The following is a 220909-nucleotide window of genomic DNA, read 5'->3' as shown; positions in this document are numbered from 1 at the left end:
GAGAATATTATAGATATATTAATTTGTCCTACAGAATTTATCTGTAATATTGACACTTAATATTTGAGGAGAAAAATTCGCTCCGGCGCCGGCGATCGAACCCGGGTCCTTGGTTCTACGTACCAAGCGCTCTGACCACTGAGCTACGCCGAACGTCAACATATATATGCCTAACTTGGAGTCAGGCTACAAAGGGAAACATCGTAGGAGGAAGGTTCGTTCCGGTCCTGTGGATTGAATTCGGCATAGCTCAGTGGTCAGAGCGCTTGGTACGTAGAACCAAGGACCCGGGTTCGATCCCCGGCGCCGGAGCGAATTTTTCTCCTCAAATATTAAGTGTCAATATTACAGATAAATTCTGTAGGACAAATTAATATATCTATAAGATTAATCCAGTCTCTAGCATCGTATCCCACCTCTCTGAAATCCATTTTAATATTATTCTCCCATCTACGTCTCGGCCTTCTCGAAGGTTTTTTTCTCCTCTATCTTGGCCCTAATAATAAATAAAATTAATTCTAACTCATACTCTTTGTCGCAATATTCTTAATGTAAAGTTAATAAACTGCGTATTGTAAAAAGAAATCGCAAGACCGAATTTCGTATTTGACTGCCCTTTTAAAAAAGTTAGGTATTTCCATATTTTTATTAATGCCTGACGGTCAGTGGCAACAAGTTAAAAAGGAGGACATGTCCAGCAAAAGCCGGACGTTTGGTAACCATCCTCGTTCTCAAAATTATGACAAGCACTAGTTCAAACGAAGTTGGATTGCCATTGGTCCGCCACTGAGCTGGAGGAGAGCATATCACATGAGATAGATATACACGACGCTCAATACGTCTCCGTCCGACCCCATATCGAATCCTTGTTGACATATTTCGGGGCCCCGGTAGCTACGTGTCTCGCTGCACGACAAGATAAAGTCCGACTGACTGGCTAATCTTCCCACTCGGACGTTACCGCTTTCGATAACAGACTTGCTGGTCCATTATGTAGTTGCAGCATCATCCACCCGGACTGCCCAATCGTCTAGTTAGTGAGTGAATGACTCAATCCGTTATCATTGTCTTATTATTATTATTATTATTATTATTATTATTATTATTATCAACCAAAGCTCTTAGCATGAAACAGCACCTAATTATAATTGCAACTGATTTACTAATACTGACAGGACAAAATATCTAGTAGTTTTTCGAAATTCAAATTCATTAAAATTCAGAATGTATAGTGATTTATTATGCTCTATTAAACGTCTTGAAAAGCAGAAAGCAGACTAAATTAATTTCAACAAAGGAAAAATGGCGTAATTGATCAGTTTTTTTTGTATTCGACAGATATTGGAAAAAAAATGGGAGTATAAGGAAGGGTACAGTGCACCAGTTATTCATAGATTTCAAAAACGCATATGACTCGATTAAGAGAGAAGTATTATATAATATTCTTATTGAATTTGGTATTCCAAGAAACTAGTTCGATTAATTAAAATGTGTCTCAGTGAAACGTACAGCAGAGTCCGTATAGGCCAGTTTTTATTCATTACGGGCTAAAGCAGGGAGATGCACTATCATCTTTATTTTTTAACTTCGATCTAGAATATGCCATTAGAAAGGTTCAGGATAACGGATATTGTTTGGTTGAACGGGTTGAATCAGCTTTTGTCTATGCGGATGACGTGAATATGTTAGGAGAAAATTCACAAACGATTAGGAAAAATACGGAAATTTTACTTGAAGCAAGTAAAGCGATAGGTTTGAAGTAAATCCCAAAAAGACAAAGTATATGATTATGTCTCGTGACGAGAATATTGTAAGAAATGGAAATATAAAAATTGGAAATTTGAAGAGGTGTAGAAATTCAAATACCTGGGAGCAACAGTAACAAATATAAATGATACTTGGAAGGAAAATAAACACAGAATAAATATGGGAAATGCCTGTTATTATTCGCTTGAGAAGCTTTTATCATCCAGTCTGCTGTCTAAAAATCTGAAAGTTAGAATTTATAAAACAGTTACATTACCGGTTGTTCTGTATGGTTGTGAAACTTGGACTCTTACTTTGAGGGAGGAACATAGGTTAAGAGTGTTTGAGAATAAGGTGCTTAGGAAAATATTTGGGGCTAGGATTAGGGATGAAGTTACAGGAGAATGGAGAAAGTTACACAACACAGAACTGCACGCATTGTATTCTTCACCTGACATAATTAGGAACATTAAATCCAGACGTTTGAGATGGACAGGGCATGTAGCACGTATGGGCGAATCCAGAAATTCATATAGAGCGTTAGTTGGGAGACCGGAGGGAAAAAGACCTTTGGGGAGGCCGAGACGTTGATGGGAAGATAATATTAAAATGGATTTGAGGGAGGTGGGATTTGATTATAGAGACTGGATTAATCTTGCTCAGGACAGGAACAAATGGCGGGCTTATGTGAGGGCGGCAATGAACCTCCCGGTTCCTTAAAAGCCAGTAAGTAAGTATTATCATTATAAGTCTGGTCAAAAACTACCGTATGATAAAAATTTATGAGTTTACGATTTCGTGTCAGCTGCATAGTTCCGACGCGGCAGATAGGCGGCGCAAAGAGTCGCACTGCACTACCGCACTTCACAGCGTCGCTCCCTTCCCGCGTGTGCGAGAGAGAACTGTCAATACCTTTCTAGTTTTGTAATAGTAATATGCGTTACAAGAGCGGTATGTTGAAGTTTTCATGTTCGAGGAAAAGTTCGAAAAAGCGAAACGTAGTTGAGCTTTTTTAATTTCCGAGAATTGAAAGAAAACATATCGCTCGTGTATCGTACATTATTTTGTGCGAAGATCGTTTATTACATACCTGAAAGAGGAATTTCTAATTAGTTGCAATGAAATCTCCATCTTGGTTTCTGTTCAATGACGGCAAATTTGAAAAACAAAAATATCTATCTTCAACATTGTTGCTTTAAAATGTTTTCTGTGTTTACTATACTCCAGAAGGCCGTGATATACGTCTGTCTTTTTTTTCCCCCAGTCTGTGATGAGTCTGGAATCTTGTTGATTTTTTTCACGGCTTCCTTAATGTTACATGCATCACGAATGCAGTAACTTTAGTGGAGTTGTAGAGTTTACTTAATTTTTGCAAATATTTAAAAACAATAATTAACAGTGCAATTTAGGTGAAATTGCAGTGGTAAGTTTCCAATTTATAATTATTACTATATTGAACGTCTCTAAAAATAATATGTTAAAAGCCTAAAGCAGTAAAATGAATATGTCACTTAAGCGGTAAGAAGAGGGAAATTGTTATGTGTGTTAGGTTGGGAATACTGAATGTGGAATTTTAGACTTTCCGCGGATTGGTTTTGTACGGAAACTAAACAAATACGCACGATCTCGCACAAAGACTGTAGTAACCGTATTCCGACTTACTGACTGACCAAAAATCAACAGATGCGCGGATGACGGATATTGCAGGTACCGTTAGGTCTTTGTAGAATGGGATGGATTCGACGTTACGTTTTTCACGAATTACGTTGTGCTGTACTTGAAATCTTTATAAGGGTGTCCAAAGTTATAACAGAAAAATTGAATATATATTATTTTAATGTACCGAAGTACATATGATATTTCCATGCAGATATTCTGCGTCATCATACGATGAAAGAGTAATGGAACGGAGAAAAATTCTCTCCGGCGCCGGGATTTGAACCCGGGTTTTCAGCTCTACGTGCTGATGCTTTATCCACTAAGCCACACCGGATACAACCCCGGCGTCGAATAGAATCGTCTCAGATTAAGCTCCAACTCTTGGGTTCCCTCTAGTGGCCGCCCTCTGCACTACGTCATAGATGTCTATGAACGTAGGACCGAAGTCCACATATGTTCTGAGGTGCACTCGTTATGAGTGACTAGTTGGCCGGGATCCGACGGAATAAGCGCCGTCTTATATCACGAAGTGATTTACGCGTATCATATATATTATTTTAATGTACCGAAGTACATTACTCCATTACTCTTTCATCGTATGATGACGCAGAATATCTGCATGGAAATATCATACCCGGGGTTGTATCCGATGTGGCTTAGTGGATAAAGCATTAGCACGTAGAGCTGAAAACCCGGGTTCAAATCCTGGCGCCGGAGAGAATTTTCTCCGTTGCATTACTCTTTCATCGTATGATGACGCAGAATATCTGCATGGAAATACCATATGTACTTCGGTACATTAAAATAATATATATGATATGCGTAGATCACTTCGTGATTTAAGACGGCGCTTATTCCGTCGAATCCCGGCCAACTAGTCACTCATAACGATTGCACCTCAGCACATGTGTGGACTTCGGTCCTACGTTCATAGACGTTCTATGACGTAGTGCAGAGGGCGGCCACTAGAGGGAACCCAAGAGTTGAAGCTTAATCTGAGACGATTCTATTCGACGCCGGGGTTGTATCTGGTGTGGCTTAGTGGATAAAGCATCAGCACGTAGAGCTGAAAACCCGGGTTCAAATCCCGGCGCCGGAGAGAATTTTTCTCTCCGTTCCAGTACTCTTTCATCGTAAGAAAAATTGAAGATATTATTACAAAAGCAATCCTTGTCAAAATTGCTATTTTTCAGAACAATAAAAATAAATAGAACAACATATCGATGGCTGAGAACCAGATTGTTCTAAGTCCAATTTTTTGTAAGAAAGAAATCTGTGTTTCATTGTGTTCCAGTTTTTGTCTGCATATATGAATCGAACAAGATTGTAAATATTCCTCTACATAAGGTTGCTATGAAGCTATTCCAAATTGTTTCATGAAGCTTTGAATGTCAAGAGCTTAAAAAAGCTCTCCTGAAAAAAAAAATGGTAAAATGGACTTGGAACAGTCTTGTTCTGAGCCATCGATATGTCAGCAGTTTCTGTACAACCGGTGCTTAGCCTTGTGGCTATTGCACCTGACATGTGTCGTTTTTGGAGTCTATGAACATTTGAAATGGTAGCAAATGTGTCCTTAATTTAATTTCATTAAAAATGACTGGGGCAGTTTTAGTAATGTCTTCAATTGTAATCCTAGATAATCCACATTGTATCAGAGGGGGAAATTGCGCTAGAAAAATATATATTTTTAAAATGATATATGAAATATCTAGGGGGAAAATTGTACGAGTAAATACGTAAGTCTTCCGTCTAGACCAGGGATACAGAACTGGCGGAAAGGGTGGGGAAAGCGTTGGTTCCCCGTCCACAGTCCACCGGCGTTGAATGACATCACTGTGCCCCGTACGCAATCACACAACACAGACACTGAATACAAATCCCTTCCCCTACCACAGTGATGTCAAAGCAAGCACATTTTTCTGACCTTGACGTCGTGCGCGGGCATCAAGCGCTAAGTATGGAAAGAGGAAGGGTTGTGTATATGAATAAGCAGCCTGTTGGGTTAGGAAAACAGTGGTGCACTTCAAACGGAACGTGAAATTTTATGTCGTTATTTTATATGGCTTCTTTCTGTTTGATATTATCTATATTGTCTGTAAAACAAAAGTACTAATACCAATTTCTTAATATTTCAGTTGTGTTTTAAACGTTAATAACATAATAAAGAGTTAAGAAATATTTACATAAATTCCATTGTAGTACAACTATACTGTACTGAATGGATGAAATACATCAATTATAAAGAAAGTGATATCCCCCCCCAAAAAAAGAGATTGAGTATGGCATGATAAGTTGGAATTGATATTGATGGTACCTTTAGCCTTATAAAAGTAATCAATAAACTAATCAAAACAATATTACAGTACAAAGCAAAGTTACCTAGGTGCTGTATATGTTTTAAGTGTAACTAATATTCCATAACAAAACTCTTATCGTATTATGCTTTTAAGGTGATATTGGTTAGCAATTTCCTAACATCAGAATATTAAATTAATTTCTCGAAATCTGCTGAAGCTATAGAGCTGACTTTTTTTATAAGATATGGGCACGTATCTTTTGCTTATGATGAAACAGTAGTTGTTTTGTTAATTCATTTCCTTACAAACAATTTCCATGCGAATATTTTCAAAATTTTCAATACACTAACTTCAGTAATACGTATTTACGGTATATTAGATTTACGAAAACATTATGTAAGGCTACTAAATAAATAGGCCTATATCTGAAAATTTCACTTTTCTATAAAAGTTGAGAAAATATTTCTTTTGAATAAAAAATTAAACTTGTGAAAAATGAGAATTAAAATTAAAACTTACATTCTTATAATGCACTTATACTTCTCAGACAATTCTAAAAATTAACATGGATACAGTTTTAATAAGTTCTCTTCCCTTTATCTATTGAATCAGTGGTGGCCATCCCTGATATAGCTCGACCAAGCGGCATATACTACCACTTTCGTCTGTCTCTTTTCTTTCCGCTGTAAAGCGCTCAGGCTCTCCTGAGCTCTAAAGCGCGCGCTTGCTCCTATGGGCATCAATTGATATCACTGCCCTACCAAGTCAATAACGCGGGGGTAAAAGGAAGGGATGAGTGACGTTTCTGGTAAGTGACGCAACGCCATAATTATCGCCCAGTTCTGCAAGCCTGGCCTAGGTTCTGAGCTACCGCTGCCACCTACCTTGAGTAAGCAGCAAATCGCAACTTTCGTGGTCATTAAGCCGTCAATCTGTGAGTGTTGTATAGTTTGTTACACTTCGTGTTTGCACAATTAACTTCCGCTACAGTAACCTAGAAATCGGTGTCTCCAAAAGTATACCGCACCCTCTCACAAATACTGTGCCCTTAACACGCATTCGGATTAGGCAGGTTAGTATGTCAGTGGCGGCATACACGTGGCCCTCCTCGGCACAAATTTAGGGAGTTTTGTGACCCCGCGTGAAGAGTTCATGTGAACAACCCGGACGGTCACTGACTTGATGGTCCACACACGCCAACTTTGACCCCGATCTACAAAAGGAATTGCTACACTAACTAGCTGCTGTGATAATGTGTAGGCTACACGTGGAAGGATTAGCGCCACAAACAGGAAGTGTCGTACTCAAATCTGACAGGGGTAGGACTCGTCAAATTGCGGTCCGGGCAGCCATTTGAAAGAGCTTGGATAGGGTCCAGCGCGTGTTCTACATTTGGGGCCAAGATTTCTCTGGCTGTCCGAATTAGCTCTTTCAACCAACTCCTCTATCATTTCATAATATTCATTTAGCACATAAATTCTGGGGTATTATGAAACACGAATCAGACGCCCTGAACGGTGATGTTCTGAAAGAGAGAGAAACGCGATCATTTACGGTGATTTTCATCTAACAAGGGAACTTTCTATATCAGGTTAAAACCCTCTTTAAAAATTTATACATGGGCACATACTTGTAAAGACAAGTAAACTTAAAAAAATAATGCTGCCAATACAAACTGTAAGACAGAAACTATGCATCATAAAATCTCCCTGTTCTCCAGTTATAAAAATATTATTTGAAATACAAAATTTCTCTCTACTTTGAGCACATATTGTACAATGAATATGTAAAGCCTGACGTAACATAGTACTGTACTTGTTTCTGCCCACACGGTTGGTGTAGCGACTGTTTATTAATCTAGAGAGACTCCTATTTCCGTGTACTATCGTTCATAACATCTGGTGACATTCAATTTACTAGACACTGAACAGCAAATGAAGCAACTTCTATGATCTGTACTCCCATCTGTATGAGCTAAATGTAGGAGCCTTGTTTTCGGTTTCTCTTAATGATGCGATGTCATCTTCACAGTATCGTAATTAGAATTACTTTTGAAATATATTTCCAATGAAAACAGGGCAGAATGAAAACTAGGTTGAAACCAACGCACGGAACAGTTGGGACAACATTATTGAAATCATTTGTGGTTTACACTGCCATTAAATAGCTTATCATAGGTAATATCACCAGAGGTTTTCATTTTGTCTATAAATTCACAAGCGCGATTAATGTCAACCCGACATGATATTTAATAAATCTGTTTACGAATAGAGTAATAAATATGTAATTAATAAAATCAAGATAACGCAGGCTATTATTTTTCATTCAATGGCGGGTAGTTGACTTTGTCATTCGCTCAAGTATTCCCATCTGTGAGCTACGCGCTATAGCTGTAGTTCTTTTAGCCGCCGAAGATGTCGCCCTCGGTGCACCATGGGAAGAAACTACATAACACCGCATGATTAATAGAGAATTAGTGGATTGTCGGTAGGGGACACGGGAGTACCCGCGAGGAACTACAAAACATACTCTCCACAAATTCCATTTGGACCAGCTGGAATTCAAACTCGGGTTACCAGCGTGAAAAGACGTTGTACCTTGGCCACTAGTACGAGGCCATTGTAATACCTTCACATTTTTACATGAGCGATAAATGACCGAAACATTTTGACTGATAGGCCTACTTTCTGTTACGGGTAGAGTTGCTTAAATCAACATGGGATCCTCAGATTTACTTCTTCCGAAGAAACTGTGCCCTTAAAATTCATCGCCGTCCATGTTTGAACCCGCGAATCTCGGTTCCAGTGCCACCCATGATAGCTACATTACTATATCATCCAAAACATGGTGTATGCTTGGAAAGAAGATAAAACTCTTAGTGATTGATAGTTACGATGCAAATCAGTAATTACGCTTAAAACACATTGGAATTATAATGTTACGCATTGCTTTATCGATAGATAACATTCATTCCGCTAAGTGTCTTCTCATTACATTGGTATGGGTGAGAGTAACTTGGGAATTGACCGTAATGTAAAAGTGCAACCGGCATCCCTTATTATCCTTGTATAGCCTTTGTTTTCCTGGTTTTTATCTTCCCCTTTTTCTCCTTATCTTAGTTTCTCTTCCCCATGTTTTCGTATTCCCATGGTTCCTTTTCTTATTTTCCAATGGTTCTCCTTCTCTTGTCCTCATATTCCCATGGTTCCTCGTGTATTCTCTATTTCTTCCTCTTGTTCTTGTATCCCCATGCTTTCCTTGTGTTCCATGCCTTTCCCTTGTTCACGCATTCCCATGGTTCCCCTTGTTCTAATATTCCCATGGTTCTCCTTGTGTTTTCCATGTCTTCCTCTTAATCTCGTATTCCCATGGTTCCCCTTGTCCTCATCCCCATGGTTCTCCTTGTGTTTTCCATGTCTTCCTCTTATTCTCGTATTCCCATGGTTCACCTTGTCCTCATATTCCCATGGTTCTCCTTGTGTTTTCCATGTCTTCCTCTTGTCCTCATATTCCCATGGTTCTCCTTGTGTTTTCCATGTCTTCCTCTTATTCTCGCATTCCCATGGTTCTCTTTGTGTTTTCCATGTCTTCCTCTTATTCTCGCATTCCCATGGTTCTCTTTGTGTTTTCCATGTCTTCCTCTTATTCTCGCATTCCCATGGTTCTCTTTGTGTTTTCCATGTCTTCCTCTTATTCTCGTATTCCCATGGTTTCCCTTGTGTTCCCTATATCTTCCCTTGTTCTCGTATTCCCATGGTTACCCTTGTGTTCTCTATATCTTCCCTTTGTTCTCGTATTCCCATGGTTCCCCTTGTGTTCGCTATATCTTCCCCTTGTTCTCGTATTCCCATGGTTTCCCTTGTGTTCGCTATATCTTCCCTTGTTCTCGTATTCCCATGGTTTCCCTTGTGTACGCTATATCTTCCCCTTGTTCTCGTATTCCCATGGTTTCCCTTGTGTTCGCTATATCTTCTCTTGTTCTCGTATTCCCATGGTTTCCCTTGTGTTCGCTATATCTTCTCTTGTTCTCCTATTCCCATGGTTCCCCTTGTGTTCGCTATATCTTCCCCTTGTTCTCGTATTCCCATGGTTCCCCTTGTGTTCGCTATATCTTCCCCTTGTTCTCGTATTCCCATGGTTTCCCTTCTGTTCGCTATATCTTCCCCTTGTTCTCGTATTCCCATGGTTTCCCTTGTGTTCGCTATATCTTCCCCTTGTTCTCGTATTCCCATGGTTTCCCTTGTGTTCGCTATATCTTCCCCTTGTTCTCGTATTCCCATGGTTTCCCTTGTGTTCCCTATATCTTCCCTTGTTCTCGTATTCCCATGGTTTCCCTTGTGTTCTCTATGTCTTCCCCTTGTTCTCGTATTCCCATGGTTCCCCTTGTATTCGCTATATCTTCCCTTGTTCTCGTATTCCCATGGTTTCCCTTGTGTTCCCTATATCTTCCCCTTGTTCTCGTATTCCCATGATTCCCCTTGTGTTCGCTATATCTTCCCCTTGTTCTCGTATTCCCATGGTTTCCCTTGTGTTCCCTATATCTTCCCTTGTTCTCGTATTCCCATGGTTCCCCTTGTGTTCTCTATGTCTTCCCCTTGTTCTCGTATTCCCATGGTTTCCCTTGTGTTCGCTATATCTTCCCCTTGTTCTCGAATTCCCATGGTTTCCCTTGTGTTCGCTATATCTTCCCTTTGTTCTCGTATTCCCATGGTTTCCCTTGTGTTCCCTATATCTTCCCTTGTTCTCGTATTCCCATGGTTTCCCTTGTGTTCTCTATGTCTTCCCCTTGTTCTCGTATTCCCATGGTTCCCCTTGTGTTCGCTATATCTTCCCTTGTTCTCGTATTCCCATGGTTTCCCTTGTGTTCCCTATATCTTCCCCTTGTTCTCGTATTCCCATGATTCCCCTTGTGTTCGCTATATCTTCCCCTTGTTCTCGTATTCCCATGGTTTCCCTTGTGTTCCCTATATCTTCCCTTTGTTCTCGTATTACGATGGTTTCCCTTGTGTTCCCTATATCTTCCCCTTGTTCTCGTATTCCCATGGTTTCCCTTGTGTTCGCTATATCTTCCCCTTGTTCTCGTATTCCCATGGTTTCCCTTGTGTTCCCTATATCTTCCCTTGTTCTCGTATTCCCATGGTTCCCCTTGTGTTCGCTATATCTTCCCCTTGTCTCGTATTCCCATGGTTCCCCTTGTGTTCGCTATATCTTCCCCTTGTTCTCGTATTCCCATGGTTTCACTGTGTTCCCTATATCTTCCCCTTGTTCTCGTATTCCCATAGTTTCCCTTGTGTTCCCTATATCTTCCCTTGTTCTCGTATTCCCATGGTTCCCCTTGAGTTCGCTATATCTTCCCCTTGTCTCGTATTCCCATGGTTCCCCTTGTGTTCGCTATATCTTCCCCTTGTCTCTTATTCCCATGGTTCCCCTTGTGTTCGCTATATCTTCCCCTTGTTTTCGTATTCCCATGGTTTCCCTTGTGTTCCCTATATCTTCCCCTTGTTCTCGTATTCCCATGATTTCCCTTGTGTTCCCTATATCTTCCCTTGTTCTCGTATTCCCATGGTTCCCCTTCTGTTCGCTATATCTTCCCCTTGTTCTCGTATTCCCATGGTTTCCCTTGTGTTCGCTATATCTTACCCTTGTTCTCGTATTCCCATGGTTTCCCTTGTGTTCCCTATATCTTCCCCTTGTTCTCGTATTCCCATGGTTTCCCTTGTGTTCGCTATATCTTCCCCTTATTCTCGTATTCCCATTGTTCCCCTTGTGTTCCCTATATCTTCCCCTTGTTCTCGTATTCCCATGGTTCCCCTTGTGTTCGCTATATCTTCCCCTTGTCTCGTATTCACATGGTTCCCCTTGTGTTCCCTATATCTTCCCCTTGTTCTCGTATTCCCATGGTTTCCCTTGTGTTCTCTATGTCTTCCCCATGTTCTCGTATTCCCATGGTTCCCCTTGTGTTCTCTATAACTTCCCCTTGTTCTCGTATTCCCATGGTTCCCCTTGTGTTCGCTATATCTTCCCCTTGTTCTCGTATTCCCGTGGTTTCCCTTGTGTTCTCCATATCTTCCCTTGTTCTCGTATTCCCATGGTCCCCCTTGTGTTCTCTATATCTTCCCTTGTTCTCGTATTCCCATCGTTTCCCTTGTGTTCTCTATATCTTCCTTTGTTCTCGTATTCCCATGGTTTCCCTTGTGTTCTCTATATCTTCCCTTGTTCTCGTATTTCCATGGTTCCCCTTGTGTTCTCTATATCTACCCTTGTTCTCGTATTCCCATGGTTCCCATTGTGTTCCCTATATCTTCCCTTGTTCTCGTATTCCCATGATTCCTCGTGTGTTCTCCATTTCTTCCTCTTGTTCTTGTATCGCCATGCTTTCCTTGTGTTCCATGCCTTTCCCTTGTTCACGCATTCCCATGGTTCCCCTTGTTCTCATATTCCCATGGTTCTCCTTGTGTTTTCCATGTCTTCCTCTTAATCTCGTATTCCCATGGTTCCCCTTGTCCTCATCCCCATGGTTCTCCTTGTGTTTTCCATGTCTTCCTCTTATTCTCGTATTCCCATGGTTCACCTTGTCCTCATATTCCCATGGTTCTCCTTGTGTTTTCCATGTCTTCCTCTTGTCCTCATATTCCCATGGTTCTCCTTGTGTTTTCCATGTCTTCCTCTTATTCTCCCATTCCCATGGTTCTCTTTGTGTTTTCCATGTCTTCCTCTTATTCTCGCATTCCCATGGTTCTCTTTGTGTTTTCCATGTCTTCCTCTTATTCTCGTATTCCCATGGTTTCCCTTGTGTTCCCTATATCTTCCCTTGTTCTCGTATTCCCATGGTTACCCTTGTGTTCTCTATGTCTTCCCTTTGTTCTCGTATTCCCATGGTTCCCCTTGTGTTCGCTATATCTTCCCCTTGTTCTCGTATTCCCATGGTTTCCCTAGTGTTCGCTATATCGTCCCTTGTTCTCGTATTCCCATGGTTTCCCTTGTGTTCGCTATATCTTCCCCTTGTTCTCGTATTCCCATGGTTTCCCTTGTGTTCGCTATATCTTCTCTTGTTCTCGTATTCCCATGGTTTCCCCTGTGTTCGCTATATCTTCTCTTGTTCTCCTATTCCCATGGTTCCCCTTGTGTTCGCTATATCTTCCCCTTGTTCTCGTATTCCCATGGTTCCCCTTGTGTTCGCTATATCTTCCCCTTGTTCTCGTATTCCCATGGTTTCCCTTCTGTTCGCTATATCTTCCCCTTGTTCTCGTATTCCCATGGTTTCCCTTGTGTTCGCTATATCTTCCCCTTGTTCTCGTATTCCCATGGTTTCCCTTGTGTTCGCTATATCTTCTCCTTGTTCTCGTATTCCCATGGTTTCCCTTGTGTTCCCTATATCTTCCCTTGTTCTCGTATTCCCATGGTTTCCCTTGTGTTCTCTATGTCTTCCCCTTGTTCTCGTATTCCCATGGTTCCCCTTGTGTTCGCTATATCTTCCCTTGTTCTCGTATTCCCATGGTTTCCCTTGTGTTCCCTATATCTTCCCCTTGTTCTCGTATTCCCATGATTCCCCTTGTGTTCGCTATATCTTCCCCTTGTTCTCGTATTCCCATGGTTTCCCTTGTGTTCCCTATATCTTCCCTTGTTCTCGTATTCCCATGGTTCCCCTTGTGTTCTCTATGTCTTCCCCTTGTTCTCGTATTCCCATGGTTTCCCTTGTGTTCGCTATATCTTCCCCTTGTTCTCGTATTCCCATGGTTTCCCTTGTGTTCGCTATATCTTCCCCTTGTTCTCGTATTCCCATGGTTTCCCTTGTGTTCCCTATATCTTCCCTTGTTCTCCTATTCCCATGGTTTCCCTTGTGTTCTCTACGTCTTCCCCTTGTTCTCGTATTCCCATGGTTCCCCTTGTGTTCGCTATATCTTCCCTTGTTCTCGTATTCCCATGGTTTCCCTTGTGTTCCCTATATCTTCCCCTTGTTCTCGTATTCCCATGATTCCCCTTGTGTTCGCTATATCTTCCCCTTGTTCTCGTATTCCCATGGTTTCCCTTGTGTTCCCTATATCTTCCCTTTGTTCTCGTATTACGATGGTTTCCCTTGTGTTCCCTATATCTTCCCCTTGTTCTCGTATTCCCATGGTTTCCCTTGTGTTCGCTATATCTTCCCCTTGTTCTCGTATTCCCATGGTTTCCCTTGTGTTCCCTATATCTTCCCTTGTTCTCGTATTCCCATGGTTCCCCTTGTGTTCGCTATATCTTCCCCTTGTCTCGTATTCCCATGGTTCCCCTTGTGTTCGCTATATCTTCCCCTTGTTCTCGTATTCCCATGGTTACACTGTGTTCCCTATATCTTCCCCTTGTTCTCGTATTCCCATAGTTTCCCTTGTGTTCCCTATATCTTCCCTTGTTCTCGTATTCCCATGGTTCCCCTTGTGTTCGCTATATCTTCCCCTTGTCTCGTATTCCCATGGTTCCCCTTGTGTTCGCTATATCTTCCCCTTGTCTCTTATTCCCATGGTTCCCCTTGTGTTCGCTATATCTTCCCCTTGTTTTCGTAGTCCCATGGTTTCCCTTGTGTTCCCTATATCTTCCCCTTGTTCTCGTATTCCCATGATTTCCCTTGTGTTCCCTATATCTTCCCTTGTTCTCGTATTCCCATGGTTTCCCTTGTGTTCGCTATATCTTACCCTTGTTCTCGTATTCCCATGGTTTCCCTTGTGTTCCCTATATCTTCCCCTTGTTCTCGTATTCCCATGGTTTCCCTTGTGTTCGCTATATCTTCCCCTTATTCTCGTATTCCCATTGTTCCCCTTGTGTTCCCTATATCTTCCCCTTGTTCTCGTATTCCCATGGTTCCCCTTGTGTTCGCTATATCTTCCCCTTGTCTCGTATTCACATGGTTCCCCTTGTGTTCCCTATATCTTACCCTTGTTCTCGTATTCCCATGGTTTCCCTTGTGTTCTCTATGTCTTCCCCTTGTTCTCGTATTCCCATGGTTCCCCTTGTGTTCTCTATATCTTCCCCTTGTTCTCGTATTCCCATGGTTCCCCTTGTGTTCGCTATATCTTCCCCTTGTTCTCGTATTCCCGTGGTTTCCCTTGTGTTCTCCATATCTTCCCTTGTTCTCGTATTCCCATGGTCCCCCTTGTGTTCTCTATATCTTCCCTTGTTCTCGTATTCCCATCGTTTCCCTTGTGTTCTCTATATCTTCCTTTGTTCTCGTATTCCCATGGTTTCCCTTGTGTTCTCTATATCTTCCCTTGTTCTCGTATTCCCATGGTTCCCCTTGTGTTCTCTATATCTACCCTTGTTCTCGTATTCCCATGGTTCCCATTGTGTTCCCTATATCTTCCCTTGTTCTCGTATTCCCATGGTTCCTCGTGTGTTCTCCGTTTCTTCCTCTTGTTCTTGTATCCCCATGCTTTCCTTGTGTTCCATGCCTTTCCCTTGTTCACGCATTCCCATGGTTCCCCTTGTTCTCATATTCCCATGGTTCTCCTTGTGTTTTCCATGTCTTCCTCTTAATCTCGTATTCCCATGGTTCCCCTTGTCCTCATCCCCATGGTTCTCCTTGTGTTTTCCATGTCTTCCTCTTATTCTCGTATTCCCATGGTTCACCTTGTCCTCATATTCCCATGGTTCTCCTTGTGTTTTCCATGTCTTCCTCTTGTCCTCATATTCCCATGGTTCTCCTTGTGTTTTCCATGTCTTCCTCTTATTCTCGCATTCCCATGGTTCTCTTTGTGTTTTCCATGTCTTCCTCTTATTCTCGCATTCCCATGGTTCTCTTTGTGTTTTCCATGTCTTCCTCTTATTCTCGCATTCCCATGGTTCTCTTTGTGTTTTCCATGTCTTCCTCTTATTCCCGTATTCCCATGGTTCCCCTTGTGTTCTCTATGTCTTCCCCTTGTTCTCGTATTCCCATGGTTCCCCTTGTGTTCGCTATATCTTTCCCTTGTTCTCGTATTCCCATGGTTTCCCTTGTGTTCCCTATATCTTCCCTTTGTTCTCGTATTCCCATGGTTTCCCTTGTGTTCCCTATATCTTCCCCTTGTTCTCGTATTCCCATGGTTTCCCTTGTGTTCGCTATATCTTCCCCTTGTTCTCGTATTCCCATGATTTCCCTTGTGTTCCCTATATCTTCCCTTGTTCTCGTATTCCCATGGTTTCCCTTGTGTTCACTATATCTTCCCCTTGTTCTCGTATTCCCATGGTTTCCCTTGTGTTCGCTATATCTTCTCTTGTTCTCGTATTCCCATGGTTTCCCTTGTGTTCCCTATATCTTCCCTTGTTCTCGTATTCCCATGGTTCCCCTTGTGTTCTCTATGTCTTCCCCTTGTTCTCGTATTCCCATGGTTCCCCTTGTGTTCGCTATATCTTCCCTTGTTCTCGTATTCCCATGGTTTCCCTTGTGTTCCCTATATCTTCCCCTTGTTCTCGTATTCCTATGGTTTCCTTGTGTTCCCTATATCTTCCCTTTGTTCTCGTATTCCCATGGTTTCCCTTGTGTTCCCTATATCTTCCCCTTGTTCTCGTATTCCCATGGTTTCCCTTGTGTTCGCTATATCTTCCCCTTGTTCTCGTATTCCCATGATTTCCCTTGTGTTCCCTATATCTTCCCTTGTTCTCGTATTCCCATGGTTCCCCTTGTGTTCGCTATATCTTCCCCTTGTCTCGTATTCCCATGGTTCCCCTTGTGTTCGCTATATCTTCCCCTTGTTCTCGTATTCCCATGTGTTTCCCTTGTGTTCCTATATCTTCCCCTTGTTCTCGTATTCCCATGGTTTCCCTTGTGTTCCCTATATCTTCCCTTGTTCTCGTATTCCCATGGTTCCCCTTGTGTTCGCTATATCTTCCCCTTGTCTCGTATTCCCATGATTTCCCCTTGTGTTCGCTATATCTTCCCCTTGTCTCTTATTCCCATGGTTCCCCTTGTGTTCGCTATATCTTCCCCTTGTTCTCGTATTCCCATGGTTTCCCTTGTGTTTCCTATATCTTCCCCTTGTTCTCGTATTCCCATGATTTCCCTTGTGTTCCCTATATCTTCCCTTGTTCTCGTATTCCCATGGTTCCCCTTGTGTTCGCTATATCTTCCCCTTGTTCTCGTATTCCCATGGTTTCCCTTGTGTTCGCTATATCTTCCCCTTGTTCTCGTATTCCCATGGTTTCCCTTGTGTTCGCTATATCTTCCCCTTGTTCTCGTATTCCCATGGTTTCCCTTGTGTTCCCTATATCTTCCCCTTGTTCTCGTATTCCCATGGTTTCCCTTGTGTTCGTTATATCTTCCCCTTGTTCTCGTATTCCCATTGTTCCCCTTGTGTTCCCTATATCTTCCCCTTGTTCTCGTATTCCCATGGTTCCCCTTGTGTTCGCTATATCTTCCCCTTGTCTCGTATTCCCATGGTTCCCCTTGTGTTCCCTATATCTTCCCCTTGTTCTCGTATTCCCATGGTTTCCCTTGTGTTCTCTATGTCTTCCCCTTGTTCTCGTATTCCCATGGTTCCCCTTGTGTTCTCTATATCTTCCCCTTGTTCTCGTATTCCCATGGTTCCCCTTGTGTTCGCTATATCTTCCCCTTGTTCTCGTATTCCCGTGGTTTCCCTTGTGTTCTCTATATCTTCCCTTGTTCTCGTATTCCCATGGTTTCTCTTGTGTTCTCTATATCTTCTCTTGTTCTCGTATTCCCATGGTTTCCCTTGTGTTCTCTATATCTTCCCTTGTTCTCGTATTCTCATGGTTCCCCTTGTGTTCTCTATATCTACCCTTGTTCTCGTATTCCCATGGTTCCCCTTGTGTTCTCTATGTCTTCCCCTTGTTCTCGTATTCCCATGGTTCCCCTTGTGTTCGCTATATCTTCCCTTGTTCTCGTATTCCCATGGTTTCCCTTGTGTTCCCTATATCTTCCCCTTGTTCTCGTATTCCCATGGTTCCCCTTGTGTTCGCTATATCTTCCCCTTGTTCTCGTATTCCCATGGTTTCCCTTGTGTTCCCTATATCTTCCCTTTGTTCTCGTATTCCCATGGTTTCCCTTGTGTTCTCTATATCTTCCCTTGTTCTCGTATTCCCATGGTTCCCCTTGTGTTCTCTATATCTTCCCCTTGTTCTCGTATTCCCATGGTTTCCCTTGTGTTCTCTATGTCTGCCCCTTGTTCTCGTATTCCCATGGTTCCCCTTCTGTTCCCTATATCTTCCCCTTGTTGTCGTATTCCCATGGTTCCCCTTGTGTTCGCTATATCTTCCCCTTGTTCTCGTATGCCCATGGTTTCCCTTGTGTTCTCTATGTCTTCCCCTTGTTCTCGTATTCCCATGGTTCCCCTTGTGTTCTCTATGTCTTCCCCTTGTTCTCGTATTCCCATGGTTTTCTTGTGTTCTCTATATCTTTCCCTTGTTCTCGTATTCCCATGGTTCTCGTTGTGTTCTCTATACCTTCCCTTGTTCTCGTATTCCCATAGTTTTCTTGTGTTCTCTATGTCTTCCCCTCGTTCTGGTATTCCCATGGTTTCCCTTGTGTTCTCTATGTCTTCCCCTTGTTTTCGTATTCCCATGGTTTTCTTGTGTTCTCTATATCTTCCCCTTGTTCTCGTATTCCCATGGTTTCCCTTGTGTTCTCTATTCCCATGGTTCCCCTTGTGTTCTCTATATCTTCCCCTTGTTCTCGTATTGCCATGGTTCCCCTTGTGTTCTCCATGTCTTCTCCTTGTTCTCGTATTCCCATGGTTTTCCTTGTGTTCTCTATATCTTCCTCTTGTTCTCATATTCCCATGGTTTTCTTGTGTTCTCTATGTCTTCCCCTTGTTCTGGTATTCCCATGGTTTCCCTTGTGTTCTCTATGTTTTCCCCTTGTTTTCGTATTCCCATGGTTTTCTTGTGTTCTCTATATCTTCCCCTTGTTCTCGTATTCCCATGGTTTCCCTTGTGTTCTCTATCCCCATGGTTCCCCTTGTGTTCTCTATATCTTCCCCTTGTTCTTGTATTCCCATGTTTTCCCTTGTGTTCTCCATCCCTTCCACTTGTTCTCCTTGTTTTTCTGTTCTTGCATTCTCCTTTGTTCTCATATTTCTCCTTTTCTCTTTGCATTTTCCTTGTTTCGCGTCTCGTACCATCCACACGTAATACTGTACATAATTTATTCTACATAAAGATAATATGCAACATAGTAAAGCTATGCACCTGTCGACAGGTGATCGCAATCACACGTAATTCTGAATAAGATATGCAGCATAGTAAAGTCACAGTCTAGTATATACAGTCACGAAGCTCAATATGTAGTAAATATGCGTCCATAGATAGTTGCTAACCACTAGGATCGCTACTATCGCCTCATTACAAACAATGCAAAATAGTACCTGTACAGTCTAATGTTCCTAGTACCCTCATAAACTCAAGCTCGTGACTGTATATACTAGACTGTGGTAAAGTTATGCACTTAGCAATTTTTTGTAAAGGTAATATATAACCGGTGTATTTCTTGTTAGCGAATTGCTGAATGAAGCAGGTTGAATGTTTGGTTGTTTCGGCGGTCATGTGTCTGATTGATTGGTAATTACTTCCATGGCCGCCACGAAGCTAATTACGAGTTCATGGCGGTGCAAAGGACGGCGGGCGCTCTTGATTGCTTTTTACCAATACAGGAGGCCTTGACTGATTGATCGTCACAGTTCAGTTCAATAAGACTGGCAAAGCGCGTTTTGCTCGTTGTGTGATTTAGAGCACATCATAATCGTAATGGTAAAAGTGTTTATGAAAGACGCACACATTTTATTCTCTGTATTGTATTGGTTTGGAGCCGATGTTTCAGACCTGTTAGATGATGACGGATAGTGCCGTCTAGTATCGTGCAATGGTCGAACATGAGAGAAGATATCAAAATACTACAAACTTCGCCCTACTACTTAGGCATCCAGCAACACGTAGAAGCGAAGCATCTTTTCCCCATCTTCAAATACGTTCGGTGCCTTTCTCCTTAATTCCTCCCCTCCCTGCGCCTTTATGCTTTACCTGCATAAGGAGTCAGGCACATATCTTGCGGAGTCGCGCACAGTAATGAGTAGGGACCGGATTTTTAGGTTTTTAAAAAGACCATTTTAGGTTTCTGGAATAGGTGAAATAAGTTTTTTTAGGTTTTATGTCCAACCTGTGAAAGAGATCGCAAAAAACTGCCGATCTTTAAAAATGTATTCTTACGGTTATTCTTAAAAAATAAATATACGATATATTTACTAAGTCAACATGGACCACGAAACTGGTCTTTTAAAAAACCAAACTATTTATCAAAATTTATAAGATTCGAAATTTTTGCTCCTTCCCCTTTAACATTATTTGTAGTTTGAATAAATTATTGTAACAATTAACATTTTATCTAATATAATTTGCCTTGATATAACTACATAAATTTCCATTTTCAATAGATAAAAGGTACAGCACACAACTTTTGAATTAAATTTGTTGAAACTTGATCAAGAATTAATTTTAAAAAGTAACAAACAAACAAAACATTATTTACTGGTTCTGTTACTGGTTGCAATATATGACCAAATACTTTTCAAGATTCTCGACTGAGAAGTTTTTTCTATTGTCTGTCAAAATACATTTGAAGGACGAAAAAGTTCTTTTGACAGAGCATGACGTCATAGGTGCAAATTTCATCGCTGCCACTGCAGCCGGTACTCACGGTAACTGACAATTGAGAATTATACATGCTCCACTTCTACATATTGCTGGATGCCTATGGAGTAGGGCGAAGTTTGTAATATCTTGATATGCCCCCTCACGTTCGAACATTGCACGACATTAATTTGTAAGGAAACAAAGGAAACTTGGAGAGATTACCTTCTGTTGACACTTATTGTGTTGCTGTAACATGAATGGTTGCAAAGAAAGTATTGTGAAATCAGAACAATAATTTTGGGACACGGTGTATAAGCTGTTAAGGTAAGCGTTCACTACATCGTATCGCACTCCTCGTACGAATCGCACGCAACGGATATTTTAAGTGCAGTGCGTTCACTGTAACGGCTCCACCTCATCGCCTCATCGGATTCCCCTATCAGCTGTTTGAAACATGACGTCGTACTATATTGACATTGCTGAAAACAGAGGAGTTGAGGTTAGGTCTATTAATTATGATAGTTAGCGAATAAGAATTTGTAATTGCTTCATGCGTCTTAATTGAAGAGGAAGAAACGAAATAAATATTGGTTACATAATATATATGTAAGAAATGACTTGATTACTATAATGGGAACTCCTCAAATTATATGTTTTCCATCTGCCATTTTGGCGCGACACTGAACATGGCACAACATAATAGTAACAGTTGACCAATTAAAATGATTTATTAAAGAAGGCCATGATCGCACGCATCGGAAAAGTTGCTCATCCGAGAAACATGGACGGATTTGCCGAGAGGCAATGCGTGCGATACGATGTAGTGAACGCGGTTACATAACAATTACAGCAAAGATAGTCTTTTTCCGATCCGTGCGATTCGTCCGATACGATGTAGTGAACACGGTTACATAACAATTACAGCAAAGATAGTCTTTTTCCGATCCGTGCGATTCGTCCGATGAGTGCGATACGATGTAGTGAACGCTTACCTTTAATGCATGTTCATCATCCGGCCACTCGCTCTTCTCTTGCTATCGTCATTGCGCGTTTATATACAGACATCTGCGCGTCGCATACATTCGTCGTTGTGTTACGAATAACTTTGCCGAACTAGGACTGGGAATTAAAAGTGCGTCTGGGAACCACAATACGAACATCGACTGATGTTCCAGACTGTGAGCAAAACATAGATATCTTAAAACTATTTGGCCCGCGGTAGCGTCCCCACCGATATCATTGTGTGGTCGCAGCAACTCGCGAAGTTTGCAATAACGTTCCGTATCTCCCTCGTGTCCAACTTTGTAATCCGCAGAGCGCTCTTTCTCATGTTAAAACGCGTCGTCAAAGTATTTTGCATAACAAAATCGGTTACATTGTGCTCGTATCAAATGATGACGTAGCCGGGAACCGGCCGATTTTGCGTTCTGCGCTATATCTCAACTTGTGCACTTAAGGTATATGTACACCCACAAAACGCAAAAAATGATGAAAAATTCGAATTTTCAAAAGAGGCCTATAACTATTTTAATAGAGAATTTTCTCCCCTTTAATTTGATATAAGAATTTTCGATTTATGCCTTATGGTTTTTCAGATAAGTCCCATTTTCCAAAATGCTGCGTCATCAGCCACGGTCACTTAGTTTTGGAGTGATCTTCGTAGAAGTCAATCCCCTCGTCCAGCATTGCTTGTAAAATAAACTTCTTTCTAGTCCCGAAATAGATGCATAGATATCTGGGCATAATCATTAGATCGAAAAAACTTTTTTACATACTTACTGGCTTTTAAGGAACCCGGAGGTTCATTGCCGCCCTCACATAAGCCCGCTATTGGTCCCTATCCTGAGCAAGATTAATCCAGTCTCTAACATCATATCCCACCTCCCTCAAATCCATTTTAATATTATCTTCCCATATACGTCTCGGCCTCCCCAAAGGTCTTTTTCCCTCCGGCCTCCCAACTAATACTCTATATGCATTTCTGGATTCGCCCATACGTGCTACATGTCCTGCCCATCTCAAACGTCTGGATTTCATGTTCCTAATTATGTCAGGTGAACTATACAATGCGTGCAGCTCTGCGTTGTGTAACTTTCTCCATTTTCCTGTAACTTCATCCCTCTTAGCCCCAAATATTTTTCTAAGAACCTTATTCTCAAACACTCTTAATCTCTGTTCCTCTCTCGAAGTGAGAGTCCAAGTTTCACAACCATAAAGAACAACCGGTAATATAACTGTTTTATAAATTCTAACTTTTAGACTTTTTGACAAAAGACTAGATGACAAAAGCTTCTCAACCGAATAATAACAGGCATTTCCCATATTTAGTCTGCGTTTAATTTCCTCCCGAGTGTCATTTATATTAGTTACTGTTGCTCCAAGATATTTGAATTTTTCCACCTCTTCGAAGGATAAATCTCCAATTTTTTTAGTTCCATTTCGTACAATATTCTGGTCACGAGACATGATCATATACTTAGTCTTTTCGGGATTCACTTCCAACCCTATCTCTTTACTTGCCTCAACTACAATTTCCGCATTTTCCCTAATCGTTTGTGGATTTTCTCCTGACATTCACGACTTTTTTTACATAATGAAGTAATTTATAATCTTTTACTGTTAGTCATAAAACTGTAAATTTGTGTGTCAATGATGTACGTCATTTTAATAAGAGTCCAAAAGTAGAAATTACAATTCTGAGGAGGATGGGCATAAACCCTGGGACAAACACCATCGCAGGATGTGTTGCATCAATGGAAATAGGGACAAAAATGCCAAAAAAAAAAAAACATTCAACACCTGAAGTTAAAACAAGGCGGAGGTATTTGAGAGGCAGAAAGAAGCTGAAACTGGACCGACATGAAGCTGCTTAAGGGGTGACATATGATAATGGAGTCTTCTAGGTTCTGAAAGTTTGTGGCTCATTTCCTGTAAATAGTAATTTTAGAATATTTAATTCTTTCAAACATGATATCTCAGCCAAATATGGAGATACCAAGAAAATATTGGTGAAGCTTGAAATGTCTCCCAGTGCCTGACAATGAGTAAAAGAACATTAATGTAATTAATAATTATCTATGGATTTTTACTCGATTTATGCAACATAAAATATTATTGTAAGTTACATATATGGTAATATTTAATTAAAGTAAATAAAAATAAAAAGTAGGTCTATGTCAGGCACTAAAGAATAGTTTTAGCTAAACCGTGAAAAAACTGTGGTTCTATCTTAAAAACTGCATGAGCTATCATGTTTCAAGTTGCATGTCAAAATTATAAACAAAATAATTTTTAAAAATAATTTAGACATAATTTCAAGGGATCTGTTCACTTCATTCTCTTTCTGGTACCATTCTCAATTGTATAACAATTTTACAGAGCAAAATTATACAAATCAAAATTTTTTTGTATGTAAAGGTGTACATATACCTTAAGAAGGAATACATATTTTATTTTATTTACTACCGTAACAAAAAGTAGAGGTTTAAAAGCAGGCTTTTTCTGAACAACGTGAAATAAAGTTGCTTTGTCGCACATTTCGTAGCCTTCTGTAGTGTAGCACTTATCAGAGAAACAGAATGCTATTACTTTGATTATTAGTGCTGATGTTTAAAAAAATCTGTCCATGACCTACTGTACAGTGTTACTATAAATGATCTTTCCGATTACAAACTTGAATAACTATCGTTAGGAGACACTTAGAAACATGATACTGGTATCAATGGAAAGAGAAACTCAAATATTTTTTGTTAGACATTCAGTTAAATCACATGTGCTACTCTTAAATCAGCAAAAATTAGAAAACATGAAATTGGTATCAACAGAAACAGAAACTCCAACAATTTTTTCACTGGAAAACATGAAACAGAAAGAGAAACATTTGGTTCACAACCGTAAGTAAGTCACATGTGCTCAATGTGAGCTCCTTGTGTCACACGACACACAAGTCTGTAGTCAATTTCCTACCATCCACCAGTGCAGTGGCCTCTATGATGCGGACACGAAGATCCTCAATGGTGGGTGGTAATGGTGGCTGATACACTTGTTGTTTTAAAACCCCACAGAAAAAAGTCACAAGGAGTGAGGTCGGGGGAACGTGGAGGCCAATGCAAACATTCTATTATAGTTCTCCAAAAAATTGTATATTATTTTATTGCAAACTTATGAAGCAACATGCAGTGTACGTATTTTAGCACTATATTTAATGGCATCTTAAATACTAAACTATAAAGTACAAATGCTTGAACTTCAAGGACCTAATAATGCTTTGATGCAGGTTACATAGAGGTATCACTATAATAACAGATGTTTTCTAAGGACCTGCTACTTTTTACTTGTTTATATTTACGGATTTCCTTCTTTATCCAACAGCTGCTGAAGGCTCCTGCACACACGATGCCACCAATCAACCTTCTTTGTGGACCTTTCCTACAGTCTTTTGTGGCCACTAGCAGGAAGTAAGTAAAATATCTCTTTGATTACTGTGAATTATATTCTAATATTGACTTGTAAGAGATGATGAAACTTTCGTAAAGGTGTATCAAAATTGTAATTCAGTAATATGTAATTTTCAGTACTATTTTTTTTTTTAGATAAGCTATGCCAATCATTATTCCCATTTTTTATAGTTAACCTATATTTTGTTGCTGTTCTTGCCATGTTTAAAGGTTCAAAAGTTCAAATCTGGCCAAAGATATTCATTCATTGTTTTCTGTCCAAGGACAGGTCTTTCACTGCAAACTCAGCATTCTCCAATCTTCCCTATTGTCTGCCTTTCTCTTTTTCTCCGCATATGATCCATACATCTTAATGTCGTCTATTATTTGATATCTTCTTCTGCCCCGAACTCTTCTCCTGTTCACCATTCCTTCCAGTGCATCCTTCGGTAGGCTGTTTCTTCTCAGCCAGTGACCCAGCCAATTTCTTTTTCTCTTCCTGTTCAGTTTTAGCATCATTCTTTCTTCACCCACTCTTTCCAATACAGCTTCATTTCTTATTCTGTTTGTCCATTTCACACATTCCATTCTTCTTCATATCCACATTTCTAGTGCTTCTAGTTTCTTCTCTTTACTTCGTCGTAATGGGACATATTACTTTTAGAAAGAAAAAAAAAAGATCACATTTTATTCTACAATCTTCCTATGTGGATAGGTAGTCCACAAGACTCCATATCTAACAATAGAGAACTGAGTCACAAGGACTAGAGAATGTATCGAGTAAACTGCGTTGTGACTTATTATTGATGGTTAAGACTGTTCAGGCCATTAATGGCACCAAAGAAAAATACTGAATGACGACAATTACATTGAAAAGGTAGTGGGACATAGCTTCTCTGTTTATAAAATATACCGAAAGAAATATTAACTTTTTCTACGTATAAATCTGCGCCCTTCTTCAGTCATGAATCTCACGAAATTATCATGTCATGTATAGTTAAATTTCTCTTTTGAGTCTCTTCCTTAATCGCCACTGGGGAGGGGGGGTGTCTATCCCCAGAAGTATGCATAATAATTTACAATTTAAATTTCTTGCAAAGTATGGAACTGTTTGTATACAAGTCTTCTATATTATTAGCACATACAGTCTACCCAGCTGTTCTTGAGTTCTGTTGCAGCCCTGTCGCTTTTAAAGCATCTTCCTCGCTACTTGTTTTCTCCCCTCTCTACTGCTTTCTATAACCCATTCACAGCACACAATCTGTCCCAAGCTGTCATTATTTGGGTGGGAGAGAAGGTTAAAGAAAAGTGCTGTTCTACCTATTTGTTGGGTGAACATTACGTTATTTGTTGTTAGTTAATACAAATGACGTCATAATTTACATTGAAAACAATAGAAAGAAAGTATTTTGTCACAAAATTTCCATATTTTACCCTATAACACCATAGAAAGTGATTGTATGTAAAGTGACTCATAGGGACTTGGTTGAGAAAATATTGGGAAACATTATTCAATAAGCAAACAGGTTGAGAAAATAATGGGAAACATTATTCAATAAGCAAAAAATATTGGGAAACATTATTCACTAAGCAGGAAACATTATTCACTAAAGTTGAGAAAGTAATGGGAAACATTATTCAATAAGCAGACAGGTTGAGAATATATTGGGAAATATTTTTCAATAAGGAGACAAGTTGAGAAAATATTGGGAAAAATTATTCAATAAGCAGAAAATATTGGGAAACATTATTCAATAAGCAGACAAGTTGAGAAAATAATGGGAAATATTATTCAATAAGCAAAAAATATTGGGAAACATTATTCACTAAGCACACAAGTTGAGAAAATAATGGGAAATATTATTCAATAAGCAAAAAATATTGGGAAACATTATTCACTAAGCAGGAAACATTATTCACTAAAATTGAGAAAGTAATGGGAAACATTATTCAATAAGCAGACAGGTTGAGAATATATTGGGAAATATTTTTCAATAAGCAGACAAGTTGAGAAAATATTGGGAAAAATTATTCAATAAGCAGAAAATATTGGGAAACATTATTCAATAAGCAGACAAGTTGAGAAAATAATGGGAAATATTATTCAATAAGCAAAAAATATTAGGAAACATTATTCACAAGCAGGAAACATTATTCACTAAAGTTGAGAAAGTAATGGGAAACATTATTCAATAAGCAGACAGGTTGAGAATATATTGGGAAATATTTTTCAATAAGAGTTATGCAGACAATGACATGCAATTAGTCATATGACTTGAAAATTATCACCCAAGACGAAACTTTCCACTTCTGCATAAAATCTAATTTCTCTCTCTTATACTATAAATTACTATTGTATGATGTCTTTTTATACACCTCTGTAGTAAGTTCGATGGTGTTTGGATAAAGGGAGATAAGTCATAAACATTAGTTTTGAGATAAATGAAAATTAAACTTCAGACCCTTATTGCAACTAATTTTCCACACAAAACATATCAAATGCTAGCTAGTATTCTTTAGCTTTTTGCACACCCCCTTGTAGAATTTAACTTGTGTATTCACTTGGGGATCAAAACTCCATTTGCACAAAAACTGACTTAACCCCCTTTATCCGGACACCATCGAATTATTCTTAGCGCCTTTTTCTGTAAAACGTGGCGTCGCGGCCTAAGGCATCCCGCCTAGGACTCGCATTACGGAATGCGCGCTGTTTCGAGCCCTCATGGAGAAAGAAATTTTCTCATGAAATTTCTGCCAGTGTATGGGACCGGTGCCCACCCAGCATCGTGATGCACTTGGGGAGCTACAATAGGTAGCAAAATCCGGTTGCAAATACCAGCTATAACGGCTGGGAGGATCATCGTGCTAACCACACGATACCTCCATTCTGGTTGGATGATCGTCTGCCTCTGCTTCGGCATGTGGGCGTGAGGTCAGCAGCCGGCTGGTCGGTCTAGGCCCTTCACGGGCTGCAGCGCCACGGATTTATTATTATTATTATTATTATTATTATTATTATTATTATTATTATTATTATTATTTTCTGCAAAATAAAAATATGTTTAGCTTCGGTTGAGTTTCCCACAATATTAGTCCATATTTCATAGGCTATTCCTAGGGTGACCAGATTCACATCGATAAAAAAAAAGAGGACACGAAGCTTCAAAAAAGGACATTGTTAGAAAAAGAGGACAGCAATATCTATCGTATTTTATTAAAAATATTTGCAATACAAATTTAGGCTTATATGATACTTAAAAGAGTATGTTAATATCTATGTATTTCATTGCAAAATGATTAGGATAAAACTTAATAATAATGATTTTACAGTTGGCTACATACGAAAGTCAAGGGAACAATAAATATTAAAGAGGACTGAAAATGGACAGAATGGACAGACTGTGAGGCGAGAATGCAGAAACGGATTTACATTCGCACCTGGATCTCTCGATTTACTAGCTGCCTTTGAGCAATGACCATAACATGGAGGACCAAAGAGAGTTATGATGTTGGCAAAGAGTATATTCTGTCAATGCTGCCATCTATAGGCAAATTACTTGAAAAAGGCATCTACTCAGATAATTTCAAAATATCAGGCATACAAGTTACGAAAAGGAGGACATTTCTTGGTTTTTCAAAAATCCGCCCGGACCCCGGACAAAGGCCTAAAAACAGTGGCGGCTCGTGCCTTTCTTGGATGGGTGTTCACAAAAAAAAAATATTGGTAATGAACACACTGATATAGGCTATTCTCGTATAGGTGAGTCACACGTCAGAGATAAACGAGTTCTAATATGCATGTACCAAATCTACGCATATACACCAAAATTAAAACCATTAAACAAGAGTAGAGTAAAATTAATTCATAGGACTCACCTACACTGCTGTTGTTGAAGATCTAGATTTATTTGTAGAGAAACTCCATGCGCCTAGTTTTGAGAGATGCAAATTTATCAATAACTCTAATGTTGTTAACAAGTTTTTTTCCACTGCCAACATAGCCAATGTACTTAATCGCTCTTATGTCATTGTGCTACGGAGGAATATTTTAATCCTCTCTTAATTTAACACCCTCACAACTTTACACACGTGTGTTACTTACTTTGCTGAACGAAAGACAACAGAATCAGCCCCCGTGCATATGGGTATTTTGAAAAGTAACAGTAAAGAGAGAAAACGAGGAAAGAGGAAGAAAGGAACAGGATGCCAGACCCAAGGGAGATGGAGCATCTCTGTTTCTCTGTCACTAGCACGTTAAGACCTGTGCGAGCCAGAGCTATTGTAACCATTGTACCAAACCAGAAAATATTCTCGCCTGAGGCTATTCCACCCTGCTACGGAAAAATTGTGCGAACTGCTGTCAATCTGTCCAATAGAGATTTAAAGACACACGACACACGAACGGGACATTCTCTCGAGACGAAATATGTAGGAACGTCATTACACATTGGAAAGTAATAGATGTAATAATATTAATACAGTAATATGTACGATTATTGTTGGTTTTTAAGGTGTTCACGTGCTCCTGTGCTCATATAGAGGAACCGCCACTGCCTAAAAAGGAGGGCATGTCCGGACAAAAGAGGACGTCTGATCACTCTAGCTATTCCAAACCAAGAAAAATTGTCCTTATAGGTTCTTTATTTCAGTTCCATTTAATATAATATTTTATGCTCGACCATGCCGAAATGTAGTAATTATACACCTGGTAGCAGCCCTTTAATGGACATCATTAAAGTACACCTATTCATTAAAGTTCAGGTGTTCCACCAATCAGAAAATAACATTGTAGCAATATGAAAGCGCAAGTATCGATTATTCTCGGATATGCAACCGAAAGACAACTAGTGCGAGATTAGACGAAGTAAAAATGGCGAACACTAGTGATGACGAGCTGCAACTTACACCACCGGAAATTTTGGCAAAAGCACTCGATGTGACTAATAACTTATTAACTTATGGTCGAGCATAAGTAGTCGTTTGAAACTTGACTATAATGGTAATTAAGACGCTTGTATGAAAATTATGAAACTCGCTTGCGCTCGTTTCATAAACATACTCGCGTCTTAATTACTACCATTATAGGCTCGTTGCATAATGTACTATTAGGAAAATTGAACACTATTATGTATACTAAATTTATTGCACTGGTGACTTGTTCCTGTGGGGTTATTTGAAACAACAGTTCTGTGCAAACTGAGTCATGATTTGACGCATACGAGTAATATTGGGGCTGAAAGTCCATGTATTCCACAGAACATTGTTGCGAGAAGTGATAAGTAGCATAAGATGGCATGTTGAGATTTGTCTGGGGCTTTATAGATCACACTTACTGTATGTAATATTATATTTTTCTTTTGACGACTATAAAATGTAATCTTATGGTTATTCTTTTAATATTATAGTATCCATATTCTTTCAGACAAGAAGAAAAGAAGAATATGGTGAAACAGGAACCTGAAGAAGAAACTAGAATGGAGACAGAAGATTCTGGAGTGGATAGTGAAGATGAGGTTTCTGGTGTAGATGAAATAAAACAAAAGAAAACAAATATTAAGGGAAGTGAAGCTGAAGTGAATGATTCCACAAGGACGAAAAGCGTAGATGATCTGGACGCAAATCTTGCGTCTGTACTGAAGGAAGATCTTGATTGGACAGAACTTCTCGTTGAGTGATTGTAAGTTTCTTCTCACAAATGCTCTGTCGATCAGGTGGTGGAAGTAGAACATTAGGGTCAGTTCAATAGAAGTTCGTTTGTTATCATTTTGGACTGTGTACAGAAATGAATAAGGTTTATTTCTCTACAGGAGATAACAGTTTTAAATGACTTATCAAAGTCCCGATAAGTAAATTTGATATTTCTTCATCGACATTCTAAGTACATAGAAGTTCGTTTCTTATAATTTTGGATTGTATACAGAAATGAATTGGTTTATTTCTCTAGAGGAGATAACAGTTTTAAATAACTTATCAGCAGTCCCGATAAGTAAATTTGATATTTCTTTATCAACATTCAAAGTACAAGTTCGTTTCTTATAATTTTGGGCTCTATACAAAAATGAATTGGTTTATTTCTCTACAGGAGATAACAGTTTTAAATAACTTATCAACAGTCCAGATAAATAAATTTGATACTTCTTCATCAACATTCTAAATACATAGAAGTTCGTTTCTTATCATTTTGGGCTCTATACAAAAATGAATTGGTTTATTTCCCTACAGATCGACATTCTAAGTACATAGAAGTTCGTTTCTTATAATTTTGGATTGTATACAGAAATGAATTGGTTTATTTCTCTACAGGAGATAACAGTGTCCTGAGAAGTAAATTTGATATTTCTTCATCGACATTCTTAGATACAGACCTTAACTTCTGCCTTCCAGATAGTAACTCACTGTATATATTATAATGATTATCTAGTTAGTTCCTCATAAATGTAAAATTATTGTTAATGATTTATACAGTGTTGTTTAATAAACTAACCATGCTAAATGCCAAACTGAGACAATACTCTCCTTTGTTCCCATTGTAGACTCTCATGGTGTCATGGCAGTCTAAAGTGATGTTATATAAACATATTCTATCATAGAAACTATCGCAATTTCGGTTCATCCATTTTTTTTACGGTGTGTTGTTTGGGTAATTATATTTTCAGTCTTGGACAGGATGTATAGTGGTTATTAATTCTTCATTAAAAAAGAAAGAAGACTATTTTTCATATTAATGGAAGAATGTAATTAATTTAATTGTTGAAAATGAACATGTAATTAACTTCTATTGAACATACCATGTACACATACACAGTATCTTTGAGTTCAGTGAAACCTATGAAGTTATTCTCTTTTTAAAATTAAACGGTTTATACTAAGCTGAGAAAACATTTTCTGCAAGTCCAAATAATGTTTTAGAGATAAGCTCAATTGCATTGCAAATTAATATTGCAGTAGCATAGCATATAAACAGATAGGGACCAAGCATTAAACATTAAACAAACAAGAATCTAGAAAACGTATTATGTGTCTTTCACGTGTTAAATTTTATGTTACCTTGTTAACATGTTTCGGCCTGCTATTAGCCATCATCAGAATTGGTTGTTGCTGGTCTTGGCGCCTTTTGTTTTGTTTCCTGTGTGGGTGTGTTTGTGTAGTGTAATGTGGAGTCAAAGAGTGTGTGTGTGTTCTGAAATTGAGTTGTGTGTTGAGAATTTCATTTGGATGTGTTTTTGTGTGTTTGTATATTTCGTATTGTTCTAGTGTGTTCAGTTTCTGGCTTTTTGGTTGGATGTGTAGAATTTCCATGTCTGTGTTGATGTCTCTGTATGTGTGGTTAGCATTTGTGATGTGTTCTGCATATTAAAAGTGTTTTGTAATTTTGTTATGGCTGTAATGTGTTCTTTGTACCGTGTTTGAAATGATCTGCCTGTCTGTCCTATATAGAAGTTGTTGCAGGTGTTACATTTGAGTTAACAGTAAAAGACACACAATACATTTTCCAAAGTGATATAGTGTTTAAAGTAGTGTAATCAAGATGTATAAAAATAACAATCATTATTTTGTACTACTATTACTACTGCATCTGCTACTACTGCTACTATTACAGTTACTAATTTATTGGGATGAAGAACCAGCCTTGATTTTTGTTATTTAAAGATTTTATTGAAAGAATAGATAACGAACATAGGTTTCACTATATGGTAATTATCTGGTGGTTGAATATTGTAGATTATTTATTCCTTATCTACATCATCCACTTAACTGTGTCGTGTATATTAAATTGTCATTATCTATAATAGACTTAACAGAGAAATGAAAGCAGTTGATAGTCTCTCTTATGAAAAACGTTCAAGACTTCAACGTAATATTATTTTATTACAATCTCCATAAAAAAAAAGTCGGTAATAAATAAATAGCTTTCGTAGCACTCCGTTACGTAACTCTATTTCTTACTTTCTAATTATGTGAAGTATAAAGAGTTTCACTTTCTGTTCTATTTTTTTTTTTTATTTAGTAGGTTATTTTACGATGCTTTATCAACAACTTAGGCTGTTTAGTATCTGAATGTAATGAAGGTGATAATGCCAGTGAAAGTTACCCGGCATTTGCTCATATTGGGTTGAGGGAAAACCCCGGAAAAAACCTCAGCCAGGTAACTTGCCCCGACAGGGAATCGAACCCGGGCCAACTGGTTTTGTGGCTAGACGCACTAACCGTTACTCCACAGGTGTGGACCTTTCTGTTGTATGAACTGAAAGAGAATATATTGTGTTGCTGCATAAAATTAGTTTCTTGATTTTCATGGAAATTACATGGAAAAATTTTTCATTTTTATTTATATAAATAGTGTGTAGGTAAAATTCGGATGAACGAAAAAATTATTTTCTATGAGAAATTTATCACTACTGTATATATAGAGCTATTTCTACTTTTTTGTTGCGATTTAATGTAAATTTTTACCTCTGCACAACTAGTAAAAATTTCCTCTTTTGTAAAGAATTTACGTTCATTAATTTTGTAACTCTCTTTGTAATGTGCGGATTAATTTTCACAGAAGCAAGGAAAATTTGAAAGACAGTAAATCTGAACCCGAAAAGAAAATAATGTGCTTGGTATGTCATTATAAAACAGCAATATCTTATAACGTTTATCCACATACACAAATAAAAAGACAATAATATTAGAAATGATTATGATATAGGCCTACAGTGAGATTATTTGTTCATGTGGCAGTTTTCATGCTATTCATGACTATAACTACACTGCCATTTGCCATCAAATGATGATAGACAAGGTCTCTTATAAGAGCGACTTCCCATGTATATCTAAGGTTTCTAGTTAAGACATCTTAACCATATTTACAACAGATGGTGTTCACAAATGACCACAATGATATTCGACTTTTATGTTTAACTCACTGATTCATCTCTCAAAAGGGCCCTATTTAGGCCTCTTCCACCCTGTATATCTTTTGATCAATAGTTCAAGAAAGCTGCTTTATATGTTAATATCACAAACAACACAGTAAAAGAAATGTATTGCGAAATACGTAAATTTATAAAGAGAAAGTATGTGTCATCTTCGTGACTTCTTTTTCGTGTATTTTTACTTTTAATCATAATTGAAGATGAAGGTAAGTAAGTTGGTTGGTTTTAAGTGCACTGCTTTAGCGATAAAACCATTAGCAGAAGAACTTTCCAGAATTTTGGAATTGCGCAACTTTATGGGGTGACAGCAACTGATGGTAAGTAATGTATAACATGATATATCTTATCTGTATATATTCAGTAGATGGCATCACATAGCTGAGTCACTATACCTACAGGAAAGCAACTCTTTAGACTTCAACAACCATTCCTATTTTTTAAAAAAAGGACCATGATAAGGCTCAGGCTGCAGTGCAACCCTTCGGGGCTCTCCTCTGTATAAAGGTTAAAAAAATAAATAAATAAATCTGTATGTATGGTTTCCAAGTTTGGTGAGTGCATTTATGCATGCTGTCATATGTTATTTTATACAATTTTGTATTATGAAAAACATGAAAGGACATTATTATTATTATTATTATTATTATTATTATTATTATTATTATTATTATTATTATTATTATTATTATTTACACTTGGTAGAGTTTCCTAGTTGTTCCATATACTTTACCTTGCCTAAAAAGAAATAGAATTTTCTACAGAATTATCGCAGATAAACGAACAAAATTTCACCAATCATAAAATAGACTCTGCTGAGTTGATTGATGCCCACAATAAGTACCTGGAATATTCTCTCTTTCATTTGACAATAAAAATACTTAAATAATAATAAAATAAAAACCAACAAAATACAATTTTAACAAAGTCAAATTGATAGTTATTTTAAAACCAACATGAATTAAAAATAATTAAACACTGGATTGAAGATTTTTATTATTTTTTTTTATCTGGTACCATTTTCTCAGAAACCATTTGTCAGAACTTCATGAAAATTTTTATAGATGGTGTTTATTAGTAATTTAACGTTGTAGGTGAAAACTTTTTCAACATAAAATATTAATTGAAGAGTCGGCTGGAACAAAGTTGTAAGTTACAAAATTTTCATTCGGCGTGTTTCCGTGTAATAATGTTGTATGTCATGTTACTTTGCTATACTCCTTGGCTTGCAACTGTCCATCAATGCAGTACGTGAAATTTGTCCACTCAAAAGTTTGCTACCCTATAAGAACAATATTGTACATGTACACATTTTTGCTGCTCCTGTAAATTTTACCAAATGTAACTTATAATGTTGCTCCAGCCGATGCTTCAATTACTGTTTTAATTAATAATTAACTAAAAATTGTTATGGTGATTATGTTATTGAATTAACCAGTTTAACTTGATAACCAGTTATTTTCATCAGTAACCAAACATTGATTATTTTTTAAAATATGTACTAAATCAAATACTCATATATTTTAAGAGTATCTCAAATGTCAGTCTTCTAACATAGTTTCTTTTTATTTGTACTCTCTGTAATCAGCCTTTTAAACCAATTGTCTCGTGGGCCATTTCTAGATGGGGTATGGGCTTCTGCTTTACTTACTTCATCTGTCCAGAGATGGCAAAAATGCGATTAGACTTCGATTTATCTGTCAATAACCTATGCCTGTCTTTCTGTGATTGGATTATATAAATGTGCTTGTATTGGAGCATTTCAAACAGAGAGAAATATTTACTTCAGTATTTGTTGGTTAGAGAAAAATAGATCGCCTGTCTGAATATGTCATGAAGATTACTCCTGTAAAAATTATGTAATTTTATCTGATTTTTTTTTATTTACCTTGCCTGTTACCCTAATGTGAGTGAAGTATACACTGCAATTTCATAACCTCTTATTATTTGTTGTATTTACGAACGTCTTTGATAATCTTCAGCATCTAATGACGTTATTTAACTATCTTTTGGTTGGTTCACAGTTGATTATAAATTGTTTATTGATGTCTGTTGGCAGTAACATCTCATTTTGTATTACCGACTTTATTTTATATATTTATTTATTTTTTTAAAATCCGTTTAACTAGTTATTTTCGATTGGTTAACCTTCTTCAGGCTAAATTGATTTTAAAATAACTACTGTAGATAACCGATAACCAGTTATTTTCGAATAATCTTTCATACCAATTTTTTGGAAGGTTTGAGATTTACAATAGCTGGTTCATAGAATATTGCTGGATGCCACACTATTATGTCACCTAGCCTGCAGATTTATCATTGCCAGAATTAACTGGCAAAACAATAAGATTTTCAACGTTATCAAACTTTCTCACATACTGCTTTAATTTAGGGTTTATTTAAAAATTGTTTTTTATTTGTATATCTTAATTATAATTATTACAGCAGTGCAATAATTTTACCAATTTGTTGATAAATTTTGGAGCTTCATGTTCATGGCCACAGATAACGACACAGTAGACCACAAGCTGGATACCCCTTACTTGGTGGTTGTGCAAAAATGATTTCTATCTGCCTCCTGAGTACATGAATAAAAAACTAAATGTAAGATACCATGATGTTTAATATTTATAAGGTTCAGACATCAAACTACAAAGTCGACTATTCTGATTAGCATTTTCATGGTTTTTCTGAGTTCTTCAGAAAGAAACTGAAATGATACTTTAAAATTGGATATGACAGTTCACTTCGATTTTTCTTTTATCTTTATCATACTATTATACAACAAGTTTGGGAATAAGATTTGGTTACAGGTATTAAATATATTGTCCCTCGCTGTGGCGTCGTGGTCTAAGGCATCCTGCCTACAACTCGCGTTACGGAATATGCGCTAGTTCGAGTCCTCATGGGGGGGGGGGAGAAATTTTCTCATGAAATTTCGGCCAGTGTATGGGACTGGTGCCCACCCAGCATCGTGATGCATTTGGGGTGCTACGAGAGATAGCGAAATCGGTTGCGAAAGCCAGTTATAACGGCTGGGGGAATCATCGTTCTAACCACACAATACCTCGATTCTGGTTGGATGATCGTTCACCTTTGCTTTGGCATGTGAATGTAAGGCCAGCAGCTGGCTGGTTGATCTGGGCCTTTAAAGGGCTGTGGTGCCACGGATTAGTATTATTATTATTATTAAATATATTTTTGGATATTATTAAATGTGAGTTATTTAAGCACATAATTGGTAGAGTATTGTTAGTACCATAGTAATTAGTTCATGTTGAATTATATGGCGTGTTAAAACAGACATTCAGTTTGTGTTATGCAAATCTGGCTTTCAGGTAGAAGCTCCCTCTGAACCAGGTTTGAATAATTTGAAGGGAAAAATTGTTCCGGGCCAGATATTTATCCCGGGACCCTTCGCTTAGCACACGAATGCTCTACCGTCTGAGCTACCCCAGGAACTATACACGATACCGTCACAATTCTTCCCTTTTTATCCACACTACTTATATGGGCTGACAAGACATCAGAAACCCAACTTTGAGTGCACACAATTCTGTGTGACTTAAATTGTGGCTTTCTGTTAACGTACCTACAGTAACGAATGTATTATGCAAATCTGGCTTTCAGGTAGAAGCTCCCTGTGAAGCAGGTTTGAATAATTTCAAGGGAAAAAATTGTACTGGGGCTGGGTATCGATCCCGTGACCCTTCACTCAGTTTGTGTATTAACATTCCAAAATTTCATATAAATGGAAACTCTAGTATATACAGTCACGAAGCTCAATATGTAGGAAATATGCATCCATAGATAGTTGCTAACCACTAGGTTCGCTACTATCGCCTCATTACAATAGTACCTGCACAGTCTATTGTTCCTAGTACCCTCACAACTCAAGCTTCGTGACTGTATATACTAGACTGTGATGATACCATCATGTAGGCCTATTTGAGCAATGAATAAAACTATATGGTAGCATGACTATTATAAATTATTTCTTTATGGGATTAGAGGAGGTTTGTTAAATGTTAGTACAGTATGACAAACGGAAATTGCTAAATTAATAATAACTTTTTCATGCAGGTACTAATACTTTCCACAATTGTTGATTACATTAGATATTCCTTCATGTTACAAGGTCTTTCTTGTTTGTAATCTAAATCCTATTAAAACTCTGCTGATAGTGTTCTGAAACAAATATATGATCGCGTGTTTACACAGAAGATAACAAACAGCGTTAATATTTATTATCTTAATTTGACAAGTTCGTGCACCTCTCTTCTTGGTGATCTACCAATGAAGCTACGGTTCGATCCATAACAAATTCTGTTACACTTGAGGTAGAAACGGTACTGGGAAGATTGTCTGCAGCTATTTTTCATGTGCAAGTTATTCACTCTTAATATCACATTAAATTATGGCGATTATTTTATTTCCAGTACCTATAGATATGTTCAATGAAGTCCTGTCTGAAATTTGCCAGTCTAACAGAGTTGAATTCCATTTTTGAAATGGGATACCTGTAAGGTAGAAGTGACAAACTTTCGATAAAAAAATTACTGATTTGCTCTCAGAATGAAAGAAATAAGCTACACTGACACGATAGTAGGTGAAATTACGACTAACAGAGGGATTTTTGCATCTCTCTTATTTCCAGATAGTGAAATGTCGATATAACGAACACCAAGTAATAATGAAATTCATACAGAAGTCTACACCTGTGGAGTAACGGCTAGCGCGTCTGGCCGCGAAACCAGGTGGCCCGGGTTCGATTCCCGGTCAGGGCAAGTTACCTGGTTGAGGTTTTTTCTGGGGTTTTCCCTCAACCCAATATGAGCAAATGCTGGGTAACTATCGGTGCTGGACCCCGGACTCATTTCACCAGCATTATCACCTTCATATCATTCAGATGCTAAATAACCTGAGATGTTGATACAGCGTCGTAAAATAACCTACTAAAAAATCTACTTCATACAGAAGTAAAAATTAGAATTGATGCATCAAATAGATAGGGTGACCAGACGTCCTCTTTTATCCGGACATGTTCTCCTTTTTAGGCTTTTGTCCGGGGTTCGGGCGGATTTTTGAAAAACCAAGAAATGTCCTCCTTTTCGTAACTTGTATGTCTGATATTTTGAAAGTATCTGATTTGACGCTTTTTTCAAGTAATTTGCCAGTAGGTGGCAGTTTTGTGAATTCATCCTTTTTTTCAAAACTACATTTATCTGTTTTTATTATCTTATTTTGTAGATGAAAGTTCCTTGATAAAACCATATATTTCGTTTTTTGCTCATTAATTTCTAATCCCAATTTACTAGTTCGCTCCACTAAGGCTGTAAATGTTTCACTAACATCCTTTTGTCTTCTTCCCAGTATAACAAGATCATCTGCATAGGCTAGAATCTGACTACATTTATTAAATATCGTTCCTTTAGTTTGGATGGAGGCCTTCCTAATTGCAATTTCAAATACAATCTATACTAATAATAAATCTGTAGCCAAAATTTTTCTGGTAATTTTCGATTTTCCAAAAATAAGTGGTGTTAACTTGTATAATTAAACATCCTGAAACCGAAAATATCTTTTTTGAAATTTTTATTTGTACGTCTGTCTGTCTGTCTGTCTGGATGTTTGTTACCTTTTCATGCGATAATGGTTGAATGGATTTCGATGAAAATTGGAATATAAATTAAGTTCGTTGTAACTTAGATTTTAGGCTATATGGCATTCAAAATACGTTATTAAAAAGGGGGGGGGGTTATAAGGGGGCCTGAATTAAATAAATCGAAATATCTCGCTTATTATTGATTTTTGTGAAAAATGTTACATAACAGAAGTTTTTTTAAAAATGATTTCCAATAAGCTTTGTACTATGCAAAATTTTGATAGGACTGATATTTAAGGATATACAAGACTTTTAAAATAACAATACAATACATTTTCACCGCCGTCTCAGATTATAGCATTGTTGTTCCTGCAGTAACTCCTATGTGCAAAATATAAAATTTATGAGTAGGAAAAAAAAAAATACATTTATTCATTCCATGCCAAAGGTACATAGGAGACAGTGAATTCTTACATTTTCGAAAGAAAGAAATATAATTAAATACCACTATATATGCTGTATCACTGTTTAAGTTACTTGAAGGGTTCAGAACCATAGTGGGCCAAGCGCCATTTACTGAAGATGTAGAAAACAATGGTTAAAATTAAGTTATTACCATAATTCAATAGAAAACATACAGCAAGTAATATAAAGTTTACACATTAAAAATAAATGATATGTCAATCTTCATTAAGCTGTGGTTGCATGTAATAACAAATAGGAAACATGTTAAAGGAATTGTCATTGCACCAAATGAGTGGTCTCTGGACCAAAATGATCGCATTTTAATTATTTAAATACAATTTAAATTAAGTAACATATTAAACGATTTATCCTTCTATCAAACACGAATGTTCCATGGATCAAACGTCCTATTTTAATTATGTAATTACTTTATATTTAATTCTAACAGGTGCAGCGGAGCGCACGGGTACGGCTAGTATTAAATAACAAGGATGCTATTGCATCCCCTTGTCTCAGACCTTTACCCAGTTTAAAGTCATTTGATAGGTTCCTACCTATCTTTACAGTTGCATATACATCATATAATTACTCACAGTGAATAAAATGAGAACTTACTTGTAAGAATAATTAGAGCATATAAACTGCTGCATATTTGTTTTATCAGTTTCGTCCTGAAAATGATATCTTATCGAGGTCAAAGATGAACTTTAATAATTCCATCATATATTTCTGGAATACTTTAATTAATGCCATTGTAAACACTTGCTATAAATAACATCTTATAGTGTGTTCTTCATCTAGTCAGATAACAGATTCCATTGACTTCTCATCTCAGTTTCAGTGCACACCTTCAAAATACATTTCGTGAATGGCAAGTTTGTAGTTTCTCCCACAATGGCAGATGCAATTAAACAGGTCTGTCGGCAGAACAGTGTGTACAATAATTTGATATCAAGTGAAGAATGTTACGCAATAATTAAAAAACAGTTGCATTCATCGCAGTTCGATCTGCTTCAAATGAATATTGATCGGATACGTGAGGACAAAATGGGGATTTTTGGAGATCACTTGAAACTTTGTACTGCTATTCTTCTGCATAATAGGAACGGAACACCATCACGCCATTTGGATTTGCGATTCTTTATTAAAACTCTACCAAATCACAGCAGTGCTCATAACAATTTTGTGACCGACATGCAAGCTTTCAAGAAAGAAGCGGAATTCTATTCATCATTGCTTTGTGATTTGAAAAAAGAACAGATTAAGAGTAAAGATGTTTCGGAGGGCTATTATAAAAACTTTTTCACGGGTAAAACCAATTCCCATTCTTGGACATGTGAGTGTTACCTTGATAAACCTAATCTTATTGTCTTGGAGGATTTGTCTTTGTACGGTTTTCGAACTCGAGAATGCAGGATTCCTTTAGATTACGAACACTGTGTACTTGTCTTACATACATTAGCACGTTTTCACGCTTCGTCTGTGATTTTTGAGGAATTACGACTGAAGACATCCAACATCAAAGTTAATCAAATAAATGAAAAGTATCCTGGGTTATTTTATGAGACCTTGTGGTCAGTGAACAAACATCATCCAGGTTACAAACTGCTTGTAGCTTCTATTGAGGCTATGTTATGCCTTTTGGAATTCCTGCCTAAGTATGGACAAAACTCTGAGTATTTTTATATAATAAAAGAAAAATTACCACAGACATTGAAGAGCATACACAAGCTGGTGCAACCATCTGAAGTTTATCGTAATGTTGTATGTCATGGGGATCTGACAACAGGCAACATCATGTTCCGTTACGCAAGAGGAGGCACAATACCAGTGGAAGCTCGTCTTGTTGATTTTCAACTCCTGCGTTACAACCCCCCAGCCCACGATGTGATGTGTTTCCTGCATCTTGCAACAACAAGGGGGTTCAGAGAAACGAACATGGACAACTTCCTTGCTACATACTACCAGAGCTTCTCAACAGAATTGCTCCGGCATGATCTTGATGCTGGGAAGCTTTTACCGTGGTCACAATTCAAACAGAGTTGCAGTCACTACGGCAATGTTGGTAGGATTTCAGCAGCTCTCTACTTCCAGCAAATACTTTTGAAACCTGAAATTTTGAAAGAGATCTTCACTGATCCTGAACACATGGTAACTTACATGACAGTCAACAAGAGTAAAGAACTTATCGATAACTACCTTGGTGACCCAATCTATCGGATAAGGAACACAGAAGCAATTGAAGAAATGATTGAGTGTTGTATACTGAACAATTGAACTGTGTGTTGCGAATAGGGTGAACTCCAGGATAGTTTAATAGTAATATGCGTTACAAGAGTGGTATGTTGAAGTCTTCATGTTCGAGGAAAAGTTTGAAAAAGCGAAACATAGTTGAGCTTTTTTAATTTCCGAGAATTGAAAGAAAACATACCGCTCGTGTGTCGTACATTATTTTGTGCGAAGATCGTTTATTACATACCTGAAAGAGGAATTTCTAATTAGTTGCAATGAAATCTCCATCTTGGTTTCTGTTCAGTGACGGCAAATTTGCAAAACAAAAATATCTATCTTCAACATTGTTGCTTTAAAATGTTTTGTGTGTTTACTATACTCCAGCAGGCCGTGATATACGTATGTCTTTTTTTTCCCCCAGTCTATAAATTCGAACTTAAAACAAACGGTAAGGTTATGTAATGATTTATTTTTCATTTTAATATTTTAACAATATTATTTATATAACATATTGCAGTAATAACATCGGAAAGTTTGTTGATTTTTTCATGGCTTCCTTAATGTTACTTGCATCACAAATGCAGTAACTTTAGTGGAGTTGTAGAGTTTACTTAATTTTTGCAAATATTTAAAAACAATAATTAACATTGCAATTTAGGTGAAATTGCAGTGGTAAGTTTCCAATTTATAATTATTACTATATTGAACGTCTCTAAAAATAATATGTTAAAAGCCTAAAGCAGTAAAATCGATATGTCACTTAAGCGGTAAGAAGAGGGAAATTGTTATGTGTGTTAGGTTGGGAATACTGAATGTGGAATTTTAGACTTTCCGCAGATTGGTTTTGTGCGGAAACCAAGCAAGTTATGAGACTGAAATTTCAAGTGTAGAGTGTAGCAGTAACGATAAATTATAGTTTTTAACAACAGTAATATCACTAGGGGTTTTGATTTATCTAGAGAAAATCAAAACTCGAGTGGGATTTAATTGACTATTACATGATTAGAAGAAAGTATATAAAGATTAGAAGAAATAAAGTACTCTAACGCAATAAAATATTAATTGACTTAGTGAAATTCTATTTCACTAATGTTGGCTTGACCAAAACATCTGAACGGAGCCGCCATTTTCAGTTGACTGTCTATGCTGTAAACAAATGACGATTGTAAAGCATGTTTTATGTTGTTGTTTTCTAATGCCAGGCATTTGACAATAAAGTCATTTGACCTCTTGCACTCCAATATTTTTCAAAGATATTGTCATGGTCAGCCACTGAAGCACAGATTTTGAGGTGTCCTTAATCCATTTCTTGATCTGAATTGCACAATGGGCGGTTAGGGGACTGATATATTCTACGCAGGTGCTTAGCCAAACAGTCATGGCCTGTTGCCAATCTAAATGCAGCTACAGATGATTTTCGTGGTAAATCGGGAATTAACAGTGGATTACGATGCAGAGAGTTTCATTTTTTCCTTGAGATTGTGTTATCAAATTTTGTTTGTTGAAGTCTAAGTATGTAGATTTAATAAATCTCTTCACAGAGTAATATGTAGATTTAGTAACAGGTCTGTAAGTAGCAGTGCTGCCCTTCTTTGCTAAAGCATCCGCATTCTCGTTTCCCAGGATTCTACAATGGGATGGTATCGGTTGAAATACAATTCTTTTATTGAGTGTTACTAGTTGAGAGAGCATTTTAGTTATTTCTGCTGTTTGAGATGAAGGTGTGTGTTTAGAGACTATTGATAGAATAGCTGCTTTGGAGTCTGACAATATAACTGCATTTTTAAATTTATTGATGTGGCATGGAAGATTCCTGAGACTTTCACTTATTGCAACGATTTCTCCGTCAAAACTTGTTCCATATCCAAGAGATCTATAAAGTGAGAAGAGACAGCACGTAACACCTGCACCGGCACCTTGTTCTCTGGAGATCAAGGATCCGTCGGTGTATAAATGAAGCCAGTTTTGTGGAGAGTATCTAATATTAATTGTCTCTAAAGACAATTGTTTGGTTATTTCAGTGTTTACTTCTGATTTCAGTATTTCTTCTGTTAAATTTGGATTATACTCTATATTTAATAGAGTTAAAGAGTTTGGTTTAATTTGTAAGTTTTCTTTTAAATTCGGGAGGTTGATTTTCTGTTTTAATTCTTGAACCATGGATATGAAACTTTTTTTCTTTTATTATTGCCATTTTTTTTAATTGTATATTTCAAATTTCGTTATCTAGGTATTATGTGCATATCCCTTACAGTTCTTCGGTAAAAAATCTTGGCATTCACATGGATAATAATCTCAACTGGGACATGCAAATCACAGAAACCTGCAGAAAAGTATATTCTATTATCCATGTGCTAAAAAGGATAAATGTTCATCTTCCCTCTTGCTTAAAAAAGTCTCTTGTGCAGATGCTTGTATTTCCTTATTTTGACTACGCTGATATTTTACTGACTGACCTCTCCAGCGACAACAAAACGAAACTTCAACATGCTCATAATTTATGTGTACGTTTTGTAAGCAATGTTCGTAAATATGATCATATTACTCCATCCCTGGAAACAATAGGTTCGCTTAAACTAGATAAGAAAAGAAATTTACATTCACTTCTCCTTCTCTTCGAAATCTTGAACTCTTCTATTCCTTCGTACCTGTCTTCTCGCTTCACTTACCTTTCTTCCCACCACAATCTGAACACACGCTCTCGTCATGAAACAATACTAACAATACCATCCCATCGCACCTCCTCATACTCATCCTCTTTCACAATAGCCCTTCCAAGACTCTGGAATTCGTTACCTGCTAGCATCAGGGACTGTCGAAATAAAACTCAATTCAAACGCAAACTTACTAGGCATTTGGTCAGTAATTGAGACTCGTTCAGACATAGTTTCTTGTAAATAGTTCTCTTAATATATCACAAAATATTTCAATATCCGGTAATTTCATCACTATAGAATTTTGTTATTGTAGGTTTAATTTGTAATTCAGTAAATACAAAAATATTCTTTGTTCTTAACTTCTATGATAAAATGTCTTGCTTTCATTAATCAAGTAATCTTGTCGTACTTTAATTTTTATTGTAATTGTAATTGTAAATTTAATATTAATTGTAATTTTATTGTTCATATTATAGTTGTAATCCCCTGGTAGAGGGGCAGATAAGGCCTGACGGCCTTATCTCTACCAGGTTAAATAAATAAATACTACTAAAATACTACTATGTTTTCCTTCTTTATAGTGGTATTTTTCCATTGTATGTATGTGTGTGTGTGTCTATATACACACACACACACAGGATGGAAATAAAATAACCTTCCTGATTGAAAGGGACGATAGAGTACATTTAAATGAATAGGAAACCTATATTACGTTATGCACGGTTAATTAGAAAATTAAGTTTGAAGTTTCAGCAGCCCTCCAACATCGCTGATAACACACTCTTATCGTGATACAGATGTGAGAAATCAACGAACTGTGTGTGTCTCACTAGGTGAACTGTTCTCTGGCACATCGTTGCAACCTGCTCACATCATGAAATGACTTGAAATTAGAGGTTTTTAATATTAAATTTACATAGAAACCGTCCACACTATTGAAATATGCCAGAGGGATAAATTATTCTTTATTACATTTCCTGTCGATATGGACAAAAATCAATCGCAATAGTTACCGAATAAGAGATTGTTAAACATTTGAGAAATAACTACTAGCTTATATATGATATTATACTGTAGTTTTTTGTTACATACAACATGAGCTATTCGCTCTGAAAATGTGCAAGACTATTTCACTTTCACTGTGTATTGATAACAAATAATTATGTATAAAATTATATCACTCTGAGGACTGCAGTACATTTTGTTTCTAGCGCATATAGTAGACCCAAGACGAGATGTTATGGCACCAACCTGCACGAAGTTTTAAATTGCCGGCCAGCAGGGTAGAGGAGTGGGGGTCATTTGGGTTACGGTTCTAAAGCTCAGAGCAGAAAGCGTACCCGTTTCATCTCTTTGTAAAAACATTCGTCTTACCTTAGTATCACAACTTTCCTACTCAGAGTCCGAAGGTACCTAATGGAACTACGCCCGCTATTCCATCTTTATATTCTTATTCTCCGTCCAAATCAGACGACTGATCTGTGCTGGAATCAGATGTCCCTAAGTTTATGGAAATGTTCTCCAAAATACTGTTCATCACGTGCTCACTTTCAATGTAATTGTTCTCTACTTTCTTCACATAATCATACGCTGATATTCATTTTTGGAAGAAGCGATTACAGAGTCAGCCTCTGTTTATGCGTAGCGTAGAAATTATAGATGAGTCTTCTTATGACTTCCTCATTAAAACTGTCTATAGATGCAACAATCTTCTTCTTCGGCTGTGATTTTTCCGGACTGGAGAAAAAATCTGCTGTTCCTGCCTCAATATTTTTCTCTTCTTTCCTGATTCTTGCCAAGGTTCGCTTTGAAATACCAGTGGCAGCCAGTACTCTTACATACACGCTTTTCAATGGAATTGATATTCCATTTACAGCTTCTTCTGACGTGAATTTTCATACATTGTGTGCTATTTCATGTCCTTGACTATGAACTACTCTATGATTTCACACATTAGACAATGCCATAATGAGAGCGCTCAGAAGGATAATGTTTTCAGTATTAGCGATAGCGGTAGTAGCAGAACGATCTGAACAGTTGGAATGCTAGTAACCAACTAACCCAACTCCCCTCCAGGGTTGAGTGTGAGGGCAAGTCCAAGCAAACGAACTAAAATTCGTCCCTCGCGCTGGTGCCATAACTTCTCGTCCGGGTTCTATTATGCATTTACAAAAGTTACAAGCAATTTTCCATAAGGAGGTAAATTTCTTATCCATACTGTGGAAACTGTAAAGTAAATTGCTAAGAAAAGGTGTTAGGTAAATGTAATGGTAATTAAAGCAACCAGGAAAAAACTTATCCTGGGCCGGGTATCGATCCCAGGACCCTTTCTCTTAGCGCACGAATGCTCTACCGACTGAGCTACCCAGGAACTACAACCAACACCATCCCAATTTTTTTTTCCTTTGTATCTACACAACTCAAGTGAGCCGACAAGGTGCCAGAAACCCAACTTTGAGTGCACACAAACTCAGTGTGACTTGAATTGTGGTTTTCTGTTATGTACCTACAGTGTCCCGCTTAGAGGAATCAAGAAATAAATGCTCACCATTTAAAATCAGATGAAGATATCGTTGTGATTTACATCTGACAAGATGCAGAAACTGTCCAAGTTTATGCACCAATGGTTTAAAAACAGTTACATGTTCATGCGCATGCACACTAACGTTTATCGTGGAAACAAGCCTGGCGCCATTCAGTAGAACATTCCGTCATTGGACCATTCTTCTTCATCGAGGCAACAGTCACAGGAAATGTATATCTGGACATGTTGCAGAATTTTTGTTGTTGATCAACTCCTCCCAGAATCGGTTTTTCAGCAACATGGGGCTCCACCCCATTACTATGGAGCAGTGCGCAGCTACTTGAATGCATACTTTCCCAATAGGTTGATCGGAAGAGGAGAACACTTGACGCTCATTGACCTTCCTCTGGGGCTTTATGACAAGTGTTGTGTACCAACGTGATACAGTTGATACTTTGGAAAAATTGAGACAACACATTATAAATGCAGCTGCGCTAATCACCTCACAAATGTTATGGAACACTTGGCAGAAGGTTGAGTACCTTTTAGATGTCTTCAGGGTAGCTCGAGGCACATACATCGAATTGCACTGATCATTCTCCGAAACTCTGAGAGTTTTCTACATCAAGTTATACAAAAAGTTATGTTATAAAACCATTATTTATACTTTAAATTAGCACTTATTTCTCGAGCCCTCTAAGCGGGACAGGGTGTATTATGCAAATCTGTCTTTCAGGTGAAGCTCCCTGTGAAACAGACTTCAATAATTTCAAGGGAAAAAATTGTTCTGGGGCCAGGTATCGATCCCGGGACTCTTCGCTTAGCGCACGAATGCCCTACCGACTGAGCTACTCAGGAACTACACCCGACACCGTTCCAATTTTTTTTCCTTTATATCCACACAACTCAAGTGGGCTGACAAGGTGTCAGAAACCAAATTTTGAGTGCACACAAATTCTGTGTGACTTGAATTGTGGTTTCCTGTTAATGTACTTACAATGACGTATATACAGTATTATACAAATCTGGCTTTCAGGTAAAGCTCCCTGTGAAGCAGAATTTAATCATTTCAAGGGAAAAATTGTTCTGGGACTCTGCCACTTTTCTTTGAATTTATTCAATGGAGTGTTCCATAAAATATTACAGAAAACAACTACCGGTATCTATTTTCATATTTCATGATACGGTAATTTATATTTTTGTTTCGAACTTTAAGTAGGTCTACTACCCAGCCAACAGTGGTACACGTATTAAGTTGAGGCTGACCTACAATTTTAGTCATACTTCATCTTTTGTTTAGGTGTTTGTAACACTGGCGAGGTAGCGAGTTGGTAACACTGAATTCAATATTTGAGCGTCGAGCTGCGTGTATGTAGCGCATGGCGACTAGATAGTATGTTAAAGGTTAATATTTTGAAAGTTTAAAGGTGATCAAAATTATTAATGTAATTTGAAGTACTAATAAGAATAATTAGAGAATTGAAAGCACAATTCGTTATTGCTAAAAATCAGTTCATGTATTTAAATGCGTGACATTGTGAAAGTGACTTAACCTGTATAATAAACTAAATAGAATGAGGTACCTATTCGCACCATTGAGACTGTTATCCGGTAATCGTAAATTACTCTTCGAGAGATGCATCGGCAATACTGCATCCTTCAGCTTGTGTACCAGATACTCAGAAAGACAGCTCCGTAGTGTAATGTGCCTTCCGGACACACATTTTTGTAATAAGAGGGAGACTCACGCAACCAGTGTACAGGAGATTGTCCCCCCAGAGAGAGAAAACGACTCAGAAGAACTGAATGGAGGCGACGATTCTGATTTTAGTAGTATCACCAAGAATGATCCAGTGCTTGAGAAAAAATTAAAAATATTGTTTTTAGAAGTAGAAGTGCTTCGACAAAGTGGGAATAGAGTGCCAGATGTTGTGAAACTTGACCAGTGGAAAGAACTTTTAGAAATGGAGAGTAGATCTAGGAGACGAAAGTATTTATCGTATCTTTTTGGTGTTGAGAAAAAGCGAGAAAATAAAAAGCATAAAAAAGAAGAGAGAAGAAAGATGAGGGAGGAAATAATCTCAGACACTACACCAGAAGAAGGAAAAAATGGACATCTTATATATGGACTGGCTCTTAATACAATATTTTTGCGTGTTTACGACACAACAATTAACCATTTCTATAACGGAAGACTTATGCAAGCCATGATGTTCAGTCAAAAACTTGTAGTGGACTGCAGTTACGATGCGCATATGACATCACGTGAAGCACAGAACTGTGGAAAACAAATAATGATGATGTTTTCTGATAATCGATACCACGATTATCCATTTGATGTTCATTTGTGCAATGCTAAACGTGACAGTAACACTTTAAAACAGTTGAAGAAGTTCATCCCTACCGTGTACGACCTCGAATTCCCGTTGAACATCACAGAGAGAAGCTACTTAGATGTGTTTCCAAAAGAGAAGATTGTATACCTCACACCACATTGCCGAGAAGAATTGAACGAATTTGACCACGATGCTGTGTACATAATTGGAGCAATGGTTGACAAAGTGAATAATGAACCATTGTCGCTTGCCAAGGCTAAGCGAGAAGGGCTTAAAATGGCAAAGTTACCTTTGGACAGATATTTAACCTGGGGGTCAGGTAGTTCGAAGTCCTTGACATTAAATCAAATGATTCGTATTTTGCTAGAGATTCGACAAAGTGGCAGTTGGGAAAAAGCACTGCAACATGTTCCTAAAAGGAAAGTGGCATCAGAAGAATATACACAGAGAAATACCTTTAAGAAAACAAAACAATTTAACTTTCAAGATAGGATCAGGTTTCATTAATTATTAGTTGATTGCATTTTTGGTAGGAATTTCAAAATGTACATGAAATAATAGTCATGTTCATATGTTTACATGTAAGCCAAGGCCTAATTGTAAAGTTCTATCACTGTAACGATTTTGCTGTTGTTTATAATTGAAATAATACTGTATAAGTTTAAAATGTGGAAACACTATTCTTTTATTTTTATTAAATTATATATACATAAAAATCACAAAGTGAGAGTATTGTAATATTATGCAGGCTACTTTATATGTATAAAAAGCATTTTTGTGGGCAAGTACTAAATCAGAGTTAAGATTCAGATTTATTATAATGCGGTTTACACAGAGTGTCTTCAAAATGCTGCGAGAACTTTGTGAGGCTATTCTACAGACAAAAATAATGGGAAAATAAGTTTATAGCTCAATACAGCCCTTTGCATTGTTGTGTATTGACTGTGTAATTCAACAACCCAGGAATTCAATGAAGAGTTGCACATTTTCCACTAGATTAAGTTCCAACGAACATTGAGGCTATGCACCACAACATATTTATTATCTAGAAAAGGACATAAGATCAAAATAACAATGAAAATTAGGTTAAAATGATTATCCCCATTATACACGAATATTTTCTGTCATACCTTGACTGTGTGTGTGAATTTTCATGTGTATGCATGTAGGTATTATTTTGTAGGGCCTTGCAACTTACCCATGTCATGCTACAAGTATAAATGGGAGCTTATGGTACACCCAAGTGTTATTGAGCTCTGTGATAGCATAATTGCTTTTAAAGTACTATCTTCCGATTTCTTTCCTCTAGCACCTTCTACAACCTGTCTGCAGCACTGAGAAGTCGACTGAAGGTGCTGTTACTTGAGTATGGAAAAGATTAAACAGATGGCGGAAACTTGTAGTTCTACCACAGTCTAATACAGTCACGAAGCTCAATACGTAGTAAATATACATCCATAGATAGTTGCTCACCACTAGGATCGCTAATATCGCCTCAGTACAGACAATGCGAAATAGTACTTGCACAGTCTCTTGTTCCTAGCACCCTCACAACTCAAGCTTCGTGACTGTGGTTCTACTCCTCACTGGGTATCTTTATTTGTTGGAAGTGCGTACAGGCATTGATGTTATGTGATTTTCAGCAGTTTTATATTAACTTTATTTCTTGTCAGCATTTAGAAGGCACTCTAGACTGTTAGTCAAATCTGAAAATGATTGATAATTTAAACTTTATCATTAGATAAGTAGTGTACGAAGTAATACCTAGCCTATAGTATTAGTTGGCAGTCACACCTTCTGTGGGGTCTTGAATACGCACTATTTCGATGGTGTGTGGGTAATGGGAGATTTCATAAAAATGAGTTTTGAGATAAATGAAAATTAAACTGCGGACCCTTATGCAAATAATTTTCTACACAAATAAAACACATCAAATACTAATATTACTTTGTTTTTTTGCACACCGACTTATAGAATTTAACTTGTGTATTTACCTAAGAAACAAAACTCCATTTGCTCAAAAAATGACTTAATCCCCTTTACCCAAACAGCATCGATTTAATAAGGGACAAAGATTAAGTTACAGCTAAGGTCAGTGCTTATTGTACCTTATTTACAGTGATGGCTGCAATTTTTCCTCTTAGCGCAAAAAATTTCATACCTCCATATTATTAGTATCTCTAACGTGACTCTGGAGCATAGCAAATATTCAGGAAAGACAATGGCGTACCGACAAATACTAAAGGTGTCCCTTAGGGAACTAGTAATTCTACGTAGTTAAGAAGCTCATCACCTAGGAGAAGTAGTAGTCAGGAATTTACAGTCACAAGTCAGTCATTTAATCACTGCTATACCAATATCTATGAATGAAGACAACTGGATTGCAGAAAGTGTACACTGTCATGTTATGCCATCTTACATTGCAATCAGATGTGAGTAATGTAAAATCGTTCATATCGATGTTACTGCAATTGTTTCACGTAATGTTCATCAGACCATTGTTAAATTCAGACCTTTACCCTGTGGAGGATTTTTACTATCCCAGGGGAGGGGAGGGAAGAAGTGGCACCAAAAGCAAAAGGAACAATAATTTATTCAGATCTTACCTAACAAGAACAGAAGCAGTCTATGTATGAGGGAACATAGAAAAATGGGGTCAATATTAAATAGTGCTTTCATTGATTTAAATTTGGTTAAGGGAACCAGGTAGTGATTGGGGGACAAAAATCCGATTATTTATTTTGCGTTAAAAAAAAAGTAAAAACTTCCTGTTTAAAACAATATAAATATTGTGGGAGGTATTTCTGCAGATAAGCCATTCAAACGGCCTCCTTAAATTTGGCGGTGTATATAATTCATATATCTTTTTTTTTTTTTTTTTTTTTTTAAATGGAGTTTTCCATAAGTTGAAATTTTTCAAACTTAAGTGCATTTTTTTCTGAAACTACTGAATCAGTTTATATGAAATTTTTACAGTGTTTTCTGCAGTCTGTGTTATACATAGTAGACCTACGGGTTTAAGAATATCACACACATAACACGAGAAAAAAAAATATATATGCATTAAAAAATTGCAAAAAATGTTAAGCAAAGTTCAATATTTTTTCTGTTTCACTAGAAGCGAAATATTTAACTAAATTTTGCTTTAGAATTTACAATATACATTACTTGATAACTTAAAAATATACAAGATATATGAGTGAAAAATGTAACAAGTAATGTGCACCTGAAGAATGAGGTACACTTATCAAAGTGGGAAAACAGGTTATCAGTTAGGGCCTTTCTTTTACACTTGGATTTGAAACTAATTAGTTGTCTTATATACCAATGAATTCAGAATGATTGATTGTATAAGCCTGGAAATTTTTTTCCACTCTGAATACTAAAAGCCTAGAAATATTGAACTAAACGTTTGTACTGAAATTTTTTAATAGCACAGGCATCACTACCCACTCCCCTTAAAGACTTCTAAATGTTAATATAAGGTTCGTTCCAATAAGCAGTTCATGGATCAGTTCATGTACGGTTCCTGTACCATCTTATGCGCATGCGCTAGTTGAGCATCTGCTATGGGATTGAAACTGGACTGGACATTGTTGGAATGCTTTCGCGGTTCATTATGTACTAAATACAGAGATGCTATAACTCTGATCATCTTTGCTAAGAACGAGATGCTTAATTATTACCGTTTCGCAGCTAATTCTAATGCAGAAAATAGAATTTCGATCATTTTCTATGAAAAGATGACAAAAACATATGGAAGGAAAGAATTTCGATAATTCAATGTCGTGTACTGGGGATTCTCATCTAAAAATAGTTCTTTTTTTTAATTATTAATTTATGTACGTTATTTATTATACTTTTAATCAAAGCTAAATGTTGAAATTCTAATTAACTTTTTCAATACCCAAATAATTTCCATTCCCTTTCTTTTTGCCGAGAATTTAAATTAAATCTCTAGTTTTATTATTCGTCTGCACTGTCACTTTTCATCTTTAACCTCATTGATGTGAACAGTCGATCATGTCTTTCTTCAGTATCCAGGAGCTGTTGGTGAGCTTACGCGCATGCGTGTCTCGCATACTCTTCCGTACATGCCTCAATCCACTGATTACTTCTGACCATTCCAAACCCGTGTCAAAAGTTTGTTGGAACGTCCGACTGCAGTACAGGTTTCCGGTTCAGAACTGGTTCGGATTGTGTTGGAACGCTTTTTCTGTAATGCGCATGCTCACGATAGTTACGGACGGTTCCTGACTGTTGTTGGAACAAATGTATAGACATTAACTTAAAAATGTTAAAATGCCCTTCAAAAACTTTAGAAAAGCTACTGGAAGACACATTCGTCTAGTCGACCTGGTTGGCAAGTTGGTATAGCGCTGGCCTTCTATGCCCAAGGTTGCGGGTTCGATCCCGGGCCAGGTCGATGGCATTTAAGTGTGCTTAAATGTGACAGGCTCATGTCAGTAGATTTACTGGCATGTAAAAGAACTCCTGCAGTACAAAATTCTGGCACATCCGGCGACGCTGATATAACCACTGCAGTTGCGAGCATCGTTAAATAAAACATAACATTTAACACATTCGTCTAATTTAATCAGGGATTACTACTTTATTTGAAACACTCCAGTTTGTTACCAACTTCTTCACTCATCACTCAATCTGGTCTGATGTAACTGCCGCATGACTGGTGCTAACAAAATAATATGGTCACCGCTAAAGCACAAGAATACCATGTTTTTCCTGCTGAGGGTATCTCCATCAGCCTTTCACTCACACTGAGTGGATTCTATAATTTACCATTTGCGATAGCATTCACGGTGTGCTTATGCAATTTTATTCTTTTGTGTTACATTATGAATTACATTACTTGTGTCTGTATATGCGATCTTAGGTTTTGGTATACATTAATCTGACTTCTTTGCGACTCTAGTTTTCCCAAAAGTAAGATTCTATTGCATGCTAAGTCCATTTTCTCTTGGAGTTTTTTTAGCATGTGCTACAGTGTGTGACCTTTGAACTTGTATTTGTAATTGATTTGTGGAATAAAATAAAAGTGATTTGTTTTTCACGAATATTTTCTGTTATAAATATGTTTGAGTTGCTGGATCACGTAGTTCTTACTTGTGACTTTTAAGGATGCTGAATAATATAATATGCTAATATATATGCTGAATAATATTTGATGAAAAATAATTATGAAAGTCTAAACTAGCAGTCATCAGCACAGTGCACCCTCGGGCTAGCATCTCTTATCTGCAGATAAAACATTGCACTATAATCCCGCTGCTATTATTTCCGGCAGCCAGTCACATTACAGGTCGGCTACATTTAAACATATGCGTCTTTTGATTCGCTGCTGACGACATTATGCATTTCCTAAGGCTCGATAATTACTTAATATAATCGCCCGCCATTTTTGTTCTTTCATTAGGGTTTGCAGAAAGCACACGAGGACATTATTTGCCGCTCAATTGCAGTGTGTTTGATTTATTATCATAGAAGCTATGACATAATAATGGTTAACCATGCGGCAAATAGATTCCTCGTCTGGTAGCTCGGGAACAAAAGAACAAAAATGGCGAACAATACTACCTACCTAGACTTTATAGAGCCTTCACTTTCTAAGCATAAGCAAAGAGGAGGAGTCACGGCGGAAATAACAGTGACACAACTATAGCATGTATCCATGGCTGCTGGCGGGTATGCTTTCTTCCTCTCAGTTCTGCACGACAACATATTCAGATGCATTTCTTACCCATTTCAGCAAGTGCTGATGACCACTGGTCTAAACCATACATCTCTTATAGAAATTTTATTGAGATACTTACAATGTAATATTCCATAAAATTAAATATTACCTCTTCCCAACTAATGCATACAAATCAAGATATACACATTACAAATACAGTTGGGAACACAAGCACACAAGATTCTACTACAGTAGAACCTCTATTATCCGTGGTAATGAAGGGGGTGGACTGAACGGTTAATCGAAAAATCGAATAATCCATACCACAAAATATTTTCATTAATTAAATGTATAATATACACTTTTGTAATTTTAATCTCCTGCCCTACTGCAACCACTGACGTCTTCATATTACACACTGCTCTATACAATAATATGCTAATTATAACTAATAAATAGAATGAAGTACAGCAATACGTAGCACTTTATCCTAACGCCAATCTAAGATACTGAGACGAAAGGAGCAGTAGTCCTTTCCCAAATGGCTCAATTATTTGCACTTTTTTTTTTTGCACAACACGTTTCCTTTTGACACCCACGAAAAACATTTTGCATTGAAGTTACACAGGACACTCACTCAAACAATAGGGCTGAAGAAAGAACGCATTGAATAGTGCACGAGTTTACAATTATTGTGTGGGTGTTCTTGGGACCATTGCTTTGAAAGTAGGTAGGCATATTTTACAAGTTAGGAAAAACACCCCTCCCACAGTAATTGTTTCCATTGTCGGCAGCAGCAGCATTCCTACTACATACTGTATAATGGTAAAGGCTTGTAATAACCCCTCTAGAAAAAAATATGTACAGTACTAACATAATGACAAGTAATGTGCAGCAAGAAAAAGAGCGAGAGAGAGAGTCGGATAATCCGCTGATCGGTTAATATGGGTTCTACCAGTAGCGGCTGGTGGTCAAAATAATGAGTGTGCTACAATCTCTATATCGGCCTACTGTATACACTTATATGTATTTATCTTAATTTGAGACTCGCCTAGTGACAAAATATGAAGTCCATACGACGTTCCTTCCTACTGCAGAACTTGTCAATTACCTGGTGTTAAACTCCTCCATCTACTATCATACTCTTTTCTATTGACAGTATTGCAAGAGCAGTGAGACGATCCTGGGACATAAGTAGTGTTCCTTAAAAACGTTTTTATGCGTTTTAAGCAAGAAAAACGTCTTTCTGGTTCAGCAGTGGTTATTGGTGTTGTAACCAAAATATTTAACAACTTCGTTATTTCACAGAATGGATCCTGTGAATTGTTGGAGGCTATGTATTGTAACAATTGAACAACCATCTATATTCCGGAAGTCAGGTCTTCCGTATAGAACTCCAAGTTGTGTCTTTAACACTCTTTTGTTCAGTATAGTATAGCTGTTGACAGCAACTTCAAGTACGCGTTCAGGAAAATTATGCGAAAAATTGTCAAGAAATTTGCTGTTTAACAATTTTGTTGCGTCTAGGTAGCTTAAAGACTGGAAACGATAAGTAGTTTCCTGAATTATACGGTCATATACTTCCTTGACTTCAATTTTCTGGGATTCCATTTTCCGTCGCTTGCTGACTGATTCAAGAGGAACCTCAAAAAGCTGGTAGATGGCAGCAGCAATCGGACACTTGAATTACCAAATACATTGTACATAGTTCCGAGTTCTTCCACAAACAAGCATTCTTTTGTTACGCTTTACTTTTGCAATCTCCAAGCTGTGTTGTGCTGAAGCTGACTACAGCACTTCCCCGCGTAAAAATAGTCAATCAGAGCAGTGATTTCAGCTTCGCACATGCGCATTAAATGTCTACATTCTCATGTAGATTTTGAGTAGCACAACGAACCCCCTGAGGCACCAAAGAGCGAAGACTAAACACTTTATAAGGCGTCATGAAAATAACCACGGAAAATTGTCAAATGACAGATCAAATACTATGGTATTGCAAATACATTATATGAGCAAAAAATTATCATTGTACTGTAGCACATAAGGACAGGCCGCCCCTGGGTTCTACTGTATAATTTAAAAATCCTATTTACAATGTGAGCTCGTAAAAGTTATATAATACAAATTTTTATAAATGTTGTCCTTAAATTCATGTGTTGAAGGTCTTCATGCTCTACAATAAGTTACGAGGAAGTGCAGTGCTCTCATTTTACGAGGAAACTTCACATATTTCCCCACTGGCAGATTCCTGCCCTCCTAACCGCAGTGTGGGAAGCCAGTTCTACAAAACATCCCAGCAGTTAGATTTGCTGGTAGTAACAGAACACAATCTTCGCCAGTGCAAGCACGACTTGCAGGAAAGTGTACACTGGTGTTCTGCTGTAATCTAGTTTCCTCGTAAAATGAGAGCACTGTATAAGGAGATCTGACAGCAGTTAGGAAGTTTGTATGGTATTACAAAGCAGTACCATATTTATGACTAAAACATGGCGATTTGTGTATCTGAAAAAACTGTTTTATTACCAGTTTTCTTCTCTACTGATGTGTCATACAGAATAATGTATATTCAGAAAGGTTTCTAATTTACAGTTATGAAACAAGTAAAAAACATTTTGATTGAATTGGACTCAATTTTCACTGGGAGTGGTTCTTCAGTGACAAAGTTTTTCCTGATAAAATCTATTCATTATGCGTTAAATTTATATAGATGAGGAGGTGAGACCTGGCATGTGAGCTGTGCGAGAGGGGAAAGAATAAGCTATCAGAAAGACAGTTTGTTTCATGATGGTTAAGATTATTTGAATCTACCGACACGGAAGTTCATCTCAGATTAAAATCTATCTTCCCCCTCCATACCTATTGATGATACAGCCATGGCACATGATAAAGTCACAGGACAGGTCTTGCCTCCTCTACTGTTAATGCATTAGAATATCAGTATGCTGATAAAATTACGCTTAATATTTTCCTTTGCTGAATTTAACTTCATCACGTTGGATGGCTCACTTTCACATATCCATAATTATTATTTTTCTGACAACTCTTAGAATGCATCACTTTTCTGTGTTTAAAGAAAGTGATGGGTATATGACAAAAGACATTAAGTACAGAGCAACATTCTGATTCTTCAAAAGTAGCACTACTGTATATCCCTATTTGCATTCACACGGAATCATCATTACTACTGGACACAACACTTCAACTGGTGAATAAAATGAAATAAGGTGATCACATTTTCATGCCCCAAAATTGGAACAATCACAAAGTGGCGATAGTAAGTGAATGGTGAACTTTTTGTATGAATTTACGCGAGAAATATAAATACACAATAAAAAAAAATAGAATCGTGATAAAAAAACAACATATTACAGTAACATAAAAACAGAAAAATAACATTATATACATTAAAATCGATAGCATGTATTGAACAGATTGGTCCAGAAGGGAGACAATTGATCTGCTGTATCCTCGAAATTTTCATTACGAATTCCATCCAGTCCAGTTGCTTTCTTGTATTTTGTCTTGAAAATGGCTGCTCTTAGTATGTTGTATAACACTAGTTATTTAATTTGACATGCAGTAGTTAGGTTACCTCTGTTGAAGGAAAGGGAGAAGAAATGTTTTTCCCAAAGATTTCATATTTTTTATGGCATTAGTTTCCTTGGTCTATAGCAGTTTTATATATGCTTTCTTTTCTCTGCATAGAAATTTAAATTTGCTTTGGAGATGTCTGATCGTGCTCTGTGCAGTTTTTCTTCTCTGTTCGTAGCACTCAACATCAAATCAAGGTTTGGCTGTCCTTTGCCCCTGGGGAATTAGTGATTATGTAGTTATAGTTTTCTATTCTTTTCAGTGCGGGATCTAGTTGGCCCTTTTTAAGGACGGCTCAAACTTCGTCATTTGCGTGTTTTCCAGTTTCCAATTGTGTTACCTCCAGCATTCTTGACTCTGTGAGGAACTCTACTGTCTTTTTGTTGGTTTCTCTGTTTGTTAGTGTAATTGTTGATTCTACTGGTAGAGGTTTTCTTAGAATGGCAGCTGTGAGGAAAAAAGTACCGTCATTTCCCATAACTATGGTTCACAATACAACCATTCAAAGAACATTGTAGAAGTAACATAGGCCATTCGTAGATAGCTGCAGTGACTTGACTTCAAACTACAGTACAGCAAAAATATAGATAAACGAGATACTACGTTATGGAGTACAAAATTTAAATGGTTGTATCGTGGACCATAGTTGTGTTCCAGGACCATAGTTATGGGAAATGACAGTACTTGTTATATGAAAATGCAAACTTGTAACATCAGGCTACTATGCCATGCTGATTGAAAATGTTAGTCACTTAGTCAGTTACATGACTCATAACATCTCTCACAGTGCGTTGGATTACTGGCAATGCCAGCTTCTCTCATTGGTTACCTCCAAGGGCGCCCATAGGGGGTAGCCTTGCTATCACTGAGATTTTTATTCTTTACGGGTTTTTTTTATTTTTCTCTATGTACAATAGAACCTCTATTATCCGTGGTAATGAAGGGGGTGGACTGGACGGTTAATCAAAAAAGTCTAATAATTCGTATCATAAAATATTTTCGTAAATTAAGTGCATAACACAGTTTCATAATTTCCACACTATTCTTGTATTTAACATGCTAGATAGTGAATCAGAAGTTTACCGGTATTTAAGTCCGGTTGTCAACAATGGTTTTATAAGGTCCAAGTAAATTTCTTGCGTTGAATCTTTGTGGAAAGATAGGAATAGTAGAGGTTTTGTGTTGTAGATTTAAAGATTTTATACACTTCATTCTTGTTTTTAATTAAATCGCGCACCTTTGTAGTGCCAATCTTGTATTCTGTTCCGAGAGGAGCCGAGATTTCTCTTTTCCCAAATTGATCAATTATTTATTTGTATTTTTATTTTTATACTTAGTAAAACACTTTTGACACACGTGGAAGATAGTTTGGATAGAAATTATGAAGTACGAGCACTCGAACAGTAGAACAAGGACTGAATGCTGCACGGGTTTGCTCTAAATTTTGCGGAAGTTTTTGGGATTATTTTACAATTTGGAAAAAACACGTTCAAGTAGGCCTACTGGTAACTGTTCCTATTGCTGGCAGTATACTTGTAATATGTAAGAATAAAGACTTATAATAATAGACTCTAGAAAAGAATAGGTAGGCTACTAATATAAGGTATAGCATTATATACTTTTTTCCGCAGCAAAGAAAGAAAGAATAGAGTGAGAGAAAGACAGTCGGATAATCCGCTGATCGGTTATTAGGGTGACGGATAATCGGGGTTCTACTGTATTTGATACATGTTTTCTCAAATCCTCCGTAAACAATTCAATAAAAGCGAGTGCTTTAAACTATGAGTGCACAGGGTAATTTAAATTTCAGAACTGGCTATTCTTCATGTTCAATTTTCTCTCTTTTCGTCCATCCGTTTCCTCTAAGTTCCTAACCATCTTGCTACCACTGAGATTGGATCCTGTGGGCACACTTGGTTGCCTCCCATATTCAATTCCATTTTGAAGCAAGTGCTATATACTACAAATACCAGTAGTGGCAACTGTCTATACTGCCAACTTTACAGATCACATCCCTTAAAATGTATATAAATCTAAATAGTGATAAAGCATAACATCTTGGCGAAATCCGGGACAAATTGGCCTCCCGAAATATCTTGAAAAAATCCGAGACATGAGGTATAAATTTGGGACTGTCCCAGAAAAATCGGGACAGACCTTAAATGAAATGTTTGGAATTATTAAAATTACCGATATAATAAAAATTTACTTAGTTTCTATATGTAAATATAAATGCAGTCTTGATTTACAAACGGTTTGTATTTTTTTTTATGCTTCAGACCATAATTCTTTACAAAATTCGACAACAGTTTTCACTTATCTTTGAAAAGCAATATACAGTACAGAAAATCTTTCTAAAAGCAATTGTCCACAATAATGCAATGAAGATCACATAAATTAAGTTCTTAATATCTTGAAGGTTCTAATGGAAGTTTTAATAATTATATACAATACATACAGTGTTCATCTGTGAAATACAAATGGGTCCGGTCGATACAAGTATCACCATTATTTTGTTTCCAACACCAAACAAAAATGCCAGTTTAATTTCTTCTTCTGCGAACTCTTGATATTCTCCATGCATTTGGTTCTTCATATTTATTATATAGAGGCTCCAGTCGTTGATTCTTCTTAAACTTACTCAGCTTCGTGGGATCAGAGAATTTAAAGAAAGCTGGAGCAAATTCCACCAGCCATTTCGGATCGATAGTGGTAACTTCTCGCATGTATTCCTTTGTAGTCTGAACCAATTCGTGATAAATTACCCTGAAACATACAAATTCAAGTAACTCCTCCAAAAAACAGTATCATCTATCTCATCCACACGAGCCTTTTATGATCTCCAAATAAAGTACAGTACAAATGTAAGTCTTACCATTCTGGTTGCCTGTTGAACAAGGCACTTGAAGGATGAATATATACAACTTGGCTGTCTACCAGAGTCCGATAACCTTCTTGAGGGTCTTTCTTAGCAGCATTTCTAAAAAATCCTGAGCACACAGTCTTTTGGATTCTCACAGTGTTTTTGCCTGCTGACACAACATCCAGTTTATGCCTGCAACAGAGAAATGTGTTAATTATTTTGCCTGCAGATGTGTCCTTGTTAGGGAATTTTTCAACACTGTTTCTAAACAGATAAAATTCCGCGCCTGTGGCTTAGTTCTAGCGTGCTGGGCTTCCATCCAGGTGGACCACAGGTTCGATCCCCAGTCAAGTCATGATGAATAAAGCAGAAATTGCAGCAGAAGATTTTTCTTGGGGTACTCCCATTCCTCTCTGTTATTCCATCAACACATTCCACCTCTCCTCATTTCACCTGTCATTTGCAACAGTTAAAAATAGACTGGGGTCTCGAATGCTGATATAAGATACAAGGTCCTGGAAATCCTAGCCCTGGGGCTTATTAAGTGCTTGTGTGGCCTCTTTTCGATAAAAGAAAAAAAAAAAAACAACATACAGTAAAACCCTGATAAGACGCTGTTCAAGGGACCGCGTGTAAACCACGTATTAACTGGAACTGCATATTGGGCGGGTATACTAATTTTGACTCATATACAGTAGGCCTATCTATTACCATTTTTCTTTATTGAAATACGATTCATGAAAGGTAATACAGTATTACTCCTTTATGTAATTACTGTACTGTACGTTAACGACATTTACAATACTGTATGTATGTACTGTACTTAATTCTTTCGAAAAGAGTCATTTATAGTTGTTTGCCATGTGCGTGTTCTCCATGTCCTCATGTTCACCACACTTCACTTTCTTGCGCTTACACCCTCCCGACATCGCAGCTGCAGTGATTGAGTCGCGACTTTTTATTATCGTTCTTTAATGTCGATGATAGGATTCCCAATGAATCAGACAGTTGTTTCTGATTAAGAGTACTGTTTTCATCGTACTTTCGTAAGATTTCCAATTTTTCCGACTCAGAAAGCGCTTTTCGTTTAACACTCATTGTAACCACACTCACACACACACTTCAATACACTAAAGGACAACAAACTGACCAGCAAAAATTTCCAGAATTTTATTATGGACGACTGAGGAATGTTGTTTGAGAGAGGGGGTTAGCAAGAGGGTGGGGTATTGTAACTGTATGTAAGCTTTAAGCGCACAGGTAAAGGTTCGAATAAGAGAGCATAACAAGAGGGTGGGGTATTGTATAGCATGAAGGTTTAATGCGCAGGTAAAGGGTCGAATACCAATACTTTTCAGGTTAATGGCACCTGTAAGTTCAATGGCCAAAATTTGTCATTGCTGTTACAGTACATTGCTGAAAATTACATCGAAAATATTCCACAAAAATAGTGTATTATGCGGGACAACAAACGGGGTATTTTATAAAGGCGTTATATATGAAATGTTCAGGAACCAGACAAAAAAAAAAAGCATATTACATGGGATAGTGTAATAAGCAGGCGCGTCTTATCAAGGTTTTACTGTATTAAAATATAACTGTTGTCTCATTTCAATAAGATCTGACGTTTTTAAGTTGGCAGTAACTGTGGCTAAGAAAGTCATGCAATGATGGGAGGATATGGAATGAACGCTATTATTGATGACATTTCAGTTGCAATGAATCCGTGGAACACATCACGTCGAGTGTTTGCCGTAGAGATGTTTTTAAAAATAAATGATTCAGTAGTTCTTACACAGCGTAGATTCCGACAACATTTCAATATGGGTCGACCTGGGCGAGTTCCCTACCATAACACAATTTTATTGTGGGTAAACAATTTCAGAATGATTTCTTCAGCATGAAAACAACAGGAAGGCGAAGGACTGCCCATACTCCAGAGACATGATAGGCAGGGCAATGCTGAACTTCAGAGTCAGGCTCCAGGAGTGCATTACAGAGAATTGACGTCATTTGGAGGGTGTAATTTTTAAAACTTAATTTTGTTCTTTTGCATCATTACATGGCAATAATGCCGCTTTTCGATAAAAGAATAAAAAAGAACGTACATTAAAATACAACTGTGTTGCCTCATTTTAAAACATCAGATCTTTTTGTCGGATCCTGTATAATTGGTGACAGCTTTCTTTGTAAAAGAGAATAATTTATATGAACTGAAACTTGTGTCAAGGCATGTGGTCATCTTGAACTATTAATTCTCTTCATTGCTATAATGTGAGACAGTAGAAAATATTTTCTTTTAATTATAAACAGTTTTTTTTTTAATTATGGATAAAATGCTGTAGGTTAATCCAAGTCTAACTCGAAACTAATACGGGTATATGAACTGCAAAATATATTCTGAGCACAAATGTGACACAATATACCAGACAAGATTTTTTTAAAATGAAATAATGTTTGAATTTAAACAACCCACATCATTGTTATGAAAAGTACATACTATTCCTATTTTGTATAAATTTCTTGATCATGTATAATCATAATTAATAATAACAATCACGAGAACAAGAATAAATTGCAGAACACTTGTCAACTTTGTGCATGAAATAACAGGATACCAATACATACCTATCCATAATGCCAAGTAACTGTTTTCTGACATCCTGAGCTCGTTTTAGTGTCCGAATCTGAACAAAATTCTCGTAACACCATGCATTGGAAAACTTGTTATTCTTCCAGGAATTGTATACTGAAAGTAATGTAAGGTGATCTCCTTCTGGCTGATTGAACTTTGCCTTCTTCTGATCAGCCAGAGCTTGCTTGTCCTTTGGCCTGTAACAAACATCATATCAATTGTTCTGATCCTTTATTCATGCAAACTGGACAAAAGAAAATAAAAATAAACTTTCGTTTAGGGCAGCAGTTTCCAGACTGTGCACTCCAGTATTGAGAGAATAATTCATGAGCTTAATTATTTTTTTTATTAATTCATTAATGTGTCAATTTTCTTTTTAGAATGAAATTCACTATAGTAACGTACATGATTATTCCAACAATTACTTTTAGGAGATTAATATTAAGTTGTTAGGATCTAATTACTTAATAAATAGGACTTAGGTATTTCATTTGACCTAGTGGTACCATGAATCAAAGAGGTAGGAATTTCTGATTTAGGGAAATGGCTTAAGGTGACAAAGTCTTCCTCTTTTGTGTAAAAAGATAAACTTCTTCGCCTCCCCTCTCCCAAAAATATAATTTTTTTCCCCCTTCCATCCAAATCACAATGGTGATTAATATACATTACCAAAGCTCAAGAATTGCTTATTCTTTTAGATTAGTTACGTCATGAGGCCTGGTACCATATTATTCTAATGATGAAAGCAGCAAGAAATTTCGAAGTGTTGAGATTTTATGTTCATAACTTTTCTTATAAACACACAATACATTTATACAGGGTGAACCATAAGTAATGTCATTAATTTCAGAGGGTTATTCCTTGAGGTATTTCAAACAAAAAAAGTTTAATACAATTTTGCTTGTTTTGCTTCCTTTTCGAGATAAAAACTGTTTTATACGAAACATTTCATAGCGTGTTTAGGGAAAGTATTGATTTAATTCCCAATATGTTCAGTCAGTTTAAGAGAGGAGTGTATTATGGTAATAAATGATTGAAAGAATTTCAGGTTTGTCCTTTAAATGTGCAGAAATTTGATCCGAACAAATGTAACATTTTAAAATTTCTTTTCAGAACGAAATTCACCAAGTATATACCACACTGCTTATAAACATAACTAAATGCAAGAACTATCAGAATTTGGAAAAGAACAATATTTATAAAGCTGAACTTGAAAAATATTAGAGTGCAAGAGGTCAAACGACTTTGTCAAATGCCTGGCATTAGAAAACAACAACAACATAAATCTGAACTACAGTAGAACCTCTACTGTCCTTGGTAATGAAGGGGGTGGACTGAACGTTTAATCAAAAACATTGGATAATCCGTACCATAAAATATTTGCGTAAATTAAGGGGATAATACTTGAACTTTTGTAATTTTCTCTAAGGTCTTATGCTTAACACACTAGGTCGTGGATCAGAAGTTCACTAATTTATGAATAATTTCAAGGAAAAATTGTTCCGGGGCCGGGTATCGATCCCGGGACCCTTCGCTTAGGGCGCGAACGCTCTTCCGACTGAGCTACCCCAGGAACTATACACGAAACCGTCACAATTTTTCCTTTGTATCCACACGACTCAAATGAGCTGACAAGACGCCAGAACTCAACTATGAGTGCACACTAATACTGTGTGACTTAAATTGTGGCTTTCTGTTAACGTACCTCCAGTAACAAATCTGGCTTTCAGGTAGTAGCTCCCTGTAAAGCAGGTTTGAATAATTTCAAGGAAAAATTCTTCCGGGGTCGGGTATCGATCCCGGGACCTTTCGCTTAGCGTGCGAACGCTCTTCCGACTGAGCTACCCCAGGAACTATACACGAAACCGTCACAATTTTTCCTTTGTATCCACACGACTCAAATGAGCTGACAAGACGCCAGACGTCACAAATTTATGTTCGATTGTCAACAACGTGTTTTTAAGGGGCAAGGAAACTCCTTGTAATGGCTGTCAGAAGAAAGACAGGAATAGTAGAGGTCTCATGTTGTAGATTTACATACTCTATACACTTTATCCTTGCTTCTTATTAAATCGCGCACAGTTCTAACATGATGTGTCATCACCCACAGTTTCTATTTCCCCAAACCACTAAATTATTTGCACTTTTTTCGATAACACAACATGTTTTATTTTAACACTTGTGGAATACATTTTATATAGAAGTTGTACAGTACGGCAACATGAACAATAGACCAAACTGTGTAAGTGTAAATGCTTGTAATAACACTCTCTAGAAAAAATATGTACTAATATAATGTACAGTAGTACTTCATATGTTTCTGTAGCAGGAAAAAAGAAAGAAGCGAGAGAAAGACAGTCGGATAATCCGCCAATTGGTTAATAGGGTGACAGATAATCGAGGTTCTACTTTAATGTTGATGATGAATGGAACTCTGTAAAGTATTACTTCAACCAACTGAATATTCAAATGTTCAATGTTTATGACAGTATTACTTTATTTTTTAACAGACATATAATATATCCCTCTAGAAGATATGATGTAAAATTTGTGTGTTCCTTTATTACCTGTAGAAAACATTCTGCACAGAGAGCATGGATACAATGGTGAGCACTTCATCGGAGCAGTTGAGATGAACGGACATAATAAGCATCTTGGATAAGTTTGGCTCCAGAGGGAATTCAGCCATCTATAAAAGACAATACGAAATAGTCAACATTCTTTGCAGCCTGATTCTCATATTCACATAATAATAATAATAATAATAATAATAATAATAATAATAATAATAATAATAATAATAATAATAATAATAATATATGCAGAATATTATACAATTAAGTCCACTGGTTTATATTCTCATATCAACATTTAAGCAGATATTGTATATGGTGTGGTGTAATATCTCTCCAATAGTATTACTCGACCAAGGCCAGTGGAGTCCTGGAGTCCAGAGCGCCACTTATCCTGCTTCTGCGTTTGTATAGCATCATCGCTATGGTTCACATTACGCTCCACTCGCCTCGGTCAAGTAATACCTCAGATATTTTAAAATGCACTAATGATATCAATCGAAGACATCGTGAAATTCATAGCCTCACAGATATCTCTGTGGATAACACGACATTATAATTAGTTAATAACTAGATACATGCGCCAAGAAGTAAGAAAAACTATGGTTTATTATTTGTCCCAAGTTCTTATAAGTAGTATTAACAAGGATGCAAAATTTGTTAAATAGTCATTTGGAAATATTCTAACCATTTGTGCCACACTTATAAAGTTATTTTTGACGTCTTGATTTACATTGGAGATGTTTGCTGCCCTGTTTTAAACAAGTGTAAATAAGCAATGGAAAGTTTAATTCCAGAATGTCCACAAATGAAAGCTGTTGCACTTTTTCGATTATATACGGGACATGATTGTTTAGCTGCCCAACTATATAAATTAAATATTTTTTCTACTCCTAATTCTTTATTCTGTAAAGAAGATAATACTATAATGGATATGACACACCTCAAGAACTGTAACATATCAATACGATACTGGGAAGCAAGAAAGCAAATGGAAGAACTCCAATATGCCGAGATTAGCAACCAATCACCATATTAAATGCTTGTTTAGATTTCAATTATAGCACCAGTATCAAAATTCTCTTTTTCTAAAAGTTGTACTTTCATTGTTGGAAAATGTTTAGTTTTATTTCATTTTCCAATAAACGGGTATTTCATTAACGGTTATGTTTTATTTTTATTACTAAGAAATTTGTGTTTGGCTTTTAAACATTTTCTTTTAGATTTAAATTATAGTAGTACCAGTAACTAAGTTCTCTTTTTTCTAAAAATGGTATTTCATTAATGGTTATGCTTTATTTTTATTACTGTTTGTTATTGTGTTTGGTTTTTAAACATTTTCCATTTTAATCACATAACATGTAAAATTCACATTGCTTACATAAATAGATTTTTATCTTAAAAAAAATCATCTTTTTAAATATATGAGTAGTTTTCAAGAGCTTTGACTTTAAAAGTGCCTTATTTTTGGAAATAACATTTATGTTTTATGCTAAGCGTTTTTATATAATACATTGTTTGCTTGTTGTTTAGTCAACTGTCCAAAGGCAGATCGGAACTTCACAAGTGATACTAACATGGCACCACACGAGGCAACTAAGCCAGGAGATAATGGCTTAGTGTAGCCAGTTCCTTTCCCCCTTTATATATATATATATATATATATGTGCTTCAAAATTTGCATTTTTAAGATCAACAACTTTATTAAAGGTTATTATAGATTTATTAATTTGTCCTCAAATATTAATTGTCAATACTACAGATATTATTCTGTAGGACAAATTAATAAATCTATAATATTCTCATAGCTGCAGTGCATATGTCTGTACAGATTACTGTGCACTTAACTGCGGAATCCCGGCCAAACAAGTCACTCAACTGAGTGCGCTCCTAATATAATGGCAGTTGACATTGGACATATACGTCAACATGTATGCCTAACTTGGAGTCAGGCCAAAAGGGAAACATTGAAGGAGGAGAGTTCGGTCCGGTGCTGTGGATTGAATTCGGCGTAGCTCAGTGGTCAGAGTGCTTGGTACATAGAACCAAGGACCCGGGTTCGATCCCCGGCGCCAGAGCGAATTTTTCTCCTCAAATATTAAATATTAATTTATTAAAGGTGTTAACCATATGTGTAAAATGTTATGTCATTCTTACTTCTGGGTTGCTGTAATGGTAATGAATCATGGAGAAATGGTAGGATTATGACAAGGAAACATGCCAAAATACCGCCTTTGTTTATCATGTTCCATTTGAATTGCCTAGGAAATCATTAAAAAATTAAAAAAAAATTAGGGTGCACAAATACGCGAGCAAATACAGTAAAAGAATAGTTTTATATTCAGAACATCTTAAGTTCAATTATAGAAAACTTGTCATGGCTTTCCTCTTCAAAATATTTTCGTGGGTGCAGTGTGTATCTGACTTACCCTTCTCCCGAGTCTCGTCAAAAGACCTTCATTATCAAGGGCACTCAGGGAATGCAACTGTTCCAGGGCCATGATAAGACTTTCCACAGGTGGGGCGTCCATGAAGTCGAAATGAAGCAGATCGTTAATGCCCATAGTCTTGAGCTGCAGAACAGTTGTGGCCAGGTTAGTGCGCTGGATTTCAGGCACAGGTGTGGGCAGCATCTCGTCTCTGTAAGCACGTTCTGTGTAGAGGCGATAACACTTGCCTGGACCTGTACGACCAGCTCTGCCTGCACGCTGCTTGGCTTGGGCCTAAGGCAAACAACACAATGTGAGGTCACTAGTACTGACGTGAGGGCAATTTTTCTTAACAATTATATTGAGTGCATGTTTATTAGGATATGTTAAGAAAGGACACATACGAAATATGTAATGTGTAAAGTGATGCAGAAGCAGCAATGATAAGTCGATTTTTTTTGTGTGTCTAAAGGGAATTCGGGGGAAATCTCATGGTTTAGAAGTATGTTAAAAATTTGCAATATTAACAAATTATCTTTGACAAAATATAACAATTACATTTTTAGTTATCCAGATTAGCCAGACGTAATGAGCCAAAACAAAAAATAAAATAAATAAATGAAAGTTCTTTAAAAAAAATCAGATGGAAATCATTAAGAGACAAAATTCGTAGTTCTGTTATTAAAGAGAAATGCAAAATCGAATTAATAATAATTAATAATAAGCCTTTGGATTAGTAACAGAAGAATCTATTAGAACAAACACACAAACAGAATAGAGGACAAAGCTATTCTTCCTCATTTTTATGATCATTTCCATACACAGGGCAGGTATTTATGGAGATTAATGGAAATTTTGGAAAATACAATAAATTTTGGAATTGGAGTATTAACACAGTATAAATATTACTTTCTGAATAATTAACATTAAAGATTCATTGGATTCTGGTAAAGGTGCGGTATGGCCAATAGACAATATTTGTTGGAGTGAGACTGTATTTAACAGACATTCATTAAAAACGAAGAAAACTTGCAGCCCTCAAATTAACACTTTCAAATTATTAGTAAAATGTTGAATTCTCCGCCTTTTGAGTTCACTAATATAATCAGAACACCTGGAATACCATGTAATGTAGCCTAGTTGAATATATAACAATTTCAAGTGGGAAAAAAAAATCCGAAAAAAAAAAAACTCAATATGAAATTCATTATAAAACGACGCAATAGTAATAATTCGCGAATGTGTTCATATTTCACTGTTGTTGTTGTTGTTTTCTAATGCCAGGCATTTGACAATGAAGTCATTTGACCTCTTGCACTCCAATATTTTTCAAAGATATTATCATGACCAGCCACTGAAGCACAGATTTTGAGATGTTCCGAATCCATTTCTTGGTTTGAGTTGCACAATGGACAGTTAGGGGACTGATATATTCCAAGTGAAAAATGGCAAGTTGTAGCCGATTTAAGTGAACACCATATTTTAACGTTTTGGTGGCTACTTCATTCACACACAACCCCCAGAATTTCACTATTAGAACTCTATTTTACGATTTGTCGCGATTGTTTTATCCACATATTATTAATCAGAATCACTTAATTCGTAAAGATTAGTAAAAATATATTGTATATCTATTATGTCGTGATTTCCACGATCTCCATAAATACCTGGCCCTGTGCATATATTTTCACAAGAACAAGTCATATAACCGTAACAGTATCTGTTAGTGTCGTGGATTACAGGCGCTATGTTCGGTTCAAGTTTGTCGAGTATGGTGAAGTTCGGTATTCGCCAATATTTGCTCCGCGGAAGGAGGCCTGTCGTGTTTGTACCACCTTGTTATAAACATATTTGCTGTCCTCCACTCCCATTCTTCCATATTTTAACTGCTTAAAGATTTTAGCACATATCTTGCGATTAGTTTTTCATATGAAAGAAGACGAAGTTTGTAATATCTTGATTGCCACTCTCATGTTCGAACATTGCAGGACAATAACTTTATATTAAACTTGGCTCTGATTGACTGGACGGTGTGACTTTTGGTGTTCCAAATAAGTACTTTAGTACGGTTCTTGGCATCTCTCAGTGCAGTCTCTACCCGGAGATCGGATTGAGGGACTACCAGTGTAAAATGTATGAATCATCAATGCCTAACATACATTTGTTCTTCTTTTACCATAAGACACTTCGGTGTACAGGTCAAATTAAACTGAGGGGGAAATCTAGTGAAATACGAGGAAAATTTGGCAAAAGGACTTACCTTCACCAAAATTAAGCAATTACAGAAAATTTTACATCTTGATTACACAACTTTTAACACTGTTACATCACTTGAATACAATATATAACTTTCACGTGTTAATTAGAACTTTATAAATACCTAGTTGACTAGTTCAGAGTTCTGAAGATGGCTCCCAAGCCGAAACTAGTCAACTAGGTTTCTATAACTTAGTTCTAATTAACATGTGAAAGTTATATACTGTATTCAAGTGACAGAAAATTTATTATGGCAATATTATGAAAAGTATTGTGTCATTCAGGGCCTATGAAAGGAATTAGAAATACTTCAACAATTAGCATTTCTTTAAAAAATTGTAATCATGTATATAGTTTCTATGCGCAGTACATAACACTAAGTATGCCTTATTCACCTGAGAAATAGGAGTTACAACCAAAGAATCCATTCCAGTTTTAGAATTGTAAACTTTCTGCTTCACAAAACCTGGATCCACCACATAGTAAATTCCATCTATAGTAAGAGAAGTTTCTGCAATGTTCGTTGCTATCACAACCTGAAAATAAAACAAAAGTTATTAAAGCTATAAAAATTCAGGGCTCGTTTTTCAATCTCTTTTTATATAAATTGGTTGCCCATATTTTCCATATTAGCCTATATTAATATTTACTATGTTCAACTCATTAACAGAGAGATAATCAAAGTTGCAGTACAGTCTACTATATACAGTCACGAAGCTCAATATGTAGTAAATATGCATCCATAGATAGTTGCTAACCACTAGGATTGCTAATATCGCCTTATTACATACAATGTGAAATAGTATCGGCACAGTCTATTATTCCTAGCACCCTCACAACTCAAGCTTCGTGACTGTATATACTAGACTGTGGTTGCAGCTTCCTTATATCATACATCCTATTATCAGTTTTAGAATACAAGAGAGAAAAAAATATATATGAAATTTCTGTAATTTAGGGACCCCTTCTTTGTGGGTTCTACACCACAATGATACTGACTCGTTAGTGTCTTTACAAACATATTATTTCTTCTTAAAGGAGGAAGTAAAGAAAGTAGACAATAGAATATTGCTACATCAATGTAATGCATCTATAATTAGGAGTATATTATGTTATGGGTGTGAGACATGGACATTAACAAAGAAAACAGAAGGTATGTTGGGGAGGTTCGAACGGAAGATACTCAGAAGAATATTCGGTCCTATACAAGAGAATCAACAATGGAGAATACGATACAACCAGGAACTGTATGAACTGTATGAATCGATAGATATAGTCACACATATCAAGCTGAGGAGACTGGAATGGGCGGGGCATGTTTACAGAATGGAAGAGCAGAAAATACCAAAGAAAATTTTGGAAGGAAAGATTTATGGGAAGAGACCTGTTGGAAGACCTAAAGATAGGTGGATTGATGCGGTTACAACTGACTCCAGACTCTTCTTCGGAAGCACGGCATGGAGAAGGATGGCGATGTATAGGGAAAAATGGAGGAAGAAGCTAGAGGAGGCTAGAGCCCAACATTGGGTTGTTAGGTCATAGTAGTAGTAGCAATGTAATGCATGTAACTTACCTTTCGTGAACCAGGTGGTGCAGGCTCGAAAATTCGAGTCTGCATTTCACTGGGAAGTGCTGAATACACAGGCAAAATAATAAGTTCAGGTACATCGGGACCCAATGACTTCATCCTCTCATAAAGAATCTCACAAGCTGTGTCGATTTCTTCTTGACCAGTAAGAAAGAGTAAAATATCACCTGTGCAAAAACAGAAAATTACAGAGTCTGTACTCCGTTCAGAGAACATAGTGAGACTTGCATGCATAAGGAAATAGGCTGTCTGTTCCTAGGACATCTACTAAGTATTTAACATGGAAAAAAGACATCATGTTGTATTTCAGGTTTGAGCTCTTTGTTTATTTCCATGGTCTCTTCAACCACTCCATTAAAATTTCTTCTTGTTTATCAACAGCAGCATTATGATTTTGATGACGAGGCGTAATTAAATAGAAACTAAAGATGTATTAAACAAAGGAGATGTCGAGTTCATTTTGTGTTGTAGCCTCAAATTTTCTTTCGAAATACTGTATTTCCTCGTATAATTTGCTTACTTTTTCTTTTTATCCTTTTTGGGCACTGAAAAATTGGGTGCGCAGAATACACTTTTTTTTGATTTAGCAATCATTATATTTACTGTAATCATAATGGATGTATTATTTTTACATACCAAAATCTATTCCACATTCTATAATAATTAATTAATGAGATCACAGTAGGTAATCAGCTGACAGTTGATTGATGCTCTCTTGATGCAACTTCATGTTGTGATGCCAACTGCCCAACTATTTATTGAAAACAATAAATTAATACTTATGAGAAGGAAAACTCACAACATACTTAAAGTTGGTATGTAAAATACGTGAAGCAAAAACAAAATTCAAAATGATCGTTAAAAAAAATCAGAGCGTAAAATACACGAGGAAATATGGTAATTAATATGGATTGCAAAAATGCGAATGATTTTAAAAATCTCTCTTTCTCCTTACTCTGAAAAAAAAATAATGGTAATAAAAATATATCTTAAAACGTGAAGTGGAGGAAAGTAATTTGATTTTAGAGAGGTTCCATAGGATTATATAACTAATATTGTGGTCTTCTGATACTTTGAGAAACAAAATATCTTGAAACGCAAAGTGAAGGAAAGAAAGTTGATTTTGGAGAGGTTCCATAGTATTATATAACTAATATTGTGGTTTCTGATACTTAGAAAGACAAAATGTTCAGGCCTGTAAACAATGTTCAATAACAGTGAAAAGTTAGTCGTACATTCACTAGTCATCGCCAGTGGTCTGGCAGTTACCATTCTAGGTGCGGGATCCAAGATTCATGGGTTCAAACAAGGCCAAAAACAATATATTTCAAAAGGTGATAAAATATTTGGCATGGCTTCCTCCAGGAGGAAATGAAGCTGTAGGTTCTATGTCATAGATTTGCAGCATGTGAGAGAATCCTGTACCTGGCTGTTTTTCCTTTGCATTTTAATTTGGAGATAGCACAATATCCCATATTAATGGCATAAATGCACATGGGCCTATTCCATTATCACACCAGCATATTCATCATGTTTCTCTTCATTTGGCTTAATTTTTAAAAGCACATTTTGTTGTGAAGATTCGTTCTATTGTTTAGAATGAATTATTGTATTTATATCTTACAAATATTTCATAACTATACCTGGAGGTTCTCGCAGATGAATCTGCATCACCGTAATGAGTGAAGCATCAAGGTAGTCTGTCTCCGGTTCTTTGGTGTAAAGAACTTCAACTGGAAATGTTCTCCCTGGGATTGTGAAAATTGGAGCCTCAAAGAAATACTGTGAAAACTTAACAGCATCCAGCGTTGCTGATGTCACAATGAGTTTCAGTTCTGGACGCTTTTTCACTGCTTGTTTCAAGAGACCTACAAAATAACGAGAATAAAAATCAGTTGTGTATGTCTACACTGTAAAGGAAGAGCAATCACCAATTTTTCATAACAACTAATTCAGCTCGTCTTCAGACAAAAGAAGGAAAATTGTGTTAATTATTTTTCTTCACATCCTACTCTACAAAGCGAATTTTTATCAGTCACTACTGAAGAATGCTTACCAAATAATACATCTGTGTGAATAGTTCTTTCGTGAGCTTCATCCAACATGATAACCGAGTAATATTTGAGATCCAGATCGACAAGACATTCACGTAGTAACATACCATCTGTCATGTACCTGCAAAAGAAATCGCATGTTACAAGGAATATAAAGAGAACAATTTATTGCACAATGTCATATGCTACAGAATTATTTATTCTATATAGAGAGTTGTTATACATACTTGATGACAGTTTCGGGACTTGTACAATCCTCAAAACGAATTGTATACCCTACTTCCTGCCCCAGTCGACAACCAAATTCCTCAGCCACTCGTTTTGCCACTGACATGGCAGCCACTCTTCTTGGCTGGGTACATCCAATCTTTCCACGACTTGTGAATCCTGCTTCTGCCAGGTACTGTGTGATTTGTGTTGTCTTTCCTGACCCTGTTTCTCCAATCACAATAAGGATCTGGTTATCTGTCACAGCCTGTGAGAAAACGTAAAATATGAGCAAACTTTCTGGCATGATAAAAATTGTAATTTCTTCTTAGTATAAGAGCAATGTTTTAATAGTACATTATGCAACGAGCTTATAATGGTAGTAATTAAGACGCGAGTATGTTTATGAAACGAGCGCGAGTTTCATAATTTTCATACGAGCATCTTAATTACCATTATAGGCAAGTTTCATACGACTTTTTATGCTCGACCATATTTCTAACTTGAAATTATTCATAAGTATTCATATTATTCTTATCTGACTGGGGAGCGGAAGTGACCTGTGCAATATCTCGTAAATTGTGAGATGTGTGCAGACGCGAAAGTATTGATTTTTTTCCAAGGAACAAATGTCATTGACCTCGATATAATCTAGAGAGTAAAATGAACATTAATCTTGATATAACCTGGAAATTGATTTAAACATTGAAAAACGAGATGACAAATTGAATTTATTTGAATATTATTTACAATTAACGCTAATTATTATAGTAATAGAACATAACCTTCTGTGACAGTATTGGATTTCCAGCCTCCGTGACGTTTCGCTAGTTGTCTTTCGATTGCATATCCAAGAATAATTGATACTTGCGCTTTCATATTGCTTTCTGATTGGCGGAAAACCTGAACTTTAATGAGGTCCATTAAAGGGCTGCTCCCAGGTGTATAATTACTACATTTCGGCATGGTCGAGCATAAATCTATTTAGAAGTACATACTGTATATTTTATATCGTAATTTTAATTGAAGTCTTGTGTACATAAATTGCTTTATAACTATTTTTTATACTATTCATAACTTCAAAGTATGTATTTTTACCTACATCTATAAACGTACTTTTTATACACTTGTACAGTGAAATTTTAACCTATTTTGCTGTGATAGTTCCCACTGAACACATATAAAAGCTATAATTTAATACTATAAACTAGGACATTATTTTTCATATTGAGTATGAGACTATGCTATTTACATAAATCATGAATGACAGAGAAGAGATGATATTTCATTTGTGAAATGTCTACATCATTGTGTATTCTTACCTTAGTGAGTTCATCTTTCAGTTTGTATATGGGCAAACTTTGCCTCTGTTCTAACAATGTCATGTCTGTCTTGCGTCCAAATGAACTCTTCTTTCCACCAATGACGTGCTTCTTCCATTCTGGCAGGTCCTGGTTTGTCAGTCCAATTCCACGCATGTTAGCAGCCAATGTCCTTCCATCAGCTAAGTAACATTAAAACAATATATCTCTCTTAAATTTCTTGTCAGGCATTATTGTTTCATGTTTAAAAATGATTATATAAGCCCACATGTGAAGTTTCTGCAATGTACAATCTGACATAAAAGAAGAGAGCCACACATTTTGGGGAAGTATCCTTTTAAAATAATATTTCACATAACCACAAAGTTAATATGAGATACCTTATTTAAATGCTTCCTTTACTATTATGTATTTAAGTTAAAAAAGAAAAAATGAAACTGATATGGCAGTTAATTTTATGTATTTTAAAATTATTATATTTTAAAAAATCTTAACTCATGAGGATTAAGAGAGTTAAAAAGTCAATACTGTACTATAAATCATGAACCAAGATTTTATTGGAGAAAGTAAACAAAAGGAAGAAGCACTGAAAACAGAATGAATCTGCTTGCATCTCATATGTACTTACCTTCAGGCAGTGGATCAATCCAATTCTTATTCAGTCCAGTTGGAATGGAATCCATTTCTTGTTCCCTTTGAAGCATCTTTAGTTCTCTACGTTCCTTGGCTAGAGCACTCTGCATCATTGCAGCCTGTCAAACAGTTTCATTTGTGTGTTAAAATTGCATAATTACTGGACACAAATAAAAATAGAAGACACATTTAGACTTGCCTATTTATTCCAATAATTTCCTAGTGATAATGATAAATTCCAAAAGAAAACTTCATACAAATAAGTTCTTCAGAATAAAAAAATTAGAAACAAACTAATACTTGAGTATTTCAATTAATTATTTCAAAAAAATTCACAAGAAAACTTCATCAAGATGAGTCCTTGTGAATGAAATGATTCTTGAAACATTTGCTGTCTTTCCGTAAAAATCATCTACATTAGACACAACTTAAAATCCAAATCAACTTACAGACGATAAATTAATTCTTCAAATTCTGTGTCAAACAAATATACAGAATGTGAGGAAATGATGATGCATGTATTATATATTATACAGTACAGTTAATGTTGATAATTCAATTGCTAATTGCATTGACTTACCTGTGCCAATGAACCATCAGGATTCTTGACAATTCTAACTGGACTAAGATCGTGCAACATACGACCATGACCTTGAAGAAATGGAGGTTCATCTTCCACCATTTCAATTTCGATGTCTTCCTCCTCATCTTCCTCTTTGGGTAACAATCCAGTCTCGTCATCGAAATCTGGTAATTCAGACTTGTCAATACACGCAGCTGACAGCATCTGTATATAAATAAATTAAGAATTTTAAGAATTATAACTGCATATAAAATAACCCACATCCTACTACATTAATAAAAATCTATTATGCAACAATTTCTTTTTAACATTAGCAATCATTACTTGTTTGATTTCCCATTTTTCTGGAGAAGAGATTCTGTGGACTCGCTTGCGGCTATGAGTTTCATCTTCTTCAGCCAATGAACCTTGGAGCTCTAACAAGGAGGTGGGACGATCAGGATTACGATGAGCTTGTTCCTCATCCCTGGAAACAAATAGGGTATACAATATAGTTATTGTTTAGTCAACTGTCTGAAGACAGGTTTGAACCTCATAAGTGGCACCAATAAGGCATCAGTCATGAAGTAACTAAGCCAGGAGATAATGGGGTAGGATGGCTAGTTCCTTTCCCCTTCCATTGCATACATCACTGACTAGTTATATATTACAGTAATCAGACTTCAGATGTATAGTGAGGATCACGTAAGAGTAGTTCCTAAGGACCATATTCATAGACATTCTTAGCGCGGGCTTCTGATGGATGATCAGCGAACTAACGTTTTTCATATTCATAAATAGCAGATTTTTATGTGCTAAAAAATTTAAATATATTTATTTTTTATGTGCTAAAAAGTACGAAAATATTTGCTAAAAATAAAAAAAAATAAATATTTTTTTTTAATATGACAAAAATACCTTACTTAGCTTGGAAAAAAATGTTACTAGGTACTCACCAACCACACTTGAGTGCTAATAGTTGGCCGAGAATTGCAGTGAACAACAAAGGTCATCTCCAAATTTTCCATCACAAATGCATGCCGATTATCTCTGAACAACGACTATACTGTGAAAACGATCTTTCCACATCACAGGACGTCAGAAGTGCATATTTGAAGAGAGGAATGTCACAAACACAAACACCGTCAATTTCACCTACAGGCACACCCTCCAATACATGGGCAACTTTACACATTTTTTATATCCACTGTTTTCCCCAAACACATTCTGGAATTTCTCCCTTAGTAGTTGTGCTTCTGAATCTGGTAGCGAGTCTAGTTTAATTTTCACGGCACGCATCTTCCTGTTTCAGACAACAGGTTTTTGGATGTTTCGAGTTTTTTTTATGGAGTCACACAAAGAGCTTAGATTTGCTAATAGGAAAGCCAAATCGTTTTTTAAACAACCATCTTTCAGTATATCTTGAAGGATATCAATTGACGAAGCCCGATAACAGGGAATCACAACAAGACGTATTACCTTACTTGATGGACATGAGCGAGAGGCGAGAGATTTGTTTAAATTAAATAATGTTCATACTCAAGCTCTTATCTGTTGTATTTCACAAACAAAGCGTGGAATGAAATCATCTTCAGCAACAATAAACATCCCTAATTATGTGTTGCAAGATCTCTCCTCCTTGTCCATGTTAATTTATTCTCTAATGATAACACTGATACGCTGCCTAGCAGTTCTCAGAACTTGAGGCGATACTATTACAAAAATGGATCATGGATACACCACACAGCACTTAGAAACACGAAGCAACCAACAATTCTTAAAACGACATCATACTTCTGAGTGACATAATTGATTTAGTTATAAAATGTTTAAAAGTTCTTGTAAAAAAAATTATTTAAGTAAAAAACTCCAAGATTTATGTGTTTATAATAGATTTCCTGAAAATATGTATTTACATAATTTTTTGTGAAAATATGTGTTTTTATGTGAAATAAAATTCGGGTTTTAAACTTGAAACTTCATATTCGGAATTTTTAACTTTGTTAATTGTGTTTTATCGCACGCAAAAATAATATTTAATTACATAGGAATCCGCTCCTTATTCATAAACCAGTGTTAGCGATATGATATGAATCCTGTACAAGTAATCAGTCAATAGCCGGGGCTAGTTTAGCACGCTCATAGCACGGGCTAGCGAAAAGTCTATGCATAGCATCCTAAAAGTCTAATTTGGCCATCTCTTCAGTGTTGCCAACTAGTAACAGATATCACCAAAGAGGGTAAAATCACAATGCTACGTACTGAAATAATAATAATAATAATAATAATAATAATAATAATAATAATAATAATAATAATATATTATTATTATTATTATTATTATTATTATTATTATTATTAACAATAACAATGTCTTGTTTATATTTATCACATCTCATCTTTATGTTGCGAGGTGTTTCCTAAATGATTAAATAATTTATTAAATAATACGTTTTCTTCCTGGACTTTTCGCATATTATGTTAGTCATTAGGACTAGTATGATCTAATATTAAAATGTATTTTGTCTGACATGAAATGTATTGCTTTGACTAAAGAGTTTACGATTCGTGAGACCTAACCTAAAAATGTATTTCCTTACTTGCATTTTCATCAGTTTCCTATACTGCAAACTGAAATTATTGCTGCCAACATAACAACTAGAAAATAACTACTGGTTGTAATATTTGTCAGTGCTCGAAATTCGAAACAAAGTTGGTAAAAGAAAATTCAACCTGAGACCTAGAAAATCACTATAATTTATTAGCGTTTATAGTAATAGGGGGAAATGGTTAGGTTTCACCCTTAGGGCATTAAGTAAGTTGATCCTTACTATATACAAACAAGTTGTTTTTCCTCTGACACATCGTTAAGTGAGATGTACTGCCTGATAATAGCTAGATGAACATATAAGCCAGAACTTCAATCAGAGGTAATACAATATAGTGATATCCCAAAATAATTACGTCTTCAAATAACTAGATTTGTTGTTCATGAGAGACAAATACTAATTCAATCTAGCCCATAACAACGGTAATGTATTCTATTTAGTACAATACATTTGTATTTGCTATAGCAGTTTAAACTTAGTTTAAGTTAAGGAAACAAAATTTAAGAAATTTTCTTTTAAATACATATAAGTACAAGAAATAAATACTATCAATATCTTAAAGTAGAACTTCCTGGAAATCATACCTGTCTTTTCCTAATAACAAATTATTGCTTGTAGGATTTAGATCTTCGCCAGTGTCTTGATCTACGTCTTTCATTGAAAGTGACACCTTTTGACCAGTAAATGACAAAACTTTCACCTAGAAAAGAAAAATAAGTTTAAACAACATTTAAACAAAATTATGGAGAATGTGTGTATTCAAAATCTTTCTTTCAATACAAAACAAGATAAATTTTGTATAGAATATGTGTAGTAAATAACAATTGCAGTATTGAGATAGATGAGAAACAGTGATGTAGAGCTATCGGCATCTGTAATTTGTCACATTATATTATTTTAAGGCTAGTATTCAGATGCTGAAACCAATTGAAGGGTTCAGAACCATAGTGGGCCAAGCGCCATTTACTAAAACTGTACAAAACAAGGGTTAAAATGAAGTTGTTACCATAATTCAATGGAAACATATAGCAAGTAATATAAAGTATATACATTAAAACTAAATGGTATGTCAATCTTCATTAAACTATGGGATTCACTTAACTTTAACCCTTGCTTTCTCCGTTTTTAATAAATGGCGCTTGGCCCATTATGGCTCTGAATCCTTCAATTGTCTTTAATATTAATTATAAGTGTTTGCAGTACTAAAAAAAAAAAAAATATATTAAAAGTAAATGGAAATAAATATTTTATGCAAAAAGTTTTGGATATTTGGTAAGTAACTAAGCTGTTTAACAGTTTACCCAATAATGATAAAATGTGAAGTAACATATTACACTTATAAAGAAGCAGGTTAACGTTTGCAGTGCTAAAAATAAAATAAATATATAATGGTAAATTGAAAGAGATATGTCATGCAAAAATTTTTTGGATATTTAGTTCATGACCAAGCTCTACCAAGTAAGGATAAAGTAAGAAATAACACATTACAATTATGAAGAAACAGGTTAACGTTTTAAGAATAAAACTTATTAAGAGTCAAGTCTTTATTACTGCCGAAGTGGTAGCAGTAAGTTACCTTCACTTTGTGTCCACGTGCCACAACATCTGAAACATTTGTAACGCGTCCTTCACGTCGCAGCTGTGAAATATGAACCAGACCCTCCCAACGCCTTCTGAGACCCTCTAGCTGTACGAAACAGCCAAAGGGCACAATGTTTGCCACTTTCCCAGAATAAATCTGAAACAGAAACTTACTTTAAAATGCTACCAATAAAATGTCATGTTGGAGTATTTCAAAGAGAGAGTTTTACAAGTAACAATTTAACAAAATACTATATGTATAGATCTGAGGTCAAAAAAGCATGGGGCTCTACCTCCATGCCCCCCCCCCCCCAAGTCTTTCATGGCATGTGAAGGGACTACCTTTACCTTTGCCTTATATGTATGTCTCCAGTGGCGCCAACTTATATGGGCCATGGAGCCTGAGCCCACCCAATAATTTGTTGTGTTATATTATTATCATTATTATTTGAGATTTATTTATTTTAACCCCAGATCACATATAACAGAGTGATCACTCTTATGAACTTTGAAGCCAACAACTTTCATCAATTGTGGACCGTTTTTGCAAAACTTGCTAACTGCAAAATTTGCAAAATTGAGATTTTGATGGATTCGTTGAAGGCAAGCCTCTACATGATGTTCAAAGCGTCTTAGTAAAATTGGGTTATTTCTCTTCATTGTAGTGTGTCAAAGTGTGATCGTTTTTTCAAAACTTGCTTTCTGTTATAAGTGACACATACAGAAAACTTGCTTACTATAGTGTTTTGTCTCTCCTGTAAAATTTAGTTTTTTTTCAGTTAGCAAGTTTTGCAAAAACGGTCCTCAATTTCACTATGCTGCCATCTAACAACAGTAGAAAAAATCATGTTATAACTCCCATTTGAATTGCATGGAGCAACTGTACTTCCATCTAGCGGTCATTACTAATCGACAGTAGCGATCCTGGTGGTTGTTACCTTCTACATGTTACTGTTTTTAACATGGGGATGGCCAATCTGTTATGTGATCAGTGTTTTAATTTACAACTCAAGTGTTTGAGCACACCCAATGTTTTCCAAAAGTTGGCGCCACTGATATCTCTGTAATGATTTCACGTTTCTTTTAAGAACTGGAAACTCTCTGATACATTAGTCACTAACAAAGCTTCAAGGTTTATATTATTTGAGTAAACATGAGTTTAATAATGCGTGGATTGAAGCTTTAATAGTGGCAACATTGCTGTGGAAATGAAACCAGACAGAATTATTCTCACAAACAATATTTTCTTCAATGATACATGCGATGGTTAAGCATTAAAACTCAATGTAGGCCAGAAATGGTCGACGAATTTTATCTGGAGCCCTCTATGAGAGACAGGTTTCTTTTACATGCCCTTAGATCACAGAACTCATACATTTATTTCCCTCCCAGAGGAAGCCATGCTATGCATTTGATTGCCCTTTAAAACCTGTCACCTTTGGCCAGGTTTTTAACCCACAAACCTTGCATCTAACAGCTGCCATAGTAGTCACTACATCACAGAGGACAAAAGCTTAAATTTGTTCACCCATAGTTGATTGCTTTTTACCGTATTTACTCGAGAATACGACCCCCCCCCCCCGTCCTTTTTTTGCCAGATTTGTGATCTAAAATTTGAGACAGCCTTATATTCGTATCATATCTTTAAAACGAGTATATGGAGGCACGAAAATGCAGTGACAAGGAGTGTAACTATGTAATGGTGTCTCAGTGCTAGCAAGCTGGGCTATAAATCATGGGACCCAGCTTCGAATCCTGATCAACCCTGAATTTATAACTATAGTCGCGACGCTGTTATTCCCTGCGTGACTCCTCTTTGCTTACGTCTTAGGAAGTGAAGGCTCTATAAAGTCTAGGTAGGTAGTATCGTTCGCCATTTTTGTTCTTTCGTTGCTGAGCTACCACATCGTTAAACATTATCATGTCGTAGCTCCTATGATAATAAATCAAACGCACTGTAATTCAGTAAATAATTGAGCGGCAAATAACATCTTCGTGTGCTTTCTGCAAACGCCAACGAAAGAGCCAAAATGGCGTGCGATTATATTAAGTATTTATCGAGCCTTAAGAAATGAATATCGTCTTCATCAGCGAATCACAAGACGCACATGTTTAAATGAAGCCGACCTGCAATGTGATTGGCTGCCAGAAATTAGAGCGACGGGACTATAGTGTAGGGAAAGCTCATGGTCAATGCAACACATGGGTTTTCTCTGGGAACTCCAGTTCCCCTGTGACATCCCAACAATTCTCCATTATCATCATTCATTACGAATGTAATAAGATCTATTGCCTGTGGTCAACAAACTAAATGGTCTACATTTCTCGACACTAGCGACATCTATGAGCACACTCGTAGACGTGGGGCAAAAAAGGTTGACTTGTCATGGGGGGGTGGGGGGGGGGAAAGGCCGAAAACATAAATCTAATGACATGAGCCATGTAAAAATTGAAATCCTGGTATCTTGCTTGTTGATCTACATTTAGGCACATATGTATGCCTGAAAAATGTTAAAAAATTGATACTATGCATGAGTAATCTATTTTAATCACATTTCTTATTGTAATGGAAATTGTTTAGTAACCAGTGCAACATAAACTACCGTCAGTCTTTAAACTTAGATTAGCAATAGATCACAGAATATAGGGTATTTACATACTAAAAGTTTTCATTTTTTAATATACCTACGCTAAGAATTTAAAGTGTGTTTTATAATCGAGGGCAGTCCTACCTTCGAATAAATATTACAGTATTAAAAGTAACAATATTCTGAACAAATAGATGGCAATATGAATGTGAAATGAGACAAGAATGAGTGGAACAGAGAAAAATTCTCTCCAGCACCGGGATTTGAACCCTTGTTTTCAGCTCTATGTGCTGATGCTCTATCCACTAAGCCACACCAGATTCCCATCCGATGTCGGATCGAATCCTCTCAGTTTAACTTAATATTTTAGGAGAAAACTTTGCTCTGGCGCCGGGGATCGAACCCGGGTCCTTGGTTCTACGTACCAAGCGCTCTGACCACTGAGCTATGCCGAATTCAATCCACAGCACCGGACCGAATCTTCCTCCTTCAATGTTTCCCTTTGTGGCCTGACTCCAAGTCAGGCATATATGTGTTGACGTGTATCCAATGTCAACTGCCATTATACTAGGAGCGCACTCAGCTGAGTGACTTGTTGGCCAGGAATCCGCAGTTATTATGCACTGTTAGCTAAGAGAATATTATAGATATATTAATTTGTCCTACAGAATTTATCTGTAATGTTGACACTTAATATTTTAGGAGAAAAATTTGCTCCAGCGCCGGGGATCGAATCCGGTCTTTGGTTCTACATACCAAGTGCTCTGACCACTCAGCTACGCACTTGGTACATAGAACCAAGGACCCGGGTTCGATCCCCGGCGCCAAAACGAATTTTTCTCCTAAAAAATTAAGTGTCAACATTACAGATAAATTCTGTAGGACAAATTAATATATCTATAATATTCTCTCAGTTTAAGTTCCACCTCTTGGGTTCCCTCTAGTGGCCTACCTTCATGCACTACGTCATAGATGTATGACAGTAGCACAATGTCCATACATGTGCAGAGGTGCACTCGTTATGAGTGACTAAGTGGCCGGGATCTGACGGAATAAGCGCCGTCATGTGTCACTGTCATACATCTATGACGCAGTGCATGAGGGTAGGCCACTAAAGGGAACCCAAGAGGTGGAACTTAAACTGAGAGGATTCAATCCGACATCGGGATGGGAATCCAGTGTGGCTTAGTGGATAGAGCATCAGCACATAGAGCTGAAATATGATGTTCACTTCAATCAGCTAAAACTTGCCATTTTCACTCCAATATGAAATGAGTACCATTAAGGTAAAATTATCCGGAGGTAAAATAGTCCCCCAATCGGATCTCTGGGCAGGGGCTACTTTAATGGTACAGAATCAACTAAACATCTTACAATGGAATGCTGGTGGTAAAATACCTCAAAATCTGTGCTTCAGTGGCTGACCATGATAATAACTTTGAAAAATATTGGAGTGCATGAGGTCAAATGACTTTATTGTCAAACGCCTGGCATTAGAAAACAACAACAACATAGAGCTGAAAACCCGGGTTCAAATCCCGGTGCCGGAGAGAATTTTTCTGTTCCACTCATTCTTCATCATATGATGGCGCAGAATATCTGCACGGAAATATCATATGTACTTCGGTACATCGTAATAATAAGAGAATGAAACAGTAGCTCTGCCTTTTGGTGCGAAATCATCTGCAAATTGACTGAATCTTTCTGTAGATTGCCTTGTTACACTTTCAATCAGTAAGTTCAGCTACAAATGCATTATAAATAACCATCCACATAAAAGGCCCACTACTAGACTGTCAAAGCATTACCTTTCCAATCTCTGGCTCAGTAGCAGCCAGCTGCTCCGCAATGTTGTCTGCCATCTTTTTATCCTTGTCTCGACTTCTTGAACGACGTTTCTTTCTGTCGTCATTTGGACTCTGATCTCTAGCTCTCCCTCGTCTCTCTCTACTATTGCTCCTATTTCTTCGGTCCCTTCTATCCCGACTTCTGTTTCTCTCTCTGCTCCTGTTTTTCCTATTTCTGTCCCTACTGCGACTCCTCCAGTCCCTGTTTCTATCCCTGCTTCTGTCCTTGATTCTGTCTCTGCCCCTACTCCTACTCCTCTTCACTCTTGCTCTGTCGCGGCTTCTACTTCTGCTTCTTCTGTGCCTCTCTCGACTGTGGCTCCTCTTTTCTCTTTTGACCTCTGGAATTACTTCTGCATCATGACTCTGGCTACGTCTACTCCTCTTACTCTTGATTGGATGTTCTGCACCGGGAGGAAGCTCATCTTCACTTTCACTGGCACTTGAACTTCGCTTACGTTTAACTTTTGTAGAACTGTGAATAAAATATTTAAATGTTATTCTTTAATACAGAGCAAGTAATATCAATCTCAACAATTTGCTTTCAGAATATCCAGTGCACACATACATCTTACTTCTTATGCATGTATTTTCTATACCAGTGGTATTCAATCTTTTTTTGCTAGCATACCTCCAAAATATATTTGTACTCCCAAACTGCACTGCTATTATTAGAGCCAGGATCTTTGGCAAAATGCCGGGTGGAAGTAATTCATTATTTGCATAGATATAAATGTGATTTGGGGTAAATCAAAGTGACAGAGCCAATTTTTATTTTGTCTATTTTGCCTTTTTAAGATGTTTCTTACTAATAGTAATATTTCTTGTTTATTTGCAATTTTCTAATTAATTGTAATGTAATGCGTATGAAATTTAAATATTTAAAACAATGACTAACTTTACTAACAATAATAAATAATAGTAATATGCGTTACAAGAGCGGTATGTTGACGTTCTCATGTTCGAGGAAAAGATTGAAAAAGCGAAACGTAGTTGAGCTTTTTTAATTTCCGAGAACATGAAAACAAACATACCGCTCGTGTATCGTACATTATTTTGTGCGAAGATCGTTTATTACATGCCTGAAAGAGGAATTTCTAATTAGTTGCAATGAAATCTCCATCTTGGTTTCTGTTCAATGACGGCAACTTTGGAAAACAAATATATCTATCTTCAACATTGTTCCTATAAAATGTTTTCTGTGTTTACTATACTGCAGCAGGCCGTGATATACATCTGTCTTTTTTTTTCCCCCAGTCTATGATGAGTCCAGAATCTTGTTGATTTTTTCACGGCTTCCTTAATGTTACTTGCATTACAAATGCAGTAACTTTTGTGGTGTTGTAAAGTTTACTTAATTTTTGCAAATATTTAAAAACAATAATTAACAGTGCAATTTAGGTGAAATTGCAGTGGTAAGTTTCCAATTTATAATTACTACTATATTGAACGTCTTTAAAAATAATATGTTAAAAGCCTAAAGCAGTAAAATGAATATGACGCTCAAGCGGTAAGAATAGGGAACTTGTTATGTGTGTTACGTTGGGAATACTGAATGTGGTATTTCACACTTACCGTGTATTGGTTTTGTGCGGAAAGCAAGCAAATACGCACGATCTCGCACAAAAGTAATTTATTTCGGTGCTCAATCTGCTAATAATGTAAATGATCGACAATCCTCAGTTACAAATATAATATTGTTATGTTTTCGGCACTAACAATCAGATTTATAATTTTAAATATTAAGCTCGTTCTCATAGAAGTTGTCACGTAGCATTTCCAATTGTTTGCTTTCATATTTTCAAATATTACTGTTACAATAGTGCGCTACACGTGTTTAATATTGTAGGAAAAAGAAATTTGAGTGAGGAACAGTCAGTTATTGTCGGATGACAGAAGGTAAAAGATCGGTTAGCTAAAATGCCTAAATTCAGTAAACCATTGAAAAGTAAACTTTATGCTTACGTTAGTGAATTTGGTGACCATGTGTTTTCAACCGATGGAACAGTTTTGTTATGTAAGGTTTGTGAAAAGACAGTTAATCACGAAAAAAAAAAAGTATTTTATAAGTCAACATGTGTCACCTACGAAGTAAATATGTGAGTTATGTTGATATAATTTAAATTTATTGCTAAATATATTATGCCTTTTTTTTACGTTTTTATTGCCTTTACTTGTCTACTTTAACTGCTATAAATGCCTAAACATCCGGACTCTACCTATTATATACGAAATAGAAAAAGGCAATAATAATAATAATAATAATAATTGTTGTCGTCGTTGTTATTTATATTATTTTACTTTATTATTGTTTTATTTTATTATTATTATTATTATTATTATTATTATTATTATTATTATTATTATTATACAGTAGTTATTGATGCAATAATGATAGTAATGATTTACGTAAAATGTTATTCAACCAAAGAAAAACAAGATTTGATATTGCAAAAGAAACTATAATATAATGCAATAATTATCAAGTATAATGAAATAAATAGGCTACAGCTTGCCCAAGTCAAGTCTGCGAGTGGGGATACCGGGATGGAGTGTAGAGAAATGTAGAGGCAAAGCACAGTTGCCACATAGGTCATTTGAGGCTCAGATTTCAAAGTGTGTACATCGTTTGAAATACACTACGCAGTTGTCCTTGTCTTCAGAAAAAGGCAAGCTCTGACAACCGTTATGCTGTCTCCTAACCTCCCCTCCTCATGCTACTTTCTCTCCTATGCCCACGCTTGCCAATCGGAATGCCAAACCTCACTGTCGAAAGTGTGTCAAGCAGATATAGAAGTACAGTCTATTTCAAAGTGTCTTGTTCTCGGAGTGTTCTTACGTTTTCATTAGCGCTCTATGAACTGAAGCGCAGTAGGAAAACTTTACTGTCGTATGTGACTGTACGGGTCTCCTTTCGTTACCGCCTCCTTTCACTACAAACCTGCCTACAACTTCCCCTCTCGGCTCGCAGACTTAACTTGGTCGAGCTGTATGTCAGCATTTTTACATACGTAATCAGTGGGATGCGTACCCCTTGAGACAAGCAATTTTTTCATTACATTTAGCGGGTGTGTCCTCAATTTTAGGATTGAATACTACTGTTCTGTACTATTCAGTGATTACAGGACTTTCTGTACTAGATAATTTTTCACACAGTATGTCACAGGTGTGATATGTCACAAGGACTAAACATTATTTTTGGCATGAATGATTTTGGGAGTGAATGAAAATACCACAAACAAGCCAACGCACTCATTACTAACGCACTCCACTATTCTATTTCTTAGAATACAACAGTCTGCCATTTTAAAATATGGAGCCAAATTTCCGATTTGTAACAATACAGTATTCCATGACGGGAAGAAAGTGCGGAAATCGAAGTACTGGGCATAGGAATTTAACATGGGAAATTCATTATTTGTAAATACTATCTTCTCTGTATAACAGCAAAATTTTATAATGCAAAATGTTGACGGACCAAAAATATATCGAAATGCATTAACAATAATTTTATTTTCCTACAGTCGGGGCCAGGTATCTCATACATCCATCTCAAACTAACATATTTTTAGTGATTGCTAAACAAATGGTACCTCATACTGGACACTGACTGTAAATAAGTTTGAAGTTCTATTGCTACATAGTTGTAAATATGAATGTTCTTCTAAATGTAATCAGAGGAAACAAAACGTTCAATAAGCTTAATTCATTGTAATGACCATAGAATAACCCTAAAAGTATTTTTTTTAATTAAAATTTTAATCATGTTCAAGTAATTCCAGAATTGTAATATGCAACTTAGTAAATAACCTAATGTGCCAAGCAGTAGCTATGAGGGCGAAAACATTTATTAATTAATTAAACATTGAATATTAATGATGAGGACAAAGGCTAATTGGGATTTCCTGGTCTCTGATCAGGTCAAAAACCCTGATAGAACTAACATTTAACCCTTACAGTGAATTTCGGTGAAGTCTGGAGGGCCCTAGTCAAATCCACTCTCCTCACCTCCATGCCAGGCCCTCTGGTATCTTTCAAAATGCGAAAGAGAGAGCAGTGTGCGGAAAACAACGGTAAGCTATTGCATTTATCCTTGCCAAGAAAAACTGCAAACATGGCATAATGCGTCTTTCCACGGTAAAAGATTCCGGACGTAAACTATCTCCTCATTCAGATGCCCGGGAGGGGGATATTGGGAAAGGACACATTATAGACGACATTAAGATATGTGGATCATATGTGGAGACTAAGAGGAAGGCAGAAAATAGGAAAGATTGGAGAATGCTGGGGTTGCAGTGAAAGACCTCATCAGCAGAACCCTTACGTAAGGTATGTATGGTATGTTAATGATAAGTTCTTTGAGGGAAATGTAATAAGTGAATGATAAAAATGTTAGCAATGCTGCTAATAAAGCTCCAAATTTACGTAATAAATGCCTAACAGTTTCATCTGCCTTTGAACATCTCAAAGAAATGAGCTCTTACTTTTTTTCAGTTTTGTACGAATCAATTATTTTCACCTTCAAAGTGCCCAAACATTCTGTTCTCTGTCAAGTTTGAACAGTTTTCAAGACTTCGCTCTTGTTTCGTTCTGCAATTAGAATCTTTGCATCATAATTAAACTTACTGACCAATATTTTCTAATGTTTGGAAATTAAGATAAAATAAAATATGAATTAATATTAAAATAACTGCTTAACCAACATGAAAATATCAAGCTTTTTTTTTTAATATAGTTCATCATTTGCACTTAAACATATAGCACTCTTTTAAAACAAACAATTCACCTTATCTGAGATGGGGCCAGAGCTTCCAATTCTGCCATTGCATCATTCACAATATCATCTGCAGATACCTTCTTCTTTACTTTTTTCTTCTTTTTCTCTCCAGGTTTCTCAGCCTCATGTTGCTGAAATTTAGCATCGTTTGGTATTGCCAAACCAGGGAATTTTTCCGCAAGTCTCTCCTTTTCAGTCTGAGGTTGTGAGTTGACCTCTTTACCACGTTTGGGCTTCATATGCTGAATGATACGCAATAAGTTTGCAATGAACGAGTCCTGAAAAAAAAAAAATAGAAATTGAACGAACCAACGAACTAAAGAAGGAATGATATTTCAATCACAAATCAAATGAGATAGAGTTTGTGAGAGCATGAGTAAGCCTACAGTAGAGCAAAAACCTGATTAATCCCTTAATATAAAGTTAACTTTTTAAAAATATTTTATAATAATTATTAGATCATACAAGAGAGGCAGTGGCATGCATTCTGAATCATTCAGGTAAGCCTAGCACGGCGTATCATTCTGCAGAAAGAAACCAATCACACAATACTAAAAATCAGAAAAACGTAGATAGGCTACATTTCAATTTCAAAAGAAAATAAATTACCGTATTATGAATAGTTTCTACATCAAAAAAACACACACACTATTTCGCAGATTTCTTTCTGCAGAATATGATACAATAAAAGTATGAGTAAAATAATACATACCGAAAATTCGGCTCCATTTTCTACAAGCACTTTCTTGAATGTTTCAAATGTGTCATTCTTCTCTGCAAGGGCGATTATAAACTCCGCTGAAATAAACACATTTAAGAAAGTACAGTCTGTTAGTATTAAAAATACTTGCATTGACTAATAAAGTCTATTCCCAAAACAATTAGGCCTACTTAAAGTATCAAACGATTTTTATGTTGAAAGTAGGCCTATTTATGGCTACAAATTAAAACCATATGTTTATCACTATATACATATTACAGAAGCTAGTGAAGCAAAAGAAAATAATGCCTTCTCGGGCGTAGCTTTTCTGGAGAATTTCCGCTAGTATCACTAAATAGTATTGAGTATATCAAATTTGAGGTTATGTGCCTTTTAAGGGTTGTAGGGCTTGATAGTTTTATTTGTAAATATTTTCCACTTAAAGCCATGCCATTAATAAGCCAGTCTTAATGCTACAAGTTTTATCGTTTTATTTTCTGATGGGTATTATAATCCGTCTGTCTTCATCCTCGTATTTTTAATGGAATCAGATTGAAGAATGTAGGGACCACATTCAAACTCTCTCGCCAAGGTATCTCAAAACAAAGTTCAGTGTCAGATTAGGGTGACTTATTAGTCCTATAATCATAAAATTACTACAAAAAATAACGTCCCTCTATTGAGCATTAAAATGACATGTATTTATTTATAGTACGTCATTCAACATCACTATATTGATTTTTTTTATCTATACAGTAGATGTTGCTATAGGGATCGAACATGCAACCTTTCGGTCCGCAACCATGCGTTTTTCTGACTGAGTTATCACAACTCTTCCTTGACAAAAAATTATATACAGAATATACTAATTTTGTGACCTATGTAACCAAATGTAATAATTACATACCCAGATCCTTGTCATTTAAACCAAGATGGTTCTCCAGTTCAGTGCATATTTTAGAAACCAATGATAAATGCTCAAGTTTCTCCACTTCATCCATTGTTCTAAATTCGGAATAAACACAACAATGTAAATGTATTTCTGTTAACAGTACACGAAACGACGTTTCCACACTTTCCACCTTGTTTTCTTCTTTTCAATATTTCGCAGACAGGTTAGCAAACATTTTCATTCAATACAACTTGAACATATCTTACTTCCCCTGATTATCCGTAGTCAGGGTTACTACAAAGGAATTGTTTGAATCATGTTTCTTGTATAAACAATGGTGCAGTGTTAGATAATATATTTTTTAATCGTGAATTATTTTTCTTTAATTGCATGTTTAACAACCACAACTCATTTCTTATATTTCACAATCCGCCACTGAATTTTTTAAGGACGTCTAGTTACCGATTCAGTCAGCGAAGTCAAATGCATAAAGTTGATTTAATGGCGACACAAGTTGTTGGTTGATTGATATCTGCGTCCCTCTTACACAAAAAATTTGCACGTGTACTACTAAACAATCACTTGTTTCGCTAGTTGATGTAATACCATCGCGTTAGAGGAGAGATATGTGTAATATCATGTGCTAGCCGATGCTTACGTAAGCAACGGTTCCAACCATTCACATTGAATCACGTTGTCGTAGTAAATTGTATATAGTATATTGTAATGGTTATGGTCAGAGTCAGTCAGTCTGTCAACTAACGAGCTGGTGTGAGCCGTGAAGTGCATTGAGCGGTGTTGAGTGGGAGTACGTGTGGTACATTGTTAAATAAGTGTTGTGTGATATTTAACTCGTTAGTACCGGTATATATTGGCCTTAGTTGTAAATATTTTAGTTTATTTTATTTTGAGAGTTTTCAGTTTTGCTTATGCTATAAAAATTGTGATCTGACCTTGAACCAATTTAGAGTGATTTCCTACTTATAGCTGGGAGATTGTTGTTGCGTGATTGATCAAAACGTCAGTGGCGACTCTACATAAATGCTATGTATTATAATATCACTTCGTTAAAGACGATGTCTGTTACTTTACCAAAGATTTGCAATAATATGGTATGTGTTAAAATGTTTTGTGGACGAATTTTCGTAGAATTCTCATTGTCACTATTGAAATTAAGCCCGTGGTCCAAGTAACACGGGTTTTCTCTGGGAAGCTCCGGTTCCTCTGTGGCATCCCAACAAATCTCCATAATCATCTCATCGCGGGTGTAGTGTAGACTAGCATCCTGTGGCTCACCCTGGGTAACGACTCTATCGGTAAATTTGTGGTCTACATAACTGGCTTCATATGAGTGAATGACGCAAGTCAAGTACCCGCCATTGGTTAAAAAAACTATTGAAATTAATTAAATTCTGCTACAGTCAGTCTTTGTGAAAATTCAAAGAACGGTTGTGATATTGATCGTACATACGGATTTAATAATTATGCAATTAATATTACAATATCGTAACATACGTTTTGCTGTTTGTATAATATGTGAATAATTTTGTTTCTATATGCGGTGTTTAATTAACGAAAATAAGCTAATTAAAAACTTCATTATTTTATTGAGTTAAGAATAACATTCATTCCGGAGTATTTATCTCTATGTTTTATGTTATAAATCTTCTCGTTGGCTTTGCATAATCGTTGCACTTGTAACAATTGACAGTATTAAGATTCGTTAATATTAATGGATTTGAAAACTGGATCTGTGAATTGAAGGTTCCAATAGTGCAATTATATACGTAACACTAACAGAATCATTCATTCATACGAGAGATTAGTTTGTTTTTTAGATGATCTCATAAGCAACGGTCATTTTACTAGATGATTGGAAAGGAAGTCAGTTTATTTCTGTTAAGAAGAGTTTTCATACCGAATAATTTATTTAAAATTATGTTTTATATTTGAAATATCAATTGCAGAAAATTTTCTCTGCATAATAAGTTCTTTTTGCAAAATTCTGCTGTATAAAGGTATATTGAAATGTCTGGGTCACTGGCTGAAAAGAAACTGTCTACTGAAGGATGCACTAGAACGAATGGTCAACAGGAAGAAGGTACCTATCAAATAATATACATTAAAATATATGGATCATATGCACATGCAGAGACTAAGAGGAAGACAGAAAATAGTAAAGACTGGAGAATGCTGAGTTTGCAGTGAAAGACCTGCCCTTGGGCAGAACACTATGGATGGATGAAGTTATGAATTGAGGGAGGAATGCAGAGGCGGAGTTATGGGGGGGGGGCATGGAGGGGCACTGCCCCCCCCCAAATTTGTCTGAACTCATTTTTTTTTATTAACGTTAAAAAATATTGAATTCAAACGACCTTTTTTTGCTTTTGTTTATGATTAAGTTTCTCTGCTTAAATTGGCGAATTAATGTCTTCAGATCGCGTGTCTGGACTATAATATTTATTTTAAATTTCTGAATGTATAAGAATTTCTATACCTCATTTGAGGAATGGAAGCGCTGGAAGTTTCTTTTGTACCAGCCTGTACTCATATGTTAGAAGTCTCCAGGTGTTCAGGCCACCACTTGGAGAAACATGAATAACACACTGCACAACAATGCAGAAAAAAGAAAAGTGATTGCGATATAATGTGTAAACTTAAAGACGAGATTAAATAAAATAATAAATTAGAGTTTACATTGCTTATGAGATCTTCAGGAAAGCTTAATATAAAAAAGTTTCTGTTAGCACTGTTACATAGTTTTATTGATGTGTATGTGTTTCTGTACGAGAGGAAAAGAGAGAGATTGTTTTTTTTTTTATGTTTTATATAACGACGCTCGCAACTGCAGAGGTTATATCAGCGTCGCCGGATGTGCCGGAATTTTGTCCCGCAGGAGTTCTTTTACATGCCAGTAAATCTACTGACATGAGCATGTCACATTTAAGCACACTTAAATGCCATCGACCTGGCCCGGGATCGAACCCGCAACCTTGGGCATAGAAGGCCAGCGCCATACCAACTTGCCAACCAGGTCGACTGAGAGAGATTGTTTTAAATTTTGCCCTATTATAATTTGTGGTAGATCTACAGTTTAAGCCAGGCATACCAGAAATCAGACACTGAAAGTGCAGTGTATGTGCGCGGAACGCCGGTCTGTGCAAATTGCGTCATTCACGTGTTGCTCTTATCAGTTCTTAGCCGGAGGGATGTACAGGGACATCATTTTATTTTTACTAACATTTCTAATATTAACCTGTCTATACCTTTGTATCAGCGGTTGAGAACCGGAAACACCGTTTGCTTACCCCCTTCCACGAGTGGAGTTCGATGATACTGGCGTAAAATACAAACATTTCACTTTACTAGGTATAGGAGGGAAGAAAAGTAGTTCATCCATTCATCGCGATTTTGAGTTTGATAATTTTCATTAGGTTTTTGTTTAATCAAAATACAGTACTGTATTAACAATAATTGTTTTTACTCATGAATTGAGCTGTCCATGCGGACGTATCCATTATGCAGTGTATGTTATACTGTCTACAGCACATTAGCGTACAATATAGAGAATGAAGTTAAATTGAAAAATAATCATAATATGGTTATTTCAACACATTTTTTAAAATGGCGGCCGTTCATCTCGATACAGACTTTAGTTCTTTTGTGCATATTATCGCACTATAGACTATTTTACCTAATTTCAATTACCAGTTTCGTCCTTCGTACTATGAACTCATGTTGAAATAATTCTGTACCTACTTTATAAAAGAGTACCTTACGTACTGTAAATTCAATCTTCACTTCTGCGCACAGATAAAATTACTCAGGCATGCTATCTACTGTCCGTCCAAGTGGTTTTGTCGCAGGATCGTAGAAAGGTGACGGTTAATTACTTAACGAGGCCCTTTTATTTAAGTTATTTTAAACAGTTGTATAATATTACGTAGACGTTCAATTCCTAACAAATTGTTTTCAGAAAAGAGCTAAGACAGCCCAGCCACTAGCCTTTACAGGGGGGCGAGCAGAAGCGGGTGAGGGAAACCGGGATGCAATATAGGCAAACGGACGACAGTACCTGTGCGAAAATGATTCAATATTGAAAGCTCTTTCGTCACTGGAAAACGCGAACATATTTCTGGGTCGTACTATACTTACTAACTCAGTATTGTTTACAAAGATCGTAAGGCGACTTTCACCACATACGCGGCCTTGCTTCTGTGTGGAGAACGGTTGGAAGTTTACTAGTAGAGGGGGTGGGAGTGAAGTAGCCTACATTAAAAAATTCAGGTACAATAAAAATTGAAGTAAAAATAAAATTATGTCCCTGTACATACATAGATGTTGCAACAAAGTTACAATGTTGGCAAGAATAACACTGTACTGAAATAAAGGGGTACTTTTTATAATACCTTATTATAATAACTAGACGTACCCGTGCGCTCCGCTGCACCCGTTAGAAATAAATATAAAGTAATTACATAATTAAAATAGGACATTTGATCCAGGGAACATTCGTGTTTGATAGAAGGATAAATCGTTTAATATGTTACTTAATTTAAATTGCATCCAAATAATTAAAATGCGATCATTTTGGTCCAGAGACATTTCGTGCAATGACAATTCCTTTAACCTGTTTCTTAATTTTTATTACATGCAACCATAGTTTAATGAAGATTGACATCATTTAGATTTAATGTGTATATTTTATTTTACTTGTTGTAGGTTTCCATTGAATTATGGTAATAACTTAATTTTAACCCTTGTTTTCTACGTATTCAGTAAATGGCGCTTGGCCCACTATGGTTGTGAACCCTTCAAATAACTTAAATTATATTATATAATATTACATTACATATTATATTGTTATATTATATTATATTATATTATATTATATTATATTATATTATATTATATTATATTATATCAGAAGTTACTGTAATAACATTGTAGCATTATGTCCATCTAGAGAAACTAACTTTCCAATGGTGAAATAATAATTAATTATACAAATCGGTTAATTTAGCTTCCGATATTACTTCATACAAACACAGAAACATTCTCTGTAGACTATCTTTCATAGCTTTCGATTGTTGCTGTCCAAGGCCCCTTATAGAGGAAGTAATTTGTTTTTATTTCATTGCACCGTCTTAGATGGCGTTATTTTAATTTTAAAACTCATTTATCTCATTAAATATCAGTCCTATCAAAATTTTTCGAGGAATAAAACTTATTGCAAATTATTTTTAAAGAAACTTTTGTTATGTAACAGTTTTCATAAAATTCAATAATAAGCGAGATATTTCGATTTATTTAATTCAGGCCCTCTTATAACCCCCCTTTTAAATAATGTATTTTGAATGCCATATAGCCTGAAATCTAAGTTACAACGAACTTAATTTATATTCCAATTTTCATCTAAATCCGTTCAACCATTATCGCGTGAAAAGGTAACAAACATACAGACATACAAACAAAAATTTAAAAAAAGCTATTTTCGGTTTCTGGGTGGTTAATTATATATGTCAGGACCAATTATTTTTGGAAAATCGAAAATTACCAGAAAAATTTCGGCTACAGATTTATTATTAGTATAGATTGTAGTATTTTATTTTTCTGCTTATAGATTCCACAACAATGGCACTAGAAGATTACAAGGAGCTTGTTGCTACGGCAGCAAGCGTTACGACAATTGGTCAATTTTTTGCAGGAGCGTAAGTCACTTTTTTCATTTCGGCGTTATGTATAAACCACCATAGTATTTCTTTATACTGAGAAACCACCGCCTGCTTCAACGCATCTGATGGCTGCTTATCTGCCTGCTCATAAGACTATGCTTTCGCTGAAATGGTAGATGGCAGCACCAAAATATACTATGACCTTTTTAAGTTTTTTAAGAACAAAAATAATAACAACCTTGCAAATTCAATCAAATGTCCTACTAGTAGTTAATTTGCAATTTAGCTTGAAAATCGTTTTCAATTTTGTCACATAACTTTTGTAATTGAGCAACTTATTGAATAGAAAAGAAAATTGTCGTTAGATGGCTGCTCCTAACGGTCAGTGAAATCGCTTGTGAATATAGGCATAGTTACATGTTTGACCATTGAATGACAGGCAGTATATGCAGCCATTCGAGCAGGCAGTGGTATAAACATTCATGCCTTGCTACTGTAGCAATATTTTTCCTCTATGTTGTGCAATAAAAAACGGAAGACGTGGTTTAATTTTCAGGAAGGAAATATGTGAGAAGAATCGTGTAATAATCTCCGTTAAATATAAAGATCCAAATCTCCGTGAGTCCCAGGGGGAAAGTATGTAGGCAGTACGAACAAAACACACACAGCGCTTTTTGTGGCGGATTCATTAGTCGGACAAAAATATGTAGTATTTGTACAAATGAATCTAAATTTTGAAGGACAAAATTTCCCATAGACTCAACAAAATACGTTTGTGACAATGGATCCAGCTATTTCAAATGTGTCGAATCCATTGTTGCTCAACGTACTCAGGATGAGCACCAGTCAAAAATGTTTGGTTCTACAGCAAGGAAAAAGTACTTTGCTGTGGATAAAAAGTACAAGAGAATTTTTCTTCCTGTTTCAACTGTAATATTAGACTATGTCATTGGCATTAATAGCTAGTATAGAATATTTCACGTCTTTAAAGGGGAAAAAAATGCTACCAAAGGAATAAATGTACATTTTTATTTATATGGAAATATAATAAGTCAAAAGTCGTCATATTAATAATAATGTAGTAATTCATACAATCAGGAGATAAATAACATGCTCTTAACAGTGTTTTCTTTTGTTTTATAACTCGATTACCAAATAGACCCCCTATTGTAATGCAAATGGTTGAAAAGACGTGTGCTTTTATCGTGTTATTTTCAGCTTACGTACTTTATTTTTGTCTGTAAATAATTTCTATCGACACTACATTGTTAAAGTTTGGAACAGTTTTTAATGTCTGGGCAAAGTCTTGTTTTGCGTTACGTTTTAAGTATGTTGCAGTTTAACTAGATATATAAATTTAGAACAACCAACCCAAAAATATACTAGCTAGTTTAACGTACCGACTATATACTGGAACACCAAAGTGTTATATAAAAAAAAGTACGTGCTAGATCAGGCATGGACATGGGGGAGAGGAGGTATAAATGATCGATTTCACTTCTTCCACAATATTTCGTATGTAGCTGCTATGTTTACATTAACGGATAACTACATGAACTTGACTTCTCTTCCGCTTAGGACTGTACAGTCTTAGAAAAAAGTTTTGTCGTGTCTCTTGGTGGTGGAAATGTTCAAGTTTTGACGCGCGATTTACACGAGCACGTTTGTATGTGTGCTGACTTCAAGCCAAGCGGCTACAAGCCTCTAATCATGCTGTTTCCTAACGTCTTCTCCCGTGGAACAGTAGTAGCGTGCTGGCTTGCGGTCTCCAGGTCCCGCGTTTGATTTCCGACCAGATCAGTTTTTCTTTATTAACGTAACTAATTTTTATACATGTTACCTCTCTTCTTTTTTATATAGTGAAACGAATTATTTCCCAACTCTGGCTCGATTAGGAGAATAAAAAAAAACTCTTGGAATATCAATTTTCTTCCCGAAATAAAACAAAGATAAACAAATTAAAGCAAAATAAAAAAATACACATGTGGACCTAATACTCTGTCCACATGCCACCGACGTCTGTCACTGCCTGGCATCTTCGGGGCATAGAGTCCACCAGATCGCGGAAATAGTTCTTGTCTTCAGCGGGAGCTTCCCAGGTAGCCAGAACTTGATCACACAACTGATCTGGATTTTGAGGTGGGTGGTCTCGATATTAATTTGTCGATTTTCTTTTTCGGATCTTCCCGCGAATCATCTTTGAACGTGTGACGGTGTGCGGGGAGTGGTTATCCTGCTGGAAAATTGAATTTTCTTCGGGATAACTAACTCGGGCTGAAGGAAGAAGCACGTTTTCCAAAATATGCAGATAATTCAGTGCCCCAAATCGGCCATCGATGCACTCTAGCACTCAGCGTCATCGCGAGACATCCAGTACCAGCATGACACGCTAAACCTTCCCGATATCTGCCGTCGTTGGATATAGCGTCGATCATAATATCAGGTGCCGGGCTCACGATGGACGTTGGCGCGTGATTCGCCATCGAATGGGAATAATGGGATGGTTGTTCTGTCGGAGGAAATTACTCTTTCCCAACAAAGGAAGACTGGATTAAAGAGAAATGTGAAGAAATAAAGGATTTACAGAGAAAAGGAAGATGTTATTTAATATGCCGCGAAGTAAAATGTTTGGATTTCACAAATAAGAACAGGAAATCCATGTGGTTGATAGAGGACGACATCGGAAATGAAATAACAGACATAACCAGGAATACTAAACAGATGGACGAAACATGTAGAAGAATTATTTGAGACAAGGAATCGTCCAGATGACTTAGCTATAGAAGACGGTGAAGCCGTATCAAAAGACGAAAAGTAATGTTCTATTTTAAGAGAAGAAGGTGAACTAGCGCGTAATGAAGAATGGAAAAGCAACGAGAGTTGATGGAATCCCCATTGAATTAGTGAAATGCTTGGGTGAAGACAAGAAGGAAATTCTATCATAACGCATCGAAATATATGAGGAAGGCATGTGGCTGAAGATTTTACGGAGACAGTGTTGCTGCCAATACAGAAGAAAAATAATGCTAAGAAATATAACGAGTTCAGGACTATCAGCTGATATCGCACTCGGCGAAGATTCTCTTGCGAATACTGAATCGACGTTTATATTCTAAGATGGAAGAACAGTTGAAAGAAGAGCAGTTTGGCTTCAGGAAGGGGAAAGGTACGAGAGATGCAATTGGACTGCTACGAACAATCGGCGAAAGATACCTAGAGAAGAATAAAGAAGCGTATGTGGTATTTGTGGACCTAGAAAAGGCTTTTGACAGAGGGGATTGGAATAAACTGATGAGAATCCTGAAGAAAATAGGTGTGGATTGAATGAAGAGGAGGCTGTTCAACAATCTTTATATGAAACGAGTCAGGATAGGAGAAGAAATGTCAGAAGGAAGTGAAATTGGGCGAGGAGTACGTCAATGATGTCCTTTATCACTTAACCTATTCAACATCTACTTGGAGGATTTAGTAAAGAATTGTTTCCACAACATGAAAGGAGTGGTAGTAGGAGGAAGAAGAATAAAGTGCATACGATTTGCTGCTGATATGGCGTTGTTAGCAGAAGAGGAGATGATACTAACGGATATGCTACTGGAAGTAAACGACAGCTTTGAGCAGTATGGGATGAAGATAAATGAAAATAAGACGAAGAAAAATAAAGAAGGTAAACTTGCGAATTCTAAATGAGGCTGTAGAGCAAGTGGACAGCTTCAAATACTTGAGGTTATTATAAGCAGTAACATGAGCTGCTGTCAGGAAGTCAAAAGAAGGATAGCAATGGCCAAGGAAGCTTTTAATAGAAAAAGGAGCATCTTCTGCGGACGGCTGGAGAAAGAACTAAGGAAGAGACTAGCGAAGTGCTTTGTATGGAGTGTGGCATTGTATGGGGGCAGAAACATGGGACATTACGACGAAGTGAAGAGAAGAGAATAGAGACATTTGAAATCTGGATATGGAGCAGAATGGAACATGTGAAGTGGACAGGCAGAATAAGAAATTAAGTTGTATCGGAAAGAGTGGATGAAGAAAGAATGATGCTGAAACTGATCAGAAAGAGAAAAAGGAATTGGCTGGGTTACTAGCTGAGAAGAAACTGCCTACTGAAAGATGCACTGGAAGGAATGGTGAACGGGATAAGAGTTCGGGCAGAAGAAGATATCGGATTATAAACGACTTTAAGATATATGGATCATATGAGGAGACAAAGAGGAAGACAGAAAATAGGAAAGATTGGAGAATGTTGGGTTTGCAGTGAACGACCTGCCCCTAGGCAGATAATAAAGATTTAAGTTATATATAGTTAAGGAATGATAATTTTCACACCCCATTATCTTATTTATAAATTACAGGTCATAACAAGATAGTTTATTTCCACAACTAATGCGAACCATGTCTAATTAATTAGAAGTAAATCAAGTTAAATGTTAAATTTCATGATTAGTCATATCCTGGAGTAGGCTATAGCATTGTTTTTCTCACGTACGGTTTTAATGTAGTGGATAGAACGCCTGTTTTCGATTCAGTCGGTCGCGTGTTCGAACCTGCTGTTGTGCATTCTTTTTTTCTTTCTATATTTGTTAAATTAATTTACTTCTTTATTTGTTAACAGTCTTTACCGCACTAATTTGCGCTGAATTTTTTTCCCTGCCACTTTTTCTAACTACTAAGGGACGACATATAACGAAGCAAAATTAATTTTATTATCTCAACTATAGTCGCGACGCTGTTATTCCCGGCGTGACTCCTCCTCTTTGCTTACGTCTTAGGAAGTGAAGGCTCTATGAAGTCTTAAGTAGGTAGTATAGTTCGCCATTTTTGTTCTTTCGTTGCCGAGCTACCATGCGATGAATCTATTTGCCACACCGTTAAACATTATCATGTCGTAGCTCCTATGATAATAAATAAAACGCATTGTAATTCAGCAAATAATTGAGCGGCAAATAACGTCTTCGTGTGCTTTCTGCGAACGCCAACGAAAGAACCAAAATAGCGGGCGATTATATTAACCCTTTCTTACCTATAGATACCATATGGCAATAATTAACTTTATAGCATTTATATACTTGTGTGTTACATATGAAGGTAAATTTTGCTGGATAACTTCTATTTCAATACATTTTCATCAATATAGTTTTGTTTCAAATGTTGCCACTCCCGTAACTTGGTCACTGAATTGGTCCTAATACAGCTATTTGTTTCAACATGAATTGCTTGTAAATTTAATTTGGGTTAGAAAGGGTTAAGTATTTATCGAGCCTTAAGAAATGAGTAACGTCTTCCTCAGCGAATCACAAGACGCACACGTTTAAATGTAGCCGACCTGCAACGCGATTGGCTGCCGAAAATTAGAGCGACGGGACTATAGTCATCCTCTGATCATGAACACTGCCTCCTTTCTGAGACTAAACTTTTTTCTAAGCTTTTACACGCAGACAAGTAGAATATTTGTGGAGGGAGAAATGGAGTGGTGTATACAGTGCCCATGTTGGAATATATTGCCCATGCCTGTACTAGATCCTGTACGTAAGTGTTAATGATAGTGTACCTGCATTTTAATTTATGGAGAGAGAAAAACTGTATACATTTGGAATAATTACATTTTTAAATTGGATATTATTCTCCGGATATAATTTTTGTAATTCGTATCGTAAAGACATATCTTGTAACCATGTGCATGTTATATATGCGTACACGTCGTTCATTAGAAATACCAGTAAATTTTTACATTCCAGTAAATTTGTATCGTTTCACGAGGACTTCGGTAAATCAACAAATGAAGGTAATTTCCAATATAGGCTAATGATGTTTACAGTATGTGACATTTACGAGACAGTGATATGTTTATGAAATATTGTGAATGACTATAAACATTTCAGAGCTAATGTTATGGCAAGGCATAAAATAACTATAAATTCAGTTTTTGCTTGAGTTAGAATGTATTATTCCATATATTATGTCATTACACACTAATATTTTTTCAGGTTTATTTGTAAAGATATTGTGAAAAAAGGATCAACTGAAAATATACCTGGCATTCCATTCATTGGTGGCACTGGAATGTAAGTACCTAATGTTCAAAAATCACTTAGGCCTAATTAAGATTAGTGTTGGTTGTGAGGTAGCTTTAAATTAATATAATAATATAATATAATATTTATTTAATAATTTACACTTGAGCTACATTAGGCATTGCAGCCCGAAAGAGCAGAAGCTCGTGCTCGGGCGCAGTTCAGATCAGTTATACAAAATATATCACAAAATTAAGAGAGTTCACTGAGCACAAATACATTAATAAATGGTAAAATAATACAGCATGTAATAATAGGGTCTATATACAAATAGAAAATACAAAAGTACATAAATATTAGAGTATCAATTTTTAACTCAATTAGCTTAAACAATTAAATAATTAATCTGATTTGTTTCTTGAATCTGTGTGTGTTAAGTGTACTTAGCTCAGTGTAAGCTGTAATTAATTCATTATATATTTTGGGTCCAAAACTTCTGCTGTGTTTTAATCCAGCTGGTGTGGCATTTGGGAGTATTTAGAAAAAAACTGTAATTTTGTCTCGTATGGTATTCATGAGGATCTAATTTAAATTTATTGTGGTTTTTATGGAAGTAAATCAGCAATGTTTGTTTATAAATTTGTTCTAGATTTGATACACCAAATTCCTGAAAAATTAATTTTGTTGGGTAATCAAAAGGTTTATATAGACAAATTTTGATAATTCTTTTTTGTAGCTAATTTAAAGGATGGAGAGTCGATTTTGCCATTCCTCCCCAACCTAAAAAAAATATACATTTAATTGACATAGACTATTAATTATTGGGTGCTTAACGAAGGTCACAATACATCATGGAAAGGTTAAGGATCTGGAATGTAATTCATTTCAATTTTTTTTGCAGGGGAATTTTAATGCTCCTTTACAGCAATATGCTGAATGACCCTGCCATGACGCGTGTTAATATAGTTGGCCTTGCACTCAACGCGGCCTACTTGTTATGCTATTACATTTACTGTCAGAATAAGGTAAGAACAAGATTCATTTTTGTTCTGATTAAGTAACTTGTAGACGGACTTTCGAGACAAGAAATTCCGACAGGTCTACTATTATTAGTCTAGGGACGACACTTTGTCCCAGCGTGGACGGATTTTAGGTTGGTTGTTGCTTGCCTATATTGACGTCACGGAGGCCATGGGCTCGAAGGTACTGCACTGTGACAGGAAAGGGCAACCTGTGTGTGCTGCGCCGAAAAACGAACGTACACTCTTAGACAAAAAAAAAAAACGACCGGGCTCCAGATTCTATGTCCGATTCGGAAGACTTCGGGTGCATTCGTCAGAGCATGATACACACGCGGACGAATTTCTTCTGTCGTAAATGTTTCCAACACTCCACTGCCACCACTATATGATGATTATATAACATGCTTCTTAAAGAGTCATCGTCTCTCTCACATAGCGTAGTCGGTAGCATTGTGGTCTTGTATCCGAAAGGTTTCCAGTTCGAATCTCAGTCTATACTTTGTTTTTTCATTCTCATTTTTTACTTCTTGTATACTGATAATAACCAGTATTGTGAAATATTTAACAGAAAGTTAATATTTACAAAGGGCAAGTTAGATAGATAATAGCAATCCTTTCCCTTGTATCTTGTATTTAAAGAGACTAAACGAAATCTTCTCGGATAGAAATAAACAAAAATAATCCTTAAGTAAAAGAAATCCTTCTCGGATAGGAATAAACAAACATCATCCTTTTCTTTGTATTAAACAAAATAAAGAAATACATCTCAGAGACCAATAAACAAAAATCAAAATAGACAAAAAATTCAATACCGGGTATGTAATCCCTCCGCATCTATAACCCCCTGCATCCTACGGGGTACACGACCTTGAATCGCCTACACAAGAAGCAGATATGTAACAGCACTATTTACGAGTGTAGCCTATATCTGGAACACATTGGTTTTGTCTTTAACATTATTCATCTCGTTTTTGCAATACTATTAACATTATGATGATGATGATGATGATTATTATTATTATTATTATTATGTTTGTAATACTATGAATATTATTATTGTTATTATTCTGGTTGTTGCATTATTATTATTATTATTATTATTATTATTACAGCTGCTACTACTAATACTAATTTTAGTAACTGAACAATACTCCTTATGGAGAAGGGAGAAAATCCAAGAGCTGAGCATCTAGGCCTATTTTAATTCAAGGGTAATTAGGAAGAAGTCTCCGATATTACTGAATGTTTTTGTTTAATTTTTCAACTAATCCAAACTCCTGTGCACGTTAATAAATGTATCACTTATTTCTAGCTAGAGAAAAAATAAAACGAAACAAATATATATAGTTATACGAAAGCGGATACGAACCCGGGTTTTCTGCGTGTGAAGTCAGAGTTTTACCACGGAGCTATGACACACACAGAGTTCAAACCGTTGTTTGCCGATATAAGAGTAGGTTCTTGGATCTCGCTGGTTTCGTCCTTGCTACTCTGATTTTAGTCTTGTGTATCAGGCGCACAGCCGAACGGATCTTACACAAATTTACGCTTCAAGAGTCCGGTTATTTTTTGTTTGTCTAAGAGTGTACGTTTGATTTGTTCGGGATTCGAACCTAAGCTGCTCTCCGCCGCTGCCTGCTTGTTTCGTATTGTAGTGGCTTACCTACAGTTCCTACGGTACTACTGGTGCTGTTGTCATTTAATGGCAAGGTGGTTTAGATCGTGACTCTGTGTGCAGTAGTATAAACATAATACAATGTAGTCAGACAAGAACTCTAAACTGAATGCAATTGCAACTGCGTTTGGAAGTGAGTATTTTAGTGTGGAGGGCGACAACATACGCCAGTGATGTCAAAGCAAGCGCATTTTCCTGACCTTGACGTCGTGCGCGGGCATCAAGCGCTAAGTATGGATAGAGGAATAAGCGCCCTGTTGGATTAAGAAAACAGTGGTGCACAAACTTCAAACGAAACGTAAAATTTTATGTCGTAATTTTATACGGTTTTTTTTCTATTTGATATTACGTTTATTGTCTGAAAAGAAAGTACTAACACCAATTTCTTAATATTGCAGTTATGTTTTAAACGTTAATAACATAATATAGAGTTAGGAAGGAATATTCACATAAATTCCATAGTTGTACAACTATACTGTACTAAGTGGTTGAAACACATCATTCATAAAGAAAATGATATCCCAAAAAAAAAAAAAAAAAAAAAAAAAAAAAAAAAAAAAAAGAGAGAGAGATTGAGTATGATAATATGATAAGTTGAAATAGATATTGATGATATCTTTAGCCTTATAAAAGTAATCAATGAACTAATCAAAACATTATTATAGTACAAAGCAAAGTTACCTAGGTACTTTGTTACAACACATGGGCACATATCTTTTGCTTGTGATGTAACAGTAGTTGATTTTCTATTTCATGTTCTTATAAACATTTTCCATGCGAATATTTTCAAATTTGTAATACACTATGTTCAGTAATAACTACGTATTTACGGTATATTAGATTTACGAAAACATTGTTTCAGTACCTGTAAGGCTACTAAATAAATAGGCCTATATCTGAAAATTTCACTTTCCTATAAAAAGAAGTTGAGAAAATATTCCTTTTGAATAAAAAAACAAACTTGTGAAAAATGAGCATTAAAATTCAAACTTACATTCTTATAATCCACTTATACTTCTCAGAAAAATTTAAAAATTAACATGGATACAGTTTTAATAAGTTCTCTTCTCTGTATCTATTGAATCAGTGCTGCCCATCCCTGAATATAGCTCGACCAAGCGGCATATACTACCTCTTTCGTCTGTCTCTTTCCTTTCCGCTGTAAAGCGCTCAGGCTCTCCTAAGCTCTAAAGTGCGCGCTTGCTCCTATGGGCATCAATTGACATGACTGGCATACGCTGTAAAGTGTGCAACACAGAACTAAAGGTAAATGTTCGTAAAGATTTGCAAAAGCATTGTGAAACGAAAAAGCATAGTGAACACTTGCCGTTATTTCTCATCTGTACTGTTTACGAACTCTGAATTTTATAATGATTTGTGGGAGGTGATGGTATCGGCGAATAGTCCAATACACAAGCTCAGTAATCCACATTTTCAACGGTTTATGGAAAAATACACGTCTTAAAACTGCCTAGTATAACATCAATGCGTACAACTTATTTATCGCCTGCATACGAAAAAACTCTGAATCCAATCGAACAGCTAAAGGTAGTAACAAAATATTTGTATCTATAGATGAGACATCGGATGCTGTGGGACGATAAGTAGCTCACGTTGTTGTAGGATTGATGCCTCCAATGAGCCAGGAAATAAATTTTTGTTGACATCGGAAATACTAGAAAAAGTAAACAGTGCAACTATTGTTAATATTTTTGAAATGCATCTATGTATGACATCGTGTGATGTAGAGATGGGTAAAAAATAACACAACAGTTATTTTGGAACTGTTCCGGTCTCGGAACTGTTGCAAAAATGAACAGTAGGTCGGAACCTCCTGTTCCGAAATAACAGTGTTCCGACTCCGAGCTGCTCACTTGCCAACTGTTGCGGGCTCGCAGTACCGCGTGGCACAAGGTATGTTCCGACTCCTTCGGAACTGTTGCAAAAATGAACAGTAGGTCGGAACCTCCTGTTCCGAAATAACAGTGTTCCGACTCCGAGCTGCTCACTTGCCCAGCTGTTGCGGGCTCGCAGTACCGCGTTGCACAAGGTATGTTCCGACTCCGAGATAACAGTCGGAACATCGGAGCTTGTTCCGATGAACCAACGACAGTTGCAGTTACACTGTACTTGAAACTCTCACGTGGTTGGAGGGGGGCGCATGGACATTGAAATCCTTGCGGTGGCGCGAACTTTAATATCAACATTTGTAAGACTGGCCAATCATCTGTAATGTTATAGTAAGTATTCAATAATCTGTAATATTGATTCCCGCTTTATGGTTTATTTCACCATTAGTTGACTAATTCTGTTTTATAAACATTCTACAAAGTCATAAAGTACGCATACTATTATTAATTCATTGATCAGCTGATTCTATACAAAGGTTAAAGTCGTAAATGGTAATGAGTGGTTTAGTTACAATGTCTGTATGTCGTTTGTTGAGGTTAAGTCTGACAAGCACAAGTTTTTGTGCTATCTTCTCTGTTATCAAAGAACGACAAAAATGTTGTAGCATTATTTGTTGGAATATAAGTACTGATTTGGAGAGCGAGGTTTAATGCGAAGTTTAAATTACACTTTGGTAAAGATGCGATTCCAACATTTTACTAACCCACTGCGGGGTTTCCAGGTTTCAGTACTGCCAATATATATCTTTTTTATTTATGAAATTGTAATATTTATTATTATTATTATTATTATTATTATTATTATTATTATTATAACTGTGCATTAAGAAAAGTAAAAATAAAAATTAATGATTTGTTTTTTTTTATTATGTAATAGAGAACAGAAATTACATGCCATATGTTTTAAATGTTATGTTATTTTTTTTTAGTTGGCTACCATGTCTTTATAACTTTATGTACGAAAACAAAGTGTTGTATTCTGTCCTTGTAGTCAACAGCTGTGTAATTACTAACATTAAGCTTTTGAGTTCTGTCCGCATGCACAGCAATTTTCCAAAATCGATTCGAATGTGCATTGCAGTGCCATCTATAGATAAGAATGTGTACTATGTCATGCCTATGAGTGCTCCAGTGTGAGCTGCATGGTGTTATTTGTCTATGGTGAAGAGGGAGGGTACTGTACCGTTCGTTTGAACGACTCAACGACTCTGACTCATCACCACTGGTGACTGTTATTTCGGAACTGTTATTTGGAACATAGTATTTTTTCGGAACTGGAACCGTCGGAACTGTTCCGGGAAAAGAACAACTTCGCCCATCACTAGTGTGATGTTGAGCGAACTTTCTCGCAGTACAAGCATATTTTTAGTGAAAACAGAAGGAATTTCACTTTTTCACACTTAAAAATGCACATTGTTATATATTATAACGGGCTACAGTTTGTATGAGAATAATGTACTTAACTCGATTGCAAATACTTGTGTGTAATTTGACTAACTCGTCGTTGTTGTATATGGTGTTGTAAGTATGTGTAAGTAATATTGTAAACATGTAACTAATCAAGGCATAGTCTATGCTACGCGCATACATATTATATGGCAGTGGTAACCTGTAGAAACCAGCGAATAGGGATTATAAAGAATGGACACTTCGCGTCGGTACCTTTGATGTAGCCGGACTGATTTCAATGACCTTCAAGCCAGCTAAAGCGTCAGATTCTGCTTTCTCCGTAGAGTTGGCGCTGACATCACACCAGCTAGCAGTCGACACAGCGGAAGTATAACACACATAATTAATACATCTAAGTACATTATGTACTCAAAATAAATTGGATCCATAAAATAATAAATCCGTCATTAACTGTAATGTCTAGACTCTAGAGTTACTTTATAATGGGAGTTGAGACGTTGACCCTAACAACAATTAAAATATGTAATGATTTGATAGCGCTGAAAATGGAAAAACAAAACTCTTACGATAAGTAAAACCATATACCTATATAATATATATAAATATTAAACGAATTCGATACTTAATTTTATAATGTATTATATTATTTTATAATATAATTTATTATATCTGAAATATAAAAAATTATTATTACAACTAGTTTGCCACTGAGAAATAATGAAAAGCTGTTAACTTGAATTTATTTGAAGCAAAGCGTTATTGGATTATGCAATAAGGTAGGCGATGTTTGGATCCTGTGTCTCAACTCTATTCTCAATTATTATCTTAGCGTATGCTCGATTACACTAACCTCTAGCGCTTGAAAGTGGAACTAAACGCTGGCGCACAGAGAAACAAAAAACAGGAAAATTCGCTCAGTGTCCATTCTTTATAATCCCTATTCGCTGTAGAAACGTTGCATTTTCGTTCCGCCGATCTATGCCAGCAAACAGTTGCGTGCTGTCGCTGGACTGCTCGTATCAACTAGTAAACACAGGTACTCTATACACCAGTACCAGTGAACCTCGTGGCGAACTGGGACAAAGTGTCGTCCCTGATTATTACATGAATCTCGTTTGAGGAAAATTAATCCAGCTTCTCTTACTCGAATATTAGACTATACTCTGTAGTCCTATTATTTTTCTCAAATTCCATTTTAGTTGGTCCAGCAGTAGCTTTCAGATTTTTTCGTCTTGGTGTTTTCCATTTCTTTTTTAACACAATGTTATCCAAATGCACGCTATGTCTTGACCACAGTCGACTCTAGCAGAAGGTCGGAAGGCGGAAACTTGGCAACATGTGCATCAGGCATCAGTCTTCTTACGAGCGCGTGATGTGTGCGATTTAAGCCTTGCTTTCGCGTATTGAAGAATATTTAGAATTTATGCTGAGTTTTTCTTTTTAAGTTTCGGCATGAAATCAGCCAAGTATGGATTTCTAAAATGGTTCTCGGAAACATTTGAAACGGCAGACGCTGTAGAATCAGAAAGAAACGAAATAGTAGATGTACCAATAGCTCCGTTTTTTAGACTTATCCAAGACCCTGATACTTTTAGCTTTGAAGCTATACATCCAACCTTCTGAACATATTAGCTTACGCCTTTTTCAAGGTACCGGTATCCTCAAAGTTACATTGTTCATTTTGTATTGATAACTTGGTAGGGAAAGAAACCAACAATTAATATAATTTTGACACTTCGAATCGAGTAGGACTTTATTCTTCCTTCAGATTTTGTACTTTACATTGCAACAATTGCCTATTGCATTGTAAATGCATTGATTTCAAACATTGTGAATGAAGAAAACTACGTAAAGAAGTTGTTGAATTACTATTAAATACGAGAAAAATTCGTACCGGCACCGGGAATCGAACCCAGGACCTCTCAGCTCTGCGCGCTGAGCGCTCTTACCAGCTGAGCCATGCCGGGACACGATCCACGGCGCCGGCCGAACCCCTCTCGTAATGCTTTTTACGGCCTTACTACCTGCACTTGAGACGATACACGTCATATATGCAGGAGCGCATATTTAAATGACTTTATGGCCATAGTCAACATCAGTTCATGACAACTGCTAACAGTTAATACATCATATATTAATATGTATGAGGTCTCGCCCACCTCATTGAATATTACACGACTAATATGAATTAGTCAATTTGTATTATTACTATTAAATACGAGAAAAATTCGTTACTCTCAAAAACAGTCTTGTATAACGACCGTGTCTTGACCATTGCAGCAATGCTTTCGAAGGTTATGATTAGTCCGTACATATAGTACGAGTGTAGTCGAGCGGTTCAGTAACCTTTGCTGCCTGAATTACCTCTCTTTTGAGGTGCTGAAAAGGTTTCTCGGCAACGTTTGCGTAATACAGATTTTTTTATTATATCTCTGTCTCTGCAACGTCAAAATTTGCGATGAGGGGGAAGAAGCTAGCAAAAGGTTGAACTAATCTGTGAGAAAAAGTGCGGTACCGGTATGGCTAAACTCTCACCTTACACTCAAGCAACCAGTGACCAGAGCATTGGAATGAAGGAAACCGGATATCTTTTGTTTTGCTTTATGTACTCTGAAGTCCACGACCAAGACAAGCCACTTGAAATTCAACGGTCACTCACTAGCAGAGATGTGATGTAACATTTGCATCAAAGAGTGTACCCTATTCAATGAGCACGATTCTTTCGACAGGCCGTGTCTCAAAGCTCAAGTCTATATTACACACTAGTGAGTAGCAACTAGTTGACTTGTAAACTACACACTAGAGAGCTTTGAACATGTATGCTTGGATCATAGCCTTTATAGACTATTTTTCTTAAAACTATGACATCACAGTGCAGCACTGAATTAAGAAGACAGTATCCAAATGCAGTTTTATTACGAGTTACGTGAAAAAGATAAGGGCCTAAAAATATTACAATATTTAAAAAATGTAAAGAAGGTACCGGAATAGGCCTACCAATGTCAATGTTGAAGATTAACGTTTACATTTTACTTTAAAGCATCTTCGTATTTCATAACCCCAATTGCTGATGAGGTATCCATGTTTGTTTAGTGAACAAGTCATCAATCAAGCAAGCATTTTCGTTTACTAGCTACTACGGACTTGATTGCTATGCACTATGTAGCTTTGAATCATGACTTCTGTCGTCACATCCGGCTTTTTAGACAACTATCTAGTCCACTTCAGCTGAAAATGTAGGAAAACGTATTATGTGTCTTTCTCGTGTTGAATTTTACATTATCTCTTTAACATGTTTCAGCCTATTATCGGTCATCTTCAGAACTGGTTTTCCAAAGTGATGTAGTGTTAAAAGTTGTGTAATCAAGATGTATAATGAAAATGTAACTTTGAGACACGGCCTAATTGTCAGTGTCAAGTCTTTATTCTACTTGACACTTCTTCGTTTGTCACTCTATCTGTCTATATATATTAATATAATCTAAGCATCCTCCTGTATGTCCACTCTATAAGTGTCCAAGATTCAACTCCGTATAAAAGAATCTGAAGAAGATAACACTGAACAATCATCATTCGAAGACTTAGGATGTGTCTCAAAGCTACAAAATCCGAATATGACGTCAGAAATCATGATCCAAAGCTACATAGTGCATAGCAATGAAGTCCGTAGTAGCTAGTAGATGAAAATGCTTGCTTGATTGCTGACTTGTTCACTAAATAAACATTGATGCCTCATCTATCAGCAATTGGAGCTATGAAATCTGAAGATGCTTTGGAAGTAAAATGTAGAGCAGCCGTGGCGAAAATGTCATCGCGCGCCGGGCCACTGTGTCACCTGCAACGTGCATAGCACCTATGGAGGGAGGCGGACACCCGAAGGGGAAGTGAAGCAACTGTCTGACTTATTAACGGATTTTCATTTTCCTTACGTTAAGAACTTAAATATAATTTTATACAGTATAAGGTTACAAACTAATGTTTAGTACGTATAACAAAGAAAGAAATGAACACACAACCTGAAATTAATTGTCTTCAGGATGCCTCTGCGACAGAGTTTCAAAATCAGGAATTATGTCACTTATCAGTCGTGATCTAAATTTGGTTTTTACTATTTTCATTGTTGAAAATAATTTTTCACAAACGTAAGTTGTAGCGAACATGGCTTCAACAGAGCACGCGAAAGAACAAAGCTTCGGATATTTATTTTTTTTGGCAACGATTTGAAAAGTTCAACATTTGTCAAGTCCTTACATGTAGCTTTCATTTAACATCACATTGTAAATCTGTGAGTATAAATTGAAGATCTAACCGCATTATTCGTACATCTGCTGAAAAAGAATTGACGTACAGAGATGATGATGATGATGATGATAATAATAATAATAATAATAATAATAATAATAATAATAATAGTAATAATAGTAATGATGATAATAATAATAATAATAATAATAATAATAATATTTAACCTTTTAATGTTTCATGAGTGACATGTAGTATAAAATTATACGGAATTTTCCGTTTTATGTTATACAACCGTTTTCCTCGTAATACTTGTGAACAAATCATACATTTAATATTCTCATCGTATTGCCAGCAAAAAATGCATCCTCTCATCCTACTTGAAACTTTCGTTTTTGTAGAGGTACACTGTCTCGAGAGAGACATTACGACGTTACGCCAGTGAGAGGGTAGGGTTGGAGGAGGTAGGAAGCAAGAGCCTATCATTGCGAGCCACAGTGTGGTCGTGAGTCACATTTTCGCCACAGCTGATGTAGAGTAACACGTTAACTTGCAACAATGACATTGTTAGTACTGTACTTTCTTTACATCTTTTAAGTACGGTAATGCAATATTTTGGGCTGTTATCTTTTCCACATAACTCGTAATGAAACTGCATTAGGACACAGCCTTCTTAATTCAGTGCTGTACCGTAATGTCGTTGTTTTCTTAGAAAAACATTAGTCAATGAAGTACGTGTTTCAAGCATACATGTCCAAACCTCTCTAGTGTGTAGTTTACAAGACACCTGGTTGCTAGCCACTAGTGCAGGGCCGGGCATGAGAGCGGCTCCATTTAGTCGGCCAGAGCTGCTCTCGCTCCGCAAGGCACTTCAATTCCAAGCCAGAGCGGAACGCTCACGCAGTGGCGGACTCGCATTACAGCTACCTTCCCTGCATTAATGTAACAAGAGCCACGGTTGTTCTAGTCATTCAGTCTGTCAGTACATAACAGTTTATAAGGATATTACATCAATGCATTGTACATTACAGAATTTATAACACTCTTATTAATTTAATGAAATAAACTTCGCTTTATGCACACACACAAATCATTAGGCTTATTTACATAACCCATACGCACATACTGCAATCTCCTCACCACGGTTGTACGAGAAGGCGCGTGGCTTCCACTTCCCCTACTTGCTGTGGACAGAGTTCATCTGCCAATATAATTAAACATCGCTTGACGAATTCACCTTCGTTGAATGTTTTCAATTCCTTTGCAATTTCGTGGCAAATTTTGTACCTAATTCTCATAGCCGATTCACTAAGTGCATTATTGTCATCCTGTTAATACATAATATATAATATTATATTATTATATAACATAACATAATATATGATATGATATGATATGATATGATATGATATGATATGATATGATATGATATGATATGATATGATATGATATGATATGATATGATATGATATGATATGATATGACCATCAAAGAAAATGTTTCTCAGGTACATTATATTAGAGTATCTATTCGATATTTATATTGCATTATAAGTTATTATAGTACATTTAGTAATATATAATTTTAAATTATACAAATATTATGATATATCATAGTATAGTATATTACAGTTCATGATATATAATATGATATATCATGAACTGTAATATACTATACTATGATATATCATAATACTTGTATAATTTAAAATTATATATTACTAAATGTATAACAACTTATAATGCAATGTAAATACAGTATAAATAGATACTCTAATATAATGTACCTGAGAAACATTTTCTTTAAGTTGTATTAATTTATGGCGTTCATTACCAACATATTTGTCATATTCAGTAGCATGTTGTAAAGAATAATGTCGTTGGATATTGAACTTCTTAATCAGTTGGAGTATTTTATGCCAAATTAAACACTTTGCTAATCCACTGCTCTCTACCAAAAAGAACTCCTCCTCCCATGATACATTAAAAGCATTGGGAATAGCGGGACGCTTTAGTGTATGAATGGAAGCTTCGTCTTCAAAGTTCACATCATACTGCAGAGTCACCACTGCACCGACACTGAATGACGTACAGTATGCATACGTCAGAGCGCTCGCAAGATTCGCTCTTTAAAGCACATAGCGCTAATTTCTCAGAATCACGTAATGCGCCCAGCCCTGCACTGGTGTATAGTGTGGACTTGAGCTTTGAGACACGACCTCAGTGTGAGAGATCGTGATGCAAAATATTCAACTCATACGTAGAAAAGCTACTTTGGCTTGTAGGCCTACTCTTTAGCCCACATGTAGATAATTCCAAGGTTAGCCTAATTTTTTTCTGTAAATATCAATGCTGTATCTCCCAAAAGTATAAAATCTAATGAGTTTTTACAAAGTGATAGCTAAACTGCATAGCATAGCCTGACTTAAGCATCTCCGTGCTAATTCTATAGTATGATCTCTGTAACCTTGTCAATTGTACGGTTAATAATAGGAGCCACTGAGCTGTGATATTAAGTGTGATAGCCTCTAACTAACATCACTGTCACGTAATTGGGTAATTTTCAATGGAATCTCAAGGCTATAACGAACGATGCAGATGATCGAGTTCGACACGCGAGTATGGTTTCAATTGTTAATGGAACCCGTTTATTTTGTAGCAAATCAATAAAATTATTTAAGATTAGTCGCGGCAGATTATGTCTCAATAAATGCAGCCTATTTAAATTATTTGTAGAAATCTTGCTCGAAGAATAAAAATACAGCATTTTTTAAGCACCGGTAGATGTTCATATATGCTTAGATACGATGTACAGCATGTTGGGTTATTTCTCGTTCCTCTCATTTATTGTTATCAACAAAGTAAAACCACAGTCTAATACAGTCACGAAGCTTAATACGTAGTAAATATGCATTCATAGATAGTTGCTAACAACTAGGATCGCTCCTATCGCCTCATCACATACAATGCGAAATATTACCTGCACAGTCTATTGTTCCTAGTATCCTCAAAACTCAAGCTTCGTGACTGTATATACTAGACTGTGGTAAAACCATTTGCATATTTACTTCATAAGGTGTGTCGTCAGCTAGCTACTATTTTTTCACCAGCTGGAAATGATCTTGAACAGGATTCGTGTACAATTAAATATATAATTCAAGTAAATGAATATCACAATCATCGTCACTGCCGGCAAACAGATATAATAAATATTTCGCGTCGTTATTGTTTTAATAACTTACTTTACTGACGTACTACAGTTACTTATTATTAGAGTCCGGAAGTTAGGCAAAATGCCTCTTTTAACTATGTGGATATAGGTTACGAAAGAGTTTAATAGAGAGAAACATGTTTTCACACATTTCGTAACGATTGAGTGGGGCGTACTGCATGAGATAAGCAAGTTGTTTTCAGTCTTTGGTAGGACAAGAATTCCTGTTCTGGTTAAGACGAAATGTTTAGTACTATAGTCGCGTCACTATTATTTCCGGCGTGACTCCTCCTCTTTGCTTACGCCTTAGGAAAGGAAGGCTCTATAAAGTCTAGATAGGTAGTATCGTTCGCCATTTTTGTTCTTTCGTTGCCGAGCTACCAGACGAGAAATCTATTTGCCGCACTGTTAAACATTATCACGTTGTAGCTCCTATGATAATAAATCAAGCGCACTGTAATTGAGCAAATAATTAAGCGGCAAATAACGTCCTCTTGTGCTTTCTGCGAACGCCAACGAAAGAACCAAAATGGCGGGCGTTTATATTAAGTATTTATCGAGCCTTAGGAAGTACATAACGTCATCAGCAGCGAATCACAAGACGCAGACGTTTAAATGTAGCCAACCTGCAACACGATTAGCTGCCGGAAATAAGAACGAAACTATAGTACTACCCTCTGTAGACCTAGTACATGGATGCAAAACTGTGTTGCAGTTGTGGCACACGTCACAAGTCAGAACACGTGACTCATCCCTTCCTTTCACCCCCACACGTTATTGAATATGGTAGGGGGAGAGAAAATATGTATTCAGTGTGCTTGCGGACGTCACAGAACTAATTCAAGGCCGGGGGATTGTGGACAGGGAACAAACTCTTTTCCCATGCTTCCACCCCTCTCTTCCTCAGTTCTGCATTCCTAGTAGGTATCGGTGAGTGTGATTGTACTGCTCCGAAAAGAAAGAAAATGTTATGTTGCTTGCGCCATCATTGTTTTGTTAAAGCAATACAGTAAGTGTATTCAGTTGATAGAAGTAGGCGTAGCCCTAAATTGAAACGTCTTGTCCATTTCATTTATTATACATTGTGATGTGATGATAGCGATGCAAGTATCTGTATAAAGTAACTGAAGAGATCGGGCAGCTATTACAGTCTCTTATAGCCTATTATATTATTAATGTGCACCGATGTGTTAAAGGAACATAACTGAACATAATATTATCTATCAAAAATTTAATATAGGCCTACTATTAAACAAGTCCCGCGCCGTGGCGTCGCGGTCTAAGGCATCCTGCCTAGGACTCGCGTTACGGAATGCGCGCTGGTTCGAGTCCCCATGGGGGAAGAAATTTTCTCATGAAATTTCGGCCAGTGTATGGGACCGGTGCACACCCAGCATCGTGATGCACTTGGGGAGCTACGATAGATAGTGAAATCCGGTTGCGAATGCCAGCTATAACGGCTGGGGGAATCATCGTGCTAACCACACGATACCTCCATTCTGGTTGGATGATCGTCCACCTCTGCTTCGACATGTGGGCGTGAGGCCAGCAGCCGGTTGGTCGGTCTAGGCCCTTCACGGGCTGTAGCGCCACGGATTGTTATTACTATTAAACAAACAATATGCCTATGCAAGAGAAAATAAATAATAATCATAACACATTTACTGGTATAGTGGTGCTCTGAATAAATATACATATACCAGAGCAGTTAAGCCTTGATTTTTCTGAACCGACGCATGCGACGTGCAAGGTGCCAGGTCTGCGCACATCGGATTCCGGATTTGTGCGAGGCGGGCCTCGTACGTCGCATGCGTCGGTTCAGAAAAACCAAGGTTTTACACTCCGCTTCCACACAACGCAGGTTCCAAGAGTAGAGTCTTCAATAGTAGATTCATTGCCCATAAAACTTGTAAAATATTTTCCTTTTGAAAATAGAACATTAGAATATTTAAATTTAGAGCCTTATCTATGTCTTACACTAATAATAAACAAATGAGCCGTTCAGAGCAAAAGTGGTGTAAGTCAAAATTGGGTAATGAGGTTGAAAGTAAAAATTCTGTAAAATACAGCGCAAAGTAGCAATTAATATGACCTTCTTGCTATCTACTGACTACTAATAGTTAAATAAATTGAATATTAATACCTACTTTGCGCTGTATTTTACAGAATGTTTACTTTAACCCTTATTACCCATTTTTGACTTACATTCTTCACCTGACATAATTAGGAACATAAAATCCAGACGTTTGAGATGGGCAGGGCATGTAGCACGTATGGGCGAATCCAGAAATGCATATAGAGTCTTAGTTGGAAGGCCGGAGGGAAAAAGACCTTTGGGGAGGCCGAGACGTAGGTGGGAAGATAATATTAAAATGGATTTGAGGGAGGTGGGATATGATGGTAGAGACTGGATTAATCTTGCTCAGGATAGGGACCAATGGCGGGCTTATGTGAGGGCGGCAATGAACCTCCGGGTTCCTTAAAAGCCAGTAAGTAAGTAAGTAAGTACCACTTCTGCTCTGAACGGCTCATATATTTGTGAAAAATACTTTTCATTGGAATTCCCAGTTTACCCGGAATGTCTGTGTACATCTCTCCATAAAATCAGTGATACTGGTAGCCGAGCAATATATTTATGAGCACGTGCGTTTGGACATGCACATTCTCTACGTCATGGCTGAGTCAGAAGGAAGGACGTGAGAGAGCGAGAGTATGACGGTGGCTGTGGGCAGCTTTTACTGTAACATTCTCACGTAGACTGAAGGGTTTCTAACTTCCCAGACTTCATAATTGCGCAATAATTGTTTACACAGGTTTCTTTTTCCTTGTTCAGCAATGTGTAAAGATCTGCATGTTCATTCATGTGTCGTTACTTTACTGATCCAGCTCAGTAGTGAGACATTGCATAATACTAGCATTATATTGGATATTGCTTGCTATTCATGCTTTCTTATTAATGCATAGCTGTATTTAAAATTGCCACATCATAACTTCCAGTTATCTCTCTTTTGACTATCCAAAGTGATAACTGATAAGCATGTGTTATGTATTGTAGGCCTATATTTACTGAAGTACTGGTACATATATTTTCTCGTATCTACAGACTTCCACCTTACTTCCTGCTACACCTATTTATGTCTATATGTATGAAATTTTTTTCAATGTAGTTTTATGAATACGGAGGATAGGGAAACACGAAGTGATCCAATATTATATTTCTCACGTTATTTCCAGATTTTTTTATTGTTTGGCTCAAAAACACTTGCGTACGCACACAATCATATTTTATTTATAAGAAAGTGAAATTAAACACATTCAGTCATTTCAAAATAAAGTCCTACAATTTTCACTCAATTCTGCTTGGTATGTCCGTAACAGCCAACTACACAGAGAAACTGGTATGGACACAATCAAACAGTTTATTCATTCACAAGCCAAGACGTTCTGTAACAACCTAGAAAATGTTCCATGCGCCATCCACTACTCTCTCGGAAGAAAATCATTTCCCACTAGAATCAAGAGCCGATTTCCCTTTATAAGAGGTTGGAGATTTTCTACAATATTGTTCTTGTATTGTAGGCCTACATTATTCGTCTTTGTATCATAAGTTGCAAAGAAGAGTTTGAAAATAAATTAATAATAATTTATTTATTTATTTAATCTGGCATAGCTAAGGCCAGTAGGCCTTCTCTTCCGCCCAGCCAGACTCTACTTCTAATTAAATACAATTGGTTACATAGTTATTACATTAATATCTAGACCATAAAACAACATGAAAGTAAATAATGAATGTTGGATAAGTAATGTTAGTGTGACAATAATAAACATTGATAAGAAATAATAATAATAATAATAATAATAATAATAATAATAATAATGAGATAATTTAAATATTTATTCTGCGATATATATATATATATATATATATATATATATATGACCATTAAACATTGAGAAACTTGAAACAGCTATTATTGTTATAGTAGGGAGCAAAGATATTGGCGGGTCGTACTTAGCACATTTTTGCACGTACCACCCCCTCTCTTCTGACCTGTCCATTGGGATGACTGACTGCCAGTGTGTCGATGCGTTCGGGTGTAGTTGCTTGCAAGCCAATCGTTGGGTATTGAGAGAGTAGTCATCGTAGCTGTTGTCTGTTCACTGTGCACATATTCAAACAGTAATTTTCAATACTAACAGTGGAATTGCTTCTGTGCCTAGTTGAGCGACATGTCTAGAAAGGGAGCGGATACGCGGAGCCAAGCGAAAGGAATTATTTATAATGTTTATGAATACTTAAACAGGAATTAGGTCACTATAAGTTTAAGTGAAATATTTTAAGATCTGATAATATATTGGCAATATACTCATTGCAGTGAAGTAAATCGTTACCATTGTGTTATTACTATTATTATTAAATTTGCACTGATGGATTTCATTTAATATAGTATTACTAGCCATTGTTAAGTCACTTATATTATATAAAATAAAACCTGGGTACCGACACAATACTATTTACAAATTATTTACTTCGTCAACACCAGTGATTTTACTCACGGGACTGGCTTCATCTTTTCTTGCAACCCTTGTCTTGTTCAAAAGGTCTCTGGTCACTGCTTTCAGTTGGTCACCTGCTGTGATTCTTCCTGCCGGAAGTTGCCTGTTGACTTTCTTTGTCGCAATCCCAGGACCGCCTCCATCATTTTTGGCCTCATTTCTGAACAGCTGGAGCCATTCCTCACAACTTCTACTCTTTGTGAAGCGGATGACAATAGTACGCGTCTTCCCTGGCCTGGATGGTATGCGATATGCTACGCTTACATCACTACCGCCTATGACTTCCGATATTTGGTCAATGACTTCATAAGTTGATTGTTCATCGATCTCCGGAACTCCAAATAGCATTATATTGTCTCTGCGTGTGTACTGCTGCAGATCACTCACTTCCTGTTTGAGATGGTCATTTTCTTGCACTAGCCTCTTCATCTCCTCCTGCGTGGAGTTGAGTTCATGTCTTGTATGCGCCAATTCCTCTCTAAGACTGTCGAACTTGGAAGATATGAATTCAACTGATTTTCTTGTTCATTCATCTCAAAAAACGAATGCTATTCGATATCATTATAGTAGTTATAAAATCATGTCGCATATTGTATACCAGTAGTTTGTATGGTAACAAATGAAGTGTTCACATGTGCTGTTATTTAATGAAATAATTATAATGCTGCGCACAGAAATTACACTAAATACTGACACACAGTGTTTATATATAAACACTATTTCGATGTTACAGACTTTGGGTTACGTAGCGAGGAGTGAAAGATGCTTCGGAAGCGACCCTTCGAAGAACGTTTACAGCTAAAGTAGGGGTGGAACGTGGGTTGGGTTAGTATGAAGGGGTATACCTCCATCCGCCAATATTCCTGCTCCCTACTATAACAAGAATTACTTGAAAAATATTTCCTTAGTCTGTTCTTAAATTGGTTTGATGTCTGACAGTCCTTGACATTACTCAGTAGGGAATTCCAAAGTCGAGGAACAGCCACAGTGAAAGAAGATGAATATGAGGATATTCGGTGGGAGGGAATGGATAATATTGAGGAGTAATTTCGAGGGAAAAATTGTTCCGGAGCCGGGTATTGAACCCGGGACCTTTGGTTTAACGTACCAACGCTCTCGGGTTCGATACCCGGCTCCGGAACAATTTTTCCCTCGAAATTATTCAAATCAACTTTACAGGGAGTTATACTTGAAATCTTGATTTGCATAATACACGTCACTGTTCGTTAACAGAAAACCACAATTTAAGTCACACGGAGTTAGTGTGCACTGGAAGTTGGTTGCTTGACTGTTGTCAGCCCACTTTGAGGTCTGTGGATATAGAGGGAAAAATTGGATCGGTGTCGGTTAGAGTTCCCGGGTAGCTCAGTGGTAGAGCGTTGGTACGTTAAACCAAAGGTCCCGGGTTCGATACCCGGCTCCGGAACAATTTTTCCCTCGAAATTATTCAAATCAACTTTACAGGGAGTTATACCTGAAATCTTGATTTGAATATTGAGGAGTGTTGTGATCGTGTGTCTAGATTATAGTGGGTGGATACATTTTGAAAACGAGACGCAAGATAGACAGGAGTAGAGAAATGCAATATGTGAAAGAGGAGGGAAAGACATTGGATTTTCCTACGATCTTCTAGATGGAGCCAGGACATTTCGAGGGATGGTGTTACGTGATCAGCCCGGCGAATATTGCAAACGAAACGGACGCACACATTATGAACACGTTGTAGTCTCTGCGCCGAAGTAATAGAATGTGTGCTTAATTTTCCTGTTATTTATGACATCAGCAAAAGTCATACAAGGACAGAATTTCCAAGAAAAATGCCTGTAGCCTATCCTTTTATTTAAAATATTTGTGGCATTCTCAGTTGCACAGTAAACCAGTAGGTCTAATCTTAAATAGTTATCATCATCCTCCTCCTCTTGAACCAACAGCCACCAAGGCTGAACAAGTGGGTCCATGTCAACACGAAACGCGCGAATTTCATAATACTCTTAGCGTGATGAATAGAATGACGGTCTGTTAAAAGCCACGACAGTGCGCGCCACGCACACTTCAAACTTTTGGTTTTACGTCATGCCGCACCATGCTCAAGCACGCGGCATTGCGTGATTGTTAAAAACCGAAACTTAAGGTGGTGTGCTGCAAGCCGAAAGGTCGCGGGTTCGATTACCGATTGGGTCATGGATTTTCTCTATTGATCTAATCTTCACGACGGCACCATGACCCTGGAGTTCAGCGTCAAACAGAATTAAGTACCAAGTAAAGATGAAACATTAGAACAAGTAAATAGTTATAAGCAGGGGCGGCTTTTGGGGCAGTGCCGCTTTGCCATGGCACCACCAATGAAAGAAACAAAAAATAATATCCTAAAAAGGAGTTGTAGTTGTTTATTTCTACACAATTTATTCGCATGTCATCTGAACGAGCGCGCGCACAGATCGGGACGCACTCTTGCAGCGTTTTTCCGAACGTCGGAGCCAGTTCGGTGTGGCACTGCCTGCGTCCATATAACACTGTACAAAAGGCTACTGATTCTAGTTTATATGCGTTTCTTATGGCAGACTCTGAGCCGAATTCAATTTGACTCAGTAGTTAACATTCCGCCCGCTAATGCAGAAATTTCGCTAGATGGCAGGGTTGTTTGAGACGTTAGGCAGGGGACCATCAAGCGCAGGCTTTCAGGAAAACATAAGTTAAAGTTCCGCGCCAAATCTTAATGTAAAGTTACCGATTCAAAACTAACGCACAAACTTAGATTTGAATGTGTAAATTATTATCCATTTAACTATATTGAATGCAGAGATAGTCATGGTTCTTTTTAGAAAGATATTTTTGTTTCATATTATGTAACACTGTTAATTTTGTGTATTATTTGTTTTATTTTGCGGCAACTAAATATCGCTATATTGTTGCTAGTATTGATGCTTTTGTTAACGATACATGAGATCTGTGCAGGACATGAACATGTGTTGTTCAGGCTGCTGCCTTGGATTCATCGGCCTGTTTAAATAAAGTGCAAACGTGTTCATTTATTATCTATATCACTGTTATTCTCGTGTGTTTTTGTCATTAATTTTACTAGTTATAAAAGTTATTTGTATTTGACTTAACAATACTGAGAAATATTATGGATTTATTATGGATTAATTGTCAATACTGAGAAAGTTTTGCATTATCTGTATATTTTGTAAATTTCGTTATTAGTTTCGGAAATGTTATTGTAACTGTTACTAGATGCATTATTAACTGCACACCTGGTAAAACAGCTGGTTTAATTAATGTGTTTTATTTAACATAATGTAAACATCAGCTGTGATTGATTATCACCTTTCACGATTTGCGTGCAACTTTTTTTTTTTTTTGGGTCACCACCACCACCACCACCAGGATGTCTCACCAGCGAATAGGGATTATAAAGAATGGACACTTCGCGTCGGTACCTTTGATGTAGCCGGACTGATTTCAATGACCTTCAAGCCAGCTAAAGCGTGAGATTCTGCTTTCTCCCTAGAGTTGGCGCTGACATTACACCAGCTAGCAGTCGACACAGCGGAAATATAACACATACAATTAATACATCTAGGTACATTATGTACTCAAAATAAATTGGATCCATAAAATAATAAATCCTTCATTAACTGTAATGTCTAGACTCTAGAGTTCCTTTATAATGAGAGTTGAGATGTTGACCCCGACAACAATTAAAATATGTAATGATTTGTTAGCGCTGAAAATGGAAAAACAAAACTCTTACGAGAAGTAAAACCATATACCTATATTATATTATTATACAAATATTAAACGAATTCGATACTTAATTTTATAATGTATTATATTATTTTATAATATAATGTATTATATCTGAAATATAAAATATTATTATAACTAGTTTGTCACTGAGAAATAAGGAAAAGCTGTTAACTTGAATTTGTCACTGAGAAATAAGGAAAAGCTGTTAACTTGAATTTATTTGAAGCAAAGCGTTACTGGATTATGCAATAAGGTAAGCGATGTTTGGATCCTGTGTCTCAACTCTATTCTTAATTATTATCTTAGCGTATGCAGAGCAGTGAGCGTATGCTCGATTACACTACCTCTAGCGCTTGAAAGTGGAACTAACCGCTGGCGCACAGAGAAACAAAACACAGGAAAATTCGCTCAGTGTCCATTCTTTATAATCCCTATTCGGTAGTCTCACCGGCCGCCACTGGTTATATGTATTTAGAAACAATAATAAAAGATGATGGCAAACTAGACGAAGAAATAAACAATCGAATTGGAAAAGCAAATCAAGTTTATTATAATCTAAATAATACAATTATTGGAAAGAGAGAAGTAAACAAGAAAACAAAAATGCAGATTTATAAAACAGTGTATTTACCTGTACTCCTATATGGTGCTGAGACTTGGGCAATGATGGATAAGCATAAATGGCATCAGAAATGAAATATCTGAGAAAAGTAGTTGGAAAAACTAAGAGAGATAGAGTTAGAAATATAAATATTAGAAATGAACTACAGCAGGCGCCAGTGGTAGAACAAATTGAAAGAAAACAACTGAATTGGTTTGGACATCTGGTTAGAATGGGAGATGAGAGGAAAGTGAAGGAAGTATTCGAATCAAGAGTAGAAGGTAAAAGGAGGAGGGGTAGACCAAGAATAGAATGGGAACAATATGTTAATGATGTGGTGAGGAAAAGAGAGAAGGAAATTCGGGAAATAAGAAGACTGGCATTGGACCGGGAGAGATACAAGAAATGGGTGGAGGACCCGACGCTGCAAGGCATAAGGGATAGATGAAGAAGAAGAAGAAGAAGAAGAAGAAGAAGAAGAAGGAGGAGGAAAGAAAGAAAAAGAAGAAGTATTTCTTTGAGGGTAAAGGCGGCATTCTACTGTTACTAATGCAGATGATCTGCAATGGTGGAAGCCTTTAACTCCTGCAACACTTTGGGCGTCCATGTCATGTAATAGCGTTAACTAACATTTTACATCGCCTCTGGCGCGGGTTCTGTTCCCGGCCGGGTCGTGATGGACGAAGCACACGTTGCAGAGAACTTTTCTCGGGGCACTCTTGTTTACTTTTCATTTCACCAACACACTCTCCCCCGTCCCCTAATTTCATATATAATCTACAATAGTTAAACATAAGTTAGTGTGAAATCTTGGCAATACGTGTTTCCGATGCTCATATAGGAAGAAGGACTTGGGATTCCGTACCTTGGTGCTCCTGTGGAGTAACGGTTAGCGCGTCTGGCCGCGAAACCAGGTGGCCCGGGTTCGATTCCTGGTTGAGGTTTTTTTCCGGTTTTTCCCTCAACCCAATATGAGCAAATCCAGGGTAACTTTCGGTGTTGGACCCCGGATTCATTTCACCGGCATTATCACCTCCATCTCACTCAGACGCTAAATAACCTAAGATGTTGATAAAGCTTCGTAAACTAACCTTGGTGCTTATCAGGTTCTCGTCTAATTATGGGAGTTGGTTCTGTCAGGGCTGAAACAGAATGGCTCACTTGTCAGTGTCGGTTTCAAGAATGCCACCTGGGCCACGTATTTGAACAATAATCTTATACACATAGTGGAAGAGAACCCATTACATTAATTCACAGAAGTAATAGATCAAGTCAATGCGAACAAATTTTGTCTAAGTTTTTGATACATTCAGTAGTTTTGAGAATGTGAAATAATTTAATAATTCCAACTTCCAGACTTCATAATTGCGCAATAATTGTTTACACAGGTTTCTTTTTCCTTGCTCAGCATTGTGTAAAGATCTGCATGTTCATTCATGTGTCGTTACTTTATTGGTCCAGCTCAGTAGTGAGACATTGCATAATACGAGCATTATATTGGATATTGCTTGCTATTCATGCTTTCTTATTAAAGCATAAGCTGTATTTAAAATTGCCACATCATAGCTCCCAGTTATCTCTCTTTTGACTATCCAACGTGATAATCTGATAAAGTATGTGTTACGTATCGTAGGCTTATATGCATTTTCTCGTATCTACAGGCTTTTTTTTTATTCAATGCAGTGGCACTTGACTAGAGTCATTGGCCGTACAATGGCGATAGAAACTAAAATGAAAGAAAACGAAATAAACTGAACAGTTCTTCTGCTTAGGTGATAGACTACTTAGCCGTTTGTTATAAACGTTTCCAGGGTACACCACCACCTTACTTCCTGCTACACCTATTTACAGAGGTGTGAAAATTATTAGAATAATCTTAATTTTAAAGGTTTTTTAATAGTTCCTTCACAAATATTCATTAAATTGATGAATATTTGTATATAATATTACTATACTGATGTAGGATATATTTACTACTAACAACGCCGGAAAGCATTGTTGTACATTGGTATTTTTCTTATTTTACAATTGTTATGGGAATTCAGAAATGATTATATTAATTAGGAAATGCTATAAACAAATTGTTCTTTGCGTTTACATTGTTGTGAAGGTTCAAATGAACGTATACATCTGTTTTGTGCATATAATTTTTTATGTTTCCAATTCCGCCAACATAATATAATAATTTCTGAATTCCCATAACAATTGTAAAATAAGAAAAATACCAATGTACAACAATGCTTTCCGGTATTGTTAGTAGTAAATATATCCTACATCAGTGTAGTAATATATACCAATATTCATCAATTCAATTAATATTTGTGAAGGAACTATTAAAAAAACCTTTAAAATTAAGATTATTCTAATAATTTTCACACCTCTGTATGTACAGTAGTGGCAAAAAAACCGGACCGACCCTTGTAGCTGATTTCAGAGCCTTGTTCACTCCAGACAGCATGATAGGCTGGTAATTAAGACTTTCGTGGTTCGAATCCTGCCAGGGAAGGAAACTTTTTTTTTGTTCCTTATTCAAATTTATTCCCAGTACTTTTCGATTGCAGCGATATTTTACTACTTAATTAACTTATTATTTCCAGAACATGAATTTTACCAGCTTATTTTCTAATGGCTTTCGAAATGGGCTACGTCAGCAGTCGAAACTACAACAATTTCAATAGATTACTCGCTATCTTGTGAATGCGGGCGTGGCTCATTTCGGGGACTTTGATTATTCCGTCGGTCCGGTTTCTTTTTGCCACTACTCTACTATATGTATGAAATTTCTTTCAATGCAGTTTTGTTATGAGTACGGGGGGATAGGAAAACACGAAGTGATCCAATTCATTGAATCTATAGTAACATGATCGAAAGGTATCTGATGAAACGTTTTTGTTTACATTCTCCTCTCGCAAGACTTGCGGAGTGGATGATTGCAGTTACACTCACCCCTACTGCAGTGCAATGACTCAAGTACTCTTTGAAGCGTTACAACAAGTTAATTAATTACGAAAATTGTTTGGTTTTTGATATAATTTATTACATCATAACCTCTTTAACTCCAATTTTACTATCATGAAACTTATTTAACATTCACAGTAGCTGTTGATTTCTTTGCTTTTCACGTAATTAGAAAATAGTAAAGAATGTACATTCTTATAAAAGAAAACTATTTCCATTAAAGATTACTTAAAGTTACATTTGATGTAAATTCAAATAACATTGTTACAGTGCGAATAAACATTCTGTAACTCAACCTCCGCTGGAGTTATTATCATTAAAGAAATTTAAAATTAATTTGGAAAATAAATTAAGTTTACAGTAATGTGTTAAGTGTTACGAACGTACAATAATTTGATCCGAAACATATCTGATGAGACGTTTTTATTTACAGTACATTCTCCGTCCAAAGAAGTTTTTGCAAATAATTCTGAGTGAATTAATCATGCCAAAAAAGCACAGGAAGTAAATTAAGGAACAAAAGAAGCTTAGCTCACTTTATGTCACTATCCGTGCGTTTTTTTAAGCAAGACGTAAAGCGCTGCAGCAAAACCGTTCTTTTATTACATTTGCTTCACCGTCGCTGCAGCAGCGCTGCAGCAACCGTGCAGCAAATCAAAACACCGCAATAGTAATATGCGTTACAAGAGCGGTATGTTGAAGTTTTCATGTTCGAGGAAAAGTTTGAAAAAGCGAAACGTAGTTGAGATTTTTAATTTCCGAGAACATGAAAACAAACATACCGCTCGTGTATCGTACATTATTTTGTGCGAAGATCGTTTATTATATACCTGAAAGAGGAATTTCTAATTAGTTGCAATGAAATCTCCATCTTGGTTTCTGTTAAATGACGGCAAATTTGCGAAACAAATATATCTATCTTCAACATTGTTGCTTTAAAATGTTTTCTGTGTTTACTATACTCCAGCAGGCCGTGATATACGTCTTTTTTTCCCCCAGTCTATGATGAGTCTGGAATCTTGTTGATTTTTTCACGGCTTCCTTAATGTTACTTGCATCACGAATGCAGTAACTTTAGTGGAGTTGTAGAATTTACTTAATTTTTGCAAATATTTAAAAACAATAATTAGCAGTGCAATTTAGGTGAAATTGCAGTGGTAAGTTTCCTATTTATAATTATTACTATATTGAACATCTCTAAAAATAATATGTTAAAAGCCTAAAGCAGTAAAATCAATATGTCACTTAAGCGGTAAGAAGAGGGGAAATTGTTATGTGTGTTAGGTTGGGAATACTGAATGTGGAATTTTAGACTTTCCGCGGATTGGTTTTGTGCGGAAACCAAGCAAATACGCACGATCTCGCACAAATCAACTTTACAGGGAGTTATACCTGAAAGCTTGATTTGCATATTACACGCCACTGTTCGTTAACAGAAAACTACAATTTAAGTCACACAGAGTTAGTGTGCATTCAGTGTTGGTTGCTTGACGGTTGTCGGCACTCAGCCCACTTTGAGGTCTGTGGATATAGAGGGAAAAATTGGATCGGTGTCTGGCAGAGTTCCCGGGTAGCTCAGTTGGTAGAGCGTTGGTACGTTTAACCAAAGGTCCCTGGTTCGATGTCCGGCCCCGGGACAATTTTTGCCTCGAAATTATTCACCGCTTTACGAGTTTGCTGCACGATCCATCATGGCGGAATGCGTGTTTTGGTCTTTTGCAACGTTTATTATTGTTAAAATCGTGTAGTAATAGGCTAATAATTCCATGTCATTATCATGGAAGTCAAAACTATTTAACATGTTCGGTTCTTTTAAGGTTAAATTTATTACTGCAATAATAGAAGACAATATTAATTGTCCACCATTCTGCAATCAGCTGACCTAAATGCGTTTTTTTTTCGACCCTCATTTTGCTGCAGCAAAGACATGAAGCGCTTTAAAAAAAGCACGGTATTCATATCTTACGATAAATGACACTAATGACAGACACCTGACATATATTGCGAGATTGTCTGTGACGTCGGATTCCTATCGCTAGCATATTAATCTTGCAGAAAGATAACGAATATAGTTAGTTATTATTACGTCGGTTTTCTGATGTCATATTGCGAGATATGAAGTCACTGTCTACATGAATATCCGCATTTTCTTTTTAAAAATAAAGGCTAATGACGGAAGGGATTCTATACCATTTGAAATTATTAAATTATTTCGAAATTGGGATTGGAAATTTGTAGAATAAGGAGAGTAATGCATTTGGATACCTTTGTTTGTAGAGGTTAGGTGAGTAAGGATTAAATTTGTAGGAAATAGTAAGTGACTGTACCTATACAAGTCATGGGATATCTCTCTGTTGATTAACTGCTGAAGGTTGAGCAGAGTTATGGCTGTTTTGAGTTTCATGCTTAAAGAAAAAACATTTATGCCCTAATTTACAACTTTGTTGTTTGTGTTTGGTATACTGAATTTAAAATGTCCTACTTTTCCGTTAATCACCACACTTCAGTATCATTTTTGGGTCACCAGCGTCGTCTGTGGACAATTAGTGACCGGAATTCATGCTCCGAAACTTTGCTCAGCATGTTAGGCGTATTACCCTAGTTATTTTTCTGAAGCTTTCCCCAATTCTCGGGTTTCATTACCCTACTCGCAACCAGTTTGCTACTGCTCGCTTCCCCACAGGTACAGTCAGGCGAAGAACCTTGTAGGACAGTCAAACACAGTTTTCTTTTGTAATAAATTTAACATTATTTTGCAGAACTTTCATGTGGAACGTACAGTACGATTATTTAGTCCTGACAGTCGCCGACAATGTGCGCCTGGGTCAGGCGAGTCCATTAAGTTACGCCAAGGGGTGTTCGGGTTAGTCAGTCGCTTGCATTCAGAGCGAGCGGATGTCACTCCGTGCGATAGAGCATTGTGTTTCCAGTACAGTTAAGCTGTACTGCATTTCTTTACTGACCGTTTGCTCTTATCTCTATTCAGGAGCTTTCCCCACTACTCCTATTACTTCCCTTCTTTCGCGTCGCCGAGCTGTCAGGTCTAAATAATCTGTCTGTAACAGACAAAACTTAACACTTAAAAAATATATTTAAAAAATACATAAATTAAAATGCATTTTTATGTAGGCCTACTTATAACTAGACATCGGATTTTAGGCACTAAAAATTGCAGTTTTAGGCGCCTAAAATAAGCTCAAAATTTGTAAAATTAGGCTCTATTTTAATGAAAATAGGCATTTTAGGCACATCAAGGTATCATACTTATTTCTTTCACTGAAATTTTTAGTTATACACTAAAATACGCACAAAAAAAAAGTATGTTTAAACATTAAAAAAGAATACTATATTATATTTATAAACAGAGCTGCACAAATTTAATATATCGAAACTAATGAAATAATGATTATTGATATCAAGATTACTCATTTTAAGTTATTGAAATTCAGTTCCATGCTCAGACTTTATTATAATTATCTGCACAGTACACCACCAGAATTTTTTCTAAATTCTCCACAGTTAACCTTTGCCTTTTGTCACTGAGAATCATTTTAAAAGCAGAAAAACTTCTTTCAACCGAAACTGATGTGAGAGGCGCAAATTTTTAATTAGGTACAATAGAAACATCAATACTTACTGGAACATTTACACTTTCCCCCGATATCACTCTTGATACTTTTTCCAACAATGAAAATCCTACATTCTTATTTAATACGTTGTCCCACTTATTTTTAACTTTTTTCCCAGTTTCGCCCAAAGCAGAATGTATGTTCACTTGAGTTTCCTTTATTATTGCTATTTGGCTACAAAGAGATTGTTTTTCACGTTCTAATTGTTCAATGCTTGCAGGTATGAAAGAAAAGTTTGATGTTATGTAGGCAATATCGTTTTTCACTCGTGAGTCATTCAGACAATCTTTCACTGCATTCACACACGCTGCACTATCAGTTTCAGGTAATTTATCAATAACTGTGACCACTTCTTTAAAATATTTAGAATAATACACCACTGACTGAATCCAGGTTCCCCATCATGTAACAACCGGCTGAGGTGAGAGTGGGATATCTGGAAAGTTCTTCTGAATATTGAAATCCTGGATGGGGCTTTACAAAAACATTTTTTTGTGTTAGAAATAAACGAATTGACAAGAGGAAATTCATTTCGGATTGTTTCAGAAACCCTGTGAAGGCCATGTGCTAGACAGGTTACATGCGTGAGGTTAGGATAAAATGTTTTAAGAAGTGGAGCTGCAGCAACCATGTATGAGGCAGCATCAGTACAAAACAACAGAACTTTAGAATCGTCTATATTACCTGAGTATAAAGACTGTAGGCCTTTATTTACAAAATAAGCAATGGCTTGGCTATTCACTTTCGAAAGTTCCTTAACACATACGAGGTGTGGAATCGAAGGTCCATCAGGACTAAGTTTTCCTACTACCATATTTGCTATATACCTATTCATAGGATCTGAGGTTTCATCCACAGAGACCCATATGTAAGAATCACCTATATCCTCCCGAATGGAAGCTAAAGTTTCATTGTATATTCTGTCTAAGTAATTTTTTCTTAGGGTCGAGTCAGATGGGATATTTTGTTTGCAGTATTTTTGTAAAACTGTCTTAAAACCGGATTTCAAATTGCATTCCAGGGAATGTTAGCAGCAACAAACGCTCTGGTTAAATCAGCATAGAAATTGCTGCTGAGATTGTATGAAGTAGGCTGTGTTAGTAAAGTTTGTTGCAGTTGATTTTTCTGCTGAGCTTTAGCCTTATGAGCCGCTCCTTGCACATGCTGCTTTAGATGGCACTTCTTTTCTTGCGAAATCTAAAAATGTAAAGTAAACTGAATTAAAATAAAATCCTAATTGTTGTATTGCCGTATTTCTATCACAAAGTCAGTGGGTTCGAACAATAAAAATTTTAATGACCTGCAAATACTTTAACTATCGGAATTTAAAAGGTTAAAGTGTAGTGGTCTTAAAAAGAATTATACCTCAGGATAGCTCAGTCAATGTATAAATATTATAGGCCTACTCATTAAAATTAATAGAATTTATATATTTCAACTATTGTTACATACCTGTTTGCTACAAATCTTGCAGAATATTATTTTTCCATCATAAGTGAATTCTAAATATTCTGTTAGCCATTGCCGGATCAATGTAGATTTTGCACTTATATTTTTTGGCATTATCGCGTTAAACTTCACAGGAAAACGTCCTACCGCTCAAAACTTCTCAACACAAATAAGGTGAGAGAAAGAGCAACTGTTAACGAGCATTCAAATGAACCGTTGTTATTGAGATTCAATTGGACAAAAATACAAAGTTCCACTTATTGTTGCATTTCCTGGTAGTGTTAACACTAGGAGGGCCATTCTTTTAAATATTTTGTAACAGTTTACCCTACTAATTCGCAGTTTTACGACTTTTCATAAATATTTCAAAAACACTCATTCTCCAAAAATTGTGATTTTATGACACTCTGAAGGGCAGTACAGCTAATCGGTTTCAGACCGAAAACAGTCATTTTTATAGTATAGTATATCTCTGAATCGGTAGCAGCACATGTTGTGATTGTTGCCTGCTTCAAAACTAAGGTTGGTTCTTTGTCGGCATTTATGCCTCCAAACATGTTAAATTCGGTGAAATCTATTGCGAGTGTCGTGAGATTCAAAACATTTTGTTTCCTTTATCAATGGTTTCATGGCCGGTGTGAAGCAAACTTTCCACTTTTTAAATGCCTTAAATTTCGCAGTGAATGCATGTATAAATTATAAAAAATAAGAGTAAAATTGCGAAACTTTACAGTGAGTTAGGCATTTTTAGGCGAATATTAATAAATTAGGCTCTAATAACCGTTTTAGGGCATTTTAGGGCACTATAAAACTCTTTGAATACCTTTCAATTTCCATGAAACACAAATATTAATAATTAATTTTACTTTTCTCCTAAAGAAACAAAATAGGCATTTGCCCTAGAATCCGATGTCTGCTTATAACAAAATTAGTCATTTGTTCACTGACTTAAAAATACAAAATAAATACCGGTACATGAATTAAATACACTTCACAGACAAAAAAATATAACATAAAATAAATACATAAATACGCTTCTTTGTAGACTGTAACAAAACTAGTTATTGGTTCGCTGATTTAATAAAATACAAAATACATGAATTAAATACACTTCACAGACAAAAAAATATAACAAAATAAATACATAAATACACTTCTTTGTAGACTAACAAAACTAGTTATTGGTTCGCTGATTTAATAAAATACAAAATACATAAATTAAATACACCTGACAAAAAAAAACATACAAAATAAATACATAAATACGCTTCTTTGTAGACTGTAACAAAACTAGTTATTGGTTCGCTGATTTAATAAAATACAAAATACATAAATTAAGTACGCCTGACCAAAAAAAAAACATACAAAATAAATATATAAATACGCTTCTTTGTAGACTATAACAAAACTAGTCATTGTCCTAAAAAAATACAAAATAAGTTAAATACATAAATTAAATACTCTTCGCTGACAAAAAAACAAAATAAATACATAAATTAAATGCGCTTCATTGTAGACTATAAAAAACTAGTCATTGCTTCACTGACTTAAAAAATAGAAAATACATATACAGGGTGTTTCCGAGCTAGTGTTACAAACTTTCAGGGATGATGGGGAAGGGCACATGTATCAATTTGAGATAAGGAACCCTGGTCCGGAAATGACTGAATCGAAAGTTATAAGCAAAAATAGCTGTGTGGTAATGGAATTGTAATTTGGCACCACGTGCCCTCCTTCCCTTAATTTTTGGAACAGTCGTGGAAAGATAGTATGGGCTGGATGTTTCCTACGTGGGTACTTGAACAGATACAATCTGTGAGCTTATATACTGTTCCCATTGGCTCATCCGTATTCCAAAATCATGTCTGCATATTCCGCTCTTGTGTACTTCATTCCACTAGGACTGATCGACTGGACATTGCAACTTGTACACATACACTGCTGTCTACAGACGTGCTCATCAGGACCGACCATGTCCGTTACACATTACGCCATCTGCATTGCTTTAGTGTAGTTTCCTGTCCCCACCCCTCAGACAGCGCACTGAATGGAATACTGTAAGTAGACAACGTAAACAACGTCAGATGAATACAGTATGTGTAAGATGTACAGATAAATACACATAAATAAGGTGTACAGAGGAATAAAATTATTTCATTTCCACACAACTATTTTTGCTTGTAACTTTCGGCTCAGTCATTTCCGGACCAGGATTCCTTATTTCAAATTGATACATGTGCCCTTCCCCATCATCCCTGGAAGTTTGTAACACTAGCCCGGAAACACTCTGTATAGACCTAAATTAAATACACTTCACTGACTTTGAAAAAATACAAAATAAATGTATAAATTAAATACGCTTCATTGTAGAATATAAAAAACTAGTTGTTGGTTCACTGACTTAAAAAACACAAAATACATAAATTAAATATACCTAAAAAAAGAGTCAGTGAACCAATGACTAGTTGAGAGTGTCCAGTTAGAGCGCTTTGTGTTAAACTGCACTTATACCCTATATGCCTATCAATAACTTGTTTATAATATTATTATGTCACAACGTTTCGACTTCCAACTGTCCACGACTGCTTTACAGTTCGTCTCCATAGACTGAACCTCTTAGAATCTCCTCACTGTACGCTGTGTCAAGATAACAGCTCCTTATATGAATGAAGACCATGTTCAAATCTGCCAAGCACTAAATGGATCAGATAATCTGAAAAATATTGGGGGTAATTTCCTAGTACCCGGTACTCGTTACATAGGTCGTTTTTATGTTAAACATATTTAGTATAACTTGTTGCTTGTGAGCCATCCCAAACCCCGACCTCCACCTTTAAGAGCGCCAGTCCTTATATACCCGTCAGTCAAGGCCTTCTGACAAATAAAAGCAATTGACAATAGATATCTCAGTCGTGACAACCTCATAAAATATCCTATCAATTGAATAATCGATCTTGCTACGTACAACATAATTATATTATTATATTATTACCCATTTCAGCGAGTACTGACGATCACTGCAAAATACGACAATTTGGTCCAGGGAGCATTCTCTTTTGGCACAAGGGTGATTTATGTAATATGTTTCTAATTTAGTCTTTTAAATACCGGTACATTATTTAATAAATCACTGAAAAAGAAATGTGAATATAGGAAATGGAGTGAGTACGAAATTATTATTATTTTTTGGCGCATCATTTTTACGTAAATAACGACTGTCACACCGATAAAAATTGGCAGGAAATATTGAAGAGCAGTGAAATATGAATACGATTTCTCTATACACACCACTCATCAGTGATTTATATGAGAAAATCCAACAAAGATGTACATGTACCATTAACAAATAAATATTTACCTAACTCAACAGTAACATGTCAAAAGTTAACATCATGTACCAAGAGATTATATTATAGATATTGAACCAGTTGATAATTTTTAAATGTAGTTGGTTATGGATAAATTGAGGTTATATGATTATCCTAATCGTTTTAAAAATTGATCCTTTTTATTGTATATAATATAATGGATAAATTATTTTAAGTCGTGCATTAACATTACAATATTGAGTCATAGAATAAAAATTAATGAAACATAAGTATTCGGAAAAACATTGGAAAATAATTACAAAACAAAACAGTTGTTCAGACAGGATTTTACACAAGATTAAGTACTGGTAACAAATGGTGTTATTATTTAAATCGTGTAATAACTACATCATTTATAATAAGATGGAGAAACTACCGCCAGATTGCTGTTATTGTATCATGCGCACGCGCAAACCTACGACGTAGAGGAGAAAATATTAGTCACAGAGTACTGAATACGGAGCAGATTTCGATAGCGATATTTTGTCACAGATATTTCGCGTCATCAGTCACAGGTTTATCTGTGACAAAAAAATACCTGTGACAAAATATCGGTTTGTGAAATATCGGCGATCTCTAATCACCATTATGTATTGCTAGTTGTGTAACGGACGTTGTGCTGTGTGGTTGGAATTGACAATGAGTCTCGCGACGGAGGAAAAAGTGTTCATAGTGGAGTATTATTTTCGCTCGTACGGAAATGGTTATCAAGGTGGGCTGAGTTTAAAGTTAGTGGCGCAATAATTCCCCCGATGTTACACCACCTGATGCTTGTGTGAGGAATGTTAAAGGAGAACATTTTCATCTGTAATGATCCACCCACAACCATGCCTGCATTACGTCAGAAGATCGTCTCGTTTTTCAGGACTCTGCAGCAATCTATGTTCCAGAATATGTTTCAAAATCTGCGTGATCGTTATGAACACTGTCTATAGCGCAATGGAACACATTTTGAACATTTATATTACGTATCATCCCGATAACTAACAACAACAAAATATAACAGTAACATATTGTTCCAGCCGATGCCCTTAGAAAACTAAAATACACCGTCTATGAAGAAGTCCACGGAACTGCCGACAATGGCAGTAACAGACGAATTGACATAATCGCCATTAGCGAATCCCTGTCTCAGGGTATGATAATCGACCCCACCATCAGGTTTGAAACGTAGAAAGGACAGCCTGAAGACGTACATGAGGAGAAACGAGCAATCTACGTTCCAACCATCCCGTATTATAAAGATAAATACCAACTTCACGATATCATTGTTACGGGATTGATGTTTGGAGCAAAAGGAACGATACCTAACTTCTTTTCTCAATTCTGTAAGACCCTAGGACTGCACAAATCGTTTCTGAATGAACTGGCCCTCCTCATAATTAGAGAGTCAGTCAAACTTATACGAAATCACCTATATGGGCTCAGTGAACTGAAAAAACTAACGCAACATTATCTTTTTTCTTTCTCTTATTAGCGTTCATTGCTTCTTTACGTGTAACTTTTTTTATTCTGTAAATTGCCATTGTTTGTTTGTTTGTGTACTTGTTTACATTTTTTCTTACTCTGTTACCTTTCATCATTTATATTGTTTTGTATGCTTTGTCTAATGGCAGCCTCTAATTTGAGGAAGCACAATAAATACAAATTGGCGCATACTGTATAAAATAAAGATCAGAAAATAATACAAACATAGCTACTTATTCACACAGCACAACAATCGATTAAAGACTGACTTGATGCTCATTGGACGACAATGGAATACGTCAGTTTCTTTCTCATCACACGTCCGTCAACTGATTGAAGATATCTGCTTCCTTACAACACCCTAACTCTAACAGACATTTTAGTAAAATAACGATAGGAACATTGCAGAAATAAAGGATAGTATAATAACTCTAATTATAAAACTATACTTCATGGCGCTACAGCCACATAAGGACCCAGGGATAGCCGAGCACATACAATCTATTACTCAATTGCGTAATTACCAGACGGAATAGGGGCTCTGCATGGTCAATGCTGAAAGTCCCTACATGTGTTACTGATGGGCAGTAGCGGCTCGTAGTTAAAGGCTCTTAGGTGGAGCCGCCCCTATAAAAATCTTGATATTTGTTTGTGTTTAATAGTAGAATAAAGATTTTCAATGGAGGAGAAACATCGAAATTTTACTCGGCTCGTTCGTTAATAACGGTCAATATATTTGGAACTATTGGTACCGACAGATATTTTTGAGACAGGTTATAAGTAATAAAGGCTCAACCTAAAACTTTCCCTACCGGACAATAGAAACAGGACGGGGAGGATTCCTAGTGAAGTCTGGCTAATAAGGGTACAGCTAAGGCGTAGAGATCTACGCCTTGAGTCGTTGCCAACATTTTCTAGCTGTGAGTTTTAAAAATCTCTCCTGGAGAAGAGAAAAGAAACAATGTCTGACACTCCATTCTTGAGGTTACGTGTTTGGTGTCTCATTCATTTTACGGTAGGTCACAGGCCTAATTGGCATTTTAGGATAACACTGCGATGATAAGATGAAGGAGTCGTTTAATTATTCGTTGACACAATTGGTATCCCATAAAGTGAAAGTTTTTCAAACCTCCGTCAGGGGAGGGAAAACAATACAACGGAATTTCTAACGTGCGAATTAGTTTTGGCTTGCGTATCAGTATTTTATGTGGTTGCGAACTTGTGATTATGAGAACCTTTTGCGAGTGTTTATTTGAGAACAATGAATTGTGTGTAATATATCGAAAGAGAGAAGGGCCGATTTCGTCTACAAGCAAATGAATGAAGGTACAGTAAGTCAGGTGCCCGTTATATAACTTATATATATATATATATATATATATATATATATATATAGTTAAAAATTCCCAGTTACGGAAATACACGAATAAACAAATACTCATGCTCGAGGCCTTGAAAATTTGCCATTTCAGTCTAGAGCCTTCCTCAATTTTAACACCACGAGCCGCGACTGCTAATGGGTGTCTCCAATTTTCCGATCATAAGTCTGGGTGGACACCATTCCAGACCTAATTCCCTCGAAAAATGTGTTGGGTAAGCTGGGAATTGAACCCGAAACCTCTCGGATCACAGTCAGGCAAGCTAACTACTACATTAGTAGTAATTATATAACTTGCAAGGAACTGACTTCACTCAAATAAGAAGTACCGGTAATGATAAGTTATATTTTTATTACAGTAGTTTCTCTGACCTTCGTTAAATTTTATTAGTACTTATTAAATTTCTATTTATCAGATAGTGAATGTTTTACTCAAGGATTAATAACAAAGGAGAACTAATGTGAAATCAAACTTTCAACTATAGTACTACGTAATATTTGAAGAGTCCACTGCAAGAACGATGGATGTCATTTGGAATACATTTTGCAGGAGAAGCAATTGAAAGTTTGAAATGCTTAGCGCTCAAAGCTTAACTGTGATTTTCCGATCATTACTGGACAATGACTATCAGTGTTAATGCCATATAACTCTCTATATACATTCTATATGTCTTAAGCTATGCATTGACAGTCTTGGTTCATTTTCGACAAGAAAGTGACATCCATCATTCTTGCAGTGGACTCTTCCTTTGTTATAGACATTGCAGTTTTACAGCTTGTATTTTAAAGTGTTGTAAACATGCTAGTTCTCATAGCTATTTACAACAACATTTTTACAATTATGACAAACAAAATTACAATAGCTTTTAATACAATTGTAACAGATAAAGGCTAGCTATAGGAAATTTACACGAATGGATTTCATAATAATGTAAGTTATGTTTCATGTAAACAATATTTTCCTTGTTATCTTGAAATTGACCTGCCGTGCTTTTTCTACATCCAACTTGCTATGACGATGTTTCAAACTAGTGTCGTAATACTTCGTAAAGGCAATATGCAAGTTACATCTACTCCTCTTTATATTATCAGCTATAATACCGTATTAGTACCATCTGATTTGATTTAATTTAATTCGAAAATATGTCCGGAATTATTAGCTTGCAACCATAAAGAAACAAGTGATATGACTTCTAAAGTAGTGATTTGTTATAATTGATAGTATCGTCAACAAAACTTGATTGATCAAATGAGGGAACAACTGGATAATACGCACGGCAGACCAATATCGATAGTCGACTCTACTCGCTGGCCACTAGTCACCGGGCCGTACCGAGCCGTATCAAACAAAATATAATCGAAATGGTGGTAGTCAAATTCGCGACTATATTCTTAAATAATTCACTCCATTAGTCAAGTTCAAGGTTTTATGTAGTACAACGGCGGTTTTTTGAATGCATTAAAAGAAAATGAAAATGTAATAAGATAATAAACTAGGTTATCACAAGGAAATTAACAGGAAAAAAGGTGTGTTTCACGGAATACAATTAAAATGACGGAAAGTAAATTTCCGGTTAATGTTCGCCAAAGCGTAAAGTACGTAATTATGACGGCGTTGCTGTTTTATTTCTGGCCTATAGAAAAATACCCAGCCTTTTACGAAAAAAAATTTAAGGACCAGGAAATTATTCACCGCTTTCATTATAGGCCTATTATTTTTTAACAATATTACGAATCAAAATCTGTCATATTATATAATTTTAACTACTACATGGACGAATCAAATCAAGCTAATCTAACCAAAGCTAACCTAACCTAACCAAAGCTAACCTAACCTAACCTAACCTAACCAAAGCTAAGCTAACCTAACCAAAACTAATCTAACCTAACCAAAGCTAATCTAACCTAACCTAAGCTAACCTAACCTAAGCTAATCTAAGCTAACCTAACATAACATAACCTTCGTAAATGCAAGGCCTGTAACCGGAGCAAGAAGGGATCTCAATCATTTAATCTGCAAGTACATACAAAAATAAATTCAAGTAAGGATCACGCTCCCACTGCATGAGAGGTCCGTGCATGCGCTACAGCAAAACTGTTTCTGTCCCGAGCCTCTCATCTAAGGCACTCGTCATAATTTACTCGCAATATTTACGCAAATACACATTGTCGCTAACAGTGGTGCTATCTCTCAATAATGTTCAGAACGAAGGAGGTAGACAGAGAGAGAAAAAATTTCTCCCGCCAACTACGCCACACACCAACGTCATGTTCTTATGTTGGTGACATTGTGTATTTACTTAAATTTGGTGGTAAACGTAACGGCACGGTTCAAAGTGACCGTGCTAATTCTCCAGTATAGCGCAAATGAGATATGCTGTGTGGTAATTGAATCAAAAGCAAACAAAAAGAAAATAGTTTTTTTTTCTGTTCTGAAATAACAAACCAAAATTAATAAGCTCTTTGTTTTCCCTTTTTTTTTTTTTTTTAATCTATCCCTATGTTGACCTTTGCTACGAGATCTGTAAATCGTCATTATACAGCTCCCCCTCCAATAAAGTTAATTTCGACACGGGACTGTTGTGTTGTATTCGAATTCTAGAATAGCTTAACTTATTTTTCTTTAAGTTTACTGCATGATGAGTAATGAATGATCTGGATATAAAAACATATATACAAACGTAAACACGCACACATAGTGTGTTGCAGAACATTTCAATACGAATTTCAGATCAAAGTTTCACTTTCAAAAAAAAGTCAAGCCATATAAAAACCTCATTGTGATAGTCGAGTGGATCCCAAGTGATATACTCTGTTCTTACCTTAAGGAAATGTAGGAAACAAAATACCAACCTATGTAATCTTGAATAATTATCGAAATAAATTAGTATAAAAATTTCCTTTTTATAATATTATTATTATTATTATTATTATTATTATTATTATTATTATTATATACCGTCTCATTGAATTAACTGATATAAACTAATTTCTGGACGATCTAAAGGTATGTTTAATAAAGCTCATGTCAGAGTAGAATTGCTTACTGATGAAAATAAATACTACGAAGAATCATTCTTTGAAAAGACAATGGTTCACACTTTGTTCCCATAACCTATATATGTTAGAGTTCACTCTCCAGATCCTGCAATTTGATATGACTTTAATTGAAATATTGCATTTCCTATTTGTAACTGCCACTTTTAAATGGATTTTGTGGTGGGTAAGATTTTGCACGATACTGGTACCACAGTCTAGTATATACAGTCACGAAGCTTGTGTTGTGAGGATGCTGGGAACAATAGACTGTGCCGATACTATTTCGTATTGCCTGTAATGAGGCGATATTAGCGATCCTAGTGGTTAGCAACTATCTATGGATGCATATTTACTACATATTGAGCTTTGTGACTGTATATACTAGACTGTGCTGGTACACCAAGACAACATATGACGGCAAAGTTGTTACAGTTTCTGCGAGTTGTTTCTAGAGATGGCCACATGTGCCAATATGTGTATTATATGTATATATATTTATTGTCATCAAAATTATGAACAATTTATGTATCATTTGTTAATGGTGTCCTGTTACATTTCTGTTTTCCAGGAAACCACCCTTAACTACATTTAACTATTAGTTTATATTCCATACTACATACAATCAATTTAGTTACCTATTTCTTAACAAAAACTCTTTCCCTTCAATTAATATTTCTTATATAGGCTACATATGTTTATACCTTAGTTTTCCCTTCCCTTTTTTTTTTTTTTACTGTATACAAACATTTTCGGAGTTCCCTCAATTTTCTTCTGTTTACTGTTAATACAATTTCCTATATTTTATTTCTGCATTTAGTTTTAGTAATGCCTCCTGAATAAAAATTGTTCTTGTTCTTTCATTTCCTGGGCAAGATAAAAGAATGTGTAACGCGTTTTCTTTTTGATTACATAAAGGACATATATCTTTTCCTACGTCTCCTCTTCTATTTTTTAAACGCCCAAATTCCCAATCTCCACCATGTTAGTCCTAATCCTTTCTTCCCTCTTGTTAACTTTTGCATATTCTTCCTGTTCCCATATGATTTTAATTTCTTTGTAATTTATTAATGATTTTAAACCATTTAACTCGCTAAACATTTCCTGTCTCACTGCCTCATTATTCCTCTTCATTATAATTTTGCCTATCAAATTTATATTAATTTCACCAATTTCTTGCCACAACCAATTTAGTCCTAAACTGCTTACATTATTTTCTAATTCTTTTATCCAATTAGACTTAGTTTTCATCTTTTGTAGGAATCTTAAACATCTTTTTAAGGTATCATTTTCTTCTTTCTCTACAATATAACACAAAAATTGAATTTTCCTAAATGACACTTAGGGCAATAATGAAAATGAAAGAATTCTGCATTAGAAAAAACCTTTGGATAGAATATCCTTTATATTGCAATGTTGTACTGTTAATTATATTTTTGTTCTCTTCTAACAGAAAGAACTTCATACGCAGATAATGTACACCATAGCATTTGTGGGTGTCTTGATTGCGTACGTGTACTGGGAGTCTCCTGATGTGTTAGAATTCCGTTATGGAATCATTATCACAGCTCTCCTCATGTTTTTAATCGGTTCTCCTCTTCTGTCACTGGTAAGTCGTGTATATATGAAGAGTATTATTCATTTTTTGTACTCTTATGTATATTCTTCGAAAAGAAAAGAATGAATTTTGTTGTTGGCTTATTATTCACACTTCTGTGTACACTGGCTAAGATCAAGATCTAAGATGACAGTAAAATAACAGAGCACAAACAAAAGCAAATTGGATTGAATTCATCCAGTTTCTATCCTGCTGGATCTGGCAGTCAGTACGGTTAAGAATTTTTATGGTGATTTTGTGGTTGGAATGATATTTCTTGGTTTGCTGTACAAGAGCAAGTACTAATGTACTCATGAATTTCACCCGACAAATATAAATAAGGTTTGAAGAGACTTTTCCAGGTGTCAAAAGTTCTTAGTAACTGTTATAAAATTGAGAGGGGCTGGAAGTGTGCGAGATAAAAATTGTAAGAGGAGATAATATGTCTTGATCCAGGAAACTCTAAAGAAAATATTTAATGTGAAACATTTTTAAATAATGCTATAGATTTTATTATCGCTCCGTTAGGCGTGTGGAGTTTCGTAACGTGTTTTGACGTGTGGTGGACAGATGTTACTCAGTACTGTGCATGCCTCTCTTTAATTAATTTTACTGTTTATGGAGTTATGATAACTGTACTATCCTTTTGGATGAGTGTGGAAACTAACATTTTATATAATATGACTGTTTAAGAATTTATTAGCATGCAAAATTAAATTTAATTACATATACACAACAATTTCAAACACTTCTCCTATATGTGTAAATTTGTCAGTTCTTTGCGCGCATTTCTGTCTCTAACATCATCGAAACGAAGAAATCGAATTAGAAACCTAAATCTTTTTTCACTCATAGTAAGGTAGGTAACATGATTCAAGGCCATTCCCTCTAGAATGATTGCACAATTGATGCAGATTCTTTCTTGAGTACCTCATGCTCCCTATTAAATATAGAAAACTTAATACTGCTCTGACCTCAATAGCATTGATCAGTTGGCCTGGCATCTCTCTCCCATCAAAATTATTGCGAATTGTTCCAACGTAAATATTAGTACAATAATTAGTAATTATTTTGATCACACTTTTATCAATAAATATATGGAACAACTGGATAATATGCACGGTATACTGGGGACAGAACATCTAGGAGTTGGAGACGGTTACTTTTAAGCGGTCCAACCACCCCCTCCTCCCACACTAGCAGGTACGGTACCATTCATCTGCAAAACATTTTCTGAACGGAAGTCATTGTACTGTGAGAGCGCAGCTGGATCAGTGAAAGTAAGTGGTCAACGTTTTCAGTTTATAGTGCAACGAACAATTCTGCTGTGTGTGGGTTCTTCTGTAGTGACGTCACTGAAGCCTCTAGTTGTTCTGTCCCCGGTAGACCAATGTCGATAGTCAACCTTACTCACTGGCCACTAGTCACCGGGCCGTACCGAACCATGTCAAACAAAGACAATAGAAATGGTGGTAGTAAAATTCGCGACTATATTCTTAAATAAATCACTCCATTAGTCAAGTGCAAGGTTTATGCAGTACAACAACGATGTTCTGAATGCACTAAAAGAAAATGCATATGCAGTAAGATGTTAAAGTAGGTTATGACAACGAAATAAAGGAAAAAAAAAAAAAAAAAAAAGGCGTGTTTCACGGAATATCATTCAAATAACGGAAAGTAAATTTCCGGTTAATGTTCACCAAAGCATTAAGTATGCAATTATAACCGCGTTGCAGTTTTATTTGTGGCCTACAGAAAATACCTAGCCTTTTACGAAAAAAAAACTTTTAGGGGCCATGAAATTATTCACCACCTTAATTATATTATTGTTTATCAATATTACGAAACAAAAACTGTCATAAAGGCCATGACCAACTAGAAATATTGATACCGAAGAGATAAACGCATTCGGCCGTGATGAAACAAAAGAAAATGCGAGAGAGATTTTAGTTCGAGATAAAATGGACACACAATTTTGTTAACCATACTGTTAGCAATTGGAGATAGCTTGTAAGAGCTATCTTAATCTTCTATGTAGATATGTCGTCCAAAAAAATTGTGGTCCAGGGAAAATTATTGAAATAGATGAGAGTAACAGTGGTGCTATCTCTCAGTAATGTTCAGAACGAAGGAGATAGAGAGAGAAAAAAACAAATTTCTCCTTCTAACGACACCACAGACCAAAATCATGTTCTTATGTTGGCAACATTGTGTATTTAGTTAAATTTGGTCGTAACCATAACGGCACGGTTCAAAGTTATCTGCTAATTTTCCAGTTTAGCGTAAATCTAGAAATTCAATTGCGTTATTATGCTGTGAGTCGGTGTGCAAATATTGGTTATAAGTTTTTTCTTCTTCTTCTTCTACAGTTTTTTTTCTCTGTCCCTTCCAAAAAATAAGTTGTAGATTGATCATCATTTTCAGCAACTACATCCTTTTCAGAAAATTCTTCCTCTGAGGCTGAATTGTGTTCACTGATTATTACATGATCCTCTTCACCATCAGAATCGTCCTCAGCTGGAGATCTCTTCTCTTCACTCTCATCCAACCATTATAAAAGTATCCTGGGGTCTGATGTTCTCTGAACTTTCCTTTTCTTTTGTGCCAACATATTTAAAAAATCCATAATAATCTCTTAATATTTATTATAAAAAGAAGTCATCGTTTATAAAGTGGCAAACTAATTTAATATACTGTACTTCATTACTAATATTGATTATATAAGTGTTAAAAAAGATTTATATAAGAATGATGGTCTTTTAATTACACAAATTTGCAAAAACAGCTTCAGGAATGAATTTCCTCATTTTTTACTGGTAGATGATGAGAAAGAAAAGAAATCACAAACAGTTTTACAAAAGACTCAGACTATGGACCTTCTAAACAGTGAAATATTCTCTTTTTTATGATCATCACTGTAGTAAACTGAGATGTTGTTCAGTTTGACAGTTTTATTCTCAGCAAATGTTTATGCTGTAGATTGTTTACACAGATGTTAATATACTGTATTCCCAGATGATAACTTCATGGGTAGGTCAAGTTTGCACATCTGTTATAGATTGTTTATTCATTTGCTGATATTCTGTATTTATTCACAACTTCATAGGTAGGGTACCTCAAATTTCCACATTTCTTGTAAATTTTTTTATACAAGCACTGTTTTCCATACACATTGATAATATCGTAGTTACATCAGTTATGCACATCGGTTGTAAATTTTCTGTACACTTGTTGATATTCTGTATTCATTGACATTATGATTTACCTAAGTTATGCGAATTCAATACCGACTGAGGACAATATTTTTTTAAGAGAAAAAAATCTTAAGTATGATTCTTTTGGGTAAGGGCACAGGCGAACCTCCAAGTGCAAGTCCTCCATTAATCGATTCTCAACTAATTGGTAACAAATGTTACCCAGATAACAATATTTATTGAGATCTCTAATAAAAAGAGTAGGCATATGTCGATTCATAATCTCATTAGACAAAAGCCATCTGTTTATTACGAATCCACATATATAGTATTATGGTGTGCTCAAGATAAAATGGGTACCAATACCAGTTGATGGGAGCGATTGACTTAATTATTAAGTGCTCACCAAAATTATGGTGTAAGGCAAAAAAATGAGTTTACGTTTGTACTACTTTTTTTTTTAGTTTTATTTAGATATTATTAATTTTTCTAGGAAAGACTGGAGAATGCTGGGTTTGCAGTGAAAGACCTGCCCTTGGGCAATGAATGAATTTTTGCTTGTAACATTATGGTATATTGATAGGAGACGTGTCCATATACTTATGTAGGTTTCGTCTTAAATAACACACAAAATTTCGTTGATTTTCATTCTTTTGGTCCAGAGCACAAATTGAAAAATTTCTTACCGTCATTGCATTCAAGTAAACTGCCCTGGACCAAAGGGTTCAGAAACGCCTTCAGTTTTCGATTATTTGATCCAGGGCAAATGCATTCTTTGTTGAGGATCAATTGATAGTTTCCAGCACAAATTCAAGAAATAACTTATCTTCATTGTATTTAAATACATTACCGTACTCTAAACAAAAGAACGAAAATCAGCAGAAATTTCTCTTTATTTAAGGCAAAACCGAAATAAATTCTTGAACACGCATTCTTTCAATTTACCAACATTATATATCAGAGTGTCCACACCTGTGGAGTAATGGTCAGCGCGTCTGGCTGTGAAACCAGGTGGCCCGGGTTCGAATCCCGGTCGGGGCAAGCTGGCTGGTTGAGGTTTTTTCCGGGGTTTTCCCTCAACCCAATATGACCAAATGCTGGGTAATTATCGGTGCTGGACCCCGGACTCATTTCACTTCATTTCATATCATTCAGGTGGTAAATAACCTAAGATGTTGATACAGCGTCGTAAAATAACCCAATAAAATAAAAATATATTAGAGTACCTGTGTTATGTTATAACTTTACAACTAAACAACATTTTGTTATCTTCACATGCATCCTGCTGTGTATACTGGCTAAAATCAAGGTCTGAGATATTTTGTAATGATTTTGTGATTGGAATTAATGTTTCCCCAGTTTTCTTTTTTATAAAACTGCAAGTGTATATTTTTGTTTCTCATGTACTCTCTGACTCCTTGACAAATGTAGAGAAGGTTTACAAAGAATTTTCCCTGTACCTGTATCGAAGTTTCTAGTTACGCTACAGTACGCAATTTTGTTACAAAATTTAGGAAGGCTAGAAATATAAAATACATTAAGTGTAAGGGAAGTGTCATTTTTTTATCCAAGATGACATAACACTTCATTTGGAACGTTTATAAAATAAAGCTATGTATTAATGTGTATTTTAATATAATAACAATCAGTGATAATGGGGAGATTTTGTTGTGACTAGGTATCTTGAGAGCCACATGACAAAAGCTGGTAGCCCAGCTGCAGATAGTGCCACTTTACAATAAATTTATAAATCTGGCGCTTTGTTTGTATATTTATTTATTTATTTCTTATTTTGCTAATAATTATAACATAACATATATTATATATAGAAAAAACTTTAGTTCGCCCCTGAAAGAGGAGAACTCGTGCTCAGGGGCGGATTCCTGAATTGAAATTAATAAGTATACAATACAATTTGTCTTATGTCTACTGTGCAATTATAGTATATAAATTTAAATTTACAATTTTTCAATTTTTATAAAATCCATACATAACTTTTTAAATTGAATACTAGAACTATTAGAATTGACAAAATTAGGATATTTAAATATAAATTTGTTATATATTCTTGGGCCTAAATTACTACTATGATTAAATACTGTAACAGTGTTGCATTTTGGTTCAAACAATCTTAAATAATTCATACCTTTTGTTTCATAACTATGAGAATACAATTCAAAATTATTTCGATTTTTATGTATGAATTTTATTAATACAATATAATAAATATAAAAAATAGAATAGGGCCTAGAACTGTACCTTGGGGAACACCTATATTAATAATTGAAGGTTCACTTGAATAATTGTCAATTTTCGTTATTTGAATTCTGTCGTTAAGATACGATTTTATTAAGTTTAAAGCATTACCTTTGATTCCTAATAAGTCTAATTTCTCAATTAAGATATCATGTTTCACTGTATCAAATGCTTTTCTTATGTCCAGGAAAATACCAATACATTTGTTACCTTGATCAAATTCTCTAACAATTTTTTTAGTAACTTGATATATTGCATTATCTGTACTGAATTTTTTTCGAAAACCAAATTGATTATCACTTAATATATTATGTTTATCAAGATAATTCATTAATCGAACTTTAATAAATTTTTCTAGTAATTTTGAAATACATGAAAGTAATGATATTGGTCTATAATTGTTCATATTTCTTTTGTCTCCTGTTTTAAAAATAGGTTTCACAATTGCATTTCACAAATATAATTTCATACGACATACGTATCTTCCTCTGGTGTGTGAATGAGATTGATTGTATCTTAGAATTGCTCTGAAAGTTGTGACAAAGAGAAAAATCTGTGTAGGAAAGAGTCTACACCTTTCACTTCTACAGTTAATTACTTCTCCAGTTGAGGTACCTTGTCAGGGTTTCTTGTTTAAGAATATTACCTCCAAGTTTTCCAGCAGAGAGTGATAAAAAAATTCTAGTAATGGTAGCTAGGATCCTCCTTTGGTCTTTGGTATGTTGAATACGTACAGGAATATCATTACTTACTTTGTCATCACTTCAGTTGCAGGTAAACTTGATCTTTTCATTGCGTAAGAGTTTGTTATATTTAATTCATACATTTTCTGTTGAGTAAATGTATAATTCTGCTATGATATATTATTATTTTTTCCTGCAGGGAGATGTAATTCGCACCAAGAGCACTGAAACATTACCATTCCCTCTGATTCTCTCAGGAACAGTTGTAACCTTTTTATGGCTTTTATATGGTATAATAATTAAGAACGCTTTTATTCAGGTGAGTCTATAACTTTTAACAATAGGCTAACTACTTTCAAATTGTTATTTGTAAATTATCTGATATGAGTGGCGAAGCTATGGTGTACTGGGTAGGCTGAAAAAAATCTGCGTCTTCCCCATCCGCTGTTTTAATATGTAAGTGTAGTGTCTTATCTCCTCTCTTTGTAAGCTCATTTTGTTTCATATGCCCAACTTAAAAACAGTTTCTCTTTTAATTCTGCAAATAACAACTTCAGTGTTCTCTCAGTATGAGCCATTTTACATAAAATTAGTATGTAACACACACATGCATGCACTTTTGATCAAACTAACACTCAACAATGCAGCACATTCATAGAAAACCAATATAGTGCGGTGTATTATATCATTGTTGAGGCTAATCTCTCATCCTGCTATTGAATCATAGCGAATTGATATGCCCTCCTCAAGCTTGCGAATGCTGCTGCCTGTGCCTCACTATAAAGCTTCTGTCACAGTTCTCTCGCAGTAGAATGACTGCAAATAGTGAATTTAATATATGGAAGGATCGAAGTGAAACCAAGTGTTATGATACATTATTATTATTATTATTATTATTATTATTATTATTATTATTATTATTATTATTGTTATTATTATTATTATTATTATTATTATTATTATTATTATTATTATTATTACGAGTATTATTATCATCTGGGCGGCCGGGTAGCTCAGTTGGTAGAGCAGCTGGCTACGGACTGGAAGGTCCGGGGTTCGATCCCAGGTGGTGACAGGATTTTTTCTCGTTGCCAAACTTTCAGAACGGCCCCGAGGTTCACTCAGCCTCCTATAAAATTGAGTACCGGGTCTTTCCCGGGGGTAAAAGGCGGTCAGAGCATGGTGCCGACCACACCACCTCATTCTAGTGCCGAGGTCACGGAAAGCATGGGGCTCTACCTCCATGCCCCCCAAGTGCCTTCATGGCATGTTACGGGGATACCTTTACCTTTTATTATTATCATCTGATGATCTCAAAATCTTTCGCTCAATAAATAGTTCTGCCGATTGCCAAACTCTTCAAAATGATATTAACTCTATTGAACTTTGGTCTGACGATAATGGAATGAAAATTAATGAAACAAAAACTTTTGTCATTTCGTACTCCATAAAATTTAATTATTTTCTTTATAACGTCTGTATTATTAGGAAAAATTCTATTAAAGATCTTATTGTATTACTCGATTCTAAATTATACTTTCACGATCATGTTCAATATATTTATAATCATTCAATAAGAATGCTTGGTTTACTAAGGTATATAACTTATTCTTTTTCTACTCCAGAGTCTCTATTAATTCTATACTTTACTTTGGTTCGATCTAAACTTGAATATGCATCTGTAGCCTGGAATTCCATTACTTTAACTGATTCGGTTAAATTGGAAAATATTCAAAGACAATTTATTTCCTTATGTCCTTTTCGATTTATACCCAGTTCCTCTGACTTTAACTATGAAATTACCTAAAAATATTTTTAACTGTTATAGCCTTTATTCTAGACGTCAAAATCTTGACTATGTGTTTCTTTGCAAAGTGATCAAGGGTGATATTGATTGTGAGTCTATCATAAACAATATCAGCCTTCGTATTCCTACAAAAGGTTTAAGATTTCAAAAAAATGTTTATAACAGAAATTCAAAATCACTTTCTCCAGTCTGGAGATGCATAAAATATGCCAATTTGCATGGGCACAATTTAGATCCTTTTAAGGTATAGTTTCGTTTTGATTATTAGTATTTACTGTTCTTGTTCTCAATTTTGTTTATGTATGTTTTTCTTTATTTAAGATATTATTTATTTGTTTTTGCACCTTTGTATCTTCTGTTTGTGTATTGTGCTGAACTATAATTGGCCTCTGACTGTTGTTCAGCACACAAATATTAATAATAAATAAATAATAAATAAATAAATTATTATTATTATTATTATTGTTATAAACTTATACTGTTACTAGATATAATAATTCAAATTATTTGATAAGCTAAACCTCAAAAGTCTCTTAAGAGCTTCGCTACTGTCTGGTATAATTCATGATATTTCAGTTTTATAATTGGTTTGATATATATATATATATATATATATATATATATATATATATATATATATATATGTACCGTATATGTTATTTTATGCTCGACCATGCCGAAATGTAGTAATTATACACCTGGTAGTAGCCCTTTAATGCACCTCATTAAAATACACCTATTTATTGTAATTCAGTTGTTCAGCCAATGAGAAATCACCATTGTACCACAGTCTGTATATACAGTCGCGAAGCTCAATACGTAGTAAATATGCAAACATTAGATAGTTGCTCACCACTAGGATCGCGAATATCGCCTCATTACAGGCAATGCAAAATAGAACCGTCACAGTCTATTGTTTCTAGCACCCTCAAAACTCAAGCTTCGTGACTGTATACAGTAGACTGTGATTGTACCATTATAAAACCGCAAGTATCGATTATTCTCGGATATGCAATCGAAAGACTAGTGAAAAGTCACGGAGGCTGGAAATCCAATACTGTCGCAGAAGGTTATGTTCTGTTACTATAATAATTAGCGTTAATTGTAAATAATATTCAAATAAATTCAATTTGTCATCTCGTTTTTCAATTCTAAATTAATTTCCAGGTTATATCGAGCCTAATGTTCATGTCATTCTCTAGATTATATAAAGGTAAATGACATTCGTGCCTCGGAAAAAATCAATACTTTCGCGTCTGCGCACGTCTCACAATTCAGGTCAGTTCCACTCCTCACTTACATAACTATAACATGAATACTTATAAATAATTTCAAGTTATAAATATGGTCGAGCATAAAAAGTCGTATGAAACTTGCCTATAATGGTAATTAAGACACTCGTATGAAAATTATGAAACTTGCTTGCGCTCGTTTCATAAACAAACATACTCGCGTCTTAATTACTACCATTATAGGCTCGTTGCATAATGTACTATTATGAATCCATGTGAGACATAAAAGTTTAAATTTTTGTGTTAAGAAAGTTTACCATTGCCAGAATTATTCCTGAATTCAGGTGATAATGAGGAGCTAAATTTCCACTTCTTTATATCATTCCACTGGTACTGCTTGGACTCTATGTAGTCACCTGAACAATTATTCATCTTCTTTACAAAACTAGCTGTTATAACGAAGGTAAAAATTGCTGCTCTAGGACTAGGCTGTATCCACTTAGCATGTAGGTAAATTCGCCTTTGTGTATTTCTTTATATGCTAATGCTGGTAACTCATAAATGCCTGATTTTGGAAACTAACTTGTTAAAATAATTCATGTATATACTCTCTGTTTCAGTTCCAAAATGTAGTGGGTTTTGCACTGAGTGCAATACAATTATCCCTGTTTGCTATTTATCCCAGCAAACCTCAAGAAAAGGAAAAGAAGAGCAAATAATACATAGCAATATGTAATTACTAATTAATTCAAAATATTCTGAAGGTCACACCATATGATAAGTTAGTTTTTACCTTTATCATTAGACGAGCAATACAACAAGTGATAAAAACGTGAAGCACACTGAGAACAGTCAGGGTAGTAATACGTATTTTTGTAACGGTTCTGTTTTTTATAGGTCACAGTGCTTTAAAATATTGTATTACACAGAAATATGCAAGCCTAATGTAAGGTTCGTCTGTCACGTGAGTAAGTCTGTTCATCATGAAGAAGTTTGTTTTTTAAGCAACCTTGTACATTCATGTTCTGGAGTATATCACAAGTTCGACCGAAGTGCCAATATAGCATTTAAATATTATAATTTTATTTGTTTACCGTATCATTTGGAAAATTTACATAGAAATCCTATTTTATGGTGAAATGAAATGGTATCAGTATGTAGTGGTGCTATAAATGGTACCAGAGTGATGACTATTTCGCGTTTATAAATTTCGATAGAAATCATTAAAAATAAAAACTAGCCACAAAGAAAATATCGATATCGTAATTTCTTGATATTCACTATACAACGAATAAAATTTCTTTTATCTTCTTTTACTTAAAGATCTTTAACTTTTCTTAAGGGTATATGTACGTGAATGACCACAAATATTATCAGAAAATGCTGGCTCTAAATTTCTAAAATTTTATAAGAAAATTAACTTACACTTGAAAAAAAATTACAAGGTACCACAACAAGACTTATTAGAACTTAAATATCTGATAGAAGTAAAAAAAAAAGGTTACCGGTACTAATAATAGGTTTTAGAATTCACTTTTTACTTTAAATTAAATTTTCCAAACTTTGAACATTTTCACACATATTATTTCATAACTTCACAGCCAATAGAGATAGAATTCTAAAATTTTGTACACTGATTTAACATGCATTTATGCAAAAGTTAGACTAGAATAATGCCCATTTCTTTGAAAATAGAAAAATTAGGTCACAAAACATGATGTAAATATTAATATATTTTATATTGGACAAATAAAAAATTATTTGTATTAAAATAAACAACTCTACATGTCTGAGAGTAGTCTACTTTTCAGAGATAAGTGTTTATTGCATGCAGGAAAAATATTAAAGATGTCAGAGAGACCATAACAATGTTATGGTTACCAAATGATGTAACCGCAGAATTTTTTTTTCATACTTTGATAAAACTGGTTTGAAAAATATTATTAGTAACCTTTTTATATACTTTTATCAGATATTTAAGTTCTAATACGTCTTGTTGTGGTACCTTGTAATTTTTATCCAATTGTGAGTTCATTTCCTTATAAAATTTTAGAAATTTGGAGCCTGCATTTTCTGATAATATTTGTGGTCGTTCACGTCCTTAAGTTGTATGCTGTAGAATAACATAAAAATATAAAATGTTATAAAGTAAGCTGATTCAAAACTAAGACAAATTAATATGACTAGCTAATATGAAATGAAGATTAAAATGACTAGTTATCATAAAATAAGATACAATATCAAGAAGTTTTGTAAGCAACAATAAAATGTTGTGTCCAGTAAACAAATACCGGTACATAAATGTTTCGATACTCTCAGAGTGAAGATTTGTCCTGTTTGTTGTCACAATGTTAGAGTAGACTGAGAAAACCCATTCGGTTCTACATTTGTGGTAGCAATGTGTCTGTATAAACTTCTCTGAGCAGATCCCAAGATCTCCATGCATAAGATCATCATTGCCATAATCTGCAGTTTCCTTTACATGGGACTTTACTTTTCGGCATTTTAATCAAATTTCGAAATCTGTATCTGGTAAAAAAAACCTACTAACAACCATACAAAAAAACACTCGACAAAGAAAGACGCGACCTGGGAACACCGCAGCATGCTGCCACCACTAGCCAAGCTCTGTGACGATACACTGACAAGTGCTCCTCTCTAATGGCATTTATATGAACTAATATTTAAAAAACCTAAATCACAATATTTTTCTTTCGTCAGTTTCGCACGTTTCACTTGTATTTCGTTCTTATTTCGCGACATTTTGCGCTATATGGCTCATCTCGCAACATTTCGTGCCTATAAATCCATTGCAAATGGCATATTTTTACAATAAATACCCAAAAAAGACAAAATTATAGGGTTTACCGAAAACTTAGCATTTATTGCTATTATACCATAAAATAGGTTCCCTAATAAAAAGTAGCAACATTTTAGATAAACATTTTCGCCTTTTAAATTCAATTGTAACTTTTATTTATGCATGATAAAAAGCCAGTTCAAACTTTTAAAGGTTATAAAAATTGACTTTGAAATTTTATATCTTGTTAAGTGCTATGTTTTAAATAGCATACTATAATATGTTTGTTGGAATAAGTAATGGAGTATGTGAAATATAATTCTTAACCCTAAATTTGTTTAAGTTTGTGATGAAATAAATTTCTCAAACATTTAAATGGTGGTAGGTAATTTCATATCATTCCTAATATATAACTTTCTAATGTGATATATTAATACTGATTGCAGTATATATTCATTGTCACTGAACATGAAGTCATAAAAGTTTCAGAACTGTTACTCTGTTAGTGTTACATTTTTCTTTTGAGAGTTGACATATTTATTTTATGATGTTCAAGGTTGACTTAACATATAAATAAAATATCAATTATTTTTACATTCCTATTACAGTTTGACAATAATGTTCTACATGTGTTTCTTTTAAATGAAGACATTCCAATAATAATGATTGCTTATGACCAAAAAGACGTGATATAGTGTGTTTTGAAAGTGCCTTTTGAAACATTCTCTACGTGTGATTCATTGTTCAATAATGCTTAAAATAAATTATTTGTGTAAGCTTGAATGACAGAGAAATGATGTGATCTATTTTCTATTACTTTTATCACTCTTTCTCTTTATTTCAATAAGAGTGACTAGTGTAATGAAACATTTTAATTCCAATAGAAAATAGATGTGTGCATTCATGATAAACAAGGGTGTCTCTGAATCTGATTGATAATGATTGCTTTTCTAGTATTATAACGTAAATGCTGTTACGTTCTTGCTGTTTAAGTATAAGCTGTGTTACAATTGAATTGTAAATGCATTCGGAAAATTAGGAAAGTCTTTAAAATTAGAAGTATTAAATACTGAGAATTTCATCTAATAATAATATAGTAGGTAAATTATTTCACTAAATTAGTGAAATCTGCGTAATTAGAGCATATCCATAAAATGTGTTCATTGTTTTGAATCTCAGTGCTTACGACGACAGACCAGTTCAAATGAGTTTGCTCCTGTATGATGACATATATGTCGAACATGGAGTAGGTCAATAAAGGAAAAAAACAAAAAGGAGTTCGATCCGATGCTGTGGATTGAGCCTCAGTATAGCTCAGTGGTAGAGCACCCAGTGCGTAGAACTGGGAATCCTGGGTTCGATCCCCAGCGCTGGAGCGAATTTTTCTCCGCTTTTAATAAATAACCATAACAGAGAATTCTGTAGGATCAAAAATTAATAATATCATCACATAAATTATTTTATAGCTGTTGGTTCCCGGCTGCCCAAGCCATTCACATGAATGTGCTCCTGTATGGTGACATAATAAATGTCGAACATGGAGTAGGCCAATAAGGAAAAAAAAAACCAAAGAAGAGCAGTTTGATCCGGTGTTGTGGATTGAGCCTCGGCATAGTTCGGTGTTAGAGCACCTAGTGCGTAGAACTGAGAGTCCTGGGTTCGATCCCCAGTGCTAGAGCGAATTTTTCTCCGCTATTAATAAATAACCATAACAAAGAATTCTAGAATCAAAAATTAATAATATCATCACATAGATTATTTCATAACTGTTGGTTCCCAGACGCCCAAGTCGTTCATATGAATGCACTCCTGTATGACGATTGATGATATAATGGGTGATATGAATAAACTTGAGCACCTACTGTTTTTCTACGTTTTCAGAGCATGTACTTCATTTCGTAAAAATAAAACACACAAGTATATGCTTAGACACGAAGTACCAACTACATCATGGAGCACCAGTTCCTACTAGTAGTGGCGTTCGAAATGTTTTCATACATCGCAAACTAGTTCTAATTGTGTAGCTGCTACTCTAGCATGAACACGACTGAAAACCGGAATAAAAAAATGCAGACGAGTCAACCGCATGTGCACAGTAAGGGTGGAGGTAGAAGACGCAGTTTTCGTTGTCAGTAAGAGTAAGAAACGAGATGGCATTAATGGAATCCATGTAATTACATTAGATGTGTGCCTCGAGAGTGAGTTATAATGAAATTGAAATATGCTTTGGACAAGTAAAGCAGCATTTATTTTTGTTTTCATGTAATTCAACTTCTTCAGAGTCATGTTCACACTTCTCTGATGAGAGTCTTTTTCGTACGTTTTAATTGCTTTCTTTTAAATTCAATATGATTCTTTAACAGCATTGGATTTTCTGTTGACAACTATACAAATTTTAATTGGTCTAATACACTATCCATCCTTGCTTCAAAAGACTTCTTATTGTTTTATAATACAAATAAGAATTGAGTTCACGCAAGTACTATGTAAGACATGTCCAAACATGTTCAAAACTGCTTCCCAACCTCCCCGTGCACGTGTATCGAAGCAGGTACTCCACTTTCTTCCCTGCAGTTTATTATTATGAAAATTGAAGTACCTGTCATTTCTGTAGTGCTTACTATGAACCTTCAAAGTATGTGCTTCAGAGCATTTACTTTGTTTTATTCATATCACCCCATACATGTCGAACATGGAGTAAGCCAATTGGCGTAGCTCAGTGGTAGAGCACCCAGTGCGTAGAACTGGGGGTCCTGGGTTCGATCCCCAGCGCCGAAGTGAATTTTTCTACACTATTAATAAAATCAAAATTTAAAGTTTTGAGATAACTGCATTTTAAAGCTTCATGTTGCTGTGGAAGATCCAATTAACATCACTCTAATTGGAACGTACAGTATATACGAAACATCATTAATAGAATTTGGAGCAATTTCAATGATCCTTGGATTTTTCATAGTAACATGAAACTTAAAAATGCACTTTTTTCAAAATTTTAAATTTTGAGTTGCTTCCCTTTTGAACTGGCCCGTCGACACGTCTTGTTAGTTTCTTTATTTTCAAATATAGACTCAGAACTTTATCTTCAAATAAAAACATAGTTGGTGTGTATAAAAAATTCACAAACAAATTTGAAACTGTACTGCAACAAGAGTGAACCCACAAGTGGAGAAAATAATTTCACTTGGCGCATATGCTTTAAAATAGACAATAATTGTTAGGATCTTAAGAGCTGCATAATTTAATTATTTCAATGGTTGTTTTAATATAGATAGCACGGGAATCAGATATTGGTTGTATAAAAGATTATTATGCTTTCATGCCATACCCTGCAAGTTTCTCTTCATGGGAATATACTGTTTCATAGATTACTTTGAGTTTTAAAGTTAGATCTTCTTAAATATAAGTCTCTTTCATTATGTATCAGTTCGATCTAAACTCAGACGAAATATTTTTTTTTAATGTATGTTGACAACATGAAAATATTTAAAATGCGAGAAAGAGTTTTAAGACTATCTATAAATTTTATTTTGTTGGCGTTGTGTGTTAGTGCAACAGTTCCTAATGGTTTCATAAATACAATTACAAGAGCTTTGTTTCTTTTCTAATTTTTACACCATTCAGGGATACATAATAGATATATGTATGTATATAGGTACTTCAACTATTTTTATTACATTGAAATATAACTGAAGTGCATTGCAAATGTCTCATTAAGACAGATTTTTAGACAGCTTAATTTCCATAGGCTGCTTGCTTGACAATACACAATACGAGCTTTTATCAATATGGTGCTTTCATTGACATACCGGTATACAGTGTCTGTTTTAATTGTGGTTAAAATAGGATTTAGTAATGTATATAGCTAATGCTATGTCTAAGGTGAATGAATGACGTGAAGAAACATCTGATTCTTGTTTTGTTCTGTGTCTGAAAATTTAGTAGACAATATCTGAACTTAGACAAGTGATAGGATTGGAGATAAATTAGAGGTTTTTAATTATTTTAGAGAAAATAATAGAGACTAGTGAGAAAATAAAATTGTATATGAGAAATAATTAAAAAGCCTTTATTTTAATAATACTGATAAGAAGGGTGTAGATTCAAGGTGCATCGTCAGTAAAGCATCGTCGTCGTTCCTGCAATAACTCCTATGTACAAAATATAAAATTTTTCTGTAGGAAGAAAAAACACATTTATTCATCCTATGGCAGCCGTACATAGGAGACTGAATTCTTACATTTTCGAAACAAAGAAATATAATTACATATAGGAGATTTTATTATTTGCTGTATCACTATTTAAGTTATTTAATAGAGCAAAAATCTGAAAATCTATAAATATGTCACATAGGAGTTATTGCAGGAACAACGAAGATATGTTACTGAATTCGATTGATGCTAGTATTAAACATGTTAGTTCCTTTACGATACAGGGCTTGAATAGGAGACAATATGAAATGGATGTTCGTAAAAGACTGCTTTCGTTAGTGACTTTGTAATATACTTGTAACGATGAGGACCAATAAGAAAGTTCGAAATACATACAGCAATAACGTTTGTTTCATAGTCATTATTTGAGAATTATGAATATGTCACCTTTGGGGATAGTTCTACATAAAATACTGTATTTTTTATGTTGTTATATGGAACGTTTCTTGAATAAAAAGTCTGTATTACAACTGATGCTTACGAGATATTATCAGGCCGCGAAAAACATTGAACAATATAGGGTCACTTTAATCCTCTATTCTGCCAAGTATCATATACCGTAGCTGTTTCATGAAGTTACGATTGTTTGCTTCCATTTACATTATGCTTATATTATTCTTAGTGAATAGTTATAAGTAAATGACAGATTATGAGTGTTTTTAAAGCCATCACTTGTATTTGAGTGTTACTTATGTTTTTATTTCTAGTATGTTTGCGGCATTAGAGGCATTCATTAAGTTCCTTGTAAAATATAGACTTAACAAGTTAACTCGTATATTCTATATTTGAGAGATTACATCAGATGAAATATCCTTTTATTACCACTACAGTGTTTTTGCAAAATTCTGTATTTTAGACACGAAAATATTGAAAGTAACATTGATTATTAATTTAAATGAAAAAGTTAACTCTTTATATTTCTGCACGGATGTAAATTAAATATATTTAAATTGAAAGATGGAACCAAGCGTAATTATTTTTAAGAACCATTACTTCCAGCTCACAATTTATTGATCTTTGTACTGTTTATTAGTAGATAATTTCATTATTGTATTGAAAATATTTCATGTACATGCTTGCATTTGTAATTACCTAACAGAAATTTGCTCATTTGTGCTTAAATAAAATTGCACTCTCTCTCTCTCTCTCTCTCTCTCTCTCTCTCTCTCTCTCTTTTCACCAGCTATTATTGTACGTAACTTGAAAAAAAGGTCTTTACTATAATGATTTTTCATCTTTATGCATTAAAAATAAAATGTATTTAACTTATATACTTCATAAAACATTGTAATAATTATTTAATTATATTTTTAATAAGACTTTTTCAGAACTAAAGTTAAAATTAGTGATAGAATGGTAGCATTTGTTAACCATACATAGGGTTTTCAACTTTTTTTGGACAAGATATGGGAGACTAAGGAATCGACAAAATTTCACTTAAAATATTGACAAATTATTCTGTTCAGTTACTAAAAAACAACTTTATTCTACGCTTCGGCAGTTACACTAAAGTGTATTTTGAGACAGGTTTTGTTTCGCGTAATAGTTGAAGTCAACTGCAGTTTGAAGCTCTGATTTCAATAGATGTGTCGTGCTCCTGTTTCGAACATCTGTCCAATTATTGTTCACGAGATAAAACACCCTCTTTGTATGAGCATTCAGCTTGGTGTGCTTAGAACAAATTAGTCAGTTTTTCTAAATTTATAATATTGATATTGTTTGATTTTAAACATGTGAGCATTAAAACACATTTCTGGCAAGCATTACGACTGCACATTATAAAGCATCTCTTGAACAACAAAATTCATCATATAAACAATCATCATTCACAGCAAAATAAAATGTTTAGAATAATGATTTTTATCTTGTGCAAAAATAAGGGAGAAAAATACTCGAAGAGAAGGAAAGTACAGGAGCTGGGAGAATGTTAAAAATTAGGGGAAAATACGGAATATCCCGGGAAATATGGGAGAGTTGGCAATCCTAACCATACAGTATGTTTTGTCTGTATTTTATTTCGAACTAGAAACTTTTATGCTAATAAATTGGTTCCCTGCGATGTTAAAAAATTTCTGTACTGCTAGGAGAATATATAGGCCTACCGGTATAGACATTTTTTTAATTTGTTTTATTTTGGAAGACATGTTTGCTTGTAACAACATGTATGGGATAGTGCAAAATAATTGTTCAAATTTAAGATGTCTGTTATCTGAGCAAATATATACCGGTATATATAAAGTATTGCCAAATGCCGTTATTTGCTCTGACTCTACAAGCAAGCTGATAGAAGCCAAGAAGCATAGCCCACTTAGTACATCAGGAACTCTCCAGAGTGTGCCATAGGTTGTGAGTCTACATTACAGTCGTAATGAATGATGATAACGAAGAATTGTTGGGATACCACAGGAGAACTGGAATACCTGAGAAAACCCTTGTGTTGCCAGACCATTAGCTTGCCCAACACAAGTTACAAATTCAGTACGGAGCAGGATTTGAACCCATGCTCCCTGGCTTATAAGCCCAACTTGCTAGCATTGAGCCACCATGGTGGTATCAGGCTTTAAAACAAATGAAATATTATGTTATTCATAAAATGCATTCTATGTTCACCTGGCCTTAGTGGCAACTGACTACATTACGTGAGAACCAGTTTTAGGGTGATATCTCGACTTGAATATGCCAACCTGTTAAATCTCGTAAGCAAAAGTTGAAATTGTGAAGCGTATTTTGATGAAGTGTACTCCTAGAAAATGTTCTTTATTTTTCTTAACCATGATGTTCTGTACAATGTACTTCGTTGTGAAACAATGGAATTACAAAACTTTATTAGAGACAACTCCGAAAAAATAAAAACGGTTACAAATAAAGTTCTTTCACATCATTCCTAAAAATTGCAATCTTGGTTATTCCAGTTTATACACCATCACCATCATCAGGTATACAACCCAGAACTTTCCTCCAGGAATCTCTATTCCCAGCTATCATCCTCTAATTCTTCAGAACATCAGTTATGCAATCCATCCATATATCTAAGTTTGGGTCGTCCAGTACTCCTTCCTTCTATCCACAGAGTTGCCAGGTTTTCATACTGAAAAAAGGGAGATTTTGGAAATGATTGCCAAAATCGTCTCATCACTGCATTATCGACTTACCTTTAGGAAGATGTTATATTAAATAAGAGGTGAAGCAGCCAGGGCTAGATTCCTAACCGCACTCAAGGCGGCTGTCACATACGTAACAATGCTACTATTTGCGGAGGATTTGTTCCGTACTTTTGCAGTTAATATTGCGTAATGATGTACTCACAGAATTCACAATTCTTGTTCGAAATGACGCCCTTGTAATATCTGGCAGGCTGCACATCTCCTGAAGACATGTCCAGTAACTCATCGCAGTTTGTTCTCTGAAATGACTCTAATTTCGTGCTGGATATTTTGTTTGAGTTCCTCAAGTTAATGTGGATTATTCGCGTAAACTTTACTTCTCAGTGTGCCCCATAAATGAAAATCGCAAGGATTTAAATCTGGCGATCTAGCTGGTCATAATCTACGACTTACCACCCTGTCATCAAATACTTCCTTAATGACGATCATAGACACATGAGCAGTGTGAGCTGTGGCATCATCCTGCATAAAACAATACAACTTTTCGTCCTCACTGAGCTCATTAAAAAATGGACGGAGTATGAACTGTGTATATCTTTGTGCGTTGACTGTTTCCTCAAAGAAAATAGGGCCAATCAATCTTCATCCACTCATTGCACACCATACCCCTATTTTTATGTCGTGCAGCAGTTGTTCGTGAAAATGGTGTGGATTTTCACTGTCCTAGTAACGATTGTTTTGAGTGTTCACGTAACCACTGAGGTGGAACCATGTTTCGTCATTATAAAAAATTAAGATTGGTTCAAGTAGCCCATTATACATTGACAGTTGGAACCACATGTAAAACCTAAGTCTGCTCTGATAATGGGTTCTGTTAACCTCTGAACTACACGAATTTTGTAAGGTTTTAATTTAATTGTTTCGTACCTCTTATTACTGAAGACTGTGACAACCCTATCTGTTGAGCTACATGGCAGGATGATGTCGTAGGACTTCTCTCTAGTCAAATAGTATGTGTAAATTTATTTTTTATTTTTTATTTATTTTTTTTTTTTTAAGGTCCTCAATTTCAGTTTAAACTTACACAAGTTATTATAGGCTATATTTTTTATTACAGTCCCCTTTAATTAAAGAATTTTTTTTTCTAAAAAATCAAGGCCTAAAATTTCTTTGAATATATGGAGGGGGAAGGAACTGGCCATCCTACCCCACTACCTCTTGGCCTAGTTGTCTCATAAGTGGTGCCTTGTTGGTATCACTTGTGAGGTTCAGACCTGTCTTTCGACAGTTGACTTAAACAACAATACATGGATTATAATAATTAACTTTTCAAAGATATGTTTCGTGAAATATCTAAGAAGTATGTAGGCCTACTGTAGGTACACTCTTTGACATGGAAAATGGTTGCTCTCCTGTAGAATGAATTTGTCTCAAGTGTTATTCGGGTTATTGTGAGATTCACACGGGGGAAATATTAAGCATCAAGAACTGAGGATGAAGGCAAATCGTAGCAGCAACATATCTGTATGTCACAAGACGACATATTTCCTATGAAGACTTTATGGCTTAGTGATAAGAGTTCTTTCTTCTCGTTACAAAGATCAGGCTTCGAATCTCTCAATGTAAAATGCACACGTGCAAACAAGCACACACGATTCCCAAACTATTCCAAAGTGGGACTTAGTCTCTGAATAGCAACCAATTTGTGTCAAATAGTGTACCTATGGTCTTTAAATAATTTTTTTGTTAATGGCCTGAATACAAAGCTGTACTTCTTGCTTATATAATTTGAACCAGGATGAAGAGTGCAACAAAATTATGAAATGAAATACAGACTGCCCCATTAAAACAAACGTAACTTTGTGTTACCGGTACAGTACTACGAATTCCTGTAACATTCTGAACTATTTTTAGAGATGTACTGTACATTAAATGTGCTATTGTTAGTTACTCAGGAGAAGATAATCAGAAGAAATATGGCCTTCTTGACTGTAGGTGCTGGTTATTTATTTTTATTATTATTATTATTATTATTATTATAATTTTACAAAGAAGGAACCTGAAGCTTATTGTGCTTACCACTCCTGTTTTGTGAATGATGCTTGTAGCTAAACGGCTGTGCTGTGAACTTAACCCAGGCTATGGTATGAATGATGATATGTGAATTAATGATGGCGAAATGAGTTCGAGGTCCAATACCGGAAGTTATCCAGCAATTCTACTTCTATTAGTTGAGGGAAAGCCTCAGGAAAAACCCCAGTCAGGTAACTTGTCCCAGCCAGGATTTGAACCCTGGCCTGCTTGTTTCACAGTCAGACGAGTTAACTGTTACTCCACAACGGTGGACTGGGTGCAGGTTATAATAAAGATTACTGAGATAATCACAGCATCCGGTTATTATGCCTGCTCATGTTATGGACACCAATCTGTACTAGCAGCCACTAAATCAGGCGGGTCAGAGAAATTACGCTGTTGCCAAGGTTTTCTAGTAACTGGCGTAGAAATGTCCGATTAAACAGACCATTTTGGGGCGCATAAACCACTTCAAATAATTATGAAATTTAAGTCCAAATCGTGTATTGAAATTTTCAGCAAGAAAATACTTTTTTGTTTTATGGGCCAGTAAAATTTTGACTCTGGGGGGGATGGGGGAGTATAAAATCGCCTAGTTACATTAAATTGTTTATGTTGAAACATTTTTATGGAACGTTTACTTTTTCGGAAAAGTGGCCATATAAATGTCGTAAGCGGTCGGGTGGACGGCATGCGAGGAGCAAGCACTGCACAGTCAGCGTTGCCAATTCGTGCGCGGCTCTCGACCATCTGTCGCTTCGCCGTCCCCAAATCACCCGCCTGATGCTACTTTAGTGGTAGCACTGTCAATGACAATATTGGTCGAGTGACAAGCCGCCACTGACTACTGCATTCACAGATGTTTGCAGAACGTTTACGGTGACGGGGTGTTTTGTTTTCCATTTCCACCACTCCTTTATTTTTAAGGAAGCATGGTGTAAATAGGTAAATATTAATTGTAAAATCAAGAATAAACTATGTATTGAAGATAAGAATAAAATCCTTTACATCTATGAAATTTACGGAAAACAAATCGTATTATCATAGTGTAATGTTGGTGACCCTGTGACGTAAATATTACTTCAATTGTCATTTCTAACAGCACAGTTGTTTATAATAAGAATAAGATTTTTCGGTTTGTATAGTTGACGATCATCGCAGTGATCGTGGCCGGTGTTTGGCAGTAATTATAAAATTCTTTGTTACAGAAATAATGAAACCTGTCATTATGGAAGTCTAGTTAAATTATCATGGTACGAAATGGTGAATTTGAACGCCATGCAGTACCGTATATCATTCTGAATTTTATACCACATTAAAATTTGGTGGAATGACGTGACACCTCACTCAAATCTTGTATTTGCGAATTGTATGTCGCATAACGAAGCACATTGCTAAGCATAAGTTTATTAAAATTACACTGTAATCACGTTTTATTTTAGACATTGCATGTTTAATCTAACTTCAGTTTTCTTTTTTATAGCACAAAATATCACTGCTTGAGGGTGTGCAATGGAGGGATTTAAAGACATAATTGCCACCTCAGCATCAATTTGTACAATATTACAGTTTTTTACAGGAATGTGAGTATATTGTTCTTGTGGTAGCGTACATTTATATTTTTATAGTTTAAAATCTAATGCAATATAAAAATACCTTGTAGGCTGCATACAGTAGGCCTAATTCCAAATTTGACATTCGTACCTTTTGGAAAATTATGTAGTAAACATCGACTAGGTCTTCTTCCCGCAATTAAGGTCCAGGGTACATACATTACCAAATAAAATAATATTCATTGTTTTAAGTAAATTGGCGAATCTTCGATCCCACTATGCGCCACGCACTGGAGGAAAAACACCAACCGAAATCATTGAAAATAATCTCAGAATTATAGCACACCACACGATACCTCCATTCTGGTTGGATGATCGTCCACCTCTGCTTCGGCATGTGAACGTGAGGTCGGACTTGGCCCTTCAGGGCTGTAGCACCATGGATTTACTTTTTTTCTTTTACTCTAAAGACACGATGTGATCACTGCAGAAGCTATAAACCCACGACGCATTCCAAATACCATCGTTTCTTATATACCCGACCGATAATTTTTTTTCAGACATTTTCACATGAAATCAAACGTAACCCAGTGGTATTATATTGTTGCACTACGCGCGAAAGCACTCCTTTCGGTTCAGGATAAATCTTATTTGTGTAGGCCTGTGTACAGATACCAAAAAGCGTACAGTAAGTGTAAGGCATACCAAAAGCCTAAACAAACGAAACCTAACATAACTTGTCATTGATCCTCGACCTTACGAAAACTCGCAAATTTGTTTTTCCAGATGAATGTATAGTTGTAAAGTTATACCATCTCTCAGTTTAATTTCATCACGAAGTAACGCAACATCAGATGTCAGTACTAAACGAAGATTCAGAGTTAAATTTTCAACGTTTTCTTATGACTGACATAATGTCATAATATATTTTAATTTCTTTTTTTTTTTTTTTGTATTATGGTATTATTTTCATGTTGTTTAGTGTCGATTTTATTATGCTATTACGGTATTATTTTTTTTTTCTTTTGTAATATGTTAGTATTCTGTTCTTTAACTTTTTGTTAAATTTTAACTGCTTATATACTTTGTGACCTGGTAGAGTGTAAGAGAAGGTCCTGTGGCCTTAACCCTGCCAGTATAAATAAAGAATTATTATTATTATTATTATTATTATTATTATTATTATTATGTCTCTTTACACTCTAATGGGAAAATATGTGCCCTGGACCTCTATTGCGGAAAGATTGCGGCCTGGCCAATGCTTGCTACATAATTACCGGATTTTGTATTTAGCCTACACTATATTATCGCAAATACAGCCAATATTTGTAATTGTAATGAACTGCTTCTACTTCATTAGCGTCAAGCTATAATTTGGCAAGGATATATTAAAGATTTAACTAAATCATTTTAGAAATTTCCTGTGACAGTGTTCTATAAATTTCAAAATAAGATGTATTCTTCCAACAAGGTTTTGCATGCATGCTATTTGGAGAGTGTTCGATCAGTTTTTCGTATTATACTTATTTACATATGGCTTTTAAGGAACCAGAAGGTTCATTGCGCGCTCACTTAAGCCTGCCATCGGTCCCTATCCTGTGCAAGATTAATCCAGCCTCTATCATCATATCCCACCTCCCTCAAATCCATTTTAATATTATCCTCCCATCTGCGTTTTCGTATCATCATCATCATCATCATCATCATCATCATCATCATCATCATCATCACCATTTCTTCGTACAGAGTAGCTTCCTTGATTTGTGTAACTTAATAGACTTTTGTGGAGAAACAACTGACCTACACCAAAATCATTTAGGCCTATTAATACATCTATGTCCGAATTTAAATATCATTTGTCCTGTATCAACATCATATTATTTTGCTTTAAACACATGCAATAATAATAATAATAATAATAATAATAATAATAATAATAATAATAAACTACGAAATGCATGCACCTTTTGCCTTATAAAAGCCTCTGCACTTTCACTTAGGTTAAGTTGCTGATGATTCGTTGTAGTCCATTTGACGAAGCACTTTAAATTCAATTTCAATGTACAGCACACAAAAAAAAATTCGTAACGTCACTTCAGTGTTTGGATGAATATATAATACAGTATCTCTTTTTTTTTTTTTTTTCAAAGCAGACAGCCTTACACCCGCTTTAATTCACAGGACAACAAGAATGGAAGTAAATAATTAGCCTATATGAACCATTGCTGTCCTTTGTGAGAGTAGACCTACTGCTCAACACAGCTGTCAGGGTTGTCTACTGTCTAGACCTAAATACAGCACTGCACATAACTTAAACAATAACAAATATCTTGGGTTTTTGTTCAATTGTTTTTTTTTCTTTTTCTTTTATAGGCTATTTCCCATTTTTAAATAGCCTACAGGACTTAAACAATTTTGTTTCAAAAGAGTGTGTTGTTCATAAATTAAATATTTATAACAATTTGTGCTTTTGTGTAGATTATTACTATTCTTTAAGTTACAGACAGATTTTCGTTGTATGAAATAAATCCTAATTATAAAATATTCTCTTACAGTTTAGTTTGCCAGAAATATGTTCAAAATGGAACAACAGGGGACTCTTCACCATTACCATTTGTTGCAGGATTTTTATCGTAAGTATTTTTCTAAGTTTTCTGTGAAGAATTGAGATTTCAAATTGGACTACAGGCTTCTATTATTTATTGCCAAGATTTCAGTCTTTTATGCCATAGAGGTTATGAATGAAATATTTGGAGACATATTAAATTCTTTATGGAAGTTATTTATTAATTAAAACTATCTCTCTAGAGAGATATGAGTAATGCAATGTATTCATGCTGTAACTTAAGAAAGAGAGTAGATAGGCCTAGATAGTAGTAAATTGACAATGTAAAATAGAGGTGTTGTGTACAGCGTTTTACTTTCACAGCTCCAGAGTGTGACAGCCTAGGAAAAATCACTGATAGATAATGATGATTTTGTCACAGAGTGATTTTCGTATTCTGATTATTCTTGGCTCTGTTTCACGTCTGTAGATTTCCAAGTCGTCTAGAACTCAATTTCACTGTCATCTGCTCAGCTCTGAATAAACCACGAGGAATACCAATATTTCTCATCATGAGCTGACAGATATTTATGTTTATCACTCTTCTGCGAATTGAGTTGATATACCGGTGCCATGTCTTATATCAGCAGTAATGATTAGCACGAGAAGTATATTGAAAACAAAACACTCTTTGACCTTTGTTATGTACACTGAATCTTTCGAAGCCAGCCATTACTAGCAGTGAAATCTGAAATTATAATTTGTACAGCAATTTTCAAAGCTTTTTCTTTCGTAAGTGGTCTGTTAATATGACTTCCCACTTTTGAACGATTCCAGCAACAACATGTTAACATTATGAAACATTTCCTGTTGATTTCTTTTCATGCCACGATTTACATTGGAATTCCACATGGTTATAATTTTGACTTCAATTTTAAAACTGAATTAATCTGAGTTTCGCCACATTTAAATTCTTCTATTAATTATCTTTCTGAAAAGCCACTATCATTTTCAGGAATTACTCTGGCTCAGTCTTCCAGCAATAATACACTGTCATTTTACTGAACATGTTTTAACAACATGCCAGAAGAAATAAAACTGTTAAATAAAGGAGCAAATAATCCATGGTCAGATTCTGGAGGCTGTGCGAAGTGTTCACAGCTCTTAACAACATCCTCTTCTCGTTAGAAGTTCTCACATTCCTGAGAAAATTAAAAGATCGGACATTTAGCACATGTAGTTAAAAAGTGTTGTTAAATTTAATTTTAATCTTGGGAGATTCATTACAGAACTCTTATCAAACTCTCAGGATTTATTTAATGCAGTAAATTACTGTGTTGTAAAAGCCACCGGCTTGGCTCAGTCGGTTAAGGCGCTTGCCTGCTGGTCTGAAGTTGTGCTCGGGTGCAGGTTTGATCCCCGCTTGGGCTGATTACCTTGTTGGGTTTTTTCCGAGGTTTTTCCCAACAATAAGGTGAATGCCAGTTAATCTATGGCTAATCCTCGGCCTCATCTCGCCAAATACCATCTCGCTATCACCAATCTCATCTATGCAAAATAGCTTATTAGTTGATACAGCGTAGTTAAATAACCAACTAAAAAAAAACTGTTGTAAGATTTTAGTGCATACTTTAATTTTGAAATCTGATCTCTTAAAAGGGGAAAATTAAGAAAACGGCTATTCTTCAGTTGGTTAGTGGTAGTGGAAAAGGAGTGGTTCTTAAATGGAGGTACAAAATACATTTGAATCGGTTATTGTTGAAAGGAATTAGTCCACTTTTTAAAGTTTTGAGATAATGGAAAAAAAACTGTTTTGTGAATAATCTATCGAAGATTAAACCACAATATATTGCATATATATATATATATTTTATGTGTACAATATATTTTGATTAAATCTTCGATAGATTATTCACAAAACAGTTTTTTTCGATTATCTCAAAACTTTAAAAAGTGGATTTGGTTCCTTTCAACAATAACCGATTCATTTGTTTCATGGGTTTGTACATCGATTCTTAGAAAAATCAGCCTCTGAGAGGGGTGGTCTCTTAGTAGGAGTGGTCTTCCAGAGAGGTTTCATTGTTTCTATTTAAGTAGTTTATTTTTAAGTAGTAAGCTTAGAGATCAGTTACGGTTTCTTAAACTAAATTTATGAAAAAAAATTCCACTACACAGGGAGGCAATAGGTTGGATGCATATAAAATATATACAGTATTTCCGAATTATCTTAAAACATAAGATTTACAGTAACCTAATTATAATACTGAACCGAAATCCAAGTGTTGTGAAGTGGACAGACAGAATAAGAAATGAAGCTGTGTTGGAAAGAGTGGGTGAAGAAAGAATGATGCTGAAACTGATCAGGAAGAGATCACTGACTGAGAAAAAAACTGCCTATTAAAGGATACATTGGAAGGAATGGTGAATGAGAGAAGATATCAGATGATAGACGATATTAAGATATAGTAGTAGGTTATTTTACGACACTTTATCAACATCTTAGGTTATGTAGCATCTGAATGAGATGAAGGTGATAATGCCGTGAAATGAGTCCGGGGTCCAGCACCGAAAGTTACCCAGCATTTGCTCATATTGGGTTGAGGGAAAACCCCGGAAAAAACCTCAACCAGGTAACTTGTCCTGACCGGGAATTGAACCGGGCGACCTGGTTTTGTGGTCAGATGTGCCAACCGTTACTCCACAGGTGTGGATTATTAAGATATATGGATCATATGTGGACATATTGTACTACTATTCACTCATCCAAAACACAATCTGGCATATATTTCCACTGAAAACAACTGGGATGTAGCAAAACCACCCACGTGTTTTTCAATATAGGACTTCGCAAATGGGTCAGTATGTTTTGCTGAGTGTGCAGCCCTGTGGAGGCTTTACTGCGCAGATGCATACGACTTATTCTGTTTCTTAATATTCCTTTATCTTTTCTTTGTATGGTTGTTTTGTACGAACTGCAATAATTGCTATTCTTGTTCCATCAGTCGTGAGCTGTGGCATTGTCATTTCGTAAAGTTCTTGTGTATTAGGTACATTCTTACCATACTTGTAAAGTACCAGATATATTAACATTAACTAGCCAAATGTAATATGAATAATTGTATCTAAAACCTTAGTGCCCATTCTAGAGAAATCTAGAACCAATTTTATGAACGTTTTCAAGTTCTGTTACCAGTGGCGTAGCGTCAATGTAAGCTAAAAAGCTCAGCTTCCCCAGTTAATAATAATTTCATAGTAAACCTGCAATCTATGGACAAAATTATTTATTAATTTTAATAGAATTTATATTTACGCGTTAAATATTGTGATGCAGCAGCTCAGGATGATTTGTGATGCAGCAGTAAACTAGAAGCCTGCACACACCAGCTTCCAAGCAGACTGGTTTCTTACACTCATTCTTCTGTGTAACCCACCGCGCAGATTTTCCATCCCTTTCTAACTAAACTACCCTAGTCGCAAGGCTCGCAAGAAGCTAGCTTTGACATTTAAAATAAGTAGTTTCCTAGTTATCCCTTTTCGTCAGGTGTGTTCAGTTGAAGTGTTAGTGTGCATTGTGGCTGATATAATAAATAATGAGTGAAATAACAGTTCCTGACACCAATTTACTTGAATTTTTTAGGAAAATTCTATTATCAAGATTGACTTACGAACAAAATTGTGATCTAAAAAACAAATGACCGATTCCCTTGCTGTCAATGAAGGACACAACCAAAAGACAGACGCATACTTACGTACTGTATCTATTGACCATTAATATTGTGATTCCTCTATGACAGGGAGTGAGCTAGTGTTATATTATACGTGTCTATTTGATGTGTAAACCGTGAAATCATATTTTACTACGTACCATTTGAGGTCATGCCTTATTGGTGTTACTTACGAGGTTCCAACCAAACTTCGACTGCTGACTTGACATTGACTACTATTTATTTTAAGACTATATTTTTGTAATACGTTTTCTCATATTGCATGAAAGACAACTTGAATTAGCTTCCCCTGCTCAAAATTTCATGCTACGCCACTGTCTGTTACACCTTTATGATTCTTTCTGTTCGCTGCTGTAGGAAATTTCAAAGGAAGGATCACTCTCACTTTCTCTTAACCTTACCTAACCAGAAGGAAAGAAACTACGACATGAGGTGATAATAAAGGGAAGGTAGTCTTTCCTTGAAAATAACCTTGCTGTGTTATGCTTATCAGTTGAAATTGTTATGTTGCTGCCCCATCGTTATAGGGAAAGGAGTAGAAAGGGTAGAGGTGGAGGCAAGTCACGAAGCAAGGTTGTTACGAATGGGACTTCCAGCTAGACAGTGCTTCCAATCACTTCTTTGTACAGTGGACACCGCTTATTATAATCATTTTTGAATGCTGCTAATCTTAAAACATTAACTGATTGATAACAGGGACCGAAAAAAGTTGTTTTTAATTTTCATTATAAAACTGCAAGGCAGTCTCTTTGTATGATCCATAATCTTAATGTCGTCTGTCATCTGATATCTTCTTCTGCCCGAACTCTTCTCCCATTCACCATTCCTTCCAGAACAGTGACCCAACCAATTTCTTTTTCTCTTCCTGATCAGTTTCAGCATCATTCTTTCTTCACCCACTCTTTCCAACATTTCTTACTCTGTACTCGTATATTATATTACTTTATACTCGACCATGCCGAAATGTAATTATACACCTGGTAGCAGCCCTTTAATTGACCTTATTAAAGTACACCTATTCATTAAAGTTCAGGTGTTCCACCAATCAGAAAATACCATTGTAGCAATATGAAAGCGCAAGTATCGATTATTCTCGGTTATGCAATCGAAAGGAAACTAGTTCTGTAACTATAATAATTAGCGTTAATTGTGAATGATATTCGAATAAATTCAATTTGTCATCTCGTCTTTCAATGTCTAATTCAATTTCAAGGTTATATCAAGATTAATGTTTATTTTACTCTCTAGATTATATCAAGGTCAATGTCGACATTTGTTTCTCGGAAAAAATCAATACTTTCGCGTCTGCGCACATCTCACAATTTACGAGGTATTGCACAAGGTCAGTTCCGCTCCTCAGTCAGATAAGAATAACATGAATACTTATGAATAATTTGAAGTTAGAAATATGGTCGAGCATAAAAAGTCGTATGAAACTTGACTATAATGGTAATTAAGACGCTCATATGAAAATTATGAAACTCGCTTGCGCTCGTTTCATAAACATACTCGCGTCTTAATTACTACCATTATAGGCTCGTTGCATAATGTACTATTAAATTACATTATAATTATTATATCATAGATCATATTACATTACAATTGTTACCTTTCCCTTTTCATTCCATCTCTATTTGGACTACTCCCATGCATCAGATTTTCAAATAGTCTTGATTCCTGCTTCTTCTTTAATGGAAATAACAGTGTGTTTCGCTTTCGAGTTTCGAAACAATGTGAAGAGTTTGAGATCTAAGTTTTACTGGTATGTTACCGGTTCCGGACAATTGGCCACAGAAAATTGGTACCTAATATGGACAATTCGCCATAGATAGACAATTTGCCACAGACAGACAATTTGCCACACCGTCCATTATTAAAAAATGGGACTGTAACAGTTTATTTAAATGTTGTTGTTTTCTAATGCCAGGCGTTTGACAATAAAGTCATTTGACCTCTTGCACTCCAATATTTTTCAAAGATATTATCATGACCAGCCACTGAAGCACAGATTTTGAGGTGTTCCGAATCCATTTCTTGGTTTGAGTTGCACAATAGACAGTTAAGGGACTGATATATTCCAATTCTATGCAGGTGTTTGGCCAAACAATCATGGCCTGTTGCCAATCTAAATGCAGCTACAGACGATTTTCGTGATAAATCGGGAATTAACTGTGGATTTTGATGCAGAGAGTTCCATTTTTTCCCTTGAGATTGTGTTATCAAATTTTGTTTGGTGAAGTCTAAGTATGTAGATTTAATAAATCTTTTCACAGAGTAATACGTAGATTTAGTTACAGGTCTGTAAGTAGCAGTGCTGCCCTTCTTTGCTAAAGCATCCGCATTCTCGTTCCCCAGGATTTAAATGTGAATTAGTGATAGTTATGATAACTTTCACGTTGTCGTCCAGTTCAAAATACAACCACCTTTCTCCTTGTACGGTCTTAGTGTATCTGTCGGCTATAATGTTCAGTTCGTCAATATTCCTTGGTTCAGGTGATAGGTGCAGCTTCCTGGCATGGCACAGTTTTTTAATAGATGGTTTCTTCGGTAGATTCACATTGGCTTTGCTTGCAATACGCTGTAACTCATTTTGAATAATGACAGACGTTGGTTCTCGGGAAGTCCCTGGCCTTGCCTTCATGTTCTCTACACATTCCTTTGCCTTAATCCTTCCCCAGTCTGCAGAATGATTCTTGTGTTCGGACAGTTCTTTGACGACACTGCTTCCATCTTCTGATAACGTGACTGTTGCATTACACCCGCCACGCATGTCACAGCACCAAACAACTCCGTTCTTATTTTCTCTAAGTCTCGTGTACATGTAGCCAAGATATATTAATTTGCCAGAGCCTCTTTCTGATTTTGTGAAGCGAATTTCTTTCGCCATAGTTCCTAATTAGTTTACAGCTTCTGGATTTGTCTTGTGTTATCATACAAATATATTATAAATTGTTGCGAATTTGAGTATTGCCTTGAATTTTAATGTGTGGCTAATTGTCTTTGATACGAATTTCAATTATGTGGCGAATTGTCTTTGATACGAATTTCAATTATGTGGCGAGTTGCCTCTGTGGCCAATTTTCTGTGGCCAGTTGTCCCCAACCCATATGTTACATATATTTCTTCTTTTTTACAGATCATGTATGTGGTTACGTTACGGGTTCCTTCTTCAAGACTCATCTCTCATCATAGTCAATACAATAGGAGCTGCATTACAGCTCGCTTATGTAATTACATTTTATTTCTACACTATAACAAAGGTAAATATTACTACTCTTTTTGAGGTTAGAATTTGTGGGCTCTAAAATGGTGAAATGTGCTGTAGTTTAGATTCAGATGATCCATTTTTGTTGTACGTTGTTGAATTGGTTAGTTTCTGACACCTGATATGGTCGACAAAGACCTTTCTGGCTGCTGCTAATGTATTTTTAAGGTGAACTTTTGTGTAAGACAAAATTTCTCACAAACATACTGGAATCATCAGTCGAAATGCATTACAGTAGCGTGAAAATTAATCCGAACACGACATATTTTTACATTTTCTGTCATTTTTGGCCTCACAGCTGCTCATACCGCTTTAATTGACATCTGTAGTACGTGTAATTCCATTGTTGAAGGTCTGTCGTCATTATTTTTTTTATAATATGAGACATTTTGCCTGTCGTTTTGTACTTATAAGCATTTCAGTTGTGTTGAAGACAATACTGCAATCCTGTGTACATTCTGTCGTCTTCACAAATGGATACGACTCCACGAAAACTGTCTAAAATTATAACATTAGCAGAGCATTCTTCTATGATACACAGGCAAATTGTTGCAGAATGTCACATCGGTTTGGCTACTGTTAATTCGATCATAAAACGATACAGGGAGACTGGATCCATCACACCCCAGAAAAAAGGAAACTGTGGCCGGAAAAGGAAGACTTCACCTGCAGATGATCGTTTAATTGTCAGGAAAATAAATTAAATCCTAGACTAACTGCTGTCGACTTAACCCGTGAGTTAATGGCTACCACTGGGGCGAATATTCACGTCACAACAGTGCGGCGTAGGCTTTTGGAAGCTGGACGAAGGGCTCGTAAGCCTATTAAGAAGCAACTGCTAACCCCTGTTATGTGCAAAAAACGCTTAATGTGGGCAAAATTACATCAACACTGGACAGTGAATGACTGGAAGAATGTACTTTTTTCCGATGAGTCTCATTTCGAGGTCCACGGCCACCGTGTTTCTTACTTACGGAAAGGATCCGAAAAAGTAATGTTTTGGGGTTGTTTTACACATGAAGGGCCTGGAACATTAATACCTATCAAGGGAATGGTGAATTCTGACAAATATATTCACTTATTGGAAACCAGAATCATACCCCAGCTGCAAAAATCATTTCCGGATGGCAGAGGTGTGTTCCAACAAGACCTGGCACCATGCCATACGTCTCGAAAAACTACAGCATTCTTCAACAAGAAGAATATTCAGGTACTCCCCTGGCCAGGCAACTCACCCGACATCAACCCAATTGAGAACTTGTGGTCAATTTGCAAAAGAAGAATGCAAAAAATGGATTGTTCTACAAAGGAGAAGATGATTTCTGTCCTCATTGGTGTATGGTTTCGCGATGAAGAAATGAAGAATATTTCTGGGAAATTAGTGGAATCCATGCCAAATCGTCTCAGAGCTGTTATTAGGAACAAGGGAGGCCACATAGATTACTGAGGTATGTCTTAGATCCTTTTTTTATCCCGTTTGAGTGTTTTTGCATAAGTAATTACGTTGTTCGGATTAATTTGCACGCTACTGTATGTATCATGAAAGTTTAAGAAGTGTAAAGTAATTCCTTCAAGAGAAAGGTTGAGAATTCTGTGTGTCCCTCTCCAAATGTTTTAGCTTAGTACTGTAACAACATATAATGTAATGTAAATTGTTTCAGTCTGCAGTTGTGAAGCAGATGCTAGGAGTTATAGTAGCATTGGTAGTCATGCTGTGTTATACACAGTATGAATCGGATTTGGAACAAGCTAAAATATATATTGGCTTTGTGGCCAGTTTAATGACAATTTTGTTCTTCGCTGCACCCCTCACAATGCTGGTAAGACATTTAATTTCTGAGTATTATTATTATTATTATTATTATTATTATTATTATTATTGGGCGGCCGGGTAGCTCAGTTGGTAGAGCAGCTGGCTATGGACTGGAAGGTCCGGGGTTCGATCCCAGGTGGTGACAGGATTTTTTCTCGTTGCCAAACTTTCAGAACGGCCCCGAGGTTCACTCAGCCTCCTATAAAATTGAGTACCGGGTCTGTCCCGGGGTAAAAGGCGGTCAGAGCGTGGTGCCGACCACACCACCTCATTCTAGTGTCGAGGTCATGGAAAGCATGGGGCTCTACCTCCATGCCCCCCAAGTGCCTTCATGGCGTGTTACGGGGATACCTTTACCTTTTACCTTTATTATTATTATTATTATTATTATTATTATTATTATTATTATTGGCGGCCGGGTAGCTCAGTTGGTAGAGCAGCTGGCTACGGACTGGAAGGTCCGGGGTTCGATCCCAGGTGGTGACAGGATTTTTTCTCGTTGCCAAACTTTCAGAACGGCCCCGAGGTTCACTCAGCCTCCTATAAAATTGAGTACCGGGTCTTTCCCGGGGGTAAAAGGCGGTCAGAGCGTGGTGCCGACCACACCACCTCATTCTAGTGCCGAGGTCATGGAAAGCATGGGGCTCTACCTCCATGCCCCCCAAGTGCCTTCATGGCATGTTACGGGGATACCTTTACCTTTTTTATTATTATTATTATTATTATTATTACTTAGTGGCTTTTAAGGAACCCAGAGGTTCATTGCCGCCCTCACATAAGCCCACCATTGGTCGTGCCAGAGAATCAATCCCATTCCAAGGCTTATTTAAAGGTTTCGTAACAAGCTGCTTTTTTTTACGGTGATGGGCTGTTAGCCCTTCGCCCAACCCCCAAGCTGGAGGACCACCCCTCCGGCTGTCCGTGACTGCTTATTCAATATATTCACAGCTACCCTCCATACCTGGAGGCGTCCACACTTGTGGAGGAACGGTCAGCGCGTCTGGCCGCGAAACCAGGTGGCCCGGGTTCGAATCCCGGTCGGGGCAAGTTACCTGGTTGAGGTTTTTTCCGGGGTTTTCCCTCAACCCAATATGAGCAAATGCTGGGTAACTTTCGGTGCTGGACCCCGGACTCATTTCACCAGCATTATCACCTTCATATCATTCAGACGCTAAATAACCTAGATGTTGATGCAGCGTCGTAAAATAACCCAATAAAATAAAATAAAAAATATCTGGAGGCCGTCTCCTTGATCCGCAACCTGACCCACAATTCATGGATTATTATTATTATTATTATTATTATTATTATTATTATTATTATTATTGTTATTACTATTATTAATTTCTGAATATTAATTTTTTGTTATTCATTTGCTTCAAATTGAAAATGTTATTTTTTATTGATTTATTTTTAATAGTTTGCACATCTTATGATTTCATATGTATATTTGTGTAACTCCTCTGTGCTCACTGTGTTGAATGTTTTTGATAGTATATCTGTTTGTCTCTTGCTGGAGAAATAGAGAAAACTCTTAAGGAAAGCAAAAGTTTTTACCACAGTGGATTCGAACTTCAGAGTCTTTGTGTTATGATATCTTTTTCGATTATACATATGATATCCAAATGAAAAAAAACAGGAAGCAAATTAAGTTTTTACTACCAAATCGAATGTGATACTGAAATTCAGATTGATTGAATGAGTGATTAATTGATTGATTGATTTTATAAATGTAAACATTGATTTTTGTTAACATTTGAAGGATCAACCGGTCATTTTGACCCATTTTGATATTTAATTCATTTGTATCTCCACTGTTTATTGGTTCATCATTTTCGTTCTTCGAGACTTTTATTGAATTTACTCTCTTTAGGTCCCCTGAAAATTTCTAGTTCAAACATTATTTGTGGGCAGTAACAAGTACAGCTACATAGAAGGACCAACACAGGTCATTTTGACCGGTCTGCATTCTTTTATTTTCATGCAGCTGCAAACTAAAAATATTGCTGTTTTATGATCGTCTTCTGCCGTCTAACAGTGAACTCAATACATGGTCGCCATGTGGCAGATTTATTGAATGTATATGGCAAGTATTTTATATTACCGAAAATATTCCCTTTACGGAGACTGGTTGATTCTCAAAACATAAGACAGTAGGGAGTTTATATCTGCTTTCCTGTGACATTACAATACAATCAATATATTTTGGATGACAGCGAAAATTCTTTTGACAACTGTGTGAAGTAGGCCTATATCATTAGTCTGTCTCAGCGGTGCACAACCCGCGGCCCGCCACTATATTTGCTGTGGCCCGATAGTAAAGTTTCAAACATAAAATTAAAATAAAAATATTTGAACAGACTTGTATTATTAGTTTCCAATTCACTGTGGGCTAAAGCAAGGAGATGCACTATCACCTATACTTTTTAACTTTGCTCTAGAGTATGCCGTTAGGAAAGTCCAGGATAACAGGGTTTGGAATTGAATGGGTTACATCAGCTGCTTGTCTATACGGATGACGTGAATATGTTAGGAGAAAATTCACAAACGATTAGGGAAAGTACGGGAATTTTACTTGAAGCAAGTAAAGAGATAGGTTTGGAAGTAAATCCCGAAAAGACGAAGTATATGATTATGTCTCGTGACGAGAATATTGTACGAAATGGAAATATTAAAATTGGAAATTTATTCTTTGATGAAGTGGAAAAATTCAAATACCTGGGAGCAACAGTAACAAATATAAATGATACTCAGAAGGAAATTAAACACAGAATAAATATGGGAAATGCCTGTTATTATTCGGTTGAGAAGCTTTTATCATCCAGTCTGCTGTCAAAAAATCTGAAAGTTAGAATTTATAAAACAGTAAAGTTATATTACTGGTTGTTCTTTATGGTTGTGAAACTTGGACTCTCACTTTGAGAGAGGAACTTAGGTTAAGGGTGTTTGAGAATAAGGTGCTTAGGAAAATATTTGGGACTAAGAGGGATGAAGTTACAGGAGAATGGAGAAAGTTACACAACACAGAACTGCACGCATTGTATTCTTCACCTGACATAATTAGGAACATTAAATCCAGACATTTGAGATGGGCAGGGCATGTAGCACGTATAGGCGAATCCAGAAATGCATATAGAGTATTAGTTGGGAGGCCAGAGGGAAAAAGACCTTTGGGGAGGCCGAGACGTAGATGGGAAGATAATATTAAAATGGATTTGAGGGAGGTGGGATATGATGATAGAGACTGGATTAATCTTGCTCAGGATAGGCACCAATGGCGGGCTTATGTGAGGGTGGCAATGAACCTCCGGGTTCCTTAAAAGCCAGTAAGTAAGTATATATATATATATATATATATATATATATATATATATATATATATACTATAAATTACAGTAATCACTAATTAGTAAGATATTTATGGAAATTGTATTTGATATTGGAGGATCTCTGCGACCCTCCAAAACAATATTGTTTTAAATATTCATAAGGTTGAGCACCCCTGGTCTATCTCAAGATTTCTATTCGCCATTGCCCATTTACTGTAGTTCTTTTGCAAATATGGAACGAAAGTGTTTAAGTGATGAAGAATTTCTGACACGAAAGATTATGAGCAGTGAAGAATTCTGCATTATTTAGAAACATTGTCAGAAATAGATTCTGAGAGAGAATACCGAGTTCGTGTTTGTGACTAGGATGAGAATGAGACTGGTGATCCTAATTATATCCCGCAAGATTGTATATCTCAGCAGTGTCCAGGAAATCAGGGAGGAGGATCTGTTTGATTGAAGGGTGTCATATTAGAAATAACACACCACATGTCTGCGCAAAGTATAACAAGTTTTTGTGTGGCTAGTGTTCTGAAAGAATCATGTATGTGTGTGCAAGATGTGATTATAATAGCCAATAGATGACAGATACATTCAGAAAACACAAAATATATCTATATATTTTCCTGATTTACCACGAAAATCGTCTGTAGCTGCATTTAGATTGGCAACAGGCCATGATTGTTTGGCCAAACACCTGCATAGAATTGGAATATATCAGTCCCCTAACTGCCCATTGTGCAACTCAAACCAAGAAATGGATTCGGAACACCTCAAAATGTGTGCTTCAGTGGCTGACCATATCTTTGAAAAATATTGGAGTGCAAGAGGTCAAATGACTTTATTGTCAAATGCCTGGCATTAGAAAACAACATATATTTTCAAAATATTTAATGTAAAATTGAGTGAACATGAATGATTCATTGCACATGATGTTAAGAACAGAATTGCATCCGAGAAATGGCAGAATTAATACGCTAGTAGTTATACACAGTTAATAAAATACTTTTTTTCATTTAAGCATAACATAATTTTTTCTTATAAGAGTGTATACTGGTCTCAAATTATGTTCTGAAATTAACTTTCACCTCCTTAATTACAGTCACTAAGTCTGTAAGAAGATGATATTTTAAATTAAAGTTTCTAATAAGAGAAAAATTACGATTAAACATGTAGGTCAAAATGACCGCTGTTGGTCATATTAGGTAGTTTGAAAGTCCTGGTCCTCATAGTGTTAATATATGTAACCATTTAATAAGCTAGCTTTATGTGCTTTGTAGATCTTACAAAAGCTTTTTCCTAATAGCCAAGTTTCGTGTTGACCATATACTTCTTTTAAGTGACCGAATTGAATACAACTCAACCAGAAGATGTCAACAATGAGAAGAATCAAATTTATGGTCCAACTGTTCCTTATTATTTACATATGTATAAGTTACAAACTATTGAAATTATTGGGTTATTAGTGGGTGCCAGAGGCACGATTACAAAAAAATGTATTAATTTCTGCAAAGAGTTCAATCTTGAATCCTCTTTGGCCAAGACTGTTTCTTTGATAGCTCTAAAATATGTTGCTGTTTTCTAATGCCAGGCGTTTGACAATAAAGTCATTTGACCTCTTGCACTCCAATATTTTTCAAAGATATTATCATGGTCAGCCACTGAAGCACAGATTTTGAGGTGTTCCGAATCCATTTCTTGGTTTGAGTTGCACAATGGGCAGTTAGGGGACTGATATATTCCAATTCTATGCAGGTGTTTGGCCAAACAATCATGGTCAGCTCTAAAATATTCAATCTATCTTCTGAGTGATCACATATATAAAGTAACACAATAATAATAATTATATTTCTCATGAAAACATTTTCATAAAGTTGTACGTATTTACTAATACTTGTATATTTGGTATACTTTGTCCTTCAGGGCAACCCCTATTTTAGGGAAGCTTGAAAATTAAAATTTAATAAGCCTCCTTGATCATTTTCACCTTCTATTTTAGGAGAACCTTTTCTTATACAGAGTTTAAAAAATAATATATATATACCATTACAGCAGGACTGGATTCCTCATATGAGGAGCATCGTTTCAAAACATATTAAGTCCCCCAGTGGACGAAATTAAATTTGTTACTTTCTATTTATTTATCTTTCATGCTGTGAAGTCTGATGGTTCCAAGTCGTCATATTTGTAAACTGTGAAACCAGTACTTAAAAATGGTTTTGTGTAGTGTTTTGAAAACTTCTCCGGTTTACAAGTAATCCAGTTTTTCGTCGTTCGTGTAAAAAAATTGTAAGGGGCACATATTACGTTTTGAAACGATGCTCCTAATATATTAACAGTGAAATTTGTTTATGCCAATAACTGTCCATAACTTCAAGAGAAAAAATTTTGTAATTCAGGCTAAACTGTATCCTGATTTTACTATAGATCTCCTTCCTCCAAGAAATGAAAGTATTTAAATAAGTAGTTAAATGATTTCTTGACACCAGCAATGTGACTCTGACCTTTACATTATAGGCACATGTGCTCAGCGTAAAGAACTGTGACAGCCTTCCCCTACCAATAATTTTGGCTACATTTGTATGTTCTATACAGTGGCTTATATATGGATACATTTTGAGTGATCCGTTTATACAGGTACGTAAATGAGATTTTATCGATTTGATTAAGAATTTACTGTTGTTCAGCATCTTACAGTTGTGTTTATTTTGTTGTTTTGTTTTCAGGTACCAAATTTATTAGGCACACTTATATCAGCATTTGAACTAAGTCTGTTCCTCATTTATCCATCATAAATCTCACGTGATGCAAGATTATAAATCTAGTATTAGACTCATTTCTTAAAATGGATTTCAGTATTTCATATTTTACATAACGCAAATGATTCATTAATAAAAAAAGTAAGTTTCTGAGTTTTTTAATATATTTTATTAGATACTGTAAAATAATTTCCAAGGTAAAGGCCCTAAAGTAATAGCTTATGGTCGAAAAGAATTAGGTTTGATAATGTCCAATGAAAGTACAGTGAATGGTCATTTGCAAGATGAATATGTTCCCTTTTTTTTCATTTCTTCGTGAATGTTTTATTTTCTTTTTTTTTTTTACTTTGCACAACTTTTATGCATAGATAATAAGATTTTTGTAGTTCACTCATTACATTCCGTTATATTTACACCAGCACAACTTTTTTTTTATCTGTAAGGTACAAACCTGATATTTAATTCTGTATCCTGCAGAGTTTTTTTCATGAATACTAAGTACAATATGGCGTTTTCTGTTTGGTCTAATTATTAAATTTTAGTCATTTAAATGAGAAGTAACTTATTTGAAAGTTTTACTTTACTGTTGTGAACAAAATTTTAATCCATATTTTCCTGAGTTAATAAATATTATACTCCTTGCTAAATATTTGTTATTTTTACATATCGGTACATTTGAATTTTATGGTCAGTAGGGCTAAGATTTGTGTAACATAAAATCATTAATATATTTGAAATAAAAAAAAATCTTTTATGATCTAGAAGTCACTAAAAATGTTCTATATAACAAATTTTATTATGACCCAACAGCTCATTAATAGCTAGTCATAGACAGATATAAGGACCCCATACATGCTAAAACTTATAGCAGACTTATCTATATAGACTTACCCAGGGAGATATGTGTGAATAGGATAATTGTCCATAAATGCTTTAGACTTACTTCCTAGACTTATAGTTCACAAAAAAGTTGTAAGAGGTCGTTGAAATCAGTAATTCTCCGTGGAGAAATGCGATCAATCGAGAAATACTATTCCTTCCTGGTTCTGCATTCATAGAAATGCATTTCTCAAATCTGTACTTTCATAGCTTGCCGCCATTTCATTACAGAGAACTGCTTAAAAAGAAACAGTGACGAAATCTCAACCACATGCTTGGAGTATCATTTGTTCATATTTTAAATTTTTCTTCCTCTTAATTTGGAAAGTACTACAGTCAGAAAAATTTAAGCAGCTCCAGAACACTGGAGACTTACCTCAAGGCCAAATCTCAATACTTTTCGCACTTACAGATGAAGATTGGCCTGTGAATTTAAGTTTGTATGGACTTACCTCCAGGTAAGTCTCAATGCGTATAGAGTCCTATATGCTCGCAGAAGTGATTGTAATAATTAAAGCTTGGATGTTTAGGCATTTATTTTGGTTAAAATAGGCAGGCATATAGGCACTAAAAATGGTAAAAAATAGGCGTTTATTATTCATGGAAACAGAGAAAAAATAGACAAATACTTAATAAACTATCCCATATGGTACTCACTTTACTTGGTTACATGTCACAACAAGATGCTTTTTTAAGTTGTCAACTGCCATAGTGAACCGCCTGTCAGAGAGAACGTTTTTCATGGTGGAAAAAAATCTTTTTACTTCTACTGAAATGATTGGAGCAAACTTAAAACAGCTTATTTCAGAAGGACTGTGTCTACTTTCGTTCACAGATCAGGAAAAACCGACTGTGTATTGTCTCAAAAAGAAGGGTGTGAGAAGGGATTAGAGAGTTCAAAGTACGCGTGACTTGTGTGTGCAAGCGACAACAGTAATGGGAGACTTGCTTTTAATACTTCCCCCATCCCCTTTCTTTTGCTGGTAAACCCCGAAGTGACCTGAGCACTGAGGGTTATACTGTTCAAATATTTTTGTTAAGTGACATGAAAGATGGAATTGGTAGGGGAGAAAAGTTTACGACTTCTTGAAAACATATGTATTGCTGGAGAATAAGATTCTCAGCAAATATTTGTGTGAGTGAATATATATTTTTAATTTGTACAACCGTTCTTTTTTGTTTTTTGTTTTTATATAATTTATGTGCGGTTTATTTTAAATGCATTAAAAATATAGAAAATGTACAATAACGACGTAAAAATGCTAAAAAAAAAAGGCATTTAACCTTAAAATTGGCAATGGGCGCTAAAATAGGCAAAAAAGGCAAAATAAAAATTGGGCCTATTGTCCCCAAATGTGTGGAAACGTGTTTATCTCTAATAGGTCTTTCACACATACACTCAGTTTAAAAAAGGCATTTTGCCTAACATCCGGGCTATAATAATAATAATAATAATAATAATAATAATAATAATAATAATAATAATAATAATAATAATAATAATAATAATTACAGCTGAGATCATGACGAGTTTCCTACTAAATGTTGTCATAAATGCATGTTCTAAATCAACATTTTTACTCACGCATTTACTCTTCTACTTGTGTGTCTGTTGGTTGTGAATACAGATTTTCTCATTATAATGAAATGTTTCGTGAATCAGTGTAATTTCTAAAAGGCCACTAGACGTATCCAATGTCATGTTGTATGCAACAGTAAAATAATGTCTATTCTAAGTTTGAAACAACAACTTGGTATTGTTAGTGGTTTGTTGTATTTAGAATTGTTTAACGAAAACATCCACTGTGGCAGAAAAAACGGTTGTTTATGAGAGAGATAAATATGGTCACTTCAAATAATTACTACAGAAGTAAGGGAAGACAACCCTGATATCACTTAGGAATGGATGCTAACACCTTTGATGAACTTCTACATCTTTGTGACCATATCTAAAGAATGAGACACTCCCCAGAAGGAAGATCAATAGCTACAATAAAAGTTTTAGCTACTGGTTGTACTTAGGAAGGTTTAAAATTTAGTAAGAAATATGTCTATTCTGGAAACTTGCAGAATATTATTTGAAGTCCTCAGAATGGATTATTTCAAGATAAGGATTATTTCATAAAGAAAATTCCAGTAACACCTCCATTAAACTCTGCTACAAAGTTTTTGTCCACGTTCATGTTAAGAGTAGCAGAGCACGAACGTGCTGGTTGCCTCATATAAACGAATATAACGCAAATACTCACGTCCAGGATTGTGAATTTGTGGTTTGGCTCATAGAGATTCACATACGCGGTCATATCTGTGTCTATGCCAGCTGATAATGAAAATGTTTTTCACTTAAACAAAGCCTTACACATGGAGAGCTCCTTTCTACTTCCACTGATATTACTTAATCTGAGTTGTTCTCCTATTAAAATCTTTACAATGTGTTATATATCCTTTGTATCCAAAACATATTCTTTTTTTTTATATTTCTTGTCCAACTCGCTACATATACCAACCTACTTGGAATAACTCCGCTTGAGTTCTCAATTCACCTGGCTGAGAACCCGAGAAAAGTTATTCCCTTCTTATTTACAACTGTATCCACCATATGGATATTCTAAAACAATTATATGAATAGGATGGAATCCAAAATTTGTTGTGATATATGAAAACTGATAAGAACGAACACAGAAAAGCAAGTGAAATACATATAAAAATGTTTTTTTTTTTTTCCTCCAAGTGGCAAAAAGTGCAAAATATTACGTAACAAATCTTCATTTAGCGTTTTTCTTTCTCCCTTTCCCCCATTAAACACATTTATATTATTTCATTGATAAATGTATCAGAGCTTGGAAAAATAATGAACATTTTAGTCCTAATGATCATAATCTTTTACATGTGTACAATCATGGTCAAGTGTTTTGAATGGTGTAAATGGTTCATTGTGCCTTGTTGCACAGTTTGTGCGTAAACAGTTTTATTTGTAGGATTATCTCATGCATTTTAGTTCTAGTCATTTTAATATGGATTTTGAGAAATTCACATACTGTTTTGAAAAGACTGTTAAATATCTAGTTAGCATGTGCCCCTTTTTTGTTAAATTTTCTTACTCTGCACTGTTATAACTACCAAAATACCTTTATAAACAGGCATTTCTGGATATATTATTAGAAAAAGAGGTAAATGTACTTATGTTTATAATTAGTGTTCCTTTGTTGAATTAGTTTTCTTAATCTTATGAATGTGCAGAGATTAATGATTTTGTTGAGAATGATAAATTGTTTAACTTTTTGAGCCTAAATATGGTACAAATAACAATTCTATCAACATCACCAACAACTGGCTGTGGTTTTAAAGGAAGGGTGCAATTTTGGTATTATGATTTACAGTGGGCAAGAGAGCATGGCTTGCTTGCTCTTTCACCTCTCCCCACCCCTCGATCTCTCTTACTTTTTCTAGCCTCCAAAAAGTATTTTGAACTCTTTAAAGATAAAGAAGAAAGTGGATAAAAGAAGAAAGAAAGAACGAATGAAAGAAAAACACCTGCTTATTCTATAGTTATACAGTGGTAAAAAAATACTACGTAATAAATTTAAATATTTGATTAAATGGCGATCTTACTCGTGTTAATTATGTAAGCATGTGTGGCTTACAGCTGTGTACATACACATACAACCCAAAAACCAAAAACTTAACACACTAGAACAATATGAAATATACAGACACACTAAAACACGCCCTAATCAAATTCTCAACACACAGATCAATTTCAGAACACACACACTATTTGACACAACTCTTCATCACACAAACGTACCCACACAACAGGCAGCGAAGTTGAGATAGCGCCGAGATCTAGTAGGCTCTGAGGATGGTGTCAAGTAACACCGAAACAGCTGTAAGCCACACATGCTTACATAATTAACACGCGTAAGATCGCCATTTAATCAATTATTTATATTCAAGTGTTAAAAGTAGTGTACGAAAGATTCAACATGGATAATAAATTTAATTTGAAGTATCAAGATGTACAGTCTCTCTTATAAGTATGTAATATTGACATCTCTGTGTTATTGAAAGGTAAAGCTGGTGTTTCAAGAATAAATTTTTAGTGTTTGCAAAAAGTTAATTACCTGAATATGATAATGTAGTTTTAGTAGTAACAGTGATGATGATGATGATGATGATGATGATGATGATGATGATGATGATGATGATAATGGAAAGTTTAATTATTGTAGCACAGGTCCAGGCACTGAGTACAAAATATTACAGCAAACACATTCTCAAGAAAGATATAGACAGTCAATGTAGATTGTGCCAAAAATTTGAGAAAACAGTGGTAGTGTTGGAATGTTCTAGATTGGCAACACATGAATATCCTGCTAGACATAACAGTGTACTATGTGAAAATTGATACATTACCAAATATACAACTAACTGAGAAAAACAGATGATGAAAACTTAAACCTATGTTCCAGAAGCTGTTATGACAGAAGATATTATTATGTACTGTGGGACATCACCAATACAAATTTACAGAAAAATACAGTATGTTCAGCTCAGCTTCTGGCCGAGAACACGCACATCAGACATGCTTGCATTCATGGCTCAGTAACTCAAACATATTTCACATAATACTACTCTTACTGCCAGAGCAGACATGTGTTTAATTAGCTTATAAGTTGATTGTTTTCCAGCTTGCAGCCTGATAAATTGATAACTCTCTTTAAAGAGCAAATGCAAATGTTCAACTGCCAGTGTGTGTTCATTAAATTTAATTGTAGTTTGGTGGAATAGTTCATTGACATGCCATTTCACAAATTCACACTAGAACACAGAATTTTTATGTATGAACGCAGACACCATATAAAAAGAGAAATTACAAGCATTACAGCAATAGAACTTTTGCATGTGAAAAACATTTTCATCAAAAGATGTTGGGAGTGTATGAATGCAGATGAAAATCACTTGAACAACTGCTATGATACAGGTTAGTACTCTTTATCAAATAAAAATTCTGTGCGAGTTATTTTACACCGGGATTTCGTGATTTTACTGCACAACTGTGATTGAAGTTGAATAAAATAATGAATGGCATGTAAAGAGAGATTTTTAAATACCTCACAAATGCTATATATGGTCGCCCCTTATGATACTGCAGATGTCTGTCCTGTAATCTAATTCAGTCCATACTTGTTGCAACATTGACTTGTCCACCTGTGTGGTAGCAGTAAGTCTCTTGGTAAGGGCGGTACATTACATACACAGTGTCTTTAACAAATCGCCCCAGGAAAAAATCCAAAGTAGTTAAGTCCGGTGATCGAGGAGGTCAGGCGAGAAGTGGTCGATCATTATTAGATGCACGTCCAATCATTGAGTTCATAGGGCTGTGTTGAATGGCATCTCTCACTCAATCGAATGTTTCCTCACTTGAGCTTGGTCACCCAGGGCATTTAGGCATGCATAGACATTATGTGTTCTCGGATTGGTGCCACTGGTATATTGTTTTTGTCTGTAGGTGTAAATATTACTGCACCATGATAATAGAGTTGGCCCTTACGAGTTCCAAACTGGAGTAAGCCTTCTCAGCTCCTGTCCACTTTCTTACTGTAGCTGTAACTTCAATTTTTTGGTATTCAAGCCTCACGAACACATTGTTGTATCAGAATATAATACAACAACACTTGTATTTTTTTCTTTAAAACAATATGCATTGCATTGTTGTATCTATTACCATTACTTTGTTAGGGATGTTCAAAATCCCAGAATAAATTTTAAGTCATGGTGTATAATTTTGTACACGCTATTATTAATCAAAGTTATATGAGTGAAAATATGCTGGAGGTTCCAGATCAATAATGATGCAGTGTATGCCGACCATGCAAGCATGTCTTATATACATGTTCCTGGCCAGGAGCAGAGCTAAACACTTGTATAAGCAAATAAACCAGGTGTTATATACGCAACAACAATACCAAGACTTAATAAATTAAGTATGATTTTATACTTTTTTAAGTTTAACATGTTGCGAGATATCTGGGGTTTTCTGCTATATTATAATGCAGAAACGTCTAGTATTTCGGAGTAATGTATTGACTCCATTGTTACGAAAGTCAGGGAAAAGAGAATCTACTCGAGAAAACTTTATTATTAAAAGTAACTTTGCATTTTATTGAAAACCGTTATTTGATTTTCGGTTAAATGGAAAGAGATTTCGAGAATAAAGTTATATGTCAGCAGTGCTTGAAATTTAAATCAGTATTTCTAAAATATATGTGTGTATATATATATATATATACACACACACACACACACACACACACACAGAGTGAACCATATGTAATGTATTAATTTCAAGGGATTATTTCTTGAGTTATTTCAAACAAAAAAGTTTAATACAATTTTACTCGGTTTTGCTTCCTTTTCAAGAAAAAAATTACTTCATATAAAACATATTTTGGGAAAGCTATCGAGTTAATTCCCAATATGCTCAGTCAATTAAGAGAGCAGTGTATTATGATAATAAATAATCAAACAAATTTTAGTTTTGCCCTTTAAATGTGCAAACATTTGATCTGATAAAAATGTAACTTTTCATTCTGAAAAGGAATTTTAAAATGTTATATTTTTTCAGATCAAATTTCTGTACATTTAAAGGACAATACTAAAATTCTTTCCATCATTTATTATCATAATACACTGCTCTCTTAAATTAACTGAGCATATTGGGAATCAATGCAATAGCTTTTCTAAAATACGCTATAAAATGTTACAAATAAAACAATTTTTATCTCGAAAAGGAAGAAAAAACGAGCAAAATGGTATTAAACTTTTTTGTTTGAAATATCTCAAAGAATAATTCCCAAAAATTAATGACATTACTTACGGTTTACCATGTATATATATATATATATATATATATATATATTACTTGAATGTCTTTCCACACACAGCCGAGAATTGTTAACTTTCCTCTAGGTCATAATCGTGAGTGCACAGGAGTGCGAAAGAAAGATATTAACTTTCAGTCTTTCCTGAAGAAGAATTTCATTTCATTATTAAACTTACGAATTTATAATTGTGTCAGAGTTTAAATAGTCCTGTTATAAAATGTAATACTTTTAAATCCATAATGCAGTACCATTATGTGAATTACATAACTAAACCTAATAGTGTTGTTATTGTACATTAGTCACATGAAGTTCTTCTACTAGTATTATACATCCAGGGGCATATTTGTGTATGGGTGAAATTCTGCAGGTGCAGAGGGCAATAGAATTTTGAGAAAGAGAAAGTATTTAAATTATGCACATTATCTGGTTTGTGCACATAGGAAAATGTAGCTTTGTTTTTACATTTTGATAAGTTACTTTTGCACGCAACTGGCCATGATAAGTGTCAGGTGATACAAACCTCATTTCTGTCTAGTAGTGAAAGTCGTACAATTAGATTTCATACATATACAGGGTGGAAGTGAAATAATTCTACAGATTTGCAGAACAAATTGGTCATATTGAGTATAACAAAAAAGTCTAATACCATATCAGTGGGAAGTTTATAGTTTTCGAAAATTTTCTTCTTCCCCCCCCCCCCCCCCCAAAGTTTAACGTCGTCATTTTGAATAATTACTATGCATAGGATCTTGATCTGTCAATGCTAATCGAGAGTGTAATAAAAAATTTTTTCCTTTGCTGTACTTCGATAGAATGAATGGTTTTCATGTAAATTAATTAAAAAGTATTGCAAAGTCATTGCCTGACTAACATGACTAAACGTAGCAACACTGATCAGCTATTCTCTACTTTCTTTCGATAGGAGTAGGTAATAATTGGTAGTCAAGGTCGTTTTGTTCCAGTATTACGTGATTATCCATTGGAAGTGAGTGAGTCTTCCAATCTTAAGTGAAACTTGTGTTGCCAATGAACTTAGTGTGTCACAGTACCAAAATTTTCTAATTCGGAATGTCAGGACATGATTTTATTTTATGGAGAGACGAAATGCAACTCGCTTGCCACTCAACTCTTGTATGCAAAAAGGTTTCCGGTAGGATAGTACCTAGTGCATCACTGTATCCTAGCTGGTGCTTGATACCGGCAATGTAATTCCAACATTTCAAAATCGGGGTCGACAACGACATGAAGAAATTGTTGACTGAGAAGTGGAGATTTAAAATTTGGTCAAGAAAAACTCGAGGCGAAGCAGTTACTTGATTATGCAGTACGCAACCTTTTGTTTATATCTGATGTTGGTTGAGTTCAGTGCCTCCGAGTGGAATCTTGGGCATTGTGACGTTGCAAATGAGTTTAAACTTTCGATGCAGTTATTTAATTAACCATGCACTTAATTGCAAAGCGTATAATAGAATTGTTGTTTATTTTCATGTAATATATCCCTACTTTCAATGTGCAGGGTTATATAATTTCCACCCTGTATATGAGTTTTAGAGTAATTTGAAATATTTAATTATTTTGTAAAAAATGGATTTTGGGAGAGCAAGAAGAAAACCTGCACTTTTTCCACCACACATGTTAGAGTCTCACGTAAATACGACACTGTTTGTTTTATAATAGTTTATTTTACTGGGTGTTCATTTCAAAGTGTGTCATGACGTCACTGTTGTGAGTCAGCGATTTGAAGCAAGTTTCAACTTTTATGTGAGAGAAGTTGCCTATTAATCAAGGCGTTCATTTTGAACTTGAGAACGTGTACGGTAAAACTTGAATGTCGTAGCAACAGATGGCGGTCTGTACGGTCTGTGTGCTACCATAACCTCTTTCGAACTGTGTTTTGCATGAGAAGTCGTACGCAGGGTATTTGTTATTATCGGTTGCGTACGGCAACATTCCACAACACAAATCAAATGTTCCGTGTCCATGTTGACCGTCGAAGTTAATGTCAACAAATACTGTACGTAAGTAATCGTCTTAACCCTCTCCCCATATCCCGACAGTAAGAAAAAAACTCACCTCAGTAAGTGTTTCCAAACAGTTCACATTCCTGCCGCTACCGGCGTTACTGTACGTATCGGTAGGTGCTCTTCAGAATGAATGCTGTACTTGCTAGGCAACTTCTCTGGCACATAGGTAATACGCCTCTGCGGTAGTGTAGGAAGATTGAATTCTCTAGGCTCATTGACTAGCCACATGACGACATACAGCGAGCCATGACACACTTTGAACTGAACACGCAGTATATCAAATAATTCTTGTTGTACCTTAAATGTTCCTCTGCTTTTCACGGAATGGAAATAATCCAGGTGACAGTTTATTAAGATGAAATACAGACTAGTCTGTTTGGGTATGGGTAAAATAATATCAAAGTCAATTTCATGGAGTGAAACATGGGAATTTCGTGTTGTGGTACTCAGTACCCAACATTGCATACACATGGTATGAGAAACATAAAAGGCAGATTTTTATGGCAAAGAACAAAATTGGCTATTTATGTAATATGTATTATAATTTGCCTTATTGGAAGGTCATACAATATAGTACATCTTCGGTTTAATCATACGTATGGTGTTCAGACACCTCTATAATACAAGTTAATTATGCTGTGGTAGCTCACATTTGAAGAAATGGCTTTCATTTATAAGCCACATGGTGTTGGTCATGTAGGTATGTCTGATACAGAAGATAGTGAGTTCTGGATAAGTTTGAAGTGATCGTTAGCAGAAATAGCTATGTGGTATTCTACATTTGATACCAACTCATGTGGACCAATTGTATAGTCTTTAAATTCACGAAACCTGATAATATATTTTCGGAATATGTATCATGTCTTTCTCGTGTTAAATTCTATTGTACCTGGTTAACAGATCGAAAAATGTTAACCAGGTACGATAGAATTTAACACTAGAAAGACATATAATACATATTCCGAAGTGATATGGTGTTAAAAGTTGTGTAATCAAGATGTATATGATATCTATTTTTTTTATTAGAAAAAAAATATTGAGATGTTGAAAAAACTGTTTTGGAAATGCTGTCTGTCTGGCATTTGTTGTTTGTATACAGCAATTTCTCTAAATTATTGATTGATTTTGTTCGTATTCAGAACCTCTGAGTTAAATTTATCTGAGAATGATGTTCATGAAATATAACAACTTCAGTAAAAAGCTAATAGAATTTTAGATTATTATTTGAAATAAAAAAGGGGGAACTCGAAATTGATCCTAATGATTTTTTTGAAGTTGTATTTCTTGCTTAAGATGAAGTTACAAACTAAATGAGGTGCTTAGCATGTTCCAAGACCTCAATGTGTAGGAGAAATTAATTACACTTTTAGTAAAACACAACTTTACAACTTCAGTAAAAAGCTAATAGAATTTTAGATTATTATTTGAAATAAAAAAGGGGGAACTCGAAATTGATCCTAATGATTTTTTTGAAGTTGTATTTCTTGCTTAAGAAGAAGTTACAAACTAAATGAGGTGCTTAGGCTGTCCCAAGACCTCAATGTGTAGGAGAAATTAATTACACTTTTAGTAAAACACAATTTTACAACTTCAGTAAAAAGCTGAAGTCACAAACGAAATGAACTGTTTAGGATGTCCCAAGACCTCAATTTGTAGGAGAAATTAATTATTAATGTATTATATGTAGAATTGTTAATATTTTTTTTGTTGAGAATTTTTTCGAACTCCCAATAGCGTCTAGGCCTAGCCAACCATAGTTACTGTATCTAATTAGGACTATCATACCTTATTATAAACATTTTGTAACGCCTAAGTAAATGAAAGCAAAGTTTAATACAGAGGAATCTTTTTAATTCGAACTCTAAGGGGAATTTAAAAAATTTCGAAATACTCAAAATTTGAATTAATCAATCGGCACTTTTTTTTTAAGGGAATGCATATCAATAAAGAAGTTATACACTTGCATACAGCAATGAGCAATGTAATGGATGGACAGTGTATTTTACTTTAGCTGCTGCCATATTTTATGTATATCCACAAAAAATTAGGCTACTAATAGAAGAAAACACTTCAACTTAATTTACTAGCATTAAACTTTTGTATGCTCCATGCTTCGGCATTGTGAATGTAGAGGAGCTAGTAACACACTAACTTCTGTACAGCCTTAGACACAAAAAATGAGTGATCTCCTGTAGCGTGAATTTGTCTGAGTCCACCTTTGAGCATTGCCTGGTTCACACGACTAGGGAAAGGATGTTTATTTTGCACCTAATTTACCCCTTCAGCATCTCTTTGTTACAGATTATTTATAACACTTGATCTATAAAGAGACAAAAAAGAAAGCAACAAATAAAGAAAACAAAGGAAAAACAGCTGAGTCTTCCATAAGAAATTTGTTCATGTACAAACCGGGTAGCTCAGTTGGTAGAGCAGCTGACTACGGACTGGAAGGTCCGGGGTTCGATCCCAGGTGGTGACAGGATTTTTTCTCGTTGCCAAACTTTCAGAACGGCCCCGAGGTTCACTCAGCCTCCTATAAAATTGAGTACCGGGTCTTTCCCAGGGGTAAAAGGCGGTCAGAGCGTGGTGCCGAGGTCATGGAAAGCATGGGGCTCTACCTCCATGCCCCCCAAGTGCCTTCATGGCATATTACGGGGATACCTTTACCTTTTTACCTTTTACAAACCTAAGCTCTCACAAAATCAACCAAAGTCTTCCAAAGGTGACAATGTATGACAGCCGTTCATTTTTTTTTTTGTCTGAGAATCAGTCAATCTTCTTAATGTATCCAGCTATTTGCTGACAACATAAAGTCCACTATAGTCCACTGTAGTCTATTCAGTTCTTGTTTTTCATGAGAAATGAGGGGTATTTTGATCAGTGTTCATTATAGATACCTGTTGCTAGTAGCCAGAGTTGGGATGTAGTCAATATATACTACAGGGCTGTGTCTTCTGCAACTGGTACTGATGATTTTAATTTACTTATTTACTTCTTTTGTGGATGGACAGTATCATCATCGTCATCATCATCATCATCATCATCATCATTCATGGCTCTACAGCCCAAAGTGGGCCTTCGCCTCCTGCAATGTCCTCTTCCACGCTGCTCTATCCTTCACCAACTGTAGCCATCCAGTAATTCCGCACCTCCTTATGTCTTCCTGAACTGAATCGCACCATCTATTCTTCGGTCTTCATCTCCTCCTTCTCCCTTCTGGTTGACTGTGGAATATCTGATATACCTTCCTTTCGCTCGTCATTCTACCAACATGTCCTGTCCATCTCAATCTGCTAAGTCTAATCATAGATACTATATCAAGTTCACCATAGATGGCCATTAATTCATCATTATGTCTCTTCCTCCAGTTACCATTTTCACAAACCGCTCCCAAAATCCTCCTCAGTACCTTCCTCTCAAACACCCTGAGTCGCTTACACACATCAGCATTCAAAGTCCACATTTCAGTGGCATATAAAAGCACCAGTCTAATCAAGGTTTTATATATTTGGATTTTGGTAGTTCTAAATACATTCTGGCTCTTCATCACTGGAAGTAGTGCATAATAAGCTCTGTTGGCCGATTTAATCCTGTTCTCAAACTCCTTTCTAAGATCATTATTACCAGTTATAGGGATGGGCAGTATAGAATGTATTCCAGATCTTCATTTTGATTATTATTACACCACAGACAAGTAGGATTATCAGAAAGGTGAAATCTGTGTAGGTACAATGGTGTGAGAATGTGACCTGTTCTGGCTATTGTTAAAAATGTTTGAACATGTCTGGGCAAGTTTTTGTACATTTCCAGGTCATTTGGTTTCTTTTGTACGGACTGTAAAATTTTTCCTTTGTCAGAAGAGAGCCAATTGTTGATCCATAGGTTTATAAAATGAGACTTTACTGAAGTAAAAGCACTGGATAAAGATATCGCTTGAAAAGGTCTTGGTTGCAAATATGTTGTCTGTTTTGAAGATTTTCACAAATTCGTTCTCTTCAAAGTTGTAACTGACTTGGGGTAAGGGACACGTACACCTGTAAATAATAGCATTGGGCATTCCGCCCATTGTTCTTACCTATGGCCAGTCACTGGATAATGGTACGAAATCTGTCAACAGTAGCAACAACCTTTCTCTGTTTCACTACTTATCGATCACTTTGAATTTTAAAATTATCCAACATTGAATTAACAAATCTTTGGTCTATTTTAATATACATATCATTTTTAAATGCAAATTTTCATAAATATGAAGATGTTCGAAATAATTTCTGGTACATGAAATGAAATGTCTTAATTTGAGATTATAGAGTAATACCTTTTATGCGTAATCAAAAAGAACGTAAGTTCATCTTTTTATTTGGGTGTGTATCAAATGATTTCATTTAGGTTTGTATTTTAAGTAATAGTTCAAGAAAATTAACTAGAAACTATATCATCATTCGCAGTATGTTCAGGAACTGAATGGTTGCAAAATGAGTAGAATGTAATAAGAAAATATGTGTCACCTTTATGACGTGTTAGTATTTTTGTTTGGGTTTTAGTATGTGTATGCAAAGTGACTCAAGAGACGTTGTTGATCTCAGCACAGATAGTCACAGTTTTTGCAGAAATTACAGCTGAATTGTTTTATCACACGCGGGAGAAATTAGTTTCACATTATGAATTGTGTTGTATATACAATGACTGTCACTTTGGGTCTTACGTGAACAAAGAGAGAAACTCCATTTTTCTAGAGTGTATTTACAAAATCTCGAAAATAAATATTAAATATTTTCATTTTATATTGTTTTATTTTATCCATACCCAAACCCAAGTGGATGTATTAAATGTATTGTATATTGCTTGCCACAGTATTATTTTTTTATATTTATGTTCTTATATGCTTAGAAACGTTGTATACATTTCCTATAAATTATTTGGAATTGTAATTTCAACATAACCCATGATATCTAATATCATCATAAAACTTGCCGTCAGCGTATTATTCATAATAATTTATCCTAGGGATTGAATATTCATTTTCAGTATGGTACGACAATTTACCTGAGCCAGAAGTTAATGTACATCCCCTTCATATTATGTCAATCATAGATGATGCAAATATTTACTAGGTATTATACAGAGTGTAACAAGACCTATGTTACAAACTTGAAGGTTTGATGAAACTCATTGAAATCATGATTTATTAAGCAACCCCTCTCTTCTATTAAGTCCCTAAAGAGCTATGCTCCCTAGAATCTAGAACTTGCGCTTCTCTGGTGAACAAAGCGTACAAGTGGGTAAGTAGAGAGAGAGAGAGAGAGAGAGGGACAGACCTGTTTCATGGCCTGCACGCTCTCCGGACTTCAACTCTCTTGATTTTTACATGTAGAAGTATATCAGACATGTTGTGTACCTCACCCCTGTTGATATCAGGAAGGAACTGATTAACTGGACCAATAAAGGTTTTAAACAAATTAGGAATGATTCTCTCGTGTGTAAATGTAAGGCGGCCATTGTTGCACAGATGTAATTAGTGCAGTGAAGTAGGAGAAAAGAACTTCGAGTATAGTTTGTAGTGCTGTTGGCTCAATTCTGTGATTCTAGCTGTTGGATTGATTCTAGACCACAGCTCCTTAAGGCCTCATAAGAGTAGAGTTGCTTCTTTTAATAAAAAATATGCTTTCAATGAGTTCTACCACAGCTTCAAGTTTGTAACGAGTCTTGTTACACCCTGTGTATAACAATCCTTTTAAATTATTCAAATGTAAATAATATAACATATTATTCTCATGTAATATTCTTTAGTCATATCTTGTTTTTAGAGCTTACATTATACTCTGTTCAGAAGAGTTAGGGGACCATGCTTTCTTTCATTAATGTTCATATTTAACCTTTTTTTTTTTTCTTTTTGTATTATATTTAATGTCTTTTACATTTCTTCGTAATTGTTTTTATTTTTTCAGTTCTTATACCTTTCTGATATTCAAAGTGGTCCCATAATTTTTTGAGCAGTGTACTTACCACAATGAAGTGGATATTGCATAAATAATCATTCATTGTATGTCATTTAGTTGTCAGCAAATAGTACGACTGCTTTTTTTTTTTTTTTTTTCAAAGAAAAAGGTAAGATAACATTTGTTTTCTCGATGTTTAATAATAGAAAGATGAAATTATATAGCAATAAAAAAGTGAACATGAACTACCTCTTCATGATTTATTAATTTATTGGTGCACTGCTTCGAAAGTTGATTGGTTTATGAATACTACTAGACTTAATGAAGAATTTCATGCTCAAACTCACTTTTTTTAACTTACTTATCTGTAGTAAAATGCTTCCTGCAAAGATGTTTGTTTCCTGAGGAGGAAATACAAACGGTAGTGTGAAGACACTAAGTTTTGCAAATCACTACACACTAAGTTTTGGCTGTAAGAGAGATGTGGTAGTGATTTCCGGGCAACAACTCTAGAGTGAACTGCATATTGTGTGGAGTAAAATTTCTAATTTACTGATAAACTACTTATCAGAAATCCTCGTTATTTATGTTTAATGTAGGCCACAGTGAAGTCACAGTCTAGTATATACAGTCACGAAGCTCAATACATAGTAAATATGCATCCATAGGTAGTTAACCACTAGAATCACTACTATCGCCTCATTACAGACAATGCAAAATAGTACCTGCACAGTCTATTGTTCCTAGTACCCTCACAACTCAAGCTCCGTGACTGTATATACTAGACTGTGGTGAAGTTCTGTATTAATAAGTTCGTCAAATTGTGGTTAATGGGTTTGGATATGGATATGGACGTGTTCAGAACTGGACCGATAAAAAGCACAAGTTAGAAGATTATATGGAGAAGTAGTTACTGTTCACCATTTTCTTGAGGTATAATTTCAGATTTTTGTTACTAAATGTTTAACATTTTCTCGGAAAAAAAAAACATACGTATATTTGGAAAACCTTAATATGAAACATATAAACATAATGTTGGCATATTGGGAATTCTGCCTTCATTGCTGTCATGATTTGTAGTGTTACCTAGTCATACTAAGTAACAAATTTGTTTGCTACCTGAAACATAATATTGCAACATTTTGAGTTTTAAATTACTGAACCTTGAATCATTTTTACTTTCTCCTGTCGAGATTTGAGAGCAGTGTTACCTTTCCCAGTTGGTTGTTAACAAAACGGGAGTATTTACATTGTTGGGGCTGCCATTGCAAAGCTTCTGAACAGATTTAATATACAACATTTGCTGTATACCAGTTTGGAAGATTGTACCACTATGATCTGTTTCACCAATACCTTGTTTGTAGAAGTGGCATGAGTATGGGTATTGAATGGAAGTGAGTATAGCTTACTCTTGACTCTTATAATATCTTGTGTGTTTATGTATCCATAATATGGTAAGGTACACGGGGAAAAACTGTGAAGTCACAATTCTGTTAAGGGTGATTACTACGAACTTCAGTGTTGGTCTTACCAAAACTGGTAAAAAAGGGAATATCATCACAGGTACAGTCACCATTATCTCACCCCTAACAGAAATGTGACATTCATAGATTTTCCCTATTGCTTTCCTTTGTCGTTTGTACACTGTTGTAATTTCACTTTTGTCATCAACAGATTTAATTCATTGAACAGTGACATTTGAAGTTAAGTAAAACTGATTTATTTTTTCTGTTATTTGAAACTCAATTATCCAAAGTTTTACGACAGGTAGTAAGCAATAAAACGGATCGCATTGTAAACATATCTGTCAAGAGTCCTGAGAAATAGTTTCACTGTATCTATGTTTAATAATAGTGAAGTGATGGTTCTATTCTGATATTGAAGAATCTTGCATTTCCGTAACAGTAGGTGAATTTCTTGAAAAACTGAAGAATCCTCAATTGTCCAGAGAATACTTTTCATCAACGAATTGAGACAGTTAATAGTACAGTTAAGTGCAGATCATATAAATCTAATTTAACTGATAAGTGAAACAAGCCCAACAAGAAATACAGCAGTTTCTTTGTAACAGAAGACAATACTGCCAAGTTCTACCTGTTAACTTTATTAAGAATTTTAGATGTCGACAAGAAACATCAACTTCTTTTGGTGTAAAATTTGTTGTGTGTTCACATACTGTTTACAGTGATAGTGATCAGTGATTCTGATATGTGTGTAACAGAGTGCACTCTTAATGTGCAACAGAAAAATTATGCAAGATGTGAAACTCCTGTGATATATATACGGAAGTTATGCAGTATCTACTTGAATTACTATATTTTGTCTACATAGGAGTTAGGTAAATTCAAGCTGCATTTATGTTCAAGACACAAATAATTCTTGTTTTAATATAAAAATGAAATTGGCTTTGTGTCAATTCTTATTAAAATACAATTAACTGTCCTTAAAATATATATTTCCAGTAAGTATAATGAAAAGATTGCTAAATATGTAGATGCCATAAGTAGGGTTTGCCGGGTAAAACACATTATACATATTTTACGCAAATTGCACGTAATTTACGTCACATAGAAAAGTATTTCTGCTCAGCGTAATTCTTGTTTTCATGGAAGTAAATTAATAAATTAGATAAATTACTATGTGCTTGAAGATGCTGTGTTGCTGTGGTTTTAAGTATTGAACTACAAAATGTACATTATTCACAGTTTTTATTTTCAAGTTTTGTGGAATTAAAACCAAGTTTGTAGTACTTCGTATGTAAAGATCTTCCTGCGTATGATATGTCGTCTTCAAGTTTTAATATTTAATGCAGGATCTTACTAACTTAAAAATCACTGATAATAAACTAGTTACGGAACTCTTCGAAACTATGCTGTGAACTGTATGTCATTCTATCCTTTTAAAATTTATAGACTATCAGAACGCAATGTGATCACGAAAAATCTAGAAGTGTGTAGTTAAAGTCATGTTAGAGAAGTGAGTCAGCTAGAAAAGTAAGAAGACAATGTTTACGATTTTGGTGTGTGATGATCATTAATGCTAAAAAAATTAGTAATGCTTATTTTCTTTAATGACGCAGTTAACTCTGAAAGATACAGTCAACAACTACTGAATCCGTTTTTCGAAGGATTATTAGAGCTGAGATTTATATGTACTGAAAGCTAGTATTTTTAATTAGTACAGTTTATATAGTAATTTCGTTTGATAAAGTTAAAAGTCTTTAATCCTCCTGTCACAAATCAGTGCTCTGTTAAATCTGGCGCCAGTGTTTTTGGCATGTGTCCTAGATATATAGTGCCCAGTTTGTGAGCATGTTGCTAGTGCAGCTGAGAATGGTACCACTTCCTATACACGTCACATCAGTCATTTGCCAAACACAGTTGTCAGACTGACTTCGGCAAATGTAGAACACTCGCACGTAATGTTCCCAATACTTATTTCACACACCAAAAACGGTGACGCGGACTGTACAGGATGCATTGTCTAGTCCTTGTCACTAAGTTCTCTGTTGTTACATTTTGGAGTTTTATGAATCAGTCTTAAAAATCCTCCTGACTGATATCCAGTAGCGGACAGTGGGTTTGAAAGTTGAGGAGGCCCAGACGTGAATGATGAGAATATAAAAATATAAGGCCTGTGACGTACCTCATTACCAAGCGCAGAATTTATAGATTTTAAGAAATTAAAATTAGATTTTCCAATTTATGTTTTAGGATTTTAAATCTTATGTTTAGAAATGTATATGATTTTACGGGGAAAAAAAAATAAAAATAAACAACATACTGTTAATATATTACAACGGCTTGTAAAGATTGCCACTCTTTGGGACACTTTAAGTCCTAACCTACGAATTAGGTCTTTTTAGGTCATATTACATTTAAGAATGTTACTCTTTGCTACATAAAACGAACAAGAAAAACAATATTTCGAGAGTAAGGAGATAACAACAAAATTGATTCGAACCTAAGAATCCGGGGCTTGCTCATTACTATTACATAGTCTAATTTTACAGCAAATTAACTGGACGTTCCTCTTCCTTCGCGAACCGGTCAAATAAGTCACAACATACTGAATAACTGCTACTAGAAGAAGCTAGAGACAAATCTGCATTTGTTTCTAAACTCTCGATATATTTAAAATACTGTATAAGTAAATACATCTCGTAACACAACAGAATAAAATAACAAGAACACCCGCAAACAACATAAATAAACACTTTTACGCAGGGAGAGAAAACTAACAACACGTGACTCAATTTTCTAAAACCAAGAAGAGAGAAAGAGATAGAGCTTCCCAATACAGCCGAAACCGGCCGTGACTATCGGTGGGTAGGACGTCTCCAAATCGGCTCCCTTCGCGCGTTCTAGTCAAGTTTAAACACTCTTCTAACCAGCTATCTTATTGGTTGAACTGCTGTTGTCATGGTTACCGGGAGTATCGTCATGTAGCCGACTCCTGTCTCCCGCTCTCGCATAGACAATGTGGGCTGCTAGATGTCGACTATACAGGTTACAGCGCTATCTGTTATTTTTCGGTACGAATTATTTGTACTATCTACAGTATAGCCAGCGGGCATCACCAGCTGAATGTGGTTGACTTTACGTAACTTACATCTTAGTCGTAGTGAATAGTAAAATTAATATAAAAGGAAAGATGTTCGTCATTTGCTGTAACTTGCCTGTGATCTTAATTCAGCTGGAATTATTACTGCCATATTGTGTTCTGGTAAAATATTAGGGGAGGCTCGGCCTTCCTTGCCTCCTCTGAAAATCTGCCGCTGCTGATATCTCATCCATTTAGCTATACTTAGTGTCATTCTTAACTTTTAGTACATATAAATCCCAGCTCTCCTGATTATGAACGTCGACATACTGTCTTCCAACAAGATTCTCTCACCTTCCATAGAGCCACAGTGTCAATAAATGAAATAAGAATAGTTTTTGAATAATAGAGTTATTAGTGTTTAATTATGGCCACTGTGCTCTTCCGATTTCACCTTCTATTGTTATTTATGGAGAAACGTAAAAAATTGGGTTTACATAAGCAGTCCCCACACGTTTGAGGAACTAGAAGACAATAGCATCAGTTTCAAATGATGAACTTCACTGTGTGAACAATTTTTTTACGGAGGTGTTGAGAATGTTTACGTGAAAATCAGCAGAATTTCCAGCAATATCCATAGATAAGTGTCGATGTTGCTTTATCTGATAAGCTTATGTGGTCACTGCTCTCAAGATTGTCTCTACCCAGTGGGAGCTGTTGGCGATTGGCCATCAAGGAAATAATCACATTATAGATAAAGGCATAGTTGAAGTGAATGCATTAATTCTATTCTTCACTCATCTTAAATACTGTATATGTCTACTTGTCTAGTCACAACTGTAATATTGATATCAACAATGATAAAAATAATCGTGACAATATTATATATATTATAATATGTAATATACTATCAGTGTTAAGTTTCCAGTCTTATTGTAATAAATGACAGATATATTAAAAGTATGTCATATTCATAAATATAGGGCAATTCTAAAGTATTTCCAGGGTTTCGGGGGTCTATAGATCAGTAACCATGACAGATATAGTGGAAACATTTGTATCAGACGATAGAGTATCATTCAAAGTTTGCATACGTAATAGGTGCCATAGCATACTTACAGATTTTACCGCTGGAAGGCAGTCATAATAGTTGATTAAACATGGCATTCACTGGTGATCAGAAAGCATTTAGTGTGTTACAGTTTGCTAAATGCGAGTTGGTTGTGACAGTACAACGACGATTTCGTACAAAATACCAATGCTGTTTCTTTACAAAAGTTTATGGCCAAATTTTTTTTATGGGGTAAACTGTTACCGTACCGGTCCAGTGTACCTGGACATGCTTGACCAATAGCTGATGCCACAATTAGAGACAGATAGTCAGGACTTTATTTATCAGCAAGATGGGGCTCCAACGTCCTTGAGTATCTTGATGCTAGAATTTCACATCGTTGAATTGAACGTGCTTCTCAAGATGATTCTCCTCTTCTTCCATGGCCTCCAAGGTCACCTGACCTAACTCCATGTGATTATTTCTTATGGGTTTATGTCAAAGATCATGTGTTCGTTCCCCCTTTGCCACCAAAGATCATGTGTTCGTCCCCCTTTGCTACATGATTTAGCACAGCTGCGAGAGAGGATCACGCATTGACCGTGAGATGTTGGAACATGTATGGCAGGAACTGGATTATAGGATTGATGTCTACTGCATCGCCAACAGTGGGCATATGGAACACCTGTAAGATATGTGCGAAACTTTGGTAGATACTCTATCCTCTGATACAAATGTTTCTGTTATATCTCATAGTTACCATTCTATAGGCCCCCGAAACCCCAAAAAAGACTACAATCCCCCTATATATTTGTGGATGAAACAAACAGTAGGCAAACAAAGACAAATTGACCCTTTTCCACTATATCTGTAGTAGTTTGGAAGTCCATCTATTGTCCCTATAGTAAACTTCTTCCTGTAATGAAAGCAGTATTGTAGTTGGGCCGAAACGGACCATTAAAATTTTAGTTTGACTTTACCATTCTGGTTAAAAATTAATATGGTTTCAGCATTCTGGTATAAATAATTTTTTAATTCTAGCTAAATATTTATTGTTAAAATGATTGTTTCAGTATTCAAGAAAATTTCAATTTACGGTAGGCTTCCATTTAACAGAAACACACTATGTTAAAAAAAGTTAGAGTGAGGTATGAGCAGTCCATATTTTTTTTTTTCTATGCAGTCCAGTTCTTCAGAAGCTTAGCTGAAAACTTAGGGATGAGATTATGAGGAAATGTAAGCCGAGCTTCAAATGTTTCTTCAAAGAGCAGACCAATACTGAACAAATGAATTTACTTGCAAAGGACCTGAATTTGGTTAACACAAAAAATCGGCCTCCTGAGACTGATATCACTGATGTTGATAAAAATGAGAGCAGACTCTGCGATATTTTTTGTTTTCCAGAAAAACAACCCTTCGTAACTACTTTCCATGAGTTTATTGACTGTGAAACTGAAACACATGAACTGAAAATTTTAAAACAAACAATCAACACTCTGCCAATTTCAACATCAGAGTGCAAAAGATCATTCAGCATAATGAATGAAGTAATACCAATGAAGAGAAATGCTCTCCTAGTCTCCCGGGCAAATGGATTGATATTCGTAAGCAGTGCCTTCCACTTCAGGAGTTCAATCCACAGCCTTGTCTACAATCATGTTTCGAAATGGAAGGTGAAGTGCAGATGAAACAGCATATAGGAAACTACAGCCAGTGAAAGACGGTACAGCTGAGGCAATCTGGAGTTTTTTGAAATAGGCTGTAAGGTGACTTCCACTTAAATTTTTTTCCAACTACAACACTGAATGAAAGTTTCTGGAGTGCGATAGTGAACTATATCACTTCCCTACATGGTCTTGTTAAAATTCTGATTCTAAAGTATTTCATATACCACAATAATGAAATTTATTTGTTTCCCTCTTTGTGATCTGTGAATTTTGATTCTAAGGTATTTGTTATACATACTAGGTTCAAAAAGTTCCCGGAATTTGCTAGCATCATAGAAACAACGTACCTTAAACACTATTCTACAGCATTCCCTTCAAAATAGTTGCCTTCCGCAACAACACACTTTTGCCAACGCGTGTAGAGTTCCTGGAAGCAGGCCTGGAAGCCATTTTGTGAAACCTGTCTTAGTGCTCTCGTCGCGTTTGCGATAACCTCTTCAGCATTGAATCTCCGTCCTTTCAGATGACTTTTCAGACGGGGAAACAGAAAGTAATCAGGTGGTGAGAGATCAGGAGAGTATGGTGGGTGATCCAAAGCAGTTATGTTGTGCCTGGCAAGAAAATTCTTTACAATAATTGCGCGATGAGCAGGTGCATTGTCATGCATAAGGAACCAGTTGTTTTCTACCCACTTTTCTGGACGTTTCCTTCTCACTGCGTCCCAGAGGCGACGGAGGGTTTCTACGTACAATTCTTTCGTTACAGTACGACCTTCTGGAATGAACTCATGGTGCATGAGACCCTGAGAGTCGAAGAAAACTTCCAAAATAACTTTGCTTTAAGTGTGCTTAAATGCGACAGGCTCATGTCAGTAGATTTACTGGCATGTGAAAGAACTCCTGCGGGACAAAATTCCGGCACATCCGGCGATGCTGATATAACCTCTGCAGTTGCGAGCGTCGTTAAATAAAACATAACATTTAAAATAACTTTGCCTTTGGAAGTGTCCCTAGGAAATTTTTGCTTCCGAGGAGATGTTTTCGATTTCCACTCAGATGACTGTCGTTTAGGGACTGGGTCGTACAAGTATCACCAGTTTCATTTTGTTTAAGAAATCACCATCTTCATCAGCCATACTGATCATGTCCCCAGCAAAACACAGAACTTGATGTTTGTACTTTGCTCTGTGGACATAATTACAAAATGCGACGAACAAACAAAACACTATGATAAACAATTGCCTACAACTCAAAACCAATAATTGCCATTATCAACAAACTTTAAGGAAATGACATCATGAATGTTACCAACAAAACAAATGTATAATATCCCTTGTTATATATTAATACGAAAAATGGTAGTAAAATTCCGGGAACTTTTTGAACCTAGTAGTATTACTATAATGGGATTTGTTTCCATTTGTAGGTATCTGAGTGATTTGAAATAGCTAATATTACCAAGTTACATGGGATTATAGTATATGACCTGAGCTGTTGGTAACCACTCCTGCTTCCACTTTTTTGTTTTTTGTAAATCAAATTCTTCCGATTTTTACATCATTTAAATATCTGACTTCAGGTTGTCTTCCTTGCTCACAGAGAGAACGAGGTTGGTTATGTTTGTTTCTGGCTTTGAAGGAATATACACAAAATATAGTCACATTATATAATAATAATTTTCTCATGAAATTTCGGCCAGTGTATGGGACCGGTGCCCACCCAGCATCGTGATGCACTTGGGGAGCTACGATAGGTAGCGAAATCCGGTTGCGAATACCAGCTATAACGGCTGGGGGGATCATCGTGCTAACCACACGATACCTCCATTCTGGTTGGATGATCGTCCACCTCTGCTTCGGCATGTGGGCGTGAGGCCAGCAGCCGGCTGGTCGGTCTAGGCCCTTCACGGGCTGTAGCGCCACGGATTATTATTATTATATAATAATAAATAGTAAAATTAGATCGAAAATTGTATTACATGAGATTACAACCATATAGGCCTACGAGCTTTTCTGTGTGACTTTGTTCTATGCTTCGCATCATTGTTTGATGTTACTGAAACAGACACACACATATATTTGATGTTGCTGATGAAATTCTTGCCCGAGACAAAAATCTCATAATAGTGCGGGTAACTTGTTTATTTGTATACACAATAATAATAATAATAATAATAATAATAATAATAATAATAATGATTTATTTAACCTGGCAGAGTTAAGGCCATACGGCCTTCTCTAATACTCAACCAGGAGTAAAACTGCGTTACAAGAAACACTACAATTTTACACACAAAACTGAATAAGATAAGAATAATAAAATGTAAACAACAAGTAAGTAGAAATCAGACATAATATATAACATACAGAAAGAAAGAAAAAACCATAATAAAATGTGAACAGCAGGTCAAAATAAATGAGACATACAAAGTATAAAGTATAAAAAAAAAAGAATTATTGATAATAATAATAATAATAATAATAATAATGATAAAAAATAAGAATAATAATAATAATAATAGTAATAATAAAATAGTGCAGTACAAAGCATACAATGAATACAATATTTTTAAGTAATGGTACACACAGTAAGGAAAATTATGATTATAGCTCAACTTATCACATTTTAGATATACCATAAGGTACCGGTAGTTGATATTGCAAATTTTTATTCTAAAATGAAATATCTATTTTGTCGGTCTGAATATCTTCGCTATTTGTTTTGGGGAATGTGTAAAAATGTGAGTATAAAACAAGACAGCCTCTTATGTAGGTCATGTCTCCATCCGTCCACCTGTCCATCTTTATTTGTTGTTTGCTAATTCACATTTCTAGAGATTGTTGCGTGATTAAAACTTAGTACAATAGTAGTGTTAATTTTCATATTGAAAGAGCTTTTTTTTTAAATAATTATCAATAGTATTTAAATGCAGCTTGGATTTACGAAATGAAATAACTAGATCAGCACTACTGTTGACCTGCACTATATTTGGTTTTGAAGTACATGAACAATCAGATTTAAGTCTTTTATAGTTGTTTCTGGCCTATTTTGTTACCAGAGATGAACTTCTATTGGATGAAGACAATAAATTGTGATATTTTAAGAGTATTGGTTGCTGTTCTAATGATTATTGTGATTGTTATTGCTGTCAAAATTTGAGGTTATAAACATTAATGTTGCAGTCTATTTTGCTCATGAAGTATTAATTATTTTCAGCGTATTAAAAAAGTATGTGCCACTATTATATGAATTTTATGATGTCCTAATGTCCATATCTACAAATAAGATGTCAAAAAATTCATTTTTACTTAACCTTTTAAATGTAAATAGTTTTGTCTTCACTATTTATTTCAGTGAAATATTATTTTTTCATTTTTTCATTCATTGACTTGTTTTAAAAAATACTATAATAATCATGCATCAAGCATTGTTTGACTTCATAACAAAGTTTGATGAACATTATGTTTATTATAGTAAGCTGAAATGTTTCTAAACCTTGTTATTGATAAGTTTAGTAATCGTGTTAAAGAATATGGAAAAGGAATAATTAAACCAAATATATATATTTTTTTTAAATTTCAGGCATTGAAGCAAACCTATTACCTGTATTACCATTCTAGAACTGACTCTTTTGACTAGAATAGTTCATAGGACTAATTTTACCCATGGAGCATTTGCATCATCAAAGTGTATCATAAATTCAGTTAACCCAACTTCCAATGTCCTGGTTCGTATCTTTCTTATTTTTCTTTCATATTACCTGTTCCCATTATCCAATATACCTTACATACGTCTACTTGTAGAAGAAATAATACAGTAGTTTATGTGGTGGAACGTGCAACAATGAAGTTAATTATTACTTACCTTCCCTATTTTACCGGTACCGGTACCTTTAAAGTGTGCAAACTTCACTCTTTACATCCATTTCCACATGCTCCTCCTTGACCATTTTACTTATGCTCTAATCTTAAAAGTAAAGGCAACTTTTCAAGGAAGAGCAATATTGAAAATTTTAAAGACCACTTTTTTGGAATGAGGTGAGGTGACAGAATCTTCAGATCTGATGATGACATGCATTTTTCCATTCTGGTTTGCATATATAATCCGTTTTCTTTATTGTGATTTCCTGTAAGTCAAGAGTATAGTTATTTCGAAAAACAATGGATAATTTTTGTGTTATGACTGCCTATCGAATTCTGATATAGACATTACCATATTGTCTGTTTTTAGCCTTTCTTCGTAGTATAATAGTCTAGTATATAGTCACGAAGCTTGAGTTGTGAGGGTGCTAAAAACAATAGACTGTGCCGGTACTATTTCGCATTGTCTGTAATGAGGCGATATTAGCGATCCTAGTGGTTAGCAACTATCTATGGATGCATATTTACTACGTATCGAGCTTCGTGACTGTATATAATAGACTGTGGTAGTATCTCTAATTGCTTATTTCTGCTGTACTGCTTACATTCGTTGTGGTTGAAATTATTTGCGTCAACATACTACTGTCGTCTGCATAAACAGGTAACTTAATTTCATATTCAGCTTCAGTTCATTCGGACATTTTTATTAATAAATCTTTAGTACATTAATAATTAATCAAGTGTAATGAAGCTTATATGTTGCTACTATTTACATACTAATTCAATCCTTCCAATTATAAATTTGAGTGTGTTGCTTATACGAGGGTCATTTCATAAGTCATGGCAACTACAAATAGATTATATCAGCCAATAAAGGTGCAGGAATAGAAATTCACTATATGCGATTGAAGGTCACTGAAATGTGCTTCGCAATGCTAGTACCAAATTGGGTCTGGGTACAGGAGGCAATGGGTAAGGGAAATTAAAAGATGCGTAAATAGAAATCATTGTTTTATTATGCACAAAAGGAAACAAAGTACATTACTGACAGCTAACACCCTTCAAAATAATCCCTCAAGGTTTCCATACATCTTTGCCAATGATGATGCAGGTGTTGAATACCATCATCTGTGTGCGATTCGTTTATGTGTACCATCTCTCATTGAAACGCTGTTAAGATGTCCTTCCTGTTTGCAAACTGCTTCCCACGCAGCAACTTCAATTGCGGAATAAGATCAAAGTCGCATGGACTGAGATCAGGCGAGTAGGGAGGATGTTCCAAGGCACTATCATTCTATGCTTCTTGTAGCTCACAATGACACTGACGAGCTTTCTGCCACGAATAACTGCAATTTTCACGTATGACCGTTATTCAACTTTACTTATATCCATCTTGGAGCACAGCCTCTAGCATACTAACTTTTGTGTGTGCTGTCAACTGGCCACCAGTGCACACAGACGCAATCTGGCGGTGGCATCTCGTACAGTGTATAACAGGTTTTCAAACATATTAAACTAACCACATTTTCGGTTATTAGGAAGATATAACATAGTTGCCATGACTTATGAAATGACCCTCGTAGTTGTATTTAAAATTTGTATAGGCCTAGTTTATTTAAGTTGTTTTTATTCGTAACTATAAATAATTTGAATAAGGAAGAGATATTCAAGTTTTCATGAGAGTTGAAATAGAGATGTATACATGTATATAGGAAATATATATTGAAAGTGAAGAGTGGGATAATGATATTGATCAGGGGCGGCTTTCGAAGAGGGGCTGCGGAGCTGCAGCAACCCCAGACATTTGTGGCTCTTGTCTCGTTTTATGTTCTGAAATACATTTATTATACAGTCTCTATTTAGCGGCTCGAATTTTTTAAAAAAATTTCGCTCTCAATGACATGCACGCAATCGTTAGTGAAGTCACTTCCTCCCCTGGTGCTGCCAGAGCGAAACCAGAGACAAGGACTATAGGGTGAAGCCACTTCCTCCCCTGGAGCTGCCAGTCTCGTCTCGGATGCTTTGCGCTTTAGTTTTACCCCTCCTCCCTGCTGCCTCTGGCCGTGAATCCAGAGTTTCCAGGCGCTGCAAAATTTGCAGCAGTTCGTCAGTAGCGCGCAGTTTTAAATACATTTTCTTTAATGTTGTGAGTACAACAAGCGCAACAATGTTTAATTCTGTACAATATTTACAGTCTATTCACTTCATTACCTTAACACTTCAGGAGAAATGTGAAATTAAGTGCCCATCAGTTGAATCTCACAATGCAAAGAGCCGCTAAACAAAATACAAAGGCTCACATATTTTTTGATAATTTATCCAGTATCCCTGCTTTCTTCTTTCAATCTCCACACAGTCTGTATTAGGTTAATGTGTTTCAAAGACAATTCCATCAGCTGGGGCAACAAGATGGATTTAAAATAAGAACAGTAAATGTTGTTCACGGGAAGAAAGAGCCATTGCTAGAATGTTTTCAAACCATAATGGAATCTGAAACATCTAACATCACAATAAATGAGGCAACTGCCCTGGTGCGTACTCTTGAATATCCTGAATTCAATTTCTGGCTCAGTTATATTTTTCATTTATTGATGTATCATGTATATATATTATACAACCAACTACAACATCGCCAGTTAGATATTTCTAAGCTTCAAATCTGCATATAAAAAATTAAATTATGGTTTATTTAACGACACTCGCAACTGCAGGGGTTATATCAGCATCGCCGGTGTGTCGGAATTTTGTCCGCAGGATTCTTTTAAATGCCAGTAAATCTACTGACATGAGCCTGTCTCATTTAAACACAACTTACAAGATAAGGCGCATGGAACTAATCTTTAAATAAAGTAAGTTGCTTGGTTTATTTTTGTATGCAGCCCCCCTTAATTCAATACCCACGAGCCGCCACTGATATTGATGCAAATGTTTATAATGTATATGCCGATACATGCAAGGCATTCAAAAATTAGTTATACGAAAATAACATTTAATTATAAAGGAAGTATAAATCGTAATGCATTGACTGACACAGCAGAAAAATTAGTACATCTTCCTCTTATTTACATATATGTTGTTGTTTTCTAATGCCAGGCGTTTGACAATAAAGTCATTTGACCTCTTGCACTCCAATATTTTTCAAAGATATTATCATAGTCAGCCACTGAGGCACAGCTTTTGAGGTGTTCCGAATCCATTTCTTGGTTAGAGTTGCACAATGGGCAGTTAGGGGACTGATATATTCCAATTCTATGCAGGTGTTTGGCCAATTTACATATATTTACAAACGTTCAGTATGCTTTCTTCGTGTAACACGGCAAATATGCTGTCTATAAGGTCTTCCAATAAGAGTGTCATACTTTTAAAATGAAATAAATTGTATAAATGTAAGAGATTTATTTATTTAATTACTATTATTTTGAAGCACACTTCATGCCATTATGTATGGAAAAGAGTGTCATTTAAAAGGCTGCCGCCATCTATAGTTTTTGTCGACAAGACCTGCTGCAATATTCAAAACAGGAATTCTTTAAGTCGTCCTTTCTTATGGCGCTAGTATAAAATTCGTAATGTACAAGATTATGAAATTTACCAGTTTGTAAGCATGGAGGATTTCTGTGGACATATTGTATTGTAATTACTTCAATAATATTTATTGAGTTTCTTTTTCTTTGTAAAAGTTGTAAATAATTTCAACCAATGTAGAATCTTTTGGATAATATGTTACCTTCACTGAAACAGGAGCCGTTTCCTCTAGATGCCTTACAAATGGATTACTCTATAAGAATATTCAGTTGACACTTTGTATTAAACACAGTATGTATTGTGTGTCATACTCAATTGCTTAAAATGTTTACAAATCCACATTCAAATACCACCGACTAACTGTAATTTTATGTATACTATTATTACTGGCCTATAAACTTTGTTTTAAATAGCGTATATGCAATTCATCTTTGAAGTTTATCAGAATTCATTACATATAGATGTGTCATTATGAGATCAAGGTTAATTTTGATGAGTCATTACTTTTAATGACAATGTGATAACTTCAATTTTTATTGATCCTATACTTCACGGATATACACTAATACAGTTCAAGTTTTTTTGTTCTAGATTCAAAATTGTATTTGCATTTCCAGTTGCATTGTTTCTCTCCCAATTTACCTGAATTACGCCTGCAAATTGCTTGGTAAGCACTTTCTAATCTTTGTTAAGTGTAGACTAGCTGCCACAAACACACAAATAGTTAAAAAAAAATCTTTAAATATGCAGTCCATGCTTGACCTTCAAACTTATTGTGCATTTTAAGATAAAGATTAAGTTTAATTATCTTCCCACAACGTTTGAAGGTATTTATGCTTGTATTTAAATAGAGTGCTAACTTAGAGTTCTGTAATAGGAAGGATGGAGCTTAGGTCACACTGATGTTTTTTTTTTTATTTTAGTAGTTATTTTACGACGCTTTATCAACATCTTAGGTTATTTAGCGTCTGAACGAGATGAAGGTGATAATGCTGGTGAAATGAGTCCGAGGTCCAGCACTGAAAGTTACCCAGCATTTGCTCATATTGGATTGAGGAAAAACCCCGGAAAAAACCTCAACCAGGTAACTTGACCCGACCGGGAATCGAACCTGGGACACCTGGTTTCGTGGCCAGACGCACTAACCGCCCACAGGTGTGGACCTGATGTGATGTGTAGTAAATTTACATTTTACATCAATATGTTGTTGTGGTTTTCTGATGCCAGGCGTTTGACAATAAAGTCATTTGACCTCTTGCACTCCAATATTTTTCAAAGATATTATCATGACTAGCCACCGAAGCACAGATTTTGAGGTGTTCCGAATCCATTTCTTGGTTTGAGTTGCACAATGGGCAGTTAGGGGACTGATATATTCCAATTCTATGCAGGTGTTTGGCCAAACAATCATGGCCTGTTGCCAATCTAAATGCAGCTACAGACGATTTTCGTGGTAAATCGGGAATTAACTGTGGATTTTGATGCAGAGAGTTCCATTTTTTCCCTTGGGATTGAGTTATCAAATTTTGTTTGTTGAAGTCTAAGTATGTAGATTTAATAAATCTCTTCACAGAGTAATACGTAGATTTAGTAACAGGTCTGTAAGTAGCAGTGCTGCCCTTCTTTGCTAAAGCATCCGCATTCTCGTTTCCCAGGATTCTACAATGGGATAGTATCCATTGGAATACAATTCTTTATTGAGTGATAATAATTGAGAGAGCATTTTAGTTATTTCTGCTGTTTGAGATTAAGGATTTTACATCAATATTGAGATTGTTTGTCTATATGTGTGTTATATTATTTAAAAGCAGTTCATTTTATGCTGTTCATGGCATCTGCAACATATCAGGCTGCAGTTTTAATGATACGGGACGACTATTGCCATGGGTTCAAATCCTGCATAAGGCATCTCTGGTTGAAATAACCCAAAAAGGAGAGGCCAAAGCCTCTCCAAGAACTGCATCGCCATGAAGTTAATTATGGTGCCTCATTTTAAGTGAATGCTAGAAAAGTATTTAATAATAAGTTACTTGTTTGATTATAGGCTATTATGGAACTGTAGCAATCTGATGAAAAATTACATCAGCCACAGTTCAGAGTTTTAGTAGCAGTTGTGCAACTGAGATCATTCATGTGTACAGTTCTGGATTGTTGTCTCTAATTTGTAGTCTTCTTCCAGGTTTGCATGAATTCGTTGGAAAGTTAGGTCTGCAAAAGATATTTTAAAAACTTGCATCAAATTTTTTCCTCTTAGCCTCCATGGTGGTCTAGTGGGTAGAGCGCTGGATTTATAATCCTGTGGACCCAGGTTCGATCCCCAGTGTATCCCCGATTTATAACTTTGTTGAGCAAGCCTGCGGTCCAGGTAACACAGGAGTTTTCTTTGGAAGCTCCAGATCCCCTGTGGCATCCTAACAAATCTCCATCATCTTATCTCATCACGGGCATAGCGAAGACCAGCCTTCTATAGCACACCCTGGGCAATGACTCTGTTGGTAAATTGGTCTACACAATTGGCTTCATATGGGTGAATGACAAACGGCCAAGTACCTGCTGTTAGCAGAAAAAAAAATTTCCCCTTCAGTCATGTAGCTAGGTGATATCTGTTATCAGGAGTTGAAAATGGAGTAAATGATAGATCTTGACATACAATAAAACCTCGATAAGACGCGGCCGCTTATTATGCTTTTTTTGTCCGTCCCCGCACTTTCATATATAACGCCTTTATAAAATACCCCGTTTGTTGCGCTCAAGTCCCACATAATACGCTGTTTTTGTGGAATATTTTCGATGTAATTTTCAGCAATGAAACATCTTGGTCACTGAACTCACTGGTGCCATTAACCTGAAAAGTATTGGTATTCGACCCTTTACCTGCACATTGAAATCTTCATACTTCATACCTTAGTATACCCCACCCTCTTGTTACGCCCTCTTATTCGACTCTTTACCTGCGCGCTTAAAGCCTACATACAGTTACAATACCTCACCCTCTTGCTAACCCTCTCTCTCAAGCAGCATTACTCACTTGGCCGTAATAAAATTCTGGAAATTTTTGCTGGGCAGGGGAGTTTGTTGTCCTTTAGTGTATTGAAGTGTGTGTGAATGTCATTACAATGAATGTTAAACGAAAAGCGCTTTCTGTGTCGGAAAAGTTGGAAATCTTACGAAAGTACGATGAGAACAGTACTCTTGCTCAGAAACAACTGTCTGATTCATTAGGAATCCCAGCATCGATATTAAGAATGATAATAAAAAATCGCGACTCAATCACTACAGTTACAACGTCGTCGGGAAGATATAATCGCAGGAAACTGAAGTGTGGTAAACATGAGGACTTTGAGAACACGCACACGGCAAACAACTATAAATTACTTTTTTTCCGAAAGAATTAAGTACAGTACATATTGTAAATGTCTATGACGTAAAGTACAGTAATTACATAATGGAGTAATACTATATTACCTTTCATGAATCATGTATTTCAATAAAGAAAAATGCTAATAGATGCTGTATATAAGTCAAAATTAGTATACCCGCCTAATACGCGGTCCCGGTTAATATGCTGTTTACACCCGGCCCCTTGAACAGCTTCTTCTCGGGGTTTTACTGTAGAGTTTTGCCATTATTCACCTGTGTTCATAAACGAAAGTAGTTGTTGTTTTCTAATGCCAGGCGTTTGATAATAAAGTCATTTGACCTCTTGCACTCCAATATTTTTCAAAGATATTATCATGGCCAGCCACTGAAGCACAGATTTTGAGGTGTTCCGAATCAATTTCTTGGTTTGAGTTGAACAATGGGCAGTTATGGGACTGATATATTCCAATTCTATGCAGGTGTTTGGCCAAACAATCATGGCCTGTTGCCAATCTAAAAGCAGCTACAGACGATTTTCGTGGTAAATCGGGAATTAACTGTGGATTATGATGCAGAGAGTTCCATTTTTTCCCTTGAGATTGTGCTATCAAATTTTGTTTGTTGAAGTCTAAGTATGTAGATTTAATAAATTTTTTCACAGAGTAATATGTAGATTTAGTAACAGATCTGTAAGTAGCAGTGCCGCCCTTCTTTGCTAGTGCATCCGCATTCTCGTTTCCCAGGATTCCACAATGGGATGGTATCCATTGGAATACAATTCTTTTATTGAGTGATATTAATTGAGAGAGCATTTTAGCTATTTCTGCTGTTTGAGATGAAGGTGTGTGTTTAGAGACTATTGATAGAATAGCTGCTTTGGAGTCTGAAAATATAACTGCATTCTTAAATTTATTGATGTGAAATAGAAGATTCCTGAGACTTTCACTTATTGCAATGATTTCTCCATCAAAACTTGTTGTTCCATATCCAAGATATCTATAAAGTGAGAAGAGAGAGCACGTAGGCCTAAC

General features: G+C 35.7%; 5 protein-coding genes and 2 non-coding genes across 8 annotated transcripts in view; 4 read left to right on the top strand and 3 right to left on the bottom strand.

Annotated features, from left to right (window-relative positions):
- The window catches only part of l(2)05287 (WD repeat-containing protein l(2)05287), a 154843-nt gene extending 123765 nt beyond the window's left edge, over positions 1-31078 (top strand). The window contains exons 14-15 of the mRNA XM_069827821.1: positions 24660-24745; positions 30147-31078. Of these exons, the coding sequence (XP_069683922.1) occupies positions 24660-24745; positions 30147-30399 (339 nt within the window). The 3' untranslated portion in view covers positions 30400-31078. The remainder of the gene's footprint in view (positions 1-24659; positions 24746-30146) is intronic.
- Positions 31079-48475: 17397 nt separating this feature from the next.
- Positions 48476-54554, top strand: rswl (tRNA methyltransferase roswell). Its single transcript, XM_069827827.1, has one exon. It carries the CDS (start codon positions 48700-48702, stop codon positions 49966-49968), a length of 1269 nt encoding a protein of 422 aa, XP_069683928.1. The 5' UTR covers positions 48476-48699; the 3' UTR covers positions 49969-54554.
- Positions 54555-60930: 6376 nt separating this feature from the next.
- Positions 60931-93304, bottom strand: pea (ATP-dependent RNA helicase pea). Its single transcript, XM_069827826.1, has 20 exons — positions 92876-93304; positions 91981-92066; positions 91278-91546; positions 86453-86966; positions 82052-82213; positions 81060-81175; positions 78212-78353; positions 77885-78091; positions 77300-77423; positions 76672-76853; positions 75370-75617; positions 75145-75263; positions 74732-74956; positions 73074-73255; positions 71896-72036; positions 69245-69538; positions 66810-66931; positions 64236-64439; positions 61620-61799; positions 60931-61510 (listed from the first exon to the last, which is right to left on the bottom strand). The coding sequence occupies exons 1-20, from the start codon at positions 92967-92969 to the stop codon at positions 61288-61290; spliced, it is 3834 nt and encodes a 1277-aa protein (XP_069683927.1). The 5' UTR covers positions 92970-93304; the 3' UTR covers positions 60931-61287.
- TRNAR-CCU (transfer RNA arginine (anticodon CCU)) lies at positions 65743-65816 on the bottom strand. The gene has a single exon. It is a non-coding gene; the product is annotated as a tRNA-Arg (tRNA).
- Positions 93305-93387: 83 nt separating the features above from the next.
- On the top strand, positions 93388-164873 carry LOC138701194 (sugar transporter SWEET1). The gene is made up of 7 exons (XM_069827829.1): positions 93388-93691; positions 98486-98571; positions 104517-104594; positions 105445-105568; positions 145659-145814; positions 152135-152254; positions 155595-164873. The coding sequence occupies exons 2-7, from the start codon at positions 98495-98497 to the stop codon at positions 155691-155693; spliced, it is 654 nt and encodes a 217-aa protein (XP_069683930.1). The 5' UTR covers positions 93388-93691; positions 98486-98494; the 3' UTR covers positions 155694-164873.
- On the bottom strand, positions 112452-112527 carry TRNAC-GCA (transfer RNA cysteine (anticodon GCA)). Its single transcript has one exon. It is a non-coding gene; the product is annotated as a tRNA-Cys (tRNA).
- Positions 164874-167981: 3108 nt separating the features above from the next.
- slv (sugar transporter SWEET1) lies at positions 167982-186305 on the top strand. Of its 2 annotated transcripts, none has more exons than XM_069827825.1 (7): positions 167982-168104; positions 168643-168742; positions 171268-171345; positions 178119-178242; positions 179909-180067; positions 185907-186026; positions 186116-186305. In XM_069827825.1, exons 2-7 carry the CDS (start codon positions 168672-168674, stop codon positions 186182-186184), a joined length of 621 nt encoding a protein of 206 aa, XP_069683926.1. In that variant the 5' UTR covers positions 167982-168104; positions 168643-168671; the 3' UTR covers positions 186185-186305. The 2 variants fall into 2 exon arrangements, with proteins under 2 accessions (XP_069683926.1, XP_069683925.1); XM_069827824.1 differs by lacking the exon at positions 167982-168104 and adding an exon at positions 168243-168412.
- Positions 186306-220909: the final 34604 nt, after the last annotated feature.

This window comes from Periplaneta americana, chromosome 6, assembly GCF_040183065.1.
Source record: "Periplaneta americana isolate PAMFEO1 chromosome 6, P.americana_PAMFEO1_priV1, whole genome shotgun sequence".
Taxonomy (NCBI): domain Eukaryota; kingdom Metazoa; phylum Arthropoda; class Insecta; order Blattodea; family Blattidae; genus Periplaneta; species Periplaneta americana.
The sequence above is the reverse complement of the archived record's forward strand: the minus strand, read 5'-3'. Positions and strand labels throughout refer to the sequence as shown.

What these genes read in the sequence shown, in the direction of transcription:
- rswl (XM_069827827.1), top strand. Translation starts at nt 48,700, where the DNA reads ATGAGGTACCTATTCGCACCATTGAGACTGTTATCCGGTAATCGTAAA.
- pea (XM_069827826.1), bottom strand. Translation starts at nt 92,969, where the DNA reads ATGGATGAAGTGGAGAAACTTGAGCATTTATCATTGGTTTCTAAAATA. An exon ending in GATTGATCCACTGCCTGAAG is followed by an intron (nt 76,854 to 77,299) that starts GTAAGTACATAT and finishes AATGTTACTTAG; the next exon opens with CTGATGGAAGGACATTGGCT. An exon ending in TGAAAGATGAACTCACTAAG is followed by an intron (nt 75,618 to 76,671) that starts GTAAGAATACAC and finishes GTTTTCTCACAG; the next exon opens with GCTGTGACAGATAACCAGAT.
- LOC138701194 (XM_069827829.1), top strand. Translation starts at nt 98,495, where the DNA reads ATGGCACTAGAAGATTACAAGGAGCTTGTTGCTACGGCAGCAAGCGTT. An exon ending in GTTCTCCTCTTCTGTCACTG is followed by an intron (nt 145,815 to 152,134) that starts GTAAGTCGTGTA and finishes TTTTTCCTGCAG; the next exon opens with GGAGATGTAATTCGCACCAA. An exon ending in TTAAGAACGCTTTTATTCAG is followed by an intron (nt 152,255 to 155,594) that starts GTGAGTCTATAA and finishes TCTCTGTTTCAG; the next exon opens with TTCCAAAATGTAGTGGGTTT.
- slv (XM_069827825.1), top strand. Translation starts at nt 168,672, where the DNA reads ATGGAGGGATTTAAAGACATAATTGCCACCTCAGCATCAATTTGTACA. An exon ending in CTGCACCCCTCACAATGCTG is followed by an intron (nt 180,068 to 185,906) that starts GTAAGACATTTA and finishes TTTACATTATAG; the next exon opens with GCACATGTGCTCAGCGTAAA. An exon ending in TGAGTGATCCGTTTATACAG is followed by an intron (nt 186,027 to 186,115) that starts GTACGTAAATGA and finishes TTTTGTTTTCAG; the next exon opens with GTACCAAATTTATTAGGCAC.